The sequence below is a fragment of the Copidosoma floridanum genome, unplaced genomic scaffold, assembly GCF_036245765.1.
Source record: "Copidosoma floridanum isolate Cflo_tuat_1 unplaced genomic scaffold, Cflo_Japanese_pri ptg000019l, whole genome shotgun sequence".
NCBI lineage: Eukaryota > Metazoa > Arthropoda > Insecta > Hymenoptera > Encyrtidae > Copidosoma > Copidosoma floridanum.
In genome coordinates this window covers 731,743-1,002,486 of record NW_028321896.1, presented here as the reverse complement: position 1 = coordinate 1,002,486, position 270,744 = coordinate 731,743, and the positions used below count along the sequence as shown (strand labels likewise).

Below are 270,744 nucleotides of genomic sequence, written 5' to 3'. Positions count from 1 at the left end.
CGGGACGTTTTTTTACAAACCGTACAAATTTTTACAAAAAACGATTTTTTTCCACAATATTTCGAACGCTAGAAGGATTGAAGCGATTGAAAAGCTCCCCACCATTAAACTCAACGTTAAGTACCATAAACAATAGGTGAAAAAAAAAAAAAAAAAAATGGCAGTATCCGTTTAAATCCTCTCGCCCATCCTCGTGACCAAACACTCGACACCCACACATATGCAGAGTCAAAGAGGAAAAGAAAGCCCGCACACACACTCAAACCCAATTAATCTCTACTCCATACGGTTGTTTTTGTTACACACATGTGTGTGCATATACACATCGGCATCACCCCCGTTTTTACCTACACACGTAATACATGTTTTTGGTTTTCGTACCACCCACTCTCCATCAATATTTATGCCGGCTCGTCGTTTCGTACACGGCTGACTCTCGCGCCTCGATTGCTTTCGGTAAACATACAAAGCTCGAGGGGCAGAAGGGGAGACATTTGCTCGATGGCTTTTCTTTGAATTCCTGACTCTCGTATGTGGATGTACCAGATGTTATGTGTGCTCCCGGTGTGTTTGACATCGTTTTACCAATTTAAGACACGCCGTATGCTCGCTTCATTGACTATGTGTAGCCCGAGATGGAAAGACAGCGCGGGAATGTGTACGTCTGTGTCGTACCCTTGTTTTGGAACGGATTTCACTTCCTGTAATCCGAGTGTATCGATACTTTTGACCCTCGCCCAATAACTTTTTCGTTGCTCGAAACGGAAACTTTTTGCTCAAACTTTTATTCGCACTTTACTTTCGTATAGGGCGTACTCTACAATATGTATTGGATTGTCAGTCGTTGGAATATTTTGAAACATATTTTTTAAACCATTTTTTTTTTTTTTTTATGTTATCTTTATCATTGCGTCGTATTGTGTAAATTGCATTTGTATTTAGCGTGCAAGTAATAAAAGTGTGGAAAATTATACCCACACTAGGTAATCTTTAACAAAAACTTCCTTATAAGTATGGTGGACAACAACAGGACAACACAGTGAAAACATTGAGAGTATTATTAAATTTTTTAACTTTCAGAATACTGATATTCAGTATTATTTCATAAGGATGAAAATTTTTTTTTATAGGAAAATAATAATAATAATAATAATAATAAATTAAGTTATGAGTCAAGCTAGTGACATTTAATTTCTCTTGTAGGTAACGCGAAAAAAAAAAAAAGAAAAAGTACCTGAGAGATTGTCAGTGAAATTCAATTTCCATATTTCACAAATTTAATTTTCAAAACACTTGACAAATATGTAATTTTTTACTTATTTTTATATTTTCGATACAATTTATCAAAATAACAACAACTGAATACTTTCATTTAACATTGAATTACAACTTTGTAAGCTTTAACTATTTAATTAAAAAACTGTGAAAAAAAATCTTAGAACAACTAAACAACCCTACAACTACGGCAAAACTCCGAGTCCAACAAAATCGTATTCATGAACAATCCCATCAAAATAACTTTCAAGACCCTCGCCATCCCATGACTAATTGAAGAATCTTGAAACTACGAAGGATAGACCGACCCACAGCTGCAAAAAATCCCACCCCAGTAATTTCCATAAATGGAAATCTCATCTCGAAAAAGCGGCAATACCAACACAAAGGCACCGGAGCACCAAAAAAAGCAGTTGTTACGCAAAAAATAAGGGTTTGTTTTTTTTTCTTCGTCCACCCCATTCCTCGAGTAAAGGAGCAAATCGGACATCGCGCAAGTGTATGGTCGTGAGCTTGACAAGTAAATAGGAGCCAATATTGAAGAAAACAGATAACATTTTCCCAGACCGAAAGATTCGATCGAAACCAAAGTCATTCGTCACTTCTGTAAATACATAAACTCTTCCACCAAACCAAAAAAAAAGGGGAGGAGGAGCTATACATATTGCCTGTTGTAATGGAAAAAAAAAAAAAATCAAATAGAGACGGAAACACGGTGCTCTTATTTTTTTACGCGTCCCTTCATTCACCTGCGATGAGAGAGAACGTGCTTCGGCTCGCACGAGGCGACGGAGAAATCGATTTTTGGTTTTCAACGCGGCACCCGGACGAGAGGCAATTTTGCGCGATTAGAGCCCAGCAGTACATCCTGTGTAGGGGAGAGGGAAACCCAACTGCAAAAGCCGTCACTGGTACGGATTAACCGACACCCCGCGAGCACACTATAGCTGCATGTACAAGGTGAAAGAGAACATATAAAAAAAAAAAAAAAAAAAAAAAAAAAAAAAAAAGTTACCCGCACGTGTGGGCATGAAAAGTCATAGAATTTAGCTGACGCGTGCTACTGGGGGGTGGAAAAGCGGGGTGAGCGTATGATGTTTAGTGCTGATGCAGGAAATAGCTGAGAGCCTAGAAGACGGAAATGAAGAGCATCGAGAGTCATCTGTGGGTGCACCGACGAAATCGTACAAAGGGAGTGTACATCATAAATATACACGCCCTGAGAAAGGGAGGATTTTTGCAGTACGCACGAATTTGCTTTCGCGAATACAAAATGTATCGAAAAACATTGAACGCTCGTCATTGCCTATGGCGAGTTACAATCGGTGCATTTTTATAACGTCCCATATCGTGAATATTTTTATGATAAATCAACTGATCCGAATCCCCTTGAGAAGTACGTCTTTCGATCGATGAATCGGATATAACAATTTTAACGACGACAAAAGTGAAGCAACTGGTTCTTCATTAACGATAAATGCTGCTCGGCCATGTATACAACCAAATGATTATCTCGAGGCAGTAGCGGAGGGGGGATGTATATTTAATGAATCGTCGTACACGAGTGTTTAAATATATATATAACGTGGCTTACCCCGAACGGATGATTTATTCAAACGATGCAGATTATTCGATAGCCGGACTAATAACGTCGAATCGATTGGAAATTCGGAATAGAAAGTTACCCCGAGAGCCAACAATTGGAACACGGGGCTTCGTCGAGCCGGAAAATGAGCGAATCACCAGCAACGAATACGTTATCAACGCGATACAGCTTTGCTGTTACAAATTCCAAATCGGGGAGTGTAAATTAAACGTTTTCCTCGGGCGCTTCCATTTGCTCGATGTGCTTCAAGGCTGTAAGCCATGGAAAACAACAGCTGAACGGTCGTTTAATTTCGTTGTATACTTGATTGGTTTGTAATTGAAAATTTTACCGTTAAAGTAACCGTATACCTGTACGCTCTTGAAGTTGATTTTTTTTGTTTTCCTTTCTATCGATAATGAAACAGCAATAGAAAAAAAAAAAAAAAAAAAAAAAAAAAAAAAAAAAAATTGTTACTCAAGATATTTAAAAAAGTATCAATGAGCAGTCTTCACTTCGATTGAAGCAAAATAAAAAAAATAAATGGGTAAAAAAATCGGTAACGGTGAATAAGTAGTGTAGGAGTTTGTCCATTGGAAGCTTCAATGTTCCCTGGCCCCTTCCGAAGCGCAAAAAGGATAAGAGTAACCCGGCGAGTTGTACACACACAACAGTGTTTCGAGGTTGGCCCTGCGAGGGAGCTTTGAAATCCAAAGCCGGAGGACACGATTGCGCAGCCGAAATTGCCGTAAGTCGAAACCAAACTCAGCTAAACGATAATGGCTGGCCTACACAGGTATACAACCCAATGAACGTGCCCATCCGGGAATTCTCCTCTGGCCTTTCCGCGCGTGCGGGCTTCACTTCTACGGCGCGTTCGGGTCCATATACGCGTTGACGGCACATACCTAAACTATAAGGCTGTACATGGGTTATATTACATGTACATTTTGGGCTGCGCTCTCCAAGTTTACGCTTCCCGATGTGTAACTATTTTATGCATTACAGGGTGTGTGTATACGTGTAGTGTATGGTCGGCTTTCAAAATTTAGCTGTGGAAAGGCTATTGTGTGTATTGTCTGTTTTTTTCGTACTTTAAAAGTTGGGATATCGAAACCGAGACTAGAAAAAAAAAGTTTTTCCAATAAGCTAAGGGGGAAAGTTTTTTTTTTTTTCTGCGTTCTTCGTCTCTAGAAATCATTTATGATCTATTCCGTGTGTGTTCGAGGAGCTTTTATTGAAAAAACTTCTATTGCGATGCTGTTTTTCACTGAAAAGAAAATAAACACAATATTTTGATATTAATTTTTTCAAAACGTACAAGCACAAGATGACGTTTTGAAATCTTATGTGCAGATGTAATAAGATATTGCTCCGAAGAGAAACACTCGTATTAATACGTCAAAGCCGGGTATTTACGTAGCAGTGAAATTAATAAAAACTTTCTGATAAAATAATGATGTCGCTCTACAGTGTCAGTAGATTGAATTTTCTGTCAAAACTTTTATACGTCGTTGTATGTAACTTTGACGAAGAAAAAATTTTAGATTAAGTTAATTTCTTACAGCTACTCGTTGTGACTCTTGAACCTTGCGTATTTTTTTCTGTTAAATCGTAGGACCAATTAGCGGTGATGAGGAAACACTCGCATAAAAAAAAGTTTTGATTCTCGATATCCTGATAAATTACTTCAAATTTTTTAATTACCAAGTAATAAGATGAGTGGTACGAACGAAAAAAAAAAAAAAAACGAATCCCAAGTTTCTACATTTTTTATAATATTTTACATCATCATTATAATTATTTAAATTTTCAAATAGCCAAATAACCATGTCAATTTCGACGCCCTCAAATTTATCCATGATAATTGCATCTCCCCAGCATCCCTTTCGAGAGTTTTTCCACCCATTTTCTCCGCGCGATTCAACAAAAGAGAAAATTTATTTAGCAAGTTTCCGAGAATCCGCTCTCAAAAGAAGTGCAATCCTTGTAGTTAGGGGCTCGCGAGCGATAAGAGCCACGCGGAAAATGTATTTTCCCGGTCCACTTGTACTTTTCGTTGCGCTAAAAATATATTTGCTATCTCTTCGTGCTGTTTCTCTTTTGTTCAAAGTACACTGGTTGTTTCTTTTATCTCGAAAATACGGCATAAGTGATATGCATTATTTATTTGCACCCATCAAAACTCACTGAAGCATTTCACCATACAACTTTGTTCATTGTAAATGTACATAAATGTAGGGTTGACAGCATTTTACGCTTTAGTACATATTAATACTGTATTTTAAATATGATTTCGTACCCGTTTTAATGATAAAATTCTGTACTTTGAAAAATGTGGTAAAAAATATCATAGTACTTTAATATGAGGTATCTATTCACTGAGCAACCCAATTCTTTGAATCAACTTTACTTACCATCATCCCGTTCAATATTTTCTTGTAATTAAAAAAAATATAAGTTTATTTAAAAAAAATATATTAAATTCAATCTAAATTTTTTTTTTAATTACGAATTTCTTTAATTAATTATATGAAATGTTTTTTTGGATTGAGTAAATTCTTTTTAATTAAAAAACAAACTTAACGAAATGAACTTTGTATTTTGTACATTATCCTGACATATTTTACATTAAAAAAAAAACTTAATGAATAAATACCTAAGTTGAAATGAAGCTAAACTAATGTAACTGGTACAACCTGTAATCAAGCGATTTAGAATTTGAAAAATATTTGTAGTGTTTGTCATTGTTAACTACTAAATAGTAATTTGTTATTTATGCGAATTATAATTTTTTTATGAAGAAACCATGTAAATAAAAAATTATTTTTGTAAACACCTTAACGGTCTGATACTGAAAATTCAATTAAGTGAAATTAAAAAAATTTTTAATTTCAAATTAAAATCACTTTTAAATAAAAAAAGCTTGAAGCTATTAAACATTGCTCTGTGTCATGTATACGAAATCATAAAAAATATGACCTTAATAATTAACATTGAAGTTTGAATCGATAAGAAAAAAAAAAAAAAAAAAACTAATGCATCTGTTATGGTCAGTTAAAATAAAAAGCTATTAAAAATGTTGTGTAATTTACTGAACTGTACAAGTCAAATGTGAAAACTACATAAATTTCGTGTATCATCCTACTTGAAAGAATAATAATAAATATACAAAATTAGTGCATGATAATAGTAAACACAGGGCTAAAACACACAAGATTAATGTATTTTTAACAAGACATTTGTGTCAAATGTAACTTACACAAACCGTGTGTAGCCTTTTTAATTCCAAATATAATTTTTTGGTTTAAAATTGAACAGATTTTGAACAATACGCTGAGTTTGAATAAAAATTTTCTTAAAAAAATATGTTGCACGCTTTTACAGCATCTCAGTGAATATTTAATATTCAATCACTCAACCAGAAATTTTAAATCCCACGTATGGAATACAGTAACTAAACACAGAGCAGGTATAAATACTGTTTACCTCATACCTGTTGCTAAGTAATTTGCGCAATGATTATTTATAGCTGAGTAATGAAATATGTAATAATCCAACCCTTTGTTCATAAATACACAGACAAAGGCAACATTGTGTCTACAACGACAGAATTCGCGTGAGTACACAAGTACAACATACATATATATAGAAGGGAGCTCAGCTCTCTCGCTCTACTCGATCGGCTAATGCAAATTTGTCATAGACATTTATTGGGGCTACCCGCTCGTCGCTGGCCGAGTGCATTAACGCAATTACTCTCGAGAACCGCGGCCTCCTGCCGACCCCACCTCCAACTACCCCGGCACGACACTGCTCTCACATCTATACATGTATATACCCTTAAGTCCCCTTCTTCGTGTATACATATGTGTGGTCAATGTGAAATCTATCGGTGTATCATGTAGACGGACGTGCGTCCGTGTATTTTTGCGCCCCATTTAGGATTCAGGCAACCTCTGCGTCGCTTGTACTATGAGCGCGTATGTGTCATGCAAAGAAGTGCGTGTAGGTATATACCATATGTGGATCAAAGCCTTTGCCAACGCTATCACCCACCCGAGGTATACGCTCAAAGCATACGAGACCGCTTGCAATCCGTTGTAGCCAGTCTGTGATGGTAACTTCTAACTTTTCTTTTAGAGCTTTTTTTTAGGCAAATGAAGGCTTGTTCTTCAAAGCTTTTCTGACGTAAGAATTTTTTTGCATTTGATTGCGGTCGACATTTTTGATTTTCTGTTTCCGAGGCACCAGTTAGAGGATTTGCTGGTTTACTTGTGGGGCGGGGGGGGGGGGAAGAGTTGTGGGAACTGATAGGATAGAGGAAACAATCAGATGTATGGTTCGACAGAAGCTGATGAAATTTTTTTTTTTAATATAATTATAATAAAATCAGTTGTGATACGATACCTTCACGAATGAACCAAAAGGACCCTGTCGAAATGTCAAAGTCGTAACAGTGAAAAAAGCTAAACGAAAACATCGTAAGCAATTTTACCAATAAAACAAAAAAAAAGTAACAAAGCTGTAGGAAAAAGAAAGCCAACGAAGAACAGGGGACAAACAAGACACTTAAAAAGCATTTTCTAATCCTTAGGGTAGGTTCGAGCTTGCGGAGGCAATAGAAAAATCACATAAGAGCCGGGGCCGATCGCAAATGTAAGTAAGCGTTCGGGCGATGTGCCAAAGATAAATCAAACAAATGCCAAGAGCGAAGCCGAACGTGGCTGACGCTAATAGGCTTACTTATCCATAAAGCAGAGAATACAGAGTATGCGCCTCTTTGATGTTCAACGTACAAGTGTCTTTGGAACGAAAAGCTCGAAAAGATTTTTTTTTTTTTTTTTCATAATACTCAGTATTGTTGTTTTACATTTGTGTTCGCAAGTAAATGTAGGTTTCGTGTTCACGGGTTTGTTTTCAAGGCTGCACTCGGCAAACGCGTGACGTTAATCGTCCGTCATTCTGCGTTGTCGGTGTTTACTTGGTAAATTGAGGAAAATTACATGTGATACGGTCTTTACGCGGATTTCAATGTATTTTCATGTTGAGTGATTATTTTCGGATGATTGGATGGTGGTGCTGGAAAAGAGCGATTTACTGCCAGAGTTTACTTTGTATTATGAATTTTTTATGATTTTTGCATGAAAATGAAAACATGCTGAAATTCGCGATGTTTTTCAGCTTTACCGTCCGTGAATTTTTGAGTACAATCATATCCTAAAACCTACGAGATGCATATTTATTTTAAGCGTGTTTGACTCTTTTTTTTAAAACATTAGCTTTTTTCACATGCTATTATACTCAGTGCCATCAACAAATGGCTTGTGTCGAAATATAATTTTTAACAAAACTTGAAAAATATAAAAGTAAATTAAAAATAATGCTAAAAATGTTTGATTTTGCCATAAAAATGCGTTTTAAGGACCAGAAAGTTGCATGACTGCCATAAAACTTTATGCCTTTGGTTGACCATAAACTTGAAACAAGTGCTTCAATCAACAAAAAATTTCGATACTAATTTGCGGATTCGACTTTAGCTTTGGTACAAGCATGATTAGATCTACCTCTGCACTCTGATACGTAACAGAACTACGACCGTTTCACTGAAAACTAAAAATTACTTATCGATCATAAGAATTATGTATGTACCCAGATTAGACGGTTTTAACGATGAGTTGCACGCAAAGATTGATTTTCTACGTGATGTATATTTTTTGTTGTATCATCTTGCATGTATCACTATAATACAGCCATTAAATGCATAATTTTTCAGAATATCTGTAAAATTAAAAACATAAATAAATACAATCATGCATGTATACAAAAAAATTTTATTGTGGCCAGTTTAAGCCGCGAATAATTGACGTATTATTTACGTGATATGATCTGGAAAAATATTAGAATTCTTTTTAAAAATTGTATACCTTATGTCCGATAAACTATCAAAAAGTAAACAGCATAACTTCTATTTCTGCGGTAAAATGTGTAAAACATAATTTACAAATTTTTTCACTTTTGTTTTGGATTAATTGAATTTAGTTCATCAAACCTGATAGTCAACAGTGCCAAAAAATGTAATCTTTCTTATTTTATCTTGTAAATTAGTAAACGTAACATTAATGTTGCTTCGGTAAAATCACAAAAAATAAGAAACGATCTTAAGTATGAATTTTCCGGACTTAACAATCAAAATAAACAAATCCGTATGATGTTCAAAAACTAACCTAAGAAATTTTTACTACACAAAAAAATAACAGCTGTACTCAGTAACTCAACCTAACTCTGACAATTGGTTCATCTATTCTCTATCGGCCACCATGTCACTTTTATTGTTATGATAAATTTTTTTTTTATATCGATTTTAGTAATGATGTACTAACGCAATTTTGTATCAAAAAATTTGTACTCTGGTACATTTTTTTTTTTTTTTTTATGAACGGCTGTTCATAGTCAGCCGAATTACATGACTCGGGAACAAAGAAAATAGTTCAGCATGCGGCTTGTAAATAAAAAACAATTCCAATTTTGTTTCTAAATAAAATTTTATGCTTTTTTTTGCTGAAGTCAATTTTACTTAATAAATAATAAATATAACACTTGAGTTGTTTGAAAATAAACTCTACCAATTATTGCTTATCGTAAAATCATTCAAAGTACAAGCTGGGCTTACAACACAAATCAATGCATACATTGATACACGAATTATGCTGACACGAGTCAGTTACGTCTGAACTTTACAAACAAAATCACGTCAAGCCCCAGTATTTCTGTACATAAGACTATGAATTCTCGAAGAATAATCGTTTTTTTTTTAATTTGCATATTTAATTACGTCAAAAGTTCTAGTACATCCAACGTTACAAAATTTTTAACCGAAAATATTCAACACAATTTATCGATTTCGCGAATAGTATTACTTATTTCCGAAAATAAGTTATCATCGACTTCTACGCAAATCGTAAGAGAAATATCTGAAAAAATTCCAACTACGATCTTCAATACAACAGAAATAGAAATAAATCACCACAACAATCGAAAAAAGAGCGTAAGAAAGATATTTGGTAAAACTTATAGAAGCAGTTCAATGTATGGGATTATTGTTGAAAACACCGTCGACACCGACGTTGTAAGAAAATTAAAAAAATTCATAGATGTTATAGATAAGTTTTCAGAGAAAACACCACGACCACAATGCGCTATTTTTTTAATTAGTAATGGTAAAAAAACTAATTTTACGGAGTTTTTTGATTTCGGATGGTCAAAAAAATTTATAGACATTGTTGTGTTCCAGTTAGTGAAATATAAAAATTCGTATTTAAAGCGTATACGATCTCGAAATACTGATTTCAAAATAATGGTATATCAATACAATCCATTTAACCGTTTGCTGACAGTAGAAACTTTTCCTCCTAAAACTGCACTGTTTTATGACAAGTTAAAAAATCTTCATCAGTACAAGTTACTTGGTGGAACTCAGACTCGTTTTGAAGACTACGATACTACTTATCTGAATGATATAGCTCCATATTCAGTACACAATAAAGCAATGCAGTTTTTAATGAAAAGCTTGAATTTTTCAGCCTTAGAAACTAAAATAATTTACAACATATTTGAAAACGCATCTATTGATTTTGTTTTTGATACAATATTTCTGGTTAACGAATTCACATTTTTAGAGAAAATTTTTTTGTTTGATGAAAATCACTTACTGTTAATAAAACAGTATAGTACACACAAAACTGAAAAGCCATATGCCCTTCTGTTAATTGGATGCGTTCTCATTACCTTTTCTATAATTTTTTCGGTTACTCTTCGACTGTTGCAATTGGACAAAAAAATGTGGTCGTTTTTTAACATCACAAATACTGTGATTGGTAACGTCAGACCATTTGATCTTCGAACATGTTTTGACAGATATTTTTTTGTAAGCTTGACTCTTATGAGTGTTACATTTGCATCACAAATAATTCAAATACTCTATAATTATCAACTTAACCACGACAAGTTTCGTGAATTTGACACATTAAAAGATGTCTTTGCAGTAAAGATTAATGTGTCAATTCATGGACTTGTAATTTATATACTTCGTACCAAAAAAATTAAAGACATGATTAAGAAGTGGTATGTATTTGAGTCAGACAACGAATATATTGAGTGTATCGAATCGTTAATTAAATCTACAAAAACAGGTGGGTGTGACGTTGATATAAGAAGGGGTAACTCACTACTCACTAAATATGGGAAAAATGTCGATGGCTGGATATTGACTCCTGTAAAGGAACTGCTAGTTTCACGGTCTAGATTTATTATGTTCCCCACTACTTCTCCTTATGTTGGTAAATTTCAAAAAAAAATCCGTAATCTGCAGGAATCAGGTGTTGTAAAGAAGTGGTTAACGCAATCAAAAAAAAGCAGTTTATTCAAAGATTTAAAAGTGGTATACAAAAGTACGAAAGTTTTTGACACGAATGAAATCTCATTGCAGTACAGAAAAATAATGTATGTATTTATGTTTTGCCTATTTTTGTCATGCCTTGTTTTTTTTGGTGAAATTATGTGTAGCTTGTCTAAAAAGTTAAAAATAAAATTTGTTAAGAAAGGTAGCAAAGTTCATCCATTATAAGTTTTGCAGTGGGTATTTTAGACTTGTTTATCGTATTTAATCAAAGCAATTCAAAATAGTGTGGTACTGTTATTATTTTGATTGTATTGTTTCTTGTAATTATCTCAAAAGAAAAATGTACATGTATCGTATACCACCAGCTATCAACTTATCAAATATCACCTTCATTGAATAATATAAATCCTTTGGTAAAAACAAATTACAATGGAAAAAATCTGTCAGTACTGTAAAGAAACCTCATATGCAAACCATTAATCGATTGTGTTACAATTTGTATCGTATTGTTGCACAATGAAAAGGCAATGTATGTCACTATTCTTCGGAAATAGGAACCAAATTATACCACGTGGTTAAAACAAGCTGGGTATAAACCCAAAATTGCGGAGCGATCGTACTAGCATCGACAGAGTGCAGCACGTCTGCTCAGAGCAAGATAGAACCAAGCCAGAATACAGAGCAAGAAAGAACAAAGTCAGACGTACATTTTCAAATTTTAAGTTGGTTACACAGACTCTGTTACCTTTGATACACCTTCCCGTATTTTATTACATTAGATCACATCATCACGTGATGATGAGCCAGAAAAAAGTGGTGCTACATCATATAGTATGTTTTAGATAAGTATAACACTGGTAATTATTTATTGGGCACTTTTGATCACCTAAAGCATTAGACTTTGTGTTTTTATTAATAAATAATACTGTTGATTATTTATCAAACTTTTACCACACAGTGCCGTGTTCTTGGGTCTTTTGATTTATTTATCAAAAAATACTATAACGTACGATACTCGCGGTAATTGCCAGTTGCACAAGTTTGGGGCGCTATTCAGAAATGATGATTTGGACAGTTTTTCTAGTGGTGAAACATAGTCAGGTACAGCCTGTATACATCGGAGCACTGGTCTAAGGCTCGCAATCGTTGTAAAAGTAAACAAGTATATACATCATTACAGTGCCCAGGAAACAGTACCGAAGGTAACTGAATTCGTGTAGCCAACTAAAATCGAAAAAAAAAAAAATGTGAATCTGACTTTGCTCTTTTTTGCTCCGTAATTTTTTAACTTGGTTCTTTTTTTTACTTATAATTCCAAGGATGTACTCTGAACCGACGATTGCAGTCTCGCAATCAGACGGATCATTAGTATTAAGATGTGTGAGCTTTGTCACGTTTTGATGAGATCCTGACACACAAAAAATTGGACAACCATCAAGTTGTGGTAAATTACATTAAATCATACTCGATTGGTGCATTAAAATTTGCAAAATGTGTGAATGTAAGCTTCTTATTGGACAATTTTAATAAAGTGTTGTTAAATAAAAATGTATTGGTCTCCATGTCAACGATTTACTTATGGCACATGTTTATGTGAATACGGTAAAAGCGATTTTCAGTCTATTTTACTGAGAAGTGCATTTCCATTCAGCTTCCTTCATTTTTTACATTCCACAAGAGTATTTAAGTTCACAAAGCAACACTGGGAGAAAAAAATCCTATTTTTTGGATAATTTAGGTTTTGAGTCATGCATTTTTTTAAATGATGTAATACTATCTCTTTGCATGAAAGAAAATTTTTTTATTGGACGCGCTGAATATGAAACATTGCGTAAAAATTTAATTATTCGTTTGTAAAGTTAAGTTCACGTAGCTCACGATAATTTAAAGCACATGCCCCGGACAGAAAAAAATTGCTCAGTATACGGCTTGTAAATAAATAAAGGACGCAAATTTTATTTTCACATAACATTTTGTATTTTTTCTTTTTCTGGTTTCATTTTTATCGTATATGAAGAGCAAATATATCATTGAGTAAGTTAAAAAAAAATACATTAAATTATTACTTATCGTATAATCATTACAAGTACATGCTGCATTTGCATCAATTATCAGTGCATGCATCGATACAATGTCAACTCATACATGCAAGTTTTGCTGACACGAGTCAGTTACATCTGAACTTTACAAACAAAATCACGTCAAGCCCCAGTATTTCTGTACATAAGACTATGAATTCTCGAAGAATAATCGTTTTCCTTTTGATTTTCACATTTGATTATGTCACAAGTTACAGTATATCTAGTGTTACAACCTATTTTACAGAATATCTACAACAAAACTTATCGGTTTCACAAATAGTGTTACTTATTTCCAATAATAAGTTATCAGCAACTTCTGCACAAATTGTAAAAGAAATATCCCAACAAATTCCAACTACGATCGTCAATACAACAGAAATAGAAATAAATCACCACAACAATCGAAAAAAGAGCGTAAGAAAGATATTTGGTAAAACTTATAGAAGCAGTTCAATGTATGGGATTATTGTTGAAAACACCGTCGACACCGACGTTGTAAGAAAATTTAAAAAATTCATAGATGTTATAGATAAGTTTTCAGAGAAAACACCACGACCACAATGCGCTATTTTTTTAATTAGTAATGGTAAAAAAACTAATTTTATGGAGTTTTTTGATTTCGTATGGTCAAAAAAATTTATAGACATTGTTTTATTTGAGTTAATAAAACTTAAAAATTATAATTCAAAGAGTATACAATCCAGATGTATTGACTTTAAAGTAGTATTATATCAATATAATCCATTTAACCGTTTGCTGACAGTAGAAACTTTTCCTCCAAAAACTGCATTGTTTTATGACAAGTTGAAAAATCTTCATCGATACAAGTTATTTGCTGCAACGTTTTCACCTGTTAGTGCAAACTATGTAAAACAAAATGTTTCACTATCAAAAATGTCTTCATATCATGTGCATGTAGATGCGATACAATTTTTAATGAACAGTTTCAATTTTTCAACACAAATGTTTAAAATATCTGGGGAAATTTATAATGATCCATCCATTGATTTCTCATTCGATAGCTATTTCTTGGATCGCCGTGATGTATTTACTGGGACCATTATTTTATATCCCGATAAGCGTTTGCTGGTAGTCAAACTGTATAGTACACAGAAGACTGTGGTGCCATATAATTTAATATTAACAGCGTGTGTTCTTGTTGTGTTTTTTTTAATTACTTTGATCAGCATAAGACTTTTTAAATTTAACAAAACAGGTTGGTCACTATATAACATTACTAATCTTGTTCTGGGAAACGGCATTTCATTCAGACCTCAAAATTTCTTTGACAGATGTCTTTTACTAAGCTTAACAGTTATCAGTGTTACTTTTTCAGCACAAATCATAGAATTAATTATTAATTTTCAATTAGGCCATGATCAATTCCATGAATTCGATACATTACACGATTTTTTTGTCTACAATAGCCGTGTATCTCACGAAAAGATAAAGACTTCAATCCACTACGAGACTAAACATTTGTTATGGATGTCTCACGGTCCATTCACAAGATACATAGCTAGATCATCCCGTGTATTTGGTACAGAAGATGGACGTTATCAGTGTGTAAAATCATTAATTGATACCAAAAAAACAGGTGGATGTGAAGTTAATCCCGAACAGGGAAAGTCACTAATTGCTCAATACGGGAATAATGTAGATGGTTGGATTTTACAACTTGTGAATGAACCGATATTTGAACAGTTAAAATTCATATCGTTTCCTTTATTTTCTCCATATGCTAGAAAGTTTCAAGAAAAGTTTCGTTACTTGCAGGAATCAGGTTTTATAGATAAATGGTTGAAAAAATCGTGGAAAACGGATTTATACAAAAAATTGAAATGGACGAACAAGAGAACGAAAGTTTTCGAAATAGATGAAATCTTATCACAGTACAGAAAAATAATGTACGCATTCGGCTGTTGTCTTGTCCCATCTTGTATAATTTTTACAGGTGAAGTCATCTGGAACTCACGTAAAAAAATTAAATTTGAAGTTTTAAAAACACTGAAAAAAATTAATCTATTGTAAATCTTGTGATTTACGGTTTTGATTTGAAAATTTGAAAATTTGAAAATTACATGCGTATCTTAAAATTATACTTAATATTTCTTACATGTAATTAATGTAATAATTACCTAAGTTATAAATATAAGAACAATACATTTACTACTAAAAATTTGTCTCTGTTGGAAAAAAAAAATACCGTAAATAAATTTTTTTTTAATTCCATCTTCCGAATTCTCAGAAAAATGTATGCGATATCCACAAAAATTTTTCACCCTCGTTTCCAAGCTAGCCCCAAATAATTGTTCTCTCTCATCGTGTAACAAAAGGCCGCATAATGCGAAATCGTACATCCACAACATCAGTGCACTCATTCGTAATACCTCATCGCTTTTTAAACAAGCCAGTGAAGTATATCGTAAAAACTATCACTCAATACATGCTCGCAGTACAAAACAAGCTCAAATGTTCCTGGCGACACAATGCAAATCCTTTATGGATATATATAATACATCAACAATGTGTGCACTGCTGTGCTTCTTATTTCTTCGGGTGCAAAAGCAACGTTATCTACCTTCGCGCACGAGTTGAACCCCGAGAAACGTTGGAGCGAGGATGAAATGATGCACCCGTGTACACAATGTATACGTAAATATTGAGGGAGTAGCTGCACAGTCGAGTGCTGGAGTCGGCTAATAAAGTGCCAGAACAATTTTGGAACTGCTCTAATTTACAACGGCGCAAATCGACTCGCGTTGCCCGCCTCGACCAATTGACAATTAACATCATAATTACTTTTACCTCAAATACAAAGAGGGGGAGGGAAGCACACGGGGGTAATTTTGAGCTGCTCGAGATACATATTTCGCTCACTTTTCGCGACAATGTCAAGGGGCTGACACGGAGAGGGAAGTGGAAGGCTTTTGAAGCTGATATTTTGCTGCAAACAGCGAGGGTAAATGAGTTTTGCGAATTTCTGAAAATTACTAAGCTGTTCGTCGAGCTCTTGAGAAAAGTTGTTTGGGGAAAATTTTACAGTTGCCTCTAAAGCCGATTAAATATAGTTCGTTCTGATATGCAAGGGGTGGGAATAACGTGTAATTGTAGAGACGTTTTTGTGATCCGATATGCGAAGATGTGGACTACAGTTTTATTAAAAAAAAAAAAGAAATTTGTGTATTTTAACAGCATCCCGAAATTAATTCAGTTTTACAGTGAAATTACTGTAGCTTTTTTCTTCTTCTTGTACAGATTTGTATTGATGTTAAATTGCATCAGCTACGAATGAGTTTGTGTTTCAGTGCAGAATTGCAATTTTGTTTTAAAATAAATTACTAAAACTAAGACTGTAATCATTTTTAGAAAAATGAAATGTGAACTCAGTTGTCAAAGTACTTTTGGTACTTTCTACAAGCTAATGAGTCCAACTTCGAGATGGAGCTAGTTTAATGGAAAAAATTCATTAAAATGATCGGAAGGAGATAAAATATTAATGAATTCCTGATGTATTTTACTTACGAGCTCTACCTAGATAAAAATAGTTTTGATTAAATATTCATAAAAAGTGCGTCCAACTTTTAGGAAACAGATTAAGATAAAATTCATAAGAATGTTTTATTTCACCCCATAAAAACATAGAGTATGTCCACTACAGACTTCGACACAATTATAGTATGGATTTTCAAACACTTATTTACCTGAATAAAGTGCATCTTTTTGCAATTCTTTTTGCAGAAAAAATTGTTTTATTCACAATTACCTATTCATACTGTAGTCATAAAATAAACGTTTTGACAGATACATTTTATAAACTAAAGCTTATTGCAAATTAGCTGAAACAAATTATTTAAGAACTTTTTAAATTATTTGACTACCTTTTTTTCTTAAATTAATTTTTCCATCCAATTTTGAAGCATTGTTATTGATAGAGAAAATATTGTTGAACGCTCTGTTACAACTGCAAGTGAAAAAAAAAAATCCCGAAGAAATTTCCAAACATTCTTCCCCATTTATTTCTAAGAAAAAAAAAGCCCAGTCCAAAATCACTTGCCAAGCATCCTGCTTACCCAGAGAAAACTAAACGTTCGAAGGTAAACGACGCCGTAACCTACTTCCATGAGAAAAAAAACATTGCGGGTAGGGGACATAACACCCCCTGATCAAAGCGAATGGTGGCTGCTGTCCCGATCCACCAACCCATACCAACATATACAACAACCAACCAAGTAAGTAAATCCCAGTCAGTCCAGACGCGACCCGTTTCAAGCGCCGCCAGCTGTAAATGATTAAAAAACTATTTGCGTCCAATGAAAAATCGCAGATACCTTGTATTCCCACTATACTATCGTATGCATCGGGCTGGTATAACTTTTACAGTACTAAAAAGAAGAAAAAAAAAAAAAATAAAAAAAGAAAAAAAAAAAAGTAACTGACCCGCACAATTTTTTTACGAAAGGTCGAATGCAAGGAAGAGAGAAAGAAGCAACGAGTATCCACTGCCCGCCGTGGGTCCAACGTTTGATTTCTGCCCTCAGAAACGAGTGAAACCAACCATAGAAGGTGTAGTATATATAATACATAAAATGTAAGATGACGGGGGAAATCCCTCGCGCGTATCAACCCCCTGCTCGGCTCCCACCCTTTATTTATCTTCGAGTGCCAGTGACAGAAATCGTAAATCGTAATATCCGAACGATGGCACAGCGAGTGACTGTGGGAGGGTGAAGATAAAAAAAAAAAAAAAAAAAAGAAGAAGAAGAAGAAAAACCACCCGTCAGTGGGGCACTGGGGTGCAGACTACACGCGTATATGTTGCTTTTTTTTTATGGTAGCGGTGCGTATAATATGAGAAGTACTCACCTCGAACATGGCGATCCTTTTCCATTGCTCTGCTCTATTCTTCGTACCCGCACAGAACAACAACAACGCGGCACATACACATACACAAGCACCCACAAAACAGATCGACGAGCTGCAGACCGGCAACGTTATAGCCGATAGTAGTGGCACTTCTTTTCCGGATCACTGCATCGTTGGCTCCAGGAGCGCTCAACACCTCGCTACGGCGTGCGTCACCACCTCCTCGAGTTACTTTTGTTTCCGTCTGCCAGTCTATCGTTTGTTTCTTTTTTTCTCAATTATTGGTATCTTTTTTTTTCCTCCTAGGTGTACGTATCACTTTGGCCTGCTCGTCAAGAGAAATAACAAAAAAAAATCGGTAAAGATCGGTATGCGCTATCATGCGTCTATGTGAGGTGCGCAGCTTCATTGTTTGCCAATTCAATACAGGGGCTTTTTCCCCTTACTATTTTTAAGTTGGTGGGAAATTAACGGGATGAAATCGCGTTTGAAACAAGTTTGCAAAATTACCTCTGTGTGTACATGTATCAAGTTAGAAGAACGGAACTTTCAAATAAGGAGCCAAGTGGCCTTTTTCCACTGTTGATAGCTCGAAAACTTTTTCAATGTTTGATTAAGGAAATCGGCTTTTCATGATTAAATTGCCTCCCGCGGGCTTCCGCGAATTTTGTTATTTCGCATTCCACGGTGTAGATGATGAGGGTGTATATATATGATGACTCTGTAGGATGACGCGCGATCGATTATTTATTTACGTCGAGAGGGAGCTTCCGTGCTCCTGCTTTCAAATCGCAGCTGAAGAGTTTTGGAGGTAGACATTTTTTTCCATACCTCTTGATTTTTTTATGAAAAAAAAGTCCTTTTACCGAGCTTTTTATCGCTGCTAGTGAATAAATATGCTGTAGCTCTGTTTGTTCGTACGTTCCATGGGAAATATTTGCCTTTCATCGTTCTAAAACAAATACGGCGATTCCTTTGAAATGGTAGATCTGGAAATTTCTAAAGTTTATTCAGTGATTAATTATGGATTCCTTTATGCAATACCACTTTTTTCTTTTAATCTTTGGAGTGGGGTGAAGTAAAAAAAATTTTTTTAAAAAGTCTAAAAACGAGTAAAAAATATTTTTCTTTATTTTTTTTTTATCTTTTTCAGTTATTACTGATACTTCTGTAAAACCTCAGGTTGAAAAAAAGTCTAAGTATATTATGAGGTGATACTATGTCAAGTGATATTGTACCTAATATGGATCACAGCATTTCATCAATTTTTCGAGTATTTGTTAAAATTATTGAGTGTAAAAAAATTGTTAAACATTATTCGATGTTACTTTAAACATTTATTAAAAATTTTTCCCTTAATATTTTCAAAGCAAATACACGGGAAAAAAAATTTTTCGAAGTGAAGAAAACATTTACTAGAATAATTCCTAGTAAGTCTCTTGATGCAAGAAATAATAATTTAAAAAATTAATTTTTGTAACAAATATATGCTATTAATGCATAAAAATATTACCTTGTTTCAAGAGAATATTTGCATACTAAGTACTATTTTAGTAAAAATTCACTTTGTTGTAATGTACATTTTTTACAGTATAAATATTCATAGCACCTAATTTGTAGGAAATAAAAAATTTATCAAACACATTTTCAAGCAATTTCTTCAGTAAACTCACACTCTACACTTCGCAAAGTAAACACCACAGCTATTTGGATTAAGGTACGTACGAATGTTAAAAAGTGTAAAATTTAATAATTATCTGCTACTGTACTCGAAGAAAACAATAAAAAAACACGACACACTTCAAATCCTGAAATTCAATTAACACTTTTGAAACAAGTTGACTCTTCAACGGAATCGAAATACCCCAGCAGCGGCCGTGGCAGCGGTAAAATGAACTATTTATCGCGAACTCAATTAACCCCCGTGCGCGGCATCATTTTAATTTCACGCGACGCCACTCGAATTTCGTCGCTTCGCTCAGCTGTAACTTTGCTCTTTGGGCTTTAAAATCCTGGCAGGCGAATCAGCCCCTCGTTGTCTCCTCTCTATTGAAAATAAAAATAAAAAAATAAAAAAATACAGTACACTAGCTAATTTTTTTTTTTTCTAATTTCTTTATCCATTCATTGATTCAATTTTGTTTCCGAATGAAGTGTAAAAAAAAAAAAAAAAAAAAATGATGAAATTAGTAACTCTGGCAAACACGAAGCTGCGCCCAAGAGCCGACTGGGGACACGCACTTTTACTTCACCAATTCAATCTTCAAAATGGGAAAAAAGAAATGTGCGCGAGAACTCGAGGTATATGGTATATTGTATATACTTGATGAACAACACTCGATTCCGACTGATACGGCAGCGGTGAACGACTGACGGACAAAACGTCAGCCCAGCCGCTGATGCTCACGCGGCCTGCTCTGTACCACCCCTCTGGTATACTTTTGCTCTCCCTCCTCCTCCTCCCGGATCTTCCCGCCACCTCCGTGTATATATACATGTGTACACGTGCGCGTTACTCCTCTTGCGCACCAGCTGCGGTCTCGCGTTCCTAGTACTAGGCCAGTAGGTAGTACAACCCTTTGATACGTAAAAATCGTGACATGGAACCCTTTTTTTTATTATTTATTTTGTTATTTTGCTTACAGATTTTTTGGGTTGCACATGTCAGGGGTGCAGGATTTAATGTTCGGTAATGTTGTCGTGTTATTTGGCGAGCGTGCTTAAAGGGGGATAATTGATATTGGGGGTTGGGGGGGGGTGTTGAATTAATTTTCACGTTAAATACTCGCTTTTGAAAACCATACAAGAGATTTAATACAAATTAAATTATTTGAATTAATTATTACTAAATTTTGTTACAAATAAAAAAAATGTTAAACATTATTAAATATTATTAATGAAATGCCAGACGATAATATATATGATAATTTACAATGGTATGCAATGTATTTTCACTATAGATTATAATTTTATTTTAATTAATTTAAACGTCATTGCAATTAATTGTTATTGAATAGTGTTACCGTAGAGGTCGTCTGCGTCTACGTTGGGTTTTTTTTTTTTTTTTTTTTTTTTCAACCTATCGTATTATTCATGAAGAAAGATACCATCTGTGTCAATGAGAATCGGAAACTTTAAATTTCACTGTGAGTAAGCCGATTACAGTTCTATGCTAATAGTCCCCGAAAAAAAAAAAAAATACACCGAGAGGTCTTAACAAGCAAAAAATTTGAATATTCTGATATATTATATCGAGTCCTGTATTTTCGACCTTCATACAGCCCCTGAAATTCATATATGCAAGATAAAAAGTCTTGACGTGTTGCGTATCATATATACACTCAAAGATCGAGCGACTCAGTATAAAAAAAAGAGATATGCAGATTATTTAATTATGAGATTAATTTACTGTGGTTTCGTCAGTTTGAAACAGGTCGTAGTGAAGTTTGATTAACGATTAGACTAGAGCTTGGAGAAGCATCACTTTAATTATGTTATCAACGTGTTAATCTGACTATATTATTAAATTTGAACTTTATGATCAGAAACGTCAAAATTAAACATGTAATTTTATAATATCTGTCAGAAAAGTAGAAAAGTAGCAATCAAGAATGATTCAATTACTATATTTACATGTACAAGAAAAAGAGATGAGGTAATTTTTACTGCTACGGATTAGCCTTGACTACAATTTATATTTGAAAAAATCGATAAAAAGTGCTGAAGATGAAGTGTTGGTTCAAAAGATGTCAGGTACAACTTCGGTAATTTAATAAAATGTTATTTAAAAAAATAATAGTGTTTATGATATACATAAACTGCTGAACGTTGTAAAATAATTCTTTTGGAAAATTTCAATCGGTTTGGTCGTTTTTGGGCCTTCTTTCGTACTGCAATTTTAATCATTTTATCTACTTGGAGTTTCTACTTGGCTTATATGATAAAACTGTATTAATAGAAATTCACAACTTCTCGCGAAGCATATTCATAGGAAGAAACGTGAATTTTCGAAATTAAAATTAAAAAAAAAGAACATTTCACTTTTTGGGAACTTGTGCCAGTAAAATTGTTAGAAATATTATTCCTCCCTTGAAATTACTGTTAAGTAACTGTTAAATTACTGTTAAGCTAGACTTAAAACTTGATAGCACGTGTACAGTGTCGATTCCACACGATTAACATGAAACGCTTGGACCACTCCCTCGCACTAATAAAAGACGTACGAGAGAAGCAGACATGCCTAAAAATAAGTTCTGTCCATATCAAGACGTCCAATCCAAATTGTCGGCTACTTTTCTTTTTCATAAAATCCCACGCGATTACCAGCGAACAAAAAATGTACACGGCGATTGAATCCCAATCACATTTAGAGGCACAATCTCTGAGCTTGTAAATAGAGAAAAAAAAAAAAAAAAAAAAAAAAAAACAAGGATATTACACCCTATACACAACCAATCTCTCGAGCACTGCAATTGTCGGCTTTCAAATTTCTCCATCTGAACGAGTGATGTTTCATCTCCACCGTGTATAGGTACATCTCCCTCATCTTCCTCCTCGTGATACCAAGTCTCGGCAGCGCTGCTACCGGGCCCGCCGAAATCGACAAGAGAGTTTACACAAACTCGCACACCCTCGTCCGAAAAGCTCGAGAGAGAGAGAGAGAGAGAGAGAGATAAAAATAGAAAAAAAAGCGGGCTAAGGAGCAGCGGAGAATCGCAGTCAAAAGTGAAACGCTGAAAAAGAGTAATTGGGTGAAAAACGGATAAGAGGCAAGAAAACGAGGAGAAAAAAAAAGCATACGGTAGCCGGAGCCGTGGCAGCTGCTGTGATATTGATGTTGCGCGCTGGGGACTCCCGATTAGCTCTGGGTTGATTACGGGACTCGAACGTCTTTCAATTATCCGACTCTCTTCATCGTTTTCACCGGATTATTCGACCCTTCCCACTTTATACAAGTATTTATAAAGTAAACGAAAAAAAAAAAAAAAAAAACAGGTTTGCTGCGCTGTTATTTTTTCTCAATGCTCTTAAAAGTTTATCTACATTATGTACGCTGTTATCAATCACTACGATTGTTTGACTCTCGTGCGACGGATTGACTAATTTCTGAAACGAAGCATAATCAGATTATTCTGTTGTTCTTCTTTGTATGACAATTTACATCAAGTGAACTGACAGCAGGAAAAACTCGTTAGACCAGTAGAAATATTGTGGCTGATGTAGACTCCACAGTAAAATAACTAGATCTTATTGAAATCCATCGATTGTTTTTATTTTCTTTTAAATTTACGTATTACAATGATATTATCTGGACAAGTGTTTACAGGGGAGGGTTAAAATTACCTTTTAAATCATCCCAGTGGGAACATTTTTATCGCACAAGCAGATTGATGGTAGTTTTTTTGGATAAACTGGTATTTTTTTTTTTTTTTTGTTTTTTTCTTAGAAATACTTGTTAATTTAATGACAAGTGTTGTGTTTGTACAACTTAGCCGTACTTGGCCAATATCTCACCTTCCTCAATTACTAGCATCTCCTCCCTAGCGGATCCGTCCAATGAATAATGAACGAACGGATAAACTCGGCCGATCCCAACAAAAGCTATTTCACAAAATAAAAAAAAATAAAAAAGAAATAAAACTCTCTTTCCCTATCGGTCGAGTGCAGGGAGCTAAAGCTCGAGAGCCACAGTTGGCTCATGAACGGATTATTTTCGCTTGGCTGCACAAGTGCGCTTCTAAAGCTACTACGCGGTTGTCAAGAGCCCCGCCGGTGAAAGCTAAGCACGAGCTCACGGATCATCTAACCGCAGGATAATTCCACCTCGGGAAAATACCCTTATAAACGGCTCTGCAATGACATTTGCATGGAAGCAAATGAAACGAAAAAAAGATAACAAGTAGATTTTGCAGAGAATAATTGACAGAAAGAGAACAAAGAAACAAAAAAAACATAGATCCACCCTCTCCCGTAAATTAAACCCTTACCTCGACCGGGTCCAAGACGAGAAGCAGCCTATTGTCCGCGGATCCATTGCGCCGAGGCGTGCGTGCGGAGCCAAAAGTTTCCGCGGGAGGGGCGTCGATAAATTATCCCGGCGCGCCCGCAGCAAATTGGATCTCCCGGTGGTATGAATCACCATTGTTTGTCCGCGTGTACGGGAAAAGCGATGGAAATCGGGGGCTTAAATTCTATTGAAAAAAAGGAAGGGAAGGGGGCAAACGGAGGGTATAAACACGAAGGCGCGAGCCGGTGGCCGTTAAACTGAACGACACTGCGGTGCGCGCCGTGGTATCCTTTAACGCGCTCGTTTACACACGAGTCTTATTAAATATGAAAACTGCTGTACGCGAGCAAACGAGCGGTTTGCGAAAACGAGGGGGTGGTTGGGAAATAAAGTTTTACCCTCGACGAGGGATTTCGCGGAATTACGCATGAAATTTCGTGATGCGGGTCTGAGTGGTATGGTTTCCCCGTTGCTTTGGGTTAGCGTGTAATCAAATATGGATGTAATTTTATGTACACTTGAGTCACGACTTTTTTTCCTGTTTTTTTTTCTTCTTCATTACTATAAAGCACACGCGTGTTAACGTTTCAAAGTTTATTGACAAAGTCATTTCTCGCTGTGTGTGTGTGTATGTGTATGTTCAAATATTGAATAATACAACTGAACTCGTGGTAAGTATAAAAATACTCGTAGTGTGCGCGTTAAATTTTTAGTACAGGTATGTTACGCCTTCCTGCATAACGATATGCTGGGAAAAATAAAATTTCCTCAATTTGACGGACCTAATGAAATATTGGATGGCTCGTTTGTTTGACTATTATTAAAATCATTCATCAACACCACGCTGTTATTTATTTTATGAAAAAATACAATTTCATTCCGAGTACAAGCTTTACGCGTGTTACTTTGGCACAATTCAAATTAATGGTGTACACAGAGCAAGCAACGTTTTAGTGCAGTGTAATTGCACAAACGGAGATGTATGATTCGATTCTATATATCAGAACTTGTGTGAAAAGGGCTTGTACGATCAAATAGGGAACGATGAACAGTGTATCCCTCGCATACACTCACATCAGTGTAATAACTGTAGCTAATTTATTAACTGATTTGTCGAAAAACTATGATTTGCCGTCACTGTGAAAATATCAAAATCATCCCTCCAAGTACATACTGAAAAAATAAAATACCCTTTCCCTCCGTATACGTCGTAGTCCGCATGAAAAGTCCAAAACTCGGGCAGACCTTTCGCGTGGATACATCTTTCAACGCGCGCTCTCCCGTCCGAATCTATTTTTCACATCAACAAGCCGAAATTACCACGTCCGCTCGTGCCCGGCCCCTAAACACACTTTTCCCCGATATAATCGCACATGAGGCCACAAAAACAATGGTGCGATCGTATCGTCTGAAACCTCTCGCAGCGACAAATTACGATTCACGGGAGCGCGCGCTCCGAGGACGGGGGGGTCAAAGTAACAGAGGCGACGTTAAATTCCTACCATTATAGAGCACAGCCTTACATACCCCACTCGAGCCGTGTGTACCCACGTATCGATTTCCACATGGGTGTATCGCCGATCGGCTGATAATAATAAACAAGTCACGCGCGCTACGTCAAGTCAACAGCAACGCCCCGTGGAAAATCTCCGAGAGCGATAAATAAAACAAAAAAAAGACTAGAAGGTTGGCGCACATACGAACCCCCACCCCCACCCCCCTTTTACCCGCAGAGGGTGTATTAATACAACAGAGACCATCTCCCTCACGCATTGTACATCCCGAGCCTGTGTGAATAAACTCGGCGCTTTGTCGAGCAGCGACGTGTAAGAGGCAAACGCAACCCCCCAACCCCCTCGTGCTGGTACACCCTATACACCATCTCCTTCTGGTTAGCGCCCTTCCACACCCAATCCCCTCGTTTTACCTTCAACTCTGTCAACGACGTTCTGTGTGCTGGTACGGGTATTGTAAGCGGGAGAGAGAGCCGAGCGCAAGGTGAAGTGCCAACTAAAAGGGGATGGGTTTTAATGACAGAGGCAATAATGTATACACGCGGAGTCTATTCCTGGCGGCAATTTTCCTCGAGCCGCTTGTAGTATGTAGCCCTTGGGTGTGTGCGTGTATTGCAAGGGAAAACCATCCGACTTTCATGTTGAGGTACCAATTGACGTTCGCTTGGCCGCTCCTTTTCCCCGTTTGCTCTTTGGCTTTGCGAATGGTTGGGAGAATGCGATGCTGCGTGGACATTGTAGCACCAGGATCTGTTTGTTGTGTTGGTGTTTGTTTTGATGAGTTGCGAGGGGTTGAAGGGGTGAAATATTTGATCAACTTGAGCTCAGTGCGCGTGGGAGGAGGAAAGAATCGATTTGATGACTGGGCGCAATCAGGTGAATTCGAAATGGGCGCGGTGGTGTGTGGTATTTAAGATTTTTTTTTTTAATCTTTTTTTGACGACATGATTTTTTGATACCTTCGTGAGTCGTATTTCTGTTGTACCTTGAATGAATGATTGATGCACAACAAGGGGAAATACATTTTTTTTTTTTTTTTTTTTTTTTTTCAAAGTAACGAGGACATTTTTTATTCCGCTCGAGGGGAACAAAAAAATACCTACTTATTCATATAGGTGTCACGAAAATTAATAGACAACGCACCGTGGGCTCGTTCTACTTGTGTTATCAATTTTTTTTTGTCTCGTAAACAAAACCGAAAATTCGTTCTTTCGCTTGACCCCTGCAAGTGTTGGCCATTGAAATAGACGTTCCCCAGAGTACGCACATGGAGAGTACATTATTCATGTGTTTGATGAAATTGTACCGTCAGGATACTTTTTTATTCGTCAATAACAATCACGTTCGTTTGATTTTTTTCATCACTCAAATAGCGACAGCCCCACATGCTCGAATATTTTTCATACAAGGAGCACACGTGCGTTGTATGGTTTTTTTTTTTTTTTTTTTTGGACATTGCCTCCCTAGATTCGATCTATTTATTTTGAAAATTGCAATTGAAAATTGATCGACGGCCTCCGAAAGGCGAAAATGATTGCTTTGAAGATTAACGATGTTCTCATCAATGGTAATAAATTGATACCACACAGCAAGGTGTACGTAATACATCAGTACGTGTAGTCAAACTAAATTGAATGAAATCGATCGTTTTCTAGTTTATGAGGCTTTGTATTGTCCTTGAAAATAAATATTTTACTAATTCACATGCACACATTACCTACGTATTCACGAGAAATAGATTCACAGTAAAGGTATTTACGTAATGTTGGGGGCTTGCGTGCAATAAAATAACAATCGTAATAATTTTCCCAGAGACGAGCAAACTTGAAACTCGAAACTTGTTGCACTAGAATGTTATCATGCCTTCCAACCCCCAATATTGACTTGTAAAGCAAATCTCTGACGCAATCAATCAGAGTAAAATCGTACCGTGCAAGAGAACCAATATGGACGAGCACCCTCTGTTATGAAGTTCGGATGGGGAAAAAAACTACAGACTTTTTGATGAATTTACCAGGTAGTGTAAGACACTGTGTACTTCAGTCTTGACATTTTTTTGAGAAAAAAATCACCCCAGTGCCACCAAAACACCCCAACATCAATCACACACTCGAGCTTTTCCATCGCGTTAAACGTTGTTTTGATCGAAAAATCCCATCTCGATCGACCGACCCATTAAGCCCCCCCCCCCCCCAAACGAGAAAAAAGCTCGAGTATTTACACCCCGCTGCAAATTCCCCTCGGTGACCACCGCTTTGACCTTACAATTGCTTTCGGAATCCCAGTGGGAACCCCCTTGAGAAATAATAAGCTCACATTAACGCTCCCGCCCCACCTCGGATACATCGAGCCACCGAGGAAGGAGCGCCTGAGCTCGCTCGTGCGACGAAACAGTTATCACTGGGAATAGAAGAAAGGGGGGAAGGAACACACGCGTTCGGCAAGTAGTCATTAGCGAGGGCTTTGTCGATTCCATGAGGCCGCGAAGTCCAGGTTCCTCCGTTTTCACGGACACCCTTTCTCCGCGTGCATTATGTTGAATCCTGCGATTTTTGCAAATCTTTGCCAGCCGATTTATCGGCCGTTTGTTTTCCGATGATTCTATAGGCGACGCTCGTCGAGGTCGTGACATTGTCCCGATGATATTGGATATTCATGTGTCCCTTTTTTTTCCTCGTCGATGGCTGTTTGCGCGATAAGGTTTTCTTATTAATACCCCGGGGGAGGCGAAATGAAATCCGTCGGGGTGAAAAAACTTTGACGAAAAAAAAAAAAAAAAAAAAAAAAAAAACAACGCAAGAAAAAGCGACTTGTCACAGTTCATGGAAACAAATAGCCTCGGCAGCCCTCCAGCCCTTTTTTTTTTATTGTATCCACACGCAACCCCACGAACAATCAAAACGCGCTATCCAACTTCATCAACGTTTAAGGGGAACCATTTTTTCTCGATACCGAGCTCCAGAAATTCAGCACTACCCAAAGAAACTTTTGTCGATCACTAGCTGGACGAACTAATATTCGATGAAACTTTCGAGACGCACATGCATTATGCAAGCTGCGTATTGATAAGAATCGTATCTCCTTGTATACACTACACAAACACATTTTTCCACCCTTTTCCGAAGCTCTTTGCGGATTGAATTCGCCACCGGCGTCCGTACAACAGCGAAACTTATTACTCTCCGCCTCGTGGTCGCGACAGACCACCCGCTGTTTGTCATCCCCTTCGGTGTGTATACGGACTAGCCGGGCGTCTCGAGATTTTCTTTGGGCTACGGGTGGAGTGTTTATAAGGTTCGTGAGTTTTTTTTTTTTTTTTTTCATAGCTCGAAGTAGATCGTCAAAGCGGAAAGTCGTTAGGCTGAGAAGGGACGCTGACATCATTTTTTTGAAATAAAAAAAAAAAAAAATAATAGTAAAAAAACGAAAGATACTAACTAACGACCGTCGCCGTGATTTGATGGGAGTAGTGCTTGGTATACGGGGAGTAGTAGAAAAGGGCTGTAAAAACGAAGATACGATGGTACTCATTAGTTTGAGTTGTATGTTTTTCATACTTTTTTCAAAGTTAAGCTCATGCGATTACAGAGCTTTCTTATAATCGTATGCACGAGTTGCGTCTGACTAAACTCGATCTTTACTACTGCCACGAAAGTGCGTCATTCTGCGTTCGATTCCCCGCTCTAAACTAAACTTGTCTAAACCAAACGTAAAAAAAAGCATGAGAACTTGTAAATTTTTCAAGATAAATATATATATACCACGCGCGTGTTTACTCCCATGTTCGGTTATAACCAGTCGGATAAGGAGACCACAGCGCCGGCTTATCTCCCTCCAGGGAAGCGAAGAGGAATTTCGTCCTGCTCTACGTACGCGCGTTCGAGCTATTTGCCGAGGCCTTTGTGCCTTTGGCACGTATAGTTGGTGGAAAAAATTCGCTCCAGCCAATCGGTGGTACGAGAGTGTATGTGTGTGTACGGTATGGGAGTATTTGCCTTTTAAAGGATTTGCTATTCATGAGGATATAGAGGGTGGGGGAGGGGAGAAGAGATAGAAGATAGTGTCGGGGAGAGTGAATTTATTTTGAATTTTTTGTTTTGTTTTGTTCACCCCCCCCCCCCCTTCCGAAGTTAGATACGTGAGGGACTCGGTGAGGAGTGTTGCGATCGATATCGTTTGGTGCCTTGGATCGTTTTATCTTGTGGCTGTTTTTAAGGGCGATTATTGTGAATCGATTGGAGTGTCTTTTTTTTTTTATTGTTCATTTTTTTACGAGATTTGTTCTCGAGTCTTGTGGGTGGCATAAAAAGTGCGCTGACTCAGTAGAATTGTTTCTCCGAGAGCGTGGGTGTACGAAGAGTCTAATACTTTATAGACATTATTACAGTGGAATATTGTATTCTTTGGATTTTCCCTGGAGACCGCTACTGCAAGTTCAATAATTTAAATATTTTTGATTGTTTATCGTGGTGTTGTCAAAACGTTCGATAAAACTATAATTATACGGGTTTTCACCAAGTGTGTATTTTAATTGCCATTCCAACAGAGAAGCTAAACTTTAATAAAAGGTATAGGAATGAAAATACAACAATATAAATTATTAATTTCAGGGATGCTTAGGTGAATAAAATATTTCTGGTACGTAAATAAGTAAAAAAATTAAATTATTTTTCCACGTAGTTTTCTGATTTAGTTGTATGCACTGTTTTATAAAATGTCTTAAGTTTTAAGATAAGAAGAGTAAATTTTTTATAAAATATCATAAAACCCTTTTCTTTTTGTTTATTGTTCAAGGGCGTAATCTAAAAATGCAAAAGCATTTCATAATTTCGCACCATTATTTCAAATAAAAAATAAGTAGATGGTTTAAAAAAACACCAAAAATAAATTTCACACGTTTGTTTTGTAAAAGTTTAACGTTTCTAAAGCTCCACGCGCAAAATGTTTTTTTTTTTTTTTTTCAAAAAGCGCGAAATACCGAAAAACAAATTCGCACGTACTCGCTACTCGCGCGTCGAAAGCCCTGCACCGTAACGAAGAGCCCGGAAAACCGAGTTCGCAGCAGCGTCGAGAGGAACTTCCATTTCCCCGACTCCAATACAGAAAGCCCCTCTCGTACCTGTTATCCCATCGAATCCGGGAAAAAAAAAAGAATAAGAACCATCACGAAAAAGGAAAGCGAGGAAGGAAAAAGTCGAGCAAGTAAGCGCGAAAAACCCCAGTCGGACGAACGAATAGAGCTATTTTAGCCCGTCCAAACGAGCACCGAGGCAAAAGCTTAAACGCGCCCACTGGCTCCATTATCTCATCGATCGGATGTTGCACGCGTTGTACGTATACACGCGGAAGACACGATTAAAGACGCAGCAATCGGATTCAGCATTGTACAACAATACGTGAGCTTTTCCCTCAGATCTCATTAAACCCCCAAGGGAGGTGGGGGGGGTTGCTAAGCTCGTCCGCGTGCTCTTGCATGCACCACTTGACCCGATATTGTTAATTATAACCGCACGGCGTACAACCCCGAGCTAGTGCCTCGAGACCACTTCTGGGAGCTTTTGCTGTCCCTCTGCGTTCCCGGGGATGAAAAAAACATGGACGAGTTACGAGAATAGAGAAAGAAAAAAAAGGGGGGACCAGAGAAGGCAGTAACGAGACACAAGCGAGAAGGGGGTAGGGGACTAGGGGTCAAGTAGAGGAGTCGGAAACGACTTACTTGGGCACGTATTTTTCCCCCTAAAACTCTTGCCTTTTGCGTAATTGTGTACACACTCCGTGTGTCTGTGTACTTTATAGAGGAAAGTCGCAGTGCAGACTCCCCCTGTATTTTATAAGGTATTTTAGGTGGAGCGAACGTTGGAGCTTTGCGAGTGGCTCCGGACCCTCGTTAGCGCCTTTGGACCCGAGACTCGTTTGTCGAAACGAGAGACTCGAGAATCCGATACATTGCCCCTTTGGACAAACTTTGTCGAGCTAACTGACTTTTTTGTTTTTCTTTTCTAGCCTCTTTCGTTCTTTCGTGAGGTATCCTTGGTAGATAGGGTTGGTGTTGTTTGAAAAAAAAACACGTGTTGGTGGTCGCGTTTTTTCAATCTTTGTCAGTAATTGGGAATTAACATTTTCTCTCGTGTAGCGGGATTATACATTTTCCGTGTATTAGAAAAAAAAAACTATCAACTTTGGCTTTCATAAGCTTTGGAGCAAAAGATTTCTTTATACAGCTTTTCCAGACAGGATGTGAAAGAAAAAGCGTTTCCGCTGTAGTAGCTCTATAGAATTTTCCTTTTCATGTTTCCGTGCTGAGGTGATTCTGTGAAAAATTTTCCGTCAAATGACTGGCTGGGTCCACCCAGCTTTTTCACTTTGATACATAACTGTATCCTAATTTCGTTTTAAAGAAAATGAGAAAATAATATCATCATAAAAAGATTTTCAAACGAGTGTAAACTCCTAGAATAAAAAAGTTCATTAAATTGTAGATAAAAACGTGTAACATAATATTGTACTCTTGACACGTTGTATACGTTGATGTATAATTTTTGTAGTCAAAAATATTTTTCCAATCCAATCAAATATTCCATCGCAGCGTGTGTAATGATTTTATTTTAAGAAATATCTCTCGGTAGTTTCCACCACGCACTTAACTTTCCAGTAAGAAATTCCATGGAGGCCAAAAAAATAAATCAACTCCAATATTTCGTCCGAAATTTACTCCCGAAGCGAATTTTCCAATTAAGAGGCAAAGAGGATTTTGCCAACAGGCAACTATTGGCCCATCGCAAAACCTTTAGTCCGCGTAAAAGCTCATCTGTTTCGAAAACCAAATTCAGCTCTCGTGCGTGGGTACGATTGTTCCAGCGTACAGCTCCAGTCGGAGAGCTTCGGGGCGTGTTTTGAACCAACGCACTCCAAGAATCAGAGCAATTGAAACGCAAACGTTGAACCCGACACGGTAACGATTTCGTTGACGCAATACGCGGTTAACTAGAACGTATATTTTAATCTCAATACAATCTCAACTACTCGATCTTCCCCTTATTCTGTGCAATTTTCTTGAGCACAGGCTCGGGTGTATTCATAACTTTAGAAAAGAAAGAAAAAAAAAAAAAAAAGCGAAATCTATATGCAGGAGCGACAAACTTTATCACTGCGCGGGAGGAACGTGTACGCAGGAAATGAGAAAACTTGCGTTGCACCCTATCACGTGTGTACACATTTACACTTTGACTGGCTTAGTATATAATGCTACTGAGCCGATCTACAAGAAGCGTCTATTGCCTTTTCTGAGGCGAGCTATAATGCTAGTTTCAACGAAGAGGGTATGAAAATACGTGGGACATTGCTGGACTTTTGTTTCAGTGCATGAATCATAAATGCCCGAGAATAGTATTCATTGCACAAGTGTCTTTCATTAATTTGAAAGTGTAGCCTACGTATGATTTGGCATGGGCTTCGAGCTTTTGTTCTTCATCAGCACAGAGAAAGCGTTTTTCACAACTTGTTGAGCCCCAAAAAGGAATTAATTATATTTTTGTTAGTATTAATAATGACAAATTATTATTTTTTAAAAATCAATACTTGTCATCGGATACTCGATTCAATCGTCTATTTTCGTGATTTACTTCTCTCATGCTATCCATGCAGATGTGCTACAACATCGGTACGAATAAGTATTCCTTCACGTGCATGTATACATCCACGTTTTCTTCGTCATATAGGCTTGACGGCTGCTTAGACTTGAGCGATGACTTGGTGGTATAGAAAAAAAATCATAGATACATGAAAATATATGTGTGTAGCTTAATCTTACTCATTCAACTCTCATTAGTTACGACGGCTCTGAGCAAATCTCTGTGCATAAAAAAAAATCTTATTTTGTTATTTAGATATTGAAAAAGCCATACAACCTTAGCTTCAATACTGGATAGTTTTTTTTGCCTGGCGTGCAGTTTTATTAATTTTAAATAGAATCTCGAGTCACTCACTATGTAGTTGAAGTTGTTTCTTAGTAGTAAGGGTCAACATGTGGTCGGACAAAAGTACATTTTCGCACTCTAAAATTATTTTGCGCAATATTTCTGGATGAGTGTTGGGTAATATGTTTATCATGTATTGATAAAGTTTTTTAATAAATTTTTAATATTACTGCTCTGCAACCGATACTTTGATAAAGTTTTTTTTTCCTTGAATTTCGTCGTTTGATATACACTAAATCAATAAGTCGATGCGTTTCTAATGAAAATATAACTATTCTGACTAAATTGCACAAAATTCAACTCGTGATAAATACTCAATGTTAAGCGTGACTGCGCCTACAAAAATTGAAAATTTGTAACGTCTGACCGAATACACATTTTTCTACTTATACTTTTAATCACGATAAACTTACCAATGTATTACCACTTAAAGCTTGTAGAATAAAAGTATAACATTTAGGAACAACGTTGCTTACATTATTTGAAATTCAACAATAATCAAGGACTGTCAACCGCAAAACGTGTCAAATAAATAAATGGCATGTCTGACCAAAAACGTGTTTTTCTACTTGCAGAAAATTCATACTTAGTCTGTAGAAATATCATTAAAAAAAAGTTTTTAGCTTACAAGCCTAATTATTTTGGTATTTTTTCCATAAAAAAATTTAGTTTCATTAGAATGAAAGTAAAATATTTTCTTTCATAAAATTAGTCAACGAATAAAATTGCAGTTGGATGATTTTCAAAATGTTTTTCTGTGTTTTATCTGATTGACAGTCATGTCCAAAGTCCACTGCTATAACCGTTTAAGGTTTTTCCCGAATAAGTTTTTTACAAAGCGAAAATACATTTTCGAGAGATTCATGTGTCTGTCCGACCACATATTGATCCCTACTATTATGATTGGAAAAGCGTGATTAACGCAGGAAATGATAAAAACTAACACATAAGTGTTTTAAAAATGTTTTGCATATTCACAACAGTTTGTACAAAAGATTGTACAGTGATTTTTATCAACGAAAAAATCGCTTTTAATAAAATAATGTGTCAAAATCATCATGTGTAGCACTGGTTGTACTCATATTTCATAAACAAGAGGTAAATTATATTCCAAAAATTATTCAAATTCTTTGACGCTACTTTGAGCAAACAATTTTTTATTTCATACAGTTTTTGTTTTAAGATTGTTTGACGATCGTATTTTAAATGCTAAAATCTATTAAGTTGCATGTAATTCTCATTTTTATTGTAAACTAAATAAAAAAAAAAAAAAAAAAAAAAATACTAGCTAAAAAATGTAAAGTACGAATTTCGTATTCATACGTCAAAGTATCACTGGAGTATACGATAAAAAGTTATATCCTGATAAAAAACTAAAATGTGAATTTATTTTAATCTGCGAACACCAAAAAGACACGAGTACACTTTTCCAAATCGAGTATTACATATAAATGTGATATATACACGAATAATACTATGTATTCGTCTGATTAAACAAATAAAATAATGTATTTAAAAGATAAACACCGACAATTTTCAATCGAAAATTTTTACCTAAAAACTCATCTTCAAAAATTGCATACACGCATCGTTCGTGCCTTTTTTGCCCAAAGTAAAATTAAATCTCCCGAGGGACGGCGAAGGGCGATTCATCTTTGCGCGTGATTTATGAAAAAATATTCAGCCCTTGCACCTCCGCGACCGTAAGGCTCGACATGCACGCTGCCGGCAAAGCGTTTGAGAACAAAAATAGAACGGCCCGAGAGGAAAAGTGAAAAAGACTCGCGCATCATCTGCATTTCAAGGCAAAAACACACGTACAACGAGGGAGCCCGAGGCTCCGTCGTCGCCCTTATTATTTCCCTGCAGCTGACAATAACGAGGTATCAATCGATACCGCGGCCCCTTTCCCCTCCCTTTGTCCAGCCACGTGTATACGTATAGGCTCGATGGCACATAGTTGTTCGTTAAAAGTCAACGACGCACGCGTGCGTGTTATAGAATCTGGTCTGGATATTTTTACCGAGTGTCAGAGGCCAGCGAGCGCAATTTTTTCGCCCTGCTTTTTGATTTTCCGGCGCAACTGCTTCATGTTTTGGTGATCCATTCAGGGGATTATGAAAATCGAGGTTCCGTGTTCGCGGTACCTACTGAAAAGTCCTGTGTTGCTTCGATGCACAATGGGAATTAAAAAATTTCCGTGACAATCAAGTAAAATTCTCAAGTAGAAAACCGTATTTGTGATCAGACAATACGTGATTTTAAACGCTAAATTTAAATATAAAGAAAATATGAAATGGCAGACAAAACCGACGTTTCACTACTTGAAACTCGAGATACTTTGTGACGTAAAATAAATCAATGAGTGGATGAATGTCAAAAGAAAATAAGACTTTGCTGATCAAACTTACTTATTTGGCTCAGAATTTAACTTGCCTTATACAGGCGCAGTCGATTTCAAATGTACATGTAAAACATGTAACGTCTGACCAAATACACGCTTTTCTACTTAAAAATCAACCGGCTTACATTATTGTATCCTCAATCGGCACAAATGTGTTGAAGATATCTAATGAGAAAACACTAAACTTTTTTAATTAGTTTTCAAGTACAAATAGAATTAACCACCATGTACGTCTGACGAAACAGGCACTTTTCTACTTAAAACTCGACATATGTATAGTATAGAATAAATCAGTCGATTCGAGTCGTGCAAAGGTATAAATTTAAGATTGAATGTGTAGTAAACAATCTCAGTCAGCTGTAAAACATATAAAAATACATCATGTCTGACCATACATACTTTTTTCTACTTAAAATGTAACTCGATTACGATAATAGTATAAATACATCACCTAATCTGAAACGCTCTCAAATTTGAAATTTGGGTTTGAAATACATTTGAAATTAACCACAGCTGTAAAAATGTAACATGTCTAAATCAATACTCTTCTTTTTACTTGAAACTAATTAGCATACGATGTTAAATAAATCAATCCACGACTTGCTTAAAGGTATAACTTTTATGATCGAAATCACTTGTTTTAGTTAAAGTTCAATTTATTTAACATTCCCAATCAACCGCAAATATGTAAAAAACCTGCCATGTCTGACATAACACGTGCTTTTCTACTTAAAACTACTTGGCATGTAATTCATTATCAACCTGTAATAACATAAATACTCTATACTTGAACTTTGATTCTAAAACTCTTATATACTCGACATCTCTCAGCAACGCATCAAATTTTTGATGCTAGTACAAGATACTCTCGTGCACACTGTGGGAGGTTTTAATTAAAAAGTATTATATCCATAACACCTACCTTATTTATTTGCTTAAAAGTCGAAGATTGGATAAACACTATCGGCAAGTGTTGATCGTGGTAGGTACACAAATAAGGTAGAAGCACAATTGTACACATGGATTTACTAGTGAAGTTACATCCAACACGTCAGAATATGTATGTATAGAGAACGAGTTGGTCGACAGCAGCATTTCCTTACATCATAGAAATTCGATTTCTCGAGCCACGGGGGCTCCAGGGCATTCCAGTCGGTGGTAAATTACTTATTTCTATATACATATTTATAGTTGAATACAAATTCTACACTATGTTGCTTCACAGAAACATTTTGGATGAAATCTATGTACAAGCATTGACTTGAGTACAACACGTAAAGATGAATTTGTGTGAAAAATCATAGTGTCAATAAGTAATGAAAACTGTTTGTTAAAGTATATCTACCACACCTTTGTCCTATGTTCATATAGCGCCACATTGACAATTGCGTATATTTTAATTATTATTGTACATGAGCATTCCATAATATGTTTATTCAACAAAAATCTCATTGCGGGATGAAACGAATAAGCTTTTTATCGTTTCGTGATTGCTATGAAAATCATATTTTACGGATGGACTCTTTATCGCTTGCGTGGACCCATGCTTTACAATTATATTGCACAGTATTTATCATTAGAATCATGTAGAAGTGCCTTTACAATGAGAGCTCTATTTTTTATAAATGGAAAAGAAAAAAAAAATTTACAAACAGAAAATGTTGCCATATCAATCGTTACATAAAAAACACACTATGTCTGACTAAACCCACAATTATCTACTTAAAATTCAGTTCTACAGATATATACTTCTGAAAAATACATTACAAACTTAATGGTGTGTTATTGACTGTTTTTTTAATACCTATGAGATTAAAAATACGTTACGTTCAACCTAAAGCAGAATTTTTCACTTCGGAAACCCGGAAAATGTATAAGATAGGAAAACCTCGAATCTATGTTTTTGACATACTCTTGAAAGTAATTCACCGATGTAAGGTGACGCATTTGATTATCCAACGGATATCTCTAACGACGTACGTTTCTCCAATATTCATCACCTCAAAGCCAACCACAACAGATGCACAAGACACGTCTCGGGTACATACTCCGGTGGAAATCGAACGGGCGTATCGAAATTAGCTGATTCATTAACGTTAACGCAACCGCAAGCCAAAGTCAGAGTTAAGATTAGCGATGGATTCAATTAACGCTGGGAGCGCGAGCGCAGGAGTAGGTATATACAGGCGGGATTAAGCCCGAGAAGGACGAAGCCCCCGAAGGAGCCGTGAGAGGGAGACGAGTTGGTCTTTTTCTCAAAGTGTCCTTCTCGCTTTACTCGTTTTTCACCCTCGCCGCAATCGAATGGTCAAATATAAAAAAAAAAAAAAAAAAAAAAAAAAAAAATGGGCGAGACTGTTTGTCGAGGCTGCGGGCGACGCATTAAGGAAATTAATTCCCGAGCGGGGACTAGTTTACGCTTGTTTTATTTATTTCAGGCCGGGGTGGAAGAGGACACTGCAGAGGCGAGTCGAGAGGAAAAATAACGCGTATTTAAACGAGTTGGAGGACGATGCGGACATTTTTTTTATTATATGGGATTTGTTGTCGAGTGGATCATATGCTGGGTGAGTACATGTTTTCTTCGTATACTTCGAGATAATGACACTTTTGGCTTGTCGGATGTTGCCGTCTTGGACGGACTGTACTTAGTTCGGAAAGTTATAATCTCAGCTTGGAAGAGATCGTTATTTCGGACAAACTTGGAGGGAAAACAGAAAATTTGGGGGATGAAAATGATTTTTATTTTCAAGCTTGAACTTTTAACAGTGGAACGTAGCGAGGATTTTTTTTGAAAAACAACAGCGTTGAGCTGCTGTTTTTCACGCTCTAATTGACAATTTTTTTTTTTTTTTTTTTTTCATAAGGAAATAAGTATTATTGAAAACATCAGATTACTGAGAATCTAGACCTGTGAATCTACGAACCACACGAAAGGCCAATTTTTCAGCAACTTGATTGTAGCTGTTAAAAGTTTTATTATTTGCCGAGTATTAAAACGTCACGGTTACTGTTGTAACAACCCTTAACTTAACTTATTTACATTAAAATATATACAACCGTGAAACTTACATAATGAAAATCGTGTAAAAATATACTTTTACAAAATTGTTTTAGTTAATCAATGCATGCATAAAACGTCAAAATGAAATTTTCAATATGTATAGTGTACGAATGAAGGTATAGAAATAATAATAATTCATAAAGTAATAATAATACTAATGTATGAATGATTATTGAAAAATATTGTTGTAGTAAAAATTGTAATCGCACAATAGAACGTGATGTACACATTTTAACAAAAATAAATTACAAATTGCGCTCGAAAAGGGTAGTGAAACCAGTTACCGTAACATCGTTATTCTCGTAAAAAAAATAATAATAATTTGAACAATTAAAAAGTAACTAACTAAAATCACTCGATCATATTGAAAAGAAAACTAAGTTTGTTTTTCATTCTACATCTCCATATCCTACAAAAAAAAAAAAAAAAATTCAACCCCAAAAATGGACAGAGATAATTCGTCAAAGAGTCATCTCTATCCATGCACAATGGTTATACCGCGCTCCGACTAATCAGCTCTAATCCAACCAAGTGCGTGATTCCCGTCCAAAGAAGAGAGGGTTGCAAGAAAGACAAAAGGACTCTTTGATCCGTCGCCCATCAGCAGGCTATCCATCACCCGGTGATGGCTTTTCCAAGGTGGGTCAGTCCTCGGTTCGCAAGAAACGCGGCTCAAAGTTGAACGAGATAACCATTGCACCGTCCTGTAGGTGTCTTTTTCAGCTCCTCTAGCTCGGCTGATTTTTCCATCGTAGAGAAAAAAAAAAAAAAAAAAAAAAAAGGAATCGTCCCCGCATCAGTTGCTAAGCTTGATTAACGGGCTAATTGATTAAAAGAGATGAGCCCTTTGAAAGTCAGCTCGAGAAATGTTGAATGGGAAAAAATGCTCCTCCTCCCGCAAACTTTCGAAACTTTCGTTTGGTGTGTGTGTGTGTGTGTGTGTGTACTTTGTTTTATGCGCGAGCTCGGAGCCGATGGTGGAAAGGAAAAAAAAAAAATGTTTTCATCGCTGAGGAGCAAAGTTTTGCGGAGAACTTTTTTTTTTCCCCTCGTCCGAAAGATCGCCCCTCGTGTGCGTGAGTCCGTGAAACTTTAAGCCGATTCGTCGCTAAGCTTAATGTCGAGTAATAATTTTTGCTCATCGCGCTGAAACTTTCTTTTTTCCTTTTTCGATTAATCTTACCTTGACTGTTTTTTTTTTCATGGAAATTTACAATTGGGATCGAGACGGAGAAATTCCTCTAATTGGCTGAGTTTTTTTTATTATCTCTTAGTTACAGTAGGCAAAGGGAAATCTACTGATGCACATTTCTCCAAATTCAGTAATTAAAATTTTCAAACAATTTTTTTTTTTTTGAAAACATTCACATTTTCGTATACTTTTTTTAACACTTGCCTTTATAAATATGTCATTAATTAAAATACATGAATGAGTAAATATTTTGAGATTAAAAAAAAAGTGTTTGAAAGTACAGTTTTAAGAAATATTTACATATGCATTATTTATTTTTCTGGAAAATAAAGCAAAATTTCTATGTGGGTTATTGTTAACATATAAATGTAATTTCTGAAATTAAGTATCTCTAGATTAAAATGTACAGATATACTAAGAATTGCAAGTTCATTAAAAAATAAAAAATTTGTCCAGGTTCATTGAGATTCGATGATTAAAACACTACCCCAAGTACTTACTTAAAAAATCGAATCCAGAACATTGGTTCAAGCTACTTGAAGACATACAATATCCATACTTATAACAACATTTCCATATGAAAAAAAAAGATGCTTGGTATGATTGGAGATGACTATGACCCATTGTCAAAGACTCCAATAGTACTGAAAATTTAGTAGATGATCTATCTGTAGCTGTGTTGCAGGCAGGTGTGGGACAGACAGTGAACAAAAATTTTTAAAAGCTATACTAGCTGAAGCTATGGAGGAACCAACAGAACAACATGCTCTACCTAGATCGGCAAGTGCTATTCATTACAAAAATATGTTGATGATCAATAAAACTATAGTTGTCATTTCCATTAATATCGAAAATAAGTTTATTTTATATACTTAACATTAAACATGCAAAAATAACTTTTTGATGATTTTACAAAAGAAATAAGACTAGAATGTAACCTAGTTGGTTCTTCTCTTTTGTGTACTAATATACAAAACATTGTTTCCTCTTATAAATGCATCTCCATACTTATTCTTCAATTGACCATTAACATATTCCTCAGTCTGTTCAAGGGCTATATTCATGTAACCATCTAAACATGCTAAAACTCCTAGAAATATATATTTATATTATTTTGATTGCTTCCATCAAAAATACCTTAAATGCAACAAGTGTGTATATAAGTATGATCAATCACCTCGGTAATCCACGCCATTATTGAGCTTAACCACGACCGGTCGACCGTGAATTTGTTGAATAAACTGTGATAAGGCCTCTTTGCGACTCATCTATAAAATAATGCACATACAGTACTTACTTGTATTACCTCAAATTTAAATATTTTTAAAAGCGTTCAATGAGATGAGGTTACCAACTGCATTAAAGAGTATAAGTGATATAAAATGAAAGACAATGATGGCCAATAAAATCTATGAAATTGAAGGTACAAACTTTTTTCACAAATCAAAGTCAGTATTTGAATTTGCCTTTTTCGCAGGTATCCAAAATCCAAACACGTATAAAAAAGCTAAGTATATAGTACGTTGATGGAGTGGTGTTTCATTTATTTGTTTGTGCTCTGTTCGTCAATCGACTCTTTTGGGGTGTTTTCCGCAATCGTCACCAGCAAGTAATTTAAGGTTGCGCTCTACGCTACCATCAGGTCGGTAAGTCAACTACCTTGAATTAACAATAAAAATAATTGTATAATAGTAAAAAATAGATTGTAAGCTTGCCGCAAACAGCACAAACTACGTCAACTTTTTATTATCTATCTGTAAGATTAGTTGCGGCTGGTTTGTAATTATCGAAGTGACTTTGCTGTAAATAGCAATAGTTATTTGGATCAGCGCCATCTAGCGGTCTTTATTTTTTGGCCAAAAGTGGCTCCTAAAATTCTCAATCAGAGCAATCAGGATTAGAGCCATTTAGTCAATTATAAACCAGCCGCAACTCATAATAAAGCTATAAAATGAAAAAATAACGATACATGTGTTTTTGGCGGCAAGTAAACAATCTATTTTCTATCAAAAAATCGACCTCCTACGTATTTATACTTTTGAAGATAAAATTTTGGCAAAAGATGGATTGTTAACTTGCCGCCAAAAACACATGTATTGTTATTTTTTCATTTTATAGCTTCATCATCAGTTGCGGCTGGTTTATAATTGACTTAATGGCTCTAATCCTGATTGCTCTGATAGAGAATTTTAGGAGCCACTTTTGGCTAAAAAATAAAGACCGCTAGATGGCGCTGATCCAAATAACTATTGCTATTTACAGCAAAGTCACTTTGATAATTACAAACCAGCCGCAACTAATCTTATAAATAGAAGATAAATAGTTGACATTTTTTATGCTACTTGCGGCAAGTTTCTACATCAATATTCTACATATCTTATATGGCTCATAAAATCGACCATATTTACAAAATTACAGTACTTTAGACCATTTACCATTAACTTATGTGAGCACAAATTAATCAGTCCATTAAAGAGACAACCGAAGAAAAAAGGCCTGAAAAAGAAGCACAGCCACACGAAAAGTCTCATACAAGAATGGAGCATTGGATCTCACTTGATCAGAGAAGGTTGGGTTCTTTGTTTACTTATAAGTAACACCTAAAATTTACATCTCTGTAATAAATGTATTTTTCAATTAGTGAGATCCGATGCTCCATTCCTAGGAGACTCTTCGTGTGGCTGCTTCTTTTTAAGACCTTTTTTCTTCAGTTGTCTCTTTTCGACTGATTAATTTACGTGTATATTTGATCGTGATTTACGATTTCTGTAACACAAATTTTGTTATGTACATATTATATAAGTTAACTGTTTATTGGAAATCTAAAGTTGAAGGGCTGTTCTTTCATTAGTTAATGGTAAAAGGTCAAGAGAATTGTAATTTTATAAATATTGTCGATTTTATGAGCCATATAAAATAAGTAGAATATTGATAGTTTTGGAGGTCGATTTTTAGGTAAAAGATAAATTGTAAAGTAATTTAAATTAAGTGAGATACAATGCTCCATTTTTAGGAGACTCTTCCTGTGTACCTGAACTTCTTTTTTAAACTTTTTTTCTTTAGTTGTCTCTTTTGAACTTATTACTTTACGTATCTATTTAATCATTGTTCAAGATTTCTGTAATACAAATCTTGGCATGTACATATTATATAAGTTAGCTGTTTATTTAAACTAGAAAGTTAAAGGGCTGTGCTTCCGCGAGTTAATGATAAAAGGTCTAAAGTATTTTAATTTTGTAAATATGGTAGATTTTATAAGCCGTATAAGATAAGTGGAATATTTATACTTTTCAGAGTCCATTTACAGGTAAAAGACATATTGTAAGCTTGCCGCAAGTAGCATAAAAAATGTTAACTTTTTATTATCTATGTATAGGATTTGTTGCGGCTGGTTTATAACTGATAAAGTGACTTTACTATAAGTAGCAATAATCATTTTGGATCAGCGCCATCTAGCGGTCTTTATTTTTTGGCCAAAAGTGGCTCCTAAAATTCTCAATCAGAGCATTCAGGATTAGAGCCATTTAGTCAGTTATAAACCAGCCGCAACTCATGATGAAGCTATAAAATGAAAAAATAACGATACATGTGTTTTAGGCGGCAAGTTAACAATCTATCTTGTGCTTGAAAATTTATCTTTAAAAGTACAAAGACATAGGAGGTCGATTTTTTGGTAGAAAATAGATTGTTAACTTGCCGCCTAAAACACACGTATCGTTATTTTTTCATTTTATAGCTTCATCATGAGTTGCGGCTGGTTTATTATTGACTAAATGGCTCTACGCGCTAAAGCTCTGGTTCAAAAGTTTAGGGCCACTTTTTAGTTCAGAAATTCGCAACGCTAGATGGCGCTGATCCAAATAATGATCACTATCTTCTTATATTAGAGCCATTTAATCAATTATAAACCAGCCGCAACTAATCTTGTAAATAGATAATAAAAAGTTGAGGTGGTTTGTGCTGTTTGCGGCAAGTTCTGCTGCATTTTCTTCTCTATTCTTATACCTCTACGGTAAACACCCTTGGCCCTTCTGCTGCGACATCGGTAATGCAGAAAGCTTTACAATAATTTGCGATGATAATTAACGTGCATGCCTGCAAGAAGGTAAAAATGCAAAATAACTCAAGCCTGCAAAAGTTCATTGAATCCGTAAGTATTCGATATTTATAAATAAGTTAGCCAAATTGTGATTATTTTTTTTATATATGATAATGTTTGTCTGGTTCAATTCGTTAACTATGAATGTAGGTAGAATTTTTTGATTAATATTCGATACTCGTTTAAACAAACAAATTAAATATTGGTACAGTAACAAAAGTAATTGTGGTTCAAATATATTTTAACTTTATTCAACGAAGCGCATTTTTTAGAATGCATTCGTTTGATTACAATACATTAACTTTATTTACCTTAAGGTATACAAAATCAAAAGTCATATGGATCACGCCAAACGTGATTAAAATGTGACAGACATGGTCTTACTTTAATTACACATTATCGTTATTTTATACATGCACTTGTCACGCTGTCACTATCATTGCTTTAGAAAAAAAATATATAAAAATTTTCCTTTCATAGTTATAGCTTGAAATAAAAATATTTGTAAATATTCATATTTTATAAAATTCTTTGCACAATCAGTTGTTCAACATATCTCTTTCAAAAAAAAAAAAGTAGGAATACAAATTATAGATTTACTTATATTGTAACGTTTTGCGGTACTTGTTCGACAAGGAATGCCTTACCCTCTTCATCAATAATCTCTAAGAATACCGGACTTCCAGTTTGCTCCTGATCTTCTTCGCTTATCTCATGAGCTTCAACAACTTCTTCAGTTTCTTCCATAGATTCGTCATGATCCTCAATAAGAACTTCTTCCATACCTTCAGTATAAATATCCTCTTCTTCTACATATTCTTCAACAGTGTCAGTAGACGCTTCATCTTGATTCGCTTTCTTTTCATTCCTATGAGGATCTAGCAATCTAAGATTTTGACTTATGTACATGATTTTTCCAGTTGGATCATCCCTCATGGAAAACTTTTCTGTCGTCACTAATGATGTACTCGGCAGATCTAATATGGAGGCAGCGATTTTAGTCAAGAATGAGTTTTTGAAAAGACCCCGCCACCATGTAGATGGAGGCATTAGAGTTGCCGATCTTTTCACGTAATTGACGCTCCATACTCCACTGTCAGCGTTGAATTCTGCCAAATCGATCATAATGTCTTTCTCGGGCATACCAAATTTGGATGATAATTTTGTTATCAAATCTTGTCCTTGGCTCAACTCAGCTGCAGTGAGGCGCACTCCTTTGAATATTGGATTTAAAATATTCGCTGCATAATGAATATCCTGAACCAATGAAACTGATAAAGTTTTGCACTGGTTTGAGATCTGGTTAGCTTCTTCTGTCGTCACCAATGTGAGCGATTCTTGGGATGTCTCTGCAATTAAGTGTTGATTCAACTCGTGGATTATTTCAGTTACTTCACTAATTTTGGCTTCTTGACTATCCAAGTTGTTGATCCATTTTATTATTGGCCTAACTAATTTTGTGTAACTAAGGATTTTATTCCAAAACTCCTCATCAGAAATTAATTCTTTCGTAACTTTACTGACATATTTTTCAGTTTTCGATGAAAAAACAAGAACTTGTAAATCGTCCTTGTGATCCAATAAACTGTCCAAGCATACAAGATAGGAGCTCCATTTCTTAGTTCCTGGAATTTTCAGGACAAAATTGTTTAGAGCTTTTTCGTCATTTTTTTGCACTTCATTCAATAATGTCGACATAACTTCTGAATGTCGAATTTCCTTTATCATTGTCAAAGCTTGCTTTAGTAAAATACTAATAGAAGGCAGTTCAGATATTTCTTTCATCAATAGATTCAATGTTTGTGAAATACAGTAATAAAATGAAATATTATATTCTTCATATTTCTGCTGCATTAGGTCCCATAAATTTTCACAAGTTGATACACTGTCCAGACAAACTCCTAATACTCTTTCAGGACCAACTTCCTCGATAACTTCACCTATTTTTTCCATGTATAATTGTGCATCTTCTTCATTGTTTGATATTGAAATAGATCTATAAAGCACGGGATCTGGCGTAGTAAGGACAAAATGAATAATGCCTTCATTTTTCGAATTAGTTCTGTAGCTACACTGTAGACCTAACGAAATGGCATCCCTCACTTTCTGATCCACGATTTTTTTTACGCTTTCATACGTAGCTTCGAGCAAATTTGTTGACAGTTGCTCTTGAGTAGGTAGTTGAAATGCTGGACTCAAAGTGTTCAGCAACGTGCGCCAATGCTCGTTATCTACAATGTTAACTGGAACACTAGAAGCGTAAATTGCTTTTGCAAGCAGCTCTTCGCAATACTTTTGTCTTTGCTTGGACATTTTTCCAATAAAGTTACTTTCAGAAATTTTATTATTAGAATATGTATTTGTAGAAGAAATCTGTATAACTCCCATATCACGATCACTTGGCATTTGCTCACTTTCAGAGTCATGTCTTTTGAAATTCACTTCAACGAATTTGTGTTCTTTCCAATGTTTGTTTTTTTCGGTGAGTGATTGCTTGATAGTAGTTGGACAACCTATGCACTTTTGCAAGTGCAGGCTCATGCGTGTCGAATGTCTGGCATACACTTGGCCACAATATTTACATTTGAATGTCTGGAGTTTTTGGTTGGGCTCCTTTGGCTGCATTATAAAACTGTTATCCAACAACTTTTTTGGTATCAACTGTCGTGATACCTTGTGAGCCATACCTTCCTTGGCGTTCAGTTCAAGAGCAGTCTTGACTTCTTTGGGACAATCTGAACATTTTCGCAAGTGCAAGCTCATTCGGGAGGCATTGCGCGCGTACTTTTGTTCACAGTGTTTACACTTGTAGATATCCAATTTTTGGCTTCCATCTCTGGGCACTTGTGCAAAGTTTTCATCTAAAATTTTCTTAAGATTCCTGACTTGACCCTTCTTGTTATACACATTTTTCGAAGTTTCCAAAATTTTGCCCTTGACCTTTTCTTTCAGCAATTCTTTCACCGCAGCAGGGCAACCACTACACTTCAACAAGTGTATGCTCATGCGAGTTATGTGTTTGGCATAAGTTTGCCCGCAGTGCTTACATTTGTAGATCTCGAGCTTCTGGTTGGCTTCCTTGGGCTGCAGTTGGAAACTGGTTTCCAGTATTTTTTTCAGCTTCATTTTAACTTTTCTGAAGTGTCACTTTTTCAAATTGATCACTGAATAAGTAGAACAAAAATAAATTACAAAACATACACTCGTGGAATAAATAAGCTCTATGTTCTCCATCTGAGTTTGATCATCGTACACTATAAGGTTTAACAAATAACAAAAAAATGTTACCTTGTAAGCCGCACAACAACGACGAAATCAAAAAATTGAAAAAATCCACCAGTTTGACAGCACACCTGTACAACTTGTACAAGCAAATTGTACTTTGTGACCGAGGCACAAAGCAAATGACCGTTGCCTTTACATATCAGTCTGACGCCACGATGAGCTCAACAAAAAGACAAAATGGCGAGCGACACTCTGCGTCACACGACGGGCACGACGGCTCGCGCGCTCTCCTCTTCTCTCTCTTCGATGCGTTGATCGACGACTATACCTACACTTTGCAAAATAGTTGGCATTAATTCAACAGAATTTAACACAAAAGAGTGAGAGATTAAACAAACTTGAGATAACCTGAAATTGATTGGCGAGTTCTTGGCGAAGACGAAAATGTCAGTCAGCCGCGCTTGATACTTTACTTGAGTAACCTAATAATATTTTTGTCACGAGCGAAGCGTCCGTACCGTAATAAGGTATGTTCCGACAGTCAGGGTGAGATTACGCAGACTGGCAGAATCGCGCTAAGTTTAAATTATGTTTAAATTATAACATCTCAGAATAATTTAGTAAAATAAAGAAAAAATTGTAATTATTGTCATAACAGAATAAAGGCTTAGTTACAATCAATTTAATTTTCAATAAAACGTGTCAAATATTATTTTATAACTTTTTTTATAGATTTATGTTAACATCGCACAGTCGGTCAGTAGGGTCACTGATGTAACCTGGTATATATAACAATATGTAAGTGTGACAAAACGTTTTTTGTCGCCTTTTTTTTGATAAATATTAGTTAATACAGAAATGCAAATGTATTACGATAATTATTTCTTTGCTTGCGTAACAGGTTTTAAATATTGATATTGAAACATACTTTAAACTTAGCGCGATTCTGCCAGTCTGCAGACTGCCAGACTCCATGTAATCTCACCCTCAGACTCTCCTTGAGTAGGTATGTTGGTGTGAGATTGGGCGGGCAGTGTGGCCACACGGTTGACCCGCGCTCCCCCCGATCTCTCGGAGTTTTCAATTATTGTTATTATTAATTTATCACAGAAAAAAATCTGATATCTTATATATTTAATAATATTTTACAGACTTGACAAGTTTTATCTTTTTTTCAGCTCAGAATCAGCGTCATCTAATGGTATAGTTAATGTCTCAGCTATTTTGGAATTTGTTAAATATACTTTATATTTAAAAATGTTTAAATCCCAAAATAGCTGAGAAATTGAGTACCACTGATTAGTTATTAACCAAACATATATTTCTTGTTTTTCACGGGTCAGACTTTTTGAACTTGAAATAAAAAAATTGTGTAAAAGTGTGATGTAGTGATTATTTTAAAAATAATTTTAAACGAAATAACTGTGATTATTGAAATATTTTTATTATCCATTCAGCTTATTTATTATAAAATCAGACTTTCTTGAATAGACAAAACGATGAAACTCAAATTAATGAAGAATCGTGACGTATGATTCATATAACTGCGAATTAAACGTAGATGCCAATTTGTTTTTGAACGATAGGAACGTAATCGTCGAATTTCGCTCTCATGTAGTTAATAGCGATCGGTCCTTCCAAATTGTATTTTTCAGCCAATTTATTGACGGAAAATCGGTTTCTTCTTTTATCCCTTTGTAAAAAGAAACAGCAATGATTACGTAGGTAATAAAAATGATCGTTAAATTAAATATATATATAGACATTTTTTACCAAATGGTAAAAAAACGTCCACGCAGTTGTAAGCGTAAAATACACGCACCTGTTGGAAATGCGTCTCTCGTCGTACGTAATGGCGCCTTGGTTTTGCTTGTAGAGAAGAAATACGTAGCGATGGAAATTAGATTTTTTTGGTGGTGCTGGACCCACATATTCGGTCAAAACTTCTCCTTTGGCGACTTTATCTTCGGGAATGTTTCCAACAACCCAGTGTTGCCACTCGCGGTTGTGGCCACTCACGGGAGTGTCTGGGTCTTGAAAAAAAAGTTACCCCCCAATCTCTTTATTTATTTATTTATTTTTTTTTTTTTAATTAAAGAGAAAATCAGTTTTTGATTTTTTTTCTAATTGTATAATATACTATTTTTACAATATTCAAAATTTTTTATCGTGTTTATGATCATTATTATTAAAGTACGTTTACTTACATGCGTACATAAAGTGAAGTTGAGACTAAGACTTTAACTATAAGGGATGATTTTTATATTGATACGGAACTAATGTATTCATGTATGCACATTAAGTAGTTGTGTAACGAAAAAGTTAATTTAAAATTTATTAATCAAAAAAAAAAGCCAAAAAATAAACGGAAAATTTAATTTATTTCTTTTGCTCTGAAAATTTCACTAGAGGCAACAAAATAACAAATTGCTTGTACAGTTTGCAAAGTGAAAAAAAAAACTTTTTCTACTTGGTAAACATGCTTGATAAGTATATTCCATTCCAACAACTATCAATAAAATTGTGGGTTTAAAAAACGTGGTGCGCTTAGTTTAATTTCCATTCGTCTTATTTTCACTGTAAAACTCGATCTCGAATGACTTTTCAGATTTTTCAACAACGCAATCGAACAACGTTATCCTCATTTGCATCGAAACCCTCCCACTGTATCCATAAAATATAAATAATAAAAAATAAAATGAAAGAGCTTATCTGCGTATTCATGAAGCGTTGGCCAACAACTCCACGCTTTAAATTATGAAAGAGTTATCAACAGTTTCGCATTTGGAAAGCGAAAAATGGAAAACAAAGTAAGTAGACGCGATGCGGATGGACCCGAGTAATAATTATACACAGGTATGCCCTGTTGTCAACACCGAGAGATGACAAAAGTTTAAATCATGAGAGAACAAAGGCAAAAGAGGATCATATATATACATGTTACATACGTTATATCATATTTTAACGAGAGAAGGAGGAGGTCGCCAGTGCACACGCTCGTACATGTACAAAAGGAGAAAACCTGTTCTTAGCGGTGAAAGTGACCCGCTGCTGTTGTATACGATCTCGGTTCTCGCGGTGGTGACAATTTATAGTCGGCTGTGCAAGTGATTAACACCGTCCCATTGGCTTCTTTGGGAATCTTTATTTTAATCCTTTTTTTTTGCTCGCTTTTTCAATCACAAAGAAACAATAAATGCATCGAAGCTGGTTTTAAAATGTAAAATAAAAAAATTCTTTTATGTCAGTTCATAGATTATATATACTAAATATAAATCATCTTGATAAAATGACTACAAAAATTGAAGTGATGGTAAAATTATTTTTTCATCAAAGTACCTGATTAACCGCTTGGCCCATCGTAACTCTTAAATAGTAAAACGAAAGACGTTTTGGATATCTGGATTGTTTTGTAAAGTTATTATACTTATTTTTTGCTCTTCGGTGTTTAAGCCTGCTCTAGAGATTATAAAAAAAAGGAACCTATCGAATTCCCAAAAATAATCAAATGAATAACGAAACAGGCACCTTCATACATTTCGAGAGACAAATAAAGAAAATTAAAATGAAGGAATTATATTGTACTGACCAGTCATAACGAGGGTGTAAAGGACACCACCTTCGTGCTTGTAGTGAATCTCCGGAATGTCTTTAGCTTCGGTGGGCGTGATCTCATTTCCCAACTTGACTTCCTTATTTCCATACTTGATCTGCAAGAGAGTAAACAATTTTTCACAAAAAAATTCAAATCAAGGAAAATGGGAGCTAAAAAACCAACCTCGATCGTTTCATTCGGGGCTTTGCTTATGATGTCCGGCACGATTTTGGCGGTTTTGACATCCGACTCGACGTCGGCCGCCACGACACCGAGTGCCACAACAATTATCCCTGCAAAGCACAAGAGTGCACTTTAATGCTAAAAAAAACAAATGGAACTTTTTTCCCCATTAATCAAGTAAACACACTACGTACACCCGCAACAACACAACGATAGAACCCAAAAAAAGAAAGGAGCGTCGTGCAATAACGTACCTGCCGCGAGAAGCTTCATCCTTCCTCGGTTTCCCGTCGCTGACTGCGACCGATTCCACTTGGCCAACGATACTTATTGGCTTGCGGCTGCACCCCATCGCGTCCCGTAACGATCTTTACGATGTGAGTACACGTGAAAGTTCGTTCGCCCGTGACGTTGGAAGGAGACGATGTTTTGATATAATTAGTACATACATTTGGGCATACATGCGATATAGGTGTAAAAGAGGCGGAACATCATAGCCTTTTGTTAAAGATGAATTAATGGTCTTTTTTTTTTATATTGGTCTAGCGAGTAGAACTTGGACGTACACACTTATGTAAGGAAGAAATCGGCCGTGGAATATGGATTCTTTTCATCTCTCGTTGTGTTATTTCCTTTCGGTTCAATGTATTTGGGTAAATGTAAAAGTATAAAAAAAACAAATATCGATGATGCAAAGTATTGCTTTGACGATAAAAATATACAGGTACATTTATTTTCAACGTCTAACAATCAGCCGAGGCTATATATACTTTGACAAAATTAGTCAGGCATATAATAATCCTCTTTCAGAGTACATTAATTTTTATTATTTCACAGATACACGGTTGGAAATGCTTCAATTACACGTTTGCCAATCTAAAATCGATTTAATCCAAGAAAGAAGCTGTTAATATTATACCCATTGGGTGTACACGAAGAAAAGAAAAAAGTTATATTATGTATGCAGAGACGAAAAGTCAAAGGGAAAGAAAGCCCTCACTCGGTGACGCCCATCTGCTTCATCAAGACGGGCACGTAGTCGTCGTACTGCGCGCGAAACATGTTCCCAGAGACGGGCTCACCGAGCTTGTACTTGTCGGCAAAGTTACGAATTGCAAAGTTGGCCCGACCCCCGCGCTCGGTCTTGGGGATGCGCGGCTCGTCGATGCTCAATTTTCCCGGCTGCTTGTACACGAGTATCACGTAACGGTGCAGCCCGGTGTCCTTGCGGGGACCCGAGCCCGTGTACTCCACGATGGTCTCGCTCTTGGACATGTCGCCCCCTTGGACGTTAGCCACCAGCCAGTGCAGCATCTCGCGCATCTTTGGATCCTCGTGGCTCGGGGCGTCTGGATCTGCATATTTTTCCAAATTATCCAGTCGTATGTGGACTGGTTCTACTGGTTTTTTCGTAGGGGGAAACTGAGCCGCCTACGCGCTATTTTTAAGATTTGAAAAAGCAGCTCCATAAAAGTTCGAATGCCGATTTCCACGCGTGGGCTCATTTGACTAGTGAAACTTTTAGATCCAACTGGCTTTTGTACGGTTCAAGGTGAGAAGCTAACGGAGAGCTAGTTTTAACTGGTCACCGTGTTTTTTTTTTTTTTTTGCTTGCTATCATCACTAAGAGGTAGAAGAAAGTTGAATGTGGGATCCTGTCCGTGTGTAAGGAAATTTGCATTTTTTGTGTTTAAGAAAAGGAAAAAATATCGTCTATTAAAATGTTTTTCAATAAATAATTTTTTTTTTCCGTACACGTTTGCATCAAATAAAAAGTAATGCTTACAGATGGAAGGGTGAAAACTGAATTTAAAGAGCTCAAAAAAAAAAATGGCGTGAAGGAATAATGAATTACAGGAATTGATTTTTAGAATTATGCAGGTACAATAATATACATACTAGTTGCGGTAATGACATAAACAAAAATAAATATTGATCATAATAATTAAAAACTGTTTTTTATAATTATATACTGAGGATCATTGAAACCGTTTATAATTATTAACAAAAAACGTTATTTCGAGATATGACTAGTTTTCGCAACTCAAAATACTATAGCATAAATTTTTTCCTTTTGAATTTTTAGAAGAAAAAAAAGCTTTGTTTTTCTGTTCGAGCTAGGATACATGTATACACCTTTGAACTTACCAACCATAGCAACAACGTAATATGCACTATCTTCATTATACCAAGCCAAAGCGGGGGGGTCTTTTACCATCGTCGGTGTCAGCTCCTCTCCGAATGCCACATCTTTTTCTTTGCCGTCGGCATCTTTGTAACTTATCTGCATTAAATTTGATTTTTTGTTAACAGAAAAAACAAATTCAGTTAAAAATATTTTTTCTCAGATACATTCTTCGAGAAATTAAGAAAAAATTTTTTTTATTCACAGTGGTCAATTTGTTTGATCTTAATAAGCAGTCACTTACTTCAAGAGTAAATAAGTAAATAAATATCTGCAAGCCAAGAATCGATGCGATATGTAATTTTATTTAAATTATTCGTTCACGACAAATCATTCAATAAAATTCAATGTAATTGAATGATGTATTACGTACCGAAAGCAATTCATTTGGTGCCTTGGGTAACACGTCGGGCACTATACCAGTGGAAGCGAATTCCGATGGGATATTAGCTGCAAAGGCGTACACACCTACAAGTAGACCTAAATAACGTTACATTAATAATAATATATTTGGTCGAATCTTCTCCTCCTGTGTACCTATATAGGATCGAAAAGATTTTTCTCAACTAGTAATGAAAAAGAGTCGAAGAATATACTTAAAGGAATGGCAAGAACGTGTTTTAAACTGAATTTAGGAAAAGAGCAAATTAGACAAAGAATACCCTATAAAGTTATAAGATGAAAACCACATATTGTACGATACCATATTTTTTTGAAAATTGTTATTACAAAGTAGAAAAAAAAAATTATGTCAACATTATTACCAGCATGAAAAAGTTCATAACTAGAGTCATTGTTACGTTAAATTTTTTTCAATAAAATAATTCTGCTTAAAAACAGTAAATTACATATTTCGGAACCACTGACAGTTTATTAATGATGAACATCGTAAATATTGATATTTGTTCGACGAAACGTATTATGCATCCAATATTTATTGTACAAGCATTAATGGAAATTTTATCGTTACGACTTACGTAAATATTTATACAATTTGTACGTTCGTATTCACTTGAGTAAATCAGTGAAAAATCGATTAATGCTGTATCAACGAACTGTTTCTTCACATTTAAAATGAGTAATAATTTCGGTGAAATTTTTGTCAGTATTAATAAATATTTCAATAAATTTTCACTTATTTATCACTCAAGTGATGTATTTGATTGAATTGAAAAGAAATTAGTGATACACTGATAAAGCGTGACTCATGTTAGTTGTAAGTTTTTTGACTAAAAAAAAAAAAAATTAATATGTACTACTTATTTGAAAAATGAAAATAAAAATGTAAAAATCGTACCTGCTATTATAAATCTCATTTTTCACATCGTCTCTTGTGTAAACTGCCTTTCGATTTTAGCAAACGAGAAATTTATAGTTTATTTTTGCTTACGTCACTGGCAATTTTCTGCAACGATGAAAAAATACAAAATGATCAATTTCAATACGTTGCTGTTCTGTGCAACGGTGATTCGCATAGAATAAAAAGAGTAATAAACCATTGTGATATCCTTCATGCATCGTATTACTTTTATCAAAGTTTCAACAAAACCAATAATGAAAACAGTATTAAAAAAAATTTATTATCATGTTACCACTGTTGGAGCACTCTAAGTACTCTAAAAAAGTCACCCACCGTAACCTTGTTTTAAAATTTTTTAAATGTATATATTTATGAACTCCTATGCAGAACTTATAATTAAACAAATTACATACATTACAAAAAAAAATTTACATTTGACTCTGAAAAATTCTGTATTATTTATAAGTGAGATAAAAACACGTATATTATTAAAAAACTTTATTGTACAAAAATTGGCCCTGTTTTACAAAAATTATAGTGATATTTTCTATATCACTCCCAGAACAATAATCCGTGCTAGCAATGATAACAGTGGTCGTAATAATTGAATACATAAGTAAAAAGACAATGCAGCCCTGATGTTTTTAGTGTTTCTCTACACTGTTTAAAAGCTACTTTTACAAATTAATTCAGCCCTCAAGTTGTTTGTACAAAATAGGCACATAATCGTCGAATTCACTTTGGTACATGTTTCCAGCAATTGGGTTACCCAACTTGTACTTTTGAGCAAACTTTTTGATTGAAAAATTATTACGCCCGTCGCCACTGCGGTTTGTCAAGCGTTTTTCATCGAAAGTTAGTTTTTCTGGCTGCCTGTACACTAGGAAAATGTAGCGGTGGAGACCAGTCTTTGGAGGTGGGCCAGAACCAATGTAGTCAGACAATACTTCTCCTTTGGAAACATCTTTCCCTGGGATATTAGCTACAAGCCAGTGATGCCATTCACGGAACTTTGGTTCCTTGCGACTGGGTGCATCAGGATCTTAAAAATTAAATAAAAATAAATTACATATTACTCTACTATGAGTTTGAAAAATAATCCATTATCAGTTATGTCAATTGTTTTGAATATTGATGACCTATCTTAAAAGTTATGTAAGAATAGTAAACTAAACTCAACAAATACAACTAAGGAGTCATGTAAGTGGCTTAATCAAGTCAATTTACATGAATTACCTGTCATACAAAGAGTGTAAAAAGCAGAAGTGTCAGCATCCCAATCAACAGTTGGTTGATCCTTTACTTGGGTTGGAGTAAGTTCTTTGCCAATTTCCACAGAAACACCACTTGGATAAGACACCTTGACAAGTGCAGGAGGCACGGTATCAATCACATCGGGAACAACCTCGTGAGTTTTCAATGCCTCAGTCATTGTTGCAAAAAGTCGTACTCCAATATTCAAAAGAGGTCTTTTACCAAATAAAGCTGTAAAAAACATCCATAATTAATACTGTTAAAAAAATTTGTTTTAATTATATTTAAACTAAAATGTACAAATTAAAAAAAAAAAAAAAAAAATGTATGATGTAAATTACTAAAACTTGAGGAGTATGACAGCAAAATTACATTGTGCATCAACATGCAATTATCTATTGTCACGGTAAAATAAACGTAAATCATGCAAATTGCGCACTTTACGTATTATGTATGAATAAATAGGTATGGTCGCAGAAAATTCCAGAGAGCAGGCTGTGGCCACGTCTGCATTATAATATAGTGTTGACAATGGTCCAGTTTGTATTTCGAAAAAAAAAGGTTATTTCATGCGAAGTAAATAATAATAAAGAAAAAAATTCGCGAATCATATACAAAAAAATCATAAACAACGAAAGAAAACAGTGAAATGGGAAGTAACCTCTTTTTCTTAAAGATAAAATACTCTGTTTATCCAGGTTTTTTTTCTTGCAGTAAGTACGTTTGTATGTTTCTTTAATTACTTGCGGTACAGATCGATGATAAGAGCATAATCTTCTACCTATCACACCAATTTTTGCAGCAGCAGCGGCAGAACAAAAGCCTAACAACAATGTAAAACAAAATAACAACTACAATATAAAGTTGAAAAACACACAGTTTATCGGCACGTTTTTGGTTTGAGGCACAACCAGCCGCAACTAATTTTAAAGATATAAAATAATAAGTTGACTTTCTCTGTGCTGTTTACGGCAAGTTTACACTCTATCTGTTACCCAAAAATCGACTTCCTATGTATTTAAACTTTTGAATATCAATTTTCGGATAAAAGATAAATTGTAAACTTGCCGCAAACAGCACAGAACACGTCAACTTGTTATTTTATATCAATAAAATTATTTGCGGCTGGTTTATATATGATTATATGGCTCTACTGTGAATTGTAATAATTATTTGGATCAGCGCCATCTAGCGGTCTTTATTTTTTGGCCAAAAGTGGCTCCTAAAATTCTTAATCAGAGCAATCAGGATAAGAGCCATTTAGTCAATCATAAACCAGCCGCAACTCATAATGAAGCTATAAAATAAAAAAATAATGATACATGTGTTTTAGGCGGCAAGTTAACAATCTATTTTTTATCAAAAAATCGACCTCCTATGTCTTTGTACTTTTAAAGATAAATTTTCAAGCACAAGATAGATTGTTAACTTGCCGCCTAAAACACATGTATCGTTATTTTTTCATTTTATAGCTTCATCATGAGTTGCGGCTGGTTTATAACTGACTGAATGGCTCTAATCCTGAATGCTCTGATTGAGAATTTTAGGAGCCACTTTTGGCCAAAAAATAAAGACCGCTAGATGGCGCTGATCCGAAATGATTATTGCTACTTACAGTAAAGTCACTTTATCAGTTATAAACCAGCCGCAACAAATCTTATACATAAATAATAAAAAGTTAACATTTTTTGTGCTACTTGCGGCAAGCTTACAATATGTCTTTTACCTGTAAATGGACTCTGAAAAGTATAAATATTCCACTTATCTTATACGGCTTATAAAATCTACCATATTTACAAAATTAAAATACTTTAGACCTTTTATCATTAACTCGCGGAAGCACAGCCCTTTAACTTTCTAGTTTAAATAAACAGCTAACTTATATAATATGTACATGCCAAGATTTGTATTACAGAAATCTTGAACAATGATTAAATAGATACGTAAAGTAATAAGTTCAAAAGAGACAACTAAAGAAAAAAAGTTTAAAAAAGAAGTTCAGGTACACAGGAAGAGTCTCCTAAAAATGGAGCATTGGATCTCACTCAATGTAAATTACTTTACAATTTATCTTTTACCTGAAAATCGACCTCCAAAACTATCAATATTCTACTTATCTTATATGGCTCATAAAATCGACAATATTTATAAAATTACAATTCTCTTGACCTTTTACCATTAACTAATGAAAGAACAGCCCTTCAACTTTAGATTTCCAATAAACAGTTAACTTATATAATATGTACATAACAAAATTTGTGTTACAGAAATCGTAAATCACGATCAAATATACACGTAAATTAATCAGTCGAAAAGAGACAACTGAAGAAAAAAGGTCTTAAAAAGAAGCAGCCACACGAAGAGTCTCCTAGGAATGGAGCATCGGATCTCACTAATTGAAAAATACATTTATTACAGAGATGTAAATTTTAAGTGTTACTTATAAGTAAACAAAGAACCCAACCTTCTCTGATCAAGTGAGATCCAATGCTCCATTCTTGTATGAGACTTTTCGTGTGGCTGTGCTTCTTTTTCAGGCCTTTTTTCTTCGGTTGTCTCTTTAATGGACTGATTAATTTGTGCTTACATGAGTTAATGGTAAAAGGTCAAGAGTATTGTAATTTTGTAAATATGGTCGATTTTATGAGCCATATAAGATATGTAGAATATTGATGTAGAAACTTGCCGCAAGTAGCATAAAAAATGTCAAATATTTATCATCTATTTATAAGATTAGTTGCGGCTGGTTTGTAATCATCAAAGTGACTTTGCTGTAAATAGCAATAGTTATTTGGATCAGCGCCATCTAGCGGTCTTTATTTTTTAGCCCAAAGTGGCTCCTAAAATTCTCAATCAGAGCAATCAGGATTAGAGCCATTAAGTCAATCATAAACCAGCCGCAACTCATAATGAAGCTATAAAATAAAAAAATAACGATACATGTGTTTTAGGCGGCAAGTTAACAATCTATTTTTTATCAAAAAATCGACCTCCTATGTCTTTGTACTTTTAAAGATAAATTTTCAAGCACAAGATAGATTGTTAACTTGCCGCAAAAAATACATGTATCGTTATTTTTTCATTTTATAGCTTCATCATAAGTTGCGGCTGGTTTATGATTGACTAAATGGCTCCAAACGCTAAAGCTCTGGTTCAAAAGTTTAGGGGCACTTTTTGGTTCAAAAATCCGCAACGCTAGATGGCGCTGATCCAAATAATTGTTACTATATTTACAGTAAAGCCATGTAATTACGTATAAACCAGCCGCAACTAATCTTAGTGTATAAAATAACAAGTTGACGTGTTCTGTGTTGTTTGCGGCAAGTTTACAATTTATCTAGATACCCGAAAATGGACCTCTAGAAGTATAGATTTTCTGCTTATCTTTTATGGCTTATAAAATCGACTACATTTAATAAATTACCATCCTTTAGACCCTTTACGATTAACTCATACAGCCTTTAAACTTTATAGTTTAAATAAATAGTTAACTTATATAATATGTACATAGCAAAATTTGTGTTACAGAAATCTTGAATTACTATCAAATGTGTACGTAAATTAATCAGTCTATAAAAGGCAACTGAAGAAAAAAGGCCTAAAAACGAAGTACAGTCACACGAAGTCTCCTAAGAATGGAGCATTGGATCTCACATAATCAGAGAAGGTTAAGTTCTTTGTTTTTTTGTAATACTTAAAATTTACTTCTCTGCAATGAATATATTTTTTATTTAGCGAAATCCAATGCTCCATTTTTAGTGTAACTGTGCTTCTCTTTACAGCCTTTTTTCCTTAATTGTCTTTTTTAGACTGATCAATTTACGTATAAATTTGATAGTAATTCAAGATTTCTGTAACACAAATTTTGTTATGCATACACTATATAAATTAACTGTTTATTGGAACTATAAAGATAAAGGGCTGTATGAGTTAATCGTAAAAGCTATAAAGGATGGTAATTTATTAAATGTAGTCGATTTTATAAGCCATAAAAGATAAGCAGAATATCTATACTTCTAGAGGTCCATTTTTGGGTACTTAGATAAATTGTAAACTTGCCGCAAACAACACAGAACACGTCAACTTGTTATTTTATACTACAGGAGTAGTTGCGGCTGGTTTATACGTAATTACATGGCTTTACTGTAAATATAGTAACAATTATTTGGATCAGCGCCATCTAGCGTTGCGGATTTTTGAACCAAAAAGTGCCCCTAAACTTTTGAACCAGAGCTTTAGCGTTTAAAGCCATTTAGTCAATCATAAACCAGCCGCAACTCATGATGAAGCTATAAAATAAAAAAATAACGATACATGTGTTTTTGGCGGCCAGATAACAATCTATCTTTTGCCGAAATTTTATCTTCAAAAGTATAAATGCATAAGAGGTCGATTTTTTGATAGAAAATAAATTGTTATCTTGCCGCCAAAAACACATGTATCGTTATTTTTTCATTTTATAGCTTCATCATGAGTTGCGGCTGGTATTTGTTCGATTTAATGGCTCTAATCCTGATTACTCTGATTGAGAATTTTAGGAGCCACTTTTGGGCTAAAAAATAAAGACCGCTAGATGGCGCTGATTCAAATGATTAATACCATTTACAGTAAAGTCACTTTATTAACTATAAACCAGCCGCAACTGATTTTATGGATAGACAATAAAAAGTTGACGTATTCTCTGATATTTGCGGCGAGTTTACAATTTATCTTGTACCCGAAAATTGATATTCAAAAGCACAAATATTCTACTTATCTTATATGGCTTATAACATCGACCACATTTACAAAATTACATTACTTTAGACCTTTTACCATTAACTCATGGATGCACAGCCCTTTAACTTTATACTTCGAATAAACAGTTAAGTTATATAGTGTATACATAGCAAAATTTGTTAAACAATGTTAATAAAAATAAAAATGAATGATGGGAAGGAAAAATGGAAAAAGGTACAAAAAAATTCACACAATATATAGAAAATTATTTATTATAAAAGAAAGTCTGCTTGGTGTGCGATTTGAAAATGACTGCCCCTTCTGAGATCGAGGTTCCACAACAACATATTTACATTTATACATAAATACACGAGAGCCGATTTCTATGATCCACTCAGATAATTCATTTTCAAGAACGTCTCTTCTTTACGGTGCATTATAACATTTCTCTTTTACAATAATTTATTTAATTACAAAACAATCAATATTTTAATAATCATAATTTTTAGACAATGACTATGAGCTTAAAAGCCCAAACGCTTCAGATTTGCTCTAGCAGTGACTACGTTTGGCCGGCCCGTCTTCTCGCCCTGACAGCTTTTTGATTTACTACGGAACTGCTTGAGGTCGGCCTCGTGATCAGGGTGGCGCATAGGTAGATAGTCCTGAGGCGTGCACATACTTTTCATCTCCTTATAAAATCTCTGGTAGCCACCATGCAGCAGGTATATCTCTGGATAGTGGAGCGCGGGGTAATGTTCCTTGTTAAGCTGTCGGTCGATCTTACGAAGGAAACGCGACATATTGGGTCCACGTTCCCACGAGAACTCACAGTGGAAGACGAGGATGCTACGTTTTCTGGACTCATCGGACTCGATTGACGGGGCAGCGTGCTCGAGCGGTTTTAGCAGGAATTCTTCAATCATTTCTTTGGTGTAGAGGTTCAGGGCCCCTTTGATATGTCCTGCTTCGTACTCGTAAGGGTAACGGCAATCGACAATTTTATAATCGGACACCATGTCCACAAATTTGCCATCGACCAGTCGTGACAGCGTCTCCACACTGATGGACTTCAAGTCCTCGTGCCGGCCCTCAGCCAGAGGCAGGATACAAGGTTTGCTGAAGTCACCAGTGAGGTCATTCTCGGTCGTACTACGTCCGATAGCGCGCTTGATGTGGAGGTGAGCCTCGGTCTCTGAGAAGCTACGCTGTAACACCACTGGCGACGGTTGTGGCAAGACACCCGCAGTTTGTAAGTTACTCGTAGGCACATCCTGGAAACTTGTGCTCTTGCGCGAGCGCTTGACCAAGACGGGCGAGTGATCGGTGGGTGGCTCGGGCCGTTTGAACTTGCGACCGGAGACGGGTGGTGGACTGATGACGCCAAGCTCAGGTCTGGCGCGTGGGCTCTCGTCAGTAAAGCAGAGCTTGGCAGTGGAGCAGCTGGCAGTCGGAGAGCGGAAGAGACAGGAGCGCACACGGGATGCAGCGGGCCCGGGGCTACGCTCGTTATCGGCGCTAGGTGAGCTGGCACTGTCAATTTGTAGGCTGAGCGAGCGGCGCACGGCAAGCCTGGGTTGGCAGCCAGCGGTTACACTTGGTGTGGCTTCAGGCGTCGTCGAAATGCACATGCGCTCGGTCGCATTGTTTTCATTACGCGACGACAATGACATCAACGATGAAGTCGAAGTGACGCTAGTGTCGGCAACGATGTTGCCCGAGATGAGACTGGAAAGGCCATTGGGCAGGCTACTGCAATCGTTGTCGAGGCTTTCCATATCAATGAGGTCGTTGAAGCCATCGTCGGTGCTCTCGTAGCCCGAGGAGACGCTATGGAAAATGGTGGGCCGCTGACGGGTCTGCTGGGGCGAAACACGCAGGGGTGATTTCATAGGGCTTCGTGCATCGAGGGAGAATTTGCGCGGGGCGACGGCCAATGGCTCGGCGAATTGGAATTTTGGTTTGCTGCTGAGCTCTAGTAGCTGGTGCGGCTTCTCTTCGCCGAAGCTCAAACAACTGCCACTGAAGCCACTGTCCTGGCTATTGGGGTCGCACTCTTCAAGCGGCAAACGGGCCTTGGTAAGCTTAAAGCTACCACCTGGCTGCAATAGAAAACAACAAGTTTAGTAACTGGTACTTACTGCACACATGTATGTACAATTATAAAATGAGGATATCTGAATACCGCTAGGCTTTTAGCTGTGCTTTAACACCGTACATGTTATTACTAAATTTTATTTTCCAGTAGCCGTCTCTAATTTTGTAACGTTATTTATAATAATTTAATGTAATAAAGGGGGGAAAAAAATTATTTTTAAAAACTAAAAAAATTAAGTTGTAATAATTTTACAATTTTCTGGGACTTTAAAAGAACTTTATAATTTTTGCGCACACAATGATTAATTCAACAATTCAAGTGTTCCATTTAAAATTAATGTTTAATCGTCCAAAAAAAAAAAATTCATTCACTTAAAATTCATCGTTTCACTCGTACAGAAGCCAACAAAAACTTTGTCCCCCAAAAACAACAAGTACTTATGTACACTTTGCTTTATCAAAAATTCGAAAAAACATCTCCCTATAGTCCTTCGTATATTACGAGCACAACAAAGCTAAAAAAATGCGGGAAGCCCCCTTCCCTCTTTTTTTCTCATGGCCCAAACAAAACACACACACACGCAATGTGCATACATTTCATTGACGAGGTTTACCTTGTGCGGTGTCGAGTTTTGAGCGATGGCGAGAGAACCTTCATTCTCGTGGGAGCTGCTACTGGTGCTAGTGCTGCTGCTGCTACTCGTAGCCCCACTTTTGCTGGGCGAGGTGATCATCGCCCCTGCCATAAGTGCCATGCCGACAAGTCGACGAGGACGCTTGATGAACGATGATAATTCAGATGACGACGATCTCAGCTGGCGTTTTTGTTGCTCATTTACAGCGTTCTCCGGCGTGCCTTTGATCTTAAAAGCATTGCGGAACAGGCTGGAACACAATAAACAGACGTTTTTTTGGTTAGGCGGGAGTTTGCTATGTACACACATACATAGAGAGACGCGGACATACGTGTGGTTTCACGTATGCTTGTTGAACGAAACTATGAAAGAAATGTCGCAACTTTGGCCGAGTGCAAGGGTGGGTGGTAGAGTTGGGGGTCGGAAGGTCAGGGTGGCACGGAAAAACAACGGGACCCCGAGCGTGGGAATCATGAGAGGCGATTGTGTCGCACTAAGGGGGGCCGCGTTTGGGGTGGTTTGGGAGAGCCACTGCGTAGGTAAAAGTATGAGCACTACCCACCGAAGGCACGAGTCGCCCGTTCGCTTTTCGTCGTGGGAGAGAAATTTGCGACCAGGTCGTCCCGGCGGGAACTCTGATCTCTGTTAGCCACCTCCTCCGAGGCACTCGCACTACGCGAAACAACACACCCGCGCGAGACACGGCACTGAAAGTTGTTTGCACGCAATATAAATATGCAAAGTTGACGTGCGACACGGCTACTGTTTGCCGCGCGACTGGAGGTGGAGAAGAGAAGCGATGGGCGATGCTGGCAGGCAACGAAAAAAAGGGCGAAGATGCGGCAAAGAGGCCGGAAAGTGGCGCCTCGACGCGGTTTTAACATTAAGCTGCACGAAATTTGAATCTCGTGGGGGGAAGGGATGTTTGATGCAGTTGGTGGTACTTGTAACTTGTAAGCATCTACTGATAAAGGTAGAAAAAAGTTTGGATACTTAAATGGCTGTGCAATTGATAACATTTTTAAAACTAATGGAAAAATACATGCAGTTGTCAAGTGCGTGTGTTTGTTACACTTATACAGTATGTATGTTGTGGGGGGAGGGGAATTTTTTATAAATTTTGTCATCGGGCCGGTTGCGAGTTGATACTCAACGAATCACTGAACAAATAATAAAAATATTGCTTCCGCAAAATCAATACACGTAATTATTCAATAACATTAAAAGTATATTAGTTGGGGTGGGTGCACTAAAATTTTTTTTTTTTTTTTTTTTTTTTTTTATGAAAAAAGCAAAAATTAATGCAAAGGGAGTATTTAAAAAAAAGGCGCAAATAATTCAAGCGATGCTACCTACATATGTACTTAGAAAGTTAGTTAAAAATAAGTTATCTTAGCCGTTTTCACGACTACCAGTATGTACATTTCTAGTTACTTAGACAATTCCCCAGTTGTAAACAAATATTAGACAAACGTATTTTGGCAATTGAATTTTAACTTTCAACAAAGCAACAAGAATTTAAGATATATACGTTAACACATATGAAGTATGGTATGAAAATGAAAAGTTTTGTGTAACGCGTGAAAATTGCGTGTTTTTGAAGATTTGTAGGTAAGTATGGGTGTATAAGTACACGAGTGCGATGCGTGCAAAAAGTGCTATTCACGTGTAAATCTTACTGTTAAACTGGACGATAAATGACCCGCTGGACTAAGCAGTTCACAAAAAAATTAAACTTAACAATCTTAAACAATCGAACAAAGGCGAACGCGATGGTGTAACTTGAGCCGATTGTCTCGAAAAAAAAAACCATGTGACCTTCATACTTATTATCCCGCTTGCCCCCCTCTCTTTCTCTTTAAAAACAAAATATTGTCTTGTTCCCTGAAAGATTTTCCGCAACGCCGATTTCACCAATCAACCATAACAAACTTGATTATTCAATTACCTCGTACAGTGGCACACTTCGCACGCCTCAGAAATCGGACTCCAGAGCATCTTGGCAACAATGAACACTCGCAAGATGCACTTTGAAATACAATAACAAACAACAACACCGATTCCTGTCGATTTTCCTTTTAATATCAGCTACACCGATTTATCATCGTACTATCACGGTCACGGAGAAAAAAAGAAGCGCAACTTAGAGACGTCCACCTCGCAGTTAAGTATCCACTCGAGCATCAAAGCTTCGTTGCTCGCGATAAAAAAAAAGTATAGTTGTTTTTTTATTTATTGTTCTCTTCCTTCCCCAACGTGAACCAAGTCCGAGTCTCCCAGACACACACTACCGGCACTGTAGATCCGAAGCTAGGGCCGGTCGAGGTTGTACCAGTGGCTGTGCTCGCAGACTGACGACCAAAGCGAGGACACCCGAGCTTCTTATAACGTTTACGCCGGAGCGCACGCATCAGCAGCGGCGGCTCGAGAGAGAGAGAGTTCAAGTGCGCAACGCGCAACGGTGGAGTACAACGCCATGTATGTGTATAGGTATATATGTGTGCTACGGCCAATCGACGAAGAGCCCGCCGAGTTGCACCCCCTCGTACCACGACGCAACTGTATATATGTATACATGGGTATGCGAGTCACACCCATACGCGCCAAGAACTACAAAAGTGAAAGTGGTGCACCCTCCCTATCTCTCTCGATTTGTATACTTAATTTTGCGGACATGTTTATCATTTAGTTATTGCTCATTTGGTGTTACGATATCTCGGCATCCCTTATCTACGAATTTTCGGATTTTTTCTTACGTGTTGCTTTTGGGAAAATCGGTAATTCCCAGGAGCGAAATTACGAAAAGATAATAAATAATACCCTATAGTACAGTGGGTTGGAATTACGAAAGTGGATGTTTTTTCACCTCTTTGGGGTTCAATTTGGGGGTGATTTCAAGCTCTCGGCTCATGGAATAGGATTTTAAACACTTATGGTTCTGTGAAAAAAAAAAAAAAAAAAACCACCCCCTATTAGCAACGTAAAAACTCGAATAGTATCGAGATTATCGTCTCGCCCTTCTAGAAATTACGCGCAAAGAATAGTAAAAACTGTGTAAAATTAACACGTGTGTGTTAATGGACAATGGTAGACGACCATTAAATGAATATCCTAAAAAAATGTATCGTATTAAAAATTTGTTTTTTTTATCACCTAAATTTTGAGTCTTAAGCTCTACTCGTATTTATAAAACTGGTCGTTGGAGTCCATAGTCCATAGATACCTATCTGTATCACTTAATAATCCTCAAATAACGCCAGTATTCATGGCAGTGCGATAATGTTGTTGATATTCCGAGGTATCAAGAATACCCGATTCTAGTATTATCTTGGAGTTACTTATCTACTTGTGGTAGCAGAAAATCCATCAAAAAAAGTCCGGACATACGTTTGGCAACCCTATAACCCTCGATTTCTTTGCAACAACCCTTAGGCCACTGTTACCAAGCTCGCAGCAGATCGCGATTTTTCCTCACCCCCCGAGACAACAGGCCAATATCACGAGGCGAAAGCCAGTCGTTGAAATCTCCTTTTTCAAGCACGCGATTCTTTGACTCTTTCTCCCGTCACGCGCCCTTATACCAGCCACTTCTTTCTTGGTCTTATTTCCACCGAGAAGAAGATTACAACACACCGAGGACCCGCCAAGAAGTTGGCCGGTTCTGCGATGTTGTTTGGTCGGGAAAGAAATGAGGGAGAGACAGAAGAAGAGAGGACTGGACCGGACAGGAGACAAGAATGTTTCGGGCGAGAATTTTGCCTCCTCTGGGCCAGCCGGGGCCGTTAAATCCGAACCTGTTTCTTGAAACCTACAACGCCCGTCCCCCCGTTGTACGTATACTTATCGCGCTGGCCCTGTCTGGCTGTGAGAGTGGACTTTGTGTTTCGAACTCTTATCTCGTGGATTTGAGGCGCGTTTTCGGTTGGTTCCGAGGCATCGGTAATTGATTGACGTTTTTTGGGGCCGGGGTGTCCAGTTGACGATGAAGTTTTCCTACAGTCGCGTGGTTACTGCATCGTTTGGAACAAGCGAGCGGTAATCGAGAGGAAAAGATGACCATTCTTTTTTGTTTTTTACATAAAAATTCAGATACTACCCGAAAAACATTTTAAAAACACTAACGCACTCTAATTCTCCACAGTAGAGGGTGAAACTTGATTATAAATAATTTTCTTAAGCACTTTATTAATTTGTATCTTCAGTAAGAGGTGGTATACCATATTACTGTTTTCTCTGGTCCTTACAGTCACTATGGAGAAAAAGATATACTCGAAAATCATTACAAAGTGACCCGAAAATGTGTACTGATTGATCTACAATGATTTAAAACCAGCACATGAATGTAATACATTTATTTTGTCAATTATGTTTCTTTTCAAATTTCAATGCATCGTTTTTGCTGGAAAATAAAAGTTTTGCTAAGCACTAAATAATAATCAATAATCTTCTTTACATATTCGCAGCAAAAAATAATTAAGTGCAAATGTATAATATTAAAATTAAGATGCAAAATTTTAGGGGCACTTTGCTCACGCCACGATCGAAACATATTACTCATAAGTACTAGGAATTTGAAATTATATTAGCTTTCAATTAGTAATTCTATTATTTTTCTCCACTTATATCGCATATACTTGCCAATGTCTAATGATTAATTTGAAATCACCCGCATATCCTGCGTTCAAAACTTGATAAGCTTCGTAATTATGAAAGTTCTAAGTACTGCATTTCAACTTTCAAGTATTGATAAAGAGCTTTGAATTAACTGGCTTAAACAAAGTGATAAGCGATAATACATGATGATAAAGGATATTAACTATTAACAAAATATCGAGAAATGGTGATAAATCATTAATAAAGGCAACTTGAGTTAATGACGAGCGTGCTTCGTATGGATAAATTATAAATTTACCATGGCTTACATTTTAATCCGTAGTAGTGACGAAACAGAAAATTGCTTTGTTTTACTGAAAAAAAACCTTGTGGGAGTGTAATCACTGATATCGGGGGAACGTAATATTTTACATTTCAAAATAAAGGTAAGTACCTTGAAAAGAAACGACCGTTTACGTGCTGAGGGGTCGAACGTGCTAGATTATTGCGAGTCATTGTCTACGGTTAGGATTTTAGAAATTTTTCTTAGACACGCGTTGCTCATGGAAATTGGGTTATTGGCCAAGAACCCCATACCCGGAATTGCGAGGTCAACGATAACCACGTGGTAACTAAATTACAACGATAACAGTTGAGCATTGTACGATAAATTTAGTGACACGTTCGTTTAAAAAATAGCTGGCGATCTTTTTCGTTCGACGAATAGGTGCATGAAAGTTTGATTGTGAGTGTGGACGTATTTCTAATAAATGCTTTTAATATAATTATCATCTACACATTTGCCGTTTGCAAGGCGATTTCATCATCGCATGGTTTATCAACGAAAAGTAAGAATTTTCATCATAGCACTCCAAGTTGTTTTCCAAGTCCAAGAAAAATTTTCCAAGCCCATTTTTGCTTCGTTTTGAGGCACGTATACCTTATCTATAAGTATATGGTCGAGGATTATCAAAATTCAGGCTATCCGTAATTAAGTTAAGCAATATTCTTGTATTCCTCTACTCTAAGAGTTATCGAGAGAATCGCTTAAGACAAAACAGCCTAAAGAAAACAGGCATAATCACTTGCAATGTTTCCCACATAAAAACAAAAGACTCGATCCCAGAAGGTAACGCAAAAAAAGGGCTCGAAGAGGAAAAGTGTCGTCACTCTTGACGAAGAGAGAAAAAAGATCCCGGCATTTTTCTCCCCCTGGGGGGTACGTACGTGTGGTATTAGACGCACTCCTCTCCCGCCTGCCGAGCGAGTGTATTTCGGCGCCTCACAGGGTGCTCTTTTGCCTCTGATGGCCACGTCGTCAGTAGATATATATGTATCCATGAGCTACAACGTAATACACACAAGGACAGTGGGAAAAATTTCTGGACACACTGCGGGACAGATTTTTTCACGCAAAAACAAGAGGGGGTCCGGCGGTGTTAATGCAAAGTTGGGAAGTTGGGGCTTCAATGAAGCTCTAGTTTTCCGTGAATCAATTTGTGTTTTTTTCCCTACTCTGATAAATTTTCGAAAAAATAATCAATTATATCATATACCTCAACGTTTGGTTTCTATTCGACGGTTTTATTAGTTCTGATAGTTTCAAGTCTAAAAGTAAAAAAATAAAAATGGTGCGGTTTAGGTATTATATATAAGCTTTCTGAAAAATTTAATCTATTTATGGGGTTGGCGCGTAGAGGGCTGTGCCCACTAGTCTATATATATATATATATATATGGGTGCGTGTTCTAGTGGGGCACGGCCCATTTATTTATATATATATATCCACAAGTTTTGCCTTTTTATACTAGTGGAGCTATATATTTTAATGTGTATATATACACCGCATGTATATACATATATATACCGCAGTGGGCTGTGCCCCACTAGAACACCCACCCATATATATATATATATATATATATAGGTGTGTGTGGGTGTTCTAGTGGGGCACAGCCCACTGCGGTATATATATATATATATATATATATATATATATATATATATATATATATATATATATATATATATATATATACATGCGGTGTATATATACACATTAAAATATATAGCTCCACTAGTGTAAAAAGGCAAAACTTGTGGATGTATATATATATATATGTGTGTGTGTGTGTGTGTGTGTGTGTGTGTGGGTGGGTGGGTGTTCTAGTGGGGCACAGCCCACTGCGGTATATATATACATGCGGTGTATATATACACATTAAAATATATAGCTCCACTAGTATAAAAAGGCAAAACTTGTGGATATATATATATATATATATATATATATATATATATATATATATATTAAAACAATAATAATAATATAATAATAATAATAATAATAAAATAAGCTTTCTAAAAAACTTAATTTATTTAGGGGGTTACATTTATATAGGGGGGGCATCGCCCTCTGCGCGCCAATCCCCCAAATAGATTAAGTTTTTAAGCTTATTTTATTTATTCATTTTTAATAGGACTATTCATTAAACTAGTAATGGCTGAAAAATGCAATTGGCGTCCAACTAAAAAAAAAAAAAGTATATATCAGTACAGAGTAGTTTGTCTTAATTGCTCGACCTCATACCTCTCCCAATGTATCAGATTAGCCACGATCACCACGTCCCACCAATCTCGAAGATACGACAACTCACCCCGGAGCTTCCCCTCAGCCCGTAAGACATCGTTACAGGCGCCCAGATGCGCGCATCTGACGCAAAAGTTCGGCACATGCAGTTGGTCGTATGTAACTCACGGGGGGAATCGATCGCACGTTCGTTACCCCCTCGAAAGGGCCCATCGGCTATACACGCACCTCGGCGCACACGGCAAAAGAGACAACCTTGGACGAGACGCGTAACGAAGGGCCGGAAGAAAAAGCTGCGCGCTGAGGTACACGCCAACTCGGAAGTACAAGTATGAGAAAAGGAGCGAGGGGCGCGCCCTTTACTTATACTTATACTTACTGCTGTACTGCAGCGTACCTGTGTGTATGTATACGTATACGACGCGTATATGTAAGAGAAAGGGACAATCTCTGGTGCCCGTTTTCCCTCGTCACTGCGGTGCGTGTATATGTATATATATGGTCCTTCGTTGCGAGATTTCCCGCGGCGCGCGTACGATTTTTCTTCCCCATCACAGCCCCATTGCATGGAAAGTCGTCGGTTTTTCCTTCCATCGATTGATAGTATATATATTATATATTATGTACCCGTATGTAGCGTACACGGACGATTTTTCACTTTTATAGTCTTAGCTGTTGCATTCGATACGCTTTTGGGGTTTATTTTATGTCTACAGGTAAGGAAGTATCGTTGCAAATGGAGCTTTACGGCCAAATCTTTATTTATCGCGCTTTGGTTTTTCCATCTCGTACTGCACGCGCAAGGGTTGACGGGGTGTACGTTTGCCATCGTGGATTCATTGATATCGAGATTCCTCGCAGATTAATGAAATTTACCAAGTTATACCGGAGAATGTATGGGAAATCATGTACAACTTTAATGAAAATTGTATTTATCGATAGCACGAAAATGCAACTTTGTTCCTAATAAACGCCAATTTCCGCAACGACGTTACTTTGTTGTGACCGGCTAGATGAAATGCAGCACCATCCTTAAGAAAAACCTCCCTTGCTTTACAAACGGAAAGGCAGACGATTCGCGAACGCGAAATCATTAAACCTCTTGTATCTTCCCTCCCTTGTTTTTTGCTCATACACGCGACATTATAATATACAATGGCAAGCAAAGACACTGCAGCAGGCGGTCGGGTCCAATTTGCGCGTACCCAGCTCTGTATGGATTACCGTCGTTGGGTAGAAAAGAAAAAAAAAAAAAAAAAAAAAAAAAAAAAAAACATAACCGAGGGATCATCGCCATATGTGTATATGCATACGTATAAAGGACACGCGGCTGCAGCGTACGGGCAAAAAATAAACGGCAGCCAGTAGAGAAACTACCTACGGAAGGACGGACACGAGACCACCGGGCTCCTGCTCGCCACCTCCTCGTCAACGCGTGTATATATAGACACACGCACGCGCTTTCTACCACCCAGAGGTGTAGGGGCTGGATTATCATTATTTTCGTTATTGATGGAGAAGACGATCCTGCGCTCCTTGCACGTAGAAAGTGTCAGGACCGTTGGCCGGTGGCTCAGCCTCCCCATACATTCATGCATACTTGCCCTCTTCGTCCGAGACGCGTCGACCAAAAAGGACCCTTTTTTTTATCTCCTTCCTTCCCTCCTTGGCACTGGATGGTCTCGAGAAGTTTCGCCGATACAGACCCGTTGATTATTCGCACATTAGCATACAGGGCACACGACAGGAGAACGGAGCGTGCCCGGCGTCGGGAGGGCAGTAGTCGAGGTCCGTCTTCGACGAGACGGACTTTGAGCAAGGGGGTTTCGTTTATTTTTTGCCCCTCCTTCCTTCTACCCGTTTTTTGCTACTTTCTTAAGAATCACCGGCAATAAACCGTGCTAGTGCGCGTGCGCGTCCGTTTGATTGCGAAAAATATCTCGCCTCGTCAAGGCGGACGGTGGTTTCATATACATCGCGTGGACGGGCAGCGCGTTTAGGTGGGAAAATGTGTTGGTGTGACTTTTGTATCATCCACTTGGAGTTTGTGGCTCGGGTTTGGAGTGCCGGTTTTTGCGGTGGACCGAAGAGTTTTCCCAATGAGCCGTCAGATCTTATAAACAAAACAAAAGCTCGTTACCTTATACGTACAGACGGACTGTATAGGTAGACGGTGTATAGGTAGGTATGGCAATTTACAAAAACTACACCAACCCGCGTTTACTGTCATAGTAGTAGGGGGAAGAAAAAAAAAAAAAACACCAACGTCAATCCTCTAACTCGTTAAGAAAATAAAAAAAATTATCGTGCGAAAAGAAGGTGCACCCTTTTACTTACAACCCCCTTTTTTTCTCTCTCCTTGCACGCGACCAACCAATACGCATAGATGGATGCGAGCGTTCCTCCAACGAACTTCAGACGGGCATCTGTCCCGTTTTCCCATAATGAAACTTCGCACGCGTCGACTCGAAGGAAAAAAAAAAAAAGAGAGAGACGGAGAGAAACCACATCGAAAGCCTCTCTCCTCCTTCCGATCGTAATGAATCCACGTGGTCGTCAACAGCGCGAGAAAAATCAGCGCACCCTCGCCCCTACGACGCGGCGTCTTCCCTCGCAACTTCGCGCCCTATCTTCTTCAACGATACCGTGGTACGTATAGTCTTGGCCGTCGCAAATGGGAGGGAGCAAAAGTGATGCGCGCACGCGGGAGGCCCACTGTTTATAACACATATAATAGCCGCGTATACCCAGCAAGAGTGTACAATCATGTGTATAATGCACACACGGTGCAGTTTTGCCAACCGGGAGAGTCCAACGTACTTATTGACTTATACATGCCCCCCTCGAGGGGAGGGGGTATCAGCTGTTCGTCGCGCCGAGGAACCCCTGCGTGGAAGCTGCTGTTGGGCGCGCGACAGTTTCTTTTGAGGGGCCAGAGGGGGGAGAGCTCCTGTTAAATTATATACTGCCGGTGTCGTGGTTACGTACACTACACGTACAGCCGAGCAGACACGCGTCGAGGAGTCTTCGGGTGCGTATGTGTATAGATGGGTGGTGCCTCTCGGAGGCTGAGGTGCATGTAACTTTGGGGGTAGGGTTTTAGTGTTGGAGGTGAGCGTTTCGCCTAAGGTCATTTTGCGGGGTCACGGAGCAGGGGTTAAAGAAATTTCAGGACTTCAATGTAGTGTACACCTATATATGTACGGAAACGGCGACGAGTTTGGGTTGATTTACCAAAGTTGCGTTGCGCTAGCGATAATGAGCCTCGTCCTTGTGTTCATTTTCTTATTGATTGAAAAAAAAGATCGCGTGCAAAGAGTTTCAGTGTTAAAACGTTGCAAATAAAGAAAAAAATAAAAATAAATAAATAAATAAATAAATAACAGGGAACGACTATTACCAATGATTACTCGGCTGATCCGTCAACCAACAGCTCTAAATTGTCCCTCCGAGACGCGTGCGCGCCAACAACCCGTAATTTGCGGGCGTAAGAGAAGCAGAAATTTCTCCCCCAAGAAAGGAGGGACACGGCCCAAGTTTTACCCAAGGGTGCGGTTTTTCTCGGCGCGCCAGACGTACTGCTCATGTGCATCGGCATCAACCCCCTTTAAACGTTTCTTATACACACACGTGGACGGACAGACAGACAGACACATATGTATATTATACACAAAAGGGCAGTGTATATATATATATACTTTACGTATATAGAACCGACACGCGCGCGCGCGTATTGTGCAAGACTCCCCTACTTACACCTCAGCCCACATCCACCCTCCTCCGTCTTCGTGTAAAACAAGTTAATACCCACTTTTTCTTCCCTCCTCACTCGCACCCGCGTCCCTTGCACAGAAATACCATGCGTATGGCCCTATTACGTACAGTGAGGATACAATGTTATATATTATAGGTACACGAGCGCGAGCGCGCCTCGACTCGGCTCTCGGTTACACGTACACCCATCCCTTAATAACGTTAAGTAGGTACGAGGGCTCACAATGCAAATTGACACACGCCGCAGAGAGAGAGAGAGAGAGAGGCTCTCGTTTCTTTCACTTAACTCTGCTGTAGCTCTCCCACTCGAGATGCATATTGGAGGGTGGACTCGAAGGTGGGAGGGGGTCGAGAGCCATTGTGGCACAGGCAAATCGTCACAGCGTTGTTTTACGTTCCGTCCCTCCTTCTCTCGGGCTCTCTTTTCTTTGCGTGCAAGTAGGTAGTACATGTACGATTCTCTCTTTTGTTATACTTAAGGAGTGGCGGAGGCACAAGTCAGCTCTTTTGTGTAATCAAAGAAGGCGAATCCGAGTAGGAGGAGAAAGAGAGGTGCAAGTGCGGTATACAAGGAGGTGGGCGCTTTTTTATTTCAAGAAAGGAAGGAAGGAAAGGGCGACGCAACAAGTCGAAGAGTATATAGTCCCATTGCGGGGCAACACAATGGGCGCGCGGAGGAGAGTACATTGCGGGTCCTTTTTTGGCTTTGCGGCCTTCTTGCATTCACCGGCGTCGCCTTCTTTTTTTTTTTTATTAGTGTTAGTAGGTTCTGATGGAGTTTCATTGTACGGCTGATGTGTCAGAATGCGTACGCGCTCGAGGGTGTGTCTGCCGTGGCGTAGGGTGGATCGAGTGTATGGTTGACTTTTCGTGATACTATATACTTTTGAGACGAATGATAATATCATTATAGGGAGAGAGAGAGAGGAAACAAGAAGATTTAATCCGTAATTGGTGGAAGACAATTATACGTGCTAGCAAAAGCTTTTTCGTTTTATTACTTAATTTTCCGTTGACTTCTATTATAATGTGGGTATATAAATAAACGAGTGCAATATAAGATACAGCCGATACATACTTTTTCGACAAAATTTGTTGGAGCTCGAAAAAAGTAAACCACCCCACAAATATGGAATTAGTTCAATCGACCCTCAAATTCACACCGGTGAATAAAAACGCGGCATTTCGCGGCTCCGTCAATTCACCACGGGCCCATAGTGCTAGATCATTAGTTTACGAGGGGCTTTGACACATACTCAAGACACAGGGGTAGGAATTTCATCGTTAAGTAGGCACTAAATTAATACACACACGCCGTTAGTTTGGCAAAGTCGAGAAGTACACGCATACATGTATATGTACAGAGAAACGCGTACGTCAAAGTGAGCGAAAAAGGAGCTATAACGGGAGGCAGCTGCTTGCGTTGGTTGCACCATCAGTTAACTCGGGGGCCGGCGACCCCGCCACCAGCGGCTTCTCTCCCGAGCGACCCTCGCGTGCTGCACATACATTACACATATATACCCTTCGTTCGCGCGCGTGCGTTATATATATAACGTCTGCTGCTGCGATACCTCATAAGAATATACGTATACGTATAGCTCACAGCCGACCGGGGCGAACGTTATACGAGGGTATATATATGCTTGAGGAGCCCTTCGCCGCGACGCGTGCCAAAGAAGACGCCGATGGCTTTACGTCCGTACATGTATAAGCGTGCAATAATATTTATACATATTCGTTGGGGCGTTTTTTGCGCAACCCTTTAATCATAGATAGACGACTCATATATAGATGGCCACTTGATGAATGTCGTGTAGGTATATGTGAGACCTCCTTTTCGGCTATTTTTTGAAGTTATTGCTCGATTATACAGTGATAAATTAGAGTCCGAATCCTATATATACTGTCATCGTTAGAGAAGCTTTTCTATTGTATTCCAAATTGAATGAGATCCACTTTGATTAGCATCGGATTTTTTTTTCTTTTTGTCCATGCGATCGTAGAGAGGTCAGGCGATTATTTATTGTGTGTGTTGAAATTTATGTACCCAGGCATAGGGGGGAAAGAGAAGGTGAAAAATACGATGGAAGCGCTTATAGTTTGGCGATCGTGACTAAATTGCGTCGAACAGGGAGATATTCTGGGGTAGCCACGCACTGATTTACACACGTTACGGGCGATATGTAAATATCTCGAGGCTAATTCCGTGCGGAGGAAATCGATACGTCAGAGGGATGCTGCCCGAGGGTAGTGACCGTATGTATGTCAGTGTATGGGCGCGGCTGTCCCTCCTGTCATGCTTCGTTTGGACAGGGGATGATGCCGTTGCGCTAAGTAAATAGATGGATCTTCGGAGACGACAGGAGTCCCATCGCGTACATACGTACATGTATCCGTGCGACTGAGCGTATAATATATTATATGTATTACGAGCATATTATTTTCGCTGAAGTAAAATTTTGGATTTTTTTTTATCGTATCGGTCGAGAATTCTTGAGAAAAGTATCGGAGGGTAAAAAGTGCCTCCTAACAATTATAGCAACGCGTGCTCCGATGATTTGACCACTGACAAGCAGAAAATCAGTTTGAAGTGTATGAAATGATTATATTTTGCAAAATTTTTCAATTGTTCTGTACAGTACATTCAAAAAGTCGAAAAAATTCAATCACAAAGCCATCAAAGTTGACAATCAGTTTGGGGGGAGGGGGGAAGCAACCGTTGCGGCACCCCAGCTTAATTTTTTTTCTTCTCCTCATCCCTAGACTGCCACAGCCCATTTTCGGATAGAAAGAAAAAAAAAAAAAAAACAGTCTCCGTCATTATATAGCAAAATTCTAGTAGCCCTTGGAACTTTTTTTTTTTTTGCTTATTAAAAGGCACGATGCATAAAATTTACTAGCGCGTACTGCGTACAATGAAAAAAAAAAAAAAAAAAAAATCCAGTTTTCAAAGCTGTGCGCTGCCTTCAAACTTGGGATGATAATATGACGTGAAAAAAAAGCCTCGCGCTAAAAGCTCCCATAGTAACGTAAACGTCGAGAAAAGCTCATCGCGGTACAAAATAGCAGGGTAAGGTCCACGTACGTGCACCCCAGAGCGATCGGTTCCCATTATTATATATTGACGAACGAGCCAAGGTATAGAGCATATAATACATATAATGCTCGATCGATACGAAGATCTTATATTACATTGTACACAGGTAGTGTTGCCAGTAAAATTATAAACACACGCTGCAGATGCTATATTGGGGGGATGGGTTATCGTCTAATGCTCACACGCGTGTACACACATATATATGTACACGCATTTGTAGGAACATCCAAGAGGTTGGAGCGAAAAACTCGAGGGGGATTCTTCCCAGGAGCGGTGGTTAATGTCACGCAAGGGGGGGGATGGGACGCGTGCCGATGCTCTTCTCGCTCTGCACGAGTGTATCCATATACGGGAGTTTGGCGCGCGCATATATAAATGTTTATTAAAGCACCGCTCTCTCGGTTGTTTATTTACGACATGTATAGTTGTATGGTATATGCTATGCACGGAGGTAGTAGTGTTTTGCACTTTTCAATGGGTTACGTAAGGAGCGCTTCTCATTGGTTTCTCTCCATTCTGTTGGATGCGTATTTGTATGATTAGGTGGTACAAGGGGGTCTGATCGGGTCGAAATTAATTCTAATGCTATCGGATGTACATATTTATGAATTCACGTATATGTCGAGAGAAGGGTGCGAGTAAGGGAGGACGCGTGTTTAAAAAGGGGCGGCTGGTTCGAGGCGATCGATCGGTTCTTTCGGCTGTTTAATTATATCGGAGAAAAACGGGACTCTCGAGACTTGAGTCTTGGATGCACTTTTGTACTGTAGTACTCTTTACATCGAATGGTTCTTTTTTTTCTTTCGTTTTTTAAATAAAATTTTTGTTATTAGTCAAACGTTAACAAATTATGGGTGTTTGCACGAAAAACAAAGGTAACAAAGTTTTAACGAAGTCAAGAAGCATAAACTACATCATCTAGCAAATAATAAAAGTATATATTATGTATACAGTTTTCACGGCAGGCCATAGAAAAATCCTATTCAAACTCTGCGTTAATGTTGGAGCAAAGGGTATATTTTTCCAACTCAAAAGAGTCAACGAAGAAGTGGTAATCAGATCGGATATCAAGTGCAAATTTCAAGAGCTCCTGTAGGTATAGGTACGCACATCAGGAGACATTTAACTACGCGTGCATATATGTATAAAGTCGGTGTGTGCGAGCGTAAAACGCAGGTGTGCTACAGTACACGCGACAGCCATACACTATACCCACGTACATTTCACTCGCACCCTTCTCATACGTATACCTATATATAAATATACCGATGCCGGTGTAACATGTATTGTAACGCGTTCATTAGCAATTTTTATGTATGCTAATTCGCTGCTCCAACTTTTTCGATCGTCTACCGCTGTAGCTCTTCATACACGTATACATCAAAGGAGGCGTGGTGAGCGAGTATATATATTTATACGTAGAGTACGTCTCTACATCTATTTGAAAAAGTACGAGGACTCGTATGTAATGTATTCACGCCGTCTGTCTTGGAAACTCGATAATAGAACAAGTACACAATTTATGCGTATACAATTGCGCTGAAAGGATAATATCGCGAACAAGAGATGTACTCAAATCGATTGGTTTGGGCCGATTCAACTTTCCGAGGGGGCGTGTATGGCTTGTCGATTAGATGTACTCAAGTGAAGACAGCTCGTTTTCATGGATGATCAAATACACCTATACGTACATGTGTACACAGTTAACAGAAGAATGGGAGCTTGAAATTTTATGATTTCACGAAGTTAATTGAATTTCTTATCATACGACTTTTTTCGTAGCTACGTAAAGAGATTAGAGGAATACGAAGGTGTGTGTATAATATGTTCAAATCACCGGTATATCTTTATACACGTGTCTCTATAATCTGTAGACAACTGGTGCCTGTGGCATTTTAAAATATAAGTGATGTGCAATGACGAGCATGAAAAAGCATAGAATAAAAAAAAATAAAAAAAAATAAAAAAAAAGAAGGACCCAAGCTCGTATTTTCCATCCCCTCCAAGTACAATTAACATCAGCAGCGGTACGATCCCGCGCAGTGGAATAATTACGCAAATAACGTAAAGAAAAGGCACATCGCGGCTGATGGTATAAAAATTCCAATGTATTCCGTGTACTCTTTCTCTCTCTCGGTAGCCTACATATTGCCAAAAAAAAAGGAGAGCAGGCGCTCCCTCTTCCGTGGAGGGCTACACCCCTAACGACGAGGCACCCCGAGGTATAATTTCACGTGCGCGCGTAAATCCAACTTATCCGCCTCTCGTTTTTACCTGTACATTGTACACTATAAAACACAAATGTACGTGCACGCATACATAAGTATATGCACACGTGTAGCTTCGTGTGCAGTTTTAGGATGTACATGTATATATACACGTGAGTGCCTGCGCGCCAAAAGCAGTCCCCCGTCATGTGTTCCTCGCGGGATTTCGCAGTTCCCTCCCTTTCCCGACAAGTCCCCGAGATGCGTATAGGTATGCGAGTTTTTTTTTTTTCGCCACCAAGCGCAAGCTCGCACAATATGCCAGCCACATGTGCCTGATGACGAGGTGATCAGAGCGTTGTCCGAAGAACGAAACGATCAGCGAGAAAGAAAGAGGACACGTATGTCGTTCGAGAAGATCGTTTGATCGTTTTGGAGTAATAAGCATAATTCTCTGTCCACAGCTTTCGTTTGGTTGAGCAGGTCATTTATCGAAGAGAAAAAATATCGTCAGAGCCGTGTAAAGTCAGTTGGCAGAAAGTTGATGGCGAGACCCAACCGGTGACAAATCGTACCAATGAAATGATTCGCGAGGGCGCATCTGAACGACTCGTAATTTAATACCAATCATCAGCGCAAAGTCAAAAAGCATTTGTAGAGCCAATTTTAAATATTTGCCGCAAGCCCATATTTTATATATATATACCTCCCCCTAAAGCGAAGAAGAGCGTCATCAGCCAACAGACGACTCGAGCATCTGCCAAAAATCAGCAGCAGGCAATAAACGTTGAGCGCATCGCCAGCCTCGAGACAGTATTAGTATAACATGTGTATATTATATACATGGACGTATCCCAAGACGAGAGACGACGTCGTTCCCTTCACATACCCCTGGCGCACTGGTCCCCTCCCCCTTGTCCCCGTTATATTGCCCGCTGCTCTCCCTCGAAAAATGTCTTTCCATTCTTTTCGCCTCTCCCTTCGTATATACACATCCTCTTTTGGAGCCCGTCGCGGCGAAAGCAGCATCCGCACCCGTATTTGAACCCCCGACAATCGGTCCCAGTCGTCCGTGCATGGCCACCCTTCGAGAACGAGATCCCGACGTGTGCTAGCTTTTGCCCGCGAATCTCCAGACCAGACTATAACGTGCCACGGGGGAGAAAACTTGAACCAGGAAGTAGGAAGTGAAACTGGACTGTGAGTGACCATCGGAAAAGGGGGGATGATGCGTGGGAAAGGCGAGGAACTCTGGTTTTTGCCCATCGGTTTCTTACCTGTCCTGATGCTATATTCCGTACTCTAACATTGAAGTAAAGCTCAATACGTACCTATACGAGTATGATGATCGAGGGGATACAACATACCGGAGATCGGAGGGTGGAAAAAGTGACTGCGTAGAGCAGAGATCGAGAGACGCGGAAAATCGAAAGTGACGAAGACCCCCTCGACTTGAAGCACAGCGGGAGACCCGGGAGAGAAAAAACCTGTTGCGGGTGCTCTTTTTCCCCGTTTTTTTCTTCTCCGTCTATTTTCCAATAACAAGCGTTTTTTGTGGTTTGAATCGAAGCGTGTCTGTTTTTTTTTTTTTTTTTTATTCATGTCGGTAAGTTTGTACATTTCAGGTAGGCAGCCCCCGTGCGTGTAGTAGGGTTACTGACGTTTCTGATGTGTTTTTCTTGTAATCACGTTTTCTTTTTGGCATGGTACGTCAACTTATTTACGCTGATAAAAAGAAAAATTCAAAAAGAAAAACTCAGTTGCGCACAATTATTGGACAGAAAAATGAAAGGTCGGTCTTGAACTTACACCTCAATTCGACTCGTACTTGGGCAGGGGGTTGTTCTTTTTCTAGCGTAAACAGCTCCCTTCTCGTATTCCCACCTTTGCAGTACTCACAGTACATACTTACAAATGTTGCAAAATGCGCACGTGTAGTCGGTGCATGGATTTATGCTTGAAACAGAAAAGAAACACTATAGTCAAATGTATGTTTGCTTTTAGGGCAACCCCCGAGGTGCGGAATATAAATGGCACTTAAATATATCGCGACGACACGAGGGGGGGTTTAAAGGTGTATTTACTCCGGCATCGGAATCGCACGCGCATGAAAAAAAGACGAGGGTCACGTAGCGAGTATAATGTAGAGGCACTGTTTTTTCAATGGATGGCAATAGTGTACGGGATTTTAGACGCCAGAGGCGACAAACTCTTTTTGCCTCGAAAACTCACTGGGTATAATATATGTATAGGTAACCGGATACTCAAGCAACCGACGCGCGTGCCAGTGTGCACATATACATATTTATAGTCGCGAGATAAGAGAGTTCTCTGATGTATTCCCGCTACAAAGAGGAGAAAGAGACGTTTTTGCGACAGAGCTGTACCATTGTTGGGGTTCCGGTGAAATTAACCTTGACGAGCCAACGGAATCGAGTGCAAGAGCAGTTTGGAATGAAATCTTATGCAAGTTGCATTTCTGAAGTCATCGCATATAGCTTGGCTACACATATAGTTTATCTATTCGCGGGAATTATCTTTGATACAAGCCCGAGAAAATCATGAATCCAAAACGATAAAGAGTAAAAAAAAAAATCCTCTTGAAGCAACGTGCTCTGCGAACTTTAAAAACCAAGCTAGCTAACCGAGACGAATGTGTCAGCGCTCAATCATCCCCAATCAAGAGTTGAAGATGATGTAGCGCAAGGCCGAGCGCTACGCCACACTGTAAATCAGAATATTGTCTTTAGTCGAAATTTCTATGATGTATCGACTTGTCAACCCAAGGATTATCAAACTAAAATATGAAAAAGCATCTAAACCAATTTTTCGAATGAAGAAAATAATATTTGATGCATACTTGCGATGTACTCGGTAGGAATAAAAAAAAAAGTGAAAAAAAGAGCGTAACCAAAAGTGAGCATAACCAATTGTACGCCACATCGATGTTATTCCCTTTCACTTGGTTGGCGGTAACATGAAAATCCAGGAATTGATTAAACATTCATTAAACTGTAAGGATAATTATGTTTGTTCAAGTTCCTACATGCTTTATCAAGTTATTTTGTAAAGCCACGCGCAAGTCTGATAAAAGCCTCTAAACGACATCCATAACAGTGAGCTTTTAAGAAACAACAAGAAATCGATGGATTACCACACATTCCATCAGCTCTATACCGAGTCGCACAAAAGAAACAAAAAAATATCTCGGTCTAGAGGATACATATAGTATATTCCTAATGAGCTATTAGCCGTTCCTCAAGAATGTTTTTCAAGAAAATAACTTGTTTCGACCTTATTACAGTGGAATCTCAGCATAATGACACCCTAACGTTATACGCGTTGAAAATACGTATACATGCTCCGTTGGCTCGTATCTCGCGTCCGCTATACATAGAGCGTGTTGCCAAGCGAGAGTTGCATCGGTTTTGTGTATAGGTATTGTCACACATAGTAACGCGTTGTACAATACATATACAATATGCGCACGGGAGACCATTTTATCAGCGGGTCCCAGATCGGAGGAACAGAGCATCCGTTTGTGCTTTGGAGGAGGGAGAGATGCGACCGTTTAAAAAGCTCGACTACAGCTGTGGGCACGACTTACTTACTGCCAAAAATCGTGGGCGATGCTTTTTTCTTTTTTTCAGGCAGATGCTGGTGATACGGAAGCGAGTTGCTCGGTGGTTATTTTATTTTACTTTTTTTTTGCGACGAATTGAGGAAGTGAAACGTTGATTTTTATTGCGACTTTGGGTGCACGAGTAGAGGGACACTTTTGCTACAGAATTTCCCAGTAATACCGAAAGCGTCGCTGCGAGCTTTTTTTGTATGACGTGACTAGTGTACGTTAAATATATTTCATCGAGAACAAAATCACGCGATTATGAGACGCCAACGGACAAAAAATAACGAGCGTCGGATCGTTTGAGCATTAGATAAGAACTCCGAGGGAAAATGATTTTCATTTCGAGACGATAACGCGATCGAACAGTCGAGAATCTGTAAATTTGAGGTGGGGACGTGTAGTTTTCAGCCAGTAACTCTGGTTTTTGTAGTATTCTCTAACGTTATTCATATTTTTTTTCGTTATTGTTTTTTTTAAATTATTGTTATTGTTATTTTTATGATATAATTTTTTTTTATATATCATAACGTAAATAAAATTACGTTTAACTCAGTGATTTCAAACTTGGGAAATTCAGTAACTACATAGTCAGCGAAAACAATTTTGTTCATGGGATGATGGACAGTTTGAGAATAAATGACAATATTTGTTCAGAGATACGATGATGTATGGTTTTACCGAACTATTTAAGAATATTTCCTGTCTACCGTTGGATCTTTTTTGCTGGAATTAGAATTCACAGAATACGCGTTTAATCTCCTTCAAACAACGCAGGTTTGGACAAAAAAGACAATACTAAATAGCAAAAAGGCACAAGACTAGGCGTCGCAGTGGTCAAAACTCGTGAATCGATCGTCAAGCTCGTAAATCGGAGTCAAAGAACGAGGGGTAGGACAAAAAAAGCAGGACTCCCAAAAACCAACAGTCGCCAAATATGAAAATTGATCCCTTTTCCGGAGGGCCGGTCTAGTTTTGAAGTTTTTCCGAAAAAAAGAGCGCGAAAAAGGGGGGGGGGAGGATCCATCGGGCGGTGCTGCCTGTAAAATACACGAGGAGCGCCGGCTTTATCCTCGTGAATGGAACGAACGGATGCTCGCCGTGTACAGGGAGAAAGGAGAAACATGGGTACACCACACGCGCCATCGAGCAACAAAAACACACACGGGTTGTCCCGCGTTTTTCCCGTGAATGGAGGAGACGGTGGTGTCTGCGCCTCGTGCGCGTGCCGGACGTCGAAAGTCTTAACCTTAACAAAGGCGCAGGGCGAAGAGTTGAAAAAGCCCGGAAAACAATAGGAAGAGGGAGAGATTCTTGAAATCCACCACCGCGAAAACACGAGAAAGGGTGAAAGTTACGGGTTGTTAATGATAACAATAACGATTAATGTTTATCAGAAGCAAAGACAAAAGGAAACATCAAGCTATTATTGATGAGTAATGAATAATTCGATGAGTATACCAGAACAATATAACGTAGGGTTATGATTTCAGTAATAATGTACATAATATTTCCTAGTAATATTGAAACTCATTGCTATTAATGAAAACCATACGTGTCCGAGCGAAATCACGATTTCATGACTGCTGAAACTTGCTTCCTCGTTCTTCGTCGAGTACGATGGGCAAACACGTGGTACATTCACCTCGACTCTTTTTCGCTGTTCGTACAATCGATAAAACTCCCGTATCTACTTTTACCACAGCTGCCACGTCCTCGGCTACGACCACGAAATACCCCCAATAGTCACGGACACGTACCCAAATAAATATAGATACAAACGTTCGCCCGCGAGACTATAACCAAACCACCCTCCCCCTATCCCGCGTTTGTGTGTGTGTGTGCATCATCGTAACATTCCTACACGACACCCCCAGTACGCTGTAACCCCTAACGCGAGCTAAGTATAGGTATCGAGAGAGCTATTATGGCTCATTGCAGGGTGTTTTTTTTTTTTTTTCTCCTCTTGTTCTTATTTTTGGCTCTAATGGCTCATGCGACGGTGTACGTGTGTACGTACTGCACAGGGGAGGGTGTCGCGAGAGTCGCGTGCGCGGGTGGTACGTAAACAGACAAAGGGGGCTTTTTTCCAAGGGGATGGCGGTAGGCCCGTGAGTTTTAACGAAGGAGCGCGTGTTTGGACTGTCTATATTTACAGTGTTGAAAATAAGTTGCACGCGGGTCTTAGAGCAATGATGGTCTGAAAGGTTAGGAGCGACCAAAGTTATCGTTGGTCCCGAGGATGAGGTGGACTCTCGTGAGTTGGTTCACGGGGTCGAGGTCGTATAGCATTACCAAAAATGTATAACTGTTTTTTCGAATAGTAGTGTTGGTATTTTCAAAATTTCGAAACGCGTCCTAGGTTCTTCATTGGAAGACACATAGATAAGCCACGAGAGCTCAACGGACAAATAGGCACGTGTTTCAACATTTTTCAGCATACACGTAGGATATAAGGGAACTTTATATATGTGTAAAAGAAAAAAAAAACTAAAAATGATGTTTAATAAACTTTCAGGTCAAAGTTATTTTTGTATGAAAAAATATTTCAACTGTAAGTTTGCCCGAACGCAACGACAAGGATTTTCGGCAGCTAACGAATCGGCGATAACGAGTATTTTTTTCGTCTTACATTACTGACGTTGTTTTTTCATTAATGTGTGTTTGTGCATATTTCAATGATAAATATAACGTATCCTGAGAAAATATATATTTGAGGCTTTTTTTTTTTGTACGAAAAAAAAAAAAAGCTGTTCCCAACACTAATAAGGAGTCAAAATCAGGCTTCGATTCTTTTGTTCAATATTTTTCTATACTACAGTTTTACTTTTGTAAAACATACCGTATATTTTTTAAGCTGAAATTTTTGTACCGTTATTATTTACATAGTGTATATGCAGTATTCGAAAACGCCAACAGAAAAAGTGATGCTTTATATTTTCCATGAAAAAAAAAAGTTTGAAAAGTGCCGATGTTTGATGACAATTTTTTAGAGATTCTTTTAAATATCCCATGATAAACTTTACCATCCAAAAAAATATCGCACCGCTATTGGTGGAAAAAAATGTTGTCAAAAACTGGATTGAAAGTAGTGGCAAAAAAAAAAAATACATCTGAAAGCGTTTTAAAATTCATAAAATTATTACGCCCTAGATATGCTTTTGTTAAGGCATCGGAAAAGAATTTTTAAACGCCGGCACAACTAATGGCGAACCCTCGAAAAAAGACAATGATTCGACTCGACAGCTCCTCAAACGAAAATTGACAAGAAATAAAAATAAAATAATAAGTTACACATGTAATATATACTTGAAGGACAAAAAGATCCAATACCTGTTGCAGTTCAGACGAGCCATTTGTCTCGTGATGATACCAGAGTCGTCCATTTTGAAAATTACAAAGTCCGTACAGCCACGTCGACAGAAAAAAATGATCAAGCGAAAGTTGATAGGGGCGTCGTCGTTGGTGGTTTCCTGGGTATTAAGCTCAAGCAGCCAGGCTATAGTCTAACGCACCTGATAATCCAATACACAAATACATATACGTTTTGTGTGGCCAGCGCTTCGTTGTCCCCCCGCCCTCTAGTCTTGATAATCTTCACTCGATACACACATGCGTGTAACCTACACATGCGTGTAACCTGCATTCCCGAGTCCAACGGCCACTCGAAAAATTCAAACGGAAAAACTTCGAACGTTCTCCCGAATAAAAATGGGCGTGGAGTGTACTGGAGCCCCAAGATCTCATCTACTTCCCATTCGAGGTGCAAGGTCAACTTCAAAGGACCATCTACACAGCGATTCGAGAGAGTGAGGATACAAACGCATTTATCACGTCCACGGGAAAGAGTAGTTTCTATGATTTTATTTTTTTTTTTTTTTTTTTTTTCTTTTAGTGAAGATAATCGTTCGGGGCATCGCGTGTATGATTGTGGGCATTAACAACTTCGGGGCGAAGGAATTCGTGGTAAGGCTTTCCCAACAGAGGGGGTCCTGTGTGCATTGTCCTTCTCCCGTCTCTAAACATGTAGCGAGGCGGTGGAGGAGGAAATAGGGGGCGGGTTATTATACTTAGCGGTGTGGGCCAAACTGGTTCTTCTTAGGAAATCTTCAACTTCAAGCCGTGCAAGGAGCCCGAGTGACCTTGCTCGTTTGACGGCGAAGGGAGATAGATTTGGGAAGAAATGACGAAGCGCAAGGAAAACCTTTTCTCAACCATGGGAATTAATGAAGGTGAAGTTTCGTGTTTTCTTTTTTTTCCCCCCCCCCTCCCTATAACCGAATCTCGTATGGTATAATTGATATTAATGAGGGAAGACGATCTGAGTGACTTGGCACTGGATCAAACAAAATCACACGTGATCGCAATGGGGTATGAAGAAATTGAGCTATACAGGACGAAACCTCTTATCAGTTGTTACAAAAATAATCATTGTATCATGAGAACCGACTTATTGTTTTTAAAAGATGAAAAAAAAGTCAACTAAATGATTCGGTTTCACGGAGAAAACCAACAGCCACGTGAATTTTTGCGAAATCAAAACAAAAAAATAAAAAATAATTCAAACATCCGTGAATCGTGCGTGATAACAGGGGGGGGGAAGAACGAAACAAAACACCCGTGATATCAATCACTGCGAGTCGTCCAACTCGCGACGAGCTGGACAGGGATGATCGTTTAAGAACCTCTAAATTCCCAAAGTCCTGGAAACTCCTCGAAAGAAAAAAAAAAAAAAAAAAGATCCAGAGAAAGCCCGACCCCCGCAGCAGGGAGACCGCATAATACAGGCGCCGAGACAAAAAGGTCAGTCCGGTGACCGAGTGGGAATAGCAAGTGCAGCCGCCGTCCCGCTGCGGCGAAACGTGATTTTCTCGACTCCGGAGCCTGTGGGAAGAACCAAAGCCATTCGTACGAGCACGTACAGCGCCGTTGGAGAATCAAGGGAAAAAAAAAACAGCATACAGGTACTATATACATGTAGTATATAGTTGAGACGCGCGAAATCTAACTCGCGCTCCTCAGATTCGCCGAATCGACCGTTACACGGGCTTTGGAATGTGCTGAGCTTTCGGTGACACGTAGACTCTGTGACGATGTAAAGCTCTTTTGAAAAGAAAACACGTCTCGGCTGGAAATGGGAGGGAATTATTAGCGTTGACGTCGATTGAAGCAAAAAAAAATCGGCAATCTCACAGGGCGATCGGTATCCACCATTGCCGCGCAACGATTGCCAGTGCAAAAACCAACCGAACAAGCACTAGGTACTTATGCATACCCACATTGGTGAGAGTGCGTACATGTATATAGCTCGCGAGAGATTTTCGGAGGGACGCGCAGAGAGGAATTTTTGTCGTTGATTAATCGGGTGCAACGGCGCGCCGGGAGAAAACACCGAGGCAAAGGAACGAAAGGAGGAAAGAAAACGAAGAGGAGGAAAAAGAATAAAAGGAAGAAATAAAGAGTCGGCATCGCCGCTCGTTTCCCAGGCCTTTGGCGGGGGGGGGGGGGGGTACTCCGCAGCTCGGCGCGAGTGCGTGCGCGCACCGGAGTTGGAATTTAAATCCCAACCGTCACCGGTGGAGGTGGTGGTGGTGGTGGCGCGGAGGATACACCGCATGCGAGCACTCGGGAGACGGGGAGAAAGAGAGGGAAGAGGCTGCGGGGGAATGCAAGGGGTACATTACACGTAATAAGCGTAGGAGGGAGAAAGGGCGCGAAGATGATGGAGCCGTGGCTATATGTATACACGGATGCGGCCGGCTCTGGAGAGTTTGTTTGTAAACATGCGCCGGGGCGAAGAGGTGCAGGGAGGGCAAAGGAGGTATATGGGGTTCTACGCACACATACACGCGTGTTTGCGAGATTGCACTTTGCGCAATTGGGTGTCGTTACGTGGGGTACTTGCAGGAAGTTTCATTACAAGCGTTGCGTGTAGGTATATACGGTTTGTAATGTCAAGGGGATTGGTTGTTTTTTTTTTTTTTTTTCTTCTTTTTATTCTTATTTGGTGGACAGATGCGGATGCGAGATGATTGGTACGTTTGATGATGTCGAGGTGCGATGGCTTATTTGCTTTAAGCAACCGTCAAAAGTGTAAATGTACGCGGGTATGATCGTTAATTTCCAAGGAATATAAGTACTTAAAACGATAAAAATAATTCACCGAACGTTACTCTCGCCTGGTGCACTCGTCTTTTTGAATTGCCAGTGGGGGGAATGGGATTCGGTAAAAGTGGCTTCGAGCTTTACTTGGTCAATACATATTTCGCGTGATGCAAACTGCAACACGAGCGGATGGAAAAGAAAGGGACGAGATCGTTGGCCTCATCTGGAACGGAAACAACGCTAGGTGCAAAACAATAACCTCTGCATGAAATCGGATTCCCATTTTTATGGTGAATTTTTTGAAAACATTTATTCGACACATTATGTGTAAAAGTTTATTTGTCTCTTGACCTCTGCGTCCAAAAAAATTCGATCGTTTTCACGTATATCGATCTTTATCTCGATATACGTGAAAACTAAGTGAAAGGGTTGTTTTTTTTTTTCTTTCTTTCAACGTTTCCAACGTTATCTGTATATTCGAGCATCAATGACTTTGAGTCAATTTGTTTTGGTATGCATCAATTCACAAGACACTTTGCGCGTTGTTTTACTGAAGTAAGTACGGCAAAGTAGATTTCACATCTTTCATCACGTCAGCTGCAGTGGAAGAGTTACGAATTCATCGAAAAAGGGTTAAGGAAAAACAATTGTTCTTTTCTTTACAAAAAAAAAAAAAAAAAAAAAAAACGATATTAACCATGGATAATTGCCCAAATAAAAATATAGATACAACATATCCCACGAGCGGCGCTATATACAGAGATGTACGTATACACCAAACCACGTGCTTTCTTATCCGACCACTCCGCAGGAGCCACGACGCACAACATGTATATACTCACGACTTGTACGCATAACAGCGCGCGGGCTGAAAAACCGTTGAAACGCACATTATATGTGTATGTTTAGCCACGCGGGCGCGAAGCAGTGCTCTCGCCTGCGGCAGAAAACCGAAGACGTGGCCGTCACAGTACCGCCACCTGAACTGACGCCCTGCGGCCAGAGTTAATGCGCGCTAAGCGGCAAATTCAAATGTGCTAAAACCAACTAACTAAATCCCAAGCTTTTTAACATAATAACTCAGTACCCAAAACCTCTTATACCAAATAACCCTATACTTCAGATAAATACAACCAAACAATATTTTAAATACACGCTCAACTTATAACTGTATACATAAATCATACTCATCAGATTGCAAAATCTTTAAAATAAAGATCCAAACGACTTGCAACACATAAATATAATGAGAAAAAAACTACTAAATAACCCAGGGAGCTTAATATCTAATTAATTTATTGATAAAAATATAAAATATAACTACGACGCGTATCCCTATATGACCCAAGGCACTTCATGGTAAGTTTATTACCTAATCAAATATAAATTAAAAGCCCAAGCGCCTATCACCAGATGACCCGGGGCGCTTGCTGGCCACTTTTTTTAAAATTTTACTGAGCGCCTATTACCAGATGACTCAGGGCGCTTACTGGCCACTTTTTTTAAAATTAAACTGAGCTGCTATCACCAGATGACTCAGGGCGCTTACTAGCCAGTTTATTAACTAATTAAATATAAATTCACAGCCCAAGCGCCTATCACCAGATGACCCGGGGCGCTTGCTGTCCACTTTTTTTAAAATTTTACTGAGCGCCTATCACCAGATGACTCAGGGCGCTTACTAGCCAGTTTATTAACTAATTAAATATAAATTAAAAGCCCAAGCGCCTATCACCAGATGACCCGGGGCGCTTGCTGTCCACTTGTTTTAAAATTAAACTGAGCTGCTATCACCAGATGACTCAGGGCGCTTACTAGCCAGTTTATTAACTAATTAAATATAAATTAAAAGCCCAAGCGCCTATCACCAGATGACCCGGGGCGCTTGCTGTCCACTTTTTTTAAAATTTTACTGAGCGCCTATCACCAGATGACTCAGGGCGCTTACTGGCCACTTTTTTTAAAATTAAACTGAGCTGCTATCACCAGATGACTCAGGGCGCTTACTAGCCAGTTTATTAACTAATTAAATATAAATTAAAAGCCCAAGCGCCTATCACCAGATGACCCGGGGCGCTTGCTGTCCACTTTTTTTAAAATTTTACTGAGCGCCTATCACCAGATGACTCAGGGCGCTTACTAGCCAGTTTATTAACTAATTAAATATAAATTAAAAGCCCAAGCGCCTATCACCAGATGACCCGGGGCGCTTGCTGGCCACTTTTTTTTAAATTTTACTGAGCGCCTATTACCAGATGACTCAGGGCGCTTACTAGCCAGTTTATTAACTAATTAAATATAAATTAAAAGCCCAAGCGCCTATCACCAGATGACCCGGGGCGCTTGCTGTCCACTTTTTTTAAAATTTTACTGAGCGCCTATCACCAGATGACTCAGGGCGCTTACTGGCCACTTTTTTTAAAATTAAACTGAGCTGCTATCACCAGATGACTCAGGGCGCTTACTAGCCAGTTTATTAACTAATTAAATATAAATTAAAAGCCCAAGCGCCTATCACCAGATGACCCGGGGCGCTTGCTGTCCACTTTTTTTAAAATTTTACTGAGCGCCTATCACCAGATGACTCAGGGCGCTTACTGGCCACTTTTTTTAAAATTAAACTGAGCTGCTATCACCAGATGACTCAGGGCGCTTACTAGCCAGTTTATTAACTAATTAAATATAAATTAAAAGCCCAAGCGCCTATCACCAGATGACCCGGGGCGCTTGCTGTCCACTTTTTTTAAAATTTTACTGAGCGCCTATCACCAGATGACTCAGGGCGCTTACTAGCCAGTTTATTAACTAATTAAATATAAATTAAAAGCCCAAGCGCCTATCACCAGATGACCCGGGGCGCTTGCTGGCCACTTTTTTTTAAATTTTACTGAGCGCCTATTACCAGATGACTCAGGGCGCTTACTGGCCACTTTTTTTAAAATTAAACTGAGCTGCTATCACCAGATGACTCAGGGCGCTTACTAGCCAGTTTATTAACTAATTAAATATAAATTCACAGCCCAAGCGCCTATCACCAGATGACCCGGGGCGCTTGCTGTCCACTTTTTTTAAAATTTTACTGAGCGCCTATCACCAGATGACTCAGGGCGCTTACTAGCCAGTTTATTAACTAATTAAATATAAATTAAAAGCCCAAGCGCCTATCACCAGATGACCCGGGGCGCTTGCTGTCCACTTTTTTTAAAATTTTACTGAGCGCCTATCACCAGATGACTCAGGGCGCTTACTAGCCAGTTTATTAACTAATTAAATATAAATTAAAAGCCCAAGCGCCTATCACCAGATGACCCGGGGCGCTTGCTGTCCACTTTTTTTAAAATTTTACTGAGCGCCTATCACCAGATGACTCAGGGCGCTTACTGGCCACTTTTTTTAAAATTAAACTGAGCTGCTATCACCAGATGACTCAGGGCGCTTACTAGCCAGTTTATTAACTAATTAAATATAAATTCACAGCCCAAGCGCCTATCACCAGATGACCCGGGGCGCTTGCTGTCCACTTTTTTTAAAATTTTACTGAGCGCCTATCACCAGATGACTCAGGGCGCTTACTGGCCACTTTTTTTAAAATTAAACTGAGCTGCTATCACCAGATGACTCAGGGCGCTTACTAGCCAGTTTATTAACTAATTAAATATAAATTAAAAGCCCAAGCGCCTATCACCAGATGACCCGGGGCGCTTGCTGTCCACTTTTTTTAAAATTTTACTGAGCGCCTATCACCAGATGACTCAGGGCGCTTACTAGCCAGTTTATTAACTAATTAAATATAAATTAAAAGCCCAAGCGCCTATCACCAGATGACCCGGGGCGCTTGCTGGCCACTTTTTTTTAAATTTTACTGAGCGCCTATTACCAGATGACTCAGGGCGCTTACTGGCCACTTTTTTTAAAATTAAACTGAGCTGCTATCACCAGATGACTCAGGGCGCTTACTAGCCAGTTTATTAACTAATTAAATATAAATTCACAGCCCAAGCGCCTATCACCAGATGACCCGGGGCGCTTGCTGTCCACTTTTTTTAAAATTTTACTGAGCGCCTATCACCAGATGACTCAGGGCGCTTACTAGCCAGTTTATTAACTAATTAAATATAAATTAAAAGCCCAAGCGCCTATCACCAGATGACCCGGGGCGCTTGCTGTCCACTTTTTTTAAAATTTTACTGAGCGCCTATCACCAGATGACTCAGGGCGCTTACTAGCCAGTTTATTAACTAATTAAATATAAATTAAAAGCCCAAGCGCCTATCACCAGATGACCCGGGGCGCTTGCTGGCCACTTTTTTTAAAATTTTACTGAGCGCCTATTACCAGATGACTCAGGGCGCTTACTGGCCACTTTTTTTAAAATTAAACTGAGCTGCTATCACCAGATGACTCAGGGCGCTTACTAGCCAGTTTATTAACTAATTAAATATAAATTCACAGCCCAAGCGCCTATCACCAGATGACCCGGGGCGCTTGCTGTCCACTTTTTTTAAAATTTTACTGAGCGCCTATCACCAGATGACTCAGGGCGCTTGCTAGCCAGTTTATTAACTAATTAAATATAAATTAAAAGCCCAAGCGCCTATCACCAAATGACCCGGGGCGCTTGCTGGCCACTTTTTTTTAAATTAAACTGAGCTGCTATCACCAGATGACTCAGGGCGCTTACTAGCCAGTTTATTAACTAATTAAATATAAATTAAAAGCCCAAGCGCCTATCACCAGATGACCCGGGGCGCTTACTGGCCACTTTTTTTTAAATTAAACTAAGCTGCTATTACCAGATGACTCAGGGCACTTACTGGCCAGTTTATTAACAAATTAAATATAAATTTAAATCCTAAGCGTCTATCACTACATGACCCAGGGCGCTTACTATCCACTGGTTAATAAAATGAAAAATGCTACAATAGTTACGGCATTCAATGTGTAGCAAAGTAAGGCACTTAATAGGTTCTTAATTGTGATACAAAAAAAACCAACAAATAACTAGTGCTGTATGTATAAGTAACCTAACGTACTAATCGGCCAACTACTGCAATAATAATAATTATAAAATATTATAAAGGCATACTCCGATGTTACTTAGAACAATTAAGAGCTCTTATGCTAGCATTTTTGAGTTAACAAAAAATAGAATGGAACTTATATCAAGTAACAAAGGACGTTATACAGCTTGTTGTTAATTTCTAAGCCATTTATTAATACCATCAGGGCCAAAAATTGAATTCTTTTCGTTTCTTAACAAGCACTTGTCTCGATAATTATTAATCCGACGGTTTGAAAACTGGAAAGCAAGTATTTGAGGGCATCTGGGGATAGGCGCTCAGTTTAATTTTTAAAAAAGTGGCCAGTAAGCGCCCCGGGTCATCTGGTGATAGGCGCTTGGGCTTTTAATTTATATTTGATTAGGTAATAAACTGGCTAGTAAGCGCCCTGAGTCATCTGGTGATAGGCGCTCAGTAAAATTTTAAAAAAAGTGGACAGCAAGCGCCCCGGGTCATCTGGTGATAGGCGCTTGGGCTGTGAATTTATATTTAATTAGTTAATAAACTGGCTAGTAAGCGCCCTGAGTCATCTGGTGATAGCAGCTCAGTTTAATTTTAAAAAAAGTGGCCAGTAAGCGCCCTGAGTCATCTGGTAATAGGCGCTCAGTAAAATTTTAAAAAAAGTGGCCAGCAAGCGCCCCGGGTCATCTGGTGATAGGCGCTTGGGCTTTTAATTTATATTTAATTAGTTAATAAACTGGCTAGTAAGCGCCCTGAGTCATCTGGTGATAGGCGCTCAGTAAAATTTTAAAAAAAGTGGACAGCAAGCGCCCCGGGTCATCTGGTGATAGGCGCTTGGGCTTTTAATTTATATTTAATTAGTTAATAAACTGGCTAGTAAGCGCCCTGAGTCATCTGGTGATAGGCGCTCAGTAAAATTTTAAAAAAAGTGGACAGCAAGCGCCCCGGGTCATCTGGTGATAGGCGCTTGGGCTGTGAATTTATATTTAATTAGTTAATAAACTGGCTAGTAAGCGCCCTGAGTCATCTGGTGATAGCAGCTCAGTTTAATTTTAAAAAAAGTGGCCAGTAAGCGCCCTGAGTCATCTGGTAATAGGCGCTCAGTAAAATTTTAAAAAAAGTGGCCAGCAAGCGCCCCGGGTCATCTGGTGATAGGCGCTTGGGCTTTTAATTTATATTTGATTAGGTAATAAACTTACCATGAAGTGCCTTGGGTCATATAGGGATACGCGTCGTAGTTATATTTTATATTTTTATCAATAAATTAATTAGATATTAAGCTCCCTGGGTTATTTAGTAGTTTTTTTCTCATTATATTTATGTGTTGCAAGTCGTTTGGATCTTTATTTTAAAGATTTTGCAATCTGATGAGTATGATTTATGTATACAGTTATAAGTTGAGCGTGTATTTAAAATATTGTTTGGTTGTATTTATCTGAAGTATAGGGTTATTTGGTATAAGAGGTTTTGGGTACTGAGTTATTATGTTAAAAAGCTTGGGATTTAGTTAGTTGGTTTTAGCACATTTGAATTTGCTGCTTAGCGCGCATTAACTCTGGCCGCAGGGCGTCAGTTCAGGTGGCGGTACTGTGACGGTCACGTCTTCGGTTTTCTGCCGCAGGCGAGAGCACTGGCGCGAAGAGAGAAAGAGGGATTCCTGAGCGCGGCGGTGCGGGAGAGCGACGTATATATACATACAAGTGCCCCCACACAGAGGGGGGATACGACGACGACAACGATATCCGCGCTGGTATGCGCGCCAAACGGTCGCGGTGCCTCTTCTTCTCGGTTCTTTCGGATTGTTGTTGCCAAGCGACTGCGATCCTCTCTTTTTCTCTCCTCCCGGCTATATATACGAGTTGGCCCTCCCCGTGCAACGCAAACAGGAGGAGGGGGAGGCGAATCGCCGCGGAAACCCAGAGAATCCCTGATAATGAGCGTGGCCCCCAGAGCCTCTTATATACCCTCTCCCTCCCTAGTCGGTGGAACTAACGATCCGATTTATGATTGATTTTCGCCGGGCTCTGTGTTTTGCGCGCCCGCCCTGGAGAGATTTTTCTTTTTTTCTTTTTTTTTCATTCTCGTACAGCCGTTGTTGTTTTCGATTCTGGTGTAGGATTGCAAGTTGCGGCGGAGATGGCAGATCCACTCGCCGAAATTGATAAGGGCACACGGGAGCAACGCGCTTCAGTTGCACCTGCCTATGCGAGTTGCTTGATTGGGCTGTGGGTGATTTTTTTCAACGATTTCAATCAATACTAACTTCGGCACAAGGAAAGTGATTATCATTTGACCAATTTATTAAGATTAAAATGGTAAAAAAGGAGGCTTGTAAACGCGGGTCTAATGACTCTAATCCATTGATGAAAATAGCGATGAGCCATTGTTTCGACTGTTTTTCTTAAATTTTATAAATTGGTTTAGCGATGGATGGTTACAAGGCTTAAACGATTTTTTTTCTTCACGCACTTGGACTTACATTGTTCACGCAACCGTCAAGGTTTCCAGAGTATAAGCACTTTCTACAGTCCGTCTTCGCTTCATGCATAAAATATGAGTTTTCGAAGCACCGAATACATATGATTTAGGTAGTGGATAACTTTATACCAGAAACGTCATGGTTTTCATTCGAAGACTAAATAAGTCGTTTTCCAGCGAGTACAATCCTAACGTGTCAAATAACGGTGCCGATGTACACGAAATCTCTTCTGATATTTAGATGTTTGCTGTGTGCCGTGGAGCATTTCAACTCTAAGAGTGTAATCAAAGACATGGTGCACTCGAAACGTGATGTATGTATCTATACGCATTGTGAAAATTCTCTCAATTGCGTAATCACACCTCTGCTAGATGTTTCGATCGATGTGTAAGTTATATACATAGACACTGTTGGCTTTTGGATAAGTGCTTTTGATGAGTCATGGGATATTGTCAATTGGGAAAAATATCGTGGAATTTTTTTTTTCAATTCTCGCCTGATACGATGATTCCGTTTTCAACTCATCTTACGCATCGACTTCTTTTACGTGGCATAATCAAATTATCCTTTAATTACCAGATTAAATGCTTTTCACCAAAATTTTTCCAAGATTTGATAAATAATCACATTGAAAGTCTCAGTTTTAATGCACCAGATAATTATGTATCCTTACCGACCCTATATAAATGAAGTGGAGGTATACACCTACGTATAATTAAAACGCATCAAAAGCCTTTTTTCGAGATTATATTGTACCAATTGAACGTATGGTAAAACAAAACCTGTTCTAGTATACAAATGACACTAGCAGCGAGTAATTATAAATTCTATTGTCTAACAAACACGTTTTACTTTTCCATGAAAAACCTCATAAACTGCTTTATTATCCCCGACAATTCCACACAAGGGTCGGATCATCAAAAGCATTCCATCACCCAGGAATCCGAACCCAGCTTGCAACCTCTAAAAAAGAAGAAGAAAAAAATGAAGCACAATCTCATCAACGGAAAAAAAAACCAACTTCCAACCCTCGAAGTTTTCCTCGCAAGAAGTCACAAAGAGCACCGAGACGCAAGTCAGTGCTTTTCCGAGCCCCACGACAAATCGCGTCGCCCAATAAATCCTCGAGCTCCACCTCCATTGTATAATCTGCACCAGAGTTACATGTCCACGGGAGAAAAGAATAAAAAAATATTCGATCCCACCCTCGCATGCTGGGCAGTAAACTTCACTTGGACGACAATGCGATACACCTACTTTAAAAAAAAAAAAAAAAAAAGTTAAACCTGATGCATTCATTGTAACACAAAGCCTCGAAGATTATCATCGCATGGACCTGTGCAGACAAGACCGGACCAACGGGCTGGAGACTATACAACATGTCGGCGGTTGTGCCGCCGTGCACGTATTAAGTGGCCCCGGAGGTAATAAAACTCGCTCCCGAAAAAGGGAGTCCCCATCGAGCCTAAGGAAGCACGCGCATTTCTTCACTTATCTCCAGACGCGTGTGCGGAGACAACCATCGAAGTTGAGCCGAAAGAGAATGGTGAAGCTTTCTATGGTTTAGGGGCTTTTCCGGGAAGGTCCTGCGCGAAGTACACGCACATCCAGACGCGCCAGACGGCGCTCGCGGCGTGGTTTGAAGGCGAGACTTGGGCCCAATGTGGGTGGGATCATGCGCTTTTCTTCGCCTCTTTCTCTTCGTCTCGAATTTCCTCTCTCCCCCCCCCACCGTCGTTTAGGACTATACAACATACCTTTACACGAATTTTTAATTCACAAGCACGCGTGGACTCTTTTAAGCTCGCGTGTGCGACCTTACGAGCGTTTGTCCGTGTTTTTCAAAAAAACCCCGAGTGGCCGTTATTTTCTATACCTAACGATTTTGAAGCACTCGTGAAGCAAGTGCAGCCAGAAGCTCTTTCGTTTCGGAGGAAAGCCAACGCCGAGTAAGTCATTCAAAGTGTTGAAATCCTTTTTAGTGGTACGGCCAAACGTATAATATGTACATCACATCTGATGTTACTTTAAAACTGATGATGAAACTGTGGGGCACTTTTCTAGTTAGTGAAAGTTGTTTAGACTCACACAAGGATTTAAAGGGTTATTTGAAGATCTTTCAAAAACTCTCGCCAAACTTTAAAAGTCAAAGTGAGTTATTAATCGGATTTAAAAAAAAAATTTTTTTCCCTTGAATAAAGTGTACTATTGGTGTTAAAAAACCTTTTCTATTAATTACCATCCACAATACAATTTCTTTTCTGCCAGACAAGTGCCAAAAGTGCCATTAAATGTTCAAATGTTTTTTCAAAAATACTACGACTACTTAATTTTTTTTTCTAAATTATTTTTCCTTTAAATTGTATAAACAAAATTAGATTAGAGGCGTGGATGCCCAAGTCCCGCTCGTTATGTAAAAAAGGGCGCAGTTGTGTGACCAAAACATCAATAGATCAGTTCTCTTGCGAAACGCGTAATGCTCTTGCCATATCCCAAATAAATGGCCCTTATTCGCGGTCGTCTAGGATGAAATAACAAATTATGATTCTCGCATCGCGCCCGCGCTCTCCTCGAACTCATCCATCACAAAGAAAACATGTACGCGTTTTACAGTTGATTTCGACCAAAGCCGCGCCACGCACACATTTTTTCCGTTACGATTCCTCGCTTTCTCCTTTTCCACGCATCCAACTTCAAAAATACATCCCGACCACGCATTGTTCGAAGGCGCCTCACCCAAATAAATGGTAATTCCTCCCTCGAGCAGCCAAGGATGTAGTGTATATACAAGTAGGCGTGCATGTGCATCTCCTTCCTCCTCGTGAAGTGTTTTGCCTATATACATATACGCGATGCGAGCCAAGGGCAACAAGAAGAAGAAAAAGAAAGCAGGCGGGGCCCATTGTCGAGACTGGCTTTCCCGCACGAAGTTATTAAACCCGTGCATAACCAGTTCCCGGCCTCCCTCGGGGGCAAGGGAGAAAGACTGGAGTACACCCAAGTATACTCTTTCCTCTCCGCTGTTGCTATCCGAGAGATCGGTGAAACCGCGACGAAATTTGTTTGTTTTTGGTGGTGTGTTTTTTTTGATGCGATGATAAATTATGAGTAATATATCGAGTACACTTTGGACAAAAAATCAGATACGCGCGTCAACGAGACGAAGCTCGACAGTTCACCCTTACGATGTAACATTACGTATAGGAAAGCCTCGGGTTTCTTCTCGGAACGAAGTTCTCCGCTCGGACATTTGATCTGGCCTATCCCCTTCGCCGCGGCCCCCGCGCGGCGCACAAACTTCGTTTGTGAGGACAAAGGGAAATCAAACAACGCGTCTGGGTATAGGCTTGAGGAGCTGAAAATCTTCAAACCGAGAGAACTACAGGGATATTATATGGCGTGTATGGTAGAGGCCTCGTGTATACGTGACTGGTCTTTTAAATGGACCAAACTGTGTTGGCCGAAGGAAAAAAAAAAAAAAAAAAAAATCAGGAGAAAACGTCGCGCTGTAAATCACAAGGGCGGTCTTTTTTCTCCTCATTGTCGTTTTCGAAGTGTTTTTGAGTGCACTTTCTTGACGGAGACTTTTACGGAAATCGAAGCGTGGGCTTGTGATTTCCCACGTTTTTTCTCTTGTTTTTTTTTTTTGTTTTTTTTTTCAGGAATGCAATGAAGGATACTGCAAGGTGCATGCAAGGTGGAAAATGCCAATGGAGATAACACGAGTTGGCTCGGGTAAGGGGATAGGTATTCGACCTTGTTTTCCTATCCCTCTTTTCTTTACTTTTGTTTTTGTGATACAGATTCATGCATGAGTCATCCCCTGCAGTTTGGAGCCCAACGAAGTTCACCAGTGTTTACTTGGGACCCACTTTCTGGACGAAGCTATGGTTAACATCGTTTACCCCCTTGTGTATACCAAGACAAAAAAAAAATCTTTAAGATATAATCACACGTGAAATTTTTTGTGGGATCAAGTACCCATGTAAACCAGTGTGCTTGCAGCAATTAATCATAACACCTAAATAGCAGTACAAAAATATTTAAAAACAACAAAAATGGTCATACCGATTAACTTAAGTAATATTAATCCAAGCTCCAAAAAGCACGTAATTATACAAACATGTAATATGTACTGCAAAAACTCTCCATCGGCCAAAGCTAACGAAGAAGTAAATATATATATATATATCTACATATATATATCCGTGCACGCTTTACAAAAACATAAGATCGGTATCTCGAAGCGAACTCGTGCAGGAGAGAGTTGCTGCATCCTCATCCCTCCGTGTAAGAAGCACAGGGCTAAGATAAAGAGCCAAGGACATAAGAGAGAGAGAGAGAGAGGGAGGGAGGGAAAAAGGGCGCGAGATGAGAGGATCCCCCTATATCATGCGGACTCTGTGGGTATACCTGCAGTGTGAGGTGTGGTGCGACAGGAGAAAGGTAAAACGGAGGAGGGCCGTCTATAGGGAGGACAGAAAAAGAGAATGAATGAACGAGCGGGAGGAGAGGAAGGAGGTGGAGGCTGTTTGGCGCGAGAGACGGTTAATGTACCGCTACCGCCTTGGCTACTTTGGGAGCCTCTTGACTCGTATATGGGGGGGTATAATATATACGTATGGCGGTGGACACGCGAGCGGGAGGACGCTTGCCTCATCTGTAATGTCTTGGCTGTTGAATAATTGCGCTGTAATGGCCAATGACTTTTTACTTTTACTAACTGGTAACATCATTATGCTGCTACACAATTTTTCGGACTTGCACTAGAAAAAAAAAACACTCGTCAATCCAAATAAACGTTTATTTAAATATGAACCAAAACAAACATTTATTTGAAGTAATGTCGTTTGATTTGCATTAATATTTATTTCATTTCAATAAAACCTATAAAATAACATTTATTTTATTTAAATAAAATTTTTTTTTTTATTTAAATAAACTTAATTTGGATGGACGAAGTGTGACTTTCAGTCACTGAGTCTACGTCTAGTGTTTTCAAAAGATTGTTATTACGAGTTTTTAAAATTTTTGAAAAAATGTACAATTTTTTTAAAGAGTTATTGATAGTTTCACTTTGGAAATTTCATATAGTAATCTCCTTGGTAACCTCTGCCGATTGCAGTTACTGGTTTAATTGGTGGATCGAAGGTTCTAAAAATGTTGGACTAACCATAATTTTTGGGGAAGATCTTTGATGCTTATCATAGGATTAAAATAAATAAACCACAAGCAGTGGCATGCGATCAATTTTTTACGAAAAAAAGCGTAGGGTGATATTTTTTAAAATTACAACTACATTTTAATTAATTAGATCGAACAAAATATCAGCAATACTCATAAAAACTGTGATTGGCGAGAATATTTTTAACGAGTTAAGGGTCAATTGGCAGCCAATTTATAAATTCCCGACTACGAGTGATACAGTCACGGCGAGCCATTTAAATTTGTACGAGATGCCGTATCCCAGATAAACCAAGTGCAAATATCACAAGAGTGGCGTTGAATTGTGTCGCTCGATTTTTATCGATGAAAATAAAAACGCGACGTTACTGCGCAAACTTGAACAATAAGTATATATATACTGACCGACAAGGCTAGGAATTTCACCTACTCGAAAGATCAACGCACTTGGGCAAGAGAAAGAAGGAATATATGTATTGTAATGTTATTCATCGATAGTATTGGGCGAACTATAGTGATTTATACGCAATTGGCTGTAATCAGCTTAATGCAACATCCAATTTAAGAGACTTGTAAGTTTAAATTGATAAAATTAGATGAAAATAATATAAAAATATAAAAATGGTACAAAATGGCCGTATTTGCACAAAAAAGTACCAAATTCAACGTGTATATCGATCGACGGAATATAAACTCGGGATGAATAAATTGGTATACGTTTGTAGTGCACAACAGTGACATTATCTCTCATATACCTCATATACATAGATAGATATACGACAGAAGTAGAAAAACGTGCGACAAATATAGATTTTCATTCGTGAAACAGCCCGAAATATCAAAGCAAAGAATCCTACTGCCTCGCAGTTAGGTATACATTTATACTCCCATAAGGAATTCCTCGAGGCACACATATAGGTACATACAAATTTAAAATTCGTAAAACCCCAGCAAAAACATCTCATTAACGCAGTCACGGAGGAGACGACAGAAGCCACCGATAATATATACCTAATATATATATATATATAAGCGCAAAATCCCTCTGGGCCCCGAAATTCTCACGTGCGGGACTCCAAAAGGCCAAACTAGTTTTCCTCCGATGGCTCGCACACACACAACTGTATTCGTGTATATACACTGGACCCACACGAAATGATCGATACTCATAGACACCCTACGTATATATATCACGAGTGTGTGACGAAACGAAGGAGCACACCGTCAATTACGCAACAGACGAGCCGAAGCCATAATACTCGCGCGCGGGAGAGCGGGAGATAAGCGATTCGCGAAAAGTGGGTCGGATCAGTCGGGGTCTCTTCATGGGTTTGTAGGTATAGGTTCCCCAAAGGCCACAAGGCAAGTAATTGTATACGTGTATAGGTAAGTGGGTATATACGATAAACGCGTTGGTGTAAAAAAGAAGACCATGCACGAGAAGAGAGAGATTTATCGTACGAAGAAGCAGCGAAGGAGGAGGAGGAGGAGTATAGTATGTAGCGGCAGCGTGGAGCGAGCAACGGTCGCCGGTGGCCTTGAGCTTGAGCGGAAATCGCGAAATGCGTGTGTGTATGCAAACTAACGCCTACATATATATATATATAAATATGTACGGATCTATACGTGTGTGTGCATGTGCTACTATACCGTAGGGACAATATAGACTCACATGTATTTTTGTAACGAGCGAGAGAAAAAGCTAATAGTACGCAGCGGAAGTCGGGACAGCTCTAAAAGCACGTGTGCGATGTGTATCACGTGTTCAAAAACCCTCGATGGGGTCGAATTTGTTTCAGAGACGACGCGGCGGTGATAACAAGACTCGATTTGATTGGCACTGGTCCATGATGCTCTCGCGCAGATTTTATTTGTACAATTGGAAAAATTTTAATTTTTTGCTGCATGTCAAGCTTTGGTTGTCTGATGAGTTGAACTTTAAAAGCAAATGACATTTCAGTTTTAATAATAATAATAAAAAAACTGTCACTTTCCCAAGAAATTAGATTAAAAAGTTGTATTAAAAATCTTCGGAGCTTTTAGGTGTGCCAAGACAGTCTGAAGAGGAAAAAAGTCTGCACTGAATCCAAATAATACAAGTGAATGATCTAAAATAAAAATTGTAAATTATTTATTTAAATTTAATTATGATTTATTATAAAAAAATCTATTAAAACTTTTTATAATTTTCTGCAAGTAAAGACTTTTAAAACGTTTTGTACTACAAAAGGAAAAAATATTGTGAAAAATAATTGTTATAAAAAATTTGTTGAAAAAAAATCAAAAATTATTTTTGATATGTATGAGTGTAAAGGACCGCAACGCCACTTTAATGACGGAGCAACAGGCTTGCATAAACACATGTTACATTATAAATGAACAGTGGTGTCCGCGTCAGTGACGGGAAATACCAAGACTCGAAAGCAGAAATTATCCACTTCGATAATCCGATACTCTCCCGACTGTGCTAACCTTTGCTCTGAACAAATTGATTTCAGATGTTTACTTGAATTATATTAAAAATAATTTTCAATACTGGATCGTGCGATATCTCCACCAAAGCTAGCACAGCATTGTAAGTCTATTGTGATTTTTCAGGTTTAATGTACACCAATTTTAAACTATTTTTTTTCGTCCAACAAAATTGTATCTTTAAAACTTAATAAAAAGGTTCGTTAACAAAAAAAATTAAAAAAATCAGTCGAGGTAGTATTTTTTCGAAATTACTTTACAAATAAACTTTAACCTGCACAAAAATTACTTTGTATGTTATTTCTAATTTATGTTAACTGTTGAATGACGCATGTGTCTACTACTACTCATATTATTTATTTTTAATCTTTATCAAACGGCCACCTAATTATTGTAAAATAAACAAAGTGGTGTACAAAAATTATTTGCTTCTCAACATTTTTGCGCAAGTACACAGACAGACAGACGGAAAAACACCCGCTCAGATAAAGTCGGAAAGTGAAAATTTCATTTAGGTGGTCGTAAACATGTTGAGGCGTTCTAGGATTTTGGCTTCGGTATGGTATTTTTACTGCGACGTAAATCTCTCCCTGAAAGCTAACGATTTTCGTGTAATGAACGTAGTATTCTTTCTTTTTTTTTTTTTTTTTTCACCAGTGCAACAAAATTCTGCGCGTGTAAGAGTCCAAGTGAGCTCTATATCACAAGCTATTGTAAGTAACTTGAGCAACAAATGATTTGCGACTCGACAAAGAAAAAACGAAACGAAACGGAAATGATGTAACCTCTAATTGTTAAGCCAACAAAAATCGCTCCTTAATTACCTCGAGGACGTAGAGGATATTCATTGTTTTCAAAACATAAAATAAAAATACTGCATTTATACTCATTGTATTTTATCAAGATAACTAAACTGCCCCCAACATCATTTCGAGCCCACATGAATCAGCACCACCAAAATCATTCAACTTAATTCGAGAGCATCAACACCGAAGGAAGTTTAAAAACTTCAAATCACCCGAGCCGCCCGTAGTCAGCCCGCATCGGCTCATCATTCGGTCGAAGCGCCGAAGTACAATTACAGGCCAACCGGCATCAATCATCGAGTCTCTCATCCAATAGCCCAATCTTCGTTTTCCATCGAAACTCCGACCGACGCCACACCTCGGGAAATGTTCAACATCAGCTCTTACCAAACAAGCCTCAAAAATAAATCAAAAAATCATCGTGCGGCAAAACAAAAATCATGACCAGCAACACGTAAGGGAAGAGAATTTAGTGAAGTACACCCCACACCAACGTAACATTGAAGATCTCGAGTGAACTCATCAAGCGCGTATATTATTACCTACACACATCATCGTAAGATAAAAAAAAAAAAAAGAGAGAGACATAGAGAAGTGGTCCTTTCTCTCGTCCAAGTTCAGCCGGGGCCTTTGGAGCGGAAACCGTTTTTCTCCCTCCGGTGCCATTGTTTCCAAAGAGACCCTCGCGATGACAAACGGATCCTTACTTGCGACTCAACGGAAAATTATGAGCCATTTCGAGACACGCGGACCGTGATAGTGGTAGATTTAAGTACAAGCGGAGGGGGACAAGTACAAGCACGTCGGAGGCTGTATTACATAAATAGTATAGTGGACGGTTATCGCCAAACCGTGCGAAAGATGCCTTCCCGGAATCGATAGGGACCTGCGTTCTATATACACGATGCGGGGGAGCAACGGGTGCGGTTAAGGTGCTCATTATGCAAGGGAGAGACGGATGCTTCGGAATTCACGTTTTCGGGAATCTACGTGGGGGTTTGGATCCGATCGATTTTGCAAAGAGCAGAGGTAGGTACTACGTTTTCCGAAAGGTTTGACGAAAGTGCAGGTACAAAGTTTTCGAAGAAGCGAGGAGATTGTTTTCAAAGTTGGCCTTTTCCCTATATGGTACCGCACTGCGCACTTGGGTCTGGAAAGGGTTATGCGTACGTGTATACTGCGCGGACTTTCTCGGGCTTTCACTCGTCTTAAATTGAGAAAATTCAACATCGCGGTAAAACTGTTTTCTTATACTATTCCTAAAAAAAAAAAAGAAAAAGAAAAAACAAGCTTTGAATAACAATTTAAAACGTGTTTCCCGATGAACCGAAGAAAGCCCCACACCACACGCGCCAGAGAAAATACACCTTGCTCGCCTCGCCGCGGAAACGTTGATTCCCATTGTTGGTCCGATTTGCATGTCCCATTCACGGGGGCACAATGAGAGACAAGCGCCCCTTTCTGTGCTTCTTGTTTTTTTTATTTTTTTTTTTTTTTTTTCTATTTTATTCGAAAGAACCATACAAGGAGGAGAAGCCTGTGGGACCGGCCAGAGTGGTCCATCCAAGTGGGGAAGAAAGGGAAAAAAAGGAGAGAGGCGTCTTCCACGGACGCTCGGAGCGGGAACTTTTGGCGGGACCGACTACACGCCATTTTTAAATGGCCCTGCGTACCGGCGCTCTGTGTGTACATATTATACATACACGCACAGAGAAATTTCTCTGGAGTCTGGCGGGGAACGTGAGAGAAACTTATGCCCGCTGATGGTCGTGTTCGCATGTGTCCATGGAGAAAAGGGCCTTCGCCTCCTTATACTCGGAAACCTTCTCGTATTATACATCCATCAGTGCTCGATGGCTGTTTGTACGAATGCCATGGGTATACATGTATAAGTGCGGGTTTCTTTTTCCCAACGAGAGCTAAACCAGCAATAACCAGCTAATATATCCCGCGGTCAGCTGTGCGAGTCAAAACTGTTTGTATATCCCTAAACTCCTTTTTTTTTTCTTTTTTTTTTTTTTGCCGACTCACGTTGTTTGCGTTTACTCGGTGTTGGAGATAATTACTCAGCCGTTGCCACCTTGTACACGAGCGCGATTGATTTTTTAATCGGATCGTGAATGCTAGTGCAAGGAATTTTTTTTTTTTTTTTTCCTCACCAACAGGGGAGGATAACGACCTGGGGGACTGTGGATCGAAGAACAACGTTGCTCGCGCCCTTGAAATTCTTCGTTGGACCCTGTTGGCTGTCGTAAAGATAAAACCCAACCCCACCAGTCACCAGGTTTTTCCCGAATTGCTTCGAAGACGCGCAACGTCAATGCTCATGATTTGGTCATACAGCTATGGGCTACGTGGTGAGGGTAAAACAAATGAAGTTGCGGGGGAAAAGCATCGGTGTAAATCTAATCCTTGGGCAGTTGGTGGTAGGGGTTTTATATACGGATGTGTACTTCGTTTCTTCTCATTCCCAGGGGGTGACCGGCAATTATTGTGAGGCGCGCGCGCGGCCGATCCCTTTGGCTCGCGTTTTTACCCGCGCACTCGAGCACAGGAAGCTCCGAGAGTTCGTATAGGGACAATGGATCGGTCTCGTCCCGACGCGGTTCCGAGAATCATCGCCGCTGGTGCAGGTTGTGCGTTTCCGGGCGAGAGGGGCTTCAAAAGATATATGTGTACGTACGCCGGTCTCGCGAAAGGAGCAGCGATACACGCACGCCCTTGAGGGGGGGGAGGGGGTGGAAGAAAAATCGAGCGAAAAAAGAGGCACAGGAAGCGTGTATCAAAGTCGGTCTGGTCGTTGTCATCCCCCGCTTGCGATATTGTCCAACTCGAGATCTGGGCCGATGTACAAAGGAGGATTTTTGTCTTCGGTGACTGGGGCACGTAAGTGTATAATGGCCTCGGCTAACTGTGGGGTACCAGAAGAGCGGCAGGAAGACGAGTATCGAGTTGCTTTTGAAGTATTTTTTCGTTCCGAAAATCTTTGCAAGGTCTATAATGAAGTTGGTCGTGGGGTTTTTGGTATATATACATACATACATATATATATACACGCGTGCAGATCGGACGAGCTATATACTGCAGGTTACGGTTGGTAGTTTCATATTCAAGAGTATTTCATAGTTGCAGTGATTTTTCTTCATCATCAGGAACTATTAACCAATGTATATGAAATTTATAGGAACTACACTGAGCAATCCGTTTCTTTGAATCAAAAAAATTGTATCATTCTCATTTCGTTAAGTATTTTTTTTTTTTTTTTTTTTATTAAAAAAATTTAGTTGAGATCAGAAAATGAACTTCATATAATTAAATGAGAAATGCGTAATTAAAAAAAAAAATTCGTTATTTTTTTCAACATTTTTTTATTTATAAGAAAATGTTTGACGGAATGAGGGTAAAAAAATATTTTTTGACTCAGTGTAGTCCGCGATGTAAAGGTAAATTAATTCACGGGTAAAAAATGAACTGATGAGAATTTGTTATTATTTTCTTTAAAAAAATGATCCAAACAAAAATATTTTAGCATCGACAATAAATATTATACAATGTGCGTAAATATTAAATAATATATGCATAATGTATTATATGTAAAATTGTAGTTAATGTTCCCTATAGGATAGATAACAACTTTACATTTAAAAACTCAAGTAAAAGGGGTAATAAGGGGTAATAATATTATTTCACCAACATCAATGATAAAATTCAATAATCTCGACCAGTATTGAAAATTAGCCAACCAGAAATTTTAATAAAATAACGTGACAAAAATAAATTGATTAGATCTATTGAATAAAGCAGCGACCATGGTTACGTCATTCGGTACAGTAATACGTAATACTGTATCTTGTCGACCACAATCGGAAGAACTTACGTAAGAATATAACTGCTACTGATAACCACGAGAGTAGAATAAGCACGATATTTTTATTTATCACTGTTTAACATACCTGTACGCCTAAACAATCAATTTCACTTTTTACAATTAATTTTTTCAAGTAATCTCGTAAATCAATGATGAATTTAATTTTAAGTTGTAAAATAAAAAAAATAAAAAAATAAATTTGGATTGAAATCATTTACTATGAAATTAATTGATGAATGGGTTACAAGATAAATACAAATTTCAGTCGATGATGGTTTTCAATTATCTACATTAGAAAACTCATGCGGCGCGCAACTTTAAAGTCCCTATGACGAAACATTCATTCATAAATCTCGGTGCACGTTGAAAAGGGCGGGAAAGGAAAAGGCAGCGACATGCAGCCACTCAGTCAGCTGATGGCTAGGAAAAATTTGACCTTCACTCCCGGGAAGGGAGGAAAAGAGAGAGCGAACGCTGGGACCTATATACCCATAATAAAGGGCCCCACTCAGCCATTTTTAAATCCCAGCTCTCTCTCTCTCTCTCTCTCTTTTTCAAAGCTGACGGGAGATTTAAAGGGCCGGTAAGAGGAATTCCGTGCGCTTGTTTTTTTCTCTCTCCTGTTCACACCGCTTTTCGCTTGTAAACTTGGGTTGTTAAGCCAGACTTTAGATTTCTCTATTTTCCAGTCTTGTACACGGTGGGGCCGTGATTTTGGTGTGATTTTATTAGTTTTTTTTTTTTTTTTTTTTTTTTTTTCCATTGCTATTGCGCGTGTACGATGTTGTACGTAAAATTGATTTTAGAAATACTGAAGTTGGTACATATCAATTATAATGATTAAGTATAGTGATTACATACCTTAGTGTCATTAAATGTGAAAATTACAATTTTACAAATTAGTATATTTTTATCAAAGGCAGTTATCCCGCTTGTTTTCTTTTGAATTTATGGTTGCTTTTTTTTTTGACACACTAAAAATACAACAATTATACTTATCTATCATTCATATAATGTTTCAACAATACGTAACTGATATTTTTATGATAAAGTTCAGATATGTGCGATGAGACACATATTAAAATTTACAATATGAATAAGTAGTGATGTGTTATTTCTTCCGATTGAACAATTTAATATAATGTGATGAAAAAAAAAGAATGAAATAATTTTTTAATCAACAAATGAACCAAGAAATCAGAAAAATGCTCAATCATTAATATAAGTATATTTGATTATTCGTAAAAAAAAAAAAAAAAAAAAAACCACAAATGAGTGGCACACAAGCGAGAAAAACCTCGTTCACCCCTTTGTTTTTCTCCCGCCTTTCTCCGACCTTCTCTCGCTCTCCATCCGGTCGGGCAATCCTTTTCCAGCCTCATGTAGCCTAGCCTAGCCCGGAGCAGCCCCACAATTATCTCCCTTTCCACAACTCTCACATCTCTCCTACCCTCTCCTCTTCGAACCAACGTCCTTCTTCGGATCCCTGGAATTCGCGTGAGGAGCCCCGAGTAACAAGCTCTTTAAAGGAGCAGCGAAGGGAGTGGGTGTGCCATAAAAAAAAGAAAAAAGAAAAAAAACTTCACTCCGTCTTGGCTCGCTCCCACAGGCCACTGTAAGGAAAAAAATATACGCGAGTACCCACACGGGTATTTATAATATACAACACACGCACACGAAGCGACAGGTAAGGTGCATCCCAAGTCAAAATCGTGAGGGAAGGCGACTTTTCCCTCGATACCCGATGCGCATCAGACAGGAGACGGAATTTTTTCTCATTTCTCCAACCTTCTTTCGTCTGCATTGTCATACATACCCCACATGATGACCATTTCGGTACATGGAGACGAATCATTACCCGGAATTTCGGACCGGCTTTGCGGCTCCGGCACGCAGGACATTATCATTTTTTTTGTCGCATCGACAGTATTATATATACGTACAAACACATACAGGTGAGATTGAACGAGAGGGCGTTTTTCCTCTCTGGATTTACACACTGTTGCGAGCCTTTTATACCATTATATATTACACGTGACGGGGAATCGCGCACCCCTGTGTTGGCGCATACACACACACGAGCGCTGGACGGAGGGTTTGAAAAACGTCTGGGAATCTCTCTTTGATTTCTTCCCGATGGCGGGTGAGCTACTGCACCTTGCGCGCGCATTTTTTTTTCTTTTCAGGATTTTGGGTGCGTATTAAACCTATTATGTTGCGTGTGCGAGGCAGGTTACACTCGCACGGGTGTGCATTGTAATGTATAAAATACACAAGACCATTCTTGAATGAGTCGCTCTCTCTCTCTCTCTCTCTCGCGGGGGAGACGAGGCACCTGATCCTTCAAAAAGCGTCACGCAGTTACAGTGTGCGGTTCACGGGCCGGTGTATTGGTACGTGTTTGTAATCGATGGTGATCGGATTAGATTTTCTACGGCGATTTTCGATCATTTGTCGCGCAAGTAACATTATTTAACTGTTATTTATAAATCGTATCGTTTTACCAATCAACACACTGTACATCCAAGAGTATCAAATTACGTAGAAATGTTTTTCTCTCTGCAGCCTTCTCATGCAAATCGTTAAACAAAAACAATAGTTTAGTTTGATAGAATAGGTAATTTAGTTTACGAAACATAGATTTGGTTGTTAACGTTTATCAAGACAATATTATAATGTATTTTTATAAAAACAGAAATTTCGATTAGACACTTGGATGTTACTGTGCATGAGTAAAGACGATAGCCAGCCCTACCGACGTCTCAGAAAAAAAAGAAAAGAAAAAGAAAAGAAAATTAATCATTAGCACACTCAGAGTCCAAGTGTAACAGGCTTATGAGCAGCCACTCTGGGTGGTGAGTTATATGCTTGTTAGCTTTCCCAAACCAGACAAACAGATGGACGGGCGATGGGGCATTCCCGCGGCACACCCGCGATTTTCTTATTCCGCGCCCTGTTTTCCCCCAATCGAGGGCCGGGAGCTATCCATAATGCCCCGTCTACCGACTCCTCGTTCCTCCCGCGTTCTGCAGCATCACCGCCAAAGCAGGTTCTGCCGATGCCCATCTCCCTTGTTGCCGAGTCAACCCCTCCTTCATACACTGCATTTATATATATACCCCCTCGGAAAAGCCCGAAATTCCTTCTTCTCTCCCTCCGAAAGTGTTTTCTTTTTTTTTTCCTTCTCATCTCGTAAACATCAGGATCGCCATCGCGTGCACGCGTGTATAATATATACACACGTGTGTGCACGCTCCGAATGAATCCACCCGGACCGCGATTCGGCGCCTCTAAACTTTGGGCGCGCGCGCGCGCTCCGTGGCAGAGTTTTCCCGCCGATTTCTCGGAAAGACCCCCCTCCTTGCGGTCGTACAAAAGCGCGACGACCACCATACAAGGATCCCTCATCCCTATAGGTGCGTGTAGTGTAGTTCTCGGGTTCGTTTGCCCAGGGCATCCTCTACGTGTGCGTCCCAAATGTAACTGTTGCATATGTATGTATGTATGTAACTACTTGTTTGTACGTTATATGTGTATATTTATAAGCCAGGAGGGGCTCTCTCTCTCTCTCTTTGGCTTTGTTTCGGATTTCTTCGCATGCACCGGCTCCTCCGGACTCTCTGTTTCTCCTTCTTCTGAAGGAAGATCTGCGGTACAATAATACATCATGTGCGAGGGAGTTTCCGTCGCACCGAGGACATATATATATATAATATTGTGTGCGGGGCCACACGTGTATATATTTATATATACTGAAGTGGTGGTGGTGGTGGTGGTATGCGTGCACCACCGTTGTGTTTATGTATACCAAACGCCACTTATATGTGACACACAAAGATTTCGAGGGTGTAGGAATATAATGTGGGTACTTTTGAGGGATTCGGGAGAAAGACGGAAGTACAGTAACAATACACGAGCACTTGCTGCGCTAATGTGCGGCGCCTTTGTATATACGGTTCCGCGATGGGGAAAGAGCTGAGGTTTGGTTTGGCCCATTGGCGTTTCCATTGTTTCATTTTGTTTAGGAATTTTTTTTGCAAAAAATATACAAACAATTTTCTAAAAAAAAACAAACAAAAAATCACGATTATCTGCGTGGCTGTACACTGGGTGTTTCGTCGTGTTCGTACGTACGATATATTCATGCAAGTACTGATAATGTTTGATGGCTTCGAATTTTAATAACAAATACAATGTCAGTGTGCGGAATTTCAAAAGAACGTAGACTTACATGACAAAAAAAAAATTTGAAATCATTGGAGCCAGAGTAAATTCGTGATTTTGATGAAAAATTGATTTTTAATTCAACTAAATTTTGATTAACAATTAAATTTAATGCTTGATTGAATTGAAGAATTGATTGTTATTTTTAATAAAAATATTTAGAACTCACAAATTCTCGGGCAGTTGACAAGAAATTACTGTATTATCAGCTAGGTAATTTTTGATTCCGTAAGATATATTTTTTATGAAAAAATCCATCCAAATATTCTTTAAACTCTCAATCACCCTAACTTTTTTTTAATGCACTCATGTAAAGAACAAAAAGTATCATATTTAGCAGTAGTATTAGCAAAACCTTTTGAAATAATTTTACTCAACTTGAGACAATACAAAGAAAAGAAAAGCAACAAAAATGACATCTCAATGAGAAAATGCAACTCATTGGCGCCGACGAAACGAAACGAAGAAAACATACTACGATGCCGCGTACTTATATTATATTATATACTAGAGCACAGGAAAAAAAAAATTTTTTTTTTAAACAGATAAGCTTATCGAATCACCGGATGTGCGCGACTACTGTACTCGTGTATAATATATTACGCAACAACCACACAGATCCCCAGAAAACACGCACGAAAGTATAGGTACACGGTACCCCTTCCTCCAACCATCCGTTGCCACGCCAATCCCTTTTCCTTCTCCCGCACCTCTTGCATCTCTCAGATCAAGCTGATAAACAGGAAGTAATAAGTGCACGCACGAGCCAGAGAGATAAGTCTACAATCTACGCCAAGATGCGGTTGTTGAGAGCGCGGAGGGTCCCCTCTTCCATGTATATACGTATATGTACAGAGCCCGGGAAAGAGCTGTGACCGCCAAAAACGCATGGGGGATGGCAAACAGACGCATCTCGAGAGCTACTATAGTAGACGGAGGACGGCTCACTTGAAAAGCTACTCACGTGGGAGACACGTTTTTTTTCTTTCTAGTATGGGTCCTGTGACGAGGAAAGGGGCGGGGGGCGAGCGAAAATTCGACGACAGGATTCTGCTTCTGAGGAAGGTGGCGTTTATTGTAATGGGTGGGAGGAGCACGAGGCCGAGAAAAAACGCCACTGCTGTTTTTTTGTCTTTACAGGTTGACCAATCTTCAAGTCCCAATGATTAATAATTTTTGTATTACTATTTTTAAAAATTTTTTTTGACAAATTATGGCTGGGTTTCGTTAACCGAGTATATTGGCACATACTCTAAATGTATATGAAAATCGAGTCTTGGTTCATAGTTTTTTCATGCATTGCAAAACACATTCTAGGATAATAAATATGATATCCGTAAAGGCTAGTGGCAATTCAATCAAGTATTTAAATGTTTTCTCAAATGAAATATCTAATAATGTGTGACAACACGTGTTGGAAAAAAAAAAAAAAATGCAAAGTGCAAAAAAAATAGATGAGTATAAGATAAGCCTTGTATCGTAAAAATGTCGACATTCATCGACGACGTGAGTAATCGGAGATACTACTTACAACGGCCCCTTGTGTGGTAGCCATGTTCAGTTTTCCCGCCAAATGTTATACGGTATGGAGGAGTACGAGAAGGAGGGGGTGAGAACAAATACGCCGAAACATTCGGAGGAAAGCGTTGGGAAGATGCATCTCTCGTGAACTACTCGACTGTCTTTTCCCTCCCTCCGACTCCTTGTATACCCTCTTAATGCGCATCCATAAATATGTGATGAGGACTTTTCTCGGAAAAATTTATAGCCCATCTTTGTTTCTTACGTAAACATGTTTTTTAGTAGAGTCATCCGTATTGTTGGCACGAAAATTAGTTGTTGATGCAAATTCTAAAGATCGATGAGTTGAAGCAAGTTTAAAATTTTAAATTTTGCATAGCAACAGTGAGCAGTCGATAACAACAACGTAGGGTTGATGAAATCTTACGAATTAACATTTTTTACACATCGTCCGCATTTTTCACTCGAAATCCTAAAAATTTTCCGGATCTGATTTTCCACTTCATCGCATATCTACACAGTAAGTAACCTCTTAATTGTAACCCTTTATAGCTTTTATTACACCCAACGTGAACCTGATTATAATTTCAATAAAATCCAAAAATGTCTATCTGGTCACCTTTAAGATACAAGATAAGGTCGAGGATTAAAACTCGAAAACAGCAAAGCCCCTCCCCCCCAAAAAAAAAAAAAACCCGTTAAAACAACCAATCGATCTCCACTCCATCAAGCACCTCGCATATTTTTCAAGTTATTCACAAGGGCCTCGCACGTACTTACCTGTCACTCTCGACAGGGGCACCCAAGTATCGCCCAGATCCTAACATCCCAATTCCCTCGCGTCACGACGGTAAAAAAAAAAATACCAGACGCACAATAAGCGATTCTCTTCGGGAAAATTGGCACGTTCACCATTAACCCATATAATAAGTGTGGATGAAAAACGGCCACGCAGACATTAATACCCACCCACCTCCAAAGCCTCTAATTTACGAGTCTCGGTTACCCAAAAACGTTTCAACTTCCCACCGCGCGAGTCAGCAAAAACGAAGAAGAAGAAAAGAGAAAACCCGAAGATGAATGAGAGGGGGGGAGGGCCCAAGAAGAAAAAAAGTGGCCCGTTTATACACATACAAATCGGTGGGGGAAGGGAGAATCTGTCTGGCGCGCAACCACGCGATGTCTTGGTCTTGGAATACATGGGACCGAGAAGAGTCGCAGGTTCCTTCCTCGATGTGCGAGCTATGGGCCTTTGTGTCGCACACGCGTGCGGGCACAGGTATTATAGTGCCCCTCTTCTCACACCTATAACTTATTCATCTTCCTCCTCAGTGCTGCTCTCATGTGGTATATTATACACACATGTGCCTGTACACCAGTGGATCGTTGCAAACAACAGTGGGGGGGTTGTGGGTTCCGTCTTGCCACGAATTGCCGATTTCCGAGTACTTATTCGCTGCAGATACGTACCTGGCAAATAACAATCAATGGGACTCAAGTATAACGATTTTTTTTTAAATTCTCCGCCCTTTTCACGCGCATGTTCGCAAAGTTACGACTTCCTCTTTCTCTTTCATTTTTACCAAATTTTACCATTTTTCTCAGCAGTTAAGTGGAGATCGACGGAAGCGACGGACAATAAAGCGCGATGATCGTATACACCTTGAGGGTACGTTTTTTTTCTCGTCCGAATGCCCCAACCGAGTTTTTGTGGTGGGTTTGAAAAAGCACAGAGTTTACGAGCCTGCTTTTCGGAAGGGATACTTTGTAGGATTTTTACGGCTTTTCCGAAAAATCGAAAGGTGGACTCGCGAAGTTTGAAAAGCTCGACTGCGCTTGGCGTCCGGAAAAAGTGCATGGGGGTTTTACTTCAAAAGGCGAGATGAATGGAAACGTTGAGAATGTCGCAACCGTGTGATAAACTTCACGTTTGTCGGACACGTATGTTTGAAGAAATTTGGAAGGTGGGTATTTTACTTGCAAAATAAAATAAGTTCTTTGAAAAAATAATAACATAAATTTAAGAACATCGTCCGGTTTTATTCTCATTTTTATTATTTTATAATGAAAAATTTGACATTTTACGAAATTCAAAATATTTCACATGATAATTTTTGTCTTATTCTGAAAGAGTTTTTATATCAGATATATAATTCAAATTGCAAAGTAACCCTTTTTTTTATATTTTAATAAAGAAAAAAAAGTTTTAAAAAACCAGCCCAAAGTGCATCGAAACTCGACACCCTAGTCGTCTCACGGAATCCCACGCCAAACCAAAGCTCTAATCTTAGGGCTCGCAAAGCGTATAATTGCCTGCAGGAACCTCCTCGACGTCTCAGTTGAAAATTACAGCGGAGCAACTGAAAGAACTCCGTGGGTGTGGCCGACCGGATTGTCAACCGAGCGTTCGCCGGACAGCCGGTAATTATTACCAGCCTCCGCTGACGTGGACTATCCGAACACCACCGAAGATCGACACTCTGCGAGACGAAACTGCACCACGCCGAGTGCAACGCGGGCCAATTAGAGGGGAGGGCTAGTTAGCTACCTGTTGATCGTTTCCGAGGGGGTTACAGCCGATCGGCTACTGCCTGTCGATTTGCGTTTGGGGAATACCCCGTTGGTTCGCTTCTGTTTAAGTGTATGCCAGCTACCGATGCTTTTGGTGATTGTACTTGCACTTACACCAAACACAGAAATATACCATATCAAGAGAAACAAGGAGCTCTTGACGTTGTTACTTTAATGAAACCTGATTTCCTTAATGGATAAGAAAATGTATAGTAAAAACGAGGAACAAAGTGGTAAAGGATTAACGTTATTGTATTGTCGGGGCACAAAAGAAGACTAATCCATTCATTAGTTTCTCGACAAAGACCAACGATCAATGGCCTACTGATTGGGAAAAAATGCGAGAAGGGCTATATGTGCGTCTGGCGAACAATGGAAACGCGAAAAAGGGATAAATAACGTAGCCCTTTACGGCACGTTTGTGACCATGAACGGCTTTGGGCATAGCACGCCACATTCCATGCAGGGTTGGGATGAGATTGGAGGGAATCGGACGTAGGAGAGAGGATCGCGTTGGCGGGAAAGCCTTGGCCAATCGGACCTCGCTGGTACCCACACACGTGTTTTGGACTCTACATCACGCTGGAAACATTTTCCACAGCAATTTCATCTTTCCTTCAAAGTACGAGAAAAATAATTACAACTGCCGTATACGTGTTCGCCCCGACAAGTTGAGACGAGGATTCACCCTGGTCACCTGATGCGAGCCCTTGGATGCTTTGGCAACGAGCTTCCATTGTATTTTCGCACGAAAGCCACTGTGCTTCCACATAATTCCTGCGACAGAGGAAAAAACGGCTCGAAGACAAAGGGGAAAGCCCCCGCATTACAGCCTCGTTTGTTTACACGCGTATTATACCGAGGTTTCATATAAACACACTTCCGAACGAATTAAAGGGCCATGCCGAGAGAAAAGAAAAGGAGAGGAGGAAACAAAAAAAAAAGAAGAGCGACACGAAGACGAGAAGGAGGAGAGGAGCCGGCGTGGGCTCGAAAATAAAAGCCGACCGTCGGAGGTGCTTCGCAGAAAAACCCATCCTACTCCACCTCGAGAAAGGAAATATATCTGCACGGAGCGCCTCGGGCTGAGATGCTGGGGCGGTCCTTTCTCCGGCATGGCAACAGTCCAGCAGCGCCTCTAATGCTCGAGACGAGCGTTGAATTTGTTTTTCGAGGCGAAGCGCCTTTTTCCGTGCGGCCTACCAACGAATGGGCATATTAAAAGGCAAAAAATATCAATAGTTGGAGGCAACGGCACGTGAATACCTATACGCCTATAAGCGCGAGATTCGCGCTGAGGCTTACCTGTGTGGGTACTATATGGTCAATGGTGGTGTTTTATGAATACAAACGAAGCCGCGAGAGTATTCATCTTTTTTTTCTTTTTTTTTTCCCTTTGCCTCTTTTCTATTGTTGATTCTCATGTGTGCACGTGCGGCTTGTATGGCACACGTTATACGTGTATAATATAATGTATATGTACGTAAAAGGGAACGCCGAGTCAGCGTCGGATGGCTTTCGAGGGATGCACTTGCGTCCGGCCTTACTCACATTTTCCTTTGATGGTCCGCGAGTGTTTGCTGCGTTTTCTGGCACTTTTACGATCAGAAATGCGGGAAATAATGACAAATGGGAGTTTTTAAGGTTGCGAAATTCGTCTCGCAGGCTTTTCACGTGTTTTTTCAATACGAGTAGTGTTCGTACTCGTGAAGACTTGAATTTTATTGTTTCTTGTATACCGGTTCATTGATTTATAATTTGCTCTTTGAATGACTTGCCGGTTCGTTTACTGCCGAAAAATTATCAATACGATTCAAATTAAGTAAAATTTTGGACCAAAGGACGAAAAATTAACTAAAATGTTTGTAAACCAAGTAAATTGATTAATGATAGAGCTTCACAGTTTTAGATAGACACGTGTTACATTGGTAAATGAACAGTGGTCTCGAGGCAGACATCGTCCATCCGATACTCTCCCGACTGTGCTATCCTTTGCTCAAAGTTGGTTAAGAATATCATCGTATTATATTAAATCTATCAGTTTTTTATGCTATACTTTTTGTGCTCATATTACGCGATTGCACGGCTCAGTAATGTTATTTAAGAGAAAAAAAAAAAATAAAACAAAAAAATTCATAAAGTCGATAAAATATTTAAGAAAAAAAATCTTCATTAAATCCGATTTTAATAGCTTATTCAATAAGATGGTTTATAACTTTGTGCCAAGGACCTTTGAAAAAAATGCATGTTAACGAAATATGTAAAAAAATTATCATAAAATAATTATTTATTACTTGTATATTTTAATAATATTAATATAATGACGGTATCAGCTTATAGGTGTACTCGATAAAAAATGTTTTAAAATTAAGAAAATATATTTTCTAGAATATTTCCAAGTAAAAATATTCTCTTGAAAAAAATCGTACTCTGTTGTATTTAGAGTATTTTCTTGATTGAAATTAATACTTTCTCGAAATAAAAAAAATAGAATTTTGTTTTAAGAGATTGCTTGTTTGGAACTATTCTTGTTAATATTTTCTTTATTCTGAGAATCTTTTTTTTTCATTATGTGGTAATCAGTACACAATACATTGGATGTTTCTCTGACACAATTTTGTGTGTTTTTCGAATGAAAACATAATGATTTAACGTGTCCAATGATACAACAATAGTAAAAAACCTCAAACCCCCGTAGAGTGACCCATATGATACGTACGTATGCCACAAAAACGATATTTCGAAAGTCAAAAATCCGGTACCGCAACGGCACCTCCCAAAAGACAGCCCACAAAAACAACACCCAACAACCCGAACCCTGTAATTTCCAATCGCACCGAAAAATCTTGCGAAAGCGCCATATGCCGGGGGGGGGGCAGACCATACATCAACAACCATTTGTTCTTCTTTCATCCAAATTCCTCCCCAAAAATCAAACGCAACCAACGCAAGGGGGGTAAAAAATCTCGCGACGTCCGAAAAACCAATTTCCAGGGAGCACCACACGTGATACCCTCCGTGTAATACACCCAACAGCTGCGGCATTCCAAGGCGCCCGCCAGCAGTGAAAAAAGCCATGCAGCGATCCCATAGCCCCGAAAGAAAGCGCATCATATTATACACCCAATCGACGAACAAGAAGAAGAAGAGAGGCATGTGCACTGTGTGTCGCTCGAGATGATGCCGCACTTGCCGTGCCATTTAAGCACGAGAGAGCGGTGGAGGGTAAGAGAGCGAGGGACACGGTACAACGTGCACACAATGTAGAGCGAGTAGGGCATTTAAATGCCGGTAGGTTTAAAAGTCCCGCGCGGACCAATGCCGAGCGCGCAGGCAAGTCCAACGGATAAAAAGAGCAAAACACGAAGAGAGAGAGATAGAGAGGGGGGGCTGTTGTATATATATGGCCAAAACGAAGAGTCGGTGGGGGGGGGGAGAAAGGGTTCTTCTCCTCCGACACTCTTCCTTTTTCGCGGGGGAAGAAAGGTCCAGGCAGGCGCATCGTGGGCACACGCGCCGTCGCTTTGCTTCATTTTTTAACGGTCGTTTCGCGCGTGTGGCTATAATAATACGGGGGAGGGAGGGGGGCAGAAGCTCGTCCTCCCCCTCCGCGGCGATTTTTTGCTCTTTCTTTTTTCCTTTCGCTCTGCCCCCGGCGAGCATTTCTCCGATCCTTCTCTCTCTATTCGTGTTTTCGTCGTTTTGCTAGTGGTACAGTGCTTAGTTTGTTAGCAAACTTGCGCGCAGCTTCGGGGGTTTTTTAACGGGCGACGGTTCGTTTGGGAATTGTGGGCTCCGGAGGTTTTTATAGTTGTTTTTTTTTTTTTTTTTTTTTTTTTTCTTAAGAGGATTGTTATGTTTAAATTAAAATGTAATTCAATTCGTGATTTGGGTACGGACAGTTATTCAATTTTTTCGAAGTACAATTTTTTGCTGAAAATTTGATGCATTATTTGTGCCAACAAAAGTTTCACTTAAATTACTCATCATAACATAAAACAATACATAAAAATTTCTCCAGAAAAAACAATGCATCAACATCTCATAGAAAAAAAAGATATTTTAAGTATTTAGAAAACAATTTAAATACTTGATTTCGAATTGTTATTAATATGTACACTTATTTGCCAGAAAAAAAAAAATTTTTTTTTCTATATTGTCTTGTGAACAGTGTGAATTGTTAATTTTCTCAACTAATACATACTTTATTCTGGAAATAAATTTTTTTTATAAAGTATTAAAAAATTCATAAAATGCTTATGCCAAAGTCTGAAAGGGATAATTAATTTTGGAGTAAAAAAAGCATACTGCGTCTAAATTTACACTCGTTTATTCTAGTAAAACAATGCACCAGGGGTTTATTAAATAAATGGTTGATTTTATAATTTTCATAACAGCTAAAATCTATCAAAATGAAAATTAACATTGATGCATATAAATAGGTCGAAATGAAAAGCCGAAAATCAATTTATTACTCAACGCTCTTAATAATATATAAACAAATGTAACTTTTAGCAAAGATTTTGATGCTTAAAAACACATTTTACAAGCACCGTTATCCCAACGCGTTTCATAAATTTCCCATCACAGGCCCGGAAAAGCGCACAGTCGAGCCAACAGGTCAATTCAAAAAACCGTTGGGCGCGACGACTCGAGCAAAGCCTCCGTGAAGCGGAACAATGGCAAAGAAGAGCGAAAAAAAAAAAAAAAAAAAAAAAAAGAAATAATACGAGAGAGGCCCCTGGAGCCCAAGTAAAGCCCCGTCGAGTCCATCGGTGTAATAAATTGTGCACGAGGTCTTGGAAATTTCAAGAGAATATCGGGCTACGCCTACACCATGTGGAGGACTTGCGCTTGAGGGAAGCCCAACATAGCCTTTGCTAATTTCTTCACTAGGCAAAAAAGTATTCATAACATCCACATTATCCATCGAGAGAAAAAAGTCTAGCCGCGCTCTCGATTTGATGCGCATTTATTTGTACACGCAAGTACACGTGGTGTCATTTGGCACGTGCGTACAATGGGAGGACCAGGGTCGCATTGTTGACGGGACAACAGTGAGAGCGCGTCAGCCCTGTACGTTAAATTGTTTGCGGAGATGGGCCAAGGTAAGGGCAGGTTTTGCTCATTCACGAAGTGAACGTCTTGAGACCCACAAGTGGGCTTCAGGTTGAGGAGAAGAGGAGGGCACGTTTATGTGCTATTACATAATTGTGCGGACAGTGTAGTAGAGAATACAGTAACGTTGACATTTCGAGTACATGGGAGGATAGGCGCTCTCGATTACTAATTTTAAATTACTACTTTATTCACGCTCATTATTTCAAAGTCGTTTGGTGTGCGTCTCTGTTTAACAGTAATTAAAAAGTTACCATGTGCATGTACGTGATTTTTATTGAAAATCATCAAAGCTAATAATTATACGGCAATGTTTATTTGTATGGAATATAAATGGATGAAAGTTAAAATTTGTGAAAAAAAAGAAACCAAAACCACAATAATTTTTTTTTCACTTTTCATCAATGTATTTAGCAAAATTATGTATTTCGTCATGTTAATAATTATAGTATCCGGTACATGTTAACACAATGGCACTGCACAATAACAATAATATTATTTAAATAATAATTAATTTGATAACACAGAAACCTACAATTAATACATCCTCAAAAACATGTATTCGTACTGTTATTGTCTTGAAACATAAATAATTTTTCTGAAATTAAAATGATAAAACAATGAAATTGTTTCATAATTTGAACTGAGCACGTTACTTCAAAATTAAAAAAAAACACGTTTTCTCAGCACACCCAACGATTACTTGTAACAATCGAGCTATATGTTCGGTTTAGAGCTGAAATTGTCTTCCCACAGCGAACACAGCAACGCCAATGCACTTTGTTCAACCAAACCTCTAATGCGCCTCTTTTAACATTCCTGCAGCGGAAATCGCTCTCCTTTCCAGCTAATAAATACTCCTAATGCACAATCAACTTGTGACGCGCTCTTGACCCACACAGCGCAATATAGAGACCAACGCAAGGACTTACTTTCATGAATGAAGCAAAAAAAAAAAAGGAAGAGAAAAGAAAAAAGAAAGACAAGAATGAAGGAAGAAAAAGCCGACGGCGAGAACGACGGTTGCGGGAGTGCTCTCTCTCTCTCTCTTTTACTCACAATATATACTGAACTCCCTCACTTTTTCTTCCTTGGTACATTACTTATACCGAGCCATACACGTGAGTATAGCTCGTATAAGCTCCCTCAAGCGTGTACTTATACATCCGTAGGTGTTATAACACACAAGCCCGACAGGTTAACACGTAGTATTCCGGAATGTCCTACCTGTTTGCTTCCATTTCCAGCTCCTCTCTCGAGGAAATACATGGAGGTAAGTAGAGGAAAAGCCGCTGTCCTGCGCAACAAAAGAAGAAGCATCGGGGAAAAAACGTTGCTCTCCCTTGTTCTCGATCAAGGACGGAAAACACTCGCACACACACACACGGTGTCGGTGCCACCTCTGCGATTTTCACGTAATTATCGAGTGGGGGAGTCCTCGATTCGTGTACAATGAGGAAGCAACACTCGAGAACGGTACCCTCTTCCTGCTGTATAGCCTCTGACTTCCTCTTCACGCACCAACTCCCCTTCCCTTTGGCCGTTTTTTTTGGCATTGATTTGCGCAATTTACCTAGTACTACTTTTTTGTGACTCTGAAAAATGAGAGTTTAACGAAGCTTTGGTACGTTATGATGATGATTCAAAACGAGAGGAAGTCGAAAACGGCGCCTGTAGTCGGGCTCTGTTTTTGTGGGACGATTACGAGCTGTCGCCACACACGTGATAAGGTTCGCTTGCTCTGTTCGGAAAGTATATTATGTTAGCTGTGTACTCCGAGTTTTATGGAGATTTGGATTTTAGTTGGATGATATTTACACTGGAAAAGGTGATTTACAAAATTTTTAAGATAAATCTCGTTGTGTGATGTGGTACAAATAATTATGTATATTACCGAGAAAAAGCTCTCGTTGATAACATGTACAATAAAAGGGTTCAACGAGCATGGTGATATCTTGATAAAATAAGCTTCGAGTCATTGATAGAGGAAAAAAAAAAACTAATGAACAAAATAGTTTTGTGTGCACGAAGAAACAATTTTGTTTAAACATTGCAACATTAATCCTCTTTGTTTGATTCGAAACTACTACTTGGTTACTTCCAGACTTTAGATGATACTTTGGTACAAATAGCACACCTTTTGCCAAAAATAAAGGCTTGTAAAAACCAAAACAAACACACAATTGTTATAATCCCGAAACAACATCAGAACACAGAGACTCAACTCTTGGCGCGCACAATAGCAGCTGCGGATCACAAAGATGTTTGTTCAGAACTCGCTCCCATCGCAGAAGGAACAAACAAACTCTTCGCAACAACAAAGAGAGATGGACACACGGCAAAAACTAGAGTGCGTGGGTGAGGTATATACATAATATATACAAACGTACTTCAGTAAATCCAAACCGTGTACTCCTTCCCAGAAGTGAAAGAAGAAGAAGAAGAGGAAAAAAAAAAAAAAAAACGAAATTCCTCCAAACGAAGTTCCAGCAACGGTCGTACACATAAAGTGTACCCAACAAAGCGTGTAGCCTGTAATGCACATGTACACATATATACACGGGAGAGGAGGATAAGGCGTAAAAAAGCGAGAGTGAATCGAGCATACAACCAAACGGTCACCGAGGAAAATCTGATGTACGCCCTCGCGTTTTGTTAACAGGACCTCTCCGCCGTAGTCAAAGCGGCACGCGCCACCCGCGCACTCGACAATAGAACCGACGAGGCGCCCGTAAAAGTGTACTAGCAAAGGAAAAAAAAAAAGAAAAAAGAAATACCCGGTCGCGTGCCTGGAAAAAAAAAAGAAGAAGAAGAACCGTTACGGGCGTATGATCCTCCGCGGGCGCCTATTATCAACGAAGACACTCCTCGCGGCAACGGAGAGAGAAAGAGGGGAGCGTTCGTACGTACCAAAACGCATGTGGGAGCATCACAATGCTCCACGCAAAAAAAGAAGAGCCACTTCCTCTTTTTTTTTTTTTTCTTTCCTCGAAGGGAAGAAGCATCACCCACGCAGGGGCAGGATATCTCGTAACGGACTCCGTGGGGCCCTTTGTCGCGTGGTAATAGTACCCGATACTCCGGAGCCAGCCGGTAAATCTTCATTGCGAATCGATGCCTCTCCGTATTGATTAAAAAAAATAAATAAAAAACAGGCCACCCTACCTCATATATCTCACTCTCGACGACGCTACACAATGCTCGTGTATATATACATCTTGCTAGTCAACACGAGCCGACGACGTCGAGTATCATCTTCGGTTGTACCCATACAACGCACCGTGTATCGTACAATGCAAGGGGTAGAAACTCTCTCTCTCTATATATATACATGTATATGCAGATGCACATAGGACTGGCACGCGCACGCCACTTCTGATGTGTTTGTCCTAACCGTTCCTTCTTACAGAGATTACAGGGTGGGCGGGTCGAGTTAGTGGCTCTGCAGCGCCCACGTGTACAAGGGGGTAGGGAAGAGAAGAGCAGCGAGGAATGTTGTTGTACGTGCATGTATTATATACACACGTATACACGTTTCGTGAATGAATTCATCCCTCGTTTTATGAATGAAAAACCAAACGCACAGACGGAACCGTCGACCGCTCCTTTTTCAAGGATATCGTTTGCACTGTGTCCTCCCCCCCCTCCTCTTACTTGTACAAGTATATATGTGTGTATGTGTTATGCTTGTCCTCTGGGCTGTGTACGTGGGATGTAGCTGCGTATGTAAGTGGACGCGCGTTTTTCATGCGAGTCCGATTCTGCGAACGAGAGGTCCGTCCGGTCTGCAGATGAGGGACTACCTATGTATATAACATGACGGTCGGGGGAAACAGTGGGGGGGGGGGGTGCACTGGGCTCTCGGTGAGAATATATCGGGGGTGCGTGTTCGTCAAGTGCGCCCGAGATGGTTGAAACTAATGGCGGGTCATTTGTTGCTTTTTTGTTTTTTGGTCATTCGTTTTTGGGAGGATTGCAACGCTTATTTTCAATTGAATTAGCTTTTCATTGGGGAGAGGGTGCGCAGAGCCGTTTTCCTGTCGGGATGAACACAAGCCCATTATGGGCTCTCGTTTCGGGACTCGTTCGATGTGGATTATTTGTTCGTTGAAGAATATTTCCTCATTTTTTGCGGCTACCGATTTGCCTATTCAGTCGTGTGGCTTTGTGCCTCTTCTAGAAACTGCACAAAGTAAGGGTGTGCGGGTGGTTGAAGGAGGAATATACCTCCACCAGGATCGTTTCGTTGCGATGAAAATTGTTTTTTCATTTGTTTTTTTTTTTTTTTTTTTTTTTTTTTTTTTTTTTTTTTTATCAATACCATTGCCATGATTAATTTTTAATTGATGAACGTCGATATGGTCAAAAATATCAACGGTGTAATCGGTCGTACATCGCATCGTTTGGTCTGCGTTAATACATGTTGAATCAATGCTGATTAAGCGTTAAATCATCGTTTCTTCAAGACGATAATTGTAACTAGCATTGCAGTTGAAATTGAAATTAAATGTTTTGAAATTTACAAATTTAGTATTGTCGAATTAATAATAAGTTAACGTTGATTCAAGGCTGAATCAGTAATGGTTTAACATGGAATCAACCACAGAATTTTTGAATGATTTCAACATTGATTCATCATTGATATTTTTGATAGGGAATATTGACACACCCATAATTGTGAAGATAAAACTTGAAAAAGGTACCAATGATTGTGATTTTTGCTTGAAATAAAAAGTTTGTTGATACCACGTACTTGACACACAATTTTAAGAAATTTTCTCATACAAGGATTTGAATAGTTGAAATTAATTTGAAAAATTAAACATGCAAAAACAGGTGAAAAAAACAATCTATAAGACTTATGATACAACTTGCTTAATACTATACTTAATGCAGTTATTAAAAAAAAAAAGTTGTTATCCATTTTTTTTTTTTAATTTAGAAAGTCAATAAAAAGAGTTGCTAATAATTTTTATATCGTTACAATAAAGCATACACATAGATTAAAATTTTCAGGAGAGTGATGGAAAGTAAAATTACATAAATAATCAAGTGTATAAATAAGGTAAATTAAAATAAAATTAAAGTATCACCACTGGAGTTCATCAAAGGTATGTACACACAATCGACTGATCGACATGTTGACCCCGATCGTATAGTTCTCTCGAAACAACGATTTTCTCACGACGGTGTTTAAACCAAAGAACAAACAGGATCCATGGGAATGAAAAAGCTCTCGAGTCGGGATGGAAGAAAGGGCGAGTCGCGATGATCAAAACGGGAATAGTGAAAGTAATACTCGTACGTACAATACAAAAAGTAAGAGCCCGCGCGCGAGATCTCGCCCCCGCGCGCGCATTCCCGCCAACTTTTTCCTCTTTCCCGCCTCGTCTTTTTTCTTTCTCCTCCTTCTCCTTCTATTTTGGCTCCCTCGCGAGGACCTATTTTCCCCTGGACCTTTTTTTACTCATGTGATGTGAAATCTCGGGCTTGGAATTTTTCCCGAAAAAAAAAGTACGTTTACGCATGTGGGAGAGTCCGTTGGTCGCGCTTGTTGACGGCGCCGCTGGTGGTGGTGGGAAAGGCGCGTGATCACGATCCCGCACCGTCAGGTTACACGCTTGTACCTATATGCACGAGTACAAATAATACCTGCGAAGACGAATATTTTTATTGTGCACCGATTAGCCGTTTCCTTGGGTTATTTTCCTCCGCGTTGTTGTGAGTGACACTGAAGTTGGGGATCTGATTTCCGACGTTTCGGAATGTGGGATCGGAAGATACATACGTGGATCCGAACACTTTTGTTCGATTTCACGTGAATTTGCCCGTCGGTATAGGTATTTTTGTTTGCCGCTAAAGTCGAATGCAGCCTTTTATTTGATTTTTTTGTCGCAAATTCATAAATATTTATGCTTTGTCTGACTGTAAAAATATGAACAGAATTAATTAATGTAATATACTGTACTTAAAATTTTAAAAAGTAAATAAACAAATAGTGTTGACGACGACTCTGGAGTGCGAGTATGAAAAAAAAAAATTTGTGAAAACCATGAGCCTATTAATAACTTAAGCGAAAAATGTCTTTAAATTTATGCAACTCATTGGTAAACAAAACGAAGCGACCAACTTCAAAGAGTCGAAATCCCTCCTTCTCCTCACACTATTAAGAAAAAAATCCAACCTCCAAAAATGACAGAACCCTTTTTGAAAAAAAAAAAAAAAAAGAAGAAGGTCCCAACGGAGACTTTCGCAAAAAGACCAGCCCATCCTGCGTCTTGAGAATGCCATTTTCTTCGTCCGCCCATCGCGTCATCGTTCATCCGTTGTGCGGGTCCGCTCGCCACAATACCACGCGATTCGGCGCTCCGAATGCCCAAGCACAATACAAAACTCAAAAAGCCCAAGTATGTACGGGAGCCACGACAATGGAGCGGATGTAGGTTTTCCGATGCGAAACGCGATTACGAGAGAGACGCTCTCCCGGCCGAGTTTCGAGAAAAGAGCAACCCTTCTTTCATCTGCCGACCCTCGTCCCACCCCCCAACTCGATCTTGCGATGTGCTCTCGTTATTATACGGTGTACACCCAAACGAAGCTGTGGGATCGCTTGTGTACAGAGAAAATTACGGCTCGCTGCGGTGAGTGTACACATACAGCACGAGGATCTTGTGTAAGACCTGTATATATTTTTTTTTCCTTTGATACGTCGGGGATCGTTGGAGTTTCGTGGATGATTGCGCTTCGTGAGACGAAATTTTTTCGACTTTACTTGAGGAGTGGTGAGGTCGTTGATTTTTTTTTTTTTTTTTCCTAGGCCAATAAATAATTAGCAACACAAAATTTGGTTTTTCTTACTCGTAAAACAAAATGCCATTTTTATATGATCGGATGGTAAGTGTAACATTTGGAATACGTGCGTTTAGAGCAAAGGTTGGATTAGTTAGGAGAATTTATAAACGTAACATGTGTGTCCCTAAAAACCTGATGCTCTGTCAATAAATGGATTTTTTACTGTTTTTTTACTAAAAAAATAATTTTCGTTTTCTGATTCGACTAATTTTCACCTAAATTATCTATATTATCAACCTTGATGTGTAATTCCTCAATTTCAACTGTATTGTATTGAATAAAACTATTGTATTGTCATAATTAATCGAGCAAAACAATCAATGTCAGCAGTGCAATCCAACGCATCTCAAAAAATCACTAGCCATCGTTTAATGAAACGCAATCGTGATGAAAAAAAAGCCCATGTAATTGAATTACAGCAGGAAAAAAAAGCCAACGTGAAATATTGCAAATCAAAGAATCGCGACTTTACCCCATAGATTCGCCGTTTCCTCGAAACTCACGGTCAATGGGTGACGGTATATAAATGGGCCAAAATAATAACCGGCAACAATCCCCGGTGTCGAGGACACACCTTTTTCTTTCTCTCCTCGTATTTATAATGAAAACACCGGACGCGCGCTACGCGGGAGCCCCTGCACCAGCAGCGCCCAACGCCACCATGTATATATATAATTATATACCCATAAAACCCCCCGATCGCCGCACGTGCGGCACAAAGCGCGAAATCACGCTCGGAACAGATGTGCCCCTCACCCCCCTGATATTCGTACACGCGAACTGGACACTCGAGGACGCGCGTGTCCAGTATTTTCTTTTTCTCCTTGACCGGACACGCCGACACCCCTTACCGTACAATATGCCCATCGTCACCGGAGACAATGCAGATTTATAATAATATAGTACATCGGTACAAGCGCATCGTGGACGCGCGGCAGACGCGCGAGTTTTGGCGAAAGGTGCGAAATATCGGACTCGAAGGGTTTGGCACTCGGATGCGTATATGTGGAGAAAGGGCGCCTCTCAAAAAAAGTCCATTTACACAGCCTCGCATCTTATACATTATTGATTTCGGAGAAGAAGGAGAAGAAGAAGAAGAAGTTTGGAAGAAAGCGTCCCGGCATGTGTTGGGGGCAAAGGGAGCAGCTGAGGACGAGTAGGTGGTATATATAGACCGGCGCCAGTTGTGGTGATGCCGCTGGTGAAATTTTTTCAGGTGAAGTTTTCGACGACCACCTACATCGGCTTCATCTGCTCCATACGGTATGTCTTGCGTGTATACAATGAAGTAAGTATACGCGGCTGCGGGGAAAAGGAAAAAAAGTGTGCGTGGAATGCGATTGAAAAGGATGCTTTGGCCAATGATGATGATTGATACGTACATGTGGGTAAGAAAAGTGCGGAAGCGTGCATAATTAATACACGTCGGTGTGAAAGTGACGGCTGTTCACGGAAGGTGGCCGCAAATGACGAACAAGTTGATCCCGAGGATCCGCCTTTCGCTCTCTTTTAACGGGCGTGTGGTGCTTATATGGATCGATTCGTGAGTGTCGTCAAATTTTCAAGGGGTGGGGAGGGGGGGATAATTTGCCGGATGCGACTGTGCTATGAATAGAAAACGAGAGTAAGAAAGGGGACAGGTGAGAATTCCAGTCGCTTTGCTCGGATATATGTATAATTGTATCGATGTGTGGGGGAGGAGCGGAAGGAAGGAACGAGTTGGAGATACAATGTCAGGGGTTGATGTGCATCCGAATGAATTGGAATGCGGAAAATATCATGCTTTCACTTGAAGATCGTTGCGATTTTTTTTTTTTCCTTTTGGTTTTGTGTGAATTTTTCGTTGGGAAGATGAGGGGATGGTTTCAATTGGGTTGACGCGTCCTATAATGATGGAAAAGAGTGGGAATAAGTACGAGTACAATCAAAACGGCTGGTGTCTGTAAAACTTGTAAATTTCCAGTTACGTTTCATAATTTTACCAAAAATAATTCTGAATCTCGCATCACTGCACTTGGTGCACTAATCTACTTCGACTTATAAAAACATTGTAATTGATTTTATTTTTAGGCCTTCCATCCAGTGAAGTAATTGTTAGATAAAGAAAAGATATGTTTAAGGTCAATGCTCACAAAGATTATGAAGTTATTTTATTCAACTACGATAAAATTTATCATGACAAAAGCGTGTTTGATGTCTCTCGAGGTGACGTGGGCTATTATTATTGAACATTTTATTTATAAGTATACGATAGCAGAAATTAAATGACACTAGCAGCAAAGAAAATTGTCATAGATCCCCCTCATTGTCCCATAGATACTTTTACGTTATTTTTTTACGCATAACAAAAAAAAAACTTGTTTACTATCATCACTTGCAGTAAATATCAAAAAGGAGAAAATGAAAACAAAAGCCAGAAATTTACGGTTATTTTCGAAAAAAACGCCCAACTCGACGATGTGACGCAAACCTTAGCACTTACACGTAACGAAGTAACCGTCCAATTTGTCAACGCTCGTCGCAAGAAAGGCGTTTCAGGTCGATGACAGGTGCAATTGTCTCCCGACAGCATTTCGTCCTCGCCCGCACACCTAGTGTCGATTTCGCTTTGTCCGACCGATTTTCTCAAGAGAAATCATTAAGGCGCAAATTTACCTAGAATTGAGCTTTTAAGAGCACTAAGCGCTCGTTACTATCATTTATCTCTGTTACGTATACAAGTTTAAGCGGTGGAACAAATTACAAAAGGAACTCCAAAAGATTCTTCGGTCTCGTAAAAGCTAGACAAATGAAAAAAAAAACTGGACCTAAAGGAAGTGAAAATTACTGTAATTTTTACGGTAGGTGAAAGGTAACTTGTAAAATTGTGACCGAATAATTTTATTTTTTACCGCAATGAAGCTCATCCCGAATATCTATCCTTTTTTATCGTGAAATTGTGGTAATTATTTCCCATACTATCGAAAAAAGTAACATCGTCAACCTATTAATGTGCCGATGACATTGTATTAAGATACTGTACTGTAATCTGTAGCGTAGCGATAAAATTGTACAAGTGACGTGATATAAAATTTCTGACTTTAACTTTTGCTTTCGTCAGGATAAAAACTACCATAGGAAAAAATATTGTTGTATTATACATGAATTTTCTGCATTAAAAAAATCATCGTAAAGCTGGGATAAAATTTACCGAGTACCAGAGTAAAAATTGTACTAAAAATCGGGTGGTCCCAACAACCCCGCTGCTTGACCAGGACATTTTTCCCAGACACGCCACTACATAGCACCTGCATCCGCTAAAAGAGTCATAACTTTTCGCGCGACTTTCCAACGGCTTTAGTTTTACACCGTAAGTATTCAAAGACAGCATCTCCCGGCCGAATAACGCCCCATCAGCCAAGCCATAAACACGGGAAACTCAAAAACGCATCGGGGGGAAGAAAAAAAAAAAGGTGCGCCCATAAAAAAGAAGAAAATATTACCCCGCGACAGGCTACACGATCTCGGAACGAATCGCGACTTTCTTATTCTCTTTCTCTCTCTCTCTCTCTCACCTGCAGTGCTCATCACAAACACACACCAGAAAAACGTTATTGCCAGAGAGCACCTCGAATCCCCTCCACCTATATACAACTTTGTCTCAAAAGAGATCAGACCTTGGCTCTCAAAGGCCTTCCGACCAGTCCACTTTTAAATCTAATCTACGATAACTCGGACAGTCTAGGGTAGTTTTCGGGTACGTCGCGCCCGAGCGTTGCAGCTTGGTATTTGGCATGTGCCACGGAATTCTGGAGAATTAAGAGCAGCTTTTTTTTTCTTTGTCGGCCTGTCTCGCGATAATTAATAGCTTCTGATATCAGAGTCTTGAGTATGACGCGTGCCGATACGGACATTTCAAATAATTTTCTTTTGGTGAACTGTACCACCTTTTCTTTAGGGGATGAATTTCGTCGTTCAGAAATGAGTATTCAATGATCATTTCACACATGATGTTTCAAATTAATGTGTACCAATTGAGGTTAATTGCTATACTTTATGTAATAATGCAAAATGTATTTATACTTATGACCACCCAAAAGAGACCCTACGTGTCAATTTGTCAAACATTACGAATTAATTGTGAAGCAAAAAAATTAGTTTCCACAAAATCCATGTGACACGTGTAATTTTTCATTTTGTTACGATATAAAATAAGAGTACATCATGAAAATGAATACACATGCAAAAAAAAAAAAAAATTTGTAAAAAGTAAACTAATTGGCTCAAGTTATTTCCATTTACAGGACTGCTGTACTTAACAGTTTGTGTTTAGAGTCAAACTACTTACTTTATACTGTAGTACTCATAATTAATTGTAGTAGCCTTTACTTGGTGAAGATTGATGCTAGTCATATTGGTAAAATAAATAAAACTCTCTTTATAGAGTATTTAATCTTCACTTTATTGTATATAATACACACTTTATAATAAACTGAAAATTAAATACTCTGTATAGAGAATTTTAATTATTTTACTAATATGTAGTACTCATAGTGATAATAATAATAATAATAATAATAATAATAATAATAATAATAATAATAATAATAATAATATCGTATTACTTTTCAAAGGCAAGTAATCAATTATTTCTTTTCTTATTATCCATCATCAAATTTTTTCATCTTAAGCTTATTAAGGTAACATAACAATAGATTTATAATGTACTCCTGATTGATATTGATCGTACGATCCGTTGAAAGGACGAAGGTACGACTTTAACCCGATAAAGTAATCCGGCTTTAGTCCTTTTATTTCACTTTGATAGCCATCGCGGATCTGCGGAGCCTTTTCTAACGGTTTCCACATACCAACCACCCCGCAGGCACTGTACTTCCTGTGCGAAATGGCCACTACACCAGGACCGGATTGTATAGAAAACACATGCGCGCTTGTGGGGGTGAAAACTCTCGGGCGACACTTTGCCGCTAGCGCATTTGGGGAAAATACCGAACCTTGTTTTTGTCGCTTTTAAAAGGCTCGGTCAAGCCCGCAGTAGATGCCAGGGCCGAGAGAAGGTGCTTCTCGGAAGGTGCAGGAGCCAGGACCATTTCGGGCGAGGAAATGTAAATCTTCACGAAAACCTCAATGCGATGAATGCCGACGTCTTGCTGGAGGGAGATGCTTGTGTGTTGTGTTGCCAATCGCGTGACGACGCAGCGGACCAAAGGATTTTCGAGAAGGGCTTGGACATACGAGTGATCTTGGATGACGGTTTGGAAACCTTTTTCACGATTGAGCGTGAATTTTTTTTTTGCTCTTTCGAGTTTAATTTGCTTGCATTCGCTCGACTCGTGGGGTTTTATTGTTTGTTGGTTTAATTGATGCTCTTCGACAAAGTTAGTGTTTTGTATGAATCTCCGGGGTACAAAAGATTTTTTTTTTCTTTATTTTGAGCAAGTGAATCGGGCCCATGTTTTGGCATTTCTGAGGCTGTCTTTGACGGTTTCTTTTAATTGTTGTAAAACGCTGTATTCTTTCAAAAAATTAGCAATAGTGGGTAAAATTTTTTTATCATACATCTGAAAAACAAATTTTTTTCCAAATTTTATTTTACCGTTTTTGTTGTAATTTTTTTTTTCACGCTAATTATAATAAAAATAAAAAAAAATCATCCTTAAAAATAGTAAAATATTTTTTGATCAATTCAATATTAGTTTTAAGTACTTTAAGAAATATTTTAATACTTTTTTTTTAAAACCTTGCCATTTTTTTATTTATAGAATATATTGATAAATTATTCGACGGAAAAAATTATGTCAAGTAACGTTGTATAAATAATAATATTTAGCAAAAATAATTATAACAGTATGATAATTACTATACTATTAAAATAGTTTATATTTTTAGAAAAAAAAAAATTACGCCGCAGTGCATTTGGAAATGTAATTATACAGACTTCTATAAATTAAAATACGAAAATACTGTCAACAGTCCGATTCCCATGGATTTTAGTTAATGAAATGCAAATCGCAATCCGTAAAAAAGGAACGACGATTTTTCAAAATTCCAACAAGCATTTACTTTCGTGCCCCACCGTTACCAATTTTTCACTTTGTCAAGGAAGCTTCTTTTCTTAGCCAAGTAGAATAAAAAATAAATGCCCTCAAAAAAACGTATTAATTCAGTCTCCCGCGGATCAAACGTTGCGCTTCGCTGTAGAGGAATTTCTTCAAGCCCCAAAAATCTTCAAACAAACGCAACAATGAGCTTGAATACCGAATTTACTCGGCGGGTGTCGCGTAGCTTTAGTTTCCCCGTCACTTTGTGAACCACCTTTTATATGCCAACACACGTGTAGACGCTCGACGTTTTTTCCAAGAAGCACAGTTGGACATTGGTCGAAAAACAAGACGTGCAGGAAAAAAAAAAGATTTGACCAAAAGGGCGCGATTTCGAAGTCAGGGGTGGCGGTTCTTTAATACAATTAACGCTCGTAATATGTGTGGATAGGCGCGAGGCTTACGTATAGGAGGGGCTTTGTTCGAGAGAAGGCAGATTTTGGGGCTTTGATGCGCGCATACCTTAAAAAAAGAAAAAACACTTTCACTTCTTGGAGATTGAAGTGCAATGTATATTTATATATACGCCCAAGACCATCGTCGGATCGAATTGTGTGGGGCGAGATCAACAAGGCGAAGTAGAGCGTATAGAAGAGAATATATTTATTTGGACAGGACAAGTGTTCCATTGGTCTTTTTAGCCTTTATTGGGAGTAAAACAACATAAAGACAAAGTTTTATTTATGCACACTCACCCTGTGTTGTCGCCATCATAGTCATTTTTGCTCCAGTCGTTGTCTATATCTTTGGAGTTATCTGAAAAACAAAATAAATGATTTATGAAACTTTGAATGTTATTTTGCACTTTCACAATGGATCGGAAAATTTGAAATAATTACTATAAGTATGAAACCAAATTATTCGAGTGTTTCATGACTTATTAATCAAACATTTTTTACCGCACATTTTTGCAGGGAAATGCTATGTTATCTTTTCCTTAATAGTTAAAAATTCTAAAAAATAATTAATCAACTGCCATCTAAAATGTACTTTTTTTATTGTTTAATAATCACACAAGATTTTAAAAAGGTAAATTTTTTGCCATTTTATTAACGTGAAAAAGGAATTTGAAAAAAAGCGTAGGTATACATATAGGTATAAAAAAATATTCCATGAAGCAGTTTTTTAATAATTTATGTAATTTATAAACTTCTATACATTTATTAATGTTAGACACATGCATCTAAGCATACACGAAAAAAAATTAATTTCCTAAATAGCTTTTGAGTTAATAAAAAATGACTATTAACGAGACTTGAAGTGTACGTATTGTTAAAAGTCATAATAAACACCTGCCGCTTTTACTTTAAGTCCCTAACGACTGCTAGGCAAAAAAATTTATAAGTGCAGTAAGTAGTCTAATCAGTTAAACTAAAGATAAAAAAAGAAAATATCATTGTTAATGTAAGTTACTTTTATTATTAATGGCCAATGTACCAATTTTACATAATTATTAAAGTACATTTATATTTTTTACAGTTAATTTTTCTATCAAACTTTGATAATTAAGGGATTTTACGAATTTCAATTATAAATTAAACAATAATTGAGACTCAAGCGTTTTAATGCATTTTGATTCTTACCCAAATTAGTTCGACCTAACATGCAATTTGAAAAATGGTTATTTCTTGTTAATTAAAGTTTTTTTTCTTTCGATAAAGCTTTTGTGACTATTTGTATATTTTAAAAACCCAAAATAAATTTTACAGAAATTTTCGTATCATTAGATAGAATTTCGAGACCGAAATTTATAAAATTTATACAATTTTTCTTTACAAAAGTAAAGTAACATACACTTTCGTAATTAATAAGCAAAATTATCTCATTAAAAAACTTGAAGCAGCAGCTGATTGGCTTACCGAATTTCAAGAAAAATACTAATATCGAATTTTTTATTAATTAACCTCTCATATCATCTTTTTAAAGCTTGGATTTTTAATCTACAAATCTTTACATTCGAAGCTAAAGGTGGTTTGCTCGGAGAATGATTTTTTACCAGTTTTATGAAATTGATATACACGATACTTCAAGGTAATACAATCGTCTTTGGTTTTACAACAGTTTCTTTGTCTAGTGCATTAAAATAAAATAATTCAAATTTTTAATCATTATTTATCTTAACAAAACATGTATATTCTTAGAATGTAGTGGCAGCCTCGCTTAACAGAAAAATTGATTATTGTTAAATATATCCATGATTTAAATACTTTAATTGTTTTATGATGGACGACTTTATCTTCGTACAACTATCTTTGTTTTTCTATAATAGTTTTCACAGCATAACTTCAAGTACAGTCTCAATTTCCAGCTGACACTTACTCTTTCTCTGAGATTCATTAGAAATGCAGTTTAAACTGTTTATTGTTGGCCTGACCTTTCTATTTTTTATTGATAAACTTAATGTGAGTAACGTGCACTAAAATTTTTCTAACAATTGAACAAATATAAAGCATGAGAAAACAATAAAAAAATATTGTGATAACCATTTAGGCTATCACGCTTAAGAAACAAGAACTTCTGGATAGTCTCCATGAATGCGAAAATGCTGCAGAAGAGCTTCATACATCGCTAGTAAAGTATAGGATAGAACTGTACAAGGCAGCAGCATCTACTGTGGATCAAGTTGCTGAAATAAGCGAAATCGGGGTAATAAATTTTTAGAAAACGTACTAATTAAATTATTATTGTTTATATAATATAGCAAAATGCATTTTTTAGAGTAGTATAAGAAGATTGCATTCTGAAGAAAGCCATGAAAATTGCACGTGTTTGGAGAAGTTATTTCTTGTAAATGCAAAAGTATTTTTTTCATTGCTAGATCATTTAACAATTAAAAAAATAAGAATTAACGACATATTGATAGAGGTATCATTTTAAAATCAGATTTTTTAAGAGAACAAAAAATATTATAAAAGCTATATTTCTCCTCATTTAAAACTAATATTTGATTTTTTTTACAGGATTTAGATAAGATTCGTGAAATCAAAATTGTTCTCAAAAATATTAAAAATCATTTGAAAAAAAGACAGTATGATAATAAAATTAGACATATAAAAAAGAAAATAGAAAATTTTTGGATAGTGATTTACTATGTAAGAAATCATCTATCAGAATTTCGTAAACAACGAGACAATGTAAATTATGCCATGGCCAACTATTTCATCGAAAATCACAGAGTTAATAAGATAGTGGACTTTCTCTATCAGGAGTTGGGTAACTGTTTGCCACCAAATAACTACAGGTCCTCATATCCGGTTATCTGGTCATACGGACGTTAAATTTAGGTATATGTAACGTAACATTTCATGCAATTTCATTGTTTTCATGTATTTCAAAATATTCAGTATTGTGTGAGATTCACTATTTTTACTCATAAAATTTTTTAACAAATTTCAGTTTTTCCTTTCAATCTCGGTTTCATCTTCATAAAAATACGAGTACATATGCATGTGTTATCAGTTAACCTATACATTAAAGTGGAGTGCAAGTGAAATATAATAGAATGTATTTTTGTTTATTTTGTTGCAGATTTAGAAATATGATAAGAAACTGTAAATGTTTTTAGAGGAATAGTAGCAAAAAAATATTATTTGTAGTAAAAAAAAAATAAAAAAAAATACAGTATAAGATTATACATCAAAAAATCTCTTCAACTAACTCATGACACAACAATTTTTCTGATTACATCTTGCCGTATACCTAAAATAAATTGAAGGTAATAATATATATATATATATATTAATTTCGAATCGAGTGACCGTAACAAGATTATGATAATATGTTATTGTAACATTCAAATGAAAAATATCACGATAGTTCTAAAAAGCTAGTATCATACGCTTTTTGTGTAACCGTTCATACGCATGGTGTACGTATATCTAGTTAAAAAGTATACGTATGCATGTACTGCAGTTAATGTATGTACGTTCGAAAAATTGGAAATACCCTAACAGTCAAATATTTCGATAGCAGAAAGTTGGACTTTTTCTATTAGATAAGTACATTGTAGATTGAAAGAATCGAAATAAACTCTCTAATCTGAAGCGAAAGGGTATACTATTAAATTTATTTAAAACTATTTGACGAAAAACCTACAAACAATAATTGATAGTCTATCCCTTGGGTAAATAATGTTGAGACACGTGTGTAGATGTACCAATTAAAAATTGTGTTAGAGAAGAAAGTCTATGTGCTATAGGTACACTTATTATTCAAACATGTTTTTTTTATATTTCCAGCTGATGCCATCCATATGGATAAATACTTTGGTTTCATGATTGGATTACACGAGAAAATTAAGCTTTCTAATTTTACAAATCCCTCAGTCTTTCTTTGTAAACCGATATTATCAACGGTGCTCGGTTATCATCAACAAATAATACCACAGAACAAAGCACCACACGGGTTTATTGTCACAAATAATCTACACGTCGGCGCTTCTGTACAATCAATCTCAATAAGCTTACCAGACATACATAATATCATCCAAGCCTTAACGAAATTTCCTCCTAGCATCGAACCTCACGCCTATCTGTATAGACACACCCAACGACGCTACATCAACATAGCCACCAGGTAAAACCCAAGTCCAATGAGCCGTGCAAGCTTAATCGGCACCACACACACTGGCGTACACGCAAGATTATGTGGAATGGCATTATCCATCGACCGGTGAGCATGTATGTATATCCATCGGGAGACCGTCTCTCTACATATTATGGCCCGTGGAAAAAAAAATAATAACCGAATACACGATGAATATGGTATACGGGGACACGTGTACGGTGGTGTCCCGGGCATATTAACACGAGCGAACTTCTTGCGCAATGGGGCTATGAATCAGTTGTATACTCGATACACGTATATATAGGCATCATAAAACGCTCGAGCAGCTGTTTTGTCCCCTCACTTGGACCCTCGTCGACATTACATTGCACGCGGTGTACCATTTATATATAACTGAGGGCTTCAACCCCTGCGAAGAGGAGTTAAACCGAGCGATAGCGCGAGCGTTTTTCCAATGTCTATATGTATGGTCGTTGCACTATTTACGTTATCTGCCGGGCCCCTTTGCCCTCCACACCGGGCTATAGTCTCTCCTGGACAATGACGGGCTTTGCTCGATACCGCCCCCCTTCATTTTTCCCTTTCACGGTGCAGTGTCGATACTTTTGTGGGTACAAATAGATTTGTATACGTGGATGATATCTATAAACGCCCGCATCATTTGTGACACAGCCTGTGGGTGTGCGTATGGAGTTCCGAGACGGAAGGGTCATTGACGTTTGCGAGGTATTTGGACCCACATCTTTTTGAAGTCGATTTGCAACGCATCGAGAGGGGGTTTGATGGGTGCCAATTTTTTCGGGGCCATCGGGTATTGATGGATTTTTCATATCCTGATGGGGATTTTGTAGTGTATGGCATTTTCAAGTACAGGGTTTTTGGCAGGGGGATGGAAAGGTAATCATAATTTCATTTAACGTAAACAATAAGCGGTATTGCAGAGGGGGTGATTTATTGGGCGTGTAAAGAGAGACGTACGTGATCAATTTTAAGGTTCAAGAAAAAAAATTTTTGTCACCTGTAGGTGAGGACTTTTATTTTTATTTGTAGGAGAAAACAATGAGGTAAGACGTTTTTTCAGAACTTGAGAGATGAAAAATTGATAAAGAACTGCTGTGGAATTACTACTTTACGAGATTTTTCACAGCTGAGGTTAGTTGATAATTACTTTTTTTTATTTTTTTTTTACAGGAAAAAAAGGTTTGATAAAAATTATTCACTCTTACCATTTTTAATTAAAAAAAATTTTTTTTTCTAATGAAAATAAAGTATGAGAAATATATACCAAGGCGAGTACCAAGGTTATCTTTATTGTTTATTCATTCTTACATTAGTAATATGACACAATTCTTGCACATTTTGGTAATACAAATATTTTGTACTGTTTCAGGATGATTCATGTGACATTAACATTATTTGTCTCAACTTTTGTACGCAAAAGAAAACAAAATTTGAAAAGTTTCCTTAAGATTTTACAAGTATAAAGTTTAAGTTTCTGAAAAATAAAAAAAATAGCTAGCATCAGACTGCATGTCTACTGCACGAAAATTCGTCCCAGTATTTGTATGTGTATTTGTAATTGAAATCGTGGTTATTGCGAACTTGCAAATTTATTCCATTCATAACATTAACTATCCAATTGTTATAGATGAAAATATTGGTGAAGATAGAGCTGTCTGTAGTACCTAGTCCAATTATCACAGTTTTGTTGTTAATTTTTTGTGTCAGAGGCAAGCCATACTTATCCTGGGAAACATAAATTATCAATACTTTTATAATTATCTTTTTTATACTTAATGTTATGAACTTGCAGTATTTACCCCTTCATATCTTGTATATTGAATATTAGAGATACAATATTTATGTAACAATGACTCGATATCGGTTGTTGGCCATTTACAAAACCCAGAGTGTTGTACTTTAAAAAATTTCAATAAATAACCCTTCTCGGTAAATCGATAGAGAGTCAGCGTGCTGTTCTCGTTTTGAACCACTAGTGCATCATGATCATCAGGCAGATTTACGATATTTACAAACTTGTTGATTTTCACATTTCGTTCCAGTTGCATGATGGCTATATCATCGTGATTTTTGTATGGCTCAAGGCATGGCATGCTGAGAAAGTAATGATGTATTTTAATGTTGGTACCACCAAATAAAAAAATTTACTCAGTCCAAAACGATAAATTAAAATCTATAGAAGTACGATTAAGAATGAATGAATTTTTTTTTCCGTAAAAATAAAAAAAAATTTCAAATAAACATCAGAAACTTTTACGATTTTTTTTTTTTTTTTTTTATTAAAGTAGCGCATAAAATAATTGGTCTAAAATATATTCTAAAAAATAAGGAAAATTTTTAGAAAATTAAGACTACAAAGTTATTCGTTCACTTTTCCTAAATAATAATAAATTTAAAAAAGTAAACCAAATTTTATTAACAATATGTTATTGACCAAATGTTTCAATTACTTTTAGTTAAAAGTTGAAAAAAAAAAAAATTAAATAAACAGAAATAGTTACTTAAATATTTTGAATATAATATATAAATCAATTAAAATTAACAAAAATTAACTAAATAAAATTATGATAAAAAAGTTTTTCGGACTTATTTATAACGATACGATTAAATTAAATTTTATTGGCGTTTTTCTTGCATCTAATTGTAAGTTTTTTTGCCTCACATGAAATTAAAGTTCAGTCATTTTTAATTGCATTTTAGACGGTGTTGATTCATAATTTTGGATGCAAAATTGAAAATTAATATCTTACTGCACATATTCGCTATGAATCATGATTCTTTCAACTGGAATCTCCTGGGTGTCATCTTCGTTGAGGTTCAAGCTACCAGCGATGACTGTATACTCGGTCGAATTGTACATGGCACAATAGGCACTCGTTAAAACAAGATTTTTTGTTATAAGTGCCCCGCTACAATGGTAGAAAGTTCGATTATTCGTGTTCCATATAATGGCAACGTGAAATGGAAACTGTTCTCTTATATCTTGGCCGATCTCGGTGACCTCTGTAACACAATTTTTTATTCAATAAAAGTCTGATAAAAACTTTTCACGAATATTAGTCAATTTCATGATTATCGATGATACTCAAAATTCAATGTTTAATTTTTTATGCAATAAGAACCACTAAAATAAATTATCCATTTGACGCTTTTACTACTCCATCAAATATGCAATCAAAAGAACAAACATTTATATTTATTACCTTTATCAGAATGTTTTTCTACTGCCCGACTCTTGCCTCGTTTTGTAGCATCAGATGGTTTCACATTTTCTACAGCTGCACTTTCTTGATTTGGTGTATATTTTTTAACCTCGTCGAGAAATGAAAGCGACTCTTTTTCAGCATAATTCTTTAGCTCAGCTTTGGAAACTAAATAAGCAAAACTTTTTATTGTACTGTAATTTAGCAAAAACTACTACTTTTCTTCTCCCATTTCAGGATTGAAAGTGCAACATTTCTTCCTGAGTGAGAAATCATATTCACAGCTAAAAATATTTTCTCAGTGAGCAGTGGATACAATTTTTATCTATAGGAAATCAGGCTGCACACTGAATCCTGTAGTTAGGAAAAAAAGTCGTTACAGCCACTAAAGGTAAAAAAATAGCATTTGTGACTCGGAAATAAAGTATGGCATCACCTCTCGGGCTAACCTCTCACCTTTTGCTCGAACGGCAGTTCATAGCTGTGAGGGAATGACGTACTTTTTTCCTGCGCTATTTTACATTACTAAACTATTTGATGTATGTATACATAATATAGATTTAACAATTTCGTCTACGGAATATACAATGGCAACAACAAAATACTTACCTTGAATAAGAAGGAGCACTGCAAGAATTTTTGAAAGAACCATTTCGAAGCAGAAGTATAACGTAAATGTGTTATTTTATTGTAAGCTCGGTCATTAGTGTTATCAATGTACGTTTAATAAAGTATTGAAAGTGAAAACGAATGAACGACTGGGTATGAGTCATTTACAGTCCAAATAGCTTAATATTTTTTTTTAATTTTATTGTATTTTAGTTTTTAATGTCACGAATTATTAAAATTTTTTTTTTTTTTCATGTACAAGATGTTTAATGTAACATTCAACATTTTAAACGACTTTTTCTACACAGAACTCAAAAAAAAGTTTCATCATTTCTTTTCAGAGTATCGATATAGGATTACACTGATGTGAACAACAACGTAGAAAAGAAAAATTAAAAAACTGTACATCACTTCTGTGACAATATTTATAATTTATTTTGATACTTACACCCTTCAAATCGCTATCTGACCAACATAAACATACCATTAATAAACGGAGCTCAGGACGCAGTCATTCGTAAAATCGATGTAAATTTTTCACACTTAACAGGCTAGCCCCACCTTCAGCTGACCACTGAACCTTAAATTATTCAGAAAAAAAGGGTGTATTTCATACTCATGGTATCCTCATCAACCATCGAAATCTCGACTGCATGACGCTGGTAAAAAAAAAAAAAAAAAAAAAAAAATCATGAGCACGATCACCATAACTTGCAATTTTATCTTGACGAGGATGATGAAAAAGGATTTACCAACCCCGAGGCAATGGGGTCAACGACGCGTACGGAGTACGTGATGCGGGTATGAAGGGTACAAAGCTCCGTGTGCATGTATAGGTGCGAGACGGTAGAGCATGTAGATGCGGTCGCGTTGGTCTTACAAACACCACACACGTGGAGGAGATGCCGCATACAAAATCGTTGGAGGGAAGGCATGGCAACCGTAAATTTCGGGTGACTCGAGTACATGTTTGCGCGGGACGGAGGCGTTGCGTGAGGCACTTTGTGCGGGGTGTTGGGTTGCAGAGTGCCTGTCGCTGGACTCGAGAGGGGAAAGACTCTCGCAAGTGCTTATGGCTACCTAATAAAATTACATCCGCATTCATACAACTGCAAGTGTTTTTCAAGTTTTTGGGATTCCCGTTGTACGTGAGTAGCGCTGGGCTGATGCATTGGTGCTTGAGATAACGAATGATTGCAGGAGAAATCCTACGCTTGTTTAAAAACAACTCGATGGGTTTCCTGTATTCTTCTACTGTTTTTAAACGGTTAATAATATAAATAAAGCTCACTGTCCAATGTTATTTAACTATCAACGACACGTGACAGTAACAGTTGGCTATCTATACAGCCTAACTGTGGATACGGCGACATCTCGAACTCGAGAGATTAAGGTCGCATGGTCGTTTTCGGTGCTAAAAGGGAAAATATGTTTACATATTTCCCACACAAGATGCTCGAACATCCTTTTCGTCCCTCTCCCTGGATTTTCCAACTTTTGGGTGACGCGCATGCACATGTGATTGCTGACACGCGGTATAAACGAGCTGGCTATTTTTGGAAGCAGAGCGCCTCGTGTTCCAACTCTGTCATCGCGCTTGGATCGATGACAGCTGGTTTTATTTGTTTGGTAATTTTTTACTTTTTCCATTTACATACAAAGAAGTAAAAATAAAACCGTGTGATAAAAATCGCTCGACTTTTGGTTTGGTCGATTGGTTTACTGATTCCCGCCTAAACTGTTAGCTTACGTTTGCTTTCAACCCTTTACTGCAATAAACTACAACATATTTTTTTTTTTAGCCCAAAGTTTATATTTACTGTAGCAATCCTAAATGGATTAGTAACTTTTGTTTTTTCGAGTGTTTTTGATGTATAAACTTAAACATCTGCTAATAATGTTAATAAGCCAAAGGCAAGGATTTCATGAAAAGAGACCCTCCCAAAAGCAATGAAAATTTAGTTCGTTTCGAGAATTTCAAATTCCCACGCTTACTCGAAGGTATCGAAAACGCGTTTCCCCTTCGACATTGCCTTGCGGAAATTTTCCGAAGCTGTGGAAAAAAAAAAACCTTTCCCGCGTTTTTTCACCACGAGCTCCAAAGCGAGAAGGGACTCGGGATACATGGTAAAGGCTCGATCGATGAACGAATGGACCGCCGGATGAACGGGGAGGAAAGACCTGACTTGCCAGTCCAAGGCGCTGCTGCGTCTCCTCCACCCTCGCTCGTTTGTACCTCGTATCCCGATCCTTACCGACCGAGAGAGCCTTAACGACCGACGTTCGAGCATCGCCGATAAGGTAAACAACAAAATTTTTACCCTTCGCTAAACTTGGGGCAATTGTCAAGACCTCTCACGCATAACTCGACCGATTGTTTTACCTACGATACATTACGTTATATGCAGAGAGAGAGAAAACCATCAGTCTGATCGGGTATCCTTTGAGAGTTTGATTATTATGAGGCACCGGAAAACACACAAAACGTATTACAGATCCAGGTGTGGTTCTGTTCATCCGAGCATCGAAATCTCTTGGAGTAACGCTTAAGCGGAGTTTCGCTGATGACGACTATTATTTTTGTTCCCACTTGAAAACTTGGGAGAAACAATCAATGTTTCCAAAAAAACAGCAAATTAAAATATGCAGCGATTGCAACTAAGGAGTTCGGGAAAACTGCGTTCATGTGTGTATAATCCAAGGGGGCAATGACATACCCAAAAAACTAAAAAAAAAAAAAATCACTGGGGGTGAAAAGAGCAATGCCCGAACGAAAATACACACGCAGTAAAGGCCCTTCTTATCACCTTCTTGCACGTGCTTGCCCTCGTTAACCCACCCGTGTAAGTGTATAACAAACTCGTATGGGGAGGAAAACGCTTTGCCGGAAGCCTATATGTGTATGGTAGATGGAAAACGGTTTGACTTGTGCCTCCAAAAATAGGTGAGACCCAAAAGGGAGGGGAGGGCGGAGGCATTGCCCTCGGATGATTCCTGCATTGAGCGTCTGTGCACCTATTAATATATATATATACATATCACCCGTGGGCTGAGCGCGAGGGGTGACGGGGAAAGTGATGTCTGTATGTATGTATGTTTGTCTTTTTGGGGAAAATCAGATTGTATCGTACGGCCACGAAGGGCTTGGACTCCTGGAAAATTTATGGGAGAGAGACAAGGATGGAGGGCGACGCAGTTGTTGGGTTGGGGAGGTTTTTTTTTTTTTTTTATCCCATGCCGTAAAGGTTATTTCGCGGTTGTTTTTGATGCACCGTACATTACATGTGTACGTACACGCGATTAAAGTACAGGTGGAAAGGTAGTATTTATTATTATTATTTTTTTTTTTGAGTGTTTTTCTTCCTCCAATAAATCTACAAGGAAAGCTGTAGTTTTTCTCTTTAACATCATGCATCATAAGAAAATAATAAAAATTAAAAAAAAGTAATGATATACAAAACCCCGAAAATTTACTATATAAATAACTTAAAAGATAAAAATCAATTCGTTTCCAACAAATGTGAAAAGCGAAAAAAACCAAGTCCAAAGTATAGTTGCAACAAAATTCATCGTCACCGTCAAATTTTCCGTATGGAACCTCTCCTTCTTGCCTCAGAAACTACAAAACGTGCAGCGCAGTTTAAGAAAATTGAAGAAAAAAAATACACTTAGAGGAATCACGCGCTATTTACGTACACGTACGCACGAGTGCAACGTATTTTTTAAGAAACAGGACACTTGAAAGAAGAAAGAAACAAATAGGGCGCGGTACTATGAATATACCCGTACTCATCAGAAAAAAAAAAAAAAAAAAAAAAAAAACGAAAGAGGAGCAGTAAGTACAGTATGAAAATGGGGGCGGCATCGATGAAACGACAACAACGAAAAGGACGCGTAGGAGGGAAGACGAAGAGAGTAGGGGGCGGCGCACGAGCGCGCACGCGACTCGAGCCCCCCGGAAGACGGATAAGGCTTCTTCCCCCCTCGACTCCGTTGTGCTCCTCGAAGACACCGCTTTTTTGTCCGTCGAGAGGATACGAGCGCGGGTGTGCGGGACGATGATGATAGTACCACACGCGCCATCACAAACGGGCTAGAGGTTTGGGGATTTTTTTTTTTTCTTTCTTCCTCTCGGATGCGGAAATTAAAAGGTCGTCCCAGGAAAAAGGAAGAGTCGACGGGTGCAGGAGAACAGACTTTTTGAGGGCGAAGGATGAACTCTTGTATTCTTATTGCTCCGTTGGCTCTTTTCAATTGTACCTACTGTGCGGATACGCATGCGATACGGGGCGTGGAAGAAATTTGATTTTTCGACGAGGGTTTTTTTTTCTCCCCTTTCATTAGAAAACATTTTTACTTTTACTTTTCAAGTTACTCGTATCCTCAGATTTTAATTTTGCGGTTAAACTTTGATTTGCTTACTTCCAATTTTTTCATTGTTCCAATACTCCTTGTATCTAAAATCAACTAATTTGTAAACATGCTAATATGAAATTTCATCAACAAAAAAATTTGTGGTTAAAAACAAATTTAAAAAATTTCACACAGTTTTCTGATACTCTGAATGGTTATTGTTAAAAGTTTTCTCTGCTCTCTCTGCGTTTTGAGAAAGCCATTTAATCCATCTAAATCTTCGGAGCTCTCAGCAGAATTCAGCTTACTGTCACTTTACCACACGTATTATGCTGGATTAAAAAAAAAGCTGTTTTTCTTGGAAAAAAAAAGGTTTTTCACAATCCCTCCAGCCATGGTAATACATTTCTCCACACATAACCATTTTAATAATCTATTGGTTGTACCGAAATCCAATTAATTATGGATTAAATTGAAGCCATGCAAACAATTTGTGCAGTATCAACACAAGTCAATTCTATAAATAATAGCGTCTCTCTTGTTTCGTATAAGTTAAAGCTCCAACGAGAAACTCAAATCGTATCGCAATCCGCGAAAAAATGTCAATCAACATACATTTAAAAATTTTCACGCAAGCGCGCGTAAGTACGTAAGATCAAATAAACCGCAGATCTATAAAAAATATACGTATACCTAGGGTCGAAATGTATCCAAAACCACACCGATATTGGTGTTCAACACCGCGCAAATCTCTCTCGCACCTCCACGTCTTACACATTCGCAAAAAGCCCGCATGGCCCATCAGCCGACAACATCATATATACATGTACCTGTACCCCCCTTTTTTTTTTATTCGTTACAAGGCGTTATGCAAGGGTATACGCGCAAGGCGGCCCGTGTCACGGCTCGTGGCTCGACTTCCTCCGGAAGTCTGTCACCGACTGCCTTTTCCTCCCTCCTTCGTACATGTGCGCACCTTCGGGAGCTCCCCTAAGACAACAGCCGACGATTTCCTCCGACTGTCCTCATTATATCGTGCATAGTACTCTCCTTTCGTATACGTGTAACATATACAGAAACGCGGAAAAGCACGCGCGTATACGCATATAGATATCATCAAGTAACGAGCGCCCCTCGCGCCCCTCGCGCATATGTACATCTTTATGTTATGTGCATTTATAATACTTATACCACTGGCGCATCGTACACATGTAGGCCGGGAGAAAAGTACCTACAAGGGCGCGCGCGCGTGTGCCGGCTGCGATGCATTATTATCATTAATTTTTTTTTTTTCTTCCATTTTTAATTCATTAGTATTTTATTCACAAGTGGAGCACGCGTGTATGGGTATATATACTATAAACTACTCGCGGTCTCTAAAATTGCGTTCTTCGCAGTGTCAGGGGTGTACGGGTGCATCATTATCAGGGTAATGGGGGCCCCCATTTGCGAGTATATGAAAAAACGCAGCTCTCGGTGTAATGGGACGTTGTTAAGACGATAACTGTATCATACAAGTAAGTGCCTGTGCGGGTGTGCATGGGTCCTCCCAAATAATGTTCTCCTCTAAATTTTTCTCGGGAAATTAAAAACGTTCAGTTGGCACGAAAATATAATGTGTATAAGGGCCGTACGGACATGTCGAGACCCGATGTAAATGAGACAACGTGAAAAATTGAAACTCGTCAGTCACCGAGGGATCTGGGGAAAAAAAAAAATGAAGACAGTACCTAATACCCGTGTGACACGACAGCACATACAGGTACCATAAAATAGACAAATCGCGCAAAAAGACTCGCGCCCGTTAATAAATACACTTAGTGTATGTGTGTGTAATAATTATAGCTATCCTAGCTACGACAAACACCCATTAGCCTTCACTTTTTTTTGTCCGCAATTAGCGTAGCGACAAGTATACAATGCAATCCCACCGATTTCCATACCCCTCCCCACAATTTGTCGAGCGATCTATCAGCGAGAAAGGTTAGACCGCGAGGGTATACGTATGAAAGGGGGCCCCGAGTGTCTTTGACTTCATTTCCATATTTGTTGGTATACATACGATTGGCCGACTGCAATGTATGTACACACCGGCATTACAGTGACCCACATAGTCACGAACGCGTCCCTCTGATCAATATTTTTTTTCCCTTCTTCTTTTTTAAACGGGACAACAGAGAGAGAGAGGAGAGGTTCGTGGGGGTGCACGCGACCCAGGCCAGCCAAAACTGATAGAAGCAGGCACACACGCACATGGGGAGTGCACGCATCTGCCACGCGCGTTTACGTATCGATTTTGGCTCGATGTACTCACACACACGTGTGCGTGTTTAAGCTAACTGTCGAGTTGGGGGGAAAAAGGCTGTCATGCACACGCGCAAGGAGCAAGAGGAGGAGGGATGGCCTACCGTAACGACGATTACCATCCCTGTACACTGTACCGTATGTATATATACCTACTATATATGTATAGAGTTTGTAATGACGAATTCGCTGTCTAACACAAGTTGGCCTCGAGTTGTGCTGGCTGCTCTCTTGACGTGCAACGTAGCGCAAGTATACACCGTGGGCGTCGGGGGTGACTTCGATGCCGGCACTAGAGCGATCATAGCTGCCGCATATTGCGCATTGTATACGAGGGTCGCGTGTTACGTGTAATGCGTGCACGCACGTATGTATATGTTGATTGAAAAAAATCCACTCGGCTGCTGCTGTTCCGCTGGTTACGTAACCCTTACGTGGGGGTAGACTGTTAGGTGTATATCAATACGTGTGTGCTGGGGCGAAATCACATTGGCCAAACGTACTCAACGGACTTTTCGCTTTACGCTCTTGTAATGTATGTACTTAGTAGTAGGCCTGCCTGCATACACGTGATTGACGCACGATTGGTCATTTACTTCTTTTTTTTTTGTTTAGACGAAGAGTGAGTGTAATTATTAGTTGGGCAAGACAAGATCAAAGTGTACTTTTGACGCTTCGTTAAAGTCTCGTGACAACCAATCGATGAAGCGTTGCTTTATTTGATGGAAAATTTATTTTCCAAGAAAACAGTCCACGTGAACTATCTCGAGTCACAACGCCGAGTTACACAACGTGCTCGCAACATTTCCCAAGCCGAGAGTCGTAAAACTTTGGCTTTGGAAGTTTACGACGCGAGTTTCCTCGTATGGACGCAACGACCGTGAAGACAATCGATCGCGTTTTTTTTTGCGGGCGAAACTTCTTCGATAAAAAAAAAGACACGCATGTGTACCCCAGCGGGCATTAAAATTTCAACCAGCCGGCAGTCGCTCGCTATAAATTCAACCTTCAACCCCTTCACGAGCTACTCTTCCACGTACCTGATGTCGGTACAATAAAATTTATTCACGAAAAAAAAAAAAAAAAAAAAAAAATTGGGGTAGAGCCCGGGTTCTTTTTTTGCACTCTCGCGTACAGCCGCGTAATTTTTACGATTCAAAGTGTCCCACGACTCGGGTAGTTTTTTGTGATCGACAAAAAAAAGGTTTTTTCAAGGGCACAAACGAGAATAATTTTTTGTGATACGGAAAAAAAACCAAACAGATGGTACTTTTCTGCATGTCGTACATCGAAACGGGACTTGAGAACCACAACAATCTTTGCAAAATGGAGTTCAAGAAAAGCGTACAAGTACTGATGATAGAAAAAAAGAAAAAAAAAAGGAGCAACCGAATGCTGAATTCGGTGCAACGCTTGTCTGTGCGAAAATCAACGCTCAACGTGCAGCAGCCAAGGGGGTCCCTCCCTCATCGTCCCTCTAATCTTGAAATGTACCGGGTACACATTATAATTACAATATCAACTGGATCTCCAAAGAAGAAGAAGTACGGCAGGGACGCACTTTAATGCACGTATGAATTTCACCTCGCGGATATATGAAAAAAAAAAAAAAAAAAAAGAAAAAAAAAACCGTTTTAAGATGCTCATAAAAAAGAAAGAGGGAGGCGAGTCGTAAGTACAAGAAAAGAAGAGCGCGAGTGTATACGGGCCGTGCAAAAAGCCAGAGCGCACCTTACACGTACCTGCAAAACCGTGATGTGTAGTATTAAAACGACGAGTGTGTTGGTGACCGTCAACCTGGTAACTGCAACGACCCCCGAGAACAGAGAGACCCCCGAAACAATCGCAAAACTTTTTTTTTCCTTCTCTGCTTCGTCTACTTTTGCAACCCTTCGGCGATGGGGTTGATGCACGAGCGCCTGTATACGCGTGTATACACGTGCAGCATCAGCCCCTATAATGCAATGTACGTGCATGTACATGTACTCCGAAAACCCCGGCACGAGCCACCAGATCTTTGCACGCACGTATGTGTTTGCGCCGAGTTGGTTACCCCGACGGGGAGCGGCGATTATTACACTGGGTGTGCCTCTCCCGCGTTCGTTTCGGAAAGCCGTTTTGGTGCGGCTTTTTCTTCTGCTTCGCTCAAGTTCGGCTCCGCGTTGATGATGCCGATGGCCTTATCCACCCGGAACTCGGACTCTCGAGTACAAGTGTATATATAGGCAACGGGAGCGTCGAAGGTTTAAAAATTTGCACAACTCTGCTACTTACGTGGTACACAGGGTTGGGACGCGTTTCAGTTCACCCAGTATCATGCAGTGCACGAGAGCTCGACTAAAGTGTGGGTCACACACACACACACACGAGATGCAGTATATAAACCCCATAGGGGTGGCGCGAAGTGAGCTTGAACGCGCGAATGTGTGTGACCAGATGGCAGCGGTCGCCCCATATATAACATGTACGCGTGACGTGCTCGGATGTCTGGGCTCCCCCCCTCTCTTAGCCTTGTACGCTCATTTCGCCCCAACCCCGTTTGATTCGGCTAACCCTCATACGTACAGGCATGCAGTTGAATAAGGGTAGGTTTTTGCAAATATTTTCAATTGTTTTTGATTTCTCAGCATCATCGGAAAAATAATTGTAGCGGCGATTGTATCATCAATGTTACCAAGAAATTGTTTTCTGTTGGACCCTCCAAGGGACATCGCCAAAGTATAGAGAGAAACTTGATTTCTCGAAATGTAAAACTAAACCCAACCACCCCGATCGCGTGTGTTTGTTATACATAGGGGGTGGCTCTGGCACGTACGTATATGTGCACAGACACGTCATGCTGAGCTGTTGAATCGCGGACCCCGCACGCATGTTGTACACCCTTTTTGTCACGATCTAATGTAAGGAGTATAAGTATAGGCACGCGCGTGCATATGTATATATATATGTGCACCTATATACACCGCACTCTTGACGTATGGGCCCAGAAATCATGACTTATGCGACGTCCACTCGACTATACTGTGCCATTGTGGTGCCTATACATACATACATACATATGCCTACACCTTTTTTTTTTGCGCTGGTATATGTATATATAGGTATGGCAAAAAGAGAGGAAGGGAGAGCTGCGAATTTCAGCTCGATTGTCCTAACGAGGTAGGTATCGGCTTTTTTTTCTCTCGCACGCGTGCGGTGATTCTTGTAATGGGCGCATACGAGTGTGTGCTGTAGTGGTCCGAAGGAGCTTTTGACGCAAGGAAGAAGTTTTGAAACGAAGGAGAGAGGGGGTGAGTTTTTCTAGATGGACATATCGACATATGGCGCGACGACAATGCACCTTCGAGACATATGTGTGCGTGTGTTGGCGAGGGCTATTACATCGGGACCAGATCGAGATTTATTTCGAGCGCACAATGTACGCTGCGCGCGAGAGTCAGTAGTTTTTTCTCTGCCCGGTATGTAATTTGGGGGCTGGCGAGCTTTGGCGCGCGTCGAGGTATTATACTTTGATATATATATTTTTTTTCTGGTCTTGGAGTAGTGGGGTTTATTTATCCTCAAGTGCAAGATTGGGGTATTGATTTGAGTTGAAGGATGAAAATTGCTTATTTGGAATCTGATCTGACTTGAGTTACATCGCGTTCATTCACTTTGAGAAGCAATCACGTATTGCACACTTTTATTGTTCAATTTTTTAAGTACTCAATAAATAAATCTTCTAAAGTTTATAAGAAATCGATTTATAACTTTATTGTAGATGGTCAGTAATACTTTCAAAGAGAAATATGACCCCTTTTCGACTTGGATAAAAGTTTTGCCTCTAAAATTTACACCGACAAATTCGTAATCTTATAAAAATTATTATGTTCAATAGACATGTTGGACTACCTCGTAAATTCACATTAGATTTCTGAAAAAATACGTTTCTGAACAGGGCACTTAGGTTAAAAAATTGAACAAAAAACGTCTAAAAGTATGACGTACTGAAATTTTCGGGAAATACAACAATTATCGGCAAATTGATTTATGCAAGTTCACGAGAAACTATACACTTTTGATCGATCAAAAACTCAAAATGTTCGGTTCAAAGAAAACAGGATTTAAAAACCCACAGTTGAGGTATAGAAAAAGAGGAGATAACACTAAGCGTTACGGTTCACAGTTTGTCGTGTCATTTAAAAGTCGTAACGGCACACTATACCCTGCGCATATAATATGCACTCCTTTGCTCTCAATACATCAAGTAAGTAGAAAATGAAGCAACATTGTATACAGCAGTAAGAATAAGAAGAAGAAGCAGCAAGGTAGAGAGCGAGCAGTACAAAAGTCCGTGGAATCAAAATTTGGCACAATGTAACACGGCAGCAGCAGCTGTATGGAAAAATGCAAATGCAAGGGAGGCCGCACTTACACTTTCGAAAGATAAAAAAAAAGAGGGGGATGGAAAGAGACGGACTTGGTAATGAGAGCACCTAGTGGAGTTCGCTCCGCTTCACCCCATGCGTCTTTCCCTTTTTTCGTCCATTCTTTCGAGTTCACGGATACAACAAGTAGATATATACACACAGAGGACTCTCCTCAAAAGATTGCCCTTTCTTATACGTCATGCTACACAAGTACTTACTTTGAGAGTCCGGCGAATCTAATTTTAATGCAGTTTTATGCGCGTAGCAGTACAACGATATATAATGTACAGTCGTTACGCCTGTCTTTCGGGGCAAGTTTGCCAGCCGAAATTTTGCAAGTGAAACGATACTCACCAGTTGTCAAGTACGACCCGTAATACGTGAAGGGGTGTTGACCCGCGACGACGACCTGTTCCTTTCGTTTTTTTAAATACCGTGCGAGTAAAGTATATACATCGAGTCGTTTTACACGTGAAAGTCTGAATGTTTAAGGTATTAATAACAGGAATAACAAGTTTATTCGATCAGACGGTATGATCCTCTGATAAATTGACAAATTTAACCAGGAAAGTGTCGGATGTACGGATGATCATTTGGGTTGCCTCGTGATAAAATGTTGGAAAGGCCGAATGATGCTTCGTTGTAGTTAACTAGGATTTAAATTAAATTACGGAGATGAAAAACCATTAAAATCTGCGGGAAACGTGTGCAACTTCTGGAAGGCGAATTCGGCCAATATAAAAGATGTCAGCTCATCTCGGAACACCGAAACCATAAAGAAACATAAGAAATTGAATCTATAGCCGCAAAACGTCAGACACAAAAATCCACCCTCAAATTATACCCTAAATAACTGAAGCAACAAATCAACGCGCAAGTGAAGTACCAGTAAAAAAAAAAAAAAAAAAAAAAAACAGCAATCATACACCCATGGAATCAAGCAACATCGTGAGCACAAGTGAAGTATCTCAACGACCAACTGCAGATACACACAGATAAACCCATTGGCGGATCTTAACGTGTATAGTATATACCTATCTATGCTACAAGGCTCGTCACCTGAGATCCTGTATATAGTCTCCACCACCAGCCAGCCCATGAAATGAAATCATAGTCCTCTTCGTCGTATAGGTCATAGACACCATAGACACTCAGACAGTACAGCAGGCCCGTTATGTACGAGAGAGCGGGAGCCCATCATACACATATATATATACATATAGTTACATATGGGCAATAGCACGGGCGCGCGCCTAAGAGGCCTAACGGGCACGTGCCACCGTTACAAACTGCACTACCCGCTATGAGCCGCTGCTGCCCCCACCCCGACACGCCCTCTCTTTCTTTTACACCACCGTTCGAGCTCTAGGACCCGCACCCCTTGGACCGTACATATAGGTATTGTCTGCGCTGCAGTTGTGGTAGTACAGCGGAGTAGGGTATATACCTATATGTATGCAGGCAGTTCAGTTATCGTAGACGTGTATGGCTCTCCCCTCGACAAAACGCAGACGCCGACAGAATTTTCACCCTCTTTTTTTTTTTTTTTTTTTTTTTTTCATACATCGTTACGCGCAGCCGCTTTGCTGTATGGAGTTCCTTTGGAGCGAGACACCCTTACCTGCATAGTGTATATATACATTCACACATTTATGCATACTGGCATACATACATACATACATACATATAGGGTGGGACGCGCGCCCGTTCGTCTGCCGATTAAACGGGAGTCGATCAACTCAATCTGCGGACTCTTACGTGCACCTACTCGTGTGAGTTGGTAATGTACTTGAAATGCTCACCAGTGCTTTTTTAGCTGCGCTTGTTTTCAACCATATAGGCATGAATATGCGTGACGTAACGTGGTTCGTCGTGTACGCGAGTGCACCTCGGGTCGAGCTAAATGAGCCGCGAAGGGCTTGGGTTGTATCGGGTTGGATGATTTTTGGTGAGACTGTTCGTTATGGTTATTGTTCGTCGACGTGATGATTTTTTTTTCACCCAGAAGGGTATAAATTAAACTTTTACGCTGCACCATGCAGGGTGTTAGCCATAGGGGCGAGGCATATGTATGTCCTTACCGATGGAACATCGGTTTCTGTTGTTATCTAATCATCTTTACTCGAAAAAGAATATTAAAAACTGCGTAGAAACACCAGTTTTATTAACATTTGGGTATGCCACGATTTTTGCAACTATATTACGCTAATATTTTGAGTGAATATCAAGGATTTGTACAAAAATTAAAAATTGCACCCCTCCATTTAACATGTTGATTACGATACTCTTACAATACTTGAGTTTTTACATTTTTTTGTAGAGTTTTCACAGAAATACAGATCAAAAATAATAAAAAATGACTAAATTAGATCCTGTTTAACTGAGAAAAGAAGATTAAAATTCGTCGCTTTTCCCGTACCAAGTATAGTATAATATTTTTCAAGAAACAGAACTGCAGTGTATTTTAAATAAAAATTTAGCACCAAAAAATAGCCATTTAATTTAGTCAAATTAATATTTGGTTTTAACTAGTAAGAAAAAAAGAAAAAAAAAAAAAAAGAATAAATAAATGAAAATTCAAGAAGAGAAAAAAAATGAAATTTTAATTATTAAAGTCACAAGCAATCAAAGAAGAGCAACCAAACGAACAAGCAAAATTCAATTATGCACCTGTGAGGGAGAACTTCAATTTAACAAGACAATGCATGCTATACACCCCACGCTAAACACTTTGCTTCCTTCGCAAGCAACTAAGAACACACGATCTACTTCCGAAAGGAAAAAAAAAAAACTTCTTAGCGACGTCCCCTTCGCATTCAGCCGACAGCGGATGCGGACAAGTTGCGTTATGGTGCCTAGATCGAGTGGCGGGAAGAAAAAAAAAAAAAAAAAAAAAAAAAAAATACGGCGCGAGTGTCGCGCATGAAGAAATAAAGTGCCGCAGGTAATGACCGGGGGTGTATACGCGTGTATTATAGTATAACGACCCGCGCATAGGTGCAAAAGGGAGCCAAGAAAAAGAGACGGACCGAGGAGGAAAAAACACGCGGTGCCATGTGTCCTGGCGCAGTGTAGTACAGGTACACATGTATATATAGTTGCGGGTGCTGCAGTGCATACAGAAACGCGGGGAGAGGCTCGCCAGCAGGTGGAACCTACCCCACCGTGACCGACTTGACCGGCCAAGGAATGGAAAAATGTACGTATACCTATGCATGCGCTCTCTTAATTTCCCCGTCAACTATACTACGCAATTATCACTAATAATCCACTCTACTGACCCGTGGGCGCACTCTCTCTTGCCTCCCCTTGTCTCCCTTTCGTTTCTTATTATCGTCATTATTATCATGCTGCTGTTGTTTTGATACTGCAGTTGCACCTTCGGATTATAATAAGATCAGTAGTCTTTATCTTCTTCCCCGTCTTGTGGTCGTTCTAGACCGACAGTTGAAATGCTAAACATGCTTATGTTGTGTTAGTTATGAGTTCGTGCATCGTGAGTTGGCTTGGAAAATATTACTTATTCGCCTTTGCTGTGCATGTGACTACTGTATATATATTTTTTTTTGCTTTTTATATCTAAATATTCCATCGATCTATTTTAATAGCTCGAGACTTGCAAACAATTTATTTTTTCATTTATGCGTAAACTGTGTGTTATGAGAAGTTAAAATCGCTTTTCTCTGTTGTTGTGGAGAGAATCAATGTAGCTATTATTTTCAGGTATTAATAAATGATTTTTGTTTTTTTTTTTTTTCAATATTTAGTTGTCTTTAAAAAAGAATAAATACAATATTACATTTTTTTTTAAACGTAGATTTTACAGTAAAATCAAAGAAAAAAAAACAGGTAAGTAAAAAAATATTATTGTAAGGCAAAATCTACAAATGTATTAAAATAAAATATAAAACTTAATTTTATACATTAATATTTCCAGTTATTGAAAAGAATAAAATAAAATTCATAAAAATTAAAAATTAAAAAACGGTAAGAAGAAGCTTATATCAGGCACTCGGCAATAGTTTTTCTAATACTATATAAATAGTTTAGTTATGTGTTATTCTAAAAAATTTACTTTAGAGCCAACGATTTTTTTTTCGATTCGTCACGCGACAATTTATCTGCTAATAATTTCATTTTAAGAATCTGATGTCGATACGGTGTCAAGGGTGTAGGCATTACGATGATGTACGACTTTTTACTCAGAAAAAAAAGAAGCACTAAAAGGGCTGCTGTCACGACCTAAAACCAAACCCCTTTTACCGAAGAACAGATTTTTTTTTTTTCACAAAAGAAAGGGTACATTTTTCTCTGTACGTACTATGAAATTGGAAAAAAATACTATTACTAGTAGGAATGAAAATCAATTATTTAAGGACATTACAATATTTTTTCAAAATACTGTTGAAAGTGTCAGAAAACTGTGAATTTTAATTTTTTTATTAATGAAACACAAGCTTGAATTCAGTATTATCCTCAAGAGCTTGCATTTAGAGTTGAAATTGCATACAAAAAAACAAATTGTGGTTAAAATTATTTGAAAAATTCACACAGTTTTCTGACACTCTGGATAGTTATTGTTGAAAGATACGAGGTTTTCTTTGCATTTTTAGAAAATAATTGAACCATGTTAACAAGTTATAAGACCTCATTCTAATGTACCAATACTGTGCGAGTAAAAATCGTTAGTCACGAAAGATTACACAAGTTTCTTCAAGTAAGAAATCTCATTTTTCACATAAAATACAATGATTTTGTTAAAAGCTTTTTAAATTTAATCTTAGCAAAGGTAAAAAGTACAATGCTCAAAAGAATAAAGCAAATGGTTCTTCTATTAGAGAAAAAAAGTGTCAGCACGCGAGGGGAAATTCAGAGGAGTCATCGAAGCGCAAAACCCTTTTAACGAAATACTGCAGCGAAGGGAGTAAAATCCAAAGTCCCAACGTAACTTTTGGCATTATGATAGATCAGTGTAACTCCAAGAAAGACAAATCTTCAGAGAAAAAAGCCGATACGCTTCGAGAGATACATTTTCATCCGTCAAACGCGCGTTCCCTTCTTCGCAGCAAACGAAAGGATATACACAGAGACATTGAACGTAATTCCAATATTCTGAGGTTTGTTCACTACCGCACGTTGTAAGACTTCGATGCGTTTTTAATTTCCTGGTGTTCGTTTTGTGTAATTCAATAGTACTGGCCCACCAGAGCTCGGTGTGCACACAGTCGCCGCGGTGGTCACGGTCAAATGTCACGTATTGTGTTACACTCTGTGTTTCTCTTTCGAAAGATAATATCATGTCAACTGTATTCGTTAGCGCCTTACGGACAGTGATTTCATCGTGGTAGGATTCATCCTTGCAATGATGATACAAATCCTCTTTTTTTGTGTCAACTACTACTATAAATAATTTTAACTTGGTTTAGAAAATGTAATATTTTTATTAAGATTCGCATGGAAAATAAAAAATGTACTTGAAAAAAATATATGAAGATAAAAAAATTCACTAATGAATTTGAAATAAAGTATGTTTGGATGGTATTTATAAAAAACACAACTGCTCCTTTCACCTGGTTACAAAAAGAAAATGTAATAAACAAATAAAAAAATGTTTTAAAAAACAAGTTTGAAATCAATAGATGGTAGACTAAAAAATAACGAAACAATGATTCCGAATAAAAGACGGTTTTCATACTCGACTTGCAACTTATAAAATTGTGATGTTAAAAAAAAAAAAAAAAAAGTTTTCTTATCATTTGAATGGACAAAAAAAGGAAAAACACCCCAAATTTTCCATCAAAACGTTAATTTGTCACTTTGTATGAAAACGAAAAATCCACAAGCACCACTGCCGCTTCCGCCCCTCTAACCCCGAGAATCAGCACCCTCGCCCTTGCGCGCGTTCCCCAAACTACCCTCGGGTGTACGTATACGCACTCACACGTACTTACGCCACAAACGCGCGCGCGCACATACATACACCGTAAGGGCGAAAACGGCCGTTGGCCGACTCTCTTACCCTCGCAACTCGACGTGGGAGTTTGCACAGGCAGTTTTTTCTCCCCCCAACCCCTCTCCACATCGCTTTATACATCGCGTGAGACACAATGGCAGACTGATAGCGCAACGAGTCTCACCCCCTCCCCCATGGGTTGGACGATCGGTAAGATGACGTGTGCTCCGTACAGAGGAGCTGAAGGGGAGGGAAATGCAGGCCGCGTCGTAGGGGGTGCGTCGAGAGCCCTCGTGGGTACACTGCGCTCGGAGAGCAGACAGATGCGGGAGCGTTATAATCTATTTAGTGGATTGTTGTGGATGACGACTATGGCGGACCGATGAATTAGCAGGGGCGCCTTTATTTTTATCTTCTCTTTGACCGACCTGGCGGTGGTTACGGACGAAGCGAGTGGGTATACCTCTAGGTCGCTCAGTGAAGATTTATCCATCTTACAAGTTATACCTGAACAACGTTTATACTTTTCGTTTTGATGGTGAAAAATGTATTGCCATTGTGAAAAAATTGACGCGTCAGCGGATGCATTTATAAACATTCGAGTGTACTACTGTTGTGTCGGTGGTATTACAAGATGTTCATGTGGTCGCTTCATTCCAAACGGCTTTTAAAGAACTGGAAATACGACCAGTGATGAATACTGATTGTATTCGTATATCCAAATGTAGAGTTTGTTGGTCTATAAAACATCGAGTCCAGCGCGAGTATATAGAATGTGTATGATAACGAGGGTTGAAAAATGCTTGAAGTAAGCGAAATTTTTTTCCAAGAGCATGTTTATACGAACAATTTTACAGGTACACGGAATGGACGAAAATCTTTTAAAGTTAATATTAGGAACGTGAGAAAATTGATGAGCACAAAATAAATTAGATGATACTTTTTTCAAGTTCTGCAATCGCAGGGTTTAATTTTTTCCCTTATTTTATGTAAACCATAAGATTCGAGCATAAATTTGAAATTACCCTATAAAATTTCAGGCCAAACGAGATAACTTGTTAAAAAAAAATTCTTCACAAACATAATTTATAAAATGTAACATATACCACGGCATCATCTTCAACTATCCCTCGCTATCCTTATTATCCTTAAAAATTGGTTTAGTGCAATTGTAATCCATACGCGTTATCCGTGGTATATATATATATATATGCACACGCTCGATTAGCAATTTGGCGGGCGCGACCGTTACATGAGGTCACACACTCACTTATACCCATACACACAGACGAGCAGACGAAAAATCAGGGGAGTATATAAGAGCATGAGCGCGCGCTCGACTCGTTCCTAAGTAAGTCAGCATATATATACGCGTACCGGCTCCACGGGATATGCAAATGGCCCAGGACGTCCCGGAGTCCGGGCGCGAGCGAGAAGTCGCCCGAAGGAGCCCCAAGGAGACGACGAAGGAGAAGGAGAGACATGCCCTCCTCTATATACAAGTACAATGTCTTCTTGTCACACTTTTTTTCTTTTTTTTCATTCGCGATCCGTGCTTTTGTATACATAAAGTCTGCAAATGTGTAGTGGATGTAAAATACGCGAGAGTTTAGAGGAGGTGCGACCTTTTTTTTCTTTATCCTCTATGTATATGTGTATTATATTAGACGCCAGTCCCTGGTCTAGGCGACCTCTTTTTTTCCCTTTTTTTTCCAAACAACGAGGACGACTACGACGACGATGTACAGCTTTGCCTTTTTCGACCTGTGCTCGGGGACTTTTTTGCACCGATAGGCGCCTATTTGGATTCACAGTTGGCGATTTGTGATTTTCAATGCCACTAATAGCGTATATATACCTATATGTTGGAGCCGAAACTAGGACATGGGTATGTATAGAAAAGGGTGTTTTAATGAAGGGGACCTATTCGGGCCGTCTATGAATATGCGAGTTGGCGAGCTCTGGCGTGTCGAAATTTTGCCAAATTTCCAACCGAAAGCATCTGCCAAGCGATTGCGGTGTCTGTAGGTTAATCCATGTTTTGGCGATTGAGCTGTAACCCCGAAGGGTCATTTTCGAATGTACGTGGATCTGCACAAAATTTATGGTGACTGCCGTACAAGAAGTATGTACTAACGAGTGGATGAAAAAAATCCTAAGTAAATAAAAAAAAAAAAAACAGATTTTTATTTGTTGATATGAATCATTCGATCAAGTCCTAATTTTCTGCATCTGTACACTTTACGATATATATTACTTTTACGATTTTTTTTTATTACTACTGTAGCAGAGTTGCAGGGTATAGGGTAAAGTGTAGACTTGGCATTTAATCAGCCGTCATAGTCCGATCAGCACTTAAACCGTGTACTTACTAACGAGAAACGAGACAAGGAGGCATAGAGGAAGGGAGGACAGCGGTCGCGTGTCAAGCGATGCAAATGCAGGCACATAGTGAAACCCATGCGTAATGTAAGGTAAGAACAAGCAGATACTTATTATGATGCCCTGCACTCGAGTAGATTGTACACAATATTTAAGAGTGCCATACTTATATATACCAGTGACACGCGCACGAGCTCATCGCTCGCTCTAGTTCAGCGGCTATAGTACTTAATAACCACCCGGGAAAAGCGTTAGGTGCATTTTTTGTGTGTGTATGTATGCGTTTATGTACCTACAGCGCGACGCAACAGGTGACTCGGGGTCGTTCGTATACATGCCCTCCCTTTGTATACCAGCACCGTTTTTCCGTTGAACTTACAAGGGAGAGAGCGCAAAAGCCTGCACAGGAAATTTCACCGTCCCTGTATATGTATTCTACGTACAATATATGCACAATATAATGTATACCTATGTATAAAATTGACGATGGAAAAATTGCGATTGTATACTTACTGTACACATGTATATTGTAGGTGTGCCCTCACGTGCCCCTGTCGCGTTTTCACGCTTCTCGCTTACGTGTTTCCCTTACATTTACGGTCTTTGTAGAGGTAATGAAACTCATGTACGTGCACGTGTGGGTATGAATGGAGATTTTTTTTTTTTTTTTTTTTTCACGCAAAGAATAGGAAATCGGACTGCGTGCAATCTTATCAGAGCCGTTGAAATCTCAGTATAGAGGTAGTTGTCGATTATTTTTCGTACGGGGTTGTGACAATTTATCTGATAGGGTTTGGCATTATATAGGAGGCCAAGCGTTCTCTATAGCTCTACAGCTTCTAAAATAATTAGTTTAATTGAGTCGAGTGTATTGTTAAGGTTCATGTGAAGAGTTTAATAGAAGTGACAGCAGTGTTTATCACATTTACGCGGTAAACGATATGACCGTCTGGTACGACCACTTTTTTCGCGTTGATGAAAATTTTCAGATTAAATTTCACGCATCTGTTCATTCGACTTTGCCTTGAACTTTTACATGAATTGGTAAATTGATTGTGATGAAAATTAGTTGAAGTAGAGACCCTTACCGTATCGTTAGTCAACAGAGTGTAGTAGTATCTACGAGTGTATGGTGTACAGCAAGCACCACATGTCGACTGACTTATCGTTCACGTTCGGTGCACCTGAAGTACGTTGCGCTTTTCGATTACCTATCTACTACTCACAATTATATGTTACGTGTTCTGTACGACTGGCGCGTGTCTGCTTTACTTGTCTGGTGTACAAACGTGTATACATATTATGTTATTGGAGTGATTGAAAACTTAAATAAATACTTCATTTTAAAACTTGTTATTTAACAGTGTTTTGTTATTTTTCAACTATTTTTACAACTAATCAAAATTTTTTTGTAAGTAACATGGGGATAAAAGTTTGTCATGAACAAGTATTTAAGGGCAATATGTGTAACATCTGAATTTGACATACATAGAGCAAAGGTTTGCACAGTCGAGAGAGAATCGGACTGTCGAAGCGGACGATATCTGCTTCGAGTCTCGGTCTTTCCCGCGACTGGCGCGGACACCACTGTTCATCAGATGTAACATGTGTCTACAAAAAGCCGATGCTCTGTCAATAATAGGGTATTTTACTGTTCTACAGCCAATTAAAACAATTTTGTTTTTTTTGTGATGAATTTTTTTTTTTTTTGCGTTAGTGTAAGAGTTGGTTGAATATTTAAATTTTAGTTTTCAACAAAAATAATAATAGCATTTAATAAAAAATTACATTAATTCGAATAAGCATAAATTGTGTTCGTTGATAAGAAACGTTTGGGCTTGATGTCTTTTCTATTTATTTTACTGATTGAACGACTTTTGGTGTTTACCATTCAGTTTTGTTTATACGCAAAAACGATAAATAATATTCGCTATTATTTATACAATACAGCAAAACTAAGGTATTAATTTATTTCCCCGTGAGCCCGTAAACGTGAACGCAAAATGAATATTACAATAAATCAATAATACAGTTCAAAGTGTTTATAAAGTAAACCTCTTGGGCCGTACTATGTTCTTGACTAGGATTCGTTTTTATTACATAGAATAATTCACTAAATTGAAATTTATTTTATATAATTATCATACCAAAGGGCCCTCATTTCCAATGACCAAAATCCTATATTTTACGTGATTGTAGTACCAAAAGGTTATCCTCATTTCCCACTTGCAAAACCCAAAAATCCTCGCAAGAGCTAATAACACTTTCCGAAGGAACGCGCGCGAAAAAGCCAAAGAGCCAACGAGTGTACCCAAAGATTAAAAAAAAATCGCAACGCTCGTTTGCCATTACCCTTTATCCATGCACACGCACATACACATAAATGCAAACTCAAGTTTGTCGCGCTCGCGCCAAAGAAGGAGAGCAGACTTCAATACCCCGTGTATTCAAGCCGTGAAATTTGTATGTATATGTAATTTTTTTTCAGTGCACGTAACTGCAAGCAGGTACAACACGCGTACAGCAAAAAGCCCGCCAAAAGAGGAAAAAGAGAGATCACCGCACCACGTGGTGGAGCACACGTATAATATGTATGTAGAGCACACACAGTAAACGCTCCATCCCGCTCGGGCTTTTTAAACTTTAAATGCCAGGCCCGTCTTTTTAAATTCGACAGACAGCAGCGGTGGTATAGGTATATTATGTGCAGCCTATGTATACGCACAGCACAGGGGAGCCCCGCGACGACGACGACAATAGGCGAGACGACGCGCGGAGAGAGCGAGAGAGAACTCAGTTAAGGGAGCATTATTGTAGGTAGGTAAGGGCCCCTCTGGAGGAGAAGCCGAAGGACGCGGTCGCAGGAGGGTGTGTGTACGGGTATTGTGTGCTTCGCGTCCGTGTATCTGCACTGCTGCTTTGCGAGTTCGAAACGAGCGCGACGAGAAAAGTAACGTATATGTATATTACGGTATATGGAAGAAAAAAAAAAAGGGGGCGAGACGACGAGTTTGCCATCCGGACGCTAGAACGGGCTCTTCCGAGTCATCGGGTGCCTTGACGATGATGCGCGGTACACCTTTTCCCGTCTTGTTTCCGCTTGGCAACCAGGCAACTCGCGGGGTTTGCCTTGGAAAGAAAAGATTTCTCAACAGTTGTACATCAGTATGGGCCATTGCGCGGACCAATAATTGTGTGCGCCGAGTTCACGGAGGTGTCTGTACTTCGCGCAGGTACAGAGATTTTCTTTGCCCCTGATGGCGTGAATATTGTTACGCGGCCACGTAATGCAAAAAAAAAAAATGATTACATCAATTAATTAGTTATCAAAATGAGAGAATCATAAAAAAAAGAAGATCAAAGATCGTTGATTGTGTACGCTAAAGGGGTTGAATTTCAATAGGATCGGGAGGGTTGATAAAAAAACCTACTTATATACCTTGCAATTTTTGCCAAAAATTATTTTTTTTCAGAATAATATGTGAAAAGGACAGCAATGCCACATTTAATGACGGAGCAAAGAGGCTTACATAGAGACACATGTTATACATTAATAATAAACAGTGGTGTCCGCGCCAGTAACAGGAAAGACCAAGACTCGAAGCAGAAATTATCCACTTCGATAATCCGATACTCTCCCGACTGTGCTAGCCTTTGCTCTGGAGAAAATTCATTCAGATGTTATACTTCTGGCACGAATTGTACTAGAACTACATTAGAGTAATTAATTGATGCAGAAAAAAAGATGCTGAGCTTAACTCTTCATTTTTTTTTGTAAATGTACCTATGGATTCAATAAAACTCGTCTCTTACGCATTAGTTTTTGGTTTTTTGTGAATTAGCAGTAGTAGATTTTTGGTTCAAATCGTAACAAGGATTAAAATAAATAAATTAAAACATGGTCACTGAAATAATTTCTTAAGTTGCAAAAGAAAAAACTTTGAAATTAATGACGAAAAAACGCTGGATACGCTATTTTGCAATAACTTTTTTTTTGTAGATATCTATTAAAGTTAAAAAATATTTATTTAAAAAAAAAAAAAATATTTATATAGTGTGTGAGAACTAAGTAAATTTATTAATGATAAAGCTTCGGCCTAGAGTAGACACATGTTACATCAAGAATGAACAGTGGTGTCCGCGCCAGTCGCGGGAAAGACTGAGATTCGAAGCAGAAATCGTCCTCTTCGATTACCCGTTACTGTCCCGACTGAGCCGACCTTTGCTATGAATACATGATTGTCTTAGATGTTACATTTATAGTTAAAATTATTTTAACGCCAATGAATAAACGTCGTCAATTTTAAGGTGTCCTTTGAAAGTTGGTACGCATAAAAAAAACATCAAATGTACATTAAAATTTCACAGGGTGTAAAATAAAAGAAAGTTTTTCAATATCCAGAGCTACAAGTCATCTCGAGTAGTCCCCAAGGTTTCAATAGCAAAATCCGAGCACCGAGCGCAATCGTAACCATCAGCACAATATTATACGTACAACACGCACAGCATTCAAGACGCGAAGGCGAGTGGTCACTTGACCATTCCACGTATTCACATTACGGATTTAAACGGGGCGCACAAAGCCGGTCAATCACAAATACCCACTTGGCCAAATGAAACTCTCTCGACCCGAGTTCTCCTTGACCGTCAATATAAGCACAATCGGTCCGTCGCCACGCGCCCGTTATTATCTCACGTACCGAAAAATAAAAAAAAGTAAGGGGGGGGGGGAGGAATCTCACCTGGTGGCTCAATTTGTCGTTTAATTTCGATCAATCTTCCATACCCCATATACTGCACGTTTTTTGCAAACCCCGCAACAGCTGACCGGCCCATAATACATTAACGGTCCTCGCTCGCGCGTACAGCCGCGTCTATACCCTCTCCCCTAAAAACTACTCGTGTATAGGTATACAGGCATTGTATACTTATGTGCTTATAAGCGCGGCGAGTCCGCGCGAAGGGTAGGTCAGTGCCCCATGCAACACATATACACACGGGCTTCCTCTCGCCCTCTTCGCTCTCTCGAACCGAAGTCCAATATATCTGAAGGGACCCTTTACGTATATAATAATAATATATGGTATGGGTACACAAGAATCTGGTTCATTCCCCTCGCGTTGTACGTGTACGCGAATGCGTGTTGGTGGGTATCGGGGTACTTTTGGCGAATGGAAAGAATCGAGGGAAAAGAAGGACAGGGGCGCCAGAAAGGCATTGCCACCTATAACTCGGGGGGGCAGGTGAGCACCTGGTGTTTTACATCATATATATATATATATATATATATATATATATATATATATATATATATATATATATATATATATATATATATATATATATATATGGTCTTGCATTCTGTGTATGCGCGCGAGCGCATTCGCTCTCTTGCTGGACACGTGTGTGTGTTCGCGCACGCGACTTTTGTTTCGTGCGTACGAGTCGATTAATTTGTTTTTTTTTTGTTTTTTTTTTTTTTGTTTTCCTTTAGACATCTCGTATCTTAAGGTCATTGGTTTAAGTGATTGGACAAAGTTGCGGTGAAAATAACAAAGTGTACGTAGATCAATCCGTGAAAATTGGCTCTTTGTGGGGATTATTATTTATTAAAAAAAAAACAAAAAAAAAATCAATTTGAAACCATGGACATGATTGTTTTTGAAAAATTCATTGACACAGCAAACCTATTATACGTTTTAAATGCGTGTATACTTGATTACTTTACTTTAGGTGGTTATGATGATATAATTTATATTTGTTGAAAAAGTTGATGGGAATAGCCCTTTCAACACCTCGAAAAATTAATCGAGTCTCCAATAGCGCGCCGATGGGTATATGTTATATACGTACACGTGTACCATACATGTTTACATAACGAGAGGGAGACGACGGCGCGGGCACGTGCCATCGAGCTGACAAGCGAACGGCCGTCATAATCGTGTAGAGTAGTCGAAAAACGCCCAAATTAATGAGGGTCGAGTCGTCACGGAGCAGAGAGAGGAGAGGCGTATTTATAAGACGGAAAAACGAGAGAATACGCGCGGTCCCCCCCCCCCTGCGGAGGTCCTAACAGACTGTGTGTGTATTATATGCTTCAGCTGAGAAATAAGAAAGAGAGAGGCCCCGAAAAAAAGGGCCGTGACCCTCGCCAAGGCCGGGGAAATCTTTGCCTGTACTGTGTGTATAATATACGAGGGGCTTTTGCTCCCTGCGAGGCAGAGAAGGACGCGTGGCTGGATATAACCGATCCGAGAAAAAGACACCGAAGATTCGATATCGATCCGGCCACTTTGGGCGCTTTTCCGAGCTTTTCTTCGGCACACCTTGTATTTAATAAAAACCTTTTTTTTTCTTCATTTTGCAACGTCGTGTCGCTCTTGCTTTCGCGTGTGGATATATATATTGTACTCGAAAAAGGGGGACTTTTTTTTTTAAAGAAAAGGGTTAAGAATTTATATAGGAGGGGGAAGATGCGGATGATTTGGGTAACACAGGAGCTTGACGACTTTGCTGTTGACAAGCCCCCTTTGGGTTCACGTACGGTATTTTACGTTCAGAGAGGCACATTATCCAGAAATAAGAACGGCGTCCGCTTTTCGGGGGTACACATTCACGGTGTGTGACGTGTTGTTTTAATTTTACAGTCGTAAGATTGGAAAAAGAGAGACACTGCCTTTTTTTTCTCTAAATTTATAATTTATTTGTTAATCCTGTGCACGAAAAGTCTGACTGTTTGTTTGGATTGTTTTTTTTTTTTTTTTTTATACAGACGCGACAATTTCTGTCATTTTATTTTTACTATACACCAAATATGATTTTAATCATCAAGGAATCAGTGCCATTTCAATAAATTGTGACGGAATGATCTTGCATTTTCGAAAAAAAATATAGTAAGTATTGATCGAAGGTCCAAAAACGAGATTGAGCGACGGTTACCTATACCTACTAGAATAACATTACGTTTGAGGGCTCGGAAAAACGTACTTGAGTATATATATAGTATGCCGTGTAGTGTGTGTATATCTATACGGTACGTTGAACTACTTTTCAATCGTCATGTTGATCGGTTGTGCCCACACTTATACATATACATAGGTGTACGGGGATACGTGCTGCTGAAACTACCCTCATACGTGCATGTTACTCGCTTTTGGGACGGTGTAAACGCTATACCATCTGCTCGATGTGTATACATTGTCTAATGGTATGGGTGTGAAATTTTGGAGCCACTCGATTTCCCCGTGCTATTTTTAATTAACGATTCGTGTTTTTTTTTGTTCTTTTAAATAATATTTTCTTGCGATAACTGCATAATTGATAAACAATATAGGTGTTAAAAACAACCCAATTCACATAAATAAATTGTACACGTACAGGTATATTGGGCCCACTTCAAAAGCTACTAGTGTAATGCAATGAGTAGTGTGTATAATATGTAATAGGTAAATAGATAAAGTGTACACATAAGACATATCATAAAATTAAATCATAATACATAAGCATGTTTTCATGTAATAAGCTATGTAATATTTTCAGAATAAATAGCAAAGAAAACAATGATCCATGTCTTATACTTCTACTTAAGTAAAATAACTGACATAATCAAAATTCGAGAAAAAAAAAAAAATCATGGAAATGTCTCGACTCAAACGAGCTTTCGAAGATTCCAATAAACGCATGACAGGACGACAGAGCGACGCTTTCTTCCCTCAGCAGTACAGTCATCATCGAGGGCGCACAAAAAAGCATCAAGAAAAGTGAATGAATAAAAGCAAGAGTGTGAAAACGCAGCAACTCACCCATGTCACGAAACAGCGGCCACAGTAGCTTCAGGTTGCCGAGTGGAGTGTTGGCGGTAGCGGCGTCGTTTTCATCGTCCGATAATCTTGAAAGTTCGAGATCCCGCGTTATGACGGCGACCGGTGTCGGGGGGGTCAACGGCGGCTCGTTATCCAGCTCCGTTATCTTGCCCAGAGTCAGGACTCTCCTGGCACTAAGGCTCCGACGGCGCGACATTTCTCCACTTACGTACAAATGCAAAGCAAAAGATTGTGCTTTTTGTGAGTTTTTCTTTTCTTTCTCTTTCTGTCCTATATGAACTGTTGTGTATATATATTTATACACTTGACGATCACTTAGTCTTGTCAGATGTAAAAAAGCGCGCACTGCAACGAGCTTGTGTCAACTGCTAAGGTTCGAAAGCTCTACTTGGCGGAACGTCAGTTTTAGCATCACTAGCGACGACGGTAAACTACGCGCACTCGCGTAACCGTTGCACAGGAATGTTCACATACCACGAAGCTTCTCAAGTTGTATGAAAGTCTGGCTCACCTGAAAAATACAAACACACGAGGCTTGGTTAGTACTTACTTTTTTTGTTTGTTTTGTTTTGGTTTTAGTATTAGCAAACGTGAAATAATTCAAAGCACCTATATACACGCCGAGAGAACCTGTGATACTAGTGTGGAACATACCGGCGAAATCTCAAAGAGTTAAATGTAGGTATAAGGTTGGCCGACCAAGCCGCAAACAGAATTCAACACAATCACAGAGAGGAATGACATAATGTGCCATCAGTCAACTGTCGCGCGAGTGCTTTGGTCGGTAGTGTATTATTGCGATGACACGGAGAAAGACGATGTAAATTAATAGGTCGTGAGTAGTAGAGTTGAATTGAAGGAGATTGTATTATAAAAAAGTTTTTAATTTAAATTAAATTATGCACAAAGGTAGGAACACAACGCAGCAGGTATGTACAGCGATAACGCGTTTGAAGGTTTAGTGAGATGGACAAGCATGCATATTTTTCGTTGTAAATATAAACAAGACATATATTATGTACACACGACATCAGAAACGTTACTCTTCTCTTTGATTTTCCGGAGATAGCAGTATAGGTGGTAGCTGTTGTATCTTAGTGTCGAATTACGCATGTGTCCAACGAAATGAGTGACTACAGATTGTGTATATATGTGCATGATCAGCTCGCCTTTCCTTATTCTCTGTTTGGTTAACGAATTCCAACGTGGGATAACGCGTGACGTGACAGTGTTTATTTATCTACAGAATATTGACACGATACATATACTAAATAGTTGTACAATATTGTAAATAAACATTAATAAGACATCGTGTGATACCTACTCACTGTCGAGCTGATGATTTCAACTCGACTTTAACTGTTATAGTATCAAATTGTGTATTGGAATTTGACGCGCATAGCGTATGAAACAAATAGTAGAACAAAAAATCTAAGAAAAACGTGCATCAACTCCTTGGCTGAAAATACCTATCAATCGTTGACAAATTACACGCGTAAAAACAAAACGGTCGTTAGAGCGGCACTTGTCAGCGCGCATTAGAAATACTATACACAAGTGTAAGCTTCGACATCCGGCAAGCGTCGCACTTGTTCATGTTATAAGAATAACGGCTATTTCGCGGGTATTATACGCAGTGTTCGCACGACGAGCAGAATGGAGAAGAAGCACGTGATATGTATGCGTGTACACCCCCGACTTTGAAGAGCGCCAAGTGCAAAATTACGTGGAGGACAGACGAAGGGGGCGTATTGGACATTGGGTGGTCCAGATATTCACGGCTCAGGTTACACACACTCACTTGCGTTCAGGAGGAAGAATGGGATCTTCTCTGCTGCGGATCGAATGTAAATTGAGAAGAGCACCAGCTGGCGGAGCTGTGTGTATCAGTGACACGCTCGAAGTGCGGATTCGCGACTGCGACGCTTATATGTCTACACTTGCGTCTTTTGTTGTGGCGTGTGAAAATCTATTACTCAACATAGTTTCCAAAGAAAATATGTGAAAACAGAAGACTCGAGTTTTCTACTACAACTAAAATCGATACATGTGCTTCGATTTGCTATGCAATTTTTGATGGAGGTGACAAACAAAGACGTACCTCCAGTCGTTATCATACAGAACGCTCGTCACAGGTGTTTCTTGGTGCACTTGCTTGCTTGCCTAGGATCTTCCAAATCTGCTGCATGCAGGGGGTGCATTACCTGAAACACATACATGCATTTTAATTTTCATACATCAGAACCGAACTTTTATTTGCAACAAAGCATACGCACACACATGCACGGACTCGGACGCGCGCGCACGCCCACGGCCCACACAAACACACCCACACACACGAATAAATTATTAATTTTTACATAAAAATATTTACAAGTGCGTTTTTAATTCAAGAGTCGTCTTATGATTGCACGTTAACAAAAGATCGCGAACCCCGCAAAGTCCCGAACATTCGGATGTACCGGTTCCACGCAGTGTATCACAATTTGCACCACGTCGTAACCTGATTAACCGAAATTTTTTATACAATCTGAATGAGCGTATGTTAATTAAACATTGTACCAGTTTAAAGCATTATCCTGCGCCCATACGTCTCGTTGAAGATACATCTAATGTTCGCAGGAGGAGGAAATCCGACGGTTGGCGGGACGCCAATATAAGGTTATGTGTGACGATAATAACGACTCGCTAATGTTCGAACGCTTGATAATAGCCGTTTGCGACAACTTCACAGCTTTTTATTGCAAAAAATCGCATAAAAAACGGCCGAATAAGCTAAGAGAAAAACGAATACTTGCACGACAACTCTCAAGACTCTCGGGGGTGGTGCTAATGCGCTGCTATATACCTTGGATTATGTGTATACTTGTACGTATATCACTTGTCCCCAGTGTCCCCACTTTGAGTACTGCTATCACATGTATCGCGTATGTTTACCAATTGATACTTACATACCTACTTGTCAAACGGAGACTTTTAATCCAGCGGTTTATTCCGATGATGATACTTGTCCAAGTTCAAACAAAAGATAGGTACAGGCAACGCCGTCGCCGCCCGCCGCTCGCCGCTACAGCTACCAATTGTCGCCTGACGCACGCAGGGTTGCGCTCTCATAGGCGCGTTTCACATGGCACGATGGTCACGTGTGACCTTAGACCATATAAATATGTATATACTGGAAGCGCGTGACACGTGTATCCACTAAGCCCGCCAGATTTTCATCCCCACCACCAACGGATTTTTTTGTTCTCGATTCAAGTAGTTTTTGCGTTGAAATTGAATTTGTTGTTCGCGAAGGCGATGGCAGTAGATTTTGAATTTTTTCTTTATTTTAAATTATTTTCATCGCTCGCTTAACATAATTACATGTCATCCTTGTAAAAGGATAAGTGAAAGAAAAAAAAAAACTTCCCCTGTAGGTGCGAAAATTTAAACGAATAGCGATAGTGCGCATGACAGGTCAAATAATATTTGTTGTTTTAATTTTTTCTCTATCCTGTATTTAACTGCTGTTACGATAAATTGAACGATGTTTTTTGCAAAATTTTAATGTTCCCTTTATTACTAAAGTTTTAATTAATCAAATTTAAGGGTACATCTCGATCAGGTGCGTTAGATCAGCCCCTCCCCCCCCCCCCGGGAGAACGACTGTCAGAATTTGTATAGTTTTCTTTATTTGTGATTTAAGTAAGGGAATACTCAAAGTAGAATTCAAGTTTTTTTGGAAAACATTTGTGGATTGTTAAATAATTAGCCAAAAAATTGTTTTATCTGATTTGAATTTCTAGAGCAGCAGCTTCATTTATTAGTCATCTTGGTTAACGAGAATTAAAAATAAAATTATAAATCAAGTGTTTGTAACTATTAAACTTTTTCATCATTACATGACGACGAACAAAAAATAGGTGAAATAAAATGTTATTTCTTTTGGTTAATAAATTCATTTCTCACCCACTGTTTTACAGGTGTCTCATCGATTATCCATGTCATATATTGTTTGACTTATTTCGTTAGCTTGGAAATGGAAACCGAACTTTTATTTGCAACAAAGCATACGCACACACATGCACGGACTCGGACGCGCGCGCACGCCCACGGCCCACACAAACACACCCACACAAACACACCCACACACACGAATAAATTATTAATTTTTACATAAAAATATTTACAAGTGCGTTTTTAATTCAAGAGTCGTCTTATGATTGCACGTTAACAAAAGATCGCGAACCCCGCAAAGTCCCGAACATTCGGATGTACCGGTTCCACGCAGTGTATCACAATTTGCACCGCATCGTAACCTGATTAACCGAAATTTTTTATACAATTTGAATGAGCGTATGTTAATTAAACATTGTACCAGTTTAAAGCATTATCCTGCGCCCATACATCTCGTTGAAGATACATCTAATGTTCGCAGGAGGAGGAAATCCGACGGTTGGCGGGACGCCAATATAAGGTTATGTGTGACGATAATAACGACTCGCTAATGTTCGAACGCTTGATAATAGCCGTTTGCGACAACTTCACAGCTTTTTATTGCAAAAAATCGCATAAAAAACGGCCGAATAAGCTAAGAGAAAAACGAATACTTGCACGACAACTCTCAAGACTCTCGGGGGTGGTGCTAATGCGCTGCTATATACCTTGGATTATGTGTATACTTGTACGTATATCACTTGTCCCCAGTGTCCCCACTTTGAGTACTGCTATCACATGTATCGCGTATGTTTACCAATTGATACTTACATACCTACTTGTCAAACGGAGACTTTTAATCCAGCGGTTTATTCCGATGATGATACTTGTCCAAGTTCAAACAAAAGATAGGTACAGGCAACGCCGTCGCCGCCCGCCGCTCGCCGCTACAGCTACCAATTGTCGCCTGACGCACGCAGGGTTGCGCTCTCATAGGCGCGTTTCACATGGCACGATGGTCACGTGTGACCTTAGACCATATAAATATGTATATACTGGAAGCGCGTGACACGTGTATCCACTAAGCCCGCCAGATTTTCATCCCCACCACCAACGGATTTTTTTGTTCTCGATTCAAGTAGTTTTTGCGTTGAAATTGAATTTGTTGTTCGCGAAGGCGATGGCAGTAGATTTTGAATTTTTTCTTTATTTTAAATTATTTTCATCGCTCGCTTAACATAATTACATGTCATCCTTGTAAAAGGATAAGTGAAAGAAAAAAAAAAACTTCCCCTGTAGGTGCGAAAATTTAAACGAATAGCGATAGTGCGCATGACAGGTCAAATAATATTTGTTGTTTTAATTTTTTCTCTATCCTGTATTTAACTGCTGTTACGATAAATTGAACGATGTTTTTTGCAAAATTTTAATGTTCCCTTTATTACTAAAGTTTTAATTAATCAAATTTAAGGGTACATCTCGATCAGGTGCGTTAGATCAGCCCCTCCCCCCCCCCCCCGGGAGAACGACTGTCAGAATCTGTATAGTTTTCTTTATTTGTGATTTAAGTAAGGGAATACTCAAAGTAGAATTCAAGTTTTTTTGGAAAACATTTGTGGATTGTTAAATAATTAGCCAAAAAATTGTTTTATCTGATTTGAATTTCTAGAGCAGCAGCTTCATTTATTAGTCATCTTGGTTAACGAGAATTAAAAATAAAATTATAAATCAAGTGTTTGTAACTATTAAACTTTTTCATCATTACATGACGACGAACAAAAAATAGGTGAAATAAAATGTTGTTTCTTTGGGTTAATAAATTCATTTCTCACCCACTGTTTTACAGGTGTCTCATCGATTATCCATGTCATATATTGTTTGACTTATTTCGTTAGCTTGGAAATGGACACAATAAGAAGGAAAAACAAGTATTTGAAACAAAATCAATATAATTTATTTCGTTTATAGTGTTATAAAAATTAATAATACTCATTGCATGATAGTACCATCACTATTTGTTCCTTAGTTTTTTAAATAAATATAAACTAATTCAAATAAAGATTTCTATTAGTCTTTTTTGAATCATAAAAGTCTATATTCACTTTTTAATGTTGTACTCAACTAAACATTAAAAACACAACTACCTCAAGGCACTCCATTAGAATAGCTGCGCAATTCAATTACAACGACTATCATGCGTTAATCACATGAGCCTTTAGTTACATTTTAATACTATTTGCTTGCTTTTTCTCTCTTTCTACATATATATTTCTATAAATAAAGTAATCTCAAATCTTCCTGGCTGTAACCACCAAGTATAGGAGTCTTTTGAAAAAATCTTCACAGACTATTAAATGTATGTCAAATTGTCTTCTTGTCGAAATTCATTCGCTGGAACGGCCTCGATGGTAAAACATTGCTGCGTAAAGGATTCGATAAACTCTTTGGTTTGGGTGGAAGAGGTGGTGGCTTGGACAGTTTTATCGGCGAGATTTGTGAGACAATGCTTTGATTGCGCTCTTTCGTCGAATCTGTTTGTTGTCGATTGCCGTTCTCCAAGACAAGTGTTTTTTCAGCTTCGATTACTGTCCCATCCAGATTACACGAATTGTCAAAGCACCTTTCAATCAATTGCTTTTCATCTTCGGAATCGTAGAACTTGCTGTACTCGCGATTTAAGGAAGTACCGCGTGATTTTCTTCGTTTTTTGTCGTCCGTCAACTTGTCGTTTTCTTTGTTCTAAAATGTTGAAAATTTTTAGTCATCTAGGACTAAAACACACTTTTGTTTAGAAATGACGTAGAAAAGTTTGTTTAAAAACTATTATTATCAAAGATTAGATTGAATTTTGAAAATGTGTACAAAAACGAAATGTATTACCTTTAAAAAGTCAGGAAGTTCAAAGTTTATTTCTGTTCCCCTTTGATCTTCTAGTCTAGTTCGCTGGGCACGTTTTAGTCCCTCATACAAATCTAGAAGTAAAAAAACACAAGCAATTAGTTTTGAGTCAAGTAAAAACTCACAGCATATTATAACCAAAAGATCGTTACTTTTTCCATCTCCATCAAACCTGCTGGGCAACTGCAGTTTAACACCGTTTCGCCACTTAGCTATCAGGGGTGGATGAGGTCTGTGACTCTCATCTTGTCCACAATCAGAGCCACTTTTATCACTCATATTACTATTTTTCGATTTAGACTAAAATAATCAAAAATTGCATCATTACATTTTAGAAAACATCTTACTCATTTCTATAATGTAAAATTATTATGTGAATTTACCTTTTTCTTTACATGAAGGCCAGACTCTTTGGAAAAGAATTTGTTTGAAAGAATGGAAGAACTATCGGATTTTTGGTCATCAGACTAAATTAAAAAATTCAATTGGCAATGACAAAGGCAATAGACAAACTAAATTATGATTTATTAATTGACTTTACCTTATATGAACCTTCGTCCCCCTCAACATTATTACTATCGATTTTCCCAACGCGAAGTTCTTCAAACACCTTATTTGTAATCTCATCAAGTGTAGGCTGGCCTCTTGGTACCTCTGGGGTTTTGAAGAAGTGAGCGTCGTCGATTACTTCTGAATTGATAAAGAATAAATAAATTAATATATTTATTAGGACACAAGGTATCGTCTTTTAATCCTCACTCAAGTACCTTTATGATTGGACGTGAGAGTAAGCTTCAACGGTGCGTTGCTCGCCAGTGTGTCAACAGAAACGGGATGTCCATCAGCCCGGACCGTAACAAGATCGAGCTTGAATCCGTATTTGTTCAAAAGAGGCTTCAACACCTCTTTGATTGTTTTTCCTTTGTGAGCAACGATGCTTACTACGCGATGAGATGGCAACTCTACCTTAATTATTTTACTTGGCACTACTTCCACCTCCTGACTGGCTAATACTGAACTTGAATGCTTGAGATTTATAATCTAAACAAGACATGAAATTAGATTCTTGTACTTTTAAATTTTATGAACAATTGGTTTGGTATGTAATACAAATTAGTAATATGTAACTGGTACCACTTAAATATTAAAACAAAAAACGTGGTTTTGAAGTCTTTTTCAAAACTAAAACATCATGCGTCTTCTGGCAGAGTAATAAAAAATTTAATAATTTAAAGTTAGACACACATCAGAGTACACTAATCTGTAATTCCTTTATTTGAAATATTAAACAGAGACACGCACATATTCCATTAACTAGTATACCAAAACAATGTATATATGTACTACAATCAAATCAAGTTAGTACTACTTAGCCTCCCTTTTAAATAACTATAAGTAAAAAACTCTCAAAAGCTAACATGCACAATTTTCCAATGATTTGGCGGTACCATTACACGAAAGAACTACCACGATTAGCGTACTCCGAAAACACTGAGTGAGGGGTAAAATGGTGTACACTCGAAGAGCCAGAGGGTAAAAGAATAAACACAAACCTCGTCCGTAGCAAGTACAAGGACGTCGTAGTTAGAGTATCGTAGAGCGCGTTTGTCAAGAAGGCGCGTGACGACGTCCCGCACACTGTCCGAATGATTGGTGGGTATGACCGTCGTCGAACCATCTGGTAGGATAACCCGACAGAGGCCGGCGCATTTAGATACGTGGGCATCTCGCCCCTCGCTCGATTGTCCGTCGCAGGACGAAGCCGGCTATACAATATGCACAATTAACGGATTGCAAGCGAATGCATATTTCTTTTGTTCGAAAGTTAAACGTGACGCGCATTATTGATTGTTATTTGCGAATTTTATTTTTCCAGAATTACTTTATAAAAAAAATAAATAAAACTGCATTTGAATAGAGCAGTTAATTTAATCTCATCAGCGATTGACTGTATCGGAAACACGATGAGTCTGTTACTCTACAGCCCACTTTACTATGTTATCTGTCACAATTACAAAAAGGTTTGTAAAAAATAAAAACCTTACAGTTAGACAAAAGAAACGTGAGCACTTGAAAACAATACAACTCAGCAAGTATTACGAGTAACAAGCAAGAAAAAAAAACACAAGCAGTAATGTTGCAAAGGCAAATTAACAAAATTTTCAGTTCTAGCAGGTAAGTATTTATGATTAATGCAAAAATGTTCACACAAAAATCATATTAGAGAGAAAACTAGGAGAGAACGAAAACAACTAGGATCTACGAAAAAGGACATGAGAAAGCGTATCTTACGTGTTTCGTGAAAGACTGTCGCAACGCCAGATCCCATGACGCAAGGGACGACCGGCTGCTCGATATGGAAACGCTGTCTTCGTCGTGGTTTCCATCGTTGTCTCGCACCGTTGAGAAATTCTTGTAAATCTTTTCACCTCGACTCGAAGTTTTGCTGCTGTTGCTATTATTATTATTATTGTTGTTGTATTCCAACTCCCCTCGATCTTTGGATTTAGATCTGAAAGTAACATCGTCAAATATATTATCCTGGTGATATGACGGGTCTACCGCAATACGAAATTTCCTGTTTATCACCTGTTTTTCCTGTGCCAAGGAAGAATAGACTTCCTGCGTCGATCCTCGGCATCGGAGAGGCTCTTCTTTAACTTAATACTTGTCGAATTCGTTAAAACGAGGTCCCCGTCGTCGGCAGACGTATCGTCATTATCACATCCGTTTTCCAAACACGCACGATAAATATCAGACCGTAGAAAGCGAGGATAGCTGTCGAACTTCATCAAGTTGAAGATTTGCTTTTGAGCCTGAAAAATACACGTAATGGTAATCAAAATTATTGAAAAAGCTGCGATCAACGACGCACGTAAAAAAAACGATTCATTTGAAGTTGTAAGCGTACAACTAGGACTAAATTAAGAATATTTAATTTAACAAAAAATTCTCTACGTAGTCGTATAGAGATCAACTTAATATAATTTTGGAACTCTTTTAAAAATGTTGTTACATCGGATTGTTGTAGTCTTTTTTTCATCATACCAAATACTTGTATAATAACTAATAGTACCAGCACACTTGAGGACAGACAATTTTTTAAGTTATTCCTAAAGCGTAGTGCATTACTTGTAATGAAAAAATTCTTTTCCAAGTGTTACTTATAACACAGTGTTTAACAAAATTTTTTTTTCAGTAAAAAGAAATGCATGACAATTTGAAAGCAAACACAAAAATAAAGTCGAAACAGTTGAAAAAGTATTGCAATATTTGATTTTATATGGTTTAAAATAATTCTCAATTCATAAAAATCTACTGCACTTATCTGCAAGAAAAACATTAACTTTACTGAGGAAGAAAATTTTTTTTTTTTGAAGTAGTTATAAAACCCGTAAAATAATTGTGCTCAAGTCTGAGTACTAAAAAATGCTTCTCTGAGTGCACATCATTTACCCAATAACTTCTTTCTCGTGATATTGAAATTAAGAAAGCATCAAACGAGTGATCACCTGCGCGAAGAGATCAGGGGGAGCGGAGGCGAGGAGCTCCGGCGTGATCTGTCCGGTGGCGTGGCTGTCGACGTTCACCGGCTCCGAGGCGGCGCTCGACAGGTGCCTCCGGTAGATCTGCTCGGCCAATTTCTTCCGGGCTGCCGCGTCCCCCGTGTCCGCGTATCGCTCGCACGCCGCCCAGAAGTAGATGTTCTCGTGGCTTATCTCCTTCTTCAGGTATTTCTGTGGACATCGTTAAAATACATTGGTGTTGGAATCACGTTACACTGTGGTTCATCTCATACATATTCTAAGGTTGAATATTGGCAAACTATGTGTACATGGCCAGATTTTACAGCGAAAAACACGCGTGCTGTATCCAAAATCAATTAAAATTTTTACTCTTCCGGTATACTTGTGTCAACTAGTCATCTCTCAGTATACATGGTATATTTACGCGGAAAAAATGTTATATAGATATTAAGCTGTTTTTGGACTCACGGCAAAAATTTGCAGGCCTTTCGGGTCCTCCAGTAGCTTTTCGAAGCTAATGGCCCACGTGTGGACTCCATGGCTGGCCGGTTTATCGCACGACTCGGTGCTTCCATGCTGAAAAAGCAACAATAACAACAAACATTAGCCTTTGGTTTTCATATCATTTGTTAACATAGAAATAAGGTACTCGCGAGTTATTACATCGCGAAACTGGACTAAGCTCAAACGATGGTGCATAAAATGCATGTTTACTTAACACTTGCACGGAGTAGAGTGACTAAACGTCATAAATATCGCTCGTTTCTTCCGCCAACATCGGAGGCACGAGGTGATATTCTATAGACGCTGACGCATCTCGCAAGATAAGGAACGGATTTACTTGTATTGAAAATTAATGGAGGATTGTTTCAGTTATTTTGGGCGTGCCGATTTTTGGCTCGAAACGCCCCGCGTCACTCTCGTGCTGGAGAAAATTTATGTCTCCAGCTGTGGCTCTCTTTTATATGTATAGTTATGATTTTTAATAGCACGAGAGTGCCCCGGGGGGGGGGGGGCGCCAAGAGTCGCCAGGCCGGACACAACTTTTGTATACAAGGACAAGGCCATTGGGCAATAAAACCTACAGGAGTTGTATCAATTTTTATTGCACCAACATTCAAAAGCCATTGAGAAAGGATTAAAAAGATTTATCATCAATTGCCAAAATATCCTAGCACGAACTTAACTTGCTTTTAAGTGTGTTTAATTTAAACAAAAGTGTTTTTTATTGATTGTTGGGAGAGAACAAATAGAGCTAGGAAAAACAGTTCAGATTGTTGTTGAAACCTTTTTATTGATACCGTTCTAGTAAATTAAAAAATAATAATAATAATAATAATGGTCGTTAGAATCACACGGTTCAAAACATTTTAGATTTTCAGTGCACAAACTAGGCACCTTGTGATTGTACGAAGGAAAATTATACTTTCTAAACTCCAACACGGGTTGAGTCCGTAAGTACTTACGGCATTGGCTAACGGAGAAAAAAAGCCCCTTTTTGTGGACGCGGGCACGTACATACACACAGGGATATTTATGCTAGTCACGTATTCGGAATGATTGCAGACATCAGCTTTGAATGACACGCACCGTAGTGAGACATGAGTTACTTTAAAAAGCCTTTTATAACTTACTACTCATTGAACATAAAATTTTTATTTTATAAATACAAAAAAAAAAGTGTCAAAAGTAATTCGATTAAAAAAAAAAATTAAAAAATACAATACTGCTAACAAGATATTCGTACACCAAATAGTGAAATTCACTAATAAGCCAACAAGGTTTAATTGGATCAGTTGATTGGCTTTAATGGAATTTTTAATTATGAAACAAGCAATTACTTCAATATCTTTGTTCAAATACATTTGATTCTAACATCGAGATAGGGGATACTGAAAGTTTTTAATTACCATTATTCTCAAGCAGCACATTCGATTTTTTTTCTCATGCCTCATCTAAACATGCTTTGAAATGATTTCCACGAAAATTCGTCATCCAGGAAATGTAATAACACTTACGAATTAGTACTAACATCGAACTTATTTTTTCCAATACTTTGTAACTTTTTCGCAGCAATTTGTCAATTTATAAGAACTTGTCACCAAACCAATACCATAAAGGCTTTTTATCAGAAGACAAGTTACGAGAATGATTTTTTTTTTTACCATTGGATGATTTCAGTATCTATTTTTAGATTATCTAATTGATTTACTGATAGTAACACACAGTTACAGTAGGTGACTCAAGAATTTTCTTCTTGATAATTTTTGAGGTAAAGTGAAAATCAAAAAGCGTTTTGTTACTTGTGTAAAAATTAGTAATAATTGACCAACGCTTACAAGTAATAGGTTGGCCAATCCCCTCGAAAGTTACATGAAATTAAAGTCACGTGCCAAATATACTTTTCATACAGCGAACTTTTGAAAAAAGTAAAAATAATAACACGAGAAGTGCAGCAACGTGCGCAAAAACAACAAATTAAAGTCAACAATGTATCCGAGATTGGCTCGTACCAACCAATGAGAAGCGCTATAATTTTAAAAACAAGTAAACTGATCCAACCAGTACAGCTGTACAAAATCTTAAGGTAAAAGTAAATTCTTGGTGAAGCAAGCAGTAAGGGGAAATCGAGGATAGAGTAGACAAGTGGTAAATTGTTTTTTTTCCAACACTTTATTGCAACTTTTGTAAAATACTCGAAGGAAACATGTTCACATCGCTCACAAAGATGGTCTACTATTTAGTTTCAGAAAATAGTCCCTCTATTGGACTTATCCACGGGCTTCGTGCTCGAGTTGTTGAGGGTCGATGATTCAGTAACGACAGCTGGACCCTGAGGTTGCTGGACTTGGCGTATCACTGCCATCTGGATCTTTGGCGGCACATACTCCTTAAGCTTGTAATTTTGGGGTTTGGGATTTTGACGCGACATTGCGATGAAAGATGATCTTTTTTTCCCCGACAAAGTCTGGATGAGTGAAGTTTTACACCAATTACAACTGAAGTTAAACTAACCAGTGCTTGTATGAGGACTGAACCATAACGCGATGCGACGCCAGCAAGTCGCACATTGAATGTACGAGTGGAAGGGGAGGGGACGGGGGGGGGGTAAAAATTGATAAGGAAATGTAGAAAGAAAATCATTATGACTACCTACGAAATGTGGCCATTGTGCTTTGTCGGCAAAGAGACAAAGAACAAAATGGGGGTATGAGCAGATTAATCTATTGGCATTGAGTGATAGGAATAAAATTGTATACTGAAACGGACTCCTGAATTGTGATCTGTTCATCTCGTTTGCCGATCAACATGAATGTCATTACACGATGCCCCAAAATATGACGTATCAGTGGTTATATGGTCTTTTTTGTCCATTTATGGACATTGACCAATTTACTGTGGATGGACAGATTATAGGTGAGATAAACTTTACATACGTGGAATTTTTTTTTCCTTTTGCGTGGAAAAAAGTAACCTTGTATCGGTATGGTATTTTTGGCACTATTACAGTTGTATACATATATATATATAGCCATGAAATGGTGCGAGTATCGAGTAAACATTTAAAAATGGTTACTTAAGTATTTGTGCACAAATATGTGACTAGGTATTTTCCGAGCTCAACGAAAATAAAAATAATGTACTAATCATTTTACTAATTAAAAAAAAACTAATAGTAGAAGATTCGTGGGTAAAAAAAATCATCGATAAATGTAATTATTGTCTCAATGATAAATTAATAAGACACAAGTGTTAAATTTAATTATATACCAACTGCATTGTTCATCGGAAATAATAATAATTAAGTTTTTGTTAAAATTATAATTAGTCAAAATGGCATTGGTGTTGATATTCCCGATCCCTATGAAATTTGAAACACTCCGTTGAAAGCGCACTTTATTTGATTCAAAATATTTCTTGCATAATCGAAGAATCAATCAATTGATTGGGGCACCGGTAAACTTTACCAACCCAATCACAAAGAAATTAACAAATGTACAATTATTTTTCCTGCAGTGCACCAGATTTTTGTCAGAAATTAGGTACAATTAAAAAAAAATCTAGACTAGGTCAATATCATGAAGCATCTTATTACGTAAGGGGTCCAATAAAAACCCCGCTAGCTGTCTCCCTCGTATGCTTAATTAAAACTTGCAAAGAAGATAAGTTTAATCGACAACAAAAAAATTACTTAAAGCACACACCCATCAATCTACCAACTTCAGATTATTGAAAAACTTTAATCATGCATCATTTATACCCAACAAAACCACTATTTTAACTAATCGTAGACTGTAAAAACTACAAAAAAAAACAAAACAAAAACACGAATCCTATCCTAAAAATAACTGATCCCACGTTATCATATTTACAGGCGTTATAAATGACGTTCAAGTTTCATTCGAGTTAATTCAACTCAGAGCTTCATTAATAAAAACATCCTCATGCATATCGAAGTAGAAATCTTTTTTTTTTCCAACTCCTCTCTTCGATCGGTCGAAGCAAACTCATCCCTCGCGAGTAAAGTTCTCACGGTACAACAACTCTGATGTATATAATGCCCGCAACACATCAGGTGTACCGATTGTATTTCACGTTGCCCCTAAATGTTTCGTTATGATTTTTCAAGGGCTCCACTTCTAGAATGTGACAAATCAGCAAACTGCAACTCACCGGGCGACTGGTGCTTCGTCGTCGGCGGGACGACTCGCGCCTTCTTCCGCCTCTTTCGTCTTGATACGCCCATTTGATCGTCTTCCCCTCGGACGCGCACGACCGCGAGTCCAAGACCACTCGGCCCGAGAACGACCAACGATTCACCTTACCGATCTCTCACTGCAACTGTGTATATACAATACCACGCGAGCGCGCCTATTATCTGCCCGACGTCGGCGATCACAGTGACGACAATGACGTTGACGATCCGGTGTGCACCGAGGGGCGCCGCCCAACACGCCGCTAACAAAAACGACCTCGATTTCAACAACACTCGCTCCGCAGAGAGAAAGGAGCACCTATGCTTGTACTTCTATTACTTTTGCCTCCCTCGTACAATTTTTTTTTACTCTCTCTCTCTCTCTCTCTCTCTCTTCAACCACACCGAGTGCACTTGAACTTCTTTCCTTTTTTTTTTCTTCACCATAGACGATAACACCCGACGATTTCACGCACCTGGTATCGTAAACCGATTTCCGATCGATCAAGCGATCCGCAGTTTTCGATCGCACTGAATGGGCAAAGAAGGGACATGTAACACAGCCGCGCGGAACGAAAGTGTTCGGGCCCACGGAGTCGCGGCAATGTACTGACAGCGCGACCACCAGACTCTCCGATCGGCTCTCCCGTGCTGCCGATACATAGGTATACAAATACGTAGAAATCGCGTGCATATACATATATAATACACATAGGGGGGTCCCTACTTCTTCGGCTCTTGCCCGCACCGATATAATCCCTCCTCGCGAGCCCCTCTCTCGCTCTTTTATTCCTCCTCTGTATACATATAATATGGACTTTACGTTTACTATATACATGTGCAACTACGCTTTGTTGATCCCGTCCATCGGTCGCTCGCTCCTGTCATTATACCGCCGCCGCGCCACTACTTACACTCCCGTGTATTTATTATTCTTTGAACCATCATAGCCAACGCTCTCTATCCTCTCGCTCGCTATTCTGCATGGAATACAGTGTACATGTTTGGGTCTTTAAAAAAATTAGGTACAAAAATTGTTGATTTGGGATAAACCAACTCGAACTATCGTTGTTGCGATACAAGAAACACCCGGTGGTATCTTCCACCCCTCGTTGTAGTTGTAATGAAGTCAAATACTCTAAAGCTTTTTTTGAAACGATCTTCAATACGATCTCTAGAAATGGTGTGTGAAATTACGACGGATGGTAACACGATTGTTTCATCGATTCGCTATCTAAATTGAATTATTTGCAATATCATAAGCCAATCGGTTGATGGAATGAAAGCTCGTATCGAGGGTTTGTCGATTTATTTTTCTGCAATTTTGACATGCCATGTGAGTAGAGTCAAAACTTCAAGTTAAATCCTTGAGAATTTTCGATTTTCCCATGTAGATCGGTTGATACCTTGGCTAAACGATGAGCTTACTTTTTACTGAATCTTCTCAATTTTCCATAGTATACAGTCTTTCAAAGATCAAACCAATGGCCATGACCATACGTTCCGAAACATTCGATTCCCTTCGACTCCCGCGACTTTTCAAAGACTCGAACATGTGCACGCATCTCACAGTCGCGTTGTGCGAACTTAAAAGGGCGAGGGCCCTGTTCTTTTCCCCCATATAGCTTGGAGTCGTAACTGCGGTACATATGCATCGCACGACAATACAGTCTCTCTGGTCCTACTTTTGAATTCGAGCGGAGGCCGTGTGGGTGCTCATCGTTGGCTCGAATTTCAATTGGACGTGCGTATATTTAGATGATCAGGACAAGCAAAGGGAGGGATTGGGTAGAATGTAAATTCGGCGGTTTTTGCTTCACCAGAAGCCTCGATGCCGCAACGCGAATTTTATTTTCACAAGCGGGCTATTGTTTTGCGGATTATAATAGCCCCCCCTTGGTTACTGGTGACAGAGGCAGGTAGTCTGCGGTTTGGTCAGCAGTGTATGTTGGTTGGACTCGAAATGTAACACTGTGATTTTGTATACTTTTTATAAAGAAACTCTGTTTTACAGATTCGCCAAAAATAAACTACGAATTTATAAAAAAAAAAAAAAAAAAAAAAACCATATATTAGCCACATATAAGTCCCATTGAAATACGAAAGAAAACCTACTTGCACAATACGCAGCCACAAACACACGTTCATCGCAGAGATAAAACCAAGCGAGAGCACAAGAAAGTCACTATGTAAGCGCTCTCGTGGTACAAAGATGCGCGGTGGGTATCGAAAAGAGGATGTTCACTCGACGAACGCTCCAGCAGCTAATCGAGTCCAGAAACAACTAGGAAATAAGTACACGAACTCGACACCGAAGCGCGAAATCCGATGATCGACCAAGTAATTGGGGATGTATATGTAAGTACAGCTGATGGCGAACGAAACGAGCGTCTTCCCTTGCTGCCGCGCAACCCGATACCCGCACGTCCGACTGCAATTTTTCGAAGCCGCACGTATGCGAACAAGGGTACTGTCTCAAGCAGCAAGAGTGCTTATCTTTGGTACAGTCAAAATGAATAGTTACAGCTACCCACGTGACGATACAGTGTATGTATACACACAGGATCCAGAAAGTTATGACGCATTCGCTTTCCCTCTACTTTCGTGTGGAATATATTGGGGTAATCCTTTAGGGAACTCTAAACTTGTCCTTTGTTCGATCGTTGGACTTGGAGTTTGCATTTTGCCACTCGCAAAGTTTGGAATCTTTAAACAGAGTTTCCAGTTAATTTTCGTAGAGACCAAATAACATTCGTGAGTTCATTCATACGAAATCCATGGACGGATGATGAAAATCGCCGAGGACTATGTTTCCTTTACCATGACGTGTTTCTTGAAGAACCCAAGCAAAGAGAAACTTTCTTCTTTTGTTCGATCCATAAATCAAATCCAAGCTCAGTCTACACATTGTAAAAATTGGCTTCACTTACAAGTGTCCTCCCTCATTTCATTCACCGTAGAATTAGAAGTTGAATAGAAGGTGCACCTTAACTATCAAATAACAAATTGAAATCTCAGTCTTTTTTTTTAAAATTAATATAAATTATGAGCCACGCATAATAATATAATGCAGATGATGGTACACAATAGCAGTGAAATACATGGAGAGACGGAAGCTGTAAACACGGGTGTACAAGACGTGTAGGTACAATCACGTGAAAGAACGAACAAGATGGACAGACAGAGAGCAAGGGGGGAGTGTTTTGTGCGCGCATCACCGAGTAAATTACCAGAGTAAGTGTACTTGTTGTATAAGTATATACCCATGTATAACACAAAGAGTTCAACGCCGCAGCCGATGCACAGCCACGAGTTTTTTTTTTTCATACAAGCTCACATAGAGCGTCGGTTCCTCGACGAAGTCACGGAAATGTTTCTTTTCATCGGTTATATCGATGCATAGGCTTGATTTGGAGACTTTTGCTTAGAGTCGACACAATTATATATAATAAAAAAGGATCAATCAACTGTTAATTGTATTACGTAATAACTCGCTCCAGCCACATAATTAAATACTCTATATACAACATCTTCTGCCAATTAAAAAAAAAATAATAATAATAGTAAACAGTTAAACTGCTGTGAACTACCGCGCCCGCAATTTTCTCGAGCGACTCAAAGCAGCCCTATTAATTTATTACACATTTATGCTCAAGATCGGATCTTACGTTCCGTCGAGAGATGCGTCGCGTGCAGTGGATCAAAGGGAATCCAAGCTGGTGAGAACTTTGCGAGGCATTTCTCTGCACGTGCACACGTCAGCGGTTTATCTTTTCTTTTCCCCTCGACTGTTGAACCATACGTACTCACTCGAAGTAGGTTGATATATTACGAGACAAATCTCGCGGAGACGAGCGCGGCCTGACCGCAACTTAGCGATTTCGCATCGACAGGACACACGTTTAAGATTATTTTTACTAGAAAAAAATTAATTTATTAGCCCCGGGACACACGATACCGCTGATTTTCACGATACTTTGATTTCTCCTTCAAAATCAAAACCAGCGCGATTGATACTTTGATCGAAAAAACGCCTAAAGTATACTAATGCGTTGTGTCAAGAGTCATGTAGATGAAAAGTTAAAACACGCCGAACCGTTGCAGCAGCGCATTTTACTCCCATCAAGATTGTCAGGAAGAGTCTTTTAAAAAGGGACGCTGAGTTATTAATAGGCGTACACGCATCGCTTAAGCGCTATAGCCTGTGAAAGTTCCCGCGATTTTTCTCGGCAAAACGCAGGGCACACGGCCTTGGAAAAAAAAAAAAAAAAACAAGAGGTGGAAAACAATAGCACAGTGGCGTAATTGGCCCTCACAACGCAATCTCTCTCGGTACCTACATAGCGCGGATATCGGAGCAGGCCTGAGCGTGGAAACTTCGTACACGGGCATCTTCGTGCACCCACGGTTTTTCCTGTTCTTCTTCCTCGCTAATGAAGTGCGCCTATCGAAGCCTTGAACTCGAGGTGTGGAGTATTTTTGCGAAGGTGCAGGGTTAACGGCATCGTTGTTTTCTTCTTCAATTTTAATTGACTTTGGAGCAACGTTTGACGCGAGGTTAATTGTGATTTGGCGTGGTACGTAATCGCCATAGAGCAATGATCGGTATATTATATGGATGTCGAGCACGTTATTCGCCAGTTAGAGGTTTTCAGGTGGATTTTGAAGGCACTACATAAATTTCCAAGCTGTTGTGACCACAAAATTGACTGACTTTGGCTGAATAATTCACCTAATTTGAATGGATAGAGATTTCAATGACATAACATTTTTCAGGTGATATTGTCACTGTAAATCATGCAAAAGGGAGATACAATGCACCAAATTCAACTACTATTTTCGTACTATAATATTTACGTTATTTCCTTTCCAAATTCGAGAAATTCACGTATAAGGGGATTAAATTTACCCTAGGATGATGTAAAACTCACAAACATAATTAATGAAAAAAAAAAAACTGTATGGATACCGATCATTGATTGATCAAAAAATAAAATTAAAAAAAAAAAAAAGAAAATCGATCGATTAAACTAAAAAAAAATATTTCAACCCATGGCTCCCATATTCTTATGGATATGTGTACACACAGTACCAATAGAGCACAAAAGAAAACGGAAGCACGCGTGCACCGGTCCCACGTTACGTACACTTACGTAGGGAGAAAAAAAGACTGAAAGAGAAGGGCAGAATATTACATATACCTACGTACACGGGACCTCAACCCACACAAGTATAGCGCACACGTATGATATACTCGCGCACGACGCGCGTCCGTTTCTCACATGTGTACATGTATAAAGGATAAAAAGGCACATGTACATACTTCTACTACACTCACCTCGCATTTGTCGAATTCGACCTTTCGAATCTCCTGTAGGCTGCCCCAAGCCTTTGGCTTGTCGACGCCCGACTTGTGGCTCGACGGCAGGGACTTGGTCGTGTTGCAGTGGTCCTCTTGCAACGACTTTGAACCCGGACTCGTCTTGAGATTTTCCATACTGTAGCCCATGCCGCTTGGATACACCTGCACACGTTTTTCCGTCAATACATTTTATCATCCACGAGAATATTTTCTTTCACGAAAAGTGTTTGCCACTCGATTGTTTACTTTCTTCACATTTTGATAAACAGAGAGAGTTTTTCCGTGAAATCGTTATCGTTAAATCATCGATTTCTCCGATTCGACCGATTTTACAAAAGGACCGACAATGAAACTTGATTCGCGATTGAATCGTCAACCGCAACATCGATTGATTGTTCAAACTAGACTCGGTGAAAGCTCTGCAATAAGGGTGTGACTAGTATTTTTAATTAAACCCCAACAAAACGTCACAACAAAGACTCACGTGCGCGCGCGCACACGTACGCACACACACACACACACATCACCAGTGAAGCGAAAAACCGTTTGCCCCGACACCACTGCATGCACCGAGACAAAAATATATATAAACGGAGGGGGTGAGTAAAAAGCCAACGACCTACCTTGGGACTGAGTCTGTCGGGAGGGCCGTTCGGCATGCCTCCAGGAAGCTGAGAACGAAGGGGCGGAGGTGCAGCCGGGGTCGCGAAAACAGCAGCACCAGCAGTCCGTAGCGTTCCGACGACGAGGGACGAGGTGTACAGTCGATCCGGCGGCGAGTTGCGCGCCAAGGCAGACAGGGCCGCGAGACTGGCGCATTGTTGCTGGTACTGATGGTGCTGCTGGGCAAATCGGCCAGATGGCACGGCGGGACAGCTGACGATGCTCCCCTCTCCGGCGCTACGTCGGCGGCGCTCCTTGTTATTGTTGTTATGATTGACGCTTCGTCTGGCTTTTCTTCCTCCGGCTGTTGGGGATGATGTTTTCTTGGGGTGGTTGTCGCTTCGGTCCTCCTGGTTGAAGTAGTGGTCGCTGTTGCTGCGATCGCTGACCTCGAGGTCGTTGCTGCTGCTACAACGGGCCGGCGAGTGTCTGTCCCCGTGGATGATCGTGCGGTCGGGCTCGCTCGGTGCCTTCTCCGAGTACCTTGGACCGAAGGGCCTGAATTCCAGGGATTTTCGTTTATGAAATTTTACCTCATGAATTTTTGTGAATTTTTGTTTGTTTGATAATTTAGATTTGGTGAATAAAAAACGGTTGAAATTCTTTAGCTTTGCATTGAAGATAATGACTACAGAAAGAAGTTTCAAGAATTAATTGCAGAACTCGTCTTTTAGCGGGACATTTTCATTAATTATGCAGAACTGACGTATTTTTGAATATAAGGGGGTTCAATTATTTTCTCAAAATTCAGAGAAACTTTCAACAATAACTATTCAGAGTCAGGAAACTACATCAGTTTTTTTAAATATTTTTAAACATAAATAATTATTTTTACTGATGAAATTTTAACTCTTGATACAAGCTCTTAAGAATACCAATCAAATTAGGCTGACTTGTTTTTTGTTGATAAAAAAATTGGTGGTAAAAAATATTGAAAGAATTCTCACTGTTTCCAAACACTCTGAATGATTATTGTTGAAAATTTTACTGCTTTCTCTGCTTTTTTAAAAAATCATTGAACCTCTTCAAGGTTTATACATTTGTTTTTCTATAAAAATATTTTTAACTTATTTTGTCAAGAAAAGTAGGTGCTTCATGTATTTCTATTAGTTTTCTCATTCGTAATAATTTTAATCGTCGTTTGTTATAAAACTTAGCTTTACGTAGCATAACATTAAAACCTCTGAATTATCAGGGAATGATGCGTTTTTCCACTAAGCTATAAAAATTTTACACGATTCACCAACTTTATTGAAATTATTTTTATTGATTTGAGAAGAAAAAAAAAAAAAGTTGGAATCAGATAATTTGTACATTTGTGTAAAAAACAGCTTTTTTCAACTATGGAAATACTTTGTGCCCACAAGTGGAAATTAACCTTTCTTCCTCGAAACACGTAGCTTTGCGCCCCGGATATAGTACTTTTCATCATACACTGTATAGGGCATCAAATATACGATTTCAGCACATTTATGTCGGAGCGACGAACGCCATTTTTCTCATCGAGGCCACAGTAGCCGTACTTTCCACTCAAGTGACAAAACTTACTGTTTACGATAAGTTAGCGAAAACTCTTCGATGTCACTAATGATTATACCGATAATACGTCCTCCATAATTATGCCAATTTCTTAATATTATCATCTCATACGCACAGAATACAAAGTCATTTTACATACATATGTATGCAGTGTATGCACAGCCTATCGATACAGTCGTATGTTTCAACACTATGCAATTGACTTAATTAACTGAAAAAAAATAGAGCAATGGGTGAACAATTTTTTTATCTAAATTTTGTCGGGCAATTAAAATAAAATAGCAATTGTGATAGAAAGAAAAGGTGCAATATGATCCAACTCACCTTGGGATAAGGATAATTATTGTTTAAAACGCGAGCATTAAAAGTTATTGTTTTTTAGGGAACATAAAAAATAATTTGAAAAAATGTGAATTGAAAATTCTGTAAGTGGATTCATTAATTATGTTATGATTGAAAAGTCGATTATTTAATAGCATCAAGTATAACATTGACTACTTGTATCAGGGAAACATTTTATTAAGATTATTTTATTAAATATTTACAGTTCATAAGCACTTGAATAATTTTTAATAACAGGAAATTTGAAAATATGATCGTTTAAAAGTAATTTAGAAAAGTGAAGTAAAATTTTTCCTCAAACACTTTCATGTAAAAATAGTGTTTATTTTAATTATTGTTGAAAAAAAATAGAGATAAAAAATTTCAGGTCTGAAATTAAGTAAATTGCAGACCAATGGTTTGGTTTCGAAAACGGTATAAAAAAGCATCGCAAATTTGGAGCGAGCACAGTTAACGACAGCGTTAAAGTTCTAAGCCTAACAAAATGTCTCCAAAATTCATCTTCTTCTTCCTAACGGCCGTCTTTCTGCTGGTAACCAGTAAGTAATACACCGAATATTAATAAGAAAGCTTTTCAAAGATATTAAGAATTTCCAAAATAACAAAGTATAAAAATTGTTTTTGAATTTTACTACTAGTAAGATCTAAAAAATTTTTAATTATCTTTCAAAATTTTGTAAATTATCGAAAGGTTTTAGTCTTGCAATTATTCTCAGAATAGCAATGTAAAATATTTAATCAAATTGCTGCAGTGGTTTCCGGTGAAATGTGTGACTGCGAAGCTATCAGATCTTGTCAAGAAGAGTGCGATAAAGATTTTCCTGGTAGAGATGCTGCTTACTCTAGCACTGCAAAATATTGCTACTGTGTACCACCAGGTCAAAGGAACCAGCACTTTTAATAATGTGATTACTTTGTCAAACTAATTGTTTTTAAATGTTGTGGGCCCCAATTATTAAATAAATTTATCTTTCCTCGTTCACATACGTGATTTTTCAATTTTAATAGAATCCTTCCCTAATTTATCCTTTTAGAACAATATGTAAACTGAACAAAGAATCTTGCCTTATGCAACCATGATTTTATTCATTTCCAGTACATGAAGTAGACACAAGTATATAAATTTCATAAAGGAGTATGTCTTTTTTGATGGAGATTTTTCTTCTGCATTGTTAATTATAGAAGATCTTTTAAAATCATACTAAATATATGCCACTTCCGCCCTTTTCGAACGTAAATTATGACACGCCTAGTAAAAAAACTAGTTTTGGAATCTCTCAAGAGTTTGAGAAGTTTCAATTGAATCCGCTCAAGTACCTATAGATATTTAAATTCTCACATGTATGTGTACCCAACATTTATTTTCTCGTCTCTTAATTGAACGTTTACATTTTACCATCATGAATTTTTAATAAAACGCAGATCAGGTACGTTTAATAGGTTTGGTTATTTTAATTCACTAAAAATTAACAATTATACATCTAGCAAGTTAGAGAGCTCACCTCGTAAAATCGCTCCACCTTGGGTCCGAGATCGCACGAACTGTTAATTTCGAGCCACCAGCATCTTTGACAGTTCTCCCGAGTGAGGAAACGACAATACTCTGAAAACAATATACAACATAAAATGTTTGTGCATGAAAAAATGGCGTCCGAACAAATTCCTTGAAGATTAATAAAAAAAAAAAAAAACCTTACCGAATCATGATATTTTGGTCGATACTCTACGAAGTTTCGGTCTGAGTAGCATCCATAGTCATCCTTGAACCCAATACCAGAATCGCTATTGCTTGAGTGAGCCGTAGAAGAACTAACATTGCTGGGCTGTGGTGAAGACTGTTTTTCCCGGAGATTTCTACAATCATTGAATAGACTAGCCTCGTTTTCGGCCCCGTCTGAAATATACAGGGTCTGTATCGCTCCCAGTAAGCCATCGCAGCTAGCTGGGAACTCTTGGCAGGCATTTTCAAGCTCACTAGCTTTGGTGCACGCAAAGCCAAAACTCAGACTGGCGTTCGCGTGTACCGCGTGATCCGTGAGCTGAAAGTAAATTTTGAACACATGGCAAGAAGTCGAGCAGTCTGTGGCATCTTCCGAAGTGTCGTAAGTGTCGGGCGATTTCGTTAGGATGCCGAAATGCAGCTTGTCCTCGTTTGAAAAGGAATTACAGTAGACAATGCGATACGACGGATACTCTGCGATCATGCGGCCATCCTTATCGGCTAGTTTTATGTTTGCTACGTGAATCGTAAGTAAAACCTGCAATAAAAAAAATTGATGAAATACCTTTAAAATCGAGACAATGCACCGATCATTAGTGCTAAAATACATGCATAAACGTTTCCACAAAGACCTTTACTTGATTACAGATTTCTTTCAGCAATAAAGTTATAAATGCAGTCATTTAAGCAATAAAATCATAGAGTAATTTGCACTCACCGTCGTGGGATCGCGTTTATCAGACTTGATTCTCTTGATACACTTTCTCACGAGTGACATCATCGACACGGACTGCAAGTGGCTCGGTATGTCGATCGTGCCGAGGTATCCCAGCACAGTCCTGTGAACGATTTTCTCGGAGTCAGGCTTCCTCGAGGCGGGCGGTGGGGGCGGTGGCAGTGGACTCGACATGTCCCACCTGTGAATAGGATTCGACACAGCGGACGACTGGATGGTGATCGAGTCGAACATCGATCCAGTCTGCAGATCTCTCACGACCTTTGCTACTCGGCACTGAGGCTGCGCCGATGCTGTTGAGCTTACCGAAGCGTTACTCGACCTCGACCTGCTATTGAAATTGATAGAAATGTATGAAATAGAGCTCACTCTCCGTTCCGTTCAAACAATTTTTGTGCATTTACGTGTGAATGTAGTACACAGAAAAAAGAGTACAGCACCCACCTGTATCTCGGTCTAGAGCGCGACTTGACACTCGTGGCCTCGTCCTCGTCGCTCGAGTCGCTGTAGTAGCTGTCCGCGATCTGCAAGCGCAACAGTCCGTTGGACCTTCCAATCAGCTTGACCACGTCGTCGTGGGGCAGTTTTCCAACCGCGTGGCCATTAACCGACAGCAAATAGTCACCGGAGTGTAAACCAGCCGATTCGGCCGGACTGCCGGGTACAATGCTGCTGAGGATGCAGGGCTGTTGGCCAGATATCGTGAACCCGTAGCCTCGGGTGCCTCGCGTTATTTCCAGGTGACGAATGCCATTGTTGACGCGCTTCTTTTTCCGCCTGCTGTGATGATGGTGCTGGGCCCCGGCTGTTTGCGACTGCTGTTGCATTCTGGATCACTCGGAAGGGTACACCTGTTTACTCACATAAAGGTATTCGGGTGTGGTAAGTATTTTTTTTCTTTTTTCAATAATTGCGCAATAATTGTTTTGCTGTTGAACAAGCAAGATAGTGTTGAAAACAATAAAGTAAGATTTAACAAGGTAATAATTAGGAATTATTGATGAAAAAATGAAAATTTTGCAATATTGTTTACGCACGTAATGACAGCATCTCAAAATAATCACTAGTTCTGTCATAAAACTATCATTCAGTTTGTAATATTTATTTATGAAACCAAATGAAACTGGGAAGAGTTTCAGTACTTTGAGCAAAGGGATCGTGAAAAGATTAAATCAAACGCAGGTGTGCAAAGAGGCCTAGATCCACCACACATATGCAGGAACGCTTCCGGACGCCAGTGCATAAATTCCACAAAGTGTATACACACGTATACATATTTATACCGAGCTTTAATGAGGATGTAACCCGTCTTATGGTAGCCGCCGTCGCGCTTGTTATGTGGCAGGTGCGTGTATAAACAACTTTGGATGCATCTAAGTATACGTGAGCGCATCGTTATCATATTGATTTATCAATCCACTCTGATACAGCGTTGATTCCATACTACACAATGATCTCTCCGATGTATGGTATGTTTGAGAATTATTTATAAGAATTAGAATTAACAAAAATTTTGGTATTCATTGATACGTTTTAAATAGTATTTGTCGTTAACTATGATTTCTTCCAACAAGTATCAAGGGAGAAAAGGGAGACAAAATAGCTCTAAAAAATTATTGTTGTATCAATGATTTGATTTTTATAATATTTTTTTGTAGTACCAAAATAACGAAAAAAATAGAGCTGCAAATAATTCAAAATACCATACGTTTTTCATCTTTAACTGCATGAGTTCTGAAAAAAATATTTTCAGTCGTACATTCTCAGCCATGTAAAAAATGAACTATAACGCTACATAACTTGGGCATTATCTGCATACAACTATATGTATACAAATATTATACAAGTGCGCACCCTCGAACGGCAACGGCAGGCGCAAGAGACGCTGCAAGTACTTGGAAAAAAAAAAAAAAAAAAAAAAAACGCGTTCGCACGCATCCTTTTCATTTGATCTTTTCACTCCCACCTTCGAGAGGTTATGGTCTTGAAGTTCCTAGAGAATGTAGATGTATACATAGGAATTCCAATGCACTTTAAAAACTGTTGTCCACAATGCAAAACATAAGAAAAGTTGAAAGGCCGAAAAAAAGTTACCTTCAAGAATTTCAATTTAAAATATTGAAGAGACGGGGGGAGGGGGGGGGGGGTAAAACGCCCTTTGCAAACGAGTAAGATGCTTCTTCGAGTTAGTTCTTGCATGAGTGGGTGAATAGGTACCGAAAAAAGCAGCAACCAGGTATCGTCGACTTGTTGCAGCAGTGGTCCTTCTGCATCACCCTGCCGGCACCAGCATTACAATCATTTTTTCAATGTTTTTCATCCTTAATCTAAAGTTTCAACTTCCGGAGACCTTGGGATGGTTGCAAAAGTGGTTTATACTTGATTTTACCTACAGGAAAGAAAGGCACTCTCGCTTCACTATAGCAAGTTAACACAGTGCATCACATCCGTGCACATGCACATATTATGCACCCACGCGCGAGCATTTCGCAAACCTCGAGACGATAAATCTAAAAATTTATACCTCCAATAAATTATAAAATGTATAATATAACACAAAAACATGAACCGTTCCCGAGGGTCCCGACGAAAAAACTAAGCTTTTTACGCTTAACGGCAGATCCAGCAATCGTGCAGCGCGACTAAGTATGTTAGGGACTGGTGAAGCAACAGGTTGTTGACGAGGAAGAACGTAGGAGGAGGAGCAGTAAGCATTCTGCAGGGGCATATTGGGTGCGTTCCGAAAGTCAGATTATCGCCATGTATAATGAATGGCAACATTGTAATTTTGTATTGTGATTTTGTAAATATGGTTGATTTTATAAGCCATATGCCCATATAAGATAAGTTACAAGTATAATATATGTACTTTGGGTGGTCAATTTTCTAGTTAAAAATAGAAATCTTGCCGCAAACAGCAGAATAAATGTCAACTTTTTGTTGTCTATCCATAAGATTAGTTGCGGCTGGTTTATATGTGATTAAATGGCTCTACTGTAAATTGTAATGATTATTTGGATCAGCGCCATCTAGCGGTCTTTATTTTTTGGCCAAAAGTGGCTCCTAAAATTCTCAATCAGAGCATTCAGGATTAGAGCCATTTAGTCAATTATAAACCAGCCGCAACTTCTAATAAAGCTATAAAATAAAAAAAATAACGATACGTGTGTTTTTGGCGGCAAGATAACAATCTATTTTCTATCAAAAAATTGACCTCTTATGTATTTATACTTTTCAAGATAAAATTTCGGCAAAAGATATATTGTTATCTTGCCGCCAAAAACACATGTATTGTTATTTTTTTATTTTATAGCTTCAATATGAGTTGCGGCTGGTTTATAATTGACTAAGTAGCTCTAAACGCTAAAGCTCTGGTTCAAAAGTTTAGGGGCACTTTTTGGTTCAAAAATCCGCAACGCTAGATGGCGCTGATCCAAATAATTGTTACTATATTTACAGTAAAGCCATGTAATTACGTATAAACCAGCCGCAACTAATCCTATTGATATAAAATAACAAGTTGACGTGTTCTGTGTTGTTTGCGGCAAGTTTACAATTTATCTTTTATCCAAAACTTTGTTAATTATGAACGTGTCATCTGTACTTTAGATGAGGTAGATGTATATCTATTATGTATAAAAAACTGAAATATCAATTATAAACTATGTATGTTTAATAAGAAAATGTAAGTATGCGTTTTTTTAGGCATATATACTTGGAGATTTAAGCTTTGCTAAAAATAAAATAAACACCAGCTGATAAAAAACAACATGTGTATTGCCTTGCTAACATCAACATACATGATACTTTGGTTGGAATATTTGTGCATAATGGGAGTTTTCTCTGTTTGTGAAAATTCCAAACAATAAGTAATTAAATGTATAAGTATACAAATGATAAAAATTTGTTGGGTGTTTTCCGCAATGGTTACCAGCATGAAGATATATTAGACTAGAGTGCGAGAGAGTAAGAAAGAGTCAGTTATATATATCCACAGGTTCCGTTTACCGACGGTCGTCGATACGACAGAACCTGTATTACCGGTATTGTGCAATATAGGTAAATACGATACCTACTAAAAATGAGCCATGTAAGATAATCAATGTTTATAATTTTGGAGATCAATTTTTAGGTAGAAAATAAATTGTAAACTTGCCGCAAATAGCACAAAACATGTCAACTTTTTATTTAATATAAATGACATTAGTTGCGGCTGGTTTATAGTTAATAAAAAGACTTTACTGTAAATAGCAATAATTGTTTGGATCAGCGCCATCTAGCGGTCTTTATTTTTTGGCCAAAAGTGGCTCCTAAAATTCTCAATCAGAGCATTCAGGATTAGAGCCATTTAGTCAATTATAAACCAGCCGCAACTCATGATGAAGCCATAAAATAAAAAAATAACAATACATGTGTTTTTGGCGGCAAGTTAACAATCTATCTTTTGCCAAAATTTTATCTTTAAAAGTATAAATACATAGGAGGTCGATTTTTTGATAAAAAATAGATTGTTAACTTGCCGCCAAAAACACATGTATCGTTATTTTTTCATTTTATGGCTTCATCATGAGTTGCGGCTGGTTTATAATTGACTAAATGGCTCTAATCCTGAATGCTCTGATTGAGAATTTTAGGAGCCACTTTTGGCCAAAAAATAAAGACCGCTAGATGGCGCTGATCCAAATAATTATTGCTATTTACAGTAAAATCACTTTATTAACTATAAACCAGCCGCAACTGATTTTCTGGATAGATAATAAAAAGTTGACGTATTCTCTGCTATTTGCGGCAAGTTTACAATTTATCTTTTACCCAAAAATAGACCTCTAAAAGTATAAATATTCTACTTATCTTATATGGCTTGAAAAATCGATCATAATTACATAATTACAATACTTTAGACCCTTTACGATTAACTCATACAGCCTTTAAACTTTATAGTTTAAATAAATAGTTAACTTATATAATATGTACATAGCAAAATTTGTGTTACAGAAATCTTGAATTACTATCAAATGTGTACGTAAATTAATCAGTCTATAAAAGGCAACTGAAGAAAAAAGGCCTAAAAAAGAAGTACAGTCATACGAAGTCTTCTAAGAATGGAGCATTGGATCTCACATAATCAGAGAAGGTTAAGTTCTTTGTTTTTTTGTAATACTTAAAATTTACTTCTCTGCAAAAAATATATATTTTTATTTAGCGAGATCCAATGCTCCATTCTTAGTGTAAGTGTGCTTCTCTTTACAGCCTTTTTTCCTTAATTGTCTTTTTTAGACTGATCAATTTACGTATAAATTTGATAGTAATTCAAGATTTCTGTAACACAAATTTTGTTATGCATATTAACTGTTTATTGGAACTATAAAGATAAAGGGCTGTATGAGTTAATCGTAAAAGCTCTAAAGGATGGTAATTTATTAAATGTAGTCGATTTTATAAGCCATAAAAGATAAGCAGAATATCTTTACTTCTGGAGGTCCATTTTTGGGTACTTAGATAAATTGTAAACTTGCCGCAAACAACACAGAACACGTCAACTTGTTATTTTATACGATAGGAGTAGTTGCGGATGGTTTATACGTAAATCCATGGCTTTACTGTAAATATAGTAACAATTATTTGGATCAGCGCCATCTAGCGTTGCGGATTTTTGAACCAAAAAGTGCCCCTAAACTTTTGAACCAGAGCTTTAGCGTTTGAAGCCATTTAGTCAATCATAAACCAGCCGCAACTCATGATAAAGCTATAAAATAAAAAAATAACGATACATGTGTTTTTGGCGGCAGGTTAACAATTTATCTTTTGCCGAAATTTTATCTTCAAAAGTATAAATACATAGGAGGTCGATTTTTTGATAGAAAATAGATTGTTATTTTGCCGCCAAAAACATATGTATCGTTATTTTTTTATTTTATAGCTTTATCATGAGTTGCGGCTGGTTTATGATTGACTAAATGGCTCTAATCCTGAATGCTCTGATTGAGAATTTTAGGAGCCACTTTTGGCCAAAAAATAAAGACCGCTAGATGGCGCTGATCCAAATAATTATTACAATTCCCAGTAGAGCCATTTAATCACATATAAACCAGCCGCAACTAATCTTATGGATAGACAATAAAAAGTTGACGTATTTTCTGCTATTTGCGGCAAGTTTACAATTTATCTTTTACCCAAAAATAGACCTTTAAAAGTATAAATATTCTACTTATCTTATATGGCTTATAAAATCGACTACATTTAATAAATTACCATCCTTTAGAGCTTTTACGATTAACTCTTTACAGCTTACTTTACTTTAAAGCTTTTACTGAAATCTCCAAGTATATATGCCTAAAAAAACACGTATACTTATATTTTCTTATTAAACATATATAGTATATAATTGATATTTCAGTTTTTTATACATAGATATACATCTACCTCATCTAAAGTACAGACTAACAGACGACACGTTCATAATTAACAAAGTATACTTAGTCGTGTAATAGATCTCATCATTTTCGCATCATGACAGTTGTACCTATAGTTCAAATGGTGGTTTAGTTTAATTTTAAGTATAGGAAGTGAGAAAAAGGGAAGAAATTTTAATTCGAAAAAGATATACCATCGAATGACAGATCACAGACGAAGGTAAACAACACAAGAGACTAGTGTAGTAGTATATCTGTGTTGTGTTCTTGGCATCAAATATGCAGTGTATAGGTATAAAATCATTATTGCACTGAAGTGCGAATATAACATGCAACATATATATTGGCTGTTGCATATTTTACGCATGAAATGCATTTTGTTATTAAAACGCTAATAGCTCAGTCCATTGTCACTCGTGCAAGGGTTATGAAATCAACTGATAAAGCATTTTACTTTGTTTATCTCAAACGTGCCATCGAAAATACGTAAACTTGCTGTTGTCTTACTTAGTCAGTATAGCATCTTACATTTATCGCGACATTAAATTACGATACCTTTGTTCGTTTTATTAATTTTATTTTTCAAATGTTTTTGTGTGCTCTATTAAAGTTTTTGACCAGTAATTTTTCCAATATTAACTGTTGTCAAATGTCAGTTGTGAAAGGAGCTGAGTTGTGTACATCAAACCTGAAGACTCTAATGTTGTGTACAGTTATGTCCCACTTAGATGGACTTTATGATGCTGCATGTACAATATTCTAGCATATCTTTTTACTACCGTGAACACACGTTACATTTTTTAATTTTGCCATCGTTAGAGCTTTGTCTGTGAGTAAAATTTTTAAGTTACTTTTAAATGTGTTTTTAAGAGACAAAAGAACTACATTTATTAATAGGTCTGTACAGACAAAGATCAAATAGTACATGAGTCATTTGTGAAAATAATTCTGCAGTAGTTTGCTGTAGTTTGTCATTGTTGAATCTAACTTTTTTTTTTAATCATAATTTTTCAACAACAATACTCATATAATTTTTTTTCATATCTACAAAAAGTGTTATGTGTTCTCAGGTTCGCAAATGAAAGAAGAACGTAAATTAGCTGCACGGGCCAAAATGAGACCAAAAATTGTAACAGATTGGAGTATCAATGATGTTGTGAGCTGGCTCACACAGACAGGTCACGGAGATCTCTGTACTATTGAAAGATTCAGGGAACACGAGATTGATGGCAAAGCATTAATTACACTTAAAGAAGATGACTTGAAGGCAATGTCAAAGCTAAGGATTGGAACAATTAAGAGATTGATCATTAGCATAAGGCAGCTACAAAGAGAAAATGCAACTTTGCTATTGGAGCTCAATTACCTTGATTTTTTCACGCAAAACTTTTACTCACCTAAAAATAATGATGTTAGTCAATTTATTTATCTTGTGTATTGTAATCACATCTATTGAAAATTGTGTAACAAATGACACTTCGCTTATGCTCATAATTAATTATACGATTTATTTTACAGCTGACTCTCAGTGGAATCACAAATGAAAGTTCCATAGACCATGATTTTTATCCTGCTTCAATTTCCGAGGATGGAACGGCTTCTCATTTACCTCCAGAAATTTGGAAAACGTTCATTAGCTTAGGTTATTTATTTATTGTAACTTGGATTACTGCCTTTGTGATGGTGATAGTTCATGACAGAGTGCCTGACATGAAAAAATATCCGCCGTTACCAGATATTTTTCTTGACAATGTGCCACACATACCATGGGCTTTTGACATGTGTGAAGTAACTGGTACCCTGCTTTTTGCATTATGGCTAGTTGTTCTTATTTTTCATAAATATAGGTAACATACATATAAGCTTATTTTTGCCATTTGAGTATATCTCACAGAGTTTAACATAAATATTGATAGCTAATCATAATCTTAATTCTTTCAGATTTATATTGCTCCGAAGGTTCTTTGCGTTATCTGGTACAGTCTTTTTACTGAGATGTGTTACAATGCTTATTACATCCCTCTCTGTGCCTGGTGCACACTTACAATGCCAGCCTAGGAATAATCCTATTACAGATTCGTCTAGGTAAACACAATATTCATTACTTTCATTCATATTTTGTTGGTTTCTATATTGCTTATAATTGAGGAAAAACTTACTTTTATCATCAATGTTCAATTTTTAAACGATTATGTAACTCATCGCATGAACAAATTTTTGTTATAGTTTGTATAACGAATTGTATAACAAGATTGAGATGGCCTATGTGATATGGCGTGGTGCTGGTATGTCCATTCAAGGTGTCAGAACATGCGGTGATTACATGTTCAGTGGACATACAGTTGCATTGACGATGCTAAACTTTTTTATTACTGAATGTTAGTATATTTCTTTTTAATCATTTATCAGTCACGTATTAGTTTAGTTTCACGTATTTAAAAATCGTATGTTTGTGCAATAATATATTTCAGATACTCCAAGACAGATGTACTTTGTGCACACATTCACGTGGATGCTCAACATGTTTGGCATATTTTTCATCCTCGCTGCTCACGAGCACTACTCCATTGATGTCTTTGTCGCCTTCTACATTACCTCCCGACTGTTTTTGTATTACCACACATTGGCCAATAACCAAGCTTTAATGCAGCGCGATTCGAATCGAACGAGGATCTGGTTCCCGTTGTTCAGCTTCTTCGAGTCGTCCGTGGACGGAATCATACCCAATGAGTACGAGACGCCATCGGTGATTATTTGCAACCTGATCAGAGCTGTCAAGGACACCGGCAATTATTTGCGAATATGCATGTTTGGCGTGCGTAGGTTGCAAGAAAAGTCCAATGGTAGCGTGAGTAGTAGTAGTAAAAAGAAATCTTAATGCAGACATCGTTTGTCTACGATTCGTCAAAAAGAGGCTTACAAGTGTAACGACACACTTATGTGAATTCATAAAAAAAATTTCTAAGAAAGTAACTGTTTTATGAAACGGTGTGATAACAGTGTAATTGATAAAACATGTAAATCACAGCTAAACGTAAATTGTTGAACTTTTTTTAACAGTCTTAGGTTATTAGCTTGTTGATCAAAAACAATTAAATCAAATTTTTTACAATTTTATAAAAATAATTAAGTATTTTTGTTCACGGTACAATGTGATAAAATTAATTTTCTGCTCATTATTAAACTGCAAGGAAATGACATTCTTTCGCAATTTTTGATGAGTTTGGCAAAAGGATTTAAACATTTCTTTTTTAAATCAGTATGACATTTTTACTTTAAAAAACAATTCATGACATTGTAAAAAAAAAAACGACATGGCAAAAGCCGTCTTTAGTTTCAATTTCTTAGTTTAACTAGGTTTTTCAAAGGCATTTATCATTCCAAATACTTGAAAATCGTTTCGGATATTAATAAATAAGTAGGTTCATGCGAAATATAGATATTTCGAAAACTATTTGAGATTTCGATCTATCAGATCAGTGCAATATTTGAAGCATTAACATTTAACAATGTACATACATACATATACATACATAGTTTTGTGCACCTATGATTTGTAAATTTTTTCTTGCAAATTCTTCACTCTTGACAACAACAACAACAACAACAAAGAGTTAGAAGAAATAGCAATGACTGCGCAAGTCAAAAAATTGTTTCTCAAACGCCTTTCTAACTTTGTACAGTATCCTGATGAAAATTACAAAAGTAATTGTGAAAATAATAGTAAATTAAGAAATAATTAAACGAACGAACAAATAAATAAAGAATTTTACAACGTTCTAGATAGGTCCAAAGTAAATAAGGAATGACTGTAATATGTATTATATTATGTAAAATATTACAGTATAGTTGTATAAGACATTTTTTACGGTGCCGCACAACGGTTATACGACTTTGCCAAACTGAATAATTATGTAAGAAAATTGTTAGTCAAAACACGAGCGCCATCGCTGTCAGTGACGCTTTTGAGTAATTCACGTGGATCGAACTCAGTTGTACATAACATAGGTATAGCATATACTTTATATTTGATACGTGATTTTTATTATTTCACCAATGAAATATTATAAGTTCTCGTTTTGTTTTTATTCAATTAGAGAGCTGTGCTCGAAGTTTCAGTTTACGTATCATAAGTATAAAAGACTTGTTCCAGATATATATATAAAAAAAAAAGTTTAATAAACAGATTTATCAAATTTATTCAAAGCCTGTCTGATTTCTGTCGAATTCCATCACAAAAAAAAAAAAAAAAAAAAAAAAAATATCCATCCTACTGCAATGCTTCGTGTGCTTGTTAATGCGTTTGCAAGTTAAATCAATCCAAAGCGAGCATGGGAATCACCATAGAAATAGTTCGATCAAACAACTTGTTTCTACGGCATGTTACGTGCCTGTGCACCCACACACGTGCACACACTCGCTCTTCTAATTCTAGCGCGTTAAATTTAAGCTTCCTCACTCGGGATCTTTTCTTAGCTTCCTCGGAGGCACTGCGGCAAAGAGTTCGACTGCGGCTGGAGTGATTTTCGAGACAGGTGATATTTGTTGGTCGTCGGTAACGCTATGGAGATTTTTTAAATTTGTTAGAAGTGTACGCATGGGTCGAATTTTTATATTTTATTAAAAATTGATGTAAAAGCAAATACAAATTTTCCGGCTTCTTTTGGCCTGTTTCAGGCGTATTTTAAGGTAGGTACAAAATATTTTAAACTACTAAGTTGATAATATAGTCTTGCAATGCATATTTTAGAAAAATTATATCATTACCGCGACTGAAAATGCATTAACTATTGAAGTTAATTTGATTCGTGTTTACACGTGTTTTCAAGTGAAAATCATCTTGACGAATAAACTATAACAAGAAGTGCTGACAACCTAGTCCCGGTTTTTAAATTTATTTTCTTTTATTTAAAATACTTTTTTAAATTTCGTTATAAAAGATATTTAAGAAAGTAAAAACAAAAACAAAAATTTATAAATCACAACTAATTATGTGGATTATAATATTTATTATTTGTTGATAGTTATTATGAATTTGTAAAAATAATGAATTGGGGTTGTATTTTTTAAAATTATTTATATTTAATCATATTTTTCAATTCAGGTGTTACAAATAATATAAAAAAAAAAAAAAAAAAAAATGATAAATAACCATTGGAAAGTATTACTTTAGCCCACAATAGACAAACAATGATTATTATAGTCTCGAATCTGAAATCTATCAACTACTATAATAATTAAAATTATCAGTTTCTATTTTTTACTTTTATTTTATACATAATTCATAACAACTAAATGAATTAAATTATTTTTGTTTTAGTTATTTAAAAAAAAATTGTTGAATCATGTGAATTCCATTTTTTTACATGACAATTAAAATGATACAAAAATTAAATGATTGATTGATGGAAAATTGAAATCACCCCTACGTGGTGAAATGTTAAACAAAAGCTAATTTGAAAAAATTACTGCTCACCTTTTTTTTTTCTCATAGCTACTTATTCATTCATACCCAAAAATTAATTTCTTAACAAACGATTGAACACAACTCCATTACGTTTTTGTAACGTGTTAAGACAACAAAAAACATACAATTAACCATTCAACGGGTGTTAATTGCGTCAAATGAAAATATAAAAATTGTAATTTAGAAAAACCAGTAAAACTCAAGAAACACCAGATATTCCTGTAAATGTACACAAAAATGATATAATATACGAATATTTATCATTCAGCACAATAATTATTATTAATATGCTGCCCAGCCTGTCCACCTAAAAGTATACTTGTTTCACCTATACACGGCCTACGTAGAAAAAAAAAAAAAAAAACAAAAAAAGAAAAAAAAGATGAGCGACAGCATCCTCAGCGAGGCGTCATCGTCGTCGTCATCGGCAGCCACTGGTAATTGCGCCTCGTGCGGGGGCCCAGCCGCGACCCGGTGCGCCGACTGCAAGCTCGTGTTCTACTGCACGAAGGAGCACCAGCGCTCGCACTGGCCGAGCCACAAGTCCGCCTGTCGGGCTTACGAGGTGCGAGATAACGAGGAGCTCGGCCGTCACCTCGTGGCAACGCGCGACCTCGACGCCGACGACCTCATCCTCTCGGAGCTGCCGATCGTCTGGGGCCCGAGTTATCACGCCGAGTCGAGCGTATGCGTCGGTTGTGGTATCAAGGACGTCTTCATGCGTTGTCCCGGGTGCAAGTGGCCCGCCTGCAAGATCACCTGTCCTGGACTGGCCGACGACGAGAGGCACAAGTTCGAGTGCAAGATCCTAGCCGCGGCTCGGCTTTTGCCAAGGTTGCCTTTTATTTATTTCTTTTTTTTTTTTTTTAACAAAATTCGTCTTTTTTTTTTTTTTTTTTTTTTTTTAATTACTCCTAATAACATATTAAACGTAATGTAAGAAAAAATTGATTTGGTATATATATGGAATCTAAACAATCATGCATTTCGTCAAGTGACAAATGTTTTATTCTAAAATATCAGTATGAAAGTAGTAGCTTTTTTTTTTTTCAATTGACCAATTTTTATTGTTTGTCATTTGATCATGATTCATTACATAATATCACGACAATCACAAAGAAAATGAGTTGTTAAAAGTACAAAACAAAATACAATCATTTTTAGACTATGATTATAAAATAATTGATTTGCTGATGCAAAATGCCACTTTTTAAATTTTTTTTCGATTGTTGACTTGCTTTTAGGGACCCTTCAAAACGTATACTTATTTAATTTTTGCCTCATATTTGAATATTTTACAACATAAGGGAAGAAGAAAGCCATTATTATTTAAATGAATTGGGGCCGAAAACTTGTGCCGAATTTCGGAATAATTGAATGAAATTCGAAGTTGTACATTTATTAAATAACGGTGAAAAAAAAGTCACCCGACCCCACTTTCCTCGACTCGTAAAACGTAATGAAAAAAAGTCCCATGCAAAATCCGCTTAGGTGCGAGAACCTGTTGATATTGCGAGCCCTCATACTGCAACGGCGGAACCCGAAGCGCTGGAAAACCCTGACGAAGCTCGAGAGCCACGAGGAGAAGCGCGGCCCGGGGACGGACGCGTACGAGGAGATGCGCCTCGTGGCCGAGTACTTCGGGCCCATGCTGGCGCTCGACGCCGGCGCCTCGGAGGTCCTGGCCAAGGTGTGCGGCCTCGTCGACGTCAACGCCCTGGAGACCAACCCGCCCGAGGGCTCGGCCGCCATATACGAGGTCGCCTGCCTACTGGAGCACCGCTGCATCGCCAATACCAGGCACACCTTCGTCGTCGACGAACACGGCAGGCCGAGGATCAAGGTCATCGCCGTCAAGCCCATCAAAAAGTGCGCATGGTTTTTACACCTATCGATTTTTTTCTTTCTTTCCCCCCCCCCTCGCAGTTGTAAAGTTGATCAATTTTTCAGTAAACGTAAGATCGGCCCGTAAAATGCTCTTTCCACCTTTGATCGGAAAACAAAGGAAAGAAAAATTGTTTTTTTTTTTTCTAGAGGCGAGCACCTGAGCACAACTTACACCCACGCGCTGTGGTCGACGCGTAGCCGTAGGGAGCACCTACGGGCAACCAAGTACTTTGCGTGCAAGTGCGAGCGTTGCTCCGACCGCACGGAGCTGGGCAGCCACATGGGTAGCTTGAAGTGCCCCTGCGGCAACGGCTGGATGACCCCGGAGGAGCCCCTCGCCGAGAACAGCGAGTGGTCGTGCGACAAGTGTCCCGGGGTCCTCAGCACGAAGGAGGTGGCCCAACTCTTCGACAGACTCGGCGAGGAGGTCGAAGCAGCCATGAGCGGCCCCGACACCGAGATCCTTACCGATCTCCTGTTCAGGTACTTATGTCATATAATAGCAAGCTCAACAATAACCAACCCTATGTGTGACTCGGGTGATTTTCAGGCTCGAAGTGCTGCTGCACCCGTGCCACCAGCACTGCATCACGGTGAGCCACACGCTACTGCAGATGCTCGAGCCCGACGATCCGAAGAAGGCAGAGCTCTGCCGGCGCATGATCGACCTGTTCGAGATCGTCGACCCGTACGGGGCACGTTTGACCATTTACCAAGTGATCGCCTTAAGAGAGCTATCCCTGTGCCCCGATCAGGACAAGAAAGCCCTGCTGACAAGGGCCATGGAGATATTGCGCTACGAGCCGCCAAAGAGCCCGGGTGCGGTTCTCTCGAATATCATTCTCCAGGAGGTCTAACGGGGTCTTGATTCATTGTTGTTTTTTCCTCATACCGATCGTATGCCACAGTGGGTTATTTTACGGCAGGGTGCTTTTGTCACTACATGAATGATATACCATTCAGACTTGGGCATAGATACTTTTTCTGCAATACAATTTTTGGCCAAAAATGTGTTTTTTTTTTTTTTTTTTTTTTTTTTTTTTGTGTTGACAATGCATTACAGTTTGAAAGACAAAACAATTAAACAAAAAATAAGATACTTTCCAATAAGCTTTAACATCTATGATGTATTTCACTTATCAGGTAGATAAGGAAAATTTTTCACGAGATTGTATTGTTATTAGTGACGAATTAAAAAAAAAAAAACGTATTTCATTAAAGATTAAAAATTTCCGTTCAAAGTGTTAGAGTAATACTACTGTGTCCAAGTCTGCGATTCTAAAATCTATTGTCCTCCATATGGGCGGGAAAAAAACACACGTCCCGTCGTTTTTCGCCTTCAAGGAAATATCGACGGGCGGTCCGTGCCGATTTTGGTATAGACGAATCGAGAAAACAAACGGAAATGATTGGACAAACGATTTTGAGACGCAACAACATATTATTGTTTGGGCCACATCAGAAACTGCGTAATTTCTTGAGTTATTTACCTTATATTTTAGTGAAAGCTTGAACAACAACGTATAGTAAATACGTAGGTATATAAAAAGAATTACCAAACAAGAAACTTGGTACGATTCAAAAAGTCTTCAATAGAGCGTACTTACTCAGCAAAATTGTCGAAACTTGAAGTATTTCTAATCAAAATAGCAGTTAAAAAAAAGGAAAAAAGAAAAAAGACTCATATATTATAACACAGTCGTATAAATATGTGAAAATTTTTTGTTATTTAAGTTACCTTTGATCATTTTCAGAAACACACGAGCTTACGAATCATATAAAATTCAAACTCAGCATTTATACTTATAATCACAACATAAATATAATTGATATAACGTTAGTACCTAATACACATGACATATTATTCAATAAACTTGCACTTGCACACGTGAACAAACCGTTATCTTTAACGGCACGTAAATCAACGTAATATTATCATACGATCCATAATTTATTTCCGAAAATAGTAAGCACTGTCAATAAAAATCGTTACCGATCATCGGTGTACATGTACACATGATAAATTGTAATTAATATACGAACTGAACCAACGGTTATCTTGTAGACACTTAATTGTAGAAATGTGCGTATATATATATATATAATAAATATGGTGTTGGCAATGAAAACCCGATTGTTCAAAAATTGTAAGGACCCCGTGGTACGATGACAGCCGGACTTTCGGCACTCGTGGCATGAGCCCCAGTCCGAGGATGAGTCGCGGACTCCTTGACTTTCGCGCAGTAAGAGCGCAGTAGTCCGACGAGGGATAGAGCCTCGCAGAGGAACGCGTAGAGGAAGGGATCGAGGGCTGCGCTGAGCAAACTGAGGCCCGTAAAAGCTGTCTGTAGGTAGTGCCAGAGCCCGCCTGAGAGACGCATGTGTTGCTTGCACAGGAGAAACGCCCACGAGGGTAGTCTTCCAGCGAGGAATACCACCATCAGGACGAGGATCACCTTGACAGTGCGCTTTTTGCGTTTCGCGTGGTTGTTCGGTAATGGAATCGGATGTTGTTGCTTCGCGCTGCTGCTGGACACTGAAATCGGTAAAAAAAATCTGTTTTTTTTTTTTTTTTTTTTCAAATGGGAAACTTTAATGAGGATCCTTTCATCGCTTCACCGATATACCGATCACTGAGTGCCCGATTACTTTACTCTCATACCGTTCATTTTCAATAAATGAACAAAAAAATTACTCGAGTATATGAAATATCTTCTTGAACAAACTTTATTTATTAAATTGAAAAAATATTTTACGGAACGAGGGTTTACAAATACGGTTTTTTTTGTTTTCAAAGAAATCATCGCAAGCTTGTGTTTGAAAAATTTCTTGATAAAGTTATGGTATATATTTTATAGTTTTCTTATTCAATCGATCCGGACGATCACAAATACTCAAGCACGGAAAAATAATTTTCACCCAAGTTTTAAAAATCATCGACAGTGCGGAGAAGACCTATTTTTCATAAAATAATTCGAAAAATATTAATTGTTCGAAATTCATTCTTCCCTATACCTGCAGAAGAGGAGAAGTCCGTGCTTTGGGAATCGCTTCCGACGTTCGACCTATCGGTGCGCTGCTGCTGTTTCTGTCGACGACGCCAAATGTTAAGCGCCAGCAGCACGTGCACGAGCAAGAAAATCAAAGCCAATGGCGCGAATATCACGACAAACAGAGCAGTGTAGACGACAGCCGTGTGCTCTTGGTCCGTAGAACACAAGCGACCGCTGAAACTCCAAGAGCGAATTTATTCTCTGAAATGACCGTACCTACACCTCGAGAAAATGGCACTCGAACGATTTTTCATCCAAAACTCACTCGTACACGGTAGAATCCTCTCTGACGACGGTGATCACGTCGATTTCGTATATTCCGACTACGGGGTAAGACACCGCCATGGCAAAGAGCCAGACGAACCCGTTGAAGAATACGGCGTGGAACCACGTGGGCCCTTCGCTTCTCGGGTAATGAGGTATCAGTGCTCTGTAGCTGCAAAACAGTCGAGCCTCACTTCGATATAGACGTGCGAAATTCTCGCAACAAAAATGATCTCCGACGAAATCGGTGCAGGTAATTTCACTTAAAATTTGCATGTATTGTCAATAAAAAGGGGTTGAATCAATGGAAAGATTACCGATCTACCGCGACGGAGGCCAAAACGAAGGATCCAGCGACGATGGCGCACGTCTGCAGAAAGGGTATGGCGGCGCAACTCCAGCCGGGTAGGGTCCAGAGTAGAGTGGCCGTGCAACTGAGCTTCGCCAGGGTGTGGACCCCCGAGGCGACGAGCAGGGCCAGATCCGAGACGGCGAAACTCACGAGGGCGCATCGGTAAAAGGGCTTGAGGAGGGCGAACCTGCCGCCAGGCAGCACGAGGATGCGCCAGAGCACGGCGCCGTTGCCGATCACGCCGGCGATCACCGTCGGCCAGAGCACCATCTGGAAGACCAATCGCCCGTTGGGGGAGAACACCACGAGGTCGGATTCCAGTGCCAGAGCCAATGGTCGTGCCCCTCGCAGGGACGATGGTGCGATTGGCTTTTGGGCCTGATGAGGCATTTTTTTTTTTTTTTCCCTTTCAGCGGTATTTTTTGTTTCTCACGATGGCGATGAATCGGCGAGTACGCGGCGCTTCTACATTTTGGTGGGAAGAGAACGCGGGACTATGTGGACGATAACCAATGCCGATTGCGGCTTTTATACGGAGCCGCTCGGACATTACATACATACGAACGTGGCTGTCGTTTAATATCAAACTGGACAGATGGTCTCAGGTCGAGTGTTTACGGTTTCGCGAGCTTATTGCTTTTCTTTTTGATACACGCATCATTTTTATTAGCCCATTGGGTTTTATCTATTTGAACTGCTGTTTTATTGCGTGTTGGTCGGTCCACCTTGGGATGAATACAATTTTGTTGATTCCCACCAGAGTTTTTGAGTTTGCGGATTAGGCGTTTTGGACTTGATGAGTATTCGGCTGGTCGGTTTCGTGGAAAAGACGGTGCAATGAGAAAGACAATAGCGTTTTAGTGTAAAAATTTTATTTTTTTTAATTTTTTTTTTTTTTTAATTTATACAAAAATTTTGGTTGGTTATAAATTACCTTAAAATTAATCTCAAGCTATACGTTTTTGGTGCGATAAATTTCCGCCCTATAGATGTGTACGCACAATTTATTTCGCACTTGTACGTATAAGTGTAAAATCGAATTAAAAAAAAAAAGGCACGCGATGTGAGTTTGTAAGTTTTCAATATATGGTTCCAAATATATATATATATATATATATATATTTTGTTCGAGCATTCGAAACAATCTTACGCACAACATTCGATTCTCAATGTTATTATAATTATAATGACGTCGATATACATATGTATGAATATGTAGGTGATAATGTGGGTATAATAAAAATTAGCAATAAATTAAATAATTGATACTCCAATCGGCGATTACTCTTAATCATACTGCACACAAAATTCTCAAGTCTTACGATTTCATCGAATTCCCTTGTATTTGTGTAGTACTACAACGACGTTTTCATTTGCAGCGTTAGAACGCAGCTTCAAAATGAAAAGTCGTTTTGCACGTCGAACACTCCCCGGAAATAATTGTACCGAGAAAAACACTTTCACACAGACACACATACCTCCTGCGCACACGTACATAATGGCGAATTGTATCGCGTGGCTTTATGTACACAATATAATATCCAACGGAGGGTCAGAATTACTTTACCAAAAATAACGGCATCGCCGAATATATTTCCGTGAAAACTCGTTATCTTTAACGTCCCTTTGCTTTTGGAGTAAAATTAGCTTTCATCAAATTAAAACTAAAACTTTTTTATAAGTACAAAGTTAAGCGACTTTGATACTGTAACTATTATTGGTAAAAAAAATTAATTAACAATTTTGAGGAATTATACCTGATTTAAGTAAAATAGTTTAACCAATTTTTTTTTTTTTCCGTGCAAAATTTGAGCTATAGCCAAATGCATTATAATGTCTTATACTTTTTTAATTTTTATTAATATTATCCTGATGATTTTTAATTCGTTTGAAAACTATTCAATTACAATTAAGTAGAGTTAAAACTATTTATTAAATTTTTTAGGCTTTTTATGGCAAAAATAATTTTTTAAGGCAAAGACAAAAGTAGGAAGGAAAAAAAAACAAAAATATAAAAAATTGTAGTTATCCTTACAAAAATTTTTGCAGCAAAAAAAAAATTTAACAAGTATTTATTTCAACTTTACTCAATGTGATTTTAAGATTTTTAAACGGATTAAAAATTATTAGATGCATTAAAAAAACTATTTTCTAAAATCCTTAAAAATTCCATATTATTTAAATAGGACATTCAAATGCATCTTGCTGTGCGTGTGAACTTAATTTAATTAGAATTTTTATTGTAGGCTACAATAAAAATTTTTTCTAGTTATATGACTAAAAAATAAAGTTTAGAAAATAGGGGACACTAGTATACACGTACATGAAGAATAATACTAACTGTTAGTTTGATTCGGTATTGATAAATATAATAATTTAGTAATTCTATTTTACAATGAAACAATTGTTGACATAAGAATACAAACATAAAGTGTGAACAATAAAAATGTATTATTGTTAATTGCGTATTAATGTTAAAAGTAAATATGCGTACGAAACAATACATTATATTAATGGGTTATAAATACTTGTTAATTTTGTGTTATGAACATTAGTGCCTGTAATAGTTAATAAACTACATGTTGGGAGTATAAAAAAATTAAGTAACAGCAGCTGTCAGTTTTTCATGTATAGGTAATGAAAGAAGTAGTTGTTTTAAAAAATTGTTAAATCATAAGCTAAAATTTTTATTGCAATGTCAAATCATTGATTTCGACAAAAAGCTGTTAAAAAAGTATAAAAGCTTTTATCCCCTATAATTCAAATTAACGACAATTTATAAAATAAAAAATAACCCTTCCAACGATATCAGTCTGTGATGATGATGATGACTGTGAAAAACGATCATAGTCATGAATACTATTTATTGTCATCAGCTGCACAAAATACCATAGCATCCTTGGCGCGTTTTTCAATAATACTCGTAATAAAGGAGGCTCTCAGTAGGGGCCAAAAGAGGGTCTTGTGACCTATTTGATTTGAACAAACCCCCAAAAACTTTTTTCTATTTTTTAATGTATTTTAAATAGTGTAAAATGAAATTCAAAGCCACTTTGGCTGAAAAAAAAAAAAAAAATATATATTATTTGAAAATTCACAATTTATATACGATAGTCGGCAAAAAGAAATCTCTTGGTTGGAAAAAAAAAAAAAAAAATTCTTAGTACAGTGTTACCGATCACTGTAAAATACCCTCCCCAGCAAACGTACAGCTCTGCGCACTCGGCATGGCACCCATATAATCATCACAATACGAATCGAACGGAGGACGGCCATTGTGAAAACTCGCGCTGGCGTTGTTAACGAAGATAAATGAATAGTGTTGTTGTAAAGACGAGAGAAAGAAAGAAAAAGAAAAAAAAAAAAAATCCTGCGCGACAACAATAAGTACACACTTTTGCAAATGTCATAATAGCGCGTATGCGCGTCCTCTTCCTTTTGCGCGTTGTCTTTTAAAACCCGACCCACGCAACAAGTGATTGGCAAAGACAAAAGCCAACATTCAAATGAAAAAACACACACATAGGTATACAAGCACTCCACCTCGACAACGCATAAGTACACCGGCCGGTAAGCAACAGAGTATACTTACATGAGAGAAAAAAAAAATAGCGTTTTGCAACCAGCCAATGAGAACGTTTCCTTTCACATTTGTAATACAGCATGACGCGAGTAAATAAGAAAAAGCTCCCTTGCTGCACGGTGGGAAGGGGAGGAGGAGGAGAATGAGGGGGGGGGATCAGATACAAACACACGGAGAACCGCAGCCATTTTCAAAGGATGAAATGCTGCACGCCTCGATTTTTCCTCTCTCCGCTCGCTCGCTCGCTCGTCCAAAAATCAAGTATATATTATAAAGCGAGCATGCGTGGGCACATCAACGTAAGTATACACGTGTAAAATATACATTACACGCGGTGGAGTAACAAAGACGACGGCGACGGGGAACAATAAGAGAAAGAAGAAGAAAAGCGAATGAGCGAAGGACCGCGAGCAGTTCAGGGGGATGGGCAGGGCCTCGCGAGCGAGTGGGCCGGGCTTCGGGTGGTCTTGCAGGGCCTGCTGGCGTTCCTGCTGCTGTCGCCGTCGTGGAGGAGGTAGTCACCGGTGCCAAAGATGCCGCGCGAGCCGCTGCCGCTCGTCACCGCTGCGCACCGGGAGGCGCGCTTCGACCGGCACTTGCGCAACGTCCTGTACTCCCACGGCGAGTTTCGCGTAGCTGAGTTCTGCAACACGTTTACCTGTTTTTTTTCCTTTTTTTTTCCTTTTTTTTTTTTTTTTTTTTTCATACAGTTGCATTCTGATTTTGCAATGCGCCTATGCTGTTGCATGATGTGAAAATACAAGATCTCAGTCCCGAGATGTAAGAAAAAAAGAATCACAATGTAATGTAAATGACAAAAATAATCAAGCAATAATGCCTCACCTAAAGTGCACGCAACGTCACGTCAATTACTAAATCAACTTTGCACAAAAGTTTTCAAATAGCAGATCGTGCGAAGAAATTCACAGGGTGTAATCGGTTGGGATGTGATGAAAAAGGATTAAACAATCGAGGCGCAAATTTGGGAAATAAAAATGTACATGATGGAGGGGAAAAAAAAAAATAAAAAAGCAGACTCACGTCAGTGAAGGGTAGAGCGTCTGCTTCCATGGCAAGTATTTTGATCTTCGACATATTGACCAGATCGAGTCCGGACAGCGGAGCGCTCAGCTGAATGTTGAACCTCCTGCCCGGCGGTATGGCTGGTGCTCGCAGCAAAAATTGACCTCCGATTCGCTCGTCCTGCAATTCGTGATGGACAAATTATATTTTACTTGTGACTATTCGACATTGTACAATGGGTTCAACATTGTTGTTAAAAAAAAAAAAAGATACGTTTTATAAAACATGCGAATGAAAAAATATACTACAGTAAGAAAAAAAAAAAACACTGAAGCAATTATTCAAATAATGATAGTTAATAATAATAGCATGTAAGCTTACCAAACAGTAATCCGGGGCGCGAAACTTGGCCTTGATCGAGCACGCGCCGCAAGCGAGGATGTTGAATATCGTGGTGGTGTTGTCGCGGGGCTTGTAGCGAAAAACAACGAAGCCGTCGTTGTCCCGCAAGTTTGCGCTGATGTAGCGCCCATTTTGCAAATTGATCGGGGCTCGTCTGTGGAAGCGGAACGAGTCCATCGCCACCAAACTCGACACGTTGGTCTGCGTGTTCATCTGCGCGCAGATCGCGAAAAATCAGAGTTCCTTAATTGCCTTTACGTGCGGAATTCTGTTGCGTCACTTGATTTATGACCACGATAATGTTTTTAATTCAGAGATAAGACAAAGCAAAAAACTTTAAATGAGGATATCGCCGTCGGATGGACCGAGTAGCTAATGGGGTTACTTGTAAATTTATAACTTATTTTCTAATTATTAATTTCTAATTTTAAAAAAGATTGTTTTATTTTTTAAATTTTACCAACATCATTTCATGTCTGAATTTTAAAAATATATTGTAACTTTTTTAAAAAAAAATTTATGGACGTTTCCGTCGAAGAACATACCCTTTTGGTGATTGTTTCGATTTTTTTTTTTAAAGGAAATTTTACATAAACATTTTTATTTATTTTTTCAAGTTCATAGTTTTATAAATTATTGGAATTGTTTATTATTGCATATTTATTGCTTAAATTTTTAATCTTACATCTGCGAAATAGTAAAGAACATTAATTAATTAAAGTTCCAATAAGTTGTTTATATAATTACAACAGTTTAATCGACTAAAAAAAATGTTTAAAAAATATTCAACTGACGTAAAGTACTACACGTTAAAAAAAACATTATTTACATTATTTCAAATTTCATTGCTTTCATTGTTTTTACGAAACATTTCGTTGTTTAAAGTAAAATTTTGAATTAACGAGAATATGATTATCCGAGTTATTTTTATCAAGATAGTCAGCAAATAAATTTGTGTCACCTACGTTGGAAAAATATTTAAAAAATTACCATTAAAAAATGTTAATATTATACAGTTCTTGATTTACGTCTCAAATGTCGAAGTCCTTTACTTTAAAGTTAGATGGCTGGCAAAAAGGTTTTTTTTTTTTTTTTTTTTTTTTTTTCGGGGTATCGGAATCATTTAATCAAAAACCGGAAAAGAAACAAAAAGGGACTCACGATGTAAAGCGTGAAATGGTAAGTCATGTTGTATTTGACGCCGAAGAGGGTGAGCTTGGTCCGTCGGACGCAGTGCAAACCTTCGGGATCGCTCCGATGCTGGATCGGTTGTCCCGGTATTGGCCTGCTGGGACATGGGTGCTTCCTCAGGACGTTCTCGGCAGCACACAGGGTCGGTGGATGTAAAATCTCCCCCGAAGTCACTGCCAGCAGGTAAGTCGACTTGTCCGCATCGATGTAGCTGAACGTGGACAAGATTTTTTTTTTTTTTCCATACATAAAATGGTTTTATTTTTTTCCTTCTACATTATGTACAGTTTATCATTAAAAAGCGAAGATGTAGTTGATTCAGCTGTACGAGCGATTTTACAAAGAACTCCAATCAAGAGGTAAATTTTTTTTTTTTTTGCAGCATACCTGTAGAAATCGATTTTTATCTTCTATCTGCACGTCAAAAATGTTTAAGCCCAGATTAAGAAACGCGTGACATTTTACCTTAAAAAGCTTTTGGAAGTTTTTTTCGTATTTACATTTACGAGTAAAAAAATTTGTAAAATTGCGCGCAAATTTTCGTTACTGTAAAATCATAAGGAGTGTAAAAAAATGAACGACACGTTTCACTTCAAACAGACTAAAAAGCCTAAAAAACTGTGTAAATTATTTTGAAAATTTGGAACCGGCTCAAAGAGAGAGAGTAAACTTATGTCAAAAGCTCGTGCCTCTAGCTTTTTTTCCCAGTATTAAAAGGCCCAGAGTGAAAATTTCTCGATGTAACAGGGTACCTTTTGTTCCAGGACACGATGAGCCTGCGCCGGCTCCACCTCTGCTGAAACTCGAGGCTCGGCTGTTGTCTCTTGGTTCTAGTCGGGGCCGCGAGATTGCTGGGCAGGTGAGCCAGGGCGTCGGATGTGGCGTACAGCAAGACCGTGTTGGGCGAGCGGGTCTTGAGTATCGGCGAGCTCACCGGTCGCATGTCGATGCGGTAGAGATTGGCTTGGGCCCAGCCTGGGATCGTGAAGTTGCGTGTCTCTGCGCCCTCGTATTTGAAGAGCGGCGAGCCTGGTATCATGTTCTTCACCAGGTAGTGCGTTTGAGCCGCTGTTGTTTGCGGTGCGTGTGGAAAGGAGAGCGTCATGGATTTTAATGGTATATATACCGTGCTTGCTAATTTGCGATTTTTTTTTCTCCCTTAAATTTTAATGTATCCACTTGTTGATCATTATTTAAAAAATATTGGTTCTTTGAAATTAACAAATTTTTTTATAAATAATTATCTGATACAATATTCTTGTATGTTGAAGATGATGAAATATTTGTTGCATTAAATGTCGTGTCATCTTCATCTTCGGTTGGATCATAAATGTTATTCAGTGTATACCATTAATGTACAATAGTCATGATAATCTTTCATTTTTTACCTTAATATCTTTAATGTACATTGTTATTAAATCTTAAAGAAAGAAAAACACGATTATTTAAATTATTTATCTATGACAAAGATTTATTTGGATCATTGTTTTGATCTCCATCTGGTAGTAAGAACTTTATCCATTTTATTCCTCACTGACAGACATGATCAAAGTTGTATTTATCATTTAAAAAATGCACTATTTTATTTGACACAAGACAATTATTTTATGAATTAAACGTAATTGTATTTAAAATAAAAAAAAAGATAAAATATCAAAACAAAACATTAAATATGAATACTATAAAAAATTAATATAAAATGTTATTTGCATGTATTTAAAAATATTTTAATAAATATCAGCTAGTATTTCAAATGCATAAAACAATTTATTTTTAATTCAAATATAATTTTAAATAAAATATTATCAATCAAAAAACTTTGAATTTAATGTATTTTAATTAAGGTACTTAGGTATTTGGAATATAAATGTATTTTAAATAAATCATTCAATTATAACTGTATGATAAATTTATTATTTTAATTGCTTGATTAAATAAAACTTGTTTTTAAATATTTTATTTTAAATACTTTATGAAATACGTTTGTATTCTAAAAAATAGTATATTACGCCACTAGGGCGGAAAGTGCTTCTTCCCGCCCGCGGGCGCACTTTCCGCCCGCCGAGTACTTTCCGCCCGAGGGCCGAAAGTACTCGAAGGGCGGAAAGTGCGCTCAAGGGCGGGAAGGCCTCCGCCCGAGTCGCGTATCCTATTTTTCTCCTTAAGGGCGCAAAGTGAGAACGTATTTTGTCTGGTTAATGATCACTTCAATAGAAATTTAACTACAGGATTAAAAATGAAAAATATTTATTCAATGTCTATCTAATGTACACAAAGCTTATTTTGCATCAATTATTTAAAATTGAGTATGATTTTATTTTTATAAAATAATAAGTCTAAAAAAGTAGTCGGTAAGGTAGGGAATTTTTTAAAATAAGTAAGAGTTAATTGTTAATAAACGAAAGTTCGCATCAAAGGTTGTGCGGGGTCCAGGGGCGGCAGCCCCTGGTGGGGGACCAGGGGGCAAAGCCCCCGGCGGGGATCCAGGGGGCGGAGCCCCCGGTGGGGGGTAGGGGGGGCAAAGCCCCCCCCCTCGTCCAAAAAATCAATTGATCGTTCGATTAAAAAAAATTTACAACCATTTCCCGAAAAAAAAAAAAAAAATTAAATTAATCTAATCTCCCGAAAAAAAAAAAAACTTGGTGGAATGAGAGTATGAGTATCAAAAAATGGCAATCAGAGATATAATACTCCCTTATTGTAATATTATATTTTTTCTTAAGAAATTATACACAAAATATACTTATAATAGAATTTCATAAAATAATCAAGTCTTGTTTTGAAGATGTATAAAGAAAGATATTTGATAGATGTCGCATATAACATATTGATAATGTACAGCACCAACTACAAAATTTACTAATTTTTCTTATTTGCGGGCGGGAATGTACTTTCCGCCCTAGGGCGGGAGGTTCCACTTTCCGCCCGTGAAATAGGCACTGAAAGTACTTTCGGCCCTCACTTTCCGCCCGAAAGGAGGAAAAATATTTTAAATAATGTACTTCAAACAATGTAAGTGAATATTCTTAGATAAAATCTTTTTTCACAACCTTCTATGAGGCATAATACACATTTATGTTCTAAATTAAACACGGTGAGCTTTTGAAAAAGTTATATTAACGTTCCTTCAACAAATGTATAAAGTACATGTTGAATAGGGTAATATTGTGTTAATAATACTGATTTAGATTACAATTTATTGGAAAAAAAAAATGTAAACTCAAAAAACTGTATAAAATACATTACATGAAGGTACATAAGCTGAGCATACCTATGGTTTTTATCATCTACTGTTAAGTTTGTTGGACAAAAATCTGATTTACTGAGTAAAAAAAGCGTGCGACAACTAGACAAAAGTAATGAAAGAAAAATAAGCTACTTAAAATAAAAAAAAAAGAGAAAAAAAAAAAGTACGTAAAATCCAGATCGTACGTGCACACGTGTAACAACAGTCGTGTACTTACTCCCCCAACAAAAAAGTGCTTGCAAGTGATGCGAATGTTGAGTCTCGCGCTCCTATGTAACAATTCTAATTCCGTCACGGTCCTTGCATCTAACATTCATCGTGGGCACGTATGTGTGTATATTTATATTTATATAGATGTCCGGGAAGGAAACAAGAAGAAGAAGAAGAAGAAAGTGATGCAGGCAGGGAGGGAGAGATCCGAAAGGGTTGAGCTCGTCTAGACGTCGCGAAATAGTTTACTGCTGCCGATATATAAGTATGCTCTCGGCACTTTGACGACAAGCTATAAATGAGTCCAAACATCGCGTGTGCAGCGCGAGAGCCGAGGGGCGCAAAGGATATTATACCTATATATTTAGGAGCAGTGGAAGAATTAAGAACGAGAGGAGAGATGAGAGGCCAATGAGCCGCCGTGAGTTTGTGTGTGCGGGATATATAATATATATACCGGACCCCGAGAGGGCGAGAAGAGAATATATATATATATATATATATATATATATTTAAGTATAACTATCTTGCTGCAAGAAAAGGAGGAGAAATTTCAACAATAGAGATAGGTGTGCGTGCACAAGAGAGTACTTATAGGTACACGGCTATGCGAGGAATGTATTGGATTGTTGAAGTGACACCATTTGTTTTCGGGAGCTTCCCCGCTCGGCTTCTACTTTTTTTTAAAACTTTTTTCTCTTGCTCGCTTTATCGCCAATTAGGTTTCTCCATTTATGAATTGGCTTCGTTTTTGTTCGTGCTCGAGTTTTTTTTTTTTTTTTCTCATTTTTGAAGTTTAGACACATACCGAACAATGAAAGCTCGAAAACGTTTTCAACAATATACCGTCATAAATTATAATAAGAGTTTAACGAAAGAAACGCTGATACAAACGAGAAACGATTTCTTACTGGTACTTTTGTTTTAACGATTTTTTGGGATATTCATTGCACTTTTTTTAATTCGCATTGATGATAAGACGTGTGATATTCAAATTACCATGATACCATGTATTTTTAGAGGATACAGTTTGTATCATTAAGTATTGGAGCATACATTTTTTATCTTTAATAATATAAATTTTTTGTTGAAAAACATTTTTTCAACAATTGAAACTATTTTTTTTTTGTTTAAATTTTTTTATTTTAAAAAGTCTGCCTGTTCCAGAAAATGGATACATTCAAATGCGAAAAAAAAGTATGAATGTATAAATGTGTGTGCGTAAAAATAATTTTTTCATTCACCAAAAATTAAAATTTGAAAATTTAAAACACAAGACATCCATGTGCAAGTACATTACTACACGCAAATTGTAGAAAAGGTCAGAGCCCAAACCCATCAGTCCTGGGTGACTAAATTACGTCAAAAGATATACAGACCGTATTTTTACTTTTGTACTTGCATATAAGGCTATACTTATTTGGTCACGGGAAAAAAAAAAAAAAAAAAAAAAAAAAATAGATAAAGACTCACACTTGGTGCCTTCCGCGTGCTGCTCGGTCTTGGGAGGACCGACGTAGCTGACGTTCCATGAAATCGGGCCACTGCACGGGCTGACCAGTAGCGTCGGCGGCGATCCGGTCTTCGGGTTCAGATAATAGAACCTGGAACGAATTCATCTGCATCCAGTATGATATTACTATTCAGCCGAGGTCACGGAGTTATGGATTAAATTCATTCCTTCGCTCGTTTGTTTGTTCATTATTTTATGTTATTTTATTATTATTTTTTTCCATACATTTGTCTATTTACCGGGCTATCATCGTGAATGGTAATTTTTTTTTCATATACGAATATACTTACACTTTTTTATGTAACATAGGTATGACAAAATTAAAAATTTTCCCATGGTAACAAATGTATCAATATTGGATTCTATGCAATAGAATGTATGCTATAAGAAATAATAAAAATATTAAATAACCATTCAAGTCAGAAATTTTATTTTAAAATTGTAGCAACAAATAACGATTTTTTAAAATTTTAAATCCCCAAAAACATACGTTTTTATACTTTAAGAGGAAAAAAATGCATAAACATGTTAAATAATAATATATCTTGTGCTTATTCAAGTGAAAAAAAATTAGTAAAATATAGAAATATTTTTAATAATTACAATTACTTTTCTAACGAAAATATAGCAGTCGTGCCAAGGCACTTATATGCAAAAATAAAATTTGACGCTTAACAAAATTTACAAAATTGTATGGTCCGTTTTTTTTATTTACTCTTTTGATTACCTTATTTATTAAAAATGAGTTCGTCAATTTTTTTTACGATGTAGTAATTTTTGAGTCCTGTCACCAAAAAAAAAAAAAAAAAAAATTAATAACTGAAAATAATTAGTTTAAAAAAGTTATATATACACATTTAGAGATGCAGATTATTTGTAATACATTCAATTATACTTTAAAAATAAAAGAGTAAAATTGATAATTTATAGTAATTTTTAGTCTTTATGAATATAAGCAGTCGTCTACTGAAGTGCAGTAAATTGACGTATTTTTCTTCTCTCAGATCGAATATTATTATAAGTAATATCCAACAAAGAAAAATAAATAAAACAAGTGTAAAAAAAATAAATACAAAAAAAATTAAGCTTTGTAATACTACGTTTACGCATACAATTATGAGGAATTACAACGCAAACGCGATGATACAATTATGTACGGTTGGTCAAACCAATAAAAAATAAATAAAAATAAAAAGATGGGAAGGACACGCAAAGATAACATTACAAACTCATACACACTCAGAGCGTATAATTTTTAAGAAGGTAAGGGTGCGTCAACACACATGCGTGCACGCGCACTTGTATATAATTTCATGCAATCATTAATTTCGGAATATTTATCGGGATTCTAATTAAAAGTCGGTCGCTTATTTATGTAGTCGGCCTTGATTAAAAAACATACAAACACACACACACACACACATACACACATACACAAACAACACCCCATTATGTGTACATGTATATAATGTGGACAAGGACCGCAAACAAATTACGCATTCCCAGGCATGTGCACGAATTAAGACCACATATAAATAACCCGCAAAAAGCTCCCCCGTTCGTAAACGTATCATATATATATATATATATATATAAGTACTGCCCTGGTCAGCAACAACAACAAAATCAATTATGCATACGTTTTGCGCGACTCGATCAATATTCATCAGCAACGCAACGCCATACACCTTATATTATACCTACTCTTTCTTTCCCAAGGAGGGCATCGTAAAAGTGCATTTCGGCGCCCATAAGTCAGGACTCTCCCCCTTTCCCCCCACCCCACTCTCCCCCACCACCATAAACACTCGCCAACCCTTTTTTTCAATACGCAAACACAAAATAAAACTATACCTCCAGCTCGTTCGCTTCGATCGACCGATCGATCAACAAATGTGACCGAGCAAATTTCGTATGATTCATGATGAATTCGCGCACGTGTGAGTATATATATATATATATATATATATATATATACATACGTGTGCCTATATCGATCTGGGTTTTTCCATCGGTTCTCCCCTAAACTATTATTATGTATCGCTTACCGATGATGACGCGGGCAGCGCTCAACAGCAACTCAGTCTATTCGGAACTGTGAATTTTTTTGCAAACAATAACAATAATAATAACAATAATAATAATAATAATAATAATAATAATAATAATAATAATAATAATGATACCAGCAAGTAATGGTAATTTTTATTAACGAGTACCTGTATACTTGTTGAAAGGTAATAGTGACTAGCGAAAGAAAAACATGGGGCTCCTGTCGATTTCTCTTTGTATGCACTGTATATATATATACATAATGCGTGTATACGGAGGGATGGGAGCTTGCAAGGCTGTAAATTTAAATCGACTCTCGGATCCGCGAACGCTGTAATTCTTATTTTGAATAATTGAAATTTTAATGAGACCCAAGAGAGTTGTAGTCCATATATGTGTTTGTGCTGTGTTTTACATAATACGTTTACTCTTTGATGGTAGAAGCTGTACGCTGTATGTGTGTATGTACTCGTTTTGTCAAAAAATAAATCAAAAGTACTTTTTTTAATTACGCATGCACGAGTTTGTACGAGAAACAGATATCGAAGGTGGTTTTCGAAAATTTCGATCACGTTCGCGTTTTGGTGTACCTACAAGTGGGTAACATGTGCACATCGCTTTCATATTTATGTCTTTCAATACTCCTGTGAGAAAAAAAAGTAACAACTGGGTTTAATTAATATATGCTATTTAAACTTTTAACGATAGTACAGCGTAATTTTTGTGGCAATTTTGAAACGCGGTACAATGATTACTTATTAGTGTTAAACTTGTTACGTACTTCGAAAATAGTAACATAAGCTCCTTTGTTAACTTGATACTCGAAACGTTTCCAATTATAAGAAATCTATCCTACAATAAGCAAAAAAAAATTGAAAATGTTACTCTATGATTTTAGTTCTTACTGAAACTTATATTTTCTTTGGTTTTTTGACTCATTTTTTTTTTTAACTAACTTTCATACATAAGTTTTATTCCAGTTTTCTACCATTGCAAAAACTAATACAACTAATACACCACTAGCTGACTAAGTTTGTACAAAATTAGATATTTTTTTATAACTTCCAAATTCGAAACATAAATTAAAATGTATTTAATAGAAAATTTAAATATGAGACTTTCACTTTTTCTAAAGTTGTAGGTTAAAATATATTGGATTTTCAATTTTTTTTCTAGTAATAACCGTTTTGCAGACAAAATAAATTTTTTTAAATAAAAGTACTTGATCTTAAATTTTTTCTACTTACATAAATAATCAGTATTTCTATATGTTTTGGTGAAAAAATTTCGAACCTTTCTGAAATTACTAACACCCTCGCTTACTTATCAACGAATAGTAAATCATACAAATATATACTTATTCAGGTAATTTTGAGAAATATTTGTAATTAAAAAAAAAAAATAAGAACACTAAAGTATTTCAAAAAAGTATGACATTCAGAAAAAATTATTAAAACCAATTTTTTTCTGTTTAACAGTTTTGTGGAGTTCTTCTAATAAATTAATGCATCAATTGTTGCAATGCATTAATTTAATGTTATTATTAAAGAAACAGTAAACAAACCCATCAAGGATCAAAGCTTTAAGTAATTAAATTACAATGATCACATAAAATAAAATGGAGAAAAAAAAAATTTTATTAAAACAAGCAAAAAAGTTACTTACAAAAAATAATTTTGCAAAATAATTGACTTGATTGGAAATATTTATATACAACTACACGCAAACTAATAGTCACATTTTTAAGATTTTACGGCATAAACTACAAGATCCTTATTTTACCGAATTAGCACACAGACAGTGAGCGTAATTATGTGTAATTTCAAACTGAATATTTGTCGTTCACGTAAAAAAAATTCCACTGCTGCGTCACTAACGATTTTTGTTTTAATTGCACATTTAACTGAATTTTACTTACCTACGAATAAAATTTTTTTTTCATCCAACAAATAAGACGGAGTCCTCACGTTAATAATCCGCCCGACTACGATGAAACAAAGACTGTATAATGCACATTGCACACGCAGAGAAAAAATAAGTAGGTACACGTAGAAGCTCCATTTTTCCACTTTTTCGTGTGAAAGACCCGTAAGCGGACGCGTGGCGCGGCACGTATAGGAAATTAAAGCACGAAAATTTTCGCAAGAATCCCCAACACGAAAGTATCAGTTACGCACTAATGGCCGGGTTGGCATTCCCGATTACCAACAAGCCATACGGCAGAGCTGTCGCGTCCTTCGACTCTCGTTTTATGTACCATAATATGTGCTTTGATTTTTTTTATTTTATTTTTTTTTTCGTTCCTTATTGGCGTCGAACCTACCGTGTGTGACGTCATCAGTAATGACGTCACTACCGACTCGTTGTAGGGAAAATACGTTAGCAGCATAGGGGCGGAGTAAGGTTTTATTTATTTTCTCGACAACAAAGGTAAGAATCAATGTGATTTTTATTGTGATTTGTAAAGTGATGAAAATCCCTTAACATAAAATTTTGAAAGTTTAATAATTATAGTGACAAGAGTAATATCTATGTAAAAGTCCCCCATAACCTCTCCCAATATTTGTTTGTATTTCCAGTAACGTGCAAAGTCCATCAATTATCAATGCATCTGCCTATGTCTGCGATTTGTCAATTTGGAAAGTGCACCATTTCCAGTCGGAATTATGTTGAAGGAGAAAAGTTGCTGAACGCTAATCATATTTTAAAGTGCGGGAAAATGTCAGAGATGGGAAATGTCATTCGCATTACAGCTTATTGCCTTCAAACGACTGATATAAATGGAAAACCACATGAAATCAGTGGAGAAATATTGTTAGATGGCAGTATAAAATCTTTTTTGTGTTCCTGCAAGGCTGGATTAAGTCAAAAATGCAAACACGTGCTGGCTGTTTTGCTATACTGCTGCAGGTAAAATTCAATGAATTTTTTTTTGTCATTTCAATGAATAATAATTTCCTAATTGAATTTTAGAAATGATATTGATGGACTTGAACAACTATCGTGTACTGATGTAAAGTGTGCCTGGCAGAAACCCCAAAAGAAAACTCTGGAGCAGTACAAAGCAACGAGGGTGAAGGATCATGAGTGTTACTCGTCATCGCACAGGGGTTGCGATACTTCAGATTTATCTGCAGACCAGCGTCAACGAATCATGGAGATATTGGCGAATACAGGAGAAAATGCTCTCACAAAGCACATGTAAGAATGAATTACTGAAAAACTGCCAAGCAACGAATCAAAATCAATTAATTTACACGCATAATATGCGAATCGATGATCTTATTTCTGTTTTTAGCTGGATCAATTTTTTATTTACAGATCTTTACGATTTTTTTTTTTATCAATAGTTTGTTATAATTTTGTACATATATGTAATAATTTTTAAGATATGGCAGGCACGATCCCTTTCAAGTACGAATAAAAAACACGGGTATTGAGTGTGAGTTAGATGCTTCTATCGAACTGATAATAAAGAACGAGCAATCAAGGGTCATGAGAGAATTACATTGGATACCCGTGAATACAGTAAAATTGTGCTGCGAACGTCGATTATTAGAAATTTATAATGTAAATGTGCACGTTGCTGTTTATATTAATTCTGAAGATACGTTCTCAGACTGGCTTCAACTTCGTCAGTACCGTATAACTGGTTCCAGAATTTATAAGATTTTCACATACTGTTCAAAGAAAAATCCAGATTGGAAGAAAAAAGCTGCTGATTATTTCTACCCTAAATCGTTTAAGAGCCAATATACGGCTCATGGTAAAATCCACGAAAAAGCAGCCATTGAAGCCTACGAAAAACATTGCAACACAGCTGTGACACGATGCGGAATCGTTATTTCAAAACTAAACCCTTGGCTTGCGTATAGTCCGGATGGTGTTGTTTTGGAAGATGAAAAGCCTGTTAGACTCATCGAAGTAAAATGTCCTTTTTCTGGAAAAACCAAATGTATTGACGAAGTTATCCCAAAATTAAAATATATTTATGTTAAGGAATCAGATGTGTATCTTAAAAAAAAACATGAGTATTACGCACAAATTCAATTGGGCATGGCAGTATTAAATGTACAGTCTACAGACTTCGTTATTTATGCGTCTTTTGACTCAACTCTTTTAGTAATTAATGTTCCATTTGACTATGATTACATAACAAATATTTTAAGTACTGTAAAAAAAAATTACTTCCAAAACATGATTCACGTTGCTTGCATTTTGGAAGAAAGTGCGTTTAATAACGATGGTAAGGAAAATAAAAATAATTGAAAATTAAATAAATTATTTGTTTTTATTTTATAAATTTGTCATCACTCATTATGGGAGCACTTAAGTTTACAACAGCACAAATAATAACAAATATTTGATCAATCCTATTCACTAAATACGAAGGCACTCTTGAACTTAAAATCTTAAATATTTTTATTCTTTGGTTGGATCTTTCGACATGCACTCTTGCTTTTGCAATTTTCACGTTAAGTATAGCTTCTTCCATGGAAAATTGTTTCTTGTCTTTGAGAAAAGCTGGTCTAACAAGTGTTACGCCGTGTTTTAAGCAGTCATCATCAATTAAAAAACCTTTATCTGTCATTAGGCCATCACCTGCTTCCAAAAGATTAATAAATCCACTTTTCTCAAAGATCGCTTTATCTGAACTTTTGCCCATAAAAGATTCACTTGCGAAAGTGATAAGACCGCCTGGAGATACTGCTGTCATGAATCGAACGGTATTTGAGTTCTTATATGAAGAATATGATGCTATTTTACAGCACAAGTTTTTCGGAATTTCAATATTTATTTCAATAACATCAATTACAGCTCTCACATGCTCAAATCCATGAAAGCACTCAGGAATATTTTTTAAAACTTCCTCTTTCGCAGGCCAGTGGATGGCAGATTTTAAACCTATACTGAGCAGGTGTATCATTTTTAAAAAAATTTGCCTACAAGTTTTTTCTGTGCACACTTGGAATAAAGTCGTGAGCACACAATAACTGACATTTTGTTTTAATTTTATGAACGTTAGAATAATCCTATCCTTAATGGACAACTTGGAAGTTTTTTTAAGGCTGAGTAAAGTAGAGTCTGACGTCACAACATTTACAAGGTCCACTAGGCTCTCCAGAATGCGGAAACTAGGAATACCAGTCATCGTATTCAAATCTCTCTCCGATTTGATGAAAGTGGTGTGGGCTTCAAAATAAACTTGGCAAGCCTTGTCTTCCTGCATGACAACAACTTGAACATGTTGATTCTTTCTTTCAACCTCCATTTGTACACTTACATCAACACTTCTCGGATGAGAGAATGAACTGATTTGGTCAGTGTCAATCATTGCACCTACAGTCGTATCCATACTTGTTTCCATGCTTGCATCTGTGCTTACACGTGCATCCGTAGACTCATTGACAAATCCCTCATCGATGGCTCTTCGCGCACGCTGACTGATATTCTCTTCGTGGTTCTTTCTCTTTTGAGCTCTTTCTCTTATTCTTCTACTTCTTAGCAAATCTCTTCCTTTCCTCTTTATTTCAGCTATCGTATGACTTTCCACTGGCATATTAAGGGAGGGCACTACATCGCTTCTTAAAATGTTATATTTGGTGTTGTTACCTGTTTGTAAAGAAACAAAAAATTATATAATTGGCCAAATTATTAAAGTAAAATAAATTTTTTATAATTACCTTTTTTTTGCAGATAATCCTCTTCTTTAAAATGACGAGAACACACTCTGACATTTAAACTTCGCGTTTTATCTAACCTTAAGATTTTCTTCCAAAGGCTTGACCTTTCTACTTTTTCTTCTTGACCAAACATATTTGTTACAGTTACGTAACTCGCATTTTCTTTTGGCATCACATGAAATGAAATTGTTGAGTCTTCCATTGTACTTTTACAACCAGAGACACAACAACAAACTTTACTTTTCACTTTCTTCGAAGAACTTTCCATATTTCAACATCTGCATTTAATTACAAGTATTTTTTTTTTTATTATGAAGGGATTATAGTTTTACATACTAGCTTGTACAAAGTTCAAATACTTACATAATATCCAATAACAAACGGAAAATCACCTAAATTCTTGACTTCAACAAACAGTCGGGATAGGTTATAGGTATAGTAAGCATTTCAGGCAGTAATGACACTTACAACAATTCTTGAGCTTTGAAAATTTTTTTTCAGTATAAATACAAATCAGTCTAAAAATTTTTATACTTTTCACCTCAATTTGGAGCTTTATTTTTAAAACAATAAATAAAACCTTACTCCGCCCCTATGCTGCTAACGTATTTTCCCTACAACGAGTCGGTAGTGACGTCATTACTGATGACGTCACACACGGTAGGTTCGACGCCAATAGGTACTCCTCTCCTTTCCTTCGTATGCCCCTTTAAATACCGATCGCTTAAGAACATACCGTTCCGATGATTTTCTCATATACAGTAAAATTCATACTGCAAAACGTCTTTGAGGACCTTGCAAATTATTCACGCATAATTTTACCTTGTACGCATCGGCTCGGAACGAACCTCTGCTCCTATATATGTAATTTAATGCAATGCAATTTTCAACCGATTTTTCTCATTTTACATGTACCACAGGTAAAAGGTGCTCTTTGTCAATGGCACATTATTCTTCTTCTCACCAAAGTGAACCTCAAGATCAGTATGCATTTATGTATTACCTGTAGCAGCAACGAGTCAAATGAAATTTTTGTTACGTAAAATGTGAATTCTCTCGGACGTGATGCTTTTTCGGGCATCATAAACGTCAACTATATGCCCACTCACAACTCGAACAACACGTCGGATAGAGTGTATTTTCTCACGAAAGCACTAAACAAGCGCATTTTAGATTTAAGTATCGTACGGAGAACACTCGTTCATAAATTACGTCCGCAAGCCGATCGTCTCTCTCGGCTGAACCTTTTTGGTCCTAGAGTTCGCGATCCTCCCGAGAGCGGTTTCGTTACGCTCATTTACCCCCGAGGCTTTATAAATAAACGCGGCTGCCACATCGCACAATTGCACTCTTCACGGGTCTATAGCTATGTATTTCTCGTAGGGATCATTAAAAACTTTTCTTTTTTTTTTTTTTTTTTTTTTTTAGTTTTTGATCGAAGCGCTCACCTTTTCGACTCAAGATGATTACCTCCTCAGAGTTAACTACAACAAAGTATAAAAAAATTGTGTCTTTTGACAAGACAACATCCGAATCGGCACTTAAGAGTGATGGGTTCATTTGTTAATTTATTGATTAATGTAGATTTTGACGTTTTAAAGGAACCGATATTTTAATTTGAATCACAATAGAAATGTAATACGTACTGTGGGTATAAATATTGTTGTTTTTTAATATTAAGGTATAATCTAACGGGTACAATTATATGATTACGAATTAAATAAGATTTCATATAATTTTAATTTCGATGAAAATGTTTTTTCACTCGGGTAACCTGATCATTGGATCGTAATTCTTACTCAGCTTTTTTTTTTGCGCGTATAATTTAATTTGAAATTAAAGCAACTTTAACCCCCGAAATAAATAAACTAACGCGCGTCGAAACGACATTCACACGGTAAGTACTCGATTTTCCCCTTCAAGCATCAGGAACAACTTCGATGGAAGTTTACCGCGTAAGTGCGTGCACTACGTTGACGCGGAGTGTATAGGTACATACACCGCGCGCTCGAGTGCATGTGTAAACTCGCGAGCAGAAAATTTTCGCGTGTCCGCTTCCCAATGTTTAGAGAAGCCCAAGTGCACATCGGCGGGGATTACGCTTGGCTTTGCGCTCACTTAACTTCGGTAATGGATTGATAAATTCCTATATTTTTCTCCGCCCGGGATAATGGAAGTGAGCGCGGATAAGTACACACGCGCGACACCGTTCTCCAAGTGAAATCTCTCTCTCTCTTTTTTTTTTTTTTTTTTTTTTTTTCATTGCATTTTAATAGCATTTCCAGTTTTTCTCGTGAACAGTGGAGGAAAAATTTCAAATCTTCTACGCCCAACCAACTCCTCAATCGTCGAAATATTTGTCAGTCGATTCACCCCCGACATAGTCCAACAAAGTCAAAGTTCGAAGTTTACATCACGGTCCCGAAGCGCCCATCCGTTTGCTCTTGTAGCAGCGCAAAAATGAAACGAAACAAAAATAGCCTAGCAAAATGAAAAAGAAAAGAAAAGAAAAAAAACAAACCATGATGGAAAATAACAACAACGACAACAAAGCCAAAGCTCGCAAAGAGTATAGGATATAGGGGGAGGTCCGGCTCCCAGTACACACATCTATACGGCGAGTTATATAAATATACGCGGCTAGAAGTTGCAGGGCCGCTTGTTTGGCGCGGTAATTTAAAATTTATAGCTCCTTCGACGTGTCAGCTTCTCGAGAATCGGTAGCTGTGTACCAGAAGGAGCCCGCCGTCGTCTTCCCCCCTCCCTCCCAAAGCTCTATCGCGCAGTCGGAGAAAGACTGTTTTTCGCGGGAACGCAGACGACGAGGCTCCCTCGGGGTGGTTATATGGGGACCATTGTAAAATTAGCGCTGGGACACAATGTCGGCGTCGCGGCGTCTGGGGTCGCTGCAGCAGAGAGAGAGAGAGCATATCACGATTCACGCGCTCGCCCGCCCGTAAGCACGCGATGCTATATTTATCGGAGCTTGCGAGAGTTGGGCGCGTGCCTGAGTTACATGCGGACGTATATATATACATCTGCGCGTTGTGAATCACTGGGGAGTCTCGCATTGATAAAACGGGCACGCGAGCGGATATGCGTTAGTGGCTGGGAGTCGACCGGATGATCGGCCAATCGATGCCAATCGGTTTTTCTTTTTAACATCCGCCCGGGAGTGTAAGGGTGCAGAGAAATTTTGGAAGATCAGAGCAACAATCGATTTAAGTTTTCAAGCTGTGCCTACAGCAATGGTTTTTAATTCCGGTTTCAAGTTCAACTCGAGCTTTCGAGTTCTTCCATATAGAGTTAAGACGGAGCTTGCAGACATGCATAAGTTAAACGGGTGTATACGATCACTTTAGTAATGAATGCATTTAAATTGATCAAAGTATCGGTATGAAAACGAAAAAGAAAAAAAGCGCACCCTACATGAGCATAGGGCAATTGTAAAATGATTGTTAATATTTATATAAAAGGAAAACGATGTTTTGTATAGGTGAATGACACGTGTACACACGCGTTACAAGACACGAGTGACGATGAATGAGAAAATGAAAGAGCGAGTGGTGAAAAAGAAGGAAAAAAATTAAAGGAAGCTTTATGGCGCGTGGCGTCGCGACGCAGCGAGTCGTTGGGCTTGCCATACGGGCGAGATTATTACTCTGTTCGGATATATATACGTACGCGGGTGCAAATATTGTATGTATACCGTAAACGCGTAACGACGGACAGACGACGCGCACCAGAGTGACGAAAATTTCGCTTCCCTCTTCATCGGCCCTTTCATTTGTTTTTGTTTCTCATACTTATATTATAATTTTTTTTTTTCCCCCTTTGGAGTTGGAGTGAAGTAGAAGAGCTTTTAGTAAGTGCGAGACACCACACTGAGTTGTTGTCGAAAGAGCGACGAGTTCCCGGCTCTTTCGCGCCGTCCGTCGTCGCAGCGCTTCGAAACTGTCGGCTCGGTTTTGACAAGTGGTTTTTCGATGTTGTTTCTTTGGCCCCTCGTTTTTTGTGAAATTTTAAATTAAAGTGGTTTTCGAGAATGCGAGCAAATTTTTTTTTCACGTATATACTGGCAATTACGATGAGTTGTGCCGGTACTATATAATTTTGCATCGTTATGGAATTGAAAAATGTTTTTTTTTTTTTTTTTTTCCCTTTTGCGTTCCGATGCATGTGTGTTTTTCAACTTTTCTTTTTTACAAATCAAAAAGCTCTGTTAAACTCATGGGGGTAATTTGAAACTTACGTATCGCGAGGCACATGCCATGTAAATAAGAAAAATAGAGAGGATGCCAATAATTAAAGTATACGCATCGACTCCCATATATATTATGTATGCACGTAAGGTAAAACGCCCAATACTTGGACAAAACTGAAATTCAGACCGATACTTGGACAGTGGAAAATCAGTCATTGTAGCAAATAAAAAAGAGATATTTTAAAAAACGTAATAGATTAATATTGCTATGATTATTATTGATGATATACTTGAATTTTTAAAAAAATTTCAGCAACATTTAATACATGCGAATGATTCTAAATTTCACCGTAGGCGCCATAAGACTGCGATAATTTTTCTCCGTTTTCTATGATTTTGATAATAGGTAATGCTCGTTAAAATTAATCCAATGCATTTGTATAAATGCTGTATGGTATTATTTTACAACTTTTACATTAATTAACAATATTTCTAATGTAATCGTGGACAAAAAAAATTTTTATAATGTAAAATTAGCTGTCCAAGTACACCTCACGATTTCGTAGTAGTTGGACAGACGTGGAGCTCTTGTCCAACTTCAGGTCATAGGCACAAAAACGTCGTAGCCAGTACATGGACATACAATCAAAGTTGTTTACCTTTTAACGTAGTTAATCTTTTATGCGAATTTTTTAAACAAAAGTGTATAAAAAGTGAAGTACTTTGTAGAAAAAAAACACTTTACTAATCAGTTTTGTTGTTAAGGGGTGCACCGCTTTAAGAAAATTGTTTTTTCAACATTTTTAAAAGTTAACCTCCAATTCACTGTAAATACAGATGAAGTATGGGTTCTGAAAAGAGGAAAAATGTTTTTAAAAAAATATAAAATAATGAAAAAGAACAAAAGTGGAGGTCATACAACAAAAACAAAAAAGAAAAGTAAGAAAAATTATAGTCTTATTAAAAATAAATCTTAAATAACAAAATTAAAAAAAAAACAGTAAAATTGGTTTTACACTATCTCACTGATAGAATAATTGAAAAAACTGAGTACCGAGGTGAGAGCTTAATTGAGTTGGATAATTCGTTTGCTATTGAAGAGATGCAGTTCCTTCTAAAGAAAATTCAAATCAAGAAGGAGAAGTGCGATTCCTCACAATTGAAAATGTTGAAAATCAAAATGCACCCTGAGGGATTTATCTTGCATTTAATAAATTATTTTTGGAAAAAAGATTAATAATTTTACTTACGAATTTTACGTAATAAATTTGTTATTATTTATCCCCTTCGTTAACATTTTTTCGTTATAAGGTATTTATCTAAATACATACTTTAGTTTTAATAAGTACTTGTGCCTTATCGTAATTTATACAACTGTAAAATCGTTTAAGTTAGTATTGTCCAAGTACTGCTTTCCAACTTGTCCAAGTACTGCAGCATTGTCCAACTTTTGGTTTTCAAGGTTGTCCAACTACTACGACAGTCGAGAATGATTGTCCAACTACTCCGATAAGTTGACATGTTTTAAAATGTACGATAACTATTATTTAAGAGCTATTTTAAAACATTTTTTGTGTGTTATATAATCCTAAGGCATCCTAATTACAAGTAATTATTTAAAAAATATGGAAGTATTGCACATTAACTTCGGAATATGAGCGTTAAAATTAGTTTCGAAAAATCTGTCCAAGTATTGGGCGTTTTACCTTAGTGCTTGGCACTGCAAAATGAGAGAAAGCATGAATAGAGAAACGAGAACGCGACTATTAACTTTCATCATTAATTTCATAAATTCGCTCTTGGCCTGTAATTTTGGTTAATTGAAATATCTTACTACCCCCCCCCTCCGAGGTTCCGAGATGGATGCGTTTTTAAGCGTTTGATATTAAAAATTGCGAAATACAAGGTAATTTGTATGCACTCGGGGAGAGCGAATTGCACGTTGGTTTTTCATCAGACACGTAATAATAGTAATTTGTTCGATTAAAGAAAAGTACTTTAATTAGCAATCGAGGGAAGACGAAGTGGCAGAATAGATTTTTTTCTTCATTACGTTCCTCGCGTGCACAGAAAAGCTTGCGAGGGGTACCGTCGATTTATTTTATGTTATTAAGCAACCAAGAAAACAGAGCAGAGTATTGGTATTGATTTTTTTTTCTAACGTCACAGTACTCTCGCAAAGTTGGAAAAAATATAAATATATACTCGAACAAAGTACGGATGGAGTGCCATTTTCGTGTTTGGCACCTGTAAGTCGTGCTCCTCCAAATCTCACAAATAAAATCCATGCACCCACGCAAACGCAAAATAGTTTGTGTTCGCTGCTGTCTTCGTTTCGTAAAAAAAAAAAAAACAAAAAACTGTCAGCGCAAAATTAAGCTCCTCCAAAAAGTTGAGCTTGCAAAACTAAATATATATGTATACAACTGTACGCGCGCACGCGACGCGTTCCGACGCTCGTTTGCGTGACAAGGTCTCGTTGTCGAGTGGGCATACGTTAAAGGAGCCTTTGAGCGGCTCGCAATCAGAGAGCGATTTTGCGTTTGATATACATTTATGGTATCTCTCGGTCCCAAGGGACGAAACAAAAGAGAGAAAAGAAAAAAAGCTCGAGGTTCGTTTTGCGCCCTCTCTCTCTTTCTGCAACTTCAAAGCCAGCGCTCGAAGCTCGGCACGGCAGTGTAAAGGGGAAGAAGAAGAAGAAGAAGAAGAAGAAAAAGAGGAAGTAAAGTAAAAACGGAAGGAGACATCCGATCTCTTTGTATATTATATTGTATCCTTCATTATCGCGTATCCGTCCCATCATCGGTTACAGAAAAAACGAAGGTTGAGGGAGATCGAAAAGCGACAAAGCTCGGAAAGAGAGAGAGAGAGAAACGGTCACCGGCGCTTCGAAGCACGTGGCAACTTTTGGCATCTCGCCCGCGCTTGTATTACATGGACATGCTTTGCATTCTCGCTCTCTATTTCACGTCGGCTCTTTTGTATACCCTGTTAAGGAAAACGAGCGAATCGAGCAAGCGGAGTCATTGTCACCGGTTAGCTTACGTATATTTATATGCATACGCCATACACCCGTAGACGAGTTACGTAAGGTCGCTAAGCTCAAGTTCGCGTTCGGTCTAAAAGTTCCGTGCGTATACCTAACTACTTTTTTCCCCTCGTAACTCCTTCGTGCGGACTTTCTTCTCACAAGTGCACCGATTCGATATACTGCTTTACGAAAGGGACATTATATGCCACCTACAATTACCACTACAAGAGTAGGGGAGAGTCAAAAAAATATTTTCCTCAGCGTGGCATTGCTTCCGACACGCGTGCAGTAGAAATAAATCTTGCAGGGTTGAGTAACGCATCAAAGTCAAGCTTGAGTAAATAAAAAAAAAAAAAAAAAAAAAAAAAAAAAATCAATAGCTGGAATGCACTCCTACGCAAGATGGGGCTACAGGTGATGATATATTTATCCACGGGCGCATAAGTTACCAAGATTGTGATTTACTCGTGTCCTCGCACGCGCTTGGGGCCTTTGCTTTTAATTGAGATGTATGTAGTGATGCCGAGTCGTTTAAATTAAACGAATGTGACGATTCAAAGTTTTAGATCCATACCATCGGCCGTGTGCATTTGTTACATGTCTGCCTAATAGGAACTTGGTAACAGATTTCACATGCAGATAATTGCTCCATTGGCCGAAATAAAAGATTTTTTTATTGGTCGACCGGTTGAGAGCTTTGTATGTCGGTCGAATCTAATGGATTTAAATTAGTTTTAACATATTGTAGCCGGCTATCGCTTCTTTGTTTTCTTTTTCTTCGAAAGAATCGCTGGAATTCCGCGCTATTGAAATTCGATATCTCAATTTTTAGATTTCCACTTTATTCAATTAATTCACCCGAGCCATAGATATCATACTTTTTTTTTTTTATCCCACATATTATGTGGAAAATCCATCATTTTAGTACGAATTTTACCACCAAAGTGTCTAATAATAGTTGCCGATGCCAATTATGAAGATAGATACCTGTCGCATAACCGAAGGTTTCGGTGGGACAGTTGGCGAAAAACGAAACACCCTCGCTGATCCGAGTAGAAAAATCTCCCCATGCGCGTGAAAACTCGCTCAAAACGGAAAAAAGCCACAAAAACTCGGGAAATGAGAAAAAAAAAAAAAAAAAGTGGAAATGACGAAAAGAGCGCTCACTGAGACACGTCGTTCGGCTTGAGGGTGGCCCTCATCTGGTACTCCGGCTGCAGGACACCGGTAAAGTTGAACTCCTCGGCCATCGAGTACTTCTCCGGCCTGGGTTTCCCGTGGCCACTGCTCAAGCTGGCCATCCGTCGCTGGAGCGGACTTTCCTCGGAGCTGTTGGCCATCGCGAGGCCCCGACCTCCCCCAACACCGAGATCCAGAAGCAGCACCACCACCAGTGCCAACCGACCGGCGTCGCGACAATCACCCGGCATGCCGCGTGATAAATAATTATACCGTGTGTATACTTGCCGCGGTATACGGAGGACTCGACGATCGATCGGTCGGTTCGTCCCGGTGCCCGAGCGCGCGTGCACACAACAATACGCCCGTCCGTCGCTCGGCAAGGATGGAGATCGACTGTAGCCGAGCCCCCGCGCCAGCCGGCTAACCCCCGGCTTCGCTCGATCCCCCTCCCCCCTCCCTCCCACTCGCCCGATTTCTTCGTCTCCTTCGTCTTTTGCCTTTTCTTCCTCGTCTTCTTCTCCGTTGCCTTTTTTTCTCCCCTCTATTTGCACGCTGGCTAAAACGCGCACCAACCCCGTGTCTTACCGATCTCATCGTGTATATACTTACTCGCTTTGCCGTTTCATTCACTTTTGCATCCACGCCTCCGTGTGTATACATATATTATATACACTTGCAAAATTCAATTCTCCTCCTCGTACTCGCGACATCGCTGTTAAATCCAAGTGTGATGAAGCGTGTGCCTTTGTGAAGTGCAGCGCGGTGGCGTTTATAAGAATTTGAAGATACAGAAATAAGGCTTTGGAGTAAAAAATACGCGCTTACAAGCGTGTAAAATCTATGACAGGGATGTTTTTTCACCTCAATTTTTGAGGAATATCAATAATTGCTTGGCGTCACATTGGTTTTTCTTAAAATGTTTATCAATGTACTACTGCAATTAGTTTTGTAAAAATCCGAAATTTCGACTATACATGCTTTAAACGTGTACTTTGATTTACAGTGTACATAACATTTGCACTGTCTATATACATGTACGGTTTGCAACGAGTTGTCTATACTTATGGGAGCGAAAGATGCAGAGGTGATAGCAGATGCATCGTATGGCCGCTCGAATTAAGTTTTTCCCGACGATGGCTTTCGGTGTCCCGCTGATATCTTATTTCATTTTTCACCGCGTTGCGTTTTTGGAAGTACATGTATAATGGCATTTTTCTAGTTGTTTGTCCGAAAGAGCAGACTCGACGAAATTTGAGCTGGGAGCTGGAAATGGAGCCTTAGAGTGTTTGCAATTTGGCGTTTTAGTTATAAAATCTCACGCAAGTAGTATTAATGTTGTGTAATCAATAGTTTGTGCAAAAATGCAAAATTGCGATCATCTTTTATCGAAACAAAGGTCAAGGCAATTTTTTATTGTATCAATAATTAAAATTTTTTGTACAATTTACGCCGTTTTTTAATATGAACGTCTTGAAAAAAAAAAAAAAAAAAAAAAATTATCACATACCGAATTTTGAAACGGCTAGCAAAAAATACAATCAAGGTACCTTCTATTTTTTTTTTTTTTTTCGAAATTCCATGGGATGTTAAAAAATTTGTAATAGTCTATACTTTGCATGAAATTATGCAGAGAGAGGGGCTTTTTTTTACAAAATCTCGTACTCTTTTTAACTGCCGATCACGTGATTTTAAATACATGGCCTTAAGTCATGTTCACAAAATTGTCTAAAACTTTGGAGCTGAAATTATTTTTATGATTTTTTGTTTTGTTCTCTGGGATATATACAAGTGTATCATAATGAGGTAATAACGATGCAATTTGACGATCGCTCCGGGACGTGGTATTGTAAAATTTTCTCGCAGCGTTAAAACATCACGTAACATCCAAAAAAAGGTAAAAAAAAAAATCGAACGAATCAATTACACCATTTCAAAATTACAAACGACGGATCAAATTAATCATGATCATGGCACTGTAATTCCAACTGTACAAATATAATAAAACACACTTTCAAATAAATCCACACGCATAACATATATTAAATCCACCAGCGAGGCGTCCGAGGTTATTCATTATGTTCATATACACCGCAGAACCAAAATAAATAGAAGTTGAGGAGAAGATAATAAAAAAAAAAAAAAAGAACCGAAAAAAGCCGAAGGAATGAAAAATGGTAGGGCCGGAGAAGGCGTGGACGCGTAATAGTTTAAGAGGGGTCCACGCGACCGGGGGCCCTTGGCGAAAAAATTGCCCCAATACATAAGTATACAAACACACGGAGCGTCGATGTATTATATGCGCATATGTAAGAGAGAGTGCCCGGGAGCTATATATACATCGGTGGGGCATACTTATATACGTATATATGCACGTCAAATTACACGCGAATTTTTCGCGCAAAATGTACAGATATAATAGCTCACCGTCACGCGAACACTTTATACTGGAGCTGTGAAAAATATTATACTCGTGTGCCCGTATTGTACACGTGTACACAATAAGTGTGTATCTTCCGTACTACAGCCGCGTTGACGATCGTAACCGGAATCCTTTTCCCCGAATGTGTGTGTATAGCCATCAAAGCGATGGTTAACGGTGAACGCGAATGTAGACCAAAACGGAGAGGAATGCCGCTAATACGGGAGCCATCGGACGACGGCTTGAGTGATTTGATGCGCCGAGTGTGCGTCGATTGGAGAGATGTCGGTGTTGATCGTTGGGTAAGCTCTTTTAAAGGCCGCTGTGATCTCAGGCTGATTTATTATTGTTTTTTTCTTTCCTCTCTCACTCTCTTTTTCTCTTTCGCTGCTCGTTTTGAGGAGGTTTCAGACCAATTAAATATATTGTTTCTACAGCAGGTTTTTCGGATGCTGTTTCCCTATTTTTGTCATACGCGCAGGTGTGTCCCATTCTTAAGGGGTGTAAAAGATGAAATTGGGTTTTATTTTTTATTTTTTGAGGGATGTCTGAAAGTACCAAATTTAATTCAGTCTCGATGCTGAGATGAATCTTGCATCTGTTGAAGTTATAAAATCATTAAATGATGTAATTAAAGATAATAAATTACATTCGGAGCTGAGACTAAACATCTTAAAAATTGTAATTTTTTTCTGTAATTGTTGCATGTTTTGAAACATTTTTTGGTTTGAATTCTAAAATTAAATCATTAAGAAGTATCTTGCATATAAATAAAAACAAGTCTTGAGACCGTCTAGTGACCCATTAATAAATGTCAATATTTAATTAATCAATTAATTTAATAATAAATATGAACTAAACAAATTCGTTACGTTCGAGCATAAGTCTCGATTTACAATACTTTTCAGTACATGCATAATGCTATGTCGTAGAAGTATAGAAAAAAAAATTTTTTATTCACCAGTATTTACAATAAAATAATTTAAAAAATATTTTCATCGTCGATAAGTAAAACGTATGTTTTACAATAATTGTTATTGTATGTTATGTAAAATAAAATATTTTCTTAGGTTTTTTTTTTTTTTGTTGCATATTGTGTTATGGAAAAAAAAGGAACACATTTTAGGCATGCATTATTGTTTTTGATTCATCTGTACTGACAATGAAATATTAAAAAAAAAATTTTACTAGCTGATAAGTACAATACATTTTTGTAAATAATTTTATTATATAGTACGCGAAGAAAAATATTTAAAGATTTATTTAAGTATTTTTTGTATTTTTAAAACATTTTTTTTTCACATTGCAATGTTTTTTTTGCTGAAAAAAATACTGTTACGCATAATAGTATTAAAATAAACTGTAAAATACTTTTAGCATACATTATTATTTTTGATTAATTGGTTTTTACAATAAAATATAAAAATAAAAAATTTTATGCGTATAATGGTGTTAAAAAATTATCTACAATGAAATATTAAAAAAAAAAAATTTTTATAGTGGATATAAGTACAATACAATTTAAGTAATAAATTTAATTATATATAAGGTAAAATAAAAATATTTAATAACTTTTTAAAAATATTTTTCTATATTTAAAAAATTTTTTTTATTCAAATTGTAATTTTTTTTGCTATACATTGGGTTATAGAAAAATCAAAAAATAAAAGTGAAATATTTTTAGCATAAATTATTATTTGTTATGTATCAGTACTGACAATAAAAAATAAAAAAAACAAATTTTTTTCTGGCTGATAAATACCATACATTTTTCAAAATAAACTTGATTGTATTAGTACGTGAAGTAAAATATTGAAAGACTTATTTAAGTTTTAATATTTTTTTCACATAGTAATGTTTTTTTGCTGAAAAAGATTTTGTTACGAATTATGAAATAAAAAAATACCCTAAGCATACATTATTATTTTTTACTAATTAATATTTACAATAAAGTGTTTTTTTTTATTTGATGCGTATTGAGTTATAAAAAAAAAAAAAAAAACAGTAAAACACTTCTAGTATAAATCATAATTTTTATTTATTATTAATGATAATGAAATATTAAATAACAAATTTTTTTTCTGTCTGATAACTAAAATACATTTTTTAAAATTAATTTTAATGTACATTATGCGGAATAAAATATTTAAATACATTTTAAAATATTTTTCTATATTTTTTTTATTTTTTTTTTAATTTTAATTTATTTTTGCTGCAAAAAATTTAGCTGCTTTTTATATTATAAAAAAAAAGTATAAAATTTTTAGCATAAATTTTTATTTTTATGTTTATAAGTATTGACAATCAAATATTAAAAAAATAATTTCTTGTCTAATAAGTGAAATACATTTCATGTATTAAATTTTATTATTAATTGTGTGAAATAAATGTTTCAATTTTTTGTTTTCGAAATATTTATATAAATTTTTTTTAGTATACTATTTATTTTATTTTATTTTATTTTTTAATTTTTATGCATTTTTTGATGGTGAAAGTTTGTTGCAAAGTTTGGATCATGTAACTCTACAACCCTAATTGAGTAATTTTCGGCAAATAATTTCCTTCTGTGTTCCTAGTCTCGATTTCTCAATTTTATTTATACATATATCCAAGTATTATCACTTTATAATTTGTTCCCATTTTTCCAACCACAATGTTTTCCCTATCCACAAAACCAATTTGACTTGACTATTGTATCGAATTAGATAAGGTCTTCGACTTAAATGGCTATTTTCCATACACTCTACATTTGCTACTTCAATGTTCTTTTGTTTGAGGTCAATTTTAATTTTTTCCTTCCCGTTACCCTCCTCCTTATGAAAATCTTGATTTTTGTTTCTTTTCGCATATTCAATTTCATCTTACTCATTCCGTCGAGGAAAACAAAGTATTATCGTCCAAACTAATTTTCCCCATAAGCGTTAATCGGGCCGGAAACCCAAAACAAAAATCAATTCCAAGAAACGTATGGGCACTAACACAAATGTTTAATATAAACGTGCAAGGAAAGGCAAACAAAAGTTTTTCCTCTTCCTCCTTGGTCTCTTGGACTGCATGCTAAAATCTAATGAGTCTCTTTGTTCCATTTTCCTACTTTTCGAGCCGATTAGGGTCGCACAAGGGGGGGGGGGATTAACGAGTCAAAAAACAAAAGATTTTCTCGTCTCTTGGTGCACATAATACGCACGTGTGCGCATGTACGTATACCTGCGCGCGTCCGATCGCTATACGATCGTTCGTCGAAAATTCGCGTTTATTTCGGCATACGAACGACAGCCCACCTCCTTCTTTCCTCCTCTCGTATACGCGGAGAGAGAGAGCGGATCTTTGCTATTTCTGTTCCGTTGGTGTGGCGCGCGCGACTCTATACACCTCCCCACACATGCGTGATTTTTTTTTGTTTCTGTATCCCTTCGAATGAATACATACCTTGAGCGCAGAACATCGGCATCACTGGCCCTCTGATTCAACGAGCGCGTGTATATTATACAAAAGAGATCCTGTGTACGCGCCGAGATAGAATAAGGGCTACAACTGTACACGCGACTATTTGTATACATATAACCGACACGAGTTCTATCAAATAAAACCAACGATGGAGCTTCATGTAAACGCGATCTCTGATCTTTACTGCTAGACTTTGTCACGCGCGATAAACGTTTGTTTTGTGCACATTTTCGTACATAACATGCTTACATTGGTATACAGATGGCACAGTATTTTTTTCGCTAAAAAAGATGCAGTTTTGCTTTTTAGACGAATATTTTTCTTTATCTCCACGCGTTTTGCAGTTAAAAAAACCGTAGGTATGTTGAGCGAAGCAATTATGCGCAAATCCTTTGAAGAAATCATTTTGCATACTGTACTCAGATCGGGCCTTCGGACACTGTGCAGTTACCATAAATCGTTTAAAAAATTATAGCTTACGGTTAATTGTCACACTCGTAAGATTTTCGTATAGGTACTTTTTGCACAATGTACTAGTTTAAACTGTAATTTATATATACAAAATAAAAAATTTTTCTATAAAATAATAACAAATGTATCGTTTCATAAAAAAACCATATGTTAGAAATTATTTTTTGTAAAATAAAATTGAAAGTAATGTTTTTTTTTTGCAAAAACAATGTTATAAAACGGATACTTACTTATCACCTCGTTATTAGTGATTTGTATAACATGCGAAAGGAGAAAAATGACCACAAATATACGTAACAGTAGGTCTTGTATATGTATGTATGTACGTTCACGTAAGTGTACAGCCACCAAGAAATACTGAAGTGCAGTGGTCGCTCTCTCTGGTATAGACCCCGCAGCTACTGTTCGTATCACAGGGACATAAAACGTAAGCCATGGATGTTTTGCACACTTACCCGCAACAACATCATGTTGGCCGCGCGAACAACAAACCTGAGTAAGTAGTGAGGTTGCGTTGTGGTCAGACGCGCGCGTACCCATGTACACTGATGCTTCGATTCCGTTTTTTTCTGCCTTTTTTTTTTTTCTTCTGCTTGGAACATTTGCAGATGTAAGAACATAGATGCGTGACAACATATTATAAGGCCTTGGTTTCCTTGTTTTCTTTTTTTTTTTCATTGTCTTGCGGTGCACTTATGGTTTACTACTGGAATTCATTTGCGGCTTTATCTGCGTGTTGAGCGGTACACAATGTAAGATTAACGGGTACACTTGTTTTATGAAAAAGTCGTGCATATACACTTACTTATACATTCATTGCGAGAGAAAAACAAAATAAACATAAGTATCAGGTTGTTTCGATATAATTGAATAAAAAATGTATCCATGATTATTTTTGCTCCCTTTTTTTAACCACACATCCATCTCAACTATACTCATTCGTAGCTGATTATGGGTGTTATTATATTAACTATGCAAAATTTTTTTTTTGTCTTCTTTTACGTCTAATTAAATGTAATGAAATAAAGTAAATGTAATTTTTTTTTGAGACTTTCTCGATTTAAGTAATTTTATGTTAAAACAAAATAAGATGTTTAAAATTGATTTGTAATTCAAGTTATTCGTTTATAACTAAATATTAAAAGGTACTTCCTCACTTACTTCTGAGTCTCTGCGATATTTATATTCGAAATCCTTAGCGCAATTATAAAAAATATCCTTAAATCACAGCACTGTCATTATGAAAAAGATACATGCGTATCTGGATACAGTGCGATGTCTTTGTAAAATATCCATGGGAATAGTGAGTTATAGCGACATTCATCAAAAACACGTGTTTTTTTCAGCTGCAAGTATATTGAACGGGTGTAGCTTGTAGTGATACTACATTTGTTTACTATATTGTGTACAACTGATTTTTGTAGACTAAAGTGTAAATTCACTGTATAAGAATTCGTGCTTAAAAAAAAAAAAAAACTTAAACCACTAAATTCCAAAAATACACCCATCTCTCTGTAAATTTTTTCCTTCAAAAGTGAAGGGGAAGCCCTTGGAACTTAAAAAAAAAGAGCAAGAAATCGAAAGCAAGGCCAAAATTAAAAAAAAAAAAAAAAAAAAAAAAAAAAAAAAAAAAAAAAAGGGTGCGAGCAAAAGGTTCCCAAATACTTGTGTCAATGTGCTCGGGCGAAAACAGTGTGCAGAAAAAGCAAAGGAGAAAGAGAACGCAGTCTGTCGGTTGTTGCAGCTATGGGGCTCGCCCATGTGTCCACAATAGAGAAGCCCAACTTCCACACCGCAGCCATCCATGATTTATCAGGCAGCCGAGCGAACGGCGAGATCCCTGTCACCGTCTTACCCTATATATATCTCTCTTTCTCTTGATGTTGGCTAATCCGAGCACAGGCAGGCAGAATAGTATCCAAGAGTATCTACTCCTATCTTTCTCTCACGATCTTTTTTTCTTACTTTTTGCTTTGATAAATTTTTTTTTTTTTTTTTTCAATTTTGTGGCAACTGAGCTTGCGGGATCACCTTGCACGTACGATGCACGTGTAGAGCATATCCAACGGGATATTGACACAGCGAAGCGAGTAAAGAGCAATGGAAACTGCATCAACTAAGTTGCTCATTGGTATATTTGTTATTACAGCTCTTTGCAGCTTACAGATAAGTATGATTTTCAAACTTGCGCAAATGGACTTTGAGTAACAATTTTTATAAAAATATATACCTAAACACTTAATTTTGAAGAAAAATTTGTTTTATCACCTTTTTGTAACATAATAGAGTAGATTATTATCAAGTAATACAAAAAAAAAAGTTTTTTCTACAAAATTAACGCTTTATATTTTTCAAGAGAAAAAATTTGACAAAAAATTAAATTGATTAAAATTAAATTTATTAAGATTGAAATTAAATTAATTTAATTAAAATTACATTTGAAAAATAAATCAAATTGAAAATTACGTTTACAGAATATATTCAATATATATTTAATAGTATACTATTAAATTACAGTTTCTTGGGGTGAATCTCGAATAAAAGGACCCATCAATTCTTAAAGAACAGTATTTAGTTTTTAGTTTTTTTTTTTCTAATTATTTTTTTCTGTGTTAACAACTAGATATTGGCCACTACATTGGACTACTGTAAAAAAATCTGGTTGGTTTACTCGAAAAAACAATAAACAACTATCAAGAAAAACATAGATTGTATTTTAAATACTAAAAGAATTCCTTGTAAAACTATTCCAAAAAATTTAGGAATATTTTTCTGGTGATCTAATTTTGTATGTAATTAATTAAAGACAATTGTTTTTATTGATCAAGAAGCTTTTTAGAATCATAATAAATGGTAAATTTTTTAATGAAAAAGTCTTCAAACTTTACTATGTTCTGCTAGTAAATTTATAAAATTAATTTTTTTTTTTTTTTTCATAACACTAAAAGAAAATAAATTTTTTTTTAATTACTACTATGATGGTATTAATTACTAAATTACACTGTCATTCCACTGTCTAGATAATTTTTATTTTTGACAACCTATTTTTGTTCATGCTAAACAATAATTATTACAGTAAATCAGTAAAAATGACTATATCTAGCAGTATTGTTTTTTTAATTTTTTCCCTCACAATCAGTTTAAGTAGCTAATTTAATTTTACTTTATTTTTTACTCTTTCCGGTCGAAATTAAAAAAAAATTCAGTCATGTTCCTTGTTGCTTCAAGCACTTCATATTTCAGTTTTGTAACGTCTGTAAATAACAAATGTAATTTCGAGTGATTCAATTTAACTGTAGAGGTCAATAATTTTCTTCATTAGAAGATGTCGATAAAGGTATCCCTGCAGAATCAATATTGAGCCCCAAGTAAATCAATCCTTCGGTACTTTATGGCACAGAAAGTAATAACCATCAAGAGCAGCTGTATGAGTACATATAGGTACATGGCTGTTTCCATAAAAAACGCCGGCTAAAATTTTCTGAAAGTTCTGTTTCTTAGTTATGATTTAGGAATTTTTCTGTCGTCATACCGCCAGAGATGCCATAAAATGTATGTAATGATAAATTCAGTGTGACATTTTGCCTTTTTAAAAATTTTTCTTGGGAATTGTGTGCTCAGTAAAAAAAGACTTCAAGTAAAACATTTAAAAATAGTTAAAATTTCGTGAATTTTCGAGTGAAAAATTACTAACGGCACGAAAAATTATTAGGAATATTTCCTTACCATTGTAGAAAAAATAGAAAAATAATATTGTTCCGTCCCGGTAGCAACAAAAATTAACTACTGGAACAGCATGTAACACATCATTTTATGTATATTCAATAATTTTTTAAATATTTTTGCAAACACAAGGTTTTATAAACAATTTTGGGAAATTCTTGACTAAACTATTTTTCGTAGAAATGCTCATGCTTGTACACATTCACGTTGATTTTAATAGCGAGTTCGTTTGATGGCAGTGTAACTCTCATACGTGAACATCGCATTAAAGTGATGGAGCCCGGGGCGATCGTACGAGCTGACAGGCTAATTAATTTTTATAACCCCACCCCTATACTCTTGCCCCGATATCATAGGCCATCGAGCCAATAAGCTCTCGCGCGCAAATTACATAATTATATATATACTTGCGCAGCTTGCGAATGGTAATGGTTATGTGCATGTATATACGTTTGGCTATTACGGTGTGTGCCGATTGTGCCGAATCTTTTTACAAACAACAATAAACGTGTACATACTTAGACATATATGTGCAGTAGGGAACAAGACCCTGGATACATACATTTTAAATGTTTTATTTTTTTCTCAAATGCGAAATAAATTCAATTTGAGGGTAAAACTTGTTTTAAATCATTTTTTTTGTCCCAACAGCAGAAAAATTCCCGAAATACTTTTCTGAAATGGATAGTTTTTGTATATACAAAATTTCTAAATTCTGATTCTTTTTTTATGTTATAGTTATTTTGTTTTTATCTCCAAAATTGCGCGTACGATTTTATTTCACTTATAATAAAAAGAAAACTCACCTCCTAAATATCGTAACAACAAGCAAGTGACTGAGTTCAGTACCCATAACTGCAATAACTAAAAATAGTTTTAATTTTTTCTTTTTTTTTTTTTTTTTCAACACTTTGAAAAACTCACCATTGCGTTGCATATTATTTAAATAAACAAAGTAAATTTATATAATAAACACGGGTACCACAAGACATCCATGCCCGAAACGACAGTCTCAATTTTTTTTTACAATTTTTATGATTTCTTTGAAACTTTGTCGTTTTGATTTCAGGGATGAAAGCCTCCCAAGAGCGCAACAAAACTTCCCAGGTAAGGAAAATTTCGTTGACTGCTCATCAAGGACGTATTTTACCGTCATCCACTTAGAAATTGCCTCACGAGCCAAAGGCACACGCAAGGGTGTATACCTATTGTGCAAAAAGTTCTCGAAACCGTTCGGACCGTCGAGCGCAAATAAACGCGACAAAGCTCGTAAGCGATGCTATACGGCATGCCGTTGTTTTCTTTGGGAGTAAACTAACAACAACAAAAAATTGCAAGGGGAAAAAAAATAAAAAAATAAAAAAAAAATAAGAGAGAAATACAGAAGTGGAGGAGAAAAAGATAGGCGTATTACAAGGCACATGTGAAGGTGCAGCGTACGCAGAAGTGAGCGACAGAAGAGAAGGAGGAGGTGGATCACGGAGGCTAAGGAGGCGTGTAAGTATAACATATATGTACACACGCACACAAACGCGTATATATACGCACAAATATGCGCGTCTCACATTTCAGGGCTAAAAGGGTGAAACACGCGTTCACTGCTGCTATGCTGGATGCTTGTATATATACATCAGGGAATAACTCGCGGGAGTCAGTGGCGCAGCCGGTCGCGTTTAATCTCAGCTACCGCTTTCTTTTTTTCTTCCTTTCTCTCTCCACCTTCCTATGTATCTCGTACTCTCGTATATGTACAAAAACCTATTATATACGGCCCTCAATTTTGGGGTTTCAAACATTTTTTTTTTTTTTTTTTTTTTTTGGCACCACTTAAACGGGTTATCGTCGCTGTCGTTGAAAGGTCAACAACACTCATTTGTCAAAGAATAATGGATGAGGAATAGGAGATTGCTGATTTCAAGATTGCGAAAGGATTGTATGGAGAGAAAAGGGCCCGTACAACTAGAGGCGATGATTTTGTGGGACCTTTTTGTACATCTACAGACCCGAGGAGGAAAATTCCAATTATTTATTTTGCCTTCTCCTACACCTTCGACTACAGCCATTGCGCAATGAACGCATCAATTCGTTCATTTTTTTATGTTGTTTGGTAAATCAAGCCCCGTCCACCCTGATTCGTGAGTTTTTTTTTTTCATTATTTAGGTAAAGAGTAACGTCAGTATTACACGATTTTGGGTTATTGTTTCCATAGTTATCAAGTTTGTCTTTGGCTTATTTAATTGTTTAATCTAAATTACTTAATTATTATTTATTCATCATGATAAAATTTTTCAACTGTATTAATTAACTGAATAAATATTTAATAATAATTACAAGGTGTAATGATTCCATGCATAGAATATAAATGGTGACGAAAAAACATTTTAGTGGATAATTCAATGGTGGTAAAGTAAATAAATTTTTGTTCAATAAATATAAATATCACAAAATTGATAAGCATTGGAAGTACATTTAAAGTATCGAGTACATTTTTAAATATATTTACGAAGAGATAAGGCATTTTTTAAATTATAAAAAACACACAATTAATAATAATGAAGATTCAGAAATGTTTGACAGTGTATAGATGCTTCTTATTAAAGTAGTCTGGAATGCAAGATTTTTATTATCATTTTTTTTCTACATAGTGCGTACATAAATGTAAGTTGACTTTCATTATTTTTGGTAAAATTAAAACATACCTATGGGTCAAATAAGTATTAAAATCAGTGAAAAGTCTAACATTTATGATTAAACTTGTTGAGTACAATTAAAATCAGTATTTTTTTTCCAGGGATAAATATTATAAATTCCCAAAAAAAAAGCATACATAATTTTTTTATAAGAAACATTCGTCTCCGTGGAAAAGAAAAAGTAACAAACGAACCATGTCAGCAGCTTTGAAAGCAATGCGTTATACCTGCTTACAAGAGGGAAAATTGCATTATCCCTGCTTTCGCAAAACAGACACGCGGCGTACCTACTTATACTTAGGTAAGTACGTGGTTTACATTCGAGAAATGCACGACGCGAGTTCTCGCGCGCAGTGGGAGGCCGAAAGGAGACGGATAAACTCGTTTCGATAAAGTGAGTGCCGAAGTATACGGAGTCCCGCGGGAGCGGGAAGCAGAAAAATTGCCGTACAAACGCGGGGAAAACTTGTGGCGGTCACGCGTGAAATAAGTCCGTACTCCTTTAGGGGCTTTTAGAAAGTATATTTGTGCGTGTACTTGGGGGACAATCTCGTAACTTTTTCGTCCTTACATTTTTTCCGATGCAGTTTCAAAAACTTGTATACTACTCGTATGACGTGATCTTTCCTGCAGTGGCATTTACAGAGGTCTAAACAATTTTTTTTTTTTTTTTACTTAACGTTAACAAAAGGTGTGTCAATTGTCAATTTCGTTGATTGAGTAGAAATTAAGTTAAACTTAAAAAGATATAATATCGTAACGACTTGATTATTATTTACAATTTACGTACATTTTGTGGGTTTAATGATTATAAAAGACTCTAATGCAGACAAATGATTCCGAAAGAGATAAATAAACAACCATTTTAAATGTATTTTATATCATACGCGCCGTTCTAGGTTGAAGTACATTTTTTTTCCTTTCTTAACCAATTTTTAATGAAACTTTCATTATGTCCGTGTATTTTAACAATGAATATCAATAAACAATTTTTAATATTGATTTAAAAGCCAATACTTTATGAGAAAATTACGGAGAATTGAAATATATTATTATTATTATATTATCATCATCCTTTCTGCTGTTATTTTCATAATTTAAAATTATTGTCATTGTTATTGAAAAATTTGATCCCTTCAATTATCCACTCAATTAATTATTAAATTGCTACATTAATCCAACAATTGACAAGAACATGTAGAATTTTTTAATATTCTCGACCGAGAGAAATAAAAAATGAACTGTACCATTGATTCAACATGATCAACAGAGATCTACTGTGTCTCTGGAAGTTGTGTGCTGTGTAGAAAGAAAAGAAATAATGCTGGAGCATGTATGGAGATGACTATAGGTATCGAAAGAACATGCGGGGGTAAAAATAGATTTCAATTTGAGACCAGACATGGCGGAAGCTTTGTTCTCGAAGCTGGAAGAAAAAAAAACAAAAAAAAAACAAAAAACGATGCGTTTGAGGAAGCTTGATGTCGTTTCGTACAGGTCGGTGCCCTCAGCTTCGAGCTTTCGGTTATCTGCGCCTACATATACGCAGTACACACGTGTATTTGAGCCCGAAAAGATACATATATATGCACGCGACGAGGAATGCGCACAGTGTATAGCATATTTTGAAGGCAACTTCAGCGCACTCCTAACTTTCGCAAATGTGATTTTCTAACTTGACATCTATTTTATTTTTCGGTGACTTTTGTCGAGTGTTGTATCTCTGATTTTCTGTTCGTTGTTTCTTTGAATTTTTTTAAGTACCTAATAAACGGTCGTATGGAAGTACCTAATAAACGGACGATGTTTAATATTGTCCGAAATACTTAATTGAAATAAAAAAAAAATACTGTTACGAAACAAACGTTTTAATTGTTCGATGAATACTTTTATTCACAAAGACATGGCTGTATAAAATTTGGATTCAGGGTAAAATATTAATGTTGTTGTAATGTCAGTAGATAAAATACATGAAAAATATTACAAGAATTGCGTAGATTCTTTCTATATTTATATTGTTTTGAGTAAAAACATAAAAAAAAAAAAAAAAAAAAAAACTTACACTAAAATGTCATTTACATTTATTAGACTTATGGATGTAGTGATACAGATCGAGTGTGCTTTCATAGTTAAACTAAGAAGTTACACTTTGTTTTAATTATTTGATTTTTTTTGTTATCTTCACTAGTTGTGAACGTTAGTAATCATTGTTTATAATGACGTAAAAATGACAATCAAGATGGATTTATTTCTAGGTGATGCTACATATTATTGAGTTATTTATTTCTAATTTTCTTTTTTTTTTTCTGTAAATTCTAGGGTACAAAACATCAATAAAAATACTTGCACGATAGTAACACCATTTGAAATACATGAAATCACTCACCGTTTTCCGCAATCACAATATTTTTCAAATCATCATTACTCAAACGTATCAAGATAAACTCTAGACAGTGAACAGGCAATCTTGGGTCTATAAGATGTTGCAGCGAGACAATGGCAGGCTTGAATAAATTCTCCCTTTTCAAAGCTTTCCTTATCTGCATTTTAAATACAGTCACCCATTTCTTATAGTTTCTGCGAAAGTAATTAGAGTCAGGATACTCTAAAATGGCTTGACGCTGGTGCAAAGGCATCAGAGGAAATTCCATCACCATTTCATCGGTCAAAATATCGAGTAGAGTGAATGACTTGGTAATGTTTTCTATTTTCATTTTTGACAACGTTACTGTGTCTTTGATGTCGAAACGTTCGCTATGGGCTTTGTTCAAAGGATCAACGTGTAATCCAGCATCACTCATTTTACAAATATGATCGTTTAATTCGTCAAATACAAAATCATCATCTTCGCAGTACCAAAATGCTGGTCTCCCACTCACGTCGCAAATATTTACATCAGCTCCAACCATCATCAGAGCTTTAACGTATTGCAATTTGTTGTTCTGTACCGCCAGATGAAGCGGCGTGTATCCTGTAAGTTTTAATTACTCATTTAAGTGTTAATAAAAATTTTTATTTTAAATTGACTTTAATATTGTTAAATTTTAGTCGGGGATACTCCTACACTTTGGGGGAGCAAAAAGTGTGATTATGTGAAAAATTACAGGTTGCACAAAAATACATATTTTTGACGTAATTTACTCTCTTTAATTATTTACTGACTCGAGTTTGAGCAGGTCAATTCGAAATCTAAAAAATAATAATATAAACATTTACTTACCATTAATATCTTGTTGATCAAGCTCACAACCGCTTCCCAAAAGGATTTCAAGATTGTTAATAAATTTGTCAAATATCGAACAAAATGAATCTCCACACAAATGAAGATAATGGATTATATTGCGACCATCCATATGCACAGCGTTTACGTTCGGGATGTATTCAATTAAAGATTTGAGATTATCTCCAGTAAACATTAGCATCAAGGTTTTCACAAGAGATATTTTAGTCTCAAAGTTAATGCTCTGTGCTAAGTCATTTTTTAATAGAGCTAGAAAGTGTTTACGATACGTGTTTTTATTATTTAAAAGTAAATCCATCAGTGTCTGACCGAACGTGTTTTTCATTTCAAAGTCAGCTTTACAAAATCTAAAATAAAAAATTTTTTTTCAAAGTTTAAAAAATGTGTAACGGATATACTATTTGGAAAATTGTAATAAATCATAAACTAAATTATAATGACGAGTATCAGTTTTATCTGAACGAAATTTTATAGAAATTAATGATTGCGGACAACATTATGCTCTTTAAACATCTATAATATCTAGAACAAAATACTCTAAAAAAATTATACCTTAAAAATACTTCGAGTTTTTCAGGATGATATTTCGCGGCAAGATGCAAAGGAGTGAATCCATGCGAGTCCTCGAGAGTAATGTCAGCTCCGTGTTGCAGTAACACTTCAATTACATTTGTGGTTCCATATTTAACAGCAAAGTGCAATGGAGTAAAACCAGCATCACAATATACAAAGTAATTATTGGGAGCATTGACGTTGACACCAAATTTTATAAACTTTTCCACGTTGTCAAAGTGTCTTCCCATGCAGCTATAGTGAAAAGCAAATAACAATAGTTTTGGGTTGATAGTACGATTATCCTTCTTTGACAAAGTTACTTTTCGACGTTTTGTTGAAGCTGAAAAATTAAAAAAAATTACTCAATTATTTTTTTTATCCTTTTACATAAAAACGATTGTCGTATCTGGTGGGGCGCACGTCACACTGGTGCTTGCCCTGGTTGGATGCGCACCAGGTCGGGCAAGGTGTATATTTTATTTTTCTTACTAAGGGCACGAAGTAAATGTCCAAATGTTAAGAAAAAATGCCAAAGGTAGGAAAAAGTAAAGTACTTTTTAGAAATAGTAAAAAAAAAATGTAGGTGATTCCGTCATTTTTTCAATGCAACATTACCTTGTGACTCCCAATCAGTAGCTAATACTGAACCTTCAATGATTTTCAGGACGTGATTGACAATCACTCTAATGCTATCGGAATCATTCACATCATATTTCCTATACATATTGATCAAATCTGTAGGAGTACAACTAGGCCATATCGGCGAATCAGAATTAATCTGGTGGTTAATGTCTTCTCCATCTTTCAATAGTTTTTTCATCAATGGTATATCTCGAAGAGCGCAGGCAACATGCAACCTAGTTAGTCCTACGTTATCTGATGTTTTATTTTTATTAAACTTTTTTAGTAAATGCTTTATTATTTGATTTTGATCTTGATTACTAGTAATCAGGGAAAGATAAAATGGAGTCAAGCCGTTTGCATTTTTCACTTCTGCATTTGCACCATTACTCAAGAGAAACATGACATTTTTTTCATTACCACCTTTGACAGCAAAGTGGAGCGGTGTATCTCCTACACTGATGAAACCGGGGGGATGTTTAATGTACTTTAACAATTCACTGGTGATTGGTTCGTTTACATTTTTGGATGTCAACAAGCTTTTAATTATTGATGTGGTACCAGCGTAACAGGCTATGTGTAGATAAGACAATCCACCAGGAGCTATGAGATTTGATTTTTTTGCTTTGATATGTGGCAGCAGTAAATTTCGATTATCATAGTAAGAGTTAAAACCAAAGAATGACCGATGTATCCATGTGAAACCATCAGCATCAACGATGTGAGGGTCAGCCTTGAACTCAAGGAGCAATTTAGCCAAATTTTTGGATAAAAAATCATGTACTGCATTCAGGAGAGAAGTACGGCCCAAATTTGAAGGTCCTTTTTGATTACGGTCGTGATATGATTTCAAAAGGATTTTAAAATCATCTGGTAAAGGTGTGTCGGGATCAAATCCAGCGGATAAAAATTTTTTCACTACCACCTCATTTCTGTATGCACACGCTATATGAAAGAGTTTTATGTTTTGTTTGTCTATCTCGTGAGAATCATCGGCATAGGCTTCTAAAATAGCACTAACATGGCCTGTCTTTTTCATCTGGAAAGCAAGTTCAAGCGCAGTTAAACCATTGGCATCTTTCACCGTAATGTCAACACCTTGCCTCAGACATAAGTAAATATTTTTTGTGTCCAAGTTCTTTGATAAGACTACAGCTAAATGTAGTAAAGTATAGCCTGGCCATAAGAGCGAGTTGCACGGGATGGCAGTATTGACATTGACTTTGTTTAAATATTCACTTAATGTTTCAGTTGTTCGCAATGCTGGCAATGATTTAAGTAAAATAGCGTCGTATAGTCGAAAAGAATTTATGGTACTATCAGTTTTTAAAATATAGCTTATCCAAGTGAGCTTAAAATTCTTGAGACACAAGTCTAGTGGAGAAGTGCCATTGGCATTTTTAGCAAAAAGGTTACCTCCATTTATTAAAAGCAATATCACCATTTGCTTACTACAGTGAGCAGCAAAGTGTAATGCACTGTAACCAGCCCATACAGGTGAATCTAATCTAGTAGTGGCATTGACATCTACATTATCCATAAAATATTCCTCTATTTCATCAAAGGTGTCAGAATTGAAACGTCTTATACAGTGCATATGCAACTTTGTTAAGCCTATACGATCAAGAGGATTGAAATTGTTTGTACGGAGTTGCAGTACAAAATCAAGTATGGCATTATTTTTTAATGCTTCGCTTTGAAATTGTACTTTTTGCGTTCTACCTAACTCACTGCCCCAATGCTTGTGATTAAGTAACTGTAATGGGCTCATTCCATCAGCATTTAAACAATTGTAATCTGCCCCATGTTCCAAAAGCAAGTGAACCATAGCCTTGTCCTTATTTCTGATTGCTATGTGTAAAGGTGAGTATCCAGGAAGAATATCCGAAGTTTTATGAATAGCTTCATTAACTGAAACTCCAGCTTTCAAATAAAATCTTGCAATCGCTGGACTTTTAGCAGCACAAGCTATGTGGAAATGAGATATTCCATTTTTACAATAGAGATTATCTGTATTGTTGGATTCATAATGAGCAAGTAGTAATCGGTTGATTAGAGGTATATAAAAAGAATGTTCTGATTGGCATTTCCTGGAAAACATCATTTGCTCAAAAACCAAGCGCAATGGAGAAAAGCTGTTCCGACTTTTAAGAGTAAAATCTGCTCCACGACTTAGTAATAAGTTTATTAAATAAATTATATATTCACTATTTCTATAATTGCTGTTAACCACAAAATGTAGAGCAGTGAAGCCAAATAAGGCCGACTCAGTTTTATCATACTGAAGACGATTGTTAACTGGTACAGCAAAATTGATATCAAAATCACTTTTTATAATGCTTAAAATTTCTAGTTTGTTTCTCTTATACGCTTGTGTTAGTTCTCGTATTTGCGACAATTTCATTTGATTCTTGTCTACTACTGCTGAGGCTGACATGGTAAATCAATTAAATCAATCTTTTTTTGAATTAATCACTACAAGGAAACCTTTGATTTAAGTCAGAATTCAGTTTATTGTGATTTATTACATCTGTAAAAAAAATTATCGTATTAATAATGTGAAACATCACTCAATTTTTAAGTACTAAAAATAGGCTATTGTTAGGAAAAAAATGTACGTGCTTTGTGTGATTACGGTAAAATAAAATGAAGATTAAAAAGTCATTATTTATGTTTTTTAAAGCAATCAACTATGTTTTAGTTAATTTGTTAAGTAAATCACTGAAATAATCACTCATTAAATCATTCAACCTAATGAACAATAAATATTGTAGACCACATGTATGTGCGTACAGCAGAATAGCAGATATATTTTTTAACACAGAAGTACATCAACATTAGATATGTTGCGTATTAATTTCTGATACTAATAATACAAACGTATACCTATTACTTTTATTTCTAGGTTATAATTGCACTTCGACGGGTTCGTTAACATCGGAGAAACTATCAAATTAATAAATTCAACTAAATTGCAATAGTATTAGTAATTTAATTTTAATGAAAACGAAATAACGATGATAAAAAAAGGAATGTAGATTGATCACTCAAATAACTCTCAGATAACTCGGATCACTATTTACTTAAGTATAGTGATCAGTGTGTGTGATCACCTGATCACTACGGACAGTACTGACACAGAGCGCTCCTCATTCCAGAGTTCCAAAATATTATTGTTCGTTAGTTCCAATCGTTTCAATTTGTATCGTATATTTAAACAATTGTCAATCATCCATTAAGTATAAAAATGGGTATATATTATCTTCTTATGCTTCAAAAGTTTCTCTTATTCGTTAACTTCAAACGTAAAAAAAATAACATGAAATGTTCAAAATAATCAAGAGTGCAAGTTAATACATCTGATAATTTTTTTTTTTTTTTTTCAACTTTTACCGTCTCGAGTATTTTTTATAGTAATACCGAAAAAAAAAAGTTTTTTTTTAAAACCAATTTTAATCGATCAATTGGTTTATTGTCTAAATTTATTAATTATTTTTATCATGAAAAATCATACGATTGTGATGAAGATTTTTACTTAAGAATAACCCAAGTTAACTTATTAATATTAATTTATTAATTATAAGAGCGTACGCAGCTTTTTGTACTTGCAGTTCAATTACAGTTGAAACTTGAAACATATATTAATATTTGTTTAGTATACTGTAAACTAACAAAATAAGCTCACCAATATTTTTTATTCATGATTCATGTATTTATTAACAGGGCAACTGAGCACTATATTAAAATGTTACTCATGTATATACATATACATATATACATATAGTGAGTGTGAATTAGTGCACTGAAAAATATATGCTTATTTATTTCTGCTTCATTGTTTATATTCAAAGGAAGTTTGTTAATTGGTAAGTACACTAAACAGATAAAATTTACTTAATTTTTCCTGTGTATTTAGGGTGAGACAAAACTTTTCTTAATTGATCATAACAAACATTAATTAGTACATTTATAATTATATACATTTACTGTAACATATACCTCATAAATAGACAAAAGCTATTATACACTATTATACATAACACAAGTCTATATTATAAAAATTAAACGTTAAGTTAAACAAGTTTTAAATATAACGGTATTGTGATCAATGCGGTTCCAAGTTGAAACTTTAAAAACTATTATCAAAAAAACGACCATGTTCATTACATAAGTGAAAATTAACAACTGAGCAAAATTTACAGTAAAATGAATTTTGTCAGCAGTAATGGAAGTCAGCAAAGTGATACTAACTATGGTTAAAAAAATTCTAGAATCGAAACAAAATTATTGTATTGTCAACATTAGGTGGACAAATACCTTAGGCTGCTAATAATTTTATTAACACAAAATTTTAATGAAAAGCAACAAATCTCGCAAAATTTAAATTGTTATAATTAAAATAATAAATATAAACTACTTTCTACTTCGTTAAAACTTAACTACATCTAATAAAATCAATTAATATTTTTGGCACGTATCACGTTATTCCACACGTCATTATTCAACTGTATTAAAATAGTTTCTATGCAGTGCACAGGTAATCTTGGGTCTAGAAGATCTTGCAATGAAATTACGGCTGGCCCAAATAACTCTAATCTTTTTCGAGCTTTTCGTTCTTGCATTTTGAACACAGGAACCCACTTCCAAAACATTATATGGAAAAAATCAGAGTTGATGTATTCTAAAATGGCTTGACGCTGGTTCAAAGGCATCAGAGGAAATCTCATTACCATTTCATCAGTCAAAACATCGCGTAGAGTAATTGACTTGGTAATATCAATCTTTTCCATAATAAATAATAGAGTACTCCACGTAGGAGATTCTCCTAATGAATTTTCCGGTGAATTGAGTGATTCACAACGTTTTTTGTTCAAAGGATCAAGATATAATCCAGCATCATTTATTTTACAAATATGCTCGTTTATATTATCAAACAAGCCATCTTCATAGCAGTACATGTATGCTGTGTTTCCACTCGCGTCGCGGATGTTAACATCAACTCCAATACCTATCAATGCTTGAAGATATGGTAAATTGTTGGACAGTATCACACTGTGTAGTGGTGTTTGACCTGTGCAAATCAAACATAAGTTTTATTTAAGATTTTATTACATATTTCTACTCAAACTATATACTTTAAAACGAATGTATCATATCAGTTTCATCAACACAACAGGTTTTAACATAACTTTGCAGAAATTAAATTTGGGGATCAGATCAGTAAATATCAGTATTTTAGATTACAGTAATTAAAAAAAAAAAATTTAATAACTTACCATAACGGTTTTGCTGATCAATTTCACAACCTTTTTCAATAAGAAGTTTAATATTGTTAACAAACTGGCTAAAGTTCAAATCAAATTCAAAAGTACTAGAAGCAAGATGGTGAAAAATATTATCACCATTTTCATCTACATCGTTTACGTTTGGAATGTAGTTAATTAAAGATTCAAGACTTTTCCCACTATATTTTTTAAATAAGGTTTTCAAAAGACACATCTTCGTGGACAAACTAATGTTTTGTGATGCATCAGTTTGTAGTAAATTTAGAAAGTGTCTACGATGCGCATTTCTATTATTTGACAGTGAATTCATCAAAGTTTGGCCAAATGTATTTTTCATTTCCAAGTTCAATCGACATGTACTAAAATAATTAAAATAATAAAGTAACTATTAATAATGTAAAAAGGTTTAAAGTAAGTAATGAATGAAATATCTCTATTAGTGCACTGTAACATGCATGAATCAAAATAATTAATGACCTTGGTATCTGACCAATGGAGTCCAAATTGAGGTATTTACATAAAAATTTTTTCATGGATGCTTAAACCATACCTTAGGAGTATTTCAAGTTTATCTGGAAACTTTTCTGCAGCAAGATGCAGAGGAGTGTATCCTTGCGGATCCTCTAAAGTAACATCAGCTCCGTGTTGTACTAAAACCTCAATCACATTTTTGCTTCCATATTTAACAGCGAAATGTAATGGAGTATAACCAGCATCACATACTGTAAAACAGTTCTTAGGTGCGTTAACATCAACACCTAATTTTATCAATTTTTCAACGACGTCATATTGTCTCCCCATACACTTATTGTGGAAAGCAAATAGTAATAGTTTTGTATCGAAAGTGTCCTTGGAGTCCTTTGATGAAGTTATCTTTCGACGTTTTGGTTGTGCTAGTTTTAATACAAATATTCAAATTAATACTTTTCTTACGACTAAATGAGCGTGTTGTCACACTGAGTTAAGTAGGGCATTTTAGTAATTGCTACAAAAAAATTTAAGTTTTTTAAAATAGTTGTACAAAGTATACGTGAAAACTACATTACCATGTAACTCCTGAACAGTAAACGTAGAGTTTTCAACCTTTGTGACAATATAACTGAGTAGAACATTCATGGCATTGACATTTTTTTCATAAAAATACTTATTACTAATGATATCTACAGGAGTATAACTAGGCCATATTGGGGAATCAGAATTAATCTGACTATCTATGTCTCCTCCATCTCTGAGCAACTTATCTATCCAAGCTGCATCTTGCTGAGCACAGGCCACATGTAATGGGGTAAACCCTACTTCATCAACATTACATTTTCTGCAAGACTTTTCGTATAGACGTTTTATAACTAGATTAGTTTTGAGTCTACACCTAGTGCTGGTCAAGGCAACATGCAGTGGAGTAAGGCTATCTGCGTTTTTTGCTCCTGCATTTGCACCATTACGCAAGAGAAACATGACATTTTTTTCATTAACACCTTTGACAGCAAAGTGGAGCGGGGTATCTCCCACACTGATGAAACCGGGGGGATGTTTAATGTACTTTAACAATTCACTGGTGATTGGTTCGTTTACATTTTTGGATGTCAACAAGCTTTTAATTATTGATGTGGTACCAGCGTAACAGGCTATGTGTAGATAAGACAATCCACCAGGAGCTATGAGATTTGATTTTTTTGCTTTGATAAGTGGCAGCAATAAATTTCGACTGTCATGGTAAGAGTTGAAACCAAAGAATGACCGATGTATCCATGTGAAACCATCAGCATCAACGATGTGAGGGTCAGCTTTGAACTCAAGGAGCAATTTAGCTAAATCTTTGGACCAAAAATCATACACTGCATTCAGGAGAGGGGTATGGCCCAAGTTTAAAGGTCCTTTTTGATTACGGTCGTGATATGATTTCAAAAGGATTTTAAAATCATCTAGTAAAGGTGTGTCGGGATCAAATCCAGCGGATAAAAATTTTTTCACTACCACCTCATTTCTGTATGCACACGCTATATGAAAGAGTTTTATGTTTTGTTTGTCTATCTCGTGAGAATCATCGGCATAGGCTTCTAAAATAGCACTAACATGGCCTGTCTTTTTCATCTGGAAAGCAAGTTCAAGCGCAGTTAAACCATTGGCATCTTTCACCGTAATGTCAACACCTTCCTTCAAACATAAGTTGACTTTTTTTCTGTGAAATTCATCTGATAAGACTACAGCTAAATGTAGTAAAGTATAGCCTGGCCATAAGAGCGAGTTGCACGGGATGGCAGTATTGACATTGACTTTGTTTAAATATTCACTCAACGAATCTGTTGTTTTCAAAGCACGCAAGAAGTCAATTAAAATGGTATTCCGAGATTGAACAGGATTTAAAGCACTGTAATTCTTTAAAATGCAGCTAATGCTAATAAGTTTACATTTGTTCTTGATGCAAAAATCAAGTGGGGTAATGCCGTTTGCATCTTTAGCCAAAAAATCCGCACCATTTTTCAGAAGCAGTATCATTTTCTTTCTGCAGTGAGTAGCAAAGTGCAGTGGACTGTAACCTGGCCATAAAGGTGAATCTTTGCTAATAGTTGCATTAATATTGTCATCTCTTTTTAAATACCCTTGTAGGTCTTCCAGTCTTTCTGCATTATCATGTCTTATGCAATACATATGCAATTTTGTAAAGCCTATTTGATCAAGGGGATTGAAATCGTTGGTGCTTACTTGTGACAGGAAACCTAATATATGACTATTTTTTAATGCTTCATTATCATAGCGTTCATTAATTTTTGTAAAGAAATCGTCACGACAATGTTCATCACTGAGCAAATGTAAAATACTCATACCATTGGCATTCAAACAGGTGTAATCTGTGCCATGTTCTAAAAGCAAGCGAATCATGTCTATGTCTTTGTTTCTGATGGCAATATGTAGTGGTGTGAATCCAGGGATGATTTTTGAAGTGTTGTGAATAGCTAGATTGACAGGAACTCCAGCTTCCAAGTAGAATTTAGCCATCTTGACATTTTTAGCAATGCATGCTATGTGAAAATGAGATATTCCATTTTTACAATGGGGATTGTCTGTATTGTTGGATTCATAATGAGCAAGTAGTAATCGGTTGATCATAGCTTCACATGTTGAATACTCGTACATGAAGTTATTTATTACAAATCTGTAAAAAAGTAAACACAACGGAGTAAGTCCATCGTGATTTTTGTGAGTAAAGTCAGCGCCTTTGGTCAGAAGCAAGTCGAGAATTTTTACTCTATTTAGCCAAGGATTTTTAACAACAAAATGTAACGCAGAACATCCTAGCAAGTCAGGTTTTGTTTTTTCATAATTAACTGAATCGTCAACTGGTAATACGTAATTCACATTAAAACCGTTATTCAAAATAGCTTCAACTTTAGAAATACTAAGATCATTAGAGAATTCGCTTAGAGCAAATATTTGTGACAGATGTATTTGATTTTTGTCAATTGGTCTTATCGATGCCATGGTCCATCAACAAATGTTATACTTTATGAAAAAGTATGATGGAAATCCTTGCAAACATCTATATGGATGAAAAATGAATAAAACAGGATTGTACGATTTTTAAAATGCTTAATTAATGTGTTTGTTTCATACCTATTGCTTCGTCTTCTGTAGGTTATAATGATTTTTGCGCGTCACATTTTTTTTCCAGTGAACGTAACACTGCTGTTACAAAATTTGGAGACACATAAAGTGTGTCCAATTATTTCACACAAAAGAACGAAATAGAGCACAAAAAGTAATTTTATACATTTATATACTTTCTGGTATTAATAACAAGAGATATACATAAGATACCGTAAACCTTCAAATGTATCATTATTATCAGTCAGAGTAATCTGAGACATGTTTAGGTTAGGTACCTCTTAAAATATGCACTATATGTGCGTATGCGATAGCGTATAATTTTAATCGATACAACAGATAGTATTCTTATTGTAATCGATAATATCGGGATTTACCGGTACCTTGGTATGGAGCGCTTATTTTCATTGCTCAATCGATAATGCAATTTTTTTGCCATCTTGAAGTCATCTATAAGAAAAACCTTCAGACAACATGGCTGCCGTCTATATATATAGGTCAATACATCCGCATTTCACGCAACAGTTGTCGAGGCGAGGCCGTAAGTAGGGTTGAGTACTATATAAAAACACTATATCTATCATTATTATAAAAAATAAAAATAAACTATACCTTTATTCGATAAACAATTATAAATTTAAGTCACTGATGAAATGACAAATTTTTATCTTAAAATTTCGAGTGCGACCAAATACGCCTAAAAGATGTAATTGATAAAAAAATTTTCGCTACACATGCTGCAGTTTTTATTTCCATTGTTTCTTTCACCGTTGACAAAACCGTGAAATGAACTTTACGATTCCTTTTTCTCAATGATGCTCATAGTTTACGGTTCTGAAAATTTGCATACAGTACAATTCGGGTATAATTTACATCACATCAAAAAAGCCTTCGTGGAACGAAAATTTTCAATTCAGAAGTAATTTGATCGGACTATATGATAAAATAACTAAAGATCTATAGATGTATGTACACGCAAGATTACTATACTTAATCACTACACTGTATACGTGATATGGGGGGGGGGAGTGTGATAACTGATAACAGCATTTTTGAGTGTCGGTACTTACGTCGGTAGCGTTTGCGGAGTGGATAATATACTATATATAAATCTCCTTTGATTGACAAAGTCGTTTCATCTTCGAAGTAAATGAACATGTCCAATGCAAGTACGTACCTACACCTTAAATATAATTATGCAAATTCGTTTTCGTTCTTCGTTGTATCCTTATGGACAGCCATTGTATAGCTCATAGAATTAAGTATAACCTAATCTAACCAAATAGAACGAAAGCTACTGAGCTTTCGCAAGACCAAATCAAAGAAGACTCTTCTAACCTATAAAACGTAACGCTTTCCGTCAAGGTCCGTATAATCAAGGTCAGAGATGAAGATTGCTTTTGTTTTAGACAAAATCTTTTGATCATGTCTTATAGTTTAGGAAGAGTATACGATATATATCTTTGGCGCCGTGTACGTTATAACGATACGAATACTGTCGGGCCGTTAGCTAACTCCATGCAAGACAATGCTCTAAGAAACGCTCCGTACAAACCACTTGAGGCAGGAGAGTCGATCGATAATTTTAACTGTTTTTTTTTCACTGTCCAGCAAAAGATGCCAAAACAGGTTGCTACTCCGTTATGTAAGGAATATTTTAATATTACTGAAGCCACTGAATGTCTCCAAGAAAGAAGAGTCAGTTTGGTTCAAAGGACACCTTATGGAAGTAAAAACGGTTATATTTCCTTAAATGTTTACACAGCCAAGGTTCAATCACCTGTAGTCCTTGTATTTTTCGAGCAGGTATTTATATATACCTCAATTCAAATGTTTCTTCATATCTAACACCCACTACAGCAGGCTAATTCTTTTTCATGTCTATTAGCATCTATCAAAAGTATTATTGTTTCAAGATCAGATACACTAGCATTAATAGTATTATTAGCTGAGGATCCTGAAAAGACTTTGTTTAATCTGCAATAGCCAAGGAAAAAAGTCAAATTCCAGCAGAATACCAGTGCCTGAGCTTTCCAATCCATTCAGTAGGTAAGGATTATAAGTGTTATTTAAATGATTCTTTTATAAATTTGCTAGATTTCTTTAGTTTTGAAACTACAATTTTAATTCAGTTTGAGCTTAACAAACTGTAAATATAAATGTGCACAAATTAACTTGTTATGACTTTAAAATGCCATTTAACAAAGTCTTGGATGTGGCTCAATACAGACATAATATTTCATAGCAAGTTAATTTTTGTCGACAAAGACACAGAGATCTCCCAAAAAGATGAATGCCCAAAACTAAGACTTCTTACCATGGGCCTAAAGTGCAACTACCTCTTTGCGCCCTTGGAATCAATTTGGGCCCATGGGTAAAAAAGTTTTTTGCATCCTCCGGGCCCAAAGTGATTTACCGGGAGTAAAGTGTGCCCACGGGCACAAAATTTCACTTTGCGCCCTCGGTAAGAAAAACATTACACGGTACTCGGGCACCAACATACAACAATCGCGCCCTTCGGGCGCTCAAGTTTGTACTATGTGCCCTAGTGACATAATGTACCATTTTTCCAGACAATAATAAAACAAGACATTTGAAGAGATCGTTTGGCGGTACTTTGACTTGTTTTCAGCCAGAACTCTGCTTTGGTGAGTAAAATTTAAAATGCTGTTTAAAATGCTTTTCCCAACTTATGAAAATGATTGCAATCATAAGTATTCCACTCGTGATGGATAAGTACATCCAAAGTGTAAGCTCCCTGAACTTCCGTTTACTTAAGTTTCGCGTTACGGCTTCCAAAGACGCAACCGTGAGAAGGCAAGTACTGCAACAAGCTCGTCCAATAGCTTTGATACAGATATATTTCCCTCCGGTCCCACGTGTAGAGTCCGATTCACGGGCGCTCGGGACTGTTTTTTTTTTGTTTTTGTATCTTTTCTAATGGAAGGCTCCTTTTATTTATTAGCTACTTACGGGTGGTCTGCGCGACATGACGGAATCGATTACGCGGATTCGCAGAACCCAAGGAGGCTGCA

General features: G+C 37.6%; 13 protein-coding genes and 1 long non-coding RNA gene across 23 annotated transcripts; 4 read left to right on the top strand and 10 right to left on the bottom strand.

Annotated features, from left to right (window-relative positions):
* Positions 1-41,303: 41,303 nt before the first annotated feature.
* LOC106639314 (U6 snRNA-associated Sm-like protein LSm6) lies at positions 41,304-41,941 on the bottom strand. Its single transcript, XM_014352851.2, has 3 exons — positions 41,797-41,941; positions 41,543-41,633; positions 41,304-41,455 (listed from the first exon to the last, which is right to left on the bottom strand). The coding sequence occupies exons 2-3, from the start codon at positions 41,631-41,633 to the stop codon at positions 41,304-41,306; spliced, it is 243 nt and encodes an 80-aa protein (XP_014208337.2). The 5' UTR covers positions 41,797-41,941.
* A 2,746-nt stretch (positions 41,942-44,687) lies between these two features.
* On the bottom strand, positions 44,688-48,190 carry LOC106639307 (uncharacterized). Its single transcript, XM_014352843.2, has 3 exons — positions 48,098-48,190; positions 47,753-48,017; positions 44,688-47,628 (listed from the first exon to the last, which is right to left on the bottom strand). Exon 3 carries the CDS (start codon positions 47,588-47,590, stop codon positions 45,065-45,067), a length of 2,526 nt encoding a protein of 841 aa, XP_014208329.2. The 5' UTR covers positions 47,591-47,628; positions 47,753-48,017; positions 48,098-48,190; the 3' UTR covers positions 44,688-45,064.
* A 1,050-nt stretch (positions 48,191-49,240) lies between these two features.
* On the bottom strand, positions 49,241-51,742 carry LOC106639282 (protein D1). Its single transcript, XM_014352801.2, has 5 exons — positions 51,722-51,742; positions 51,468-51,577; positions 51,279-51,399; positions 49,512-49,722; positions 49,241-49,382 (listed from the first exon to the last, which is right to left on the bottom strand). Exons 1-5 carry the CDS (start codon positions 51,738-51,740, stop codon positions 49,241-49,243), a joined length of 603 nt encoding a protein of 200 aa, XP_014208287.2. The 5' UTR covers positions 51,741-51,742.
* A 646-nt stretch (positions 51,743-52,388) lies between these two features.
* On the bottom strand, positions 52,389-54,446 carry LOC106639311 (protein D3-like). The gene is made up of 5 exons (XM_089593575.1): positions 54,417-54,446; positions 54,249-54,315; positions 54,026-54,132; positions 53,616-53,751; positions 52,389-52,822 (listed from the first exon to the last, which is right to left on the bottom strand). Exons 1-5 carry the CDS (start codon positions 54,444-54,446, stop codon positions 52,464-52,466), a joined length of 699 nt encoding a protein of 232 aa, XP_089449701.1. The 3' UTR covers positions 52,389-52,463.
* A 997-nt stretch (positions 54,447-55,443) lies between these two features.
* Positions 55,444-57,262, bottom strand: LOC106639306 (protein D2). 2 transcript variants are annotated; one of them, XM_014352840.2, is made up of 3 exons: positions 56,950-57,262; positions 56,189-56,437; positions 55,444-55,994 (listed from the first exon to the last, which is right to left on the bottom strand). In XM_014352840.2, exons 1-3 carry the CDS (start codon positions 56,975-56,977, stop codon positions 55,642-55,644), a joined length of 630 nt encoding a protein of 209 aa, XP_014208326.2. In that variant the 5' UTR covers positions 56,978-57,262; the 3' UTR covers positions 55,444-55,641. The 2 variants fall into 2 exon arrangements, with proteins under 2 accessions (XP_014208326.2, XP_014208327.2); XM_014352841.2 differs by lacking the exon at positions 56,950-57,262 and adding an exon at positions 56,868-56,947.
* Positions 57,263-61,181: 3,919 nt separating this feature from the next.
* LOC106639302 (M-phase inducer phosphatase cdc-25.2) lies at positions 61,182-174,518 on the bottom strand. Of its 4 annotated transcripts, XM_014352829.2 has the most exons (6): positions 174,447-174,518; positions 173,593-173,695; positions 171,471-172,002; positions 136,564-136,624; positions 63,637-63,907; positions 61,182-63,027 (listed from the first exon to the last, which is right to left on the bottom strand). In XM_014352829.2, exons 3-6 carry the CDS (start codon positions 171,685-171,687, stop codon positions 61,450-61,452), a joined length of 2,127 nt encoding a protein of 708 aa, XP_014208315.2. In that variant the 5' UTR covers positions 171,688-172,002; positions 173,593-173,695; positions 174,447-174,518; the 3' UTR covers positions 61,182-61,449. The 4 variants fall into 4 exon arrangements, with proteins under 4 accessions (XP_014208315.2, XP_089449507.1, XP_014208317.2 ...); XM_089593381.1 differs by lacking the exons at positions 136,564-136,624; positions 171,471-172,002; positions 173,593-173,695; positions 174,447-174,518 and adding an exon at positions 86,880-87,021; XM_014352831.2 differs by lacking the exons at positions 136,564-136,624; positions 171,471-172,002; positions 173,593-173,695; positions 174,447-174,518 and adding an exon at positions 65,606-66,017.
* Positions 141,900-143,875, bottom strand: LOC149374475 (uncharacterized). Its single transcript, XM_089593250.1, has 4 exons — positions 143,659-143,875; positions 143,206-143,458; positions 142,255-142,549; positions 141,900-142,180 (listed from the first exon to the last, which is right to left on the bottom strand). Exons 2-4 carry the CDS (start codon positions 143,313-143,315, stop codon positions 141,956-141,958), a joined length of 630 nt encoding a protein of 209 aa, XP_089449376.1. The 5' UTR covers positions 143,316-143,458; positions 143,659-143,875; the 3' UTR covers positions 141,900-141,955.
* Positions 174,519-177,375: 2,857 nt separating the features above from the next.
* loco (regulator of G protein signaling family member locomotion defects) lies at positions 177,376-199,572 on the bottom strand. 5 transcript variants are annotated; one of them, XM_089593376.1, is made up of 18 exons: positions 199,110-199,571; positions 197,337-197,720; positions 196,875-197,223; positions 196,134-196,694; positions 195,939-196,039; positions 192,516-193,053; positions 191,869-192,054; positions 182,303-182,410; positions 181,820-182,044; positions 180,897-181,123; positions 180,600-180,819; positions 179,861-180,073; positions 179,075-179,348; positions 178,849-178,997; positions 178,691-178,774; positions 178,460-178,607; positions 178,290-178,381; positions 177,376-178,148 (listed from the first exon to the last, which is right to left on the bottom strand). In XM_089593376.1, exons 1-18 carry the CDS (start codon positions 199,163-199,165, stop codon positions 177,771-177,773), a joined length of 4,293 nt encoding a protein of 1,430 aa, XP_089449502.1. In that variant the 5' UTR covers positions 199,166-199,571; the 3' UTR covers positions 177,376-177,770. The 5 variants fall into 5 exon arrangements, with proteins under 5 accessions (XP_089449502.1, XP_089449503.1, XP_089449504.1 ...); XM_089593377.1 differs by having other exon boundaries at positions 196,875-197,220; XM_089593378.1 differs by having other exon boundaries at positions 197,337-197,743; positions 199,110-199,171.
* Positions 194,888-195,418, top strand: LOC149374474 (uncharacterized). The gene is made up of 2 exons (XR_016293096.1): positions 194,888-194,975; positions 195,189-195,418. It is a non-coding gene; the product is annotated as an uncharacterized LOC149374474 (long non-coding RNA).
* A 3,829-nt stretch (positions 199,573-203,401) lies between the features above and the next one.
* SMSr (Sphingomyelin synthase related) lies at positions 203,402-207,467 on the top strand. 2 transcript variants are annotated; one of them, XM_014352838.2, is made up of 7 exons: positions 203,583-203,815; positions 203,916-204,134; positions 204,376-204,716; positions 204,824-205,152; positions 205,247-205,390; positions 205,532-205,683; positions 205,777-207,467. In XM_014352838.2, the coding sequence occupies exons 3-7, from the start codon at positions 204,384-204,386 to the stop codon at positions 206,181-206,183; spliced, it is 1,365 nt and encodes a 454-aa protein (XP_014208324.2). In that variant the 5' UTR covers positions 203,583-203,815; positions 203,916-204,134; positions 204,376-204,383; the 3' UTR covers positions 206,184-207,467. The 2 variants fall into 2 exon arrangements, with proteins under 2 accessions (XP_089448899.1, XP_014208324.2); XM_089592773.1 differs by lacking the exons at positions 203,583-203,815; positions 203,916-204,134 and adding an exon at positions 203,402-203,525.
* A 1,687-nt stretch (positions 207,468-209,154) lies between these two features.
* On the top strand, positions 209,155-211,516 carry SmydA-5 (SET and MYND domain containing, arthropod-specific, member 5). The gene is made up of 4 exons (XM_014352803.2): positions 209,155-209,606; positions 210,264-210,641; positions 210,807-211,142; positions 211,210-211,516. Exons 1-4 carry the CDS (start codon positions 209,155-209,157, stop codon positions 211,514-211,516), a joined length of 1,473 nt encoding a protein of 490 aa, XP_014208289.2.
* A 1,255-nt stretch (positions 211,517-212,771) lies between these two features.
* LOC106639284 (uncharacterized) lies at positions 212,772-214,657 on the bottom strand. The gene is made up of 4 exons (XM_014352804.2): positions 214,294-214,657; positions 213,978-214,148; positions 213,675-213,886; positions 212,772-213,195 (listed from the first exon to the last, which is right to left on the bottom strand). Exons 1-4 carry the CDS (start codon positions 214,596-214,598, stop codon positions 212,798-212,800), a joined length of 1,086 nt encoding a protein of 361 aa, XP_014208290.2. The 5' UTR covers positions 214,599-214,657; the 3' UTR covers positions 212,772-212,797.
* A 3,669-nt stretch (positions 214,658-218,326) lies between these two features.
* On the bottom strand, positions 218,327-241,901 carry nord (neuron derived neurotrophic factor nord). Its single transcript, XM_089593573.1, has 7 exons — positions 241,639-241,901; positions 225,458-225,588; positions 221,285-221,595; positions 220,498-220,764; positions 219,316-219,549; positions 218,953-219,114; positions 218,327-218,554 (listed from the first exon to the last, which is right to left on the bottom strand). The coding sequence occupies exons 1-7, from the start codon at positions 241,899-241,901 to the stop codon at positions 218,327-218,329; spliced, it is 1,596 nt and encodes a 531-aa protein (XP_089449699.1).
* LOC149374473 (uncharacterized) lies at positions 229,865-230,787 on the top strand. Its single transcript, XM_089593223.1, has 3 exons — positions 229,865-229,979; positions 230,129-230,459; positions 230,523-230,787. The coding sequence occupies exons 2-3, from the start codon at positions 230,155-230,157 to the stop codon at positions 230,752-230,754; spliced, it is 537 nt and encodes a 178-aa protein (XP_089449349.1). The 5' UTR covers positions 229,865-229,979; positions 230,129-230,154; the 3' UTR covers positions 230,755-230,787.
* Positions 241,902-270,744: the final 28,843 nt, after the last annotated feature.

Bases quoted from the DNA above. Each gene is read 5' to 3' on its own strand.
- LOC106639314 (XM_014352851.2), bottom strand. From the start codon at position 41,633: ATGAGTCGCAAAGAGGCCTTATCACAGTTTATTCAACAAATTCACGGT. The intron at 41,456-41,542 runs GTGATTGATCAT...ATATATTTCTAG, and splicing joins TAATGGCGTGGATTACCGAG to GAGTTTTAGCATGTTTAGAT.
- LOC106639307 (XM_014352843.2), bottom strand. From the start codon at position 47,590: ATGAAGCTGAAAAAAATACTGGAAACCAGTTTCCAACTGCAGCCCAAG.
- LOC106639282 (XM_014352801.2), bottom strand. The intron at 51,400-51,467 runs GTTGGTTTTTTA...ACTCTCTTGCAG, and splicing joins CCCCGAATGAAACGATCGAG to ATCAAGTATGGAAATAAGGA. The intron at 49,383-49,511 runs GTGCGTGTATTT...CTTTTTACAAAG, and splicing joins GAGAGACGCATTTCCAACAG to GGATAAAAGAAGAAACCGAT.
- LOC106639311 (XM_089593575.1), bottom strand. From the start codon at position 54,446: ATGACTCTAGTTATGAACTTTTTCATGCTG. The intron at 54,316-54,416 runs GTAATAATGTTG...ATAACTTTATAG, and splicing joins TTATGAACTTTTTCATGCTG to GGTATTCTTTGTCTAATTTG. The intron at 53,752-54,025 runs GTACGTAATACA...AATTTAATGCAG, and splicing joins CACCAAATGAATTGCTTTCG to ATAAGTTACAAAGATGCCGA.
- LOC106639306 (XM_014352840.2), bottom strand. From the start codon at position 56,977: ATGCTCTTATCATCGATCTGTACCGCAA. The intron at 56,438-56,949 runs GTAATTAAAGAA...TGTTTTTTACAG, and splicing joins ATCATCGATCTGTACCGCAA to CTTTATTTGGTAAAAGACCT. The intron at 55,995-56,188 runs GTAATTCATGTA...TTAATTTTTAAG, and splicing joins TTACACTCTTTGTATGACAG to ATCCTGATGCACCCAGTCGC.
- LOC149374475 (XM_089593250.1), bottom strand. From the start codon at position 143,315: ATGTACAATTCGACCGAGTATACAGTCATCGCTGGTAGCTTGAACCTC. The intron at 142,550-143,205 runs GTAAGATATTAA...TTACTTTCTCAG, and splicing joins ATTCATAGCGAATATGTGCA to CATGCCATGCCTTGAGCCAT. The intron at 142,181-142,254 runs GTAAATACTGCA...TATGTTTCCCAG, and splicing joins AATATACAAGATATGAAGGG to GATAAGTATGGCTTGCCTCT.
- LOC106639302 (XM_014352829.2), bottom strand. From the start codon at position 171,687: ATGTCGCGCCGTCGGAGCCTTAGTGCCAGGAGAGTCCTGACTCTGGGC. The intron at 136,625-171,470 runs GTGAGTTGCTGC...TTTGTTTTTCAG, and splicing joins GCCGCTGTTTCGTGACATGG to ATAACTCCAAAGATATAGAC. The intron at 63,028-63,636 runs GTAAACCTCGTC...TTTCTATTGCAG, and splicing joins AAAACTCGACACCGCACAAG to CCAGGTGGTAGCTTTAAGCT.
- loco (XM_089593376.1), bottom strand. From the start codon at position 199,165: ATGCAGAAGGACCACTGCTGCAACAAGTCGACGATACCTGGTTGCTGC. The intron at 181,124-181,819 runs GTGATCACTCGT...TGTATTTTTCAG, and splicing joins CCCCTGATCTCTTCGCGCAG to GCTCAAAAGCAAATCTTCAA. The intron at 180,074-180,599 runs GTAAGATACGCT...CATATTGTATAG, and splicing joins GACAGTCTTTCACGAAACAC to CCGGCTTCGTCCTGCGACGG.
- SMSr (XM_089592773.1), top strand. From the start codon at position 204,384: ATGAAAGAAGAACGTAAATTAGCTGCACGGGCCAAAATGAGACCAAAA. The intron at 205,153-205,246 runs GTAACATACATA...TAATTCTTTCAG, and splicing joins CTTATTTTTCATAAATATAG to ATTTATATTGCTCCGAAGGT. The intron at 205,391-205,531 runs GTAAACACAATA...TTTTTGTTATAG, and splicing joins CCTATTACAGATTCGTCTAG to TTTGTATAACGAATTGTATA.
- SmydA-5 (XM_014352803.2), top strand. From the start codon at position 209,155: ATGAGCGACAGCATCCTCAGCGAGGCGTCATCGTCGTCGTCATCGGCA. The intron at 209,607-210,263 runs GTTGCCTTTTAT...AAATCCGCTTAG, and splicing joins GCGGCTCGGCTTTTGCCAAG to GTGCGAGAACCTGTTGATAT. The intron at 211,143-211,209 runs GTACTTATGTCA...GGTGATTTTCAG, and splicing joins CTTACCGATCTCCTGTTCAG to GCTCGAAGTGCTGCTGCACC.
- LOC106639284 (XM_014352804.2), bottom strand. From the start codon at position 214,598: ATGGTGCTCTGGCCGACGGTGATCGCCGGCGTGATCGGCAACGGCGCC. The intron at 213,887-213,977 runs GTGAGTTTTGGA...TTGGAGTTTCAG, and splicing joins GAGGATTCTACCGTGTACGA to CGGTCGCTTGTGTTCTACGG. The intron at 213,196-213,674 runs GTATAGGGAAGA...TACCGATTTCAG, and splicing joins GGACTTCTCCTCTTCTGCAG to TGTCCAGCAGCAGCGCGAAG.
- LOC149374473 (XM_089593223.1), top strand. From the start codon at position 230,155: ATGCATCTGCCTATGTCTGCGATTTGTCAATTTGGAAAGTGCACCATT. The intron at 230,460-230,522 runs GTAAAATTCAAT...ATTGAATTTTAG, and splicing joins GTTTTGCTATACTGCTGCAG to AAATGATATTGATGGACTTG.
- nord (XM_089593573.1), bottom strand. From the start codon at position 241,901: ATGCCGGGTGATTGTCGCGACGCCGGTCGGTTGGCACTGGTGGTGGTG. The intron at 219,550-220,497 runs GTGAGTCCCTTT...ATCTGCGCGCAG, and splicing joins ACCATTTCACGCTTTACATC to ATGAACACGCAGACCAACGT. The intron at 219,115-219,315 runs GTAAGCTTACAT...CACGAATTGCAG, and splicing joins GCGCCCCGGATTACTGTTTG to GACGAGCGAATCGGAGGTCA.